The sequence below is a fragment of the Poecilia reticulata genome, chromosome 18, assembly GCF_904066995.2.
Source record: "Poecilia reticulata chromosome 18, P_reticulata-male-v2, whole genome shotgun sequence".
Classification (NCBI taxonomy): Eukaryota; Metazoa; Chordata; class Actinopteri; order Cyprinodontiformes; family Poeciliidae; genus Poecilia; species Poecilia reticulata.
The window spans coordinates 10,095,509-10,335,938 of NC_088847.1; the positions used below are offsets into that span (position 1 = coordinate 10,095,509).

At 40.4% G+C, this 240,430-nt stretch overlaps 10 protein-coding genes and 2 long non-coding RNA genes across 20 annotated transcripts in view; 7 read left to right on the forward strand and 5 right to left on the reverse strand.

Moving 5' to 3' along the window:
* The window catches only part of kcnj10a (potassium inwardly rectifying channel subfamily J member 10a), a 19,737-nt gene extending 5,764 nt beyond the window's left edge, over positions 1-13,973 (reverse strand). Inside the window, exons 1-5 of one of the 2 annotated variants that reach the window (XM_081599458.1) lie at positions 13,238-13,973; positions 12,895-13,142; positions 2,993-3,379; positions 2,648-2,859; positions 1,764-1,895 (exon numbers count right to left, since the gene is read on the reverse strand). In XM_081599458.1, the coding sequence (XP_081455584.1) occupies positions 1,764-1,895; positions 2,648-2,859; positions 2,993-3,379; positions 12,895-12,952 (789 nt within the window). In that variant the 5' untranslated portion in view covers positions 12,953-13,142; positions 13,238-13,973. Of the gene's footprint in view, positions 1-1,763; positions 1,896-2,647; positions 2,860-2,992; positions 3,380-12,894 lie in introns of both variants that reach the window. The other variant, XM_008427892.3, reaches the window with a different exon arrangement.
* Positions 6,733-12,885, forward strand: LOC145548653 (uncharacterized). Its single transcript, XR_014084662.1, has 3 exons — positions 6,733-9,077; positions 9,215-9,364; positions 12,067-12,885. It is a non-coding gene; the product is annotated as an uncharacterized LOC145548653 (long non-coding RNA).
* A 17,477-nt stretch (positions 13,974-31,450) lies between the features above and the next one.
* On the forward strand, positions 31,451-34,420 carry pnp5a (purine nucleoside phosphorylase 5a). The gene is made up of 6 exons (XM_008427894.3): positions 31,451-31,897; positions 32,367-32,536; positions 32,628-32,731; positions 32,838-33,013; positions 33,113-33,303; positions 33,754-34,420. The coding sequence occupies exons 1-6, from the start codon at positions 31,875-31,877 to the stop codon at positions 33,969-33,971; spliced, it is 882 nt and encodes a 293-aa protein (XP_008426116.1). The 5' UTR covers positions 31,451-31,874; the 3' UTR covers positions 33,972-34,420.
* A 1,416-nt stretch (positions 34,421-35,836) lies between these two features.
* Positions 35,837-67,107, reverse strand: capn1 (calpain 1). The gene is made up of 22 exons (XM_008427895.3): positions 66,958-67,107; positions 61,254-61,919; positions 58,510-58,579; positions 55,409-55,527; positions 46,596-46,729; positions 44,975-45,143; positions 43,839-43,922; positions 43,175-43,260; positions 42,259-42,333; positions 41,989-42,149; positions 41,333-41,493; positions 41,232-41,243; positions 40,857-41,068; positions 39,671-39,710; positions 39,522-39,587; positions 39,380-39,437; positions 39,193-39,257; positions 39,022-39,090; positions 38,341-38,419; positions 38,129-38,245; positions 37,902-37,960; positions 35,837-37,819 (listed from the first exon to the last, which is right to left on the reverse strand). Exons 2-22 carry the CDS (start codon positions 61,509-61,511, stop codon positions 37,793-37,795), a joined length of 2,121 nt encoding a protein of 706 aa, XP_008426117.1. The 5' UTR covers positions 61,512-61,919; positions 66,958-67,107; the 3' UTR covers positions 35,837-37,792.
* Positions 67,108-67,773: 666 nt separating this feature from the next.
* On the forward strand, positions 67,774-77,889 carry sf3b2 (splicing factor 3b, subunit 2). Its single transcript, XM_008427896.3, has 21 exons — positions 67,774-67,938; positions 68,341-68,387; positions 68,534-68,581; positions 68,751-68,984; positions 69,113-69,170; positions 69,632-69,732; positions 70,042-70,150; positions 71,264-71,358; positions 71,446-71,691; positions 71,786-71,911; positions 71,997-72,077; positions 72,248-72,475; positions 72,569-72,718; positions 73,040-73,129; positions 74,635-74,742; positions 74,887-74,994; positions 75,151-75,293; positions 75,727-75,828; positions 77,000-77,099; positions 77,203-77,388; positions 77,488-77,889. Exons 1-21 carry the CDS (start codon positions 67,809-67,811, stop codon positions 77,557-77,559), a joined length of 2,562 nt encoding a protein of 853 aa, XP_008426118.1. The 5' UTR covers positions 67,774-67,808; the 3' UTR covers positions 77,560-77,889.
* A 3,507-nt stretch (positions 77,890-81,396) lies between these two features.
* On the forward strand, positions 81,397-152,737 carry pacs1b (phosphofurin acidic cluster sorting protein 1b). 2 transcript variants are annotated; one of them, XM_081599031.1, is made up of 24 exons: positions 81,397-82,039; positions 129,209-129,296; positions 132,081-132,170; positions 132,884-133,009; positions 136,905-137,049; positions 137,166-137,257; positions 139,206-139,283; positions 141,409-141,468; positions 142,359-142,519; positions 143,325-143,418; positions 144,060-144,140; positions 144,216-144,337; positions 144,500-144,638; positions 145,001-145,105; positions 145,205-145,311; positions 145,872-146,026; positions 146,129-146,239; positions 146,325-146,427; positions 146,534-146,576; positions 147,103-147,145; positions 147,245-147,386; positions 147,583-147,821; positions 148,131-148,250; positions 148,330-152,737. In XM_081599031.1, exons 1-24 carry the CDS (start codon positions 81,885-81,887, stop codon positions 148,446-148,448), a joined length of 2,718 nt encoding a protein of 905 aa, XP_081455157.1. In that variant the 5' UTR covers positions 81,397-81,884; the 3' UTR covers positions 148,449-152,737. The 2 variants fall into 2 exon arrangements, with proteins under 2 accessions (XP_081455157.1, XP_017164140.2); XM_017308651.2 differs by having other exon boundaries at positions 81,398-82,039; positions 144,057-144,140.
* Positions 152,738-154,193: 1,456 nt separating this feature from the next.
* On the forward strand, positions 154,194-167,179 carry klc2 (kinesin light chain 2). 2 transcript variants are annotated; one of them, XM_008427898.3, is made up of 14 exons: positions 154,194-154,336; positions 157,629-157,874; positions 157,957-158,302; positions 159,107-159,323; positions 159,416-159,605; positions 159,715-159,888; positions 160,008-160,107; positions 162,430-162,479; positions 162,663-162,730; positions 162,963-163,071; positions 163,346-163,489; positions 163,629-163,753; positions 164,271-164,328; positions 164,466-167,179. In XM_008427898.3, the coding sequence occupies exons 2-14, from the start codon at positions 157,647-157,649 to the stop codon at positions 164,547-164,549; spliced, it is 1,893 nt and encodes a 630-aa protein (XP_008426120.1). In that variant the 5' UTR covers positions 154,194-154,336; positions 157,629-157,646; the 3' UTR covers positions 164,550-167,179. The 2 variants fall into 2 exon arrangements, with proteins under 2 accessions (XP_008426120.1, XP_008426121.1); XM_008427899.3 differs by having other exon boundaries at positions 162,672-162,730.
* Positions 167,098-180,947, forward strand: prkd4 (protein kinase D4). Of its 2 annotated transcripts, XM_008427909.3 has the most exons (19): positions 167,405-167,491; positions 168,086-168,617; positions 168,835-168,992; positions 170,762-170,900; positions 172,529-172,660; positions 174,198-174,352; positions 174,459-174,642; positions 175,505-175,588; positions 176,291-176,447; positions 176,899-177,022; positions 177,265-177,342; positions 177,423-177,636; positions 177,718-177,743; positions 178,447-178,519; positions 178,608-178,714; positions 178,800-178,961; positions 179,061-179,427; positions 179,535-179,620; positions 180,437-180,947. In XM_008427909.3, the coding sequence occupies exons 3-19, from the start codon at positions 168,846-168,848 to the stop codon at positions 180,599-180,601; spliced, it is 2,400 nt and encodes a 799-aa protein (XP_008426131.2). In that variant the 5' UTR covers positions 167,405-167,491; positions 168,086-168,617; positions 168,835-168,845; the 3' UTR covers positions 180,602-180,947. The 2 variants fall into 2 exon arrangements, with proteins under 2 accessions (XP_008426130.2, XP_008426131.2); XM_008427908.3 differs by lacking the exon at positions 168,086-168,617 and having other exon boundaries at positions 167,098-167,491.
* Positions 180,798-212,332, reverse strand: actn3b (actinin alpha 3b). Of its 2 annotated transcripts, XM_008427906.3 has the most exons (21): positions 211,987-212,332; positions 192,537-192,651; positions 192,220-192,339; positions 190,788-190,874; positions 190,447-190,534; positions 190,146-190,224; positions 189,592-189,673; positions 189,108-189,193; positions 188,852-188,944; positions 187,550-187,780; positions 187,254-187,401; positions 187,028-187,178; positions 186,515-186,623; positions 186,265-186,405; positions 185,215-185,397; positions 184,600-184,734; positions 184,125-184,304; positions 183,881-184,027; positions 183,725-183,790; positions 183,461-183,619; positions 180,798-182,122 (listed from the first exon to the last, which is right to left on the reverse strand). In XM_008427906.3, the coding sequence occupies exons 1-21, from the start codon at positions 212,119-212,121 to the stop codon at positions 181,964-181,966; spliced, it is 2,694 nt and encodes an 897-aa protein (XP_008426128.1). In that variant the 5' UTR covers positions 212,122-212,332; the 3' UTR covers positions 180,798-181,963. The 2 variants fall into 2 exon arrangements, with proteins under 2 accessions (XP_008426128.1, XP_081455156.1); XM_081599030.1 differs by having other exon boundaries at positions 187,028-187,401.
* Positions 212,333-213,466: 1,134 nt separating this feature from the next.
* On the reverse strand, positions 213,467-226,605 carry rbm14b (RNA binding motif protein 14b). Of its 2 annotated transcripts, XR_001777269.2 has the most exons (5): positions 226,469-226,605; positions 223,456-223,808; positions 221,617-222,658; positions 217,024-220,872; positions 213,467-216,605 (listed from the first exon to the last, which is right to left on the reverse strand). XR_001777269.2 is itself a non-coding variant. In XM_008427904.3 (4 exons), exons 2-4 carry the CDS (start codon positions 223,802-223,804, stop codon positions 220,572-220,574), a joined length of 1,692 nt encoding a protein of 563 aa, XP_008426126.1. In that variant the 5' UTR covers positions 223,805-223,808; positions 226,469-226,605; the 3' UTR covers positions 213,467-220,571. The 2 variants fall into 2 exon arrangements, 1 of the variants encoding a protein (XP_008426126.1); XM_008427904.3 differs by having other exon boundaries at positions 213,467-220,872.
* Positions 226,606-227,642: 1,037 nt separating this feature from the next.
* ccs (copper chaperone for superoxide dismutase) lies at positions 227,643-236,984 on the reverse strand. 3 transcript variants are annotated; one of them, XM_008427902.3, is made up of 8 exons: positions 236,858-236,984; positions 234,532-234,604; positions 233,264-233,401; positions 231,825-231,999; positions 231,328-231,388; positions 230,579-230,656; positions 230,399-230,502; positions 227,643-228,524 (listed from the first exon to the last, which is right to left on the reverse strand). In XM_008427902.3, exons 2-8 carry the CDS (start codon positions 234,584-234,586, stop codon positions 228,365-228,367), a joined length of 771 nt encoding a protein of 256 aa, XP_008426124.2. In that variant the 5' UTR covers positions 234,587-234,604; positions 236,858-236,984; the 3' UTR covers positions 227,643-228,364. The 3 variants fall into 3 exon arrangements, with proteins under 3 accessions (XP_008426124.2, XP_008426122.2, XP_008426123.2); XM_008427900.3 differs by lacking the exon at positions 236,858-236,984 and adding an exon at positions 234,813-234,971; XM_008427901.3 differs by lacking the exons at positions 227,643-228,524; positions 236,858-236,984 and adding exons at positions 229,422-229,531; positions 234,813-234,971.
* LOC145548521 (uncharacterized) lies at positions 229,086-231,825 on the forward strand. Its single transcript, XR_014084523.1, has 3 exons — positions 229,086-229,190; positions 229,295-229,690; positions 231,548-231,825. It is a non-coding gene; the product is annotated as an uncharacterized LOC145548521 (long non-coding RNA).
* Positions 236,985-240,430: the final 3,446 nt, after the last annotated feature.

A 240,430-nucleotide genomic window follows, 5' to 3' on the forward strand; every position in this document is an offset into this window, starting at 1 on the left:
GTTGGAAAGACATCTTGTAACCAGACGGCTCTCGGTTTAATGTTTACATTGGCCCTCAACTAGTAATGGCCCTCAATGTACTCAATTAGTAGTCTCTACACTGGCTCAGAGAATACACTTTAAAAAGACCCCTCTGGTTCTGGTTCTGGTTCTGCTCTGCATCCCCAGAACCAGAACAGAACATGGAGAAATAGAATTCAGCTTCTATGCACCACAAATCTGGAACAAACTTCCTGAAATCCTGCAAAACAGCTGAAACACTGAGTACCTTTAAATCTAGACTAAAGGTTCCAGCTGTTTAGACTTGCTTTTGAAACCTAATCATGAAACATTGATCAATAATCTGATGAGCAAAATGTAATGTTGTTGAATGTGTTTTCTGTCACTTTGTATTTTGGGGTTTTGTGAGGTAAAGCACTTTGAATCGCCTTGTTGCTGAAAGCTGCTATGCAAATAAACTTTGATTGATTGATTGATCGATGCATCTCCGTTTCCAACAAGCAAACAGACAAGACATATAGAAAGAAACTTCGCAGTTTTTACTTCAATCTGTAAATCTTTTCAAACTATTGTACACATGGAGTCATCATAATTAACCATAGGAAACCAAAACGTGCCTAAATGCTGCATAGTAAATCTAAAAAAAACAAACACTTCCACCCAATCATAAGCACTTTCAGTTCCTCATCCAACTATGAACAGATTCATGACCTGCATCAGTCTCAAACGGGCCTCTTGGGATGTGAAACTGATTTTCATTTCGGGCCTGGTTGTGGCAGAATGCACTGATAAAACTACTGAAATCTTTTAGTTTTCTCTAAGTTCGATTAGTACTTCTTAAAACGTAGCAACGTTTAACATCTTCTCACATTGGTGTAATAAACTGAATTGATTTTGACTGATTGAATAATATTTAAGCATACAACTAACGTTTCTAAAACCCTCGTCATGTTAAATTAAGACTAAGACCATCTTCAGCGAGTCTCTGAGTGCTTGACTGCAAAATGTTAGATTGTGGCAAAAGTGGAAAACCTCATTCTAAATCTATCCATTGGAGGTTTGTGCATGCGTAAAACATTTAGGAAACTCTGAATTTCCATCACAGATAATGAGAGCGTTTTGTTTTCAATGAAGCCAAAGAGAAAACAACATCCTACAATCATCATCCCACAATGTGACTAATCTCATATGCCGTGATGCGAGTCTGATGTGAGGGGGCTAATAAGGGCTTTTAGGGGGATCCCAAAACGCCAACACACATCCACACTCTTCCCGGTTGCGTTGTTGTTCATCTCGTCTTCTATTTTTAAAATGTTTTTGTTTTGTTTTATATTATTTTGTTTCATTTCGAGGGCGACGCGCGCGTGGGGGCGGGGAGTTTTACGTTCCAAATCAAACCAAACATCCGTCCGTTAGAGTTTGAAAGCTCTAACATTGTTTTAGTACCATTATTTGAATTTGCATGGACTATAATCAACTATATCAACTTAAATCGTTGCATGTTTACTGCAAACAGGATGTCCCTCATGACTAAAGCCTAACTGGCAAAAGAAACAGTACAAAGAGTAATTTGCACTAGTGAAAATTGGAGAAGTTTGATCAAAATTCATCCAAAACAGAGTTTAACAGACATTCCCAGAATCGTATCTGGAAGCGGTTCAAGAATCAGCTCTACTGTTTGACGTAGTGTAAAAACATCTGCACAAGCTGGCGTGTGATGTTAGCTTAATGCAAGTAAATATTTTTTCAAAGTGACGTATTACCTGACATCCCAGCAGCAGGCTTTTGCGCATGTTGGCCACTCGGATCATCAGGCAGGGTCGGCCCTCGTGAAACGACACAACGGCGTGTTGACTGAACTTCACCGTCTCACCTCTCTTCTTGGGTCTTGCAACCTGACGGAGCAAGAGAGGAAATCTGAGATTAGGATGGATCCTCGATGCTAAAATGCTGCATCGAAAATACTGTAAGTCAATCATTAAAAGCGTAATGTTTAAATTCTGAGAGCAGGAGAGAGTAAAAGTAAATTGTTTCAAATACAAACAACAGCGGAAACACTTCATTTTTTTCTTTTCAGATAGGAGTGATAATAATCCACAACCAAACATGACTGATAACTGACACTGATAACTTTTCATGCTGACGGTTCGCTATTCTGGCGCGCTGTGGCCTGCTTCTAGTAGATCAGAGTGATAACAGCACCCCACATAAAAGTTTTCTGCATAAGCAACTCAAACACAAAGATAAGGAATAGAAAAGACTTGTGCAGCACATGAACAACAGCTAAAAATAAATATACACGGCGTTTGCTAAAATTGTACACGTTACGTGACATTTGCGGCGCACAACCTAACTAAGAAACAAACATGTTAGAAATAAACTTTGATAAAGCTCCATTTGATTTTATTTCACCTTTCTGTTTTTTTTAGAAGAACTCTCGTCATTCAACACACAGCCCACTTTAGGTGGCCTCACAGATTTTATGACACTTAGTTCTGGGTTTTGACTAGGACTAGTTTTGACTGTGACTGTAGTCACAGTGAAATATACACAAGAAACTGCTTAAGAACGCTAAACAATTAATTGGCTATACCAGCATTTTTTCTATTACGTTTATTATTCTACTCAGAAATTTTTAAAAAGTTACTTTTGCAAGAAAGGTCCCAGTGATGAAAATCTCCATCACCATGGTGATGACCAGCTGAACAATGAGGAGGACTATAGCTACGGGACACTCCTCCGTTATGCACCGGAAGCCATAGCCAATCGTGGTCTGCGACTCCAGGGAGAAGAGGAAGGCTCCGGTCAGCGTCTTCACCTCCATCACACACGGCGTGTGATTGGACGGCGGGTCGAACTCTGAAGGCGGGAAACAAGGAACACCAGATCAATCTGGAGCCAAGCACCACAGAAGAGTTTTTCTGCCTTTGTCTGTATCGTGCAAAACAATTTTAAGTGTGAGGCATGGCTGCGTGAGTGTCGTGATGCGTACCGAGCAGGTCTCCATGCACGAGGGCCACCAGGTACCAAAGCACCCCAAACAGGAACCACGTCCCAGCGAAAGTAGCAGAGAAAAAGAAGAACTTGTAGCGCCACTGCATGTCCAGGAACGTCGTCCAGAGGTCACGGAGGTACAGGGCCCCTCTGCCGCTGACGTGCTCGATGCGGACGTTGCTCCGTCCATCTTTGGAGAGGACTCTGCGTCTCCTGCGGAGCGCGTTTGGCCCTCCCGTTTCCCCCCCGCCGGCGGCAGGGCCCCCGCTTCCCCCCGTGGAGCTCAGCAGGGGCTTGCTGATGTCCGTCTGCGTCTGGGAATGGCACACTTTCTGCGGGGAGGAGCCTTCGGAGGACGGGGGAGTGGCTGAAGTCATGGCTGGCACTGGACAGACAGAGGGGACACGACGTGTTCAGGAAGGGGGAAAAAATGTGGAAAATGGGCTTAAAGTGGGCAGCGAAGGAGGACGGTGTGGAAAAACTGCAGAGGTATGCTGAGAACAATAAAGTTGAACAACAGAAGAGTTCAAGTAAAAAGGCTAAAGGAAAAAAAAGTACTGTTCATATGAATGGGGAGATGACCTAGTGGAACATCTAACTTGAAAAATAGAACAGAAGAAAAGGGATCAGATGTACATTTCAGGGTGACAGTGTTGCTGTCGGCCATTCAAAGCTCTTCTTTTCTTTGCACCCCACATAAAAGTTTTCTGCATAAGCAACTCAAACACAAAGATAAGGAATAAGGATTTTGCACAAAAATAGCTAAATCAACTAGAGATTCTGTTACTGTTAAAGTAAATGTCACACTTCCCCATTGGTACACTGGTATTTTGGGATTCAACCAAATTCCTAGGACAATCTACTCAATCAAAACTAAAATTAAAGTTCAAAATATACCTGAAACTAGCTGGTTGGTTAGTTGGTGTATGTCCCAGTGAGTAAAATTAGGACTAAACTTTTATCGCTCTTTACAGAGTGTGTTCAATTTTTGCGACTAAAGATGTCATAATATGTTTCCAAGTTTTGACCTGTTTACTGGTCAAAGCATTTATAAATGATACACATGACAAACTCCTAATAAATGATGTTTGTGTGCAGTTCATGAACAGGAGACTTGCAGCCATAATTTGCCTATTTGATTTTTGATTTTTTAGTTGTGTTCAACTAGCAAACTTTATCATCGACTTTGCACATTCTTTCTTGGTCTAATGGGTTTAGGTTTCCTGAATAGAGTTTTTTACAATTTACAATAAATTGAGACTGAATCGACTATTGGACATTTCCTATAGAAATAAAGGCAGGCTAATTATTTAGTTTTTTGTAGGTCATGTCTTCAAACAATTAATTCAAACTTCACTGAAATCTGTTCTATAAACGCATATTATCAATGACCAGAACAGCGCTAACATGCTAGCTTTGGACCTAGCATTCAGCAAACGTTTCCACATGAAGACTTTGTCAGCAGACTGAGATCTCATTACCCAACATTATTTATTACTAAGCTTCACTAATGCTCCTAGTGGAATCTTGCAGCTACTTTTTCCTTTTAATCTGTCATGTACGTCCAAGTTGATTGTTGCCATCACTGCGCTGGAGACGCCTGTTCTGCCCTGAAATATGAGTCTCTCGTCTGGCTGACCTAAAACTACGCCATCGTCACTTGTACGCTGAAAATGATGACACGCCGCGATGACACCCTGAAGCCCTGGTATAAGTGGATTGCAAAGTATCAATAGTTTATTAAGCGAGTGAGAGATCCCTCACCCCTGGGTGCCACGAGCGCTTATCGGCGCTTGACTTTCCCTTTGTAAGCTTTTAACAATCTTACTTCTCATCTGGACTACAGTTTGTCTTTCTCCAGATCATCCTTTTTTCTTTCCTTCCCTTTCTGCCCATTCTTCACTCATTGTTTGGCCAAGCTGTCCCCCCTTCCCCTTTTCAGAGAAATTGTCTTTGCTTTCTGGAGCAAATAAAACAAAACCCAAAACAGCACAGCCAAAACAAAAGCCTAAAAACCAGAGCGATCTGATACACTCTGTCCTTTCCTGTCCTGTTTGACCCTTGTCTCGCCTCCCTCCGTGTTGGAGCTCACACAGAGTGAATGAATAGAGAGCTGTGTTGAGCTCTGTGCTATGAATACTAAGATGCGAAGGGGGGAGGAAGAGAGCGAGAGGGCAGGCGGGAGGCGTGGTCAGGAGCACGGGCATGAGATTGGACTTGGGCCATGCCAGCTGAACTCTGAACCTGACAATGCTCCTGCCTACACATACAGTAAACATATGAACATGCAGACCATCTGAGCAGCTATGACTTGTACAACGCCATTTAGTGTCCAAAGGGATGCTTACTTTGCAGAGATAAAACCTCTAACCGTACATACAATTCCAAAAAATATATACAATTCTTCCAAAAGTATTCACTTTTAAAAGTATTAACATTCAGAGTTAATACTTTTAATAGGTTTAATAGGATGCTCTTTGCATGTCCGATAGCTTTACATCATCTGGGACAGCTTTTAAGAAGTGTGTTCATTGACCATTTGACCATTCTTCATTAGTGAGGTCAGACACTGATGTTGGGAGAAAAGACTTTTCCAATAGTACCCATTGTAACTGAGGTGGAAGTCAGGACTGTCACTTTCTTCCCCACTAGATTTGCTTGTCTGTTTCTTTATTGACCCTGGAGATGTTAAAATTGTTCAAAATGTATTTGCATGTTGACTCATTAAGAGTTTTTTTTTTTTACTGAAAATAATTCACAGTGACAAGCAATCCATGATCATAATGGCAGGTCACCGTTGTTACGTCACTCCAGAGAACACGTCTCCGCTGCTCTATAGTCGCAGTGTGCTGTTGAACTAATGTAAAAGAAATTAAGTTTGGAGGTTGGTGTGAATCCACAATAAAACTCTGACATGGACCGAAATGAACTCTGAACTGTCCAGAGACACAGGTCTCGGTTTGGTTGAAGAGAATTCTTATGCGGCTTGAATGCGTATGTGAATGGCAAGCAGGAAACACACTCGGGGCATTCTGGGTAAATACAACCTAAACAAATGCAAGAGACTAGTGCTAGTGGGAGAGATGTCTCATAGTCTTTTACCAAATGCAAGAGAGAAATCTAAAATGTGACGCTACTCCATTTTTGCTTCCATTTTGCAAAGAGGGAAGCTGCGCTCAGTGTCTTCTTCGGGGGGTTTTGAGTCGATTCCTTCAGTAGTTCTTGGTGCAGCGCCACCACAGGTGAGGAGGTGAGCAAGATATTGGAACTTTGGCCCCAAATTGAAACGAGTCTGCCAGACTATCAGGTGTGAAAACACTTTTAGTTTAGCTACCTATTCATGGTCTACTTCAGGTTCATTTTTTGTGGCATTTTTCTGTCTTTATCTTACTGTCATTTGCTCCCTGGTTTATTCAGGACTTCCCCAGTGCATTAGTTTAATGTGCTGCCATCATTTGTTTCATATTTGTTCCTTTCCTCTACTGTGTGAAAACTCCCCAATTTAAATACTCCTTGATTCTGTCACTCCATTGTCAGATCCTCTGTTGCCCTCACCACAGGGAGGGCAATTAATTTAATTTCATTTTAAATTTAATTAATTAATTATTACAACGTTATCCCTGCCTGGTGTGCTCTTCAGCTTTCCTAATGCTCGCTCACAAAAGCTTAACCTCCTGTTGTCCTCGGGTCAAAATGACCGAGATTTGTATGTGTTTTCCCTATACACAGAAAATGAGGACAACAGGAGGGTTATTAAGGACAATTCAATTCTGTTGGCAGCTGGGATTCTTATATTTTTTATATTTTAATTTATTTAAAAAATATATTAAAAATTGCCACATTCTCCACCTCACAGGTATGCAATATTTTTATTGATCTATAGCGTAAAATGCATTGAATAATGAAACTTATGTGCATTCTGTTTATCCATCCCACAGACGCAGCGACACTCTGTCTCACCACTGACTCTGAGCCCTTGGTGTCACATTTCGTTGCCCTGAGCTTCCCTGTGGTTTATTTTTCAACATGTAAAGTGATGACCCATATTGCCTCTTAATAACTGGATCACCCAACCAAGCAATTGTTTGGTTCCTGTTGGATAAAAGGAAACGGAAAGCAATTCAATAGCCCTCCGGACCTTGATGTTGGTGTTCCTGGGGGTAATAAATATTAACCATTTCAATTATTTGCACTTAAATCCAGCAATAATATTATATAGATTTTGATTATAATTTAATTGTATATTTTGGTTTCTTCAACTGTTATTCTCTTCCATCATGTGCAGCGTAACCCTCAACCTACCAATTCAAAATAAAATTGTATATTTTAAGTTATGAACTTTAACCAAGAATCTAAGTTTAAATCCAGGCTCAACTATAACTGAGCTTCTGCATCATTGGCACATCACTATCAATGAAAAGTGGATTTTTAGCTGTTTGATTCAGGAAAATGTTCACGTTTTACAGGATTTTTCTGTTCATGAAGTCAATTTTAACAACCGATGGGAATTTATTGAATATATTAAAGCTGTTGTAGTGACATAATTTCAGTGAGAAAAAGGTTTAATTACAATGTACGTAGATAAAATGTTTGCAAACTGCAAACTGATTTGTGGACTAAGATGGGCGCAGAACATTTCCTGCAGACATTAATTTGCTCCAAACTGCTTTGTTGTTTTGTGCCGATATATTTTCAATGAATGTCACGTTTTACTTATTCGTTCATTTAAACTGAAAAGCGTAATGGAAGTGGAAATGTAGTGACGTGAAGTGAACTCCCATCGTAGTTCTGGGGAGTTTGGGCTTCATCTCAGTTTGCTGCATTTTAATAATTTTATTTTCTTCAGCTCTCATCTCCTGCATCTCCTCTTCCCTCTCCTGTAATTAGTTCCAGCTGTTCCTCATCCCCTTGATTACCTGCATATTTTATGTTCTGACCTGTATCTTTGTCCCATGCTGGTTTCTTACATCCATCCCTCGTTCTGCCCATCTATAACTAAACATCTTTGTTCTCAGATCGACTTCCTGTGGAGGTTTATGCCACTTTGCTGCACTGAAATGTTCAAACGTTGACATGTTTTATGCATATTTTACAAGTGATCATTGAAAAACGATAAGGCAAGTCAGAATTAAATCATAATTATTTGATTTCCTGTTTAAAAACAGCTCAACTTGAAGGAAAGTATATGAATTTGTGACAGCATTTGTATTTTATGTGCTCTGATGTCCATTATTATGATGAAACAGAAGGACTGTTTTCACTTTTTCAAAAAAAAAAGAAGGATTTACTGATAAATATTGACGTATGCAACACTGATAAATGTAACATTCTTAGCAGTGACTCTTGTCTTTTCATTACATTTTCTGGATAAGAATGTAGATTATAGAACAAGTTAACACATATTGTAAAATTTATTTCTCTAAGATTTAAACTTAATATAGCTTTATGCATCTCTTAGTTTTTAAAGGGTGATAGAGGATTAATAAATCTAGGGGGCAAAATCACAGCAGCCCTGTTTAATTTGATTCAATCAAATGCCTAGAAAGTTCGGTTCGTTTGCGGAGGTGTGAACTCCGACGCGGTTCAAAAAAAAAAAAATCAAACTCTAGGTTTCGGTACGGTTGAAATTAACTCTGGTTCGGTGCAAATGCATACGTGAACACCGAGTGGGCCGGAGACAGATACGAGAGCAGGAAGTAGATGATAGCGCAGGGCTTTCTGGGTAAATACAACCAAAAGAAAGGCAGGAGTCTTACTGAGAGAGAGAACAATGGTTTGAAAGACAAAACAGGAATCCAACAACTTCTGAAATTTGATGCTACTCCACCATTTATTTATTTATTTTTTACTTTTGTCTGGAAAAAGGAAGTTGTGCCGATGTCTTCTTCTGAGGTTTTCTTGTCGTTTCCTTCAGTGGTTCTTGGTGCAGCGCCACCACAGGTGAGAGGGGAAAACAGGTTTTTATCTTTTTACACAGAGCAGCGTGAGAGAGAGAGGACCGCAGCAGCCGAAAACGTAACAAACGTTACAACTTTGCTCCCCAACCGAACCGAGTCTACCAAGCATGAAAACACCCCTAACAGGTCAGTGATCATGAAAAAAAGCTAAATTATATGCTTTAGGGGATTTCTGCAGCCAAAATATAACTTTACACTTTTTCTGATGCTGTGACTTTGACGAATTTCCACAATCGCTCGAAACTTTATTCCCCCCACCACAGAATGACAACAGTCAAGGTTGTGATCTCTTCCGCCCCGTCCGGCCCATGCAGCCCTCGTCTTCCCTCTGTCCCGTGTGCACAAGAATCCTTTGTTTTCGACGAGATGAAAGGGACAAAAGCCACTATTGAAGAATACGACTGGCTGGGCGAGTAAGTGAAAGAGAGCAAGTTAGACGGGGGGCTGGAGGGGGGGGGGGGGTAAAGGGGAAGAGGCGCAGGGGTGTTTGCTGGTGTATTTGATCCTGCGTGAGCAGGCAGTGCTTTACATGCAGAGACAGAAGAATTAGTTCACAAGGAAGATTTGAGAGAGAGAAACGCAGCGTCAGGTGACATAACATGAGGCGAAAAAAAGAGCGGGAAAAGATGGTGAAGGTAAAATAAAATAAAAAACAAGGGGGGTGGGGGGGGGTATGTGGAGTGAAGGTGGGGGTGACAAAAAGCTTGACATTAGTATTCCAGAGGAGAAAGTAAATCCCGTCCACTCTGTCCAGCGTCCGCGCCCCTGCAGCCAGAGCACGGCTCTGAAAGGAACTCCAGCTGAATGGCTTGGACAACTGTCCCGCGCCACAGCAGCCTGAATGGACGGCCTCAAACATTAAGGCACGCCGTGCCAAGACGGCATCTGGCGGGCCAACTCAAGACGACGGAGAGACAAAACTTCATTCAGCCGCTTTCCGAGGCGCAGCAAAATGAGCTGCCGTCGAGTCAGCATGCAGCGCTTTATTTTCGAGAAAACGATAAAAGGCGACCTGATTAGGACAGAACGTCTTCTTCTGACGTCGACTTTGCACGTCAAAGCGCTCTGTGGCTGAAACGCAGATGTGCAGATGCGGCAAGTTTCTGCACAGATAAAGGTCACACGGCTCCCGTGAGCTGATGTGCTTTGCAGACGTGTTTTCACCAATGCGATTATTTGACGTTTACCACGAACTTTTGGCTGTATTTTATCTGGATTTGGTGCGATAGATCAACACAAATGACTGCTCCTTAATCGCGAAGGAGCAAAACCACGACTTGGATTTCTACAAGCTTCACAAATTCATCTCTGAAAAGTGCGGTGTGTGGTTTGTTAAGAGAACACTAATGAAGAGTCGGCATCGTTCAGCTCACTTCGATTCAAATTCGATCCGAAGACACTTTCACTGACCCCCCAAAGTGAAACTAAATGTTGTCGTAACTCGTTTGATTAAAGAGTTATTGCAGACAGTGATGGATGTGTGGGCAGGAGAGACCTCCTGCAGCAGTCTGCTTCACAACGACTTTGAACAAGCCTCTGGCTGAAGACATTCTGCCTTTCAAAGAGGATGCTCTGGTCAGGTGAAACCAACATTGAAAATTATAGCCTACATGCAAAATGTCATGCATGTAGGCTATAACGGTGACGGCCGGTCAGAGTTGGATGACGCTAAACTCTGGGTGAGCCTCTCCTTCCACCTGGGGAGTAACTCTGAACACACAGCCTGAGCCGCAAAGGGATCGAATCGATGAGCTATGAGTCAGAATGGTCCAGTCAAAGTCCAGAGTAACTCTAATCTTTTAATCTGTGGTTTGAAAATTGATGTTTGAGGACGCTCTTCGTCCAGTTTGACCAAGTTTGAGCTACGTAGCCTGGAAACATCATCATCCTCTGGTTGACACACCTCTCTAAAATCCTGCATCATTTTCCAGTCGTTTTATAATAATGCATTCTGTTCTGTTGCTGTCGCACAAAACCCCGTTTATTTAGAAAGATCCAGATTTGTTTAACGTAGTGTCCGCTACGCTACACTCATAGCTGTCCTGCAAAGCGGCTGCTCACACCAACCAATCAAAGAAGACTCCAAAGTTTAACCATAAGTTTCTTCTACTTTTTCTCTTTTTTCCCTTCTACATTTGCTAAATCATCACTTTTAAGGAACCAGTTTGTATCTCACTGTCAAACTGCAAACCCCATTTTTATGTGCTCAGCGTGACGCATTGTAATTGGACGAAATGCAAGAGTTACACTTGAATTTTGTGAGCTTTTTCTAAATGAGCGTAACAAGGGATACGAGTTAGGCCTATGACTTCAACCCAGAAACCAGGGTTGGAGTCATAGGCCTAACTATGACCTATGACCTATGAATTTAGATCAAGCTTCTTTAAATCAAGAAGCTTGATCTAAATTCAAGTTTCTTGAATTTAGATCAAGAAGCTTGATCTAAATTCTGCATAGTGCATTGGGCAAGAGACAAAATCCATCCATACATCTGTCCAATGTTTTTTTTATTTTCATTTTTTTTGCACACATTTGATCCTGTTCAGTCATCAGGTCACATAAGGTGCAACCTGGACTGTGCGTCCAGTAAAGCTCCACACTGCAGAAACACAAAATCTTGCCAAGTATTTTTAGTCTAGTTTCCAGTGCAAATATCTTTGTACACTTGAAATGAGACAAAACTAACTTACAAACAACTTTTCAGCAATAAATAAGAACTTGATTTGAGTAAATTACTCCTGAATATTGATGAAAAGTACTAGGTTTAAGTGAAATAAGAGGAACTGGTAACTTTTAATCAATATTAAGGAATCATTTACTCAAATCAAGCTTTTCTTGCAGAAACGTTGCTTGTAAATTTCTCTTGTCTTGTTTCACATATACTAAGATATTTGCACCAGAAACTAGGCCAAAAATACTTGGTAAGATTTTGTGTTTTTTAGTGACTATGATAAGCAAACAGCCCTCACGATTCCTTCATAGGATTTTGACAGTTACTTGAAATGAAATCACTGGATTTCTACATTTTAAAATAAGCTTGCTTCTAAATCTCTTGCATTTTATCTGATTAGGTTTTTTTTCCCCCTTCCCTCTCTGTTTCCCCTTTTGATTTGAGGAACAAAAAGTGAGCCGCAAAGTAAACAAACAGAAATGGCAGGAACAGGAACGAGCTCGCAGCTGAAGCCGGCGCTTCCTTAAACCGTCGTCTTCACTTTCTCAACCCGTCTGAAGAGTTACGACACCGCCTGACGTTTGTGAATGGAGGCCAGCTGTTTGCCACATATTCATTGGCGGCTCGGTTTTTTTTTGTTTTTGTTTTGTTTTGGGGGTTTTTGCAGCATGGCTGTAAATCTGTTCTGTTTGCTGCTGCAGTGGTGCCGCCCGTCGAATTGAAATCAAAAGGCCGCTGGTGCGAAAACATGATCGAACCTTTTAAAATTGATGCAAGATTTGACTGTCAGCTTCTGGAGATGACTTGAATGTTGTTGTTTTTTTACACTAGAGTAAAAGCTATAATAGATGTTTTCCTGAAAGTTTGGTTTAAAACTGGCTTTTCTAAGTTTATATGGATTCTTTAGTGTTCGACTTCTTCCCACATAAAATATGATAAAAAAAAACACTCAGTGGTGTGTAACATTGCTCTAAACTAGAGAAGCAAAACTCTGCTGGTGTTGCTCGGTACTCGCATGCCTCTACAAAGCAAACACAGCAGGTGCAGTAAGTACCAGCTGCAGCGTTTAAAATCTGATTTAGCACAATATCACAACACTTAAAGTCTTCCAAGTAGCATTTGAGTAAACACAGCATCAAGTATTGCACTAATTGTTTAATTTTAGTGAATAAGGGTGTAAAAATGTATGTTTTTTTTTTTTTTTTTTTTTCTCGAACAAGGCAAAAACAATACAAAACTTATTCAAATATAAATTTTGAAATATTTTCTTACCTTTCTGTTGACTTGCTATGGATGTTTGCTTTGAGTGCAGCTCGGACAGCTTCACCATCCGGCTAACGTGCAAAACAAAAAAAACCGACAGATGTATTTTGTTTGTATGTATGACTTGGAAAAAAAAAATTGCTGCAAAACTTCAGGGTCTCGACCGGGTTGCACTTGTTGACGGTTCACACATGTTTAAACGTCACTTTTCTGCATTGTTTGCTCTGGCGGCGCAACGTCGAAGTCATCCTGTGCATCTGAGAAAACAAAAAATTTGAAAGGGAAAAAAAAAAAAAGACCAAAAGGGAAAATTTCTCTGCAAATAAAAAAAAAAACTTGAACCCGGTCAGACCTGGTTGACGATTACCCAGCAGCTAGTCAGTGTCTCCCTGCGCACTGGCACTGGCAGCACCGGTTCCGGCTCACTGTTACTGGATCATTATGTAATCGGATGAGGACAGTTTGCACTTTTTCTTCTTGCTTGCGAAGCAGGGAGAGCGAGAGAGCGCGCCCTGTGTGTCCACTCAGGGAGACCTTAAAAAAGCCCGGGTAGTCCACTCCTCCGAGAACCCCTCACACACACACACACACACACAAACATCGACATCACACCAGGCATACCCCGGCTACATAAGCCCGAAAGCGTTCAGATGGCCACTGTTTTGTGTTTTGTTGTGTTTTTTTTGCGACATTTTTAATTCATTAATTCAACTCTCCTCCTACCCTCCCTCCTAGCCGCTCTCCCTCACTGTACGCGGTAAATGGGCCTCTTTGTTGGACGAGCCTCCTCCGCTGTTTCAGCCTTTGTCAACTTTCTCGTTGCAAAGCGTTTGATGGGTCTAAGATACGAGCCTGGAAGTTGTTGCACTGGAACAAAGACATTTACAAAACCCCCAAAAAAAGAGGGGTTATGGGGCCTGTATTGTTGTGTGCTTGGCATCTTGCGCCTTTGCGTTGGGACAGAGGGCACTGAATGGGTAATGTGGGCGCATCTCTGTGAGGTGGTGCCATGTCCGCCTGCGAGGAGGGGCGCTCGGTAGTGTAAAAGGCGAGTACAAACGATCCTCCTGTTGATGGAGAAAGGGATGAACGGGGCGGAAAAGAAAAAAAAAACAAAAATCACCAAAGTAGCAACAACCTCTCTCAGGCTGTGGATGTAGATGTTGTAGTTGGGGGCGGGGGAAGAAAAAGTGACTTTATTGGAACGAAAATCTTGTGCGGAGTAAAAGAACATTGTGTACTGCTGCATATTTGACCCCCATCAAGTGATAACTGGCAGATTTTTAGCTACAGTTGTTCACCAGCGTGTATTATTTTTGCCGTTTCGGATCTGTGATGAGTTGTAAATTTCTCCTGACTTGAGAAACCGGTGCAAGTTTATGCCGTGTTTCACAAAACTGATTGTTCCAACTTACTAGTTAGAGAGCTGCTGTATTTTTTGGAAGTTGACTACAAGTAAAGAAAATCTGCCGACTGTTTGGTAGGTTGATTTTTACTAATGCAGGGATAATAACTGATTAAACTTGTGTAGCTGAATGGTTGCAATTTAGCTTAAAGGATGAGTTTTCTGCAACTTTTGCATCAGATGAGCAGAGCTGGAACAGTGAAATGACTGAACTGGTTAGGTTACTTATTCAAAGATCAAAATTTGAAATGAATTGAAAAATATCAACACATTTTCAAAGATGTTTTATCAAATTTTTAGAAGTGCAAATTGGAGATGGGTGCCACATTTCTGAAGAATGGCAGCCCTTAAAGGCGCCACTCCTTCTATTTACTCCTACACTTAATCAGTCATTAGGAATCACGAGAGACAGGAACTCTATTGGTAATAAATAATCAGAAATGGGGGTTTTTTCTATCAAATTTTCCCCAGCATTGTTTGTAGATGCAGTAATCTGCTTCTATAAAGAATAACGTGTGACATTTGGTTTGTGATCCACTGTTGGACTCTATCTAATCTATAAAATCTGCAAAAAATCAAGTGAAAACATCTGTAAAATTGCAAGACCTGCTTTTAGATTAGAAACAAAGATGTTGTACAAACTTCTATTGTTACTGACAAAAGAAACAGATATTCTTGATCACTGAGTGATGAACCAAACCATCATCCTTCTTGACACTTGGCCACCAAAGTGGCTCCAGCTAACTTTGCTTGCAGGCAAACAGATGCACGTCTTTTTCAGTGCATGTACTGTGGCTGCTTTCAGTTTCACCCGCAGCAGAAAAGTGTGAACTTTAGACAGGTTGGACACTTGGTGTGACTTATGGTGTGATTATTTCCACATGGCACCTCGGCACAAGTCGACTTTTTTCTTGGTTACTTAGTCAGTAGGTTAAATCAGAGCGTGAGAGTTCCCATAGAAGCAATGATACAGTGATTGAACACAAACTACGGTTTGTGGGGCTCTCTATGATAATAGCTCATTTGGTTGCGTTTTTAACAAATGTATAAGCAAAAATGACATTTAAACAGCTTTACATAGACGTTAACGTGCTGCACTGGTGTGACAAATGTATATCATTCAGGGGGAGCCCTGGTTCTAACTGTACATACATGTCCAACTCAAAGCACACAAATCCTAGATAATATAGATAATAAAGATAATATACCGGCCCTTTAAGGACATTAATTAAGTATGAATTTGACACCCATCTGCTAAAGGGACAGATCCTTTTTTTAGCAACATTATTCATATGCTGTTCAAGTAGCAGCTTTGTACATCTACCAGAGAAGCCGGAATGAAAGTTCCCATGTGGTGCATGGAGGTAGCTCTGCGCAATATTTTCCTCCGAAAGGAGAAAACACCCAGTTTGTGTTTCTACTTGGCGCCTCTGTGAGCGTTGGGGCTCCCCTGGTTCAAACCTCATTCAGGTCATGACTTCTGCTCAAGGTTCGAAGAGAGCGACGACAGACTTCTCTTTGAAGTTTCTTTTTTACATTTCAGGGTTTTCATTGGACGATTGAAATCTCAAAAGCTGAACCAAAAAATATCAATCCCTCCTTGTGGCTCAGTGAGTGTTTCACAGTAACTTTAGCAGCTTTTATCAACAGCCTGAGAGCTGATGGCATCTCTGCTTCACTGCACTATGAAACAAAGTTTTACCTCTTGAACACATAATCGAGCACATCGGTTTGTAAATTTGATGTTTTGAAATGGTCCACTCCACTACCATAAGTTAGCTAGCAATGTTGGATCAGTTAGCCGCTATTAGCTTTTGTGGCGAGAAAAACAGGCTCACATGCTTATATATGGGTTGTGATATGGAGGCATGTGCAGAGTGAACACAGTGAACAGGAAGAACCGTCATGAAGACTTCTGGCTGTTATGTGGGGAGATTTTTAAGTGCGACCCTTTAGCAACAGTGCTAATGCTAAAGTTAAATTTACTTATTTTAATTTAATAATTTTTTTTTACCTTGTAAGAACGAATAAAATCCTAATGCATGAAAAATAGCAGCATGCATCCTGTCAATGAAAAATAATAATTCTCTTATTTTACTGAAAGAATGTCGCCTTTGACTGAGAATAAGTGACCGCTCTCTGTTTTCTGACCAGAGCTTTAGGATAAACTATGTCACAGATGTCAGCTGTCACTGAACTGAAGTGACCAGAGGAGGAAGAGGAGGAGAAACGGGGAGGAAGGAGGGGGAAAAGGAAAGTTTCACACATTAAAAGAAGAGATCGAAAAAAGAAAGAACGGGGGAAAGTAAAGAGTCAGGAAGAGGGCGAACAACAAAAGAGAAGGCTGGGAGGAAGGAAAAAGCCAGTCAGCTCATGACTACTCAGAAGACTCTATCCTCCTCCTTCCTCCTCTTTTTCCACCCCTCTCTTTGTCGTCTTGATGCACATGTTTCCTTCTGCTTGGTTTTTTTAAATGAGCCCATGGCGTCGGGTCTAAAATGTTCAAATAGAGACGAGTGTAGAAAATGAGGAACTGAAAGACGACAGCATTAGTTACGCTCAAGTGTTTATATATATATAATCTACTAAAGGATGAAATGATATTTGAATATATTTTTTAAGTCCCAGCAGTGATCACCATCCAATAAATATATTTAAACTTCATGTTCATATGATCATCGCTGACCAAGGTGAACAGGCCTCAGGGGTTAGGGTTAGCTTTACCTGGTAGGGTGAGGGTTAGCTTTACCTGGTAGGGTGAGGGTTAGCTTTATCTGGTAGGGTGAGGGTTAGCTTTATCTGGTAGGGTGAGGGTTAGCTTTACCTGTCCAAGCTTTATCTGAAAGCTTGGAAATACCATCATTGTACACAGGTGGGAATTAAAGTGCACAAAGGTTTGCCTGAACATTTTCTTACGAACACATAACATTGTTATCTTATGATACAGTAAAGATTGAAAAGCAAGAAATGCTCAAACGCATACAAAATGATCGACTTTGTTTTTTCAAACACTTATTTCATACTTGATTTCTATACATTTAAGCATTAATTGAAATATTTTATCTTAAATGGAAGCTGAAAAATTTTACATTTGACATATTTCAAACATATCAAGTTTTTTTCCCTGTATTTTGGATTAATTTTGCCAAACTGAATTGTTTTCAGAATCTCACAAACACCAAAACATATATTTACCTTAAAAAATCTAAAGAGTAAATGTTTACTTCAGAGTTCGTCTTCTTGCTACGATTAGGCGTATTCCCCATCTCTCAGTTTTGGTTTTGAAATTTGGCTTGTGCCGTCCAAAATTCACGTTGCTTATTGTAACGGAGAGGCTGTTCATGATTCCAACAATTTCTGAGAATAATCTGACATCGCATGACGATGTCAGTCGGGATCTGACCACTTTACAATTCCCTGAGACTTCCTGGTATTTTGTGTATGAAGATGCATGACTTTATGCATGATACTGTAACATGTACAAACATCTACAGGTGAACCAGGTTTCCACAGACTTTTTTTCTTTTGGTCAATAAAACTCAAAGAATCTAATCCCAACCTTGCCATACGTCCTCCACAGAACATTTGGCAGCAACGTGAGTTTCTTTTTCCTGTTGACTTATCTTGCACCTGTTTTGCAAATAGTTTCTCTTTCGATGTGGAAGGTTTTTATGGTTTGAGTGGTTGCTTTATTCAGCGTTGAAACTTCACCTCTCTGCTTAGCTCGCTTTAATTTAAAACGTTTTCTCGGCTGGTTGATCCGTTCTCAGGTTTGTCGTTCCATCGGTTTAGTCAATGCCTCTTCCGTCACAGGAAGCAGTGAAGATCGTGATAAAGATCTTGTTATTGGTTTGTTGGCTTATTGTTTGAGCTTTTTTTTTTCCCCCTAATAGATCGACTCTGTCCACAAAACTTTACTTCAGTTTTGTTTTGTCTAAAATGCCATCATGTTTGGCCTAAATCCATATAGTAGCATACTTCCTGTTGCCAGTTCTGTGGATATTGAGCACAAAAACAACCCCTTCAGCTGGCTGCAGGGCAACCAGGCGCTCCAAAAAAAAAAAAAAAACATTTTTCACAAAGGTGAACTTATCTGAGAGTTTTAACGCTGCTAAAAAAAAAAAAAAAAGAAGAAGAAAATTAAGCATTTCTAAATCCAGGCTGCTCTCAACAAAGTATGCATGGTGAAGGCACAAAGTGTGTGGAAGGATTTTAATTTTAATTTCATTCATTCATTTTGATTCTCAACTAACTCTTTCATCAGACAGTCTGTTTATGATGAGTGATGGGAGAATTAATCAGAGCCTCAGTGTGGGTTTAATCGACTTACTCACAACGCCATCTAGCGGTGGTGTTTTAAAAAAATGAGAAATGGCAAATCTAATGATGCATTGTCACACAAGTATATGATTATGGTGTTTAATTTTGAAAGAGCAACTGGTTATATTAAACAATTAACGTAAGTTGTGTAACATCTTTTCACATTGATGTCATTTGGCACCATAAAAACAAAAGGTGATTTGATTCGGCTGATAAAATAAAACTTCAGCACATTTTATTTTGGATTGGATATCCGGATTGGTTATTTTTGGGAGGTTTTTTATTAGTTATTTTAAGTGATGAAAATATTACATTTAAAGCATTCAAAGCCATTTGATTTGGTGGTGTTTAATGAAAACAAACAAAGTTTATCCTATAAATCTTTTAAACCTGGGGTGCTTTGAAAAGCACATTTACATCCAAATTAACATGTTTTGATACCACCTTTTTTTCCTGGATTTTTCTTGTGTTTTTTTTCCCGCCCTTGAGGTTACCTGATTTTCTGAATGTATTACCAAATTTGACCACTAGAGGTCCCCATTGGATCTCAACGAGCCTAAACGTATACGTTTCTGTAAAAAACAAAACAAAAATAAAATAACAGTTTTGTCGTGAGTGAGTAAAGGAGGTTTATTGATAGATTTACAAGAAAAAGTCAATAATGAGAAAAGATCAATATTTTCCTCTTTTATTACTATTGTTCTTCAAAGAGCCTCTCGTTGTGCTGTTTGTCTTTGTGTTCATGCCTGGTGAGAAATAGAGATGTTGGCGCTAGATAATCTTAAAAATACATTTTTGAGAATCTTCCTACAACAAAACCACACACGTTTCATCATGGAAGCAACAAATAAGCCAAAGCTTTAAAAAGAAAAACCTAATCACATTTGGGTCGTCGTCTTGTACAGAATCATGACCAGCTGCATCAAGACAAGGAATCCTTCTCTCCACATCTCATGACCTGAAACCTGATTTTCTCTTACAGCACGTGAATTTGTTAAAAAAAAGAAAAGAAAAAAAAGACTCAAATAGAAACAAAAGTTGTCCTCAGTTGAACTGGTCAGTGAAAAACCATTCAACACCTGAGACACGCGGCTGGTTTCTGGTACTCTCTGGTCATTTGAGTCGTTCGTTTATGTCATTTCTTCAAGTTCCACTGCCTTAAGAAACACCCTTAATGCCCTTTACCTCTATATAAAATACTAACAAAAAAAAGGAGCACTTATTTGTAATTTCTTAAAAACGACAAACTGATAAGTGTGGCGTGCCCTTTTAAATTCAGCCCCCCCTTCACTCTGACTTGCAGAATCACATACATAAAATCCAGTGTAGCTTTTCAGCTCATATTTAAAACGTTATTGCAATACAGATTTCAATCCAATTTGAAATCAGGAAAGCCTTGACATTCTTGTTTGGTAGCCCTCTGAAATGGAGGTTTGTTCTAAAAAATGGCACAGAATCATTTTAAAAGTTTACCAGTTCAGCTGCTATTGTTAAACCAATACATGCATTTTTCTTATGATTATGGCTCCATTTAGAAGACATTAAACACATTTTTCCACAGTACCAAACAAATTACCCGTTGTTACAACTTAAACACAATATTGGCTCCTTTTTGTGCAAATTTTTTTATTTTTGATTCTTACATGCCTCATTTTAAGTACTTTTTTTGACCCATCTATTGCGATGGTTCGAGCTCATCGGTCGTGATTTGTTTTCTTTTTCTCTGCTGAACTAAAAATCCAATATGGCCGCCCCAGCAAACTGATTTCTAGCATCTCAATTATCACCGTCGTAGAAAACAACAACAATCCCATTTTATTTTTCTGATATAGCTGAGATATTTCAGCTTCCAAGTACAAGCAGAACGCACCCCTAGAAACATCTTTGACGTTTAAAACTGTCGTGCCAGAAGGACTGCTGTAAGTATCTAATCCCTCAATTAAACGCACACATAAACAAAAGCACGTGCAAAGTCAATCCATTTGGTTTGATCTGATGGGTTCCACTGAGTCCACAGCTCCTCTTAATTTTTATTTCCCGTGAAGCGAAGCCACATCCTGAGCGTGACGTTCGCCTCGTCTGATCTGCCTCATCCGGACACATGACCTCTGCAGAGGGAACGCTCGTAAAGTGTGTAAGTTTTCCTTATTCGTCAGCTGGCAGACTAATGTCAATTCTTTCACTTTGATAAGTGTTGGTCTTTGTGCTTTTTATTTCTCTGTGCAAAATAAAAAGAAAAATCAGTTTTCCTTGCCTGACAATGCTCAGATAAACTCCAGTTGCTGCAAGGCTTCATTCTTGGTAGACTGTTAAAAATAAAAAATAAATTAAGTTTATCTAAAGCGCCTTGAGCTTTTTGGACGTATCAAAAAGCAAATTCTACACTGAAAGTACGACGTTGTTGAGGACTTCGAGAAGCCTCAGAAATGTTCTTTGAGATAAAGCTCTACATGAGGTTTGTCGGCCGAACGTGACGAATTTAAGATCTGCTGGCGCTGCTGTGTGAGTCTGCAGAACGAGATCACAGTCAGGTGTTTCCATTCAGCGAGATCACAGTCAGGTGATGGGAGTCGGGACTCAGCCAAACGCAAATCTTCAAATCCTGGTCCTTACCACGGCTCAGAAGTGAAAGGCAGACATTCCCCTGGCACTTTTTTCACATTAGGTGACAACGCAATCGCCAACTTTAATGTTTTGTATAAGCTGCTGCAACAAGAATTGAAGCACGACTGCAAAGTGGAAGGACAATTACGATCATGTAAATTACATGACTGCATGAGAAGTTATATTCACCCTAGACTTCTTTCTAACTTTGCAGAAGTTAGAGAGGAAGCTTGCAAAACGCCTTAAATAGGTTTAATGTTGAAAGTTAAGAAAACAGAACTGCACCAGTTGCACCTTTCTTTTCCATGTGTGACGTTTATCAATAACATGGTTTGCTATTTTAATCAAATACATAAATAAAAATAATAAGACACTGTAGACAAAGTTTGCGCACATATATTTTTGCCAGAGCAGTCTGTAGTTCTAGATGGCGTTAACTCTGGTTTTGGGTCTTGATTATCACTCGCTTAAACGAAGAAGAATGCCGTTTTTGGGATCATGAAGTCAGGATCTAACGGTAGAAAAGCCTGTAATGAGCAGCTAAAGCTCAGGCAGAAGCAGTTATGTAACAGATGTGAGAAATTGCAAAATAAGGCCAGGTCTGCCCAGTAGGTAGGAGAAAAGTCAAAGATCACAGAGATACAACAAACAATGACTGTGGAAATATTCTAAAGGGATTTAACCCATCGCTGTTAATCATGCTTCCTCCACCGTCTCTGCACTGATAAACTACTGGAGGACCTCCATGTTGGAGGTGAACAAGGGTCCGGTACTTTCCAGATGTTTGGTCCGTTTGCGTCCCAGTTGTGTGGCTGTCTTATCTGGAAGCAGCACAGCCGATGTGGAGCGTTGACACAGAGAGAAGCTGAAAGATAAACAGGTCATGTTGTTCGTCCGTTATGTAACCCGACTCCACGGACGACCCAGAGACTCTCTGCACACCTGATGAGCGAAGGTTTGACTTTGTTTTAGAATCTGTTGAAAATCTTCCTCAAGAAAGGTTTTCCGCTAAAACTATGCGATCAAGAGCAAAGGTCTGAGATGGAACTGTGTGATTCTGTTGTCGCCTACAGACGCTTCTCTGTTTTCATCCCTGTGAGAAAATGCATGACATGCATCTGTTGCATATGTTCACATGCAAAAGCATATGTGAGGAAAACTTTTGAAATCATCAGTAATTTGATATTAGAGTTTAAATAATTGATTACTTATTGGTGACTTTTTTAAAGCTCGTATGACTGACTTTCTTCTTATGATTCTTTTGACATAATCTCACTTTTGCTCACATAATTGTCTTATTTATGACCTAAATAGAGATTATGCAAAACATAAAGGTCCGCTTCATTTTTTTGAAAACAAATGTCACCTAGAATTTGCTTTTCCGTAGATTTTTGTGTCTACCTGTGTAAAAAGTTTGACAAAGTGTGAACAAAATAAATTAAATATTTCGGTTTATGTAAGAACTTAAGATTTTTAGAGGCTCTTTGTGTCTCCATTAGGATGAGGGATTATGCTTGGAGCAAAATCCTTGTGCGGTGGAGCTGCTGTCCATCGGTCAGATCAGGGACAGTTAAAATGGTCAATTAATTTCTAAAGTGTATTCACACATTGTCAGTTTGAGGCTAGAAAATGTTTAACATCTCAGTTGTAAATTATCAAAACTACGTTACACTGTGGAAACTTGACTTATATCCAGAACAACAACGCATTCTAATACTGCAATAAAAAATAAAAAAAGGGGCCAAGAATTACAATGAAGACAATCTTCAAAGTCTGTATTACTAAAATAATTGTCTGAGGTAGCAATGGGAACGCTATAAACATGTTTTTTGATGTGACTGTTTTAAATCTGGGTCGTGGAGCCGATGTTGAGCTATGGAAGATGTCAGAGCAAAGACCGGCACAACATCCCCAAGGAAGTTGGCAGAAACCAGAAATCCATGCGATCGTGTTACGATGCATTAAAAGTACCAAGTTGTTACTTCAGATTCATGTGACAAGAGTTTGTTTTCTACACATTTTGCTTTTATGCTTGGCATAAGTTGTATATTGATATGTTTTGTTGTTGTTGTTTTTTCACAAATAAAATACATAGAAGAAAAAGGAAAATTATATTCAATACAATTTTGAACACACAAATGAGAGTGATGCGTTTTAGACTAATGGCGCTAAAGTTAGAATCTGATTAACGTTTCATGCAATAGGGACTATTTCACCATTTCCACATCATCACCGGTTAAAAATGTAAAATTATGTTACTAGTCAAACCTTGAGTAGTTTATTCTACAGAAGATCAATAAGTGCAGCAACAGATCTTGATTCTATTTTAAGGACATTTCCAATGTGTTTTAAGCGTTGGAACCACTTTATATTGAGATGTGCATATATAGTGTAGTAAAAATGTTCTATTCTGGGATTTAGCAGACAGAAATATTTTTACAAATCCTAACTGAAACAGCCTTTAAATGACATGAATTAAAATGATTGTATGTTTGGAGGGGCTCTTTTAAGTAGTTACAAAACAGCTTTGGTACATTTCATGGGTTGTTCCTGCAGATTTGTGTTGGATGTGGTTTGCACCTGATTTTTCTCTTGACTTTTCTCCTACTTTCCTCACATTTTTTTTTCTTAAATGTGAGGAAAAAACTCATATTAATGGAATTTAATTGAAAGTCAGATTGCTGATGTGTAAATCTAAAATACTAATGTTTTTAGAAGAAAAAAAAATTAAGAAGGAAGTCAAAGTTTCACTTCTTGGCCTGGGGGAAATTGTCTATATAAACTAAAGGTCAGCTGAGTCATCAGTAATCTGTAATAGAGTAAAGTCTGAGTTCATTCGGTTTCTGAGGAGTTCACACAGTCAGAGTGTTTTACAGCTGTGAGGTCGGGTTGCGCTGCAGCGTCTCAGCAACATTCAGCAGCTGTTTCTGGGTCTCAGCTCACTGTTCGCCAGCGTGTCAAAGAGTTAACAGGCATTTTTATTTTGATTTTTTTTCTTTACACGTGCAACTTAAATTTTCAAATGTGAAAAGTGACAAATTTAGCAGACGTTCAATGTTTAATCTACAAATTGTTTTAAATGAAACTGTCTGAACCTCAAAAATTGATTCATACCTTTTAAAGAAATGCTAAATGAACCACACCCATGTGCTACATAATAATATTTCTGCATATTTTTGTGTATTTATTTAAGCAAAACAGTTTTTGAATAATTTTTTCTGTTTGGATCAACTGACATTTTTCCCTTGCAAACATACCACTGATGGCTATTAAAGACTTTTGGTGCGTTTGTGAGTTAAAAGTTTATTTTAGCCACATAAACAAGAACATAAACTCAAATAATAATGTGAGATACAAAGTTTTACACCGTGCTTGCTGATCCTACCTACGTTATAAAATGTTAAAGTGTCACTGTGTGAGGGTTCTTGCATAAACCAGCCAGAGAGACGCTGAATGGAATCCAAAAATAATCTTAATTTATTACAAAAAAGTTCAAAAATAATTAAACAATGAAGAACTGGGCCCAAAAACTGAGGTCAACATAACAAACTCCAACTCAGGTAGTTACACAAAGAACTCAAGCACAAAACTGACCTAACAAACAAGACATGAGGGGAGCTTAAATAGTGGCTGATCAGACCACAGCTGATACACAAGGGGTAATTTAAACATACAAAAACTTAAACAAATACTAATCAATACAACACCAAATCTTTAAATTTAACAAACATTGGACTGAAACTACCAAATAATAGAGACATTAAAGAACTGGTCAAATTAAATTAAAGAAAACCAAATTTCCCCGTCCCCTGGCAAACAAATGGAATGGCCCGCTGAGGAGGTTTGCCAACCATATATGGATGTCAATTAGCTGGAGCTCTTCTGTGACCCTCCAGCAGCAGCTCCAAAGGAAACTGGTAACTCAAAACAAATAAATTAATTTGTTGCTTTTCACAAAAATATAAAGAACTGACAAATAAAGTTAACTAAATGTGTGCACTTCAAATAGTTAACTAAAAAGTCAAGCTAATGAAAATTTTCAAAAATAAAAATCTAAACTATTCACTAATTAATGTCTAAATTAATATTAAGGATGAACAAAACAAACAGTTACCATTCAGGTCTGTGTGACAGTAGGGTCGGCTGTCACACACTGGGACGAGTTTGTTTGAAGTTATTGGGTATCTTTGCAGAGAAAATAAATCTTGCCTGACTTTAGAGAATCATCAAGGCTACCAGGAATCTTCTTCTGTGGTGCTGCAGCGAATGCTCAACGGGAAGGTTTGTGTCCGACCTCAAACAAAACGGACAAACAAAAGAAGATAAAGCACCTTGAAAAGACAAATAACATGGCAGCAGCTTCCCGTCTGCTTTGGCTTGTTTGAACTACTCTGGATGTCAAACTGCGCTCGTATCAGGCCAAGCTGATCCTCCTGTAAGCAATCTGTCCGTAGTTATGTTTATTTTTTTCATCATAAAGCCACAACGAAGCATGTTTAATAGTGACTAAAATACAAAAGAAAGAATGCTTAAAGTGATGTGTAAATATATTTGTCTTCCCTATTTGCTTTTTTTTTTTTTTTTTCACTTAAATGTTTTACCAAAAATATAATGTAGGTCAAGTTTCAGTTCATTAAGTAAATTTCAATATCTGACAAATGTAGTTAAAAAAAAAAAGATTTAATTTCATAACAGTAATGCAACCCCAGACCATCACACTACCTCCGCTATGTTTGGTTGTCAGCATAATGTTATGTTGTTTTTTCCTATCAAAATTGTAGGCAAAATTATAGATTAAAAAGCAATTCTTTCAACTTAAATGTAAACAAAAGTCAATTTAATCTTATTTTATAAGTTTAAAAAAAGCTTCACGTTGTCGTGCCGAACATTTGACAAAAAAAAAAAAAAAAACCCTCTTCACCATTCCATGCGTGCTGTTTCCTTAGGTAATTCTTGATGCAGCGCCACCACTGGCAAGGAGGGGAATAGGTTTCTGATTTGGTTTGGATCGTTTGACACAGAGCAGTGTGAAAGCAAACTGTAGCAGCTGAGAATGTAAGAAATGTTGTAATTTGGGTCCAGCAACCTCCTGGCAAGAGGTTCTCCATCTATGTTTGATGGTTCTATGGAGGCCCAACGCACGTGTTAAAAAGCTGCAAATTAACGTTTACCACTAGTTTTGAAATGTGACGCCAAAAGTGCTTTCTGATTGTAGGGAAAGAAAATGTGCTAGACGCTGCCAAGGAGGTGTCCTGAAACCAATCGGTTTGCTGCTTTCAATCTGTTGTTGAGCTTAGACGCATGATCAGCAGCAAGTCCGGTCAGGCTACGCGAGGTCGAGCAACGCTAACGGTGTGTGTTGAATAGTGCTTGTTTTCATGTGGCGTCTGCAAACCAAAGGACTAAAGAAGAACTGATTTAAAGTAGCAAATGTGACAGAGAAGATTTTATGGAAGCAAATTTAAACTCCATTCATCGTTCCATCCTTCAGCTTGTGAAACATTTAAAATGAAAACAAACATTTCTAACCAGATGTTGATTTGCAGGTTTTCCTGTTTCGTCCTGTCAGTCGCTGTAGGACCATCTTTTTATTGCCGTGTCATTCAGAGGTTGAATGAAGCCTCTGATTGCTGGTCAGACGGCCCCGACTGATTGGCTGAGCCGGAGGCGTGTTTGCTTTACCTGGGGAGGAGCGGAGAGGTCAGCAAGTCAAAGAACTTTGAGTGTTATCAGGTGATAGTTAACAGCTTTCCATAGGAATAACAGAAGATATACGGAAGCCATAACTCAAACAGTGTTGAGTTTATTTGCACAGCACATTTCAGCAACAAGGCCTGTTCAAAGTGTTTTGCAACATAAAAACATAATACTATAACCAATTATGAAACAATCAATAAGCATTAGATTTTGTATTTAAAAAATGTCAAGGTCAACCAGCAAATATGCATCAAATATATTGATCCAGTAATTAATAGATTGCAACTCTAAACTGGGGCAGGGGGCTTAGTTTCAGAGTTTTGGCAGTTTTGCAGTTTTCTGGGAGTTTGTTCCAGATTTGTGACTCATAAAAACTGTTACTTTTGGTTCTGGGGATGCAGAAACTGTAAAGCTGGGGTGATGTGCTCTGTCTTCTTGGTTTTAGTGAGAACGTCAGCAGCAACATTCTGGATCAGCTGCAGCTGGAGAGTTGATTTTTTTTTAGGCAGACCTAAAAAAAGCATTTCTTTACAAGACGCTGTTGCAGTAATCAGTCACTAAATCTCTAATAATAAATCTGTGGATTATTTTCTCTAGTTCTAGCTGGAACATTATTTCTTTAATCCTGGAAATGTTCTTCAGGTGACAGAAGGCCGACTTTGTAACTGTCTTTATGTGGCTCTAAATGTTCAGGTCAGAGTCCATCACCACATCCAGATCTTTGGCCCGATCGTTGGCTTCTAGCTGTAATAACTGCCTGTCCAACGATAATAATAGCTTCAGTTTTGTTTTTGTTCAGCTGGAGAAAGTTGTGGCACACATTGATTTTTTTTTTTTTCTTTCTGTTTGGTATTTGGATGGGTTCGGAGTCATCTGATGACATTGTAATGCTGAGCGGTGCATCATCCGTGTAGTTATGGTAACTAATTGTATTATTTCTTCTATAACCTGAACCAGAGGGAGTTTGTATTTATTATTAAACAAGAGGGCCCCAAGGTCTCAACCTTGGGGTACTCCACATATGACTTCTCTCCACTTGAGCTTGTGATAGAGGCTGTAGGTTGGTACATAAGTTATCCGCAGCAATGCAAACATTCTCTTGGACTGGAGCGTAACGTACCATTAAAATTTGAGATCATTTAATCTTTCAATCTTTACAGCAGCGTAATAGGTAGCTATCTTATCTCTGACAGTGGCTTGTTTGCTCACCGTTGCTTGAGTCCTTGATACGTCGCATCAGTGTCACCAGTGTGTTGTCATTTACCGACGATAAAGATTGACTTAAGCATCTTAACCTTTTGCTTTGAGTCTTATTTTAACCCACTGATTGATTCCTGTGCGTTTCTCACAGCGTCTTGCGGGTGTCTCTAACTCGCCGTTTAGCAACGCATTCCCCGAGGCGAGCCAGTGACGAATGCATCCGTCAACTGGTAGTCATGAAGCCACCATATGATGTAAAGAGTCTTTTCTACCATTTCACAGGGCTGCATCATGGTCACACATCATTCCATCAAGTCTTCTCGTCTTAAGCTGTCATGTAATCTGCAAACGGAGGTTTTGCAACACAAAATATAACTCAGGCTGTGTCAAACTACAGTGATCCCAGGAAAGATGTGTTGAAGACCTCGACAAAATTTGCAGTGTAGCTTTTTTATTATTATTTGAAGTTGCTTTTTTATTAATTTGATGAGTATTTTCTGAACTTCCAGTTAGTTTCCATGACTTCCTGTTTCCTTGAGATAAGTCAAACAGCTACAAGAAAACAACGCCTTAAAAAAAAAACACAAAAAAAAAACTTCCCAATATCTACAGTCAGATCAATAATTACAGAGTTCATCTTGCCATTGAATGCAGGGAACGGGATGGTAAGAGGGGCCACAGAAACCACTAAAGCTCACCAGGAGAGAAATGCAGATGATGGTTTCACCTCGGAGTCATCACACCTCAGTTATCAGGATAAATCTTGTAGCTTTTCACACGTTTACCACAAGTGCATATTGTGGTGAACGTCTGAAAAGGCTGTGACATCTGCCACATGAAATCTCTCAGAGGTTTCTCAGAATGCAAATTTTAAAAATGACATTGATGAAAAAAACATACATATTGAAAGTTCACTCTATTTTATTCAGAATCCCCAAACAGACTGTCAACTCATATTGCACAACAACTTCCAAGGTCCCTTCTTTTTGTTCCTTCCTCCACTAAAAGTGTCTCCTGTTGTTGTTGTATTTTTATTCAAAACTGTAAATCAGATAAAGGACACGCTGACCGTTACAAATATATATTTATAACGTTTATAAGGTTCCTTCAAACATTTTATTGCTTCTTGACTTGCAATTTCTTTGCTTTACTGGCTTCAAACAGGAAGTTTCTCGAACACACAGCTGAACGCTTACCGGCAGCAGATGAGTAAATACACATTACAACGCACAACGTTTTCTCTCAGCGCAGGAAACATCATAAACACACCTTGTGCCGATGCTTTATCTGCTCCGGAGGGAGATTATGATGGTTTGGATGCTAATGAAGGAAGCTGCTCTTATTTCCACTACATACGATGGTGTGAGTCACTTTATTACACTGTTGAGTGTTGGAGCAGCTTTATAATCAGCTGTTTTAAATCTTTAAATATGTGTCTGAAGTGTAAAATTGCTCCATCGGGGAGTCTAAATTTTAAACATTTTTTAGATTCGTGTTGAGATTTTGTCCTTTCTGTAGAACATTTGTTATATTCCATCTTTGTGTGAGTCACTTTGCTGTTGCTGCTGCTGCACAGAACTGTCTCCCATTGTGAGCAATAAGGGATTTTTCTATTCTATTCTAACATTATGGGGGGGAAATGAGGAATTGACCTATGCTTAGTTTTGCTAGGATTATAGGGAATGGTTATATGTCATAGTTGCAAAAAGAAAAAAAAATGTTTAAGTAATTACAAAGACATTAACTAAAAAAAAAGGTAAAAAATGAAAGTTGGCGAATGAACATCGAGGTTTCCTTTAGCTCATAAAGATCAAACCTCATCAAATGTTCCTGTTGTGGAAAAGCAAACCGAGTTCATGCACAGAATTTGAACTTTGAAAAACTAGATTTATCTTTTGTAAAAGTTTGTAAAAACACACAAAGAATTGATCGAAGTATAAGGCCTGGAGGTTCGGGTGCCAGATCACTGCCTTATCTGTCATAATGACAAAATAGGGAGCAGGAAACACCCAGTGGGTCAGACACTGTTTACTTTCTCAGAACCAGTTTGGGTTTCTGTTCTGTGTTCAGGTCTCGGCCTTCTCTCTCTGCCATGGGGAGAGACTTTACTTTGTGACTGGAAATCTGTTTGGCTGGTTCTGCGATTTGAATTCTGTAAATAACTGAGGAATCTAACAAAAACGATCTTCCTGAAACAGTAAAGAAAACAATGCAAGCACATTTTAAACAAGAAAAGCAAACTATTCAAACGATTCAGACTGCTACCTATTCCTCTTTCTGACAAATTATTCACTGTTGCATCTATGTTAGACAAAAAGAAACTTTAAAAAAATAAATACGAGAAATGAAAGATCCATCGGTTTTTGTATTTAACGCTGAAAGTAACCAGTAATATTTTTTCTTTATATTTCTCCTGTCATATAGGTTGGAAAGTGCTTTGCTTCATTTTCCACATGAAGAAAATACATCCATCCTCTTTTTGTTTTTTTTGTTTTGTTTATTTTCAGCCAACAACCTAAAAATACCAATAAAACTGTGATTCTTTAAAAATTACAACAAATTTCCCTTATTTATTTTTAAAAAAAAATTGAAATGTTAATGCAACATTTGTGGCTTTAAACAAGTTTTATTTTAGCTGAATGGAGGGGGAAGAGCTCATTGAATAATAAAAGTCACAGACATTTTGTCCAGATCACTATAGTTGATGTATTTGCATTAATAAATATGTTCAAGATGAGTTTTTGCAAAACAAAAATACAACAAAAATCCTCGTCTTGTGTGTTTTTTTTTTTATAAGACAGCAGCAATTGGGGCATGAAATTAAGGAAACTTTAAATAAATGTATTTGCTGTTTTAGAACCATTCAGAGCATTAATGCAGATTATTAACATTTTTATTAACTCATATTTGTGTTATCGATGAATCTGTGCTCACTAGTAAGTATGTTGTCCTTTATGGCAGCACATAAAATAGAAATACACAACAGAATCATAAATATCAAGTTATCAAGAAGAAAACTAAGAAAAAATGTGTTTTATTTGTGTGTTGAAAGTGGGGAGGAGTGTCAATAAATGGTCCCATAAAACACTCGTGTGATAAAGCACTTGAAAAAAAAAAAAAACGAAAAAAGCTTGTGATGGAAAGCACAAAATGTTTTCACAACACGATCATGAATCAGAAACCACGTGTTGCTGAAAACAAAACATTTCGCATGTCATGCTGAATCCTCCAGGCTTATCTTGTTCCGCATCGGAGAAAAGGCAACATACAAGTCGATAAAGACCCGATTGATCATTCACTTAGCAACACGACGAACGTTGCAAAACAACTTCCTGCTAACGGCGAGGTGTACACACGTTTCTGCTGGCGCAAGTGCTGACGCTCCTGCTGTAAAAGGGAGTGGACTGAACAGAGTTGGACTTTTTTTTGGTCGATTTTTTTTCTCTCTTTTTTTCACCGTACATTATTTTGAAGGTGTGTCTATTCGACCAATGACCCTGCAGCTTCTTCAGGCGTGATTCACGGCATGGGAGGAGCGCTGCGTCTGTCTGTAATATAAACCCGGCGAGGGGATCCTTCTGCTCAGGAACAGGACAGACATTCAAAACTCATCCAGAGGATTTCAAGGCTTAAGGAAACTTTCAAAGACCGAAGATTCACCGATTATTCCTAAACTTTTTTTCCCACCCCCGTGTTTTGGAGCTCACAGTCCACTTTTTGTTCCCTTTTTATTGTCACCAAACTTTTAATTCAACCTTCCGAAATGTTTCCAGAGTCGAACAAAGGGTGAGTGATAATTTAAAAAGATAGCTTTCCTTATTCTGCTGGACACGTGGGACCTTCCTGGAGCAAAAAATAGGGTTCAGGAATGTGTGGGCATGGGTAGAGGGTGTGTGGGGGGGGGGATGGCACAGAGAGACAGACATGAGCTTATGTGTTCAGGGCCAAAGAAATTAGAAGCTTAAAGGCATTTAATACAATACATTTGATTTTATCTCCAAGTGAAGTCACGTAGAAATAAAATACTCAAGGTTAGAATTTAGTGGAATATACTACTGTCATTTTAGAGCAGATATTTTATATGCAACATAGATTAAAAATATATATATATATTTATAAATATCTTCACTCAGATTAAACCTTCAGCCTGAAGAAAAGTGTATGGAAGCCGTGCAATTTTCCTTTATTGGTTGACCTTATGCTCATTCGCCGTCATGCCTAATCTTTGCCCCTTTCTTGTGTCAACCCCATCCAGTTTGAGCTATGAGGACTGCAAGGCCACAGCTGACTGGCTGCTGGCACAGACGGACATGCGCCCCACCGTGGGCATCGTGTGCGGCTCGGGCCTCGGAGGGCTGGCCGATCTGTTGAAGGACCAGGTGGCCTTCAACTACAAGGACATCCCCAACTTCCCTCAGAGCACCGGTGAGCCGCGTCACATGAAACCCCCTCAGACGGGGCCGCCGTCCACCATGTGCTGCTGGATATTTACAGACCGGTTGTGGTTTCTCCTCAGTGCACGGACACGCGGGACGGCTGGTGTTCGGCACCATGAAGGGAAAACCCTGTGTCTGCATGCAGGGCCGCTTCCACCTCTACGAAGGCTATCCGATCCAGAGGGTAAGTTTGTCCTGCTCCAGCCTGGATTTCTTGTAGAATCTGGATCAAAAAGCATCCAAGCCAACTTTAAACTGAGGTTTGTGTGTTTTTGTTTATTTTTTTCCAGATCACTCTACCTATGCGCATTTTCAAGCTGCTTGGCGTCCAGACGGTGGTAATCACCAACGCAGCCGGAGGCCTGAACCAAGACTTTAAGGTGGGCGACATCATGATCATCAAAGACCACATCAACCTGCCAGGGTTCGCCGGCAACAATCCGCTGGTTGGACCCAATGATGAAAGGTGAACACAACTCTCCTGCATCTACTGACTCGCCACTGGATGGTTTTGCAGACTGTTGTTACTCAACAATGCACCTTCACCCCAACCCCACTTTCACAGGTTTGGCGTGCGGTTCCCCTGCATGTCTGACGCGTACGACCGAGACCTGCAGCAGCTGGCCATGGAAGTAGGACAGGAGCTGGGATACGGAGACTTCTTGAAGGAGGGAGTGTACTGCGTGCTGGGCGGCCCGTCATTCGAGACGATCGCAGAGTGCCGAATGCTCCACATGTTGGGCGTTGATGCGGTTGGTGAGTAGATGTTTCTGAGTCATAATTACGATTATAAGGCACCAATAAAGGTGACTAACTCCAATGATCACCTGAGTGGCACGTTTAGAAGAACTAAGGGCGCTCTGCTCGCAACAATCCCTTCAGTTTGGGAATTCTCAGGACTTCCTTGGGAGTTTTATTGGGGTAGTGTTTGCAGAGCTTGATAAGCTTAAATTGTGCTGGCATTTATTAAAGCAAAGTTCCTTATAGTTGAGCTACATAAAAAGATACAATCTCAAAGTAGTCGATAAATGTAATCACACTTCCCAATTTCCAGGAAGGAAGGGCAGATGAGAGTCTTTTAGAGATGTATAGTTTCAACTTAACCTTTTGAAAGCTTTCCCATGAACTTCAGAGTCCAGACAGATTACGATCGCCTTATGGTTTCCAACCAATAAGCTCATTTTTTTAAATTGTCATCTCTGTTAGGCATGAGCACCGTCCACGAGGTGATCGTCGCCCGCCACTGCGGCATGCGTGTGTTCGCCCTGTCTTTGATCACCAACCTGGCGGTGATGGACTACGACAGCGAGGAGAAGGCCAACCACGAGGAAGTCCTTCAGACGGGCAAACAGCGAGCGGAACAGATGGAGCGGCTAGTTTCCTCCGTGGTGAACCGGATTGAGCCCAACAACAACTACATCTAAAAGCGGGGGACACCCGAGGACATTTGTAGGTCGTCATGCCAAGGAGAATACTTCCTGCCCTAAAGTAGACTCCTTTTTTCTTTTTTTGTCTGGGATTTTGTGTAAATATGACAAAAACATAAACATGTCTCTCTGAGCCTATAGGACATACATTCCCCTAAAGGGTGGCTCGACAATAAGTCACTTCTCAGTTTTGTATTTTTTTTTTAAAGGCATATTTGTTCTAACTTATGTGATCATCTTGTAAAATAACTACAATTTAACTTAACGATCATAAATATTTTACTGCTTGTGTTTTCTTTTAATGACTGTTGCTATTAAAAGTGCTATTTATTAAAATGTTCAGCTTGTTTATGTGGTTCGTTGGGGTGTGGACGGTGGCCACATCTGTCACATCTGGTAAAGATCTGTGAAGGAGAAAGAAAACAAAAGCCCTAAAAAAAACAAAATGTTTTACCTGTTTTATAGTTCTAACGATCCCTTTGGAATAAATGTTAACTGAAGAATGTTTGTAATTTATGCTTCTTGATTCAACTTTTAATTAGTAGTCCATGATTTTTTTTTTTTTTTCTCATCTATTCTTCAAAATTTAAAACACGGCCTTCAAGTGAGGCAAACAAAACAAGTTTTCATGTCGCCAATGTATGCAAGAAGAGCTACACTTAAAAAGTTTAAAACTTGAACTGTGACAGACAAGGCTGTTTGCAGACCGGTCGTCTTGCTACCTCCATATGGTCAACAGGACGGCGATTGAGGTTAAAAGCTCATTGTTAGAGAAATCCTGCAAAAAGTGGAATATCAGCTTCCATAACTTAAAGACCAAGATAACATCCAACTCGCTCCCACTAGCTCAGATAAATAATAGTTACCGTAACGGACCCAATGATGCACAGCTCTATACTGCGATGTCCCCCAGGTGACAGTGAACCCATTCAAAACACTGAACGGATGCTTGGAAAATAAAAACCAATGTGTGGATGTTTTTCTCAGTTGAACAAACGAAACGGAAGTAATTAGTTTCGGATCGAAAGAGGAAGGAAATATTAGCACACAGCTTCAGTTATTACAACTAGAAACTAGAGATCAAAACCAAAATCCGGATGTGGTGATGGAGTCAAACCTGAAGCTACAAAGACACATAAAGACGGTTACAAAGTCAGTCTTCTATCATCTGAATTACATTTCCAAGATTAAAGGACTAATACCCCAACAAGATCTAGGGAAACCATTCCATGTGTTCATCTTCAGTCAAATTGACTAAAAAAAAATATAAAAATTATTTGATCCAGAATGCTGCTCACATTCTACTAAAACTAGGAAGATAAGCCTCCTAGTTTTGACCTTACCTTCGCTCACTGTAGTTCAGAGAATAAACTTTAAAATCACTTCTGTTTGTAAACAACTGAATGCACCAAAATTAAGATTTTTTTTTTTATCACATAAAAATTTTAAAACACTCAGGCCTGGGTATGTCGTCCACTCTGCATCAGACATGGAGAAGCAGAATTCAGTTTTTATTCACCACTAATCTGGAACAAACATTCAGAAAACTGAAAAAAAAAACTGAGTTTCAGTGCCTCCTGTTCAAAGTTGCATTTGATTACTAACTGAATCATCATTAGCTTTAGTCTGGATTGCAACTTTTTATTTGTTTTCTTTATTTTATCACTGCAACGTCATATTTTAGTGATAAACTTTTATCATGTAAATTACTATTTTGCTAAAATGTCCTATATAAATACACTTGATGATGACAGATGGACTTGACTGGCACTGCAACAGATTTTAAGACTTTTTTTTTTTTTTCCATAATTGTGATTTCAGTTTCAAACTTTCAGAAAACAAAACACTTCAGTGACGGTAAATTCAAAGGCTCATTTTTTTTATTTTCAAAGTGTGTGTAGAGATTTGACAGAAAGCACCGACGTAAACCACAATATTGCATGATGGATGGGTTCAAAGCGACCCCGAGAAAAATAACCCCGTGTAAACTTTACACAACATTGCATAAGCATTATGCTGCAAAAGTCAAGAGCGTCAGCAATGATGCAAATTAAAGGGGTTGGTTTGAACGATTTAAAGAGGCAGGTCACAAATTGCTGTTCTCCCATTTACAAAATGTTTTTTTTTCTTTTTAAATGGCAAACATGTTTTTCCCCCCCATATGAAACACTTAAAGGCGTAATGTTGCAACATTAGACATGATCTCAAAATCTTGCTCCCATCATAGTAGTAATTAAAAAACAAAAAACAAAACCCCATTCTTAAAAGCAGAACATTTTTACATTTGACACTTCATGCACACATTTTCCATCTGCTTTGCAAAAATGTTCACGTTCACCTTACACTTCATGATCACACATTGACATAATCCCTTTGCCAGAGTATAAAATCCAGCCGTTACAAAAAGGTCAAAGGTCGTCCCACCCCCCAGGATATTTCAGAACAGTCTGAAACGCCATGCATAATAACAATGAGCATGTATATAATCATCTATATAATAAAAGCTAAATGGGACCGAATATATCGAAGTCAAAACATTCTCTATGACACAGTGCATAAACCACCAGACCTCAGTAATGCTGCAGGAAAGCTGATAAGAGAGTAGAAGAAATATGGCACAAGAACATTAACATGCCAGGCCAGCAGCAGTGCTACAAACATCCAATATGTAATATTGCATATATTTGTCTAGGTTAAATGCTGGGCATGATTTTCAGATGCTTGCTCTCATTTTCTGTTGCTTGCGTCGATGGACTGAGGTGTTGCGAAGCAAAGTTTAACACAGGCTCTTGTCTCAACTGGTTGAGAGTCCAGATTTTTAACAATCACTATTAAAAATACTTGAACTGCGACAAAGAGGGTGGAAAACTAAGAGGGTTGGGTCCCCAGTTTCAGAGGTGAGTCAACGAGTATTTACTTTCATAATTCTGTTATATCTGGCAGCTATAAGTTGCTCACCTTAAACGTATATATCTATATTAGCCACAGTTATTGTGCAGTTTTATACCCAGGTCTTGAGTAATGTAAAAATATTTTAGGAAAATGAAAAAAAGGTTTCAGTACTTTTAAAAGTTAATAATGGTTTAGAATTTAGTAGTATATCGTTACTGTTCAGACATTACAAGAAGCGAAGTGTCTTGCAAGAAACAGATAACTAAGTGATTATACTTTAGCTAAAAATAAAAACATTCCCCTCCCAAAGTTAACAAGGTTTCCAAGCTAGTCAGAGCAAAAATAATGCCAACGACAGGACTTGTGCCAAGTTAAAACAACTCCAATCTCAAGAATGTCGGCCATTTATATGAACACCAAGTCTTTATCGTGTTTATGTGAGATGATCACGCAGATGTCTGAAGGCCTGGCAATTATTATCCCATTTGAAATGCAAATTGCCAAACTGGAATTAGCAGATCAAGTCAGTGCTGCTGATTATGCCCATTTTTGCAAAAAAATGCTACAAAAGCACAACCCTGTGTCCACCCACTTATACCCAACCAATAATTTTTTTATGACTATATAGTTTATCAGCATTACTTGAGAGTAAAAAAACTAAACAAAAACAAAACAAAAACATTAGCACCCAGAGTGAGTGAGCTCATTTGGCAAAACATGCAACGAATAAAGAATTGGCACGTTTCCGATAGAGGCACTGGAATCACAAAGTCTGTCTGTTTTAGCATCACAAGGCCTCAGCAAAGACCATCCTGGAGGAGAAGAGAGCAGTGAAGGCACTGGTAAAAATGTTAAAAATAAAAACAAATCTGGGAATAATGGGCCTGGAGTTGTAGTGGGATGTGGTTCATGGACTCCACTCATCTCTAGGCAAACATGGTCAAAGAGATCCACTGTGGAACGAGGAGAGCAGGAAATTAATGTACAGTTTGTTCGTAGGGTGATTTAAAATACCGTTCAGAGTTCAGGCTCTACCTGAAAGAAGTTAAGGGATATTTGACCGTCTCCATCCGTGTCCATGTTTTTAAATGTTTCTGTTGAGACAAAAGCGTAGAAAACCCATTCGCATCTTACGTTTTCTGTTAAAAACAGACAGTGCAGATTTTCCTTCTGGGTAGTTGTCTTTCAAAAGAGAGTCGGGATACAAGCAATATTGGGTTTTTCTATAGGTCACAAAAGGGGGTAAAATAAAAGTATCTTACTGAACATCGTCTCCAGCCGGACCAAACAGGTGACAAAGTTGTCAAAGTCGATGGCCATGTCTTCCTCCGTGTACCGCAGGATGATCAGCTGGAACAGATGGTTGTTCAGCTTGAAGCCTGCAGCGGCGAGGATGAAACAGCACAATCAAGGGTTAAAATGTGTCTCAATTCAAAGTTGATTGTTTTTCTTCTTTATTCATGTTAAACAGCACCTGCAGATTCAAGGGCCATCCGCATCTCATAGGAGCTCATGGTTCCTGATTTGTCCAAATCAAACTCTCTGAATATAGTCTGATGAGGTAGAAGTACACAGAGACAGAGGAAGAAAAGACAAGTTAGACATGAAACCATTCAGTTTTGTTGAAATGGGCTTGTCAAGATACATAATATTTTGAAAAAGAAAAAAAAGGGAATGTTTGTGTTAGAAATTGGTCATTAGTACTTCAGCAAACCCCAAATCTCAAGCACAGGGTATAAAGTATTAATATCTGTTGACGTTTGTCATATTTGATCATGTTACCTTAAGTTTCATGGTATTTCAATGGGATTTTATATGACAGACCATATATAAGACTCCAAATCTTATACCCCAAATCTGATTGGTTTAGCCACACAAATCAGATTGGTGAAAACTGATTGGTTTAGCCACACTTAATTTTTTTTCCATCCTGCTTCAAATGTACATGTAATTTTTCTGATGATCCATCAGATTAAAATAATAAAAAATAAATTCTAGTTTGTGGTTGCTACGCGACACAGATAAATACTTTAGCATGGAATAGGATCCACAGCAATGGTCAGTTATGGCGTTCCTAATCACCAAGTCTGGATTAGGGATTTAAACTCAGGTTGTTTGCAGCTCGGTGACTGAGGCATTTAGTGCTGAATCTCACCAGGTATCGCTTGATCTTTTCCCAGAGAACGTGGAATTCCGTCAGGCCCAGCTTCCCGCTCCCGTCCGCCTGGGTTACAAAGTTCAGGAACATTTGGGATTTCAAAAACATGGAATGTAAATCACAGATCCGGGCAGCTCAGTCACAATTTCATCTCGTTTTCAAGGATACGTCCATGAGGTTTATCATACTGCGACAAGCTTCTTTAGAGAAGCCGTCTGTCTTCAGGTCCTTATCTGGCAGTAGAAGAAAAGCAGGAAAATGACCATTTATTGGTGAACAAATCACATAATAGAGAAATGACAACACAGACTTCAATGAGACAAAAAAGATTGAATAGTTTTCTCAAATGACTAACGTTTGCTCATGATCCTGTTCAGTATAGTCTGAAGCTCAGTCAGGCTGATCTCCATGTCCTGTTGGGCCAAACAAAGTTCAACTGAATTAATTAGGACTTTGCCAGTTCAACACAGTTACTGTGAGTTTTATGGGGCGCCTACATTTCCTGCCAGCTGCCTGAAGAGATTCTTGAAGGCTGCGTCAATCTGGCTCTCATCAACTTTTGTCTGAAACACAACAAACGCATTAATGACACTTTCTTCATATAAATTTAGTTTGTAGATAAAGTGCATTAATCGCTTCCTCTCACCTCTGGTGGAAGATTTGCAACGACTTTGTCATCAAGCTCCCTGACAGCCAGAAGAGAAAATAGGTTATGTCCTTTTGACTTTTGACAAGACATTGTTCAGTAGATGGCAACAGATGCAAAATGTGACAATGAAACCAAAAAATGTCAGAAACGAATAATTATGAGTAAACTGTTCTTGGTATTGTATTTCGGTACAATCTTCCTTTTATCAAGATATCCAATGTGTTGGTTTTAGGAAAGAGCATTATGCTTTTGTTAATGGAACCTGATAAATATATCAAATATTGAAATTATAAATTTTGCATTAATTAGATTAATCTTAAGTTTGATGACAGGAATATCAACAAAAAGTTTGGACAAGAGCAGAAAGGAACTACAAAAGAAAGCGATTGAAAACATTTTTGTGATTCTTAAGTAATTTCCCCTCAAATATGTCAAAATCTTCTTGGAATTATTTGTTGAAACATTAATATGCAAACTATTGCATTTGGCTTTTATCACATTGTACTAAAAATCTCTGCTATTTAGGATCTACAGTAGAACTTGTAGACTTTGGGTGGTTGGTCTACATCCTTCCCAACCAATATTGGACAAAAACTGCTTCTGGTTTGACCAAAATGCCTGTTGAGGCATATCCGACACAAACCAAGGATTGTATTAGAAACACTTTTAGTGGTCATATTTTTTTTTAATGAGTGTGATAATTATGGTTGTAAAGTAATTGTACTGCTCAATAAAATCATCTATAAACCACAGACTGGAAATGCTATGCCTAATCTTGCCAGTTTGCATCTATTGTATGTGCTTCACTGAAAACTACAAAGTCAAACTAACCAAGCATCTGACAGCATAAGTAGAGCTTACTTCTTCTTCTTCTTCTTTTTTTTTACATAATTACAAATAAACCCAGCTAGTAAGGGGTTAAAAGCATTAACATTTTATATTTTGTCTTCAAATTATTTTCGTCTTCTTGTTGCATGACAATTCCAATTTAAATTAATATATCTCTTTTTTCTATACCGACATTTAAAAGACGGTTTTGAAAGGACAGTATTTTCTCGAAGCTTTGCAATATACAGTGTTTTCTTGGAAATCCTCGATTGACACTTTGTTCGTGTTCTAAAAAAGAGCATAACAGTTGTCACAACGTTAGCATCATTTCGTCAGAACCTTTAGCGTCACTCACTCGGAGCCGGCAGGTTTTTCAGAGAACACTCTCAGGACAAAGTCGCCATCTTTGTTGGGCTCAAAGGTGGAGGGGACGACAATGTACTCCCCGACGGGCAGCTTCAGGCGTGAGCTGACCTCCCTCAGGTTGATGAACTGCTCCGAGCGAGCGCTGGAGGCGTGCGTGAGGAAGAAGTCTCGTTTCAGATGGACCCCCGAGCTCCCCACGAACTAAGGGAGACGGTCAGAAGCGGCAAAGCGTTTTCTTAGAGCCATCATTTAAAAATGCACACAGAGACTGCGGAGAAGTTTCATCCTGATTCTTCGCTTCTAGGCTGAAATCTGACCTCAAAACTAAGAGTTATTGGAGAAAAATAAATATGTAGACTAGTACCTCTTTTGGAACCTGTAAAAAGAGACAGAAGACAAAATAAGAGATTATTTAAAAAGAAGGAAAATAAAATGAAACTGATATCTGTATAGAGCGCTGCTGACCTCATACAGAGCAAACCCGATGGTCTCCATGTCTTGGCCCTCTCGTCTTTTCTTCCTGCGGTCCTTTTGCATGAGCGCCACCAAAAAGCTGCAGTCCGATTGGCCGGGGGTGTCGGGGTGCTGCAGCATGATCTTAAACTGAGGATTCAGCCAAAACGTCGCTGCAGGCGAGAGGGCAAAAGGTCAGCCGGATCACCTTAAACAAGAACTACAGGTTGATACTGAATGAGGATTTATTTATTCATAAAATACTAAATGAGAATTCAGATGTTTATTTCTAAAATCAGGAGAAAAATATGGTAAGAACAAAAAAAAAGCACGAATGGAATTCCCAAAAAAATGAAGAAGAGCACTGTGTCATTGATTACTGCTTAAATAAGAGTCACTTGGCCGCATTCCTTCCAGACAACAGTCCAAATCTTCCCCACATCCCTCTACAACAGCTTCTTTTCAACAAAATAACAAAATTTATACAAATAAAAGAACCATTTAGCGTTTTCCATTTAGCAAGTTTAACACCATGAGACTCTTGACGTGGTACTTGGGATTTTTTTTGGATGAACGTTTTGTTTCCTGAAATGTGGCAACAAAATCAAGTTACAATCTCTGGGCCCGGTTCCATCTCTTCCAGTCGTCTCCTCATCGTCGGTCAGTACCTGGGTAGTTCCTGCAGCCTCCGGCGGTGCTGCCTCTCCTCCACTCGCCCCCGAAGAGCGACGTGTTCCACTTCTTCATCTGGCAGTGCTGCAGGGCGTCCGCCGTCAGGTTGCAGATCTCCAGACGGGTGAACTCCCGCAGGAAGTCACTGAAGGACATCCTGGAAGACGGAAATAAGTCCGGCTCAAATGACCTTGTCCAAAGGTGGGGGCACGGGTGTAAACGTTGAAATAATTTACTAGGCTGGGTCTCTATTCTGTTAGACTCACCAGAACTCCCCGTCTTCACTGCGTTTCTGAAGCTGACTTCTGACGGAGCCGTCCACGGAGTCCCATTCTCTGGAGCTGAGAAGTTTATAAAGAACGGAAAGTAAACAAATAAACGGGACAGCCTAGATTTCTACTTGAGGTCCATCTCAGATAATGTATATAAACCATTAAGTTTTTCAAATTTAGTTCCCACTTCCTCTTAGACATTTCCCCAAAGAGGGGAAGACAAGAAAACACTTATGAGTGTTGATGTTCAAGAGAAATAATCCATTTTATTGAACTTTGACCCAGAACTGAATAGCATTCTGGGGGATGTAGGCAGAGAAATAAGGTTTTAGCTATGATCACAGCCAGCTAAACAAGGCGGCTGGCATCAACTACCTCACTCACTCGCTCTTTGGTTACCTAGCAACAATTGTTGAATGACTTGCGCCGCAGCAGTATTTGAGTAGTTCATGACTGCTTAAAATCAAACAATGGTGTGGAGTGAAGGGAGAAAATCAGCACAACAGATCGACAGGAAACTGGACAATCATCTATATCGATTAATATTGATGGTTACCAATATCATTTGTAACTCCTGTACTACTCAGCTAACCTTTTCGACATCTACAAGCAATAAATAACAAAATGTGCCAAACATAAATTTTGGTGCAAATTTATTCCACTATACACTCCTGAAAATATTTTAACTGGCTAAGCCTCTAAATAAAAATAAAAATAAACATCATTTTACCCAACTAGGAAAGGAGCGACTTCTTCCATATTGACAGTAATTTCTCATCTACATCCCCCCAAACCCTGCAGTTGAATCAGACTGGGAGCAAGATTTGTAAATCTCAGTCGAGGAAAAAGAGAACTTTACATTACAAAAGCACAAAACAGTGAAAACAAATCCGTGTGTGGAAGACCTTACTCATCGCTCCAGGCCCCGGTCCACTCCACCTCCCCCCAGGGGTTCCTGATGCGGACCAGCTTGGTCAGGCTTCCTCTGTACATCACCTTCAGGCAAAGAAACCGCTCGTGTTTATTCTTAGCGTTGCCACATATATAGCACATACACCTAAAAACGAACAGCTGCATTCCAGCCACAAAACCTTCATAAACAGGAAGCGACCAGTTTGCCTCACAACCTGAAGTCTGCTGCTCTGTGCGTAGCAAACAAAGAAATCACTGATGCTGCTGCAGAACAAACATCTGTTGGACAGCGTGTTCTGAGCTCAGATTGCACTTTGTTTCTAATCAATGATTAAACGCCAAGATTTCAAATTAGTTTATGAGGTTAATTAAAACTCCCAATAAGCCAGACTTTACAGCATGTGGCTCAGGACTCTGCTGGACGTCCCAGATCAGTTTCAGAGCGGACTCCTTCCAGCATTAATTGCTCATTAGAATTTAAAATTTGTTGACCTTTGAGAACATTTTCTTGCATCATTACTATTGTATTATTTGAAAATGGTCTCAAAACAACAATATTATCGTTTATCGCAATAACTTCTGGGACAATTTATCGTCCAGCGACATTTGTTATGCTGACAGGCCCGATCCTGACCCCCATGTCCTCCAGCATGACAGCTCACCTCGTGCGCAGCGGTCAGGGAGTAGGCGTGGCCCTTCACCAGCTTCTTGAATGTGACGGCCTCCATGTCTGATGTGCTGGTGATCTGTGAAAGAGACATTGCGACACATGGATTGTGAATAGTGGTCACTGAGATGGTTTATTTATCACGGCTGACACATTATCTGGAGCGGGGAAATCTCATAATGCTTGGTCGAGATACAACTCAGCAGTGCATGTGACGTCTTGTGAGACGCAGGCACAAGCTCAGATTTATTACTGTGGCGACTAAAAATCAATAACGTTTCTGGAGCTTTCGTTTTTGAACTATTCACACCTGCAAGCGTCTGTTGCAATGCGACTGCAGCATTGCAACAGTGCAAAAGAACATTCTGATAATCAATGAGTCACCTTTTCATCATGTATGGAGAAAGGTCCAACGTTTTTTTTTTTTCTGTCAGACCGCTGGTTCGTCATACCCAAACTAAAGTATCGGAAGGCAAATTTACCAGGCAGAATGTCCTTCGCTGCAGAGTTCAATGCTCCCTGTCTGCAAATAAAGGTCCTGATCAAAAGCCTTTGACACACTGGATTCCTGGCAGCTTCGGTTGTGTGAGCGTCTCTGCCCTCTAGTGGCTTCAGCTAAAATCCGTTTCCCACCCCAAACACTTACTACAGAATAGGTTATGATATATTTAGACTATAAGGTGATAATTCTGTAGTTTTTAAACATTTTTATAAAGAGAACTTGCACTGAGGAAAAGCGAAATACTAATCTTGTTTGTTTTTGTTTTCTTTACGTTTATATGCATATAAACACACAAGACACCATATCAAGCTCTAATTCAAATGTATTTAACCAAAATAAAGTTTTTAAAAAATTAGGGGATTTTTTTTTTTACTTTCCCTCGACGTGTGTCCTCTTAAAAAAATAAAAATAAAAAACTATATAATTTGCGAGTTTCATATCTAGTCTACTGTGTCACCCTAGAGTCTGAAGAGCCTCATAAAGACTTACAGCGGGCCAGATTTGGCCCCCAGGTCTCGAGTTTGACACAAGCGTGTTAGAAGACGGTTTGAGAAAACGTACTCAGTCACTTTCAGAATCTGTGACAAAACTACATTATCGTCTTGAATGTGTAAACGATCAGTACTGACGTCGATGGAGCAGCCGAGCAGGGATCCTCTCTCCACGGCTCGGCTGATGATGCTGAAGAGGTCTGAGGGGGCGTTCTTCAGCTCAAACATCTCCGTCACGCCTCCGGTGAAGTCCTCAAAGCCCTCTGATGTGCTTCCGCCAGACAGAGCCTCATAGCAGCCGTTCAGCCTGCGGACCAGAGCGGTTCTGGCGCATGAATTGGGTCTCCAAGGAAACCAGTGGCAGTAACAGTAGAAACACTTCATGCTGCGTTTTTTTATGTCAAAGTTTAAGTAAACTACAGTTGCAGTGTTTGCTGTTTATATATGACACCATCAGTCTCATGTTCACATTGCACTAATATGGGAAACTGTGTAGACTTGGCAGCCATGTGTTTATATGAACAATACTGTATGTCAGTCGTACAACTGAGACCACAGCTGTCAACTGAAGCAGCTGCAGCTCTCGGTCATTGAACCCCTTTAGAAATCATGACCAATTTATTATGCTGGACAACCACTAGGTGTCATACTAGAGCAGTCAGTTTGCAAATACTAAACAAGAAGTCTGCTCTTTTTTTCTCCTTACAGACTTATGAACAATAAAATTGCTACTGATAAAAAAAAAACACAACATATTTAAATTATTTTTTTCTTTAAAAAAAAAAGTAGGATTGCAACCTTAAAAAACGGGATTTGTCTAATCCTCATAGCTTAGCAATTGCTCTCAAAAGTTTGTACAAGTACAAAGATTAGCTGCTAGCCAGTCAATAGACATTTTCAATTGCGTGTCGATACAAATAACGACCTATTAAATAAAATAAAATTAAGGAAAGTAAATTTATTTAAATATCTAGATGTGACATAGACCAGTGGTCCAAAAAAAATCCTGCATATTATAGGACTTTCCCTGTTGAAACACACCTGACTTAAAAGACTTTGTAACTAACAGGTTTCTGCAGCACCTGATGGCATGCAGATTCAGTAACACAATCATTTCAAACGCGTGTATCAGAGCTGGGTTACATTCAAAACATGCAAGACGTTCGGCCCTCCGGACAAGAGTTGAGGACGGAGCACCAGCGTCAGAAGTAACCTGCCATGCTGTGACTCTGGATATTTCAGAATGTACTGATCTACTGGGATTAAAACAAAGTCTTGGATTTACATAGAACAGTCCTGAAGTGAGAATTTGTTGTGTGGGTGAAAATGAGCTGATGATGTCGAAAGTCAGAGGAGAGTGGCTCAAGAAAGCTGTGTATAATTAAAGCAACTTGTTACAATAAAGGTATGATAAATAACATCTCTGAACGCATGATAGACCACACTGAGTGCAACAAGAAACTGAGACTACGATTCTCACAGCTAAACATCGACTTGTCCGATGAGTCTCCATTTCAGCTGCAACATTTAGAGAGTAGGGTCAGAATTGGATCCAAATCAGAAAACATGAACCCATCAAAATATCAGCGACATTTTTCCAACACCTTGTTGAATCAATGCCATGAAAGCTTATCTTGAAGGTAACAGGAGACCCAATCCAGTACTAACAAGCTGTACCTGATAAGGCCAGTAAGTGTATAAAAAAAGAGGGATTTGCAACAATAATGTATGATTGTGATTTTTTCAGCTTTGTTCTTACTTGGCGTAGGCCTTTTCCAGCAGAGCGCTCCAGAATTCAGTCCCCTCTGCAGAGTGGACAAACAGTAACTTCCCATCTTTCGCCGGGAGACGGTCATCAATCACCACCTCCACCCACTCTCCAAACTGCCAGAACTGCATTACAAGAGAGGAAGCAGAGAGTGCTAGAAAACACAATGTTGCAGGATTTCACACTCTTTAACAAGGGAGTCTGGACTGTTTGTCCAGAATCTCATTCAAACATCTGCACAGTTTCAGGACATTGCAGGTTTTTGTTCAATACTTCTTCTGGATCTGTAGAAAGCTTATTTAAGAGTGAGCACTTCACAGAGTCAGTCTACTAAGCCAAATCAGCAACGTAAATGTTTCATGTTTTTGTGCGAATAAAGGTTTTAAAAAACAAAAAATAATTACATTTTTTTGATACAAAGCAATAATAATACAAGAACAGAAAAAAAGTATTCTGGTTCAACTCAAGTTAAAGAAAACGACGTTGCTCACCCTTTTGACAAACGAGGTGACTAATGTTTACAAGTAACTCTGTTAGATCTTTTCATAGAATGTGTTTAACGGCAGTTATTTTCCAAATCAAACAGGTTTTTCTGCTGCATGTAAAGAACCACAGAGGAGGGAGGAGTTCATTTCTCTGAAATAGTTTGCTTACAGGCTGATGTGTTTAGGTAATTGATTCTGCCTTCCAAGAAAACACCCAGGTACTGGTTTTGTTTTCATCTCTTTTTAATTAAAGCATTACAAGTAGATGCAAATAGGTTCACTTCTAGGAAATTAGATCTGATTCAATGATTGGTGTCCAGCAGGGGGCAGTGTGATGCAGATCCAAGCCATTCTGCTGACTGTATTTGTTGTTGTGACATAGCCAAATTAAAATCATCCTCAACAAGACCAATTGTCGAGGTTAAATTATTTGTTTCAGATTTACTGCAGAAACATAGAAACATAAAAGCGATGTCTGGAATTTCACCAATTCATTTCAAGGTTCTCTTCAGCAGCTGGCTAGATTAGCATATGGGTGCAAATCAGAACTGAAGCCTGCAAGACTGTCTCACCATAGTGTAAATCACCGCAGACTCGATAAGGAGCTACAAAAACCAACTCACCAAAAAAAAGAAAAAAAGAAATCCTATCCAAGTCAGATTAGAATCCTGCTGGTCATTATACACCAACATGTATCCAAATGAAAGTAAGTAAAAACAAAACTACAAAGAAAAAAGCCCCAACCAACATGAGAAGTGAGAAATTTCTCTAGTAAAAAGCTGAAAACAACACAGCTTGACATAGAAATAATAAAAAAAAAGGTTTCCAGCAAAAACTGCATTTCAGTAAGCCCAATTTTTGTCTCCTGTAAATTTGATGGCTTGGGAGTTTTTTTTCAGACAAGATTTTCCTTTTAACATTCCAAACAAGCTTGAAGTGCTAAATCTACACCTCTACAAACCCCCAGGGGTCAGCAGCACATACATCCTCCTTTGTAGCAGCTAACTGAAGTAAAAGGTTAGGCTGGCGTCAGACTTGTTCCTTTCTTGCCATATATGACCAAGCATTGAAAAACACCTTACATGGACATAAAAAGAAATTAAGGGGGCTTTGTTCTGTCGCATTAGTCAGCTTTGCACATCATTTTTGATGTGCCACCATCATAATACGAGGAATGGTGCAAAAATAAAATGTTCAGCAACAACTGGAGGGAGCAAGCCACTTCTGCTGTCAGAACATATTCGCCTTTTATTAACAAATTTTCCTAATTAAAATTTAAAAAAATCAATGGACAATTTGGGTATTGAAGTTCAATGCAATGAGTTTCCCAACTGGAACAAAAAAACTATTTCCTGAATTCATAAGAAAGCAAAGAAGCCAAAGTCACTTCGAGCATTTGTCATGCAGAGGTGTGTCATTTATCAGTGCGGACATCTACACACCTCGGAATAAGATAAAGTAAAGTCAGCACTGTGTTGACATCTGAACAGCACACGTTTGACATCTGTGGACCAAATATAGCATTTCAAAGTTGTAACACTTCTACTGTGGAAGTTTTTATTGTGTCAGAACAAGGTAGCAGGCCATCTTGATCTATGACTGAACTGGATATGCTAGCGTGCTAAATATAGCTATAAATTCAGACTTGTGCTAAAAAGTCTCAAATGAAAAGTCACGTACAGAAACCGTAAGGCAGTAATTGAACGCAACGGGAGCATTCCCAGCAAAAAAGAAACTCCATTTGTGGCTCAGGCCAATGGAAGAGACAAAGAAAAGAGGAAGAAGGTTGGAGAACTGTCGTTTTAGTTTAACCACAGAGCTAATGAGTGCGCACTAGCATCATGTTGCATCCAGGAGCATTTAGGGCACTTTTGTTGGTCAGCATCTGTTTTTAATGTGCAGCAGAAACTTTCCAATACCTGCCTGCAAAGCCGAGCCCACTTCTGGGAGAAGCCGTGCCACAATACGGCCCACCGGAGACTCAGACTTGCACAGTTTCAGACTTGAACAGCTAAGTGTGAACGCCACCTTTAGACGCTGTGAGAAAAAAAAAAAAACGAACTCTGACCAGATCAATGTCGTGACTTGCAGGAACTTTAGCGTCTGAGCCTGAGAAAAACCTCAAAACTATTCAACAATAGGCGTTCCCAGGCGCAAAAAAAGCATTGCTGCAAATGTCTTAACGAATTCCAGTGTCTGAATTTTTGTTTCTGACCGAGTCTCCCTTTTTTTCAGATTTTTTCTTTCCCTCTTTATGCCTTCTCACTGAAAAAAACAGATTACAACTCCCCGCAGCTTGGACTCGTAACATTTTGGGCTGACTCATTCAGTTCAGGGTAATTTATCCACAGGCTTAAGGGATCCAAACATACACAACAAGGGAAATCCAAAACAGATCTAAAAGCGCGCAAATGCACAGGAAAGCAAAGACCAGCTAACAAATACAGCACAAGTCTAAAGAAAGGATTATGGAAGTAGAGCAGGTTTTACAAAACATGAAGCTTTTCTCTTTTTTTGCATTCACATGGTGTGTTCAGCTTTCCCGTTTTTAGATTTAGCACAACATGCATTTGCAGGATATTTTGAGCAAGTTGGAGCATTATTCCCTCTCACTCTAGTAAAGCAGCAAACAGAAACAGGAGTACATGTTTCTGCAGTGCACCACTGTCTGGTCCCAGAGGTGTAAAATAGCAGCTGTGAGCCACATCGTGATGATTTTTATTGATGTTTCTGCCGCATGAGACAACCGCATAGCAGGGGAAAAAAGAAATTCATCTTTTTCTGACCATTCAAAACTACATTTGAAACTCATTTTGAAGTGTTAAGGACTACCACCTTGTTTTATACGTTTGTCTGCACCGTGTGAGCCTCACGTCGGGAATGTGCAGAGACAGCTGGGTTGTTTGTCTACTCGTTTCTGCTCCGACGGTTTTCATGACTGAACGGGCTGATGGAAGGGATCCCTGACGGATCTCTGTTTTATTTGTGCGTTCGACATAATCTCCATGACTGTGCACGCTATGCGCGACCGATGAGCGAGTGTGTCGTCCCTCCATCGGGACAGCTCTGTTCCCCTCAGCTGGCAAAACGCCCGCTGGATCAAACGTCAAATTATCTTGAAAGGGCTCAGTGACCCAGCGAGCTGAGAGGGTGGAGTCATTACAAAAGCTACAACCAGATTTTCTCCGTCTCATTTTTATTTATTTTTTTGTGAAGAGTAAGACTTTGAGAGAATATGTCTAAAGAGGCAGAAGACAGTCTTATGGAGGCATGTTTTTGTAGATTCTTCAAAGTGTAAAATAAACCTCTTTTGGTACTTCAGGGACAAATGGCCAGAGAAACAAATTCAGGAATAAAGACATAAGAGACACAACTTTGTCTGAAGCAGTTTGAATACGGATCAAAATAACGACTGAAGCAGCCTTGTTGCTACGTTTGGACCGTTCTAGGTACTTTATTTTTAATTATTCTGGTGTATAATAGTTCTTAAAGAGGAATAACTTCAAAATCAGCAGCTACAACTTCTTACTTAAAGTCAAAACTCAAATATTTAAGGGGGAAAAAAATACATTGAATGTAATGTAGCTGTGTAAGTGTGTATGCTCTCATGTAGCTGGGGATCCAAATTAACCTTCACACTCAGTGTCATGTTAAGAAGACCTGAACAGACACTTTATGTCATTTGATTAACCTCACATAAAGTAATAGTTTTCTCCAGCAGACTCTTCCTGACATTTACTTAATCTTGTAGTAAAACATAAGCCACAAAGACGCCTTCCAAATAAGAGGGATCGTATTGGCAAAGGGTATTAGGCAGGAGAAGAGGAGAACATTTATTTTGCATTCAGTACCATGAAACATTGCTAAGACAGTCATAATCAAGTAGAGATCATCTGGTGATAATCTTCTTTGTATGTTGTGGCTGTGAACTAAGCTGGGAAGATGGATGGATGCCTTTTGTTTTTAAAAACAACAGCTAAAGCAAGTTAAATGTTGCAAAAAGACATTTGAAGGCTCCCAAAAGAGCAAGATCAATTTTTTGGTCATAATTTTAAAAGGTATTTTTGTCAGCCGAACGTTGGCGTAATGTACAGAACATTACAGTTACGGTGAGAAACCTCTTTCTAAAAATGCGGTTTGTGTCAGTTTTTTATTTCAGAATAGGCCAAGCAATCACACTGCCTCTGCTTTGCTCTCAGTTAGCGTCTTAAAATCACTTCCGATTTGATGCAAAATCATCACAAAGTGCAAACCCACAGTTTAAATCTGGTCAACCTTTATTTATCTGGGAGTTTGTGAACTTTCATTTCTGACTTTGACTCTTAAAAACAAAACTGACAAAAGTGTTATTGTTTTTTTAAAGAGTCAAATTTGCAGCACTTCTAAGCACTTTTCAGCACAAAAGTGAAGCAAAGCAACTCCTGTGACTAAAACCAGATATTTATGTCTTGCTTGGTCAACTGTGTTTCTTAATGACTCCATTTGCAAAATAACTCCTCTAGTACAGGCTGTGGTTACAATCATTAGTTATAAAACATGCAAATAATAATAAAAAAAAACCCACAGGTTTATTCAAATAATCTGTCAGACAAGGGAACCAGTCATATCTTACATATGGAGACAGAGTAAACCTCCGCTGTAATAACACTCCATGTTGGACTGACCGTGTGTACGCTTCCTGTTAGCTTTCTGGAGATAAGATAAGACCAAGCCCAGATCTGTGTCAGTGCTACAGATGCCTTCTTGTTTCAGTTTACATGCATTTGTTGTTGCACACAATAAAGCAAAGTTCAACTGATAAGCAGCAGCCACCTCCCAACGGCTGCATCCATGTATAATCGCAGAACAGATTCTTTAATTGTGTTGCAAAGAATCTGTTTTATGACCCGGGTCATTAAACACGACCTGGTCATGTTGCAAAGCAGCACGACCAGGTCAGAGAGAGAGAGAGAGAGAGAGAGAGAAAGAGAGAGAGAGAGGGGTCAGCTTGAAAGATCCGGTAGGAGTTCAGGTTAACAGTTTATATTATGTATGGAACAGCAATTTAAATACAGGTGATATTTATCACTGTCTGTCTGACTGGGTGTGGAAGAGAGAGGCTGCTTATCTTCAGTGATTTTGGAAAGTAAAAATAGAAGGCAGAGACATAAAAGCTGCGTTTTAAACTCTTAGATCTGTCTTGATAAAACGGGCAAAAAAAATAAATAAATAATAAAGTTGGTCGACAGGTTCAGATCACACTCTGAGAACAATTCGGAAATGTGCTTTTATGGTTTCTCTTTCACAGATTAAACCACATCCTAAAAAAAATAAATTAAAATAAAAACCCTGCAAATACAGTTGTTCTTGTTACAACTGTTCGCTGCACTAACTTGTTTATTTTTCAGTAAGGCTTGCTGAATCACCATTTCATACTTATATTTCTCACAGATCTCAGACAGGTGTTGGTGATTTTAAACAAACACCTAATGTTTGCATTAATAACTGATCTCCCACTCCAAATGGAGGAGTCTAAAAACCAGCAGAGCCTGGATCAGCTTCCCTTCGTAGGAGTGACCCGTGTGCGGCCAGATCCGCAGTGGGGCACAGCGCCACTGATCCTCCAGAGAGCGATTGTTCCAACTGAACGCCTGAGTAACAACAGAAGAAGAAAAACTCGTCCTTTTATTCTTCTGTTCAACTTTCCTTGCGGTTCGGGTTGGTTTGTTAGGCGTCCCGGCAGATCCTGCTTCTCTCTCAGATCTTTCAACATTCAAAATTAGGTTATAAAATTTCTCATGAGACAAGTAGTCATCTCATCATATATAATAACAACAGACGTGAGATTTCAGCCTATAAAGTTTAGTATGCTGTTAGATTTTCCCACCAACTATTCCAAAGAATAAATTCTGAGAAATCACTAAACATCCATTAAAATGTATTTTTGATCTACACACTGTAATTGTAATGCCTAGAAACAACAGGAGTGTCCTCAGTGGTTTAATTAATCAAAGCTGCTAAAAGACTCAATGAGAGTTGCATCTTCTTCTGAGCATGTAGAGATTGATGGAAAGATTTGCCCGCCGTGTTCAATCAATAAAAAGAAAATCTGAGGTAACTGAAGATGCTCTAAAGGAGTCTTCACACGAGGATAAACACTTTCCCACGTTCTCTGTGACTGTCCATCCATCCATTCATTTTCTTGCACCCTTGTCCCTTAATGGGGTCGGGAGGGGTGCTGGTTCTCTGTGACTGAACAAAGAAAATATATTTTAAAATTAAAGCTAAAATGTAGCTGTTGCTCAATAGTTTTCTTCCCCTGCAGCCGTCCTGACAGTCGTACCACTCTGCTACGGCCACGAGAATCATCACCTCTGTGCTTGAATGGCTCTGTTGAATTCTTCTCATTCATGTGGGACTTTTCTGAACAGCTACCGATTTCAATCTTGCTGCGGAGGAGGAAACACCACCACTACTTCAATGATCTTGAGAGCAACACGTACCTCTAACCGCGATTCTCACGATTCATGCTGCAACTGGTGTGAAAATGTACAATAAACCTTGAAAAGTTGCATACAGGCCTAGTTGTAATACACAGAGCACACACAAGACACCATTACCCTTTCACCAGTAAGTTAGATCTCTATAAACTCCCAAAAGAGTTTATGGAGACCCCAGACATGCTAAAAATAAGTCTGGGAACTGTCATGCTAGCTTAAGCTAATGGGGAGCAGACAGTGTTCCCAGGATGACCTCTCCCCAGACCAGCTGGTCTGCTGGCTTATTAATATTGTCAGTGAAAAAAAAAGTAAAAATCAGTCTTTACAGCAATAGAATCTTCTCATACTAAATTACTTACAGTTTCAGTTCTTTTAATGTTTTTAAGCCTGATTTAGACTGTAAATATGGGTAAGTGTAGGCAAATATCCAACTTTATAGACATTTTCTGAAATAAAAAAAAAGTCTGTCCAATTAAAATGGACTAAAAAAAAAATTCTTAGCAAAAATGTTCGAGACAGTTCTGTGCTATTTTGCTTGCTGCGTCAAGGAGAACAGTACATCAGCATGGCTCTGAACAATTCAAGCAGAACACGGCCACAAAGTCAAACAATCTCTAATACACACCAATTTAAAAACATTCTGGAAACTCAAAACCCCTGAGATTTAAAAAAATCAATGCCGTCCGGTTAGACAACTCAAACGACTCGGTTCCTTCACCAACTTCCTCTTTGCTTGCTGTGAACTTACATCGTTCCTTTGAGTAGATTACAGTTTCACTCAAAGTTATTTAACTCAGTGTCACACTATTGATTGTTGCCACTTATTTAGCACAGAGAAACATAAAAAAAATTACATCACTTACTAAAGCTTTTGGGTGTTTCAATGACAAGAAAAGTTCAGCGTTCATGTAAATATTCTTTAAAAGGATTGTTAGCGTTGCTAATAAGTATGACACTGATTATTTAGATAAAAACAATAATTTCCTTATTTGGGATTTTCCCCTCATTTAGTAAATGGATGCAAGTTAAAGGTTTGATTTTATTGATGATATGTAGAGTCACATTCTGCTACTGTAGCATATGAATTCATGTCAATGATTTTAAGATATAGTTACCACAAGTGCCAACGAGTGTAAAAGCTGCGGCATGCTCAAGATAATCTTGCTGAAATACAGCTCAGAAACAAAAAATAAAAAAATGAAAAAAAAGATTTGCATTTAAGGGAGTCATAGCATCCTGGCTGCTTTCACACTTAAATCGGGTTTGACCTATGACCTCTGGGACAGTTTTCAACATGCCTGGATTTCTGCAACTGCAGAAGAAGCGCTAATCCTGTTGTGAAGAATATGAAACATCTTTCACAACCTCAGGATTTCCTGGAAGCCATCGTACCTGCCTGGCAAATCTTTCCGTGAAAAGCTTAAACTGGAGTTTTGACGAGCTCCGCCAAGCAGGGAATACCGGCTGAGTCCTCCACCGCCTTCAAAACCGAAGACGCTCCCATGACTTCTGGGAATTATGCTGCACGTTCTGATCGCAGACATTTAAAACCTTCAGTAAAATGTGGGAGACGTAAATATTCTTTTACGGTTTCTGTCAGAATTGTTCCCACATTTATCCTGCCTAGTATTTTAATCCCAGCAGGAGAAAAGCGAGTCTTAAAATAGAAAATCTGCAGAGCAGAACATGGAAACAGGGAAAGCTGTAGGTGGCAAAATATTCCTGTGTTGCCCTGAAGGTATACAGGAAAAGATCGATCACACATTAAGACAGGCCTGCGACAGACAAACGGAGAGGTCGTCTACGCTCTTTATGTAAACACAGGAGGTGGAGCCGTTACCTGAAAGTGAAAGATGCCAGCATATCCCTGATGAAAGCTCTGTCCATGAGGAACCACCCTGTGGAGGAGGTTATCGTTCAGGGTCAGCGAGGCGATGGCCGCCAGCAGCCAGCAGTCTCCTGCAGATGCAAACCGACAACATCAAAAAAAAATTATTAATTCAACTTCCTCCAGTGGTAGATACAGCTCATACTCTAGTGGCTCAGTTCAACATCAAGTCTTTAAGAACTTCTAAAAGCATATTTGTGGATTGTGCTCACGTTTTATTACAACCACAAAATTCTCTTTTTTTTGTGCTAGATTGACAAAGTAGTGCATAACCAGGAAATAGGAAGAAAACTACAGTCTTCATAAATGTTTTACAATGAAAATTCTGAAAAGAGTTTTGTCCTTGTTGCATTCAGCCGCCTCTGAATGATTGCAAATTTTAATAGGCGATGAATCGTCCCAGAAGTCATTGCGACAAACGATAATAATGTTTTGAAACCACCATCAAGTAATATAATGATGACGGCACGATAACACAAGAACACATTCTCCAAGATCAATAAGCTATAAATTCTAATGAACATTAAGGACATTTTAAATATCCAAAATAAATAAACAAAACAGAAAATAAGATGAATCTTGAAGATTCTAGAAACAAAATTGTCCTTCAGAAAAGGGAAGTTGAGTCAAACTGAAGACCGATTTTGGTAGAAAAAAAAAGAAAAACGATAAAACAAGCACATGGGAATTATTGAGATCATTTAAATTCATTATGTGATTAATTGATTTAATGTTTATTGTGACAGGCCTGCCTTTGTATCATAAAATTGCAGACACACCTTTAGCTGCATTTCTTCCTGCAAGTCTTTGAGTTAAATATGATTTAATCTTAACCAGTTCATTGTATCTGTACATTTCTGGTTGTGGTATCACTGGACAATATGTGACAATTCTTTTACAGCATCCAACAGTTGTTGTTTTTCTTTCCAGGTAATTCATAAATTAGAGGATTCCTGAAAGCAGCTTGTTGAACTGGATGATGTAGAAGTAGCTAATTCAAACAAAAACTTGGCTGTGAATGCACTCTGTACATATATGCTAGAAATACTTTGATTCTAATCTGAAACATTAAGGGTGTGTGAATAAATTTGTGAGTCACTGCAGAATTACTAAACAAAAAACAAACTTTCTATAAATAGCAATGGTTCTGTGCTCCAAATTAGCACTGGAAGCATTAGCAAGAATCACACTGTGGCTTCGGCTACAGAAGCCACTTCTGCTCAGTCGTCATGCAACAGTTTTTGTAGTTCAAGAGAAAGAAAACCCTCACAGACACTTTTCATGTCGCCACACATGCCAAGCTCAAGCTTTTATTCAGCCTCCAGCATGCCAAAGAAGAGCTTTTCTTTTTAAACATAAGCTACTAGCTGGACTTCAAACACCTTTTCACATCAGCATCACATACCTCGACTAGCGTCTCCATTTGCTTTCCTGTAGCTGGAGTTAAATCTACAACTTGATTGCATTTCTTTTTTTTAAAACCAAGAGCAGTTCATGTAGAAATAACAAGCTGTGCTGGTAATATTTTCCTTTTATTCAACAAAGAATCAGTGATCGATGCACAACACTACCCTGGCATTGGAAAAGAAAACAGCAGCTCTTAAAGTTTCTGTGCTTCATTATTAATGTGTTCCAAGTAGAGACATTTTTGTGGTAATAATTTTGCGATGAAGTTTCTGTTGAAAGGGGATTTAATGAAACAGCATCATCAGGAAATGGTCGGCGTCGTGTCTCACACGGCCTGACCTTTTTAAGACATTGGCAGGGGGACGTCAATGCTTAAAAAAAACACACACAAAAAACCCCACTGAAATATACATGATGATTAGATGAAGTCTGAGCTGCGTGTGTCAGTTCAAAGTTAAAATGGGGAAGATCCGTTTCTGTAACATGCTGTCTGAAGGGCAGGTGATTCAGATCACATCAGCCCAGTCAGGACCGTGGTCAGAAACATCACCTGGTGGTGTTCACAGCTGTTTGATAAGCCACTGTTACGGTTAGTAAGCCTAAATATAAAAAGCAAGTATCCCTCACTTTATAAAGTCACTTTATAAAGTTTTAAATTACACAATACAAACCACTCTGAATTTTTGTATATCGAACAAGCAAAAAGTAAAACTTGGAGGAAGGACAAACACTAGAAAAAGGAAATAAGGAACAAGATAATAAAAGAGGAAGGAAGGAGAGGCAAACACTACAGGAAGTAAATAAGAGCAAGGAATAACAGGAGGAAATAAAAAAAGAGGAAGGGCACACACCGGAGGAAAGGAGGAAGGAAACTAGAAAGAGAAAGGAGAAATTGATGCAACAGTTGAAAAAGTAAAAGAATATAAAGGGGAAGGAAGGAAAAAAAATCTAAAAATACAAAATATTTTGGAAAAAGTATAGATTTCAGTCATTTCTGGTTCTGAATGAAGTGGAAGCCCTGATGAAAACTGAAGTTTTTCATGCATGTCCTCGCTAAAAGAAGAGAAAACAAACTCCATATTTGACATGCAATAGATAAACATTGACCGACAGGGAGCTTGAAATTCTGCAAAGCAAAATTTCACGTGGGGCTGGTTAGTTTCTACGTTAAGGGAGCAGATAACACAGATTTAAAAGAAAAAAAGAACAAAAACACAACTGGTGCTGGTGCAGCTAATTTAAACTCTCACGCTACAGATGTAGGGGGGAAACAAGTTGCAACAGATAAAAAAAAACAAAAAAAAAACACAATCACTTGCCAGCAATCCAGAGAGGAACAACCACACCCCCATGCCTTGAGTCACTCATGGGATTATTGCTGCCATCAATTCTGGTTACCGTTTCCTGTCTTTCCCATAGTAAGAACCTCTAGGTTATAGTACTGACTTGTCTTTACTGTGGACCTCTGCAGGTAACTGTGTGCTTTTATTTTTATTTTCAATAGAAAGTACACCTGAACGTGAGACGTGAATCTTTTAGAGGAATATTTATCTGACACAGTGAGAAATAAGGCAGATTTCTACTATTCTTCGTAGAAATCTGCAGCCGTGTGTGAAACGGCTGCAGGCTGTCCCACTCGGACTCACCCAGGGCTCCCTGACAGATGTCTGTGCGAGTCGCTCCGTCCACAATGAACTCCGGCCGCCTGCACAACTCCTGTTGGGAACACACAACGCAGACATGCCTTTAGTAACTCATTTTTAAAGTAACTCGTCTTGTTCTCATGACCCTGCAAGTCGCAATTCAAAGCCAAAACAGGCGATTTCTTCATGATTACAGTGTAAAAAAAAAATAAATAAATAACATAAAATCATTGTTTTGCTGCCTTTTTAAACACGTAAATTCATGTAGCCTACAACATGAAAAGTAGCCTCAACTGCACATCAGCTGTTTTTGTACAGGAACACAAACAAAGGCAAAACAATAAATGTATTAAGACATTACATTTATTAGAAATATTCCAGAAACTGCTCTATGTCCTTTGAGCTTTCAACTTTAGCCTGTTGTGAAACACGCTGGATTTGGAAAATGTTTGCTTTTACCGCTGCTGTTACCGTTAACATCTTAACACGTGGGATTAATCTAACAAGTTTAACGAGTTAATATTACATAATGCAGATTCATCGTATGACCTATTTTTGACTCAAAAGCCTCTTGAGTTCAAAGCAGCGTGTTACATGGTCTTGTACTGCGTCAGCCGTGAAGAGTCTCCAATGAAACTGAAACGATGAGCAAGGAGAGTTGGGGACAAATTTGGCTTTGCACCGCGATGGACATTTGGATAAAACCAAAAGCAAAATGTAGCCGACTTACTACAACGGTGAATTATCCACTGAAGCACAACCAGTTTATAGCTAACATTTTAAATTTACATTTGAAATGACTTCTTTTAAACCTTACTGAATATAAAATCTTAGAAAGCTGAGATATTTGATTTGAGACAATATTTGAGATTTGAGAAGTGGCTGGGGAGAGGGAAGTCTGGGCCTCCCTTCTGAAGCTGCTGCCCCCGCGACCCGACCCCGGATAAGCGGAAGAAAATGGATGGATGGATGGAAAATTATTTTTTTTTAAACTTGCATTTTTTATTTTTTTTTTTACACACCAAGCTTACCAAGTTAAGCATAGTGATTAATCATGATTAACTACAATGCTTGAGTGTGATTAATCTGTTTAAATCTTTTAAATTGATCGACACCACTGGTTTTTAACCCACCCAAGGATACAAGAAAACACACCATCGTCACACATCCAATTGTTTTTGGGGCGATGTGTGACGACCTTGACCCAGTTACCACGGAGTAACTATTACAGACCATATAACACATTAAGGAACACTAAAGTTAAGTTGAGCTCATGATACGCCTTAGAGACGAGAGCCTTGGATAGATCCGTGACGTATTTATGGACATAAACTCTTGGTCAGCCTACTGAAACAAAAAGCTGCAGGAGGCGATAAAAGGCTGCAGTCACGAAGACGATCACGACCCTGGGGGAATTGGATCACAGTCCTTTGCTCAGTAAAACTGAAAGATTGTCACGATTCGTGGGGGGGAGAGGGAGTGGTGACGAACGTGCCATCTTCAGGGCTTCTGTGATCACACTGAGCTCTCTTGAAATACTCGACTACAGTGAGAGCTCTGGTGTAATCAGAGACGGGAGGCAGAATCAGAGCAAAGGAGGAAAAAACAAGGAGAAAAACGCTGCAGAATTCATGAACTGGAGGAAAGAAACCCCAATCACTCAGCTCTGAACATGTAGTTGCCTGGCAACAGATGAAAGTCAGGACTGTGGGCAAAGTTTGCTTCAGGAGGTAATCAAATAATCCTGGGGAAGACTTCGCAAAACTCCTACGAAGTCATTATCTGCTCTCACACGCACACACACAAAAAGAAATTGTTCACATCTCTGTTTTTGTTGAGGTTGGGATTGGACAATAAGCTTTTCAGTAACAGTGTTATTGTTCATACTGTGCAACAGAGCAAGCACAGATTAAAGCAGTTATTTCCTTACATTACTCAATAATTCCAGCTCATCTAAAAAGCCTTCCTATTCATTCGCATACATTTCTCAATGTCTTCAATTGGGCCATTATGTGATAACTGGACACAATGTAGCACAATAGCAACCTGAAACGTCTGCCATGCAACAACTGACTTCAGAAGTTTTGAATTCAGAAGTTACCAAGTAAGTGTATAGAATTCCTCTTTTTGCAACTTAATCTCAGTTTTAATCCATCTGATGACCTCGTACGTCTACAGAACAGCATTAAGTAACGGGGACGGAAATAAATTCACGGACAATTCGGAAGAAAAGTGGTTAAAGGCTGCAAAAGTCTACAGACTCTCCATATTCAACCAGAATGTTATTGTTTATTATTAGAGTAGTATCACGCCAGATCTAACCCAAATGAGTATTTGAAGCAAAATCTGAAAATTGATATTCATAAAGGCCTGACATTTATCTCTGAAATTGGAAGAACTGGCAGAAATTAGACATATTCAAAAATGACTTGCAGCTCTAATAGCAGTGATAGGTGGTTGTTCAAAGTATTGACTCAATGGATTTGTCAGATATACATTTGATTCATTTTCATTGAATTTAATATATTTTTAAGTCTTGCGGTTGTACTGTGACAAAATGCTGAAGGAGAGAAAGCAATTCTTTTAGACACTGTTGAGCTCAGAGTTGACTTTTGACCACCTCAGAAAAGCAACATCACTCATACTTGTGTCTCTATTTCCAACATTCTTCAAATTCAGCACTAATAACCATCCCGTCCCTTAACGCATCTGCAACAATACAGTAAAGACACACCCCCCTTTCTTACCGAGGGTCTGATCCAGCGGACGCCGCTGGTCTTGGAGGATCTGGGGCCGAGCTCGTTGAATCCCAGAGACGATGCGGCGCAGGGGAACAGACTGTCCTCGAACAGCGTCCCATTTCGGAGGCACTGCGCTTTGAGAGACTCGTAGTCCTGTCCCAGAAACTTCACCGCGTTGTCGTTCTGTCCGAGGCCGCTGTCGCGATCCCACTGACTCCTGAGCTTGGCGGCCATGCCTGTGGCATAAATGGGGGCCTCCACCATCTTGACGGCTGACTATAACTCTTTTTATGACGGTTGTTTAAAAATAAAAATCAGGCGACAATAAGCAACCAGTTATTCGGGAGGCAGCTGTGATCTATTGCATCAACAGCCTTTCATAAAAAGCACTTGTGTAAATGTGATGAGGCGCTGTAATAGCTTTGAGCCCAAATCATAAATTAAAAGGAACCACAAGTTGCCATTAGGAAGCTATTAAGTATTGATGAGTGGAGGATTGCAGTTGCTTGAAGCGCAGCCACAGAGGATCTCTGAACTGACAAGGCTTTTCACGGGAGAGGCGTGGCGTCCTCACATCAGACCCCAGCGAACAGGAGCAGCAACAGGATGTATGTTGACAGGATTTTGTTGACCGGGTGTCGGGTTGTCCCTTTAGTGCCAGATGGGAAAAACCTAGAATAAGAAAAATAAATAAGTAAATAAAACACACAAGAATTTCAGAAACTGAGCTCAGAAAGAATGCAGAGAAACAAGTCTCCTAAGGCAGCAGCTAAAACAGCTTCTATGGGGATTTTTTTTGTTAGTTTGTTTTAAAGTCCGATCAGTTTGCTTTTTTACTTTCCAGCTAACCACTGCTTGCATTCCATAAGGGCATAAGACACACAAAAAGCAAATCTGTGCTACTCCTGTGGAGCAGCGCTGAACGTGGAAAAACACGTCAGAAACGACTTGCATTGAGAATTAGATCAGCCTCTCTGTGGGGAGTGGACGTAGTGCGCGAGAGGCTTAGAGATGCGCTTTGTGTGAAGCGTAGCACTTAATGAACTGTGCATGGCACCAGAACAAGCAAAAGCTCTCTCAGTGTCTCCGAACAAGCAGAACCATGAAGTGTCAAAAGCGCTCCAGAACATTTTGACAGAACTGGAGCTGCCGAAAACCCGCCGACAAGAGAGGCGGCCATTTATTTTTAACACCAGGTTCGTTTCTTTTTGTAACTCTCCAGCACCTCTTCCTGTTTCAACATTTACCTTGCAGGCACAGGCAGCAGCTTAGCTTAAAGCAGCTACCATTGGCTAATGTAAAGCTTCTTCAACTTTGTAACAGTTTCCACCGCTCACTGTGAGCCACACCCACTTTAGTGACCCACTTCAGTGACTGATTCACGTGCAAACAGAGAGGAGAACGCTCCTCCTCTACAACTGCTGGTAGAAATAAACAGCAGCTAGCATCAGTGCTACACTTATACTCATGGAAAGAAAGCAATTTTTACAAATCAGGACAGGATTGTTTACTAGAGGTGGGTGAAATAGACTAAAATTTTATCACCATATTTTATGATACTTCTATAATAATGATAAAAACTATAACTTCTTTGAAATCTTTTTAGGTAATTGCCAACATAGCCCCACAAATTCAAATGTTACCCATTTTATTTGGCTTCTTCAGCACACTAGTCACAGAAAGAAGTGTGTTTTGTATTACTAAGCTGCAGGCATTTGCATAAATTTATTAGATTTTCAAATTTATTGATGCTCTCATGGAACAAACAGCAAAAAAATACTATTTTAAACATTACAGGAAATTGTTATGACAGTAAGTCAAAAATAATGCAGTTTTCACTATATGCAGCTAAATGACCATCTGTATTGTTTACTGGTCTAGAAGATATTCAGTGTCAGAGAACAAGAAAACAGCAATAAGTAGGAGTTCAACCGCACCTAGCTATCAATCTTGGAAAGGCTATAAATCTGTTTCTAAACCATTTAAAGTTTATTATTCTTCACTGAGACGTTGCTAACAAATTTGTGGCACACAAAAAAAGCAAGACTTATACCTCAGACTTTACATATCTTATGTAACGCGTTAAAGCTCAAGTGTAGCTTGTTTGGAAAGGTAGCCATGAGAATGAATATACTTTACAGAAAGTATTCAGGAGGATTGTTATCCCCAAAGTTGCATTGACTATGCCCTTTGGTGAAATGAGGTGAAAGTAAATGCGTTCGGTCATAATACACAGCACTGTGTTTGTCAGAAAACCTCATACTTATCAGGCATGAAAACCTGATAATTTTAGCTTGTTTTTTAGCCAAAAGACTGAAGCATTCAAGTGGTAAAATGTCAAGTGGGCTAACATAGTTGAGTCATCCTGCAGGATTAGTGCTCACAAACATAACGGCATCTATACAGCAGAGTGACTGTCTGATAAATACAAAGAACTTTTATAATCCAGGGTAAAGACTCTGTCTTGACTGAAAGGCACTAATGGGGAGCGGTGCATCAAAAGAGCGTCTGCAAACTTCACTTGAGTGAAAAAACGCTGTCGTAAAAGAAAGCAACAAAATTCCTCCATGATGACTTCAAGAGACGTGAAGTTTTTTTTCTTCTTAAGGGTAGACCTACAAGCTCTTGACTCCCAGTGTACTATAGACATAAAGATGCTGAATGTAAAATGTCTGAAGAATTCAGTAAACACCAGAACGCTGCAGAAATATTTGGTACTACTACGACCTATTGGTGCAATTTGAAAGTAAGCAACGGCATTTCTAAACGCAACAACAAGTAAAAGAAAAATCTGGCATCTGTTTTTAGTTTCAGTAAAGATCGGCTCTGGGATTTTTCCATCCTGACTGGTAGCTGCTACAAGCTGTCCAGTGGTATCATTCCTGTCCCTACAGTAGACGGTACTAGCAGGTATGCTGTTTATTTTATGTGTGTCATCCATAAATAATTTAAGAGCGCATAAGACTATAGGACAGCACTTACAGCGCTCAGGTGATAACACACCAACACTTAGCAGAATAAGTACTCTTTACAGCGGATGCAGCAGACCGTGAGCCCAGGAGGAAGGATTTTTTTTAGGACAACATATTATCTGCAAATACAACTTAAAGGCAGGATGGAAAAGTTTGCCCTTTGTCTTACGGTCGTCATTCTGCCATGCGAATCAGGACGATTCACAAAAACAAACCTCCATTTAAAATACTCCCAGTCTAAAATGTAGAAAAAAAACAATATGACATATAGAGTTCCCTATACACTTGAGTATTCTAAATGTTTTATTGAAAACTGTGTCAAGAACCTAAATTAATCATGCAAATCATAAATGTCACCCGAGCAGCGCAGAGATGTGAAAACACAACAGAGCTGAAAATTGAGGCCATTCTTCAGCAGCAGCTGAGTGTTTAATATGCAAAGGATATGTCAGTGCTGCTGTCTGAGCAGAGAAGAGGTCGTCTGTGTGTTCGTTTTAAAACATGACAGTAATGATAATGAAAAAAATAAAATAAATCAGGAACAAATCGGAATATTATAATATTTAGGACCACACTAGAACATGCAGAAGATTTTAAATCCGCTGCATGTTATCAACATGACCTCTGCCCTGCATAAGTTAAATATGGATATCATGAATATTTTATTTCCTCTCCCATGAAAGCTACAGTGTCACACCTCAGTGCACGGGGTGTGATTTATGGGAAATGACAACATGATGGTGACATATTAACACATGAATGCAACTGGAGTCAAACAAAGCTGGGCAGAAACATGAATCGCCCTCAAGGAAACCAAATTGTTTGTGGTTTCTACTGGGAGATAAACAAAGGACTTTCAGTTAGTGGGCCCAGTTAAGTCAAGACGAACACGTGCTGCACTCCAAACAGCACAAACCATGATTTTCAACATTTCAGCAGAGATCCTAGTAAAATATAGGGAATATTGAAGAGATTCAGCCACATTTTGAGTGATTTTTGGCACTTCTTCCCTAAAGAAGGATCTATCCTCACCTTAAAGGGGCGGCGTTACATACAGTCCAGGCATGTTGTGCCAAGTTATAGCACAATCTAGGAACAATTGTAATAAAAATCCTGTATATCAAACATAACTTAACAGAAATTTTAATTAGCAAATCGACGCCTTGAAATTGGCCTCTGTCTCTTTAAGAACCTCCTGCTCCGTTTTTCCCCCCCAATATTGAAAAAAAATGTCAGTATCAGGACGAATCTATCCAGTCTAATTCTATGCTTTGTTCCATGAACGACATCATGCTTTATAATCGGCATTCCTAATTGCACTGTTTGAACCATTTTAAAGAAGATTTGTTACAGTTTATCTTTACACGTTGGACCAATTCAGTCAACCAATTGCTCTCATCAGTTTCTTTATTATTCATCTAACGACTGAACAAATTAAAGTTGTGTCGTTTTCGTACATGTTTGACCAAGCTCGTGAAGCTTATCAGTGTTTTTAAGTGTGCTGCACTGGCGCAGAGTTTGTCAGCTAAATTAGCAATTCAGTACATTTATTCCCGCGTTTAAAAAGAAGAAACATTCAGCGATATTTTTCTGTATCGGATCGGTATCGGTCGATACTAAACCTCAGATATCTGCATCGGCATCAGAAATGTAAAAAGTGGATCGGTGCATCCTTATAAAATAGTAACATTTATGTCACTTTTATTAAAAAAATGTCACTGTGTTGTGACAGTATAATACTGTATAAACTACTCTGCCTTCCCCCCAGTGGCATCTACTCTGAAACCAGTTAAGAGTAATTAGAGGAAGCTGTATTTCTACATACAACGATACAGATAGTTTTGAGGAGGAACTATTGTGTGGAGAGCAGCTTAAAATCCTTGAAGGCCAACCCCCCTCCCCCCACCAATCAAAATACAGCATGACACTACTTTTTCTGCTGATGCATGTCTGAGTCCAACAGGCATCCATCCTCCTTCTCACCGCAAATCCAGGGACAGCATGCACATAAACACTGTATGAATGTGACGAGGAGTCTGAGCAATGAATAAGCTCTCTGACCGCCTCCGGCGTATTTCTGCATGCAGAGCTCATATTCCAAACACTGCTTACAGTGAACTGATATATCTATGAAATGCTTTGGAGAAAATAGACCTGCAGAGAAACCAGACACTGGGAGTATCCAGAAGGATTGTTATCTTTATCTAATCAAAAGATGAGAGTGCGCAAAATGGTCTTGCAAAGTTAAAAAAAAAAACAAAAAAAACTTCCTTTTGCAGCGAGCAGCTGCTTTAAAGCCGTTTTTGTTAATTCATTTTTTTTAAGCAAACATATAACTCGCATAGATAAGTAAGGGTCCCGGAAGAGGACATGTCCAGTAATCAAACTCTAAGGTAATCCTAATTGTTTCAGTGTCATCAAAATTAACATCCGATCCGTGGCATATCTATGAGGTGCACATGAAAACAGACATGATATAGAAGGAAACAACCCCGGAAACATGTACTCTGCATGTTATGACTGTTTCATTTATTTTGGTCGTAAAATTTTTAATAAAAAATAATTGGAAACAAATGTTGCTCTTGCAGCAGGAGATAGTTTTGAAGTTTTCAAATTCGCTCCATAAACTTCAAAATCTTCCTGTAAAGAAAGTTCGGACGAAAGCAGCCCGTTTATCGTCGCACCTCAATAAAATGCAACTACAGCACCCAGATTCAGGAAATTCGTGTTAAGCTTACCTTTCTGCCTGTTTTCTTAATGTACAGTTGTTAGGGTTCAGTTGGCCACTCGACGCTTTCTGTTCCTGTCCATGTTTTGTGTAGTTTACCCCGCCTTCTTAAATATCTATAGCCCTGCGTTTTTAGCAACGCCCTGCAGCCTCTCCCATGCCCCGGTGCGCCCCCTCTCCACTGCGCCTGCGCACTGCACGCTCATAAAACAGCTCAAAGGAATTCACTTTCATAAAACCAGATAGATAAGAGCCTCAATGTGCTGGTCCACTTCTTCCTTCTGTTTGTTTTATTGAAAGTAAGGCAGTCGACTGCGTGAATAGATAAAACATAGCAAAATAAATTCATTTTTGATATTTGTAAACAACCCAATGTGCGTCTATTTTTTCTACATTCTTTTTTCTTTTTTTTCAATTTTATTATTAGCTGCTTTTCTGTTGTTTTCTGGTATCTACCACCCAAATAGGTGACCTACAATAAGCATAAGTAAAAGCAAATGGATAATAATAATGAAAATCTATCTGGATATGACATTTTCAGCAACAAACATTCCAGGTATGAAATAAATCACATATATCTGAAAAGCAGCTTATTACCTCTAATTAAGTGCAGGGGAAAATCTATAATGCCCAACTTCTCAGAGTGTATAGCACCACAAATTCGTTGGACTTTAGAATGGATATCTGATAGTGTTTGCTTTAAAAGCTGAAGCTAAAATTATGTATATGTCACCACACTGACATCTAGAGGCGTAACGTTATACAGCATCGGTCGTTTTCGAACTCCGTGTCCCAGCGAGCTTCTCTCGGGTTCTCGCGTTATCTCAGCTACCGCCGTTGTTCCATTGAGAGAAGCTCAACATGGCATCCGACGGAACACCGGTCGCGGAGGCTCTCCCGTCTGAATTGGGGAATGCCATCGCGGTTTTGAATACATGGAGCAACCCGGACCTCCAGGCCAAGCTGGCCGAGCTCGGAGCACCAAACATGGGTAAGAAAGACGCGGAGATAGAACTTTATCAGCAGCGTGTTTAGCTAATTTCTGGCTAGCCAGTTGCTAGCCGCATCAAGCACTACTGAAACGCAGTGCTTCCGTTGAAGTGGGCTGCCACCAGGCCTGTACAGTGTTTACATCAACTTGAACGCATTATTCGTAGTAGTTAGCATATATGTCGTTTTTCCGACCCAATATGGGACGATTAAAGCACAAGCTGAACCAATATGATGGTTTTTAGCGAAGCACCCACTTTAATTTTTGCGCCTTGGCTAACTTTCAGGAGTAGTTGTTGAATGGATTAGTTACTCAGTTTTTTCAATGTTCATTTACGTCTTCGTTACATACACGTTATCTGGTGGATAATATTAAGATTAGTATTAATTTTCTCTCGTCCAGGTCCTCGGGAGGAGCTCATTGACAGGCTGAAAGGTTACATGATCCAGGTGAGCAAACCGTCAAACTTTGAACAAGAAATAATGGCCTCCAGTTGTTTTGTGGGGTTCGTTGCAACACAAATTTAAATTCTCCTCTTCATTTAGTCATTTGGCGTCTGAAATAAGTTATTTGTTGTGCTTGTTTGAATCTGCAGACTGGAATCATCCTTTCTAAACCAAATGATGACAAAATGGCCCCTCAGGTGAGTTCTTTACATGTCACAGGGGCATTATGAGGGAATGTGGCGGTTCATTTATTTGGCTATGATGGGTTGGAAAAGAGTTCAAAATGTCCAGGATTTGATCTGTCTTCAAGCAACTTCTATATGATAAATGTATTTTTCTCATTTTCCGTATCTTTCCTCCCTTCAGATGCCGGCGATTCCACCTATGCCCCCCATGCCCATGCCGCCGATGCCTCCAGGCATGAGCATGCTCCAGCCTCTGCCCATGATGCCCCCAGGAGCCCCCCCTCCGCCCGGCATCCCCATGGGCATGGAACACGCTCCCCTGCCGCCTCCAGGCTTGTCCCAGGACGACCAGCTGAAGATGGCTCAGCAGAGAGCAGCCATGGTTCTACAGCAGGAGGAACGGGCCAAGCAGCAGGTGAGCTTTACCGACCGTTTGTAGCCCACTGGAACCTTTCAGAACACCAGACCTAATGTAACCGTTTCAAATCTGTCACGATCACATGCACCTTTTCATTTGCTGGTTTTTCTCTCGTCCCGCGTCAGGCTGCGGTGATGATGGAGCAGGAGATGGTCAAGATGCAGACGAGATCTATGCCCACGGGTTTGTTTTAAACCTTTCATTTAAATAAAAATTGCTTCCAGCTGGGAACCTGTGTGAAGATTTGAAAAATGTGTGTTTTCAGATGCTCTCCATCCAGATTGACGGAGGTTGAGTTACTTTCAAAAGAATAGCAAAAAACATTTTGGTTCCATAGACCTACCTCTCAAAGTGAAATGTGTCTCTGTAAAATAAATTGACTCATTGGAGTTAAATAAATAAAAAAATGTATTAGTAAAAGATAATAAAATCAGGTATAATTTTTTTTCCACCTCTCAAATATGCACTTTTTAGAGAAATTTCAATTAGCGTTTTCTAAAGCTGTTTGAAATAAAATGTCCCTTTTAGGTTAGAATATTAAAAAAAATACAAAAATTGAGATATCAATCGTTTTGTAAGATGCCGTCTCAAAGTTAGAATGAAATGATCATGTTTGAATGTTTCCTTGTGATTTCCGTGTGAAGTTTCAGTCTTGGATCCTCGAGGTCCACTTCCTCCCGGTGTCACTATGCTGCCCCCCCAGAAGCAGAGGGTCCCGCCTCCTCCAGGAGAAGATAACAAGGAGGTAAACGCATCGTTTCCCCTTGTACAAGGTCTTTTTCACAACAAATTCAAAAGCTTTTATAGCAAGTTTGGTTCTAAATGAATCCTTTGTTTGTTAAAAAGACATTTCTTTTGGATTTTGTATTTTTAATGGATGCAAATTTTTATATATCTTCTTCAAATTACTTTTCTTTTTTTTTTTCACTCTAAAAGTTATCAAAACTAAAAACTTCTCTTTTCATTTGGGAGATCTTGTCAGCCTGCTGGTTGAAAGCGGAGTCTGTGATTTATCTTTATCTTGATTAAAGTCTCTGAATCCAAACCCTTCCAGCCCTGGCAGAACGAGGAAGTGAGTGTCGGCGGGCCTAAAATCCCCCAGGTCCTGGAGAAGATCCTCCAACTGAAGGAGATCAGACAGGAGCAGCTCACTGACGCTCCAGGTCAGCACAGCTATCCGCCACTGAAAGAGAAACGCTGATTAAAGAGATTCTCTTCTCCTTTTTAGCTGGATATTCCTTCTGAATAATTGGCTTGGTCGCTACACATCAAATCTTTTAAATCTGGGTCTGGATTTTTCCGTGACTGTTCAAGCCTAGTATCAAGTTCTCTTCTGAGCCGATCAGACCACATTTGTAGTTGAGCTCAAAAATTATTCATGCCCTTGGCAGATTTAAAAATCTTTTTGTTCTACCAAAAGAAATCTTAAACATGTGAAGAAAGTACCGGCTTATCCGCTTAATTGAGGAATCCAGGAATTATTTAATAGACAGTAAACTAAACTATTAAATGACTGCAACCTCAGTTTGGATGGATGCTGGTCACATGGTGAGAACAGGCTGTTTGATCTAAAGGAGCTGATTGGTTAGGATGACGATGCTTGAGCGGGTGGATGTTTGTTCCTTTATTTTGATTTAACAAAACATTTCAAAACAAAGAAGATAATTTGTCTGAAACTGGCAAGTGTCGCATTCAAAGTACGAAAGTACTTCAAAGTAAGTATCAGTGCTGTATTAAGAAAAAATAAACAAAATAAAAAATTCAAGAATAAAGTCGTAATATTGCGAGAATAACTTTGTACTGTAATAATGCGAGGATAAAGTCATACTATGACTATTTTCGTAGCGCGACTATTTCCATATTTCAACTTTATTCTCATATTAGTTTATTCTCTTATTACGACTTTATCTTATGTATAACACGGTACTCTGTCATATGAAACAATATAGTGGCGGAATCTGGATAATTTTTGTTTTGCGTATCTTTAAAATCACATTAAAAATGAAATTGGAGATTTCTTGATGAAGGTGTTGAAAACTGTAATCTTGCCGGTAGATGTTCAAGTCCTGATTTAAAAAAAAAAAAATATATATATATATATATAATTTTATTTTCTCAGTGATCATGTTCTTTAGATGCATAAATTAAGAATAGACTATAGCACAATCAGGCTGTATTTGGGAGTTATGGCAACATTTAATCTGGTTTAAAACATCTGAATAAATAAAATATCTTTAAAATACCTAAATGTCATCATCCACCCTTTGTTCCTCCAGAGGAAGATGACGATGATGGAGACATGGATGCCAACAATTCCTCCGCTCAAGCCATGTCTGAAACGGAAGATGATGGCCAGATGTCTAAAAAAGATGTGAGTCTTTTAACCTTCACAATCTGCTCTTCTGAATAGCAATTTTTTATTTATTTTTTTGCTTTACAAACTAAATGTGTTCACTAGAAAAACCGCAAACGCAGGAACCGCAAAAAGAAGAGCAAGAAGAAGCGAGCGCTGGAAAAGAAGGAGCAAGCTGAACAGCAGCAGCAGCAGAAGAAGGAAGGCAGTGAGAAGGAGAAAGAGAAGGACAAAGATAAAGACAAAGACAAAGGAAAAGACCCGGAGGTGGAGATTGAGTACGTCACCGAAGAGCCGGAGATCTACGACCCAAACTTCATCTTCTTCAAGAGGATCTTCGAAGCGTTTAAGGTGACTGCAGTAGCTTCATAATTTAGACTACAAGTTGAATTACTTTTTAGTGTTTAATTTATTTAACAGTTATCCTCTCTCTCCTTACATGTAGCTCACTGACGACGTGAAGAAAGAGAAAGAAAAGGAGCCAGAGAAGGCCGAAAAGCAGGAGGCGATCGGCATGCTGCGGAAGAAAGGCTTCGAGTTGGAGAGGAAGGACAGCGACGACAGCGATGAGGTACGGATACTGTCCGTTGGCAGAAAAGGGATTTATTTTTTTATTTTTGCTTGTTTTGAACATCCGGACCGTGTTTCGCCTGCAGGATGCCAAACCAGATGTACCAAAACTGTCCAAGAAGAAGCTGAGGAGGATGAACAGGCTGACTGTGGCTGAACTCAAACAGGTGAATCACGACTGTTGTTTTTAAATGAACTGTGACCTGAATCGAAACAATACTAGACGTCTGCTTGAGCCCTTCATCCCTGTTTTGTGGGAACGCTTTGGATCTATTTACTTGTAGTGATAAAACGATCCTACGTTTATCCCTGTTGGTTTTCCTGATGCTTTCCGCAGTTGGTGGCCCGTCCGGACGTGGTGGAAATGCATGATGTGACGGCCCAGGAGCCCAAGCTGCTGGTCCACTTAAAGGCCACCAGGAACACGGTGCCTGTGCCGCGCCACTGGTGCTTCAAAAGAAAGTACCTGCAGGGGAAGAGAGGTATCGAGAAGCCTCCGTTTGAGCTGCCAGAGTTCATCCGGAGGACGGGGATCCAGGAGATGAGAGAGGCCCTGCAGGAGAAGGTGGGTGGCCCTTCAGCGCTCTCGGAGAAAAGGATTTAGCCGAGAATGCATCGGTTTGTTAACGCCGTTGATGTTTTGTGAATGTCTGCGTAGGAGGACGCCAAATCTATGAAAACCAAAATGAGGGAAAAGGTCCGACCCAAGATGGGGAAGATTGACATCGACTACCAGAAGCTCCACGATGCTTTCTTCAAATGGCAAATCAAACCTAAACTCACCATCCATGGAGACCTTTACTACGAGGTACAACACAGTTTTCTTCCTTCAGCGATGAACTGAGGATGTTTGAGATGCACCGATTCCAGGATGGGCTGTTTTTTTGTTTGTTTTTTTTAAAGGATTTTTGGCTGATTGTATTTTATTTCTATTGACTGTAGAGGACACCGTACGAAAAAACACTGGGATGTGGAAGATGTGAAATTTTTATTCAAAAAAATGAAAAACTAAGCAGTGGCATTTTAAATTTTGAATGGTTATGAGGTTGAAAGTTAGCTTTTTCTTGTTTGTTTGTCATTATGTTGGGCCGGTAATTACTACTAATTGTGTTTTTCTTGGTTTTTTTAGGGTAAAGAGTTTGAAACCCGCCTGAAGGAGAAAAAGCCAGGAGATTTGTCAGATGAGCTGCGGATTGCTCTGGGGATGCCAGTTGGACCTGTAAGCTCAAAAACATTACAGAAAAAACTTAGAAATTAGCACAAGTAGACATTTTACATCAAAGTCACCCTGCAATCATGGAAGGTAGATTTGGATAGTGGGTAGATCAATTTTAAAAAATACAATAAAAAATGCTTTTGTTTTAATTGAAAAATGTTAAATCATTCATTCCCTTCTCACTAATTATTATAGCAGTTGACATTACAGCAGTCAACAATGTCTTATTGTTGACGTTGTTGACTGCTGAGAAGCTTTTTGCATGTTTTCACCAGTATTTTGAAGATTTATTCAGGATCGAAAAGCTCCCTAATGCTTTTCATTTTACCATTTAAGGCTTTTTACGCCATTAGAAACACATTAAAAGATGCAAATTATTCAAATACTTAAATTCTTTTGAATACGAGAAAAAAATTATTACTTAAAATGCATCAGTATTCCTTTAGTGAACAGTTGGACGTTTGTAGCAAAGGATGCACCTGCAGCTAAAAAAATACTGCCTACTAATGTGTGTTTCTTTTTTGTATTAATAATTGGATTGCAAAAGGTGCTTAACGGGAGATTTCTCTTACAGAATTTCAAATGGGTGAAGCTAAAAATGCCGCTTGAGGAGTTCTGGGCAGAACAATAGACAAAGAAGGATTTTCATCTGGAATACAAAAAAAGTATATTCTTGTACAGTTTTGGTTTAATTACTGCCGTTGCAGAGTAATTGGTTAACGATTAATTGATTACTAAATGAGTTGACAATTATTTCAGTAGTCGATTAATCACGAATATTAATCGCGATTAAGTAGATTGATCTTTTCAGGTTAGCTCCCTTCGCAGATTCTTTTATATGTTCAGTTTGGGATGCTGCTTAATCTAAAATCTAAACGTTATTATTACTTCCTGTCAGTAGAAACCTGTTGGTAAAATGAACGTTTACTTTAAATCTACTTCTGTGTGAATAATTTTGGGCTCCATCCATCTTCCTATCAACTCTGACTTGATGAACATTTCACACAGTAGATGTGTTCAGGTTATGGGCGCAAACTTTCTTATTACTCTATGGATTTGAAGGGGAAATCCCAATTGAGACGCATTGAGGCTTGTTGTAGTAATGTAACAAAATTTACAAGGGATTTCCATAGTTACGTGGTGGTAGATGGGAGGTGTAACACTTATTAAATGTCACACACTGTTGTGTTTATGCGTCATTCTGTCTGTTTGCTGCTCTAATTAACGTCCAGGCAGTAAGAATACATGTTGTTTCCACGGACGCGGCGCGTTCACACCAACACGCTAACGAGGAGCATCGCAGGATAACTGTTAATAAAGCCCAGTAAATATTTACTCGTGTAGCTAATTTTATAGCGGGCGCTGTACGACAGCGAAAATGATTATCGCTTCATATTTTTCATCTCCTTCAGCGGGTCTGGCAAACAGAGAGCCTGTTTTACTGTTGACTGAGCAAACAACGCTTTACTCGGTGATAATGTGTGTTGTCTTCACCCGTTTCTCACCAGAACGCTCACAAGGTGCCCCCTCCCTGGTTGATCGCCATGCAGAGGTACGGACCCCCTCCATCCTACCCCAACCTCAAGATCCCCGGACTCAACTCCCCAATCCCAGAGGTACAAAAAACATGCTGGATGCTCAACATTTTGGTCGAAATATAAAGCTTTATAATGCAAGAATATCCCCCCCCCCCCCCCCCAAAAAAAATGACTGTGGTTATTGATATGTGCTGTGTGTCTTGTCTCTGTTCGTCTCGTCAGAACTGTACATTCGGTTACCATGCTGGTGGGTGGGGGAAGCCCCCAGTAGACGAGATGGGCAAACCTCTGTACGGCGACGTGTTTGGGACCAATGCAACAGATTTCCAGGTCAGAGCTACGCAACGCAGGCCGAACTGGAAAAACACACATTCGTCTACTCTGCTTCATTTTTTTTTTAAAACCCTTGTTAAAGGAAAACTATTCCAAAATAGAGCGGAAATGTTAACACACAGGCTAACAGGCAAGTGTGGTTTTTGCGTCCAGGCTAAGGCGGAGGAGGAAGAGGTGGACCGCACACCGTGGGGGGAGTTGGAGCCTTCGGATGAGGAGTCGTCGGAGGAGGAAGAGGAGGAGGAGAGCGACGAGGAGAAGCCAGATGAAACCGGATTCTTCACACCAGCAGACAGGTGCTCAGCATGCAAATTTAATCAAGCGTCGGCAAAGTGCGAACGCCTGATTCTCGAGGAGTCTTAAGGGGATTTCAGATGTAAATATGCGCTTCACGATTTCTTGGGATGAAATTCTGAAGCACGGACGTGTTAACACAATGAAAAAACATGTTTTTATTTCGCTCTTTATCAATTGCGACACTTTTAGATGATTCTTAACAGCAAGCTGTGAAATTGGAAGCCAGTTTTGTTTTTCTTACCGTCTTTATCACAGTTTGCCTTGCAAATAACAAGAAGATTTTACCGCCTAAATGAATGACCTGTGGCTTCATTGTTTATCTGGAGGAGTTTCTGATATTTGTTTGGTTAATCCCAGCATAAAAAAGAAACCCACTGGCCTGTAGATGGGATATACTGCGTCAATCCGTTTGTCTACTTTTGTGTGTTCCAGTGGGTTAATCACTCCCGGAGGCATCTCCTCGGTACCAGCAGGCATGGAGACTCCAGAGCTGATCGAGCTGAGGAAGAAGAAGATCGAGGAAGCCATGGATGGGTGAGTGTCTCTGCTATGCTGCTCTTTTAATTTCTTGTCACCTTTTCCATTTTTTTTTGAGACTTCATCAGAAATTAGACATATTTGTTTTCTTGAATGCATTTCCAGAGGTAACGTCGTCTTGCTTAGGGTAAACAATGTTTCACTGCTTTAGTGTCCCAAACTAAAGAACAAACTGGCCCTTTGAGATCTATTGGGCTTTAATAGGGCTGCACAATATTAGCATAAAGTGTGATATGTGATAATGTTGAGTTGTAATGAACGCTATGAGAATAACATGACATAAAATAAATACTGAATGGTATCACTGTCTTTCTGCATTAAAAACAATTCCTGACTGGTAGATCACTGTGCTGCCTTCACTTACACTCATACATGTTATTTACTCATTTAAACATTAGTTCACACAATGTACTTCTTTACACTTGACATTACAAATAATTAATTTTTAATACGTTTTTTTGTCATTGACTGAAATGACTTGTTATGCATTAGTCACATCGGCAGCTGATCTGTCTTTTTCCATTACACTGTTTTATGTAGTTAATGTATTAAAACATTTAAAAGCACTTTTCTACTCGCCATATAAAAATAGAATATTTTAAGAAAATTTTAGTTTTTAAAATTGTAATTGAATTGGTTGTTACGGTGACAAAAGTATTCATATACCTTGAACTATAGCACAAATTGTCACTTAATCAAAAACTTTAATGTTCTCTAGCGATAACAGTAGCGCTTGTTTGTGAAGTGGAAAGACAAATAGATGGCAAAAGCGTCCCCACAGCATAATGCTGCCATCACCATGTTGGGTGATGTTTAGTGTTAGTTTTCTAACACACGTTGCAACTATAAACTTCATTGTATTTTGCATATATTTTAATGTCTGCATAAGGTGATTCATTTTGTTAAAATGTAAGTAAAATGTTTTTCATAAATAAAATTGTGAAAAGTGTGGCTTGCTTTTGTATCCTCCCAACCCATTCCCCCCCAAATATAAGATCCGGTGCAGCCATTTTTCCTCAAACATCACTTATCTGAGGCCAGATGAGAAATTCTAATAAAATGCATCCAAGTTTGTGATTGTAACATGACGAAGAGGAGAAAAGTTTTGAGAGAGATGAAATTTCTTACAAGTCACATCAATAAGTAAAAACATGTTTTTGTAATGCAGAAACGAGACACCGCAGCTTTTCACCGTTCTACCAGAGCGACGAACTGGGGCTGTAGGAGCGGCCATGATGGCCTCAACGCACATCTACGACATGACAGGGGTGAGACACGATAAATTCCAGAACAAAATCTAGATGTCCCTTTTTTTTTCTTTTCTTTTTTTTTATTATAATAAAAAAAATTCTGACTTTCTGCCTCTTCCAGGCTGGACGCAAGACCGGTGGAGGACAGGAGTCGCAGGGTGTGGAGGTGGCCCTGGCCCCTGAAGAGTTGGAGCTCGACCCGATGGCCATGACTCAGAAATATGAGGAGCATGTCAGAGAGCAGCAGGCGCAGGTCGAGAAGGAGGACTTCAGCGACATGGTGGCCGAGCACGCCGCCAAGCAGAAGGTTCATAAACCGTTTTATTTTTATTTACTTTTACATCATGGTGGCCTGTGATTAATAGCCCCCTTGCTTCCGCTCTCGCCTCTTTTTGTTTCTAAACAGCAAAAAAAGAGGAAGGCCCAGCCGCAGGACACACGAGGCGGTGCCAAGAAATACAAAGAGTTCAAGTTCTAGAGAAACGCCAACCCAGGGCACCGAGCCGGCCGCAACAGGATGTGAAAACGGAGAGAGACGTGCTCCGGTTTCAGTTTCAGAGGATGTACACAACAGCACCAATCAACTGTTTAGATCAGTACCAACTTTTTGTTCCCCCTCCTTTTTTTTCATTTTTCTTAAGAAGTATGCATCAACAATGTCGTCTGGCCACATGTCATGTAATTGGTGTCATGTGCATTTCCTGTTTAACTTGTACTTTTTAGGTCTATTGGGCTATTTTTCCACCATTATTTTTTTTTTCCTTCAGGATTTTTTTGTAAATAAACGATGTGATGTCACAAACATCGACATTTCAGTAATCATCATTTTGGGATGCATTTTGTATGTTTAGCTGAGAGATCTTCAACCTTTACAATCCTTATTTTTAAGCTTATTTTTTCACATTTATGCCTTCAATCCAACTAAATACAATTTTTAAAGCCACACATTGCATAACTGTTTGAAAATGGATAACATATCTTTATAATTATTTACAATAGTTTTTAAAGAACCACTGTTTTTAAAGTGCTTGCACTGTATGGGGAGAATGGACTTAATGTTAATATTCAAAGCAACTTTGCTACATTAAAAAGGATCTATGTTTTGCTTATTTTATGGGGGATTTTAAGGTCGGTGTCATTGTAGCTTAGTGTTGCGGTTATAACTATTTACCTAAAGCTTCTATGGTTTCTACTAAGGGCAAATAAGACCAAATCTGTAAGGGGAGCAAATATAATAATTGTTTATCTCTAATATAATACCTAATCATCTGATTACAGATTCATTAATTCATTAGGACTAGTGTGGAATCGCTATAAAAAAAACAGCATCTGAAAGTCGGAGAGGAAAACTGAAATAGATTTTCACAGAAGTTGCCACAAGCCGCATGCAGTGTTTGCTCCCTCCGCCGGGTGGCAGCAGAGGACTCTGAACACGGCGGTCACGTGCCCCAGCCTGGGAAGCACAGTGACCTACATAAGTGGAGCGGCTACATGTTGACTCGGTCACTGGTGCAAATGCACATACGCAGAGCAACAGCCATGCTCCGAAACAAACGCTTTGTTCCGTCCTGAAATGGGCTACGACTTTTCCCCATGGTGCCGAAATAATGTAGCTGATGGATTATAATTATAACTGCATTCGCTGTTTTTGTTTTTACAGGGATTGGGGCTGTAAAATGTTAGTTGATGCACTTGAAAGGTGCATGTTTCAGATTTGTTACTGAAACTCAAATTTTATTGGTGCATTATTTGCACAATCAACAAAAGAAATCCAATCAATACTCCACATGTTTCAACTGCATGATTTTTCATATTTTTTTAAGAGTTATTTTGTTGAATAAGACACAGCAAAGACATATACTGACTCTCCTTGTACTTTCACTTGATGACTGTGCAGATTTGGAACGCTGCGTATAATTTGACCCGGGATTATCCCTTGACCATGTTTTAATCTGCTTGAGTCTAATCTGTTTATCAGTGGCAGCCACTTCTGGTAGTGAGAAAAGCGTGTTAAAAAGAGCAGCGGGAAGAATGTGTTTAAGCTCATTCATGTCACTTTCAAACATACAAAAATCAAAAGACTTGTGTTTTTTTTAACTGAGCAAAACTCAAACAGGGAAACTTACCTGGATTAAGTTTGGCATTTCATGTGTAATATAGTATGTATAACCTATTTGTAAGGCATTTTTGAGGACATGTTAGTGTTAAGTTTCATATTTTGGACAACATAAATATTTTCAATCATCTAATTTTGAATCATACAGCCATGGTAACATAACTGATAAGGTCATTCAATGATTTACACCTATTGTTAAATTGCTAATTTAACAGTTTAACACCAAACAACACATAATGGGTCATTTGGAAAAAAAAAAAACCTCATAATTAATCTTTACATTGTTATGCTAATAAATAATACACTTAAATTAGACGTTTAACAATTTGCAATCATCTTCCTTTATATTGGTTTTGCTGTTTAAATATGCAGCATATGGTTGTCAGGCCTTCATTAGACCCTGATTATGACCGCATCCCCGGACTGCCAGAAACACTCACATGAGGCTGATGTAAGCGTCCTGATCACAGCTGTGATAATCTGCTGAGCCGATGGCAGACGGCCACGTGTGACGTAGCCTGCGACGTTGTCATGAGGTCACCTTCTGATTCATAATCAGATTCTGAGGTTGTAGTCAGAGCCACGCCTTTGTCACCTGAGAGCTGAAATGCTGCACCTGATTTTAAAGCTGCATGGGGCTGGGCAGGTAATTCTGGGGGGAAAAAATCAGTGTGTGAGGTTTGATTTATTTTTTTATGCTAATTGATCAGTAAGAGTGAGCTGCACAGTGGCGCAGTTGGTAGAGCTGTTGCCTTGCAGCAAGAAGGTTCTGGGTTCAATTCCCGGCCCCGGTCTTTCTGCATGGAGTTTGCATGTTCTCCCTGTGCATGGTGGGTTTTCTCCGGGTACTCCGGTTTCCTCCCACAGTCCAAAAACATGACTGTCAGATTAATTGGTCTCTCCAAATTGCCCTTAGGTGTGTGTGCATGGTTGTTTGTCCTGTGTGTCTCTGTGTTGCCCTGTGACAGACTGGCGACCTGTCCAGGGTGACCCCGCCTCTCGCCCGGAACGTTAGCTGGAGATAGGCACCAGCAACCCTCCCAAACCCACCAAGGGACAAGGGTGTAAAGAAGATGGATGGATGGATGGATCAGTAAGAGTCAAGCTAAATGTTCCCCTACCTGTCCACAAGTATGGAATTCCCTTCACCCTATGATGTCATATCTGATAGCCAATAGGAAACTACAACACAGCTTTGAAATGACCTGCCAGCACAACATGTCTTTAACTAACCTGTTTTGCACCTTTGCGTGGGCCAGCTTACTTAGAGCTAGCTGTATGACTAATGGAGATCTTCCCAGCAACACCAAAGTGAGTGAGCAGTTAAGGCTGACAGTAGAACTGTTTCCTCATACTGATCAAAAGGAAAATGCTACAGTGTATTTTTTCTTGTGGTTTACCTTTAATAATATGTATTTATTGCAAACAACCAAAGTAGTTTATCTAATAAGAAGTCAGCAAATCTAAATCGCAGTAATTGGCAAAGCTAAGATATATATATATATATATATATATATATATATATATATATTTATATAGTCAGGAAAAGACCTGGAAGGTGAAGACCACAGTGGTGCCTGTGGTCATCGGGGCCCTCGGGGCAGTCACCCCCAAACTGGAGCAGTGGCTCAAACAGATCCCAGGAACAACATCAGACATCTCAGTCCAGAAATGTGCAGTTCTAGGCACAGCCAAGATACTGCGCAGAACCCTCAAGCTCCCAGGCCTCTGGTAGAGGACCCGAGCTCAGAGGATGAAACAGACCACCCGCGGAGGGTGAGAAGGGAATTTTTATATATATATACACACAGTCTTACCCATGATTGCGGTTTTGAGTAATGAACCAGGCTGGGAGTTTTTAAAAACCTCAGGAGTATTTTGCAGGTGTTTAGAGTTACTTTGTTGATTCAGATGATCAGGTTAACTGCTCGTTCAGAGAACCTTTTCATGATATGCTAATTTTTTGAGACAGGGATTTTGGGTTTTCACAAGCTGTATGCCAAAATCATCAGTATTAAAACAATATAAGACCTGAAATATTTCAGTTGGTGTGCAATGAATCTAAAATATATGACAGTTTAATTGTTCTCATTACATTATGAAAAATAATTAACTTTATCACAATATGCTTATATATATATATATATATATATATATATATATATATATATATATATTGGGCGGGTAGTTGAGTCAGACAATAACACAATGGAGGCTTTCTATTGGTCAGTTAGTCTGTAGTGGGTCTCGTGCTCTGAGAGCCGCGTTCCTTCCCCTGACTGAAGAGGCGTAGTTCCTCTTGGTTTTTGCTCACTCTGCGACTTCACCGACACAAATTTCCGCTTCCTGCACCGATAAACACCCGGAGCCCAGCACACACGGAGCCGACGCGAAGTTTAAGCGAGGACGGAGACGACGAGCTTTCGCTCGCCCCGCTTTCGGGTACAAACTCCGCCAAACGTCGGGCATGTTTTACACCGTTTGTCGTTGATTAGCACCACACGGAGCAACTTTCCGTTAGCGCTCGCGAGCGTTAACACGTCTGCTGCAGTTGGAGGTTAAATAATTTTAAGACCCTGCAAAGGAGAGAAGGACTGACACTCTCAAGAAGGAGGACTCATTCGGGTGGCTACCCCACCGCTGTCGTTATATACAACTGAAAGACACCCCAATTTTCAGCCTCCAGGATGTCGGAGCGAGGAGGGCTCCCGCGGACTGGGGGCGTCCCTTCGCCGCACATGCAGCCCTCCAAGCCGGTCAGCATCACCTCCAACCGGCCCGTCCATATGAACCTCTACGCCACCTGGGAGGTCGACCGATCCTCACCCAGCTGCGTGCCGAGGTATGTGAAAACGGGGGTGGAGGAGGTGGGGGCAACCGAAAACCGAGCAATGACTTGTCGTTTTCTGCGCTGGCTGTGAATGAGAAATGACCCAGTCTGTGTTTACACTGGGGGGCTGCAAATACACAAACACACCAGGGGCTGCCTAGTTTAGAGAGCCACCTTTTTGGATTTACGGCTGTTGCTGTTGTGTAGAGTTAACCTCACATTAAAGGGAAACCTTTAATGTGCACTCCTGCACTTTTTAATGTACCTGGCGACCACCGATTCTTCCGAAACAAAAAATTATCACATGCCCGGTAGCATTTACAGCCTCCTTGCTAAAGATAACACGAACAGGCATGTTTCCTGCCTATCTTTTATCTCAATATGATTGTGCAGTGGGGGCAGCTGCAAAGGTTGTTTTTTTTTTTTTAGGTTTTCTTTTCTAAGCCGCTCGTCTTTTTGCCACACGTTTGATCCCTGCAGACACAAAAGAAATGAAGACTTCTTCGCTGTGCAACTGTTCAGAGGCAGTAAATACAAAGCTGCAACACAGACTGGTGGCTTCTGGTAAACAAAGGAGAGCTAAAATGATCTGAAATACTATGTTTTCAACAGATTGTAGAATAAATCTATTCTTCTACGGCATGCTGATTATAGGTAGCAGTGTCTCTATTTGATTTTGTGTGTGTGTGTGTCCATAAGGGCAATGCAGCAAGGTCACACTGGAGGCGAGACGCCTTCTCCCACCTAAGCTCACTCCCAGACAACAGACTGAATTAGGTTGCTTTGTTTGAGGGAACGCGCTCCAGAGTGCGTCTCTCAATGGAAATCTTCTGCTTTTGCACTTTCTTGTGTGAGCTGTAAAAAGATGCATCAAATGCCCTGTGGTTTGACCCATATTTACAGTGCCTCGTCGATAGCCTTGCACCACAAATTGGGATTTAATTCGAGGTCTAAGGTGCAGCGTAATGGAAACGCTGCTGGACAGACGGCTATTTATTTCTTGTCATCTTCAAACTTTAATGCACATACAAGCTCATCATAAATGATCTGCAGATTTGTGAAAATCTATACTAGTGGAGCACTGGTCACTAATGTACGTTTTGTGTATTACTTTGACGGCTGATAACACAGATGCCACCAATCAATGGGGCAGAGATAGGAATTGGCCAGTTTTTCTGAATGCTGATGAAAACAGTGTTTTGATTTTGTTAATTAAATTCGTCACAATCACTTTTTATCTTATTACAACAGGCTCAATCATGCACTTATTTTGAGTTTTAAAAACATTTTTTTAAGTCTTCTGAATTTACTGTAACATATAGCAACTACATTTGTGCTGGTTTATTCTTCCTTTTTTCTGACTCAATAGTCCTTGATGGGTCAAAACTGTAATCTGCGGATCTTCTCTCGTCAAAAACCCGGAAGTCATTATTGGTCAGGAAGAGCCTGATCTTTGCATTTTTAATGAACAGCACTGGAAATGTTTGTTTCCGTCCTTCCTGTCATTTATTGTTTACACGAAGAGAGGAGGCGACATCACACTGTGTGTGTGAGAGAGAGAGAGAGAGCAGATCCTGTAAAAAGGAAGTTTTACAATTTGACAACAAAGGTCAAATAATAGTGGAGTTGACATTTTAAGGCGTCTAAGCATCTTACAGTAGCAGTTAGCGTGGTTAGCATGACTAATTTTAAACATCAGTCTCGTATTGTTGGGTTTTCTTCCCCCAGAACCAACTTCCACATCAAAAAAACCAGTGTTGTTCTCAGTGCGACCTGTTGGCTTTTAGCTGCAGTGACTTTACTGATGGGTAATAAAGATTGGATGTTTGAGTTTTAGATTGTCTGGGCAAGTTCAAAATTGTCCAGATAACTTGTTGTAGTAAAGCAGCTCTTCAAACTCCCACTAACACGTATTTAAATTATGAAATGTTCCTTTTTCGGTTGAAAGCCTGAACTGCCTGCCTCCAGATGTCCCCTGATGTTTAGGTTATTGGAGTGAAGTGAAAGTCAAGTGGGAATACCGAGGGCATTTAAATGCACCGCATTCATTATCAACCTAAAGGGTAGCGCTGACTCGTTAATGTTGCTTTTTTAGCTTGCTTTGAGCCATTAGTGAGTTTGAGACACAACCTCAAGGGTGTGTTTTTGCTTTTTAGCAAAGCGTGTGTGTGTGTTTGTGGCTACGTTATACACATGTGAATAAATCATACATCATTCTATGTGCATTTTAAACATCCTACTTCCTCACCTATTTTCTTTATGTAAGCGGTTTATCCTTTAAGTAGATGTGCAAATGCAAACAACTGGCTTGGAATATGTTGTGCTCTAAAACTGGATTACAAAATGTTGTTTTTTTTGTTTGTGTTTTTTTTGGGGGAGCTTTTCCCCGCAGTCGCCACGGTCCGTCAAATAACTTCGATTCGGCTGCAGTTGCAGCTACACAGAGACTCAGTCAAAAAAAAGAAAAAAAAGAAAATGGGGTTTGGAGAGAAATGGAGACAGGGATGGGAGGAGAAGCAGTCTCTGTCATCTGCATTTAAATAGGATTTCTCGCAGACACGGGCTGCAGAAACAGCTACAGAAACATTGCTGCCAGCGTTGAAATAACATGTATCCAAATCAGACGACGTGATGCATTTCTGTAAGCATTTTAACTTTCTCGCTGCTTCATCTTTGCTGCTGCAGCGAGTACTGACAGCTCCCCTCCTATTCGGTCGAGGTGTTGTTGCTCAAACCTCTTCCTGCCTACCCAAAATGCCACTTGGTATGTTGTTTACGCTGTGCTGCAGGCTGAAATTTCCCTCACAGGCACAAACATGTATCCAGCTGCCTCCTCCAACTCCACACTCATGAAAGAAACTGGGGGGAAAGAAACAGCAAAAAATATCTACACATAAATGTTTTTCTTTTATTCTTGGGCGGTTTCTTTCTCCTTTTGTCAATCAACAGGAAATATTTGACAGCGGGAGATCATATCATCCTTCCACAAAGCATGAGCAAACCTCAAGTGTTTGTTTTGCAGGTGATCTAGAAACGATTATTACAGCTCCATCCGAGGTCATTTCCCCGATCAGATTGAAAAACGGTAGAATAAGAAAGTCAATGAAATCAATTGGAAAAGGTCTTAGACTTAGGGAACCAGCGAAGCAAGGTTGCCACAGAATGTCGACCGTGGCAACCTTGATTTTCTGTCTCCCGAAACGCCAGATGGAATTGTTTCTCTGGCTCCACATTCATCGCGATGGGCGATTCTTCTTCTTGGTGTCTGCTTTTCCATTCTGCAGTGTCACAAGCCCACACTCGCACGCATCGAGTAGTGCTTGGCATCCTTCTTCCCTACTCAGCTCAGTGGTTCACATCCCTCACCTCAGCCAAATAATCCCAGGGATGAGCAGAGCAACTCTGCTCCCTAGTTTGACACTTCACCTCACAAATATAGAGAGAGCGAAGATTAGCAGTTTTTCGGATGTGCTTCCCGTCAGGCGGAATGTCGACCGTGGCAGTCGCTGCCACATGGTTCGGATTCCTGAATCCAGCATCGTTTACTTTAGCTCTGTGACGTTGTGTTGCTGCTCTGCATCGGGTATGTCAGGAATGAACCCAGGAGCAGAACTCGTCACCCTCCATCTTTAAAGATGGTTCCTGTGCAACAACAAAAAATTCTTGCGAATCAAATCCGGAGATGGAAACTGAATCTTTGTTTTGTTGTTTAACCGTTTGGTGGCCAGTTAGACAAGAATTTTGCTTTTCAAATAAAAAAGGAAGTTGTTAATTTACAAATTTGTTTCTTGCCTTAAATAGTTCAGGAAGAAACATTTTTGGTATGGACTGGTCAACAGCAGTTGTTGGTTCAAAACTTTTTACATTTTCCAACCTACGATTTAAAATCTTTGTTTTTAAAGTGCCAGAAAGATTAGATTTTTTTTCTGTCCGTTTAAAACATTCAATACTGTAAGGCGCCTACCACTATAATGTTACTACACACTTCCTGTCACCTGACTGAAAGACAGTCATTTACAAGAAAGACAAATTCAGCTGTTTGGAAATATTTCTGGTCTGAGAAAAAAAAAACACTCATGCTGGAAAACCTACAGCAACAGAATCTCCCCTTTACTGCTATTAAAATGAAAATGTTTTCAAATGCTACAACAAACGTGTGATAGACAGTCTGGTGTCCAGCTGAGCTTATTTGACCTTTGTTGTTAAATGCTTGTTAATTAACAGGATGCCTGTTAATTTATCCAGCTAATATCATACAGTATTACCATAATACCATACAATCAGTGTTGCTCTATGAAGAGCAGAACGGTAAAAAGGCGCAACCTGTATGCATCAAGAACTTCAAACGTAGATTTACTATTAATATTTTCCATCATCAGTTAGAATAATTGTTGCTTTGTATTATTAGAGATAAATACATTTACTATTGTAGATTTGCAGTGAAACCTTTTTTTTTATTATATCTTGAGTCTCACACTGGCCCATAAGTCCTCAGACATTGGAATCGGTGGTTCAGAAGAAATGAACCAGCTAACTTTGGGTATGTTTAAAAAATGTCAAAGCAACTTAGTTCAACCTTCTTTATGAAGCAGTTTCTCCGCATTCTTTGAAAAATACGTGCTTGACCAAGAATTTGATGACACTTTATCCAAGTGTCTGCTATTAAAGGTGTGTTACCTAATATTACACGAGATTGCCAGTCTTACCCAACATATCATTGCAAAAATAAGACTGGTTGTGACACAAATGGAGCCAGGTTTCTTGGATACACTCTGTACAAGCAACTTGGGGATTGGATGTAGAGTGCTACGACAGTGTTTACTTCCCTACTGATTTCTTTTGTATTTGCTTTTTAGTCGCATTTAAGTGTCTCAGATTACCAAGCAACTTATAATTTTGGTTAAAGATAGTCTGGCTATGTACAAAAAGCAGTTTTCAAGTGATGATTTCATTTTTTAAATAGAAAAACTCATGATTCCATCAATTCCTCCAGTCTTTAGGAATCAGAGCAGTCACAAAACCAACACTATGTTTGACTTTCTGTACGATGGTCTGTTTCTGGAATGCTTTGTTAGTTTTAGGTCAGATGTAACATGACACGCACCTTCCTACAAGGTCCACTTTTGCAACAGAACAATTTCCCCAAAGTCTTGGGACTCAACAAGATGTTATTTGGCAAACGGGAGACGGGCTTGCACGTTATTTTTGATCGGCAGTGGTTTTGGCCTCGGATGCCATTTCTTCCCAGTCTCTCTTTGATATTGTTAAATCTTGAACACTGACCTAAACAGAGGCTAGTGAGGTCTGCGGTACTGGGAGATGATGTTCTGGGTGGTCATGTGACCTCCCGGTGGAAACACCAATGTGCTCTCAGAATAATTTTGGTTGACCAGCCTCTCTAGGGAGGAAGGTTCACCACTGCTGAATGTTTTTCTCCAGTTGTGGATTACGGCTCTCGCTTCGCTGATTCCCAAAGTCTAAGACCTTTTCCGATTGATTTAATTGACTTTCTTATTCTACTGTTTTTGAATTTTCGTTGAGAACGTGCCGCTATTTTTAGCTCATTCATTTAAAAAAAATAAGTTATGTTTGAATTCTTACATTTGTGCCTCATGACACCAGTAGTTTTAATAGTTAGGGTAAGCTGAAAGCCTTGGACTTAAGACATCACGCTTTGAAATGCTTTGAAAATGAACCCACGGCTCTGGTAAGGAATACTGCTGGCGTGAGGAAACGCTGTGCTGTAATGCAGGATGTTCTGAATTATACATCTTGCATTTGTTTGACTGGTTTGCAGTAATTGCTCTGCAACACAATAGCTGGTGGTCACGCACCGCTTCTCGAGTGTCGGCATCACATTACCCCCCAAAACACGGGCTCCTGTGTGCGCACACAAATGGAAAGAGATGGAAAGAGCACCAGCAGGCTGTTGCATTTATGCAAGAATATAGACACACACACGCATACTCGCTCAGAGAGGGTCGATCATTAGGAAGCGCTTGCTGTGCCACTTGCCTCATTTCTGCTTGTTCGTGTACTCAACTGAGTTCTGAGTTTCACTGTGTGCCTTAGCCTGAAGTGTTGCAGCATATAAAATCTTTTCCTCAGTCTGTCTTCTACTGTTTTTATTTGCAACCTTTCAAAATTAGTCCTTGGGGAAACTTGGTATTAAGTCGAGAACATTATTGACATATATCATCTGTTTATCCTTTGGCCAGATAAGTTTATCTGGCCCTTCAGTTTTAAATGTGTTGCAGTTGAAACACCTAACCAGTAAAAGTCAAGTTTCTTTGTCTAGCACATTTCAGCACCAAGGCAGTTCAAAGTGCTTTACTCCATAAACGGATAAGTAACCAATTATGAAACGAGCAATAAACATTACTTTTTGTCAAAAGCCATCATCAAGCAAATACACATAAAACATATTGATGTTTGTCCGCCTGCTACTAATCAAAGGCAGCTGTATCAGATGGGTTTTTAGCTTTGATTTAGAGGAACTCGGTGTTTCAGGTGTTTTGCAGTTTTCTGGAAGTTTGTTCCGGATTTGTGGTGCATAGAAGCTGAATGCTAAGCTTCTCCGGAAAGCAAATTGTCTTCTGCTATCCTAAACTGACGGGTGTGAAAACATTCACAGATTCCTGTTAACTCCTTGTCGTTTTAAACTCTGCCATCACACACTAAATGGTTTTACTGGTATGCTTCTCTGTGGCAAAGTCAGTTCAAAAGAACACAGAAAAATGGTACACACAGCGGAGGTGCCTGCTCAAACAGTTGCTGTATTTCAATTTTTATTTTTTTTATTTTTGCTGCATCATTGGCACAAACGGGAGAGAGAGGTGTGGGGTGGGGGATATTTCTAACATGGTACTCGGAGTGGTTTTATAGCCCAGTGGAGCACAACCTCTACACTCCTGACTCGGGCGAACAACTTAGCTTCATGTCTTTACATTCCTCTCTCATTCTTTGCTCTCAGATCAAGGGAGATGAAAAATAAGTACAGTGTTGAGTTTCTCTGCTGGAGTCATGGGCTTCTATGGAGACCCAGTGGTGCTGCCTTAAGCAAGAACGGGGTGTTGCATCAAAATTATAATGATGTTATAATTTAAAGGGGTAGTAGTATGTGAAATCGACTTTTAGAGCTTTATATTGCCCCTTTAGTAATTAGTATAATATTTTAATGAATTCTAATTATTTGGCAACAGAAATACAATTGCTGTTCCTTCTAAAATTACTTATGCCATCATGTTTTTCAGTAATTAAATTTATTTTATGTAGAGAGATTCTTCAGGCTTTCTCTATAATTTATAGATACAACCAAGTTATGTATGTTGTTTTCACTGTTATACTTGCAAAAATAAGCAGTGGGTCTCTGTTCTTGTTGTTTTTCTGCCTGTTTTCAGTGTTATTTTTAGCGAGTGGAAAAGTTCAGAGCGGGTTTTACCCTCATCCATCCATCCATCCATCCATCCATCGTACACAGCTGACTGACAACTTGCAGCAATATCTGTGTGACTGGATAAAACCCCACCATGTCTAATAAAATTTCAGTCAAGTTTCATCCACGATGGAGAATTTTAGCAATTTTATAAGAATGACTTTAAAACTGAGGTACGTCTTTTTTTGTTCTTGCTACATTTAAGAGTAATATAAGAACGGCGTTCTATATTTTCTATTACCTCCCATTACAGAGTTGACATTTTCAACTGTCTTGATCATCTTACAGTAGCGAATAATGTGGCAAGCCATGTTAAAGCCAGGACCGTCAGGTTGTTGTAAGTATGGCTTGATGGCACTTAAACATGGTGCATTTAATGATCAAAAGAATATTGGATTTTTGAGTTTAGGCTACAGAATACTCTCTGTGCTTCTCTGTGGCAAAACCCTTTGACTTTTTTTTTTCAAGTTGCAATAAAATACTGGATCTTTAATGTAAATTCTGAGGGACAAAGGGACATTTTGACAGCCTCTGAGTTTAAGAAACCTGCTGGACTCAAACAGAGGTTATTTAGCTTTATGACTGCTTTCTCTTTCTTGTCCACAGAGTTAAAAAAAAAACAGCTGAGAATGTAATTTAGCAGAGTTGTTTTCATGCTGCTTCGCTGTAGAGGTCGGACTTGATCGGGGTCATGAAAACGTTGTGGACTGAGGAGGCCTTTGTTGCGGTATTCTAATATGGGTTTGCATATTTGAGAGCTGCACTGCTTTTTTTTTCTTCTTGGAGAGATCACGCTGCTAACGAGGGGAGGGTTATAGCTTCCCATATGGCAGCTTAAACACACACACATACATTGAATATTATCATTTCCAAGGTGTTGTGACTCATCTTCATGGGCAATGTCACTTACATTCACCTCATTTTCATGTAACGTGTTGAGACTAAAGGGTACAGTGACATAGAGTTGCATAAAAGGACATATTGACAAAGATGGATGATCTCACACGCACTGAGAGCGGATAACGTTTGCAAAAATTCTCCTCTTTTTAACCTGAGCTTGTTGCAGATGAAAGCTTGAAAACAATAAGCCGGACTGGTTAGACTCTAATCTTGCTGCAAAGCTTTGTTTTTTTTCTTTAGAGTTGTGCACCTTTCCAAAAGTGTTGCAGTGGGTTTTACTGTAGTGCTGCTGCTGTACATGTGGTGAATGCAAATAATGCATGCATATGCTTTAATCCTCTCCAGCTCAGCTTACATATGGTTGCCCCTAGATGATGACACAAGCTTGTAATGCATTTTACACAGATTGACCTTGACACAGTGCATTCGTCTAAGTCAGTGGTCCCCAACCTTTTTATTATCGTGGACCGGTCAAGACTTGGAAATTTTGCTGTGGCCCGGGTGGAGGGGGGGCGGGTCGGGAACCGTCAGATAAAGCTTCTGCATGTTGGTGTTCCCGCTAAATCCTGAATATACCCTATTTGGTTGTCTTGGCCTTTTTATCGCAGCCTGTGGGGTTTTCCCTGACTGGGAACGAGAATACAACCTGCTGAATGTGACAGGTAGCCAATCAAAAAGCGCGGTGACGTAAGAACAGAGGGGAATCCCAAACAGCTGACGTATCAAGCAACTGAGAGTCCGGTGGATATCGGAGATGATATGTGGAAATATTTATTATTATATGTAAAGGTCATTATTATACACTCCTGATCAAAATCTTAAGACCAGTCAAAAAATTGCAAGATTTTGCATTTTGCACTATTGGATCTTAAGAAGGTTCTAAGTAGAGCTTCACAATGTTAAAGGAAAAAATCGGTGCAAGAGACAAGAACTTTTGAGCAGGGAATTTTCTGAAAACTGTATTTACACTCAAACATGATTTTTTCATCTGATCAAAAGTTTAAGACCATAGTCTTTAAAAGCCAAAAGCTGTGCAAAAATCTGGATTCCATGTCATTTTCTGTCAAGTCTTTACACTGTCAAGACCTCCTGATGGCAAAAGCAAAAAAGCCCACTGACTTTGAAAGTGGTAGGATTGTTGAGCTGCATAAGCAAGGCCTCTCACAATGTGCCATCGCTGCTGAGGTTGGATGCAGTAAGACAGTCATTTTGCAAGGGTGCACCAAACATGGGACATTGAAAGGTGGAAGAAAGTTGTCTTCTCTGATGAGAAAAATTTTTACCTTGATGGTCCTGATGGCTTCCAACGTTACTGGCATGACAAGGAGATCCCACCTGAGATGTTTTCTACACGGCACAGTGGTGGGGTCGTCATCATGATTTGGGGTGCGTTTTCCTTCATTGGAACAATGGAGCCTCAGGTTGTGCAGGGGCGTCAAACAGCAGCTGGCTATGTGGAGATGTTGCGGCGGGTATCCCTCATGACTGAGGGCCCTTGTCTGTGTGGTAATGATTGGGTTTTTCAACAGGACAATGCTGCAGTTCACAATGCCCACCTGACAAAGGAGTTCTTCCAAGAGAATAACATCACTCTTTTGGACCATCCTTCATGTTACCTGGATCTAAACCCAATTGAGAACATTTGGGGATGGATGGCAAGGGAAGTTTACAAAAATGGACATCAGTTCCAGACAGTGGATGCTATTCGTGAAGCCATCTTCAACACTTGGAGCAACGTTCCCACTAGCCTCCTGGAAACACTGGCATCAAGCATGCCTAAACGATTGTTTGAAGTCATCAACAAGAATGGTGGAGCTACTCATTACTGAGTCCTTTTTTTTGACACTTTGAGTTCTGTTTTGGGGGGTTTTCAGGTTTTTTTGAGCTATGGTCTTAAACTTTTGATCAGCTGAAAAAAATAATGTTTGAGTGTAAATGCAGTTTTCAGAAAATTCCCTGCTCAAAAGTTCTTGTCTCTTGCACTCATTTTTTCCTTTAACATTGTGACGCTCTACTTAGAACCTTTTTAAGATCCAATAGTGCAAGATGCAAATTCTTGCAATTTTTTGACTGGTCTTAAGATTTTGATCAGGAGTGTATATGTTTATTATGTTTATTCAGATAAAAATGTTAACTATGAAAAAACATATTCACCTCCAAATCATAGTGCAGCAAATAGAGCGGCTGCTCCATCGTCTTTTATCCTCCGCCTTTTCTTTTCGTTACATCTTTTATCTCTTAAAATGACTCCACAAACTATCACTATTGTTTCTACATCATCATCCGTGTTTGGTCATTCTAAATTCCCGCTATGTTGGGGGTTTTACTGGATTATCCTCTGGAATCGGGATGTTCGTGAGTGGAATCGGTTCGTGTTGCTCCCGTCTTGTGGCTGAACACAAACCGATCGAACCTGTTGTACTTTTATCAGCTCTGTGGTCACAGAGGTTTGGAGAATCAGTCGACAATTCTTAAATCTTTCTGTCTAAACCAGACAAGACTCACAAGTTCTACTCATCTCCTCTCGACCACTGCCCAAACGCTCTGACTTTGGTCGCTATGGTAACGTTTACATATCCCTTCAAAATAAGATACAGATGTGCCACAAAAACAAACATTTTACTTTCATGAAAATTTTAACTCACGATAATGACTAATGGGAGCCCTGAGCTTGTTTCTCTGCAACAAGACGGTCCCATCTGGGAGTGAAGGGAGACAATGACACCCTAAGTGTTGCTTATATCCACAGCCTGCTTGGTCTCTACGTGGCGAAGCAGTTTGAAGCTTCATTGCCTCATTAGCAGCCGGTCACCACATGTTACGCAGAGCGGCTTGTAATGTGGGACTCGCCTACCGGTCCGGGATAAATCCATTCTCCTGTCTCTTCTCTGGGCCTTTTCTCCTTTGCAAAGAAACTTTCCAAAGACATCTGATCTGTTTCTTACTCATTTTGCTGCTTGTGGGCTCAGTGTTGTTGCGCAAGTAACTGAGAGAATCCGGTTAAAGGATTTTCAAAATAAAAGATCCTCCAGACTTGAATAATACATAAAACGGAAATATTTAATTATTTCTTGCGTGGCCCGGTACCAGTTGGTCGGTCCGTGGACCGGGGGTTGGGGACCACTGGTCTAAGTACTAAAGGCAATGCCTTTCTGTGACAGTTTATCTGTCGATTGTTGGGGTCGGTGAAAGAAAGAGAAGTTTGTTTAGGAAGAATCCAAGCTCCTCTCATGATGCCAGTCTCATCTCTCTCTGCCTCTTATGATGGCTGTATCTGGGCAGGAACAGCTGTGATTGATTGGTTGACAACCTAATATGATCAACCCAGCGGGAGCGCAGCTGAACGCTGCTTTGCAGGCCAGCGAGCATCAAGCCACGATGGCATCATTTCACCGTCTCAAGATAAACTAAATTAGGCAGGCGGTGTGCTCATTAATCTGTAATCGCTTTAATGAAGGGTAGTAGTATTGTGCGCGCGCGCGCGTGTGTGTGCACGTGTGACAGCAAAAAGGGGGTTCTGTCCAACATTCCTGGAATGAGATCTTATCAAAGAATGCTTTATTTTCACTATCAACAAACTAGAACAGACCTGCCGGTGGGCCTTTTTTTTTCTTCCTTATACCGTAAACACTTGACACAAAACCCCGACATGAATGAGAAAATGCAAATGAAAAACACACAAATACAATACGGTATGTGCTCACTTTAAATTCTTGGATCTGTTTGGGTATTTCTCGCAGACTGACCTAATGAGCTTTGACAGGGTTAAATATGCAACATATGTGTTGGAGTAAATGTGTATGCATAGGCTGCCCTCCTTTGGAAGCCACAGCGTGTCCTTGCCTGTGGCAGTGGGAAGTAGAGCGCGGCGGAGGGAGACTACAGACGGAAACGGGCTGCAAAACGGGGGAGGAGTGGAGAGAGGTAAAGTTTGCATAAATGCTAAGCTAAAGTGCAACATTTTGCTTGTGTAACAAACTACACACTTTGGGCTGTGTGTAATGGGGAGAGGTTGGGAAGGGGGTTGTATCATGTTGGATTTCCTCACAGAGATGCATCGTATAGCATGGGTCTGCAGTTCCAGTCCTCGGGGTCGACGTCCTGCGTGTTTTACATGCTTCCCTTCTTGAAGTAACCTGATTTCAATGAACGGGTCATTAGCAAAACCTCTCGGACAATGTGATGACAGACTGAGGAGAAAATTCAGCTATTCAGCTGAACATGTAGGGCAGCAGCGCTCAAAGACTGGAATTGGTCGATTCTGTTATAGAGACGGGACTTGTTTTGTTTAGGCAAGCTATTTTTGGGTGTTTGTTTCTTTTATTGTAGAAGAGCTTCGGTTTAGTGCACGCAACAGGCCAAACTATTGCCAACCAAACCACAGCTACCGGGAGCTGAACTGTCAAAAACTCATACTAGCTAAACACATCTCTCTCAATGCAGTTCTTCACAGGATAAAACTTTCTCTGAGTTTCTAAATTACTCTCTAAATGACAAAACCAAGCCCTTTTTTTTGTGCTGATTTATGCAACCATATCAAGTGATTGCCCAAGACATTAAGTATATTAGAAACAGGAAGGAGGACAGAGTCTGTTGTTGAGGGAAAGGAGAGAAAAAAAAGCTCTGTGGGTTTTTCAATTCACCCCACAATCACATGTCTGGGTTTGTTTCAAAACAATTTCCATTTATAAATTAAATATTCTGTATCCTGTATGTTGATGCAGGTTGACAGCTCTTAGAGCGGCATGCTCCATGAATACAGAAGTCAAAACAAACCATCTTGCTGTGTTTGGATCTGCGTCTGTGCTCCCTCAGCTGCTTTCTGCAAATAAAGGTGTTGTGATACAACATGTTTGATGCAATAAATACTTTCTCTCACATGTTGCATTGAGTTTCTGTCAAATCAGTTCTGTTCACTGTACAGAGCTGTTCTGTGCAGATGGAAACGTGTGCACATGCTCTTATTGCAATTTCTGTCATTACCTACATTTAAGAACTACAATAATGTTTGTCTTTAGATAACAGTCACCTCTTCAGACCCACTGTCAGGCGTAGCTGTTTGTGTTGTTCTGTTTATGGGCTGTAAGCACAACTGCACAAACTGCTGGGTGGCTGCTTAGTTTTATAGTTTTATTTTTGGTGGTGTCAGAGAAATCTTTAACCGTGCTGATTTTTTTTTCCTTCCTGTTTTTTCCAGTTTCTTAATTTACTGCCCAAACAATTTTACCAAGTAACCACAAACTCGGCTAAATCCAGACTTGGATGTTACAGATCATCAGATTTGTCACACAACTAAAACTTAAGTAAGCACAAAGGTACTTTTCAAATGATGATTTAATTTATTAAGGAAAAAAAGACTATCCAAACCAGCACGGTTGTATGCGAACTAATAATTGCTCCCTTTGTTACATCATTAAAGAAGTAGGATTAATCACAATTTTGGTTCAGCTTCACAAGCCATGCACAGCCCTTACTACAGAACCAAGAACTTACTTTAGAACCTGTTGGGCAACATGAAGTAGGCTGGAAGAGCAGAAATGGCAGCTGGAGCATTTGAGTTTGACACAAATTCAAACACAGACTCATCACTGAGGTTACAAAGAAAGACAAAAACATTAATGGCTGTTCCATATAGACTCATTGAAGATAAACGAGTCGCAAAAATACCAAATATATTCTGTGGACTACAAATAAAAATAGAAAATTTTTGGGAGGAGTCCTTCCTGTTGCAGCTGAAGTAGAATCAACACAGCATCTCAGGAAAAAGATGTTGTGTTGGGTGTGCCTGTTAAACACGGTGGTGGTAGGCTTATGTTCTGGGGCTGCTGTGGACCTGAGACTTGTCGTAATTGATGGAAGGATAAATTGTCATTGAGTAGAAAATCCTAGAGGCAGGGCAGTGATCCAAAGCGCACCTGAAAATGTATCACTGAATGGCTGTAAGAAACCAAAAGTGAATGTTTTGGAGCGGCTTTCTCAAAATCCAACTGCAATGCTGTGATGTAGTAGGAATATGTTAGAGGAAACACACTTTTCATGGCACTGGAAAGTAAATATTGCCTGTTCAGACATTGAGTCAGGGTTCTGCTTTAGATTTGTTTTGGAAATTAAAACAGTGTAAAGTTTCTTGTTGGTCTGTGTTCGCTTCTGAGGACAATCATCCGGAGAATTGCACACCTGTGTCGTTCACATTAGGTCATGCACACTTGGATCGAAAAGTGGTTGACCTTGTGTGTTGGTTGGTTTGCATGTCGTCACTCATTGTCGGCTTCGATGCCGTTGTATTGCATTTCCTGTGTCCTACTCTCTCCATCGCAGCCTCTATTGAATCATGCCTAACTTTTCTCTTTCCGTGCGTCCTGCCGTGGTGTTCCTGCTTCAGGCGATGTGTCAGCTCATGTCAGCTGAGTGACTTTTCTACTCTCTGCAGAAACCCGGCAAAGAACGACTCGAGCAAGAAGGAAATAACAGAGGGAACATAAGATCTTCAGGGGACGAGAGATGATGAAGTGAAGAGTCGGTTGAGTTCAAGACGTCTGAGAGGTTGCCCTCTCTCCAGATTTGTCAGGGACTTCCTAAAAGGCCTCGGCCTTGTCCCAGTTAATTGACGTTGGTTTCGAGAATCGACTCAGGTCAGAAGAAAGAGTGGTTTGACTTTCGGTGACAACGACAACAGACTAATTTTGAGCTTGACTTTGAGAACGGCACAAGCAATTCACCACAGATGATTGTGTCAGTGATAGTGCAAAGACAATTATGTAAGTGAGTAGGGGTGAGGTCATGTTGATCTAAATAAATCTTTCAGAAGACAAATAATGCATTTTTGTGTCTGTTTTTATGTTTAAACACAAATCATCTTACCAGATAATTTCATCTCCTCCACTTAATATTTTAGGCTGTATGTTTTTGGCCCCTTTAGTATCAGAAGGTAGTGTGATTAACCCTTTGAGTAATTCCAGTTCATCTATAGAGCTATTACTGCTAGACGCAGATCACCATATTTCCCCTTTTTCTATATTTCACCTACATATTCTGATTTTCTTTACTATTAACTATCAACTTTATTTTTTCTTTTTTTACTAAACATTGGACAAAGTGCTTTAGAAAACACATTTATTGATGTTTTCGCACACCAAACAAAATGGCAGTTTTATTTATGTTATGTATTCATTGAACATGAAAACAGATTTTTTTTTCATCCCCAAAGTCTCTTTATAATTAACAGATAAAGTCAAAATGGCTGATTTTGATCTGGGACACAAACATCTGTAGTGTCGGTTTGTCTACAATACATTTGCTTAGGTTAATAAAAAAAACAATTCAGAATTTATCAGAAGGAGAATCAAACATTCACTTGAACTGGTCAAGCACCATAACCCCATTTTAGTAGAAACGTCCTATTCACCCAATGAGACGTGTCTCTGCTCCAACACAGCTGGTTCTAATTGCTGAATTACCTCCTCAGTCTGTCATCAAGGTCTGCAGAGGCCTGCTAATTAACCAATCATTTGATTGGAGTGCGTTTACAAAAATATGCAGGACTTTAATCCTAGAGAACTGACATTGGAGACCACTGCTCCAAAAGTTCATTTTTTTTTTTCAAAAAAAGAAGTTTGAGCTGTGCTTAGTTTATTTTACCATCAATCATCATTTTTTTCCCCCCGTTTATAGTGGACAAAAACCATCCAAGAGACCATGTTGCATACGATAAAGAAGATTTACATATTTATTCGGCATTTATTCAGAGATGTATCACTGGCTAACACGGCTGAAAATCAAACAAGCCATTAGTTAAAAGTGATTAGTTATGGCTAAACAGAGGGTTATTTTACACTGAATGATGGCGCTTCCACCAAATGGATGTTCAGTCTGAATGAGCGGAAGGCAAAAAAAATCTGTGTAAATCATCCACGGATCATGAAGCTAGACAGATGGAGGTGGGTGAGGAGGGCATGTAGTGAGAAGTCTGGGGGGAGGGTGGGAGAGCCAAGATGGTGTGAGAGGAGAGAATAGTATTGGCCTATGTGGAGGAGCGAAGATGGGTCGGATTGAATGAAGGTGAGGGAGAGAAAGAAAACAGGTTTAACGGAAAGGGAGCAAAGCCAGGATGATTTAGCGAAGGTTTGGGGAGCAGCTGGGGCAGAGACACATGAGTCGATGGAGAAATTAGCTTTGCGCCAAGTGCTCTTTTTTTCCTTCACACCATTAATTTTCCCTCTTGTGTGCTCTTCATCACCTTTCTCCTGCATTGCTTCTGTTTGTTTTCAATTTTCTACCTCTCTCTCCCTTATCTCTCCCTTGCAATAGGAACATATGTTGCTGATGATGTCAGCAGGAAGCTAAATCTAGGCTATTTGAATTGTGCTCTGTCCACCTTCTCACAGGGTGTCCACGCATGCTTAAAATGTCTTAAATTCATTGAAGAAAATGGAGCTAGCCTTAAAGATGTTAATCACAGGTCTTAACTCTTGTGGTAGGACTTTTAAATGTCATTTTATGTAGGGTTTTTTCTAGTGGGACCATTCTATTGGTTGAAAGTTTTAGTCGTGCACAGCCATCTTTGTCTTAAGGTGGTTAAGGCTGTCGTTAAAGAGTTGCTAATGCTTACTTGGTCGCTAGTTAGCTAGCTAGAGAGCACAAAGCAGCTACCAAGAGCCATAAAACAACCCCAGAAATGTCACAGTTTTGGTTTCCTGATTTTATTTTGTATGTCTCTGTCATGATATAGGTCTTAAATGTTTTTCATCATGGTCTTAAAAAGTCTTAAATTTGACATAAACCCTATTCTCCAATTCTCTGCCCCACAGTTCCTACAGTTCCAATCATACCGCCTCAAAGAGCACTTTTGTGGCCGTTGCCGTTGTCTGCTTACAGTCAATTTTTGGATCTCTCAGCTGCTGCAGCTTCATCCGTTATCATAGATTTAGTCATGGCTTCCTTCCCGGATCTTCTGCGTCATGGCCTTTCCATTTTAGGCCACAGTAAATCAACACAACACTCTGGACCTTTGCTAAATCAAAGTGTCAATTCGCCCATTACACCCGACAACACAAAAAATACACTCTGATTATTGAAACGACTTCGAAGGAGAAGCGAATCTTTGTCACATGCGTCTGCCAAAAACGCAATTATCAGAGGGCTGAGGACAACAATGCACGAGCTGTTTCTGCTTTTGTGAGGAAGGATTTCACAAGCTAATGTGATATACGTAGGAGTTCTTGAATATCAGTGAAACAAAGCAGACAATTAACAGTACGCTCACTCTCAATAACAAAAACAGAGGAGATGCCCAACGCTTTTCTTTTTCTGTTTAGCATCCTCCCTTTTTTTCTCTTTTTTTTTTTTCTTGTTTCAGTCTCACAGTTTGCAAACGGCCAGAAAAACGGTGTGATATTAAAGATGACAGTGGATGTTTCCTGTTGGTGGACAGCTTGGGCTCGACTCTGCCTCCACTACTTCAAACCAACCTCCAGTTTATGAGTGCACACGCTGAAGGCAACTCTCTCAAAGACTTTTGCTTTTTTTTTCTTTCTCAATTTTAATGAAAGAGTAACAGAGATTCCGGGTTATACTTCAACATTTTGTTACATGCACTCATAGATGGATTGATTCATGTGCACCTAGACTTTTAATTGCATCTTTATTGCACATATTGTGCAATTTTTTTTTTTCTAGTTCTTGAATGCAAGACCCTTTTTTGATGTCGCCCTGGGCATCTGCCCATATGTAGCCACTCATCCCGACATTCGGTAAACGTATAATAAAGATTGCTCTCTAGGGACAAAAGAAGTCCTCCTTCAGAGTCTGATGCACTCTGCACTTTGACTCTTGAGAAGTGAATTTATCTTTTCATAGGTTGGCATTTTAATTAGTAAATGTAATTAACATTGATTTCTAATCAGTGTTACAAACAGGAACAAGCTTAAGAGTAATCAGTCTCTGTGGGTACATAATATCAATTCTGCTGACGGGTCTCCCTGAAAGTTTTCAGCTGACAGTAAAAAGTTTAAGTTCAGCTCAGTGAGAGGAAGGCAAGAAGAGAAACTGGTCAGGCACCACTTTTATTTTCAATTTATTTTTTACTCATACATTTAAGTTGTTGACATCCTGTATTTTCTGACCTGCTCTGGAGCAAGTTAGGTTTCCATCATAGGTTGCCATGGTGACAGACCTAGGTAGGAAGTGAACTGGCTTTTTGAAACTGGAAATTACAACAACAAAAGTCACCAATCTTGCTTCATGGTACCGGTTCATGAACTGTTCCCTATAGTATGGTTGGTTTATCTTTTTTTTTAAAATTTATTATAAAGGAAATCCAGCAAAACAAGAATTTCAATGTAAGGTCTATTATTATTATTATTATTTATTATTAATAATCTTTCTGTGTAAGAAGAAAGAAAGAAGTGTTTGAAAATTTAACTTCATCATCTTCCGGTCTCGCCATCTTTCAGCCTCTGCTCTACAATGAGCAAGCCAGAATAAAAAAGCTGGTTTCTTGTCAGAACATTGTTGGACTTTCTCTCTCTCTCTGTGTGTGTCTCTGTCTCTGTCTCTCTTCCTCAAATGAACAGGAAACACATGCCCTTAAACACAATATGAGTTCTGTGTCATTTTGGGTAATCGTACGTTGCTGTTCCACAGGTTGAGTTCAGGCCATTTGCTGCAATTTGTCATTATTACTCTGTTTATTGCAGAGCGCTTACAGGCGTATTAGCTCTGCGTTTGCTTTGTGTACGTGTGTAGTGGAGCTGTGATTGGATGTCTTCCTGTTTTTGTTTTTGTTTTTTTGTTTTTTTAATATTTCCCAGTGCAGAAGTAGATCAAAGCTATATGTTAAGTGTACATATGCTTACAATACCCTGTGGGGTAAGTGTGCAAACATATTCATCTTCATATATTCTCTCTGCTCCATTTCTGCCCCATTCTTCCTGTTCACTGACTCACCACCATTATATTCACGAGCTGTGACTCAACACATTCACTTTGCTCAAGATTCTTTTTCAAAACTTGTCCTTTTTTGTCTCCTCCCTTTCTTCTGCAAGGTTTCCCTTCCTGGATACCAATTACCGTTGTTTACTTCTTTTATCACTCTACAACAACCCCCTTGTTTTTTCCTCCGTCCCAAGTTCTTCCTCCTTGGATCCGACTGTCAGCTGACATCTCCCAAAATGCGCACAGTTAACTCCTATCTCTTTCGGAATCTGGCATCGGCTGCCGCCCACGTACCGACATGTGCGTACTGGATCACCCCGTATTAAAAACATCAAAAACTGAATCGCGCGGCCACCTACACGCAGTTGCATGCTCAAATAGTTCCCCCCCTGCTGTGTGCAAAAGCACACAGTGGAGAGCCACGGCAGAGTTTAAGTCTACACATGTTGCAAAGAAACGCACACACTCGGTTCATCTGTTTTAACTGCTGCTGTTATATATGAGTCACTGGAAAGCACACATGTACTGTAGCTGCACGGGAAAGCCACATTCTTCTGCCCGTATAGCGCACATTGTTCATTTGGATGAGTGGCACGAATGGAGACCGCAACCGCGTTATGTACGACCTGTAACCTACTTATGCCAGCGTTCAATCACCCACTCTGTTTCTCTGTCTGTTTCGCCCACGCCCTCAGACTGACACATACATTTACACTGCGTTTCACTGAAGCACCCACACGCATGTGCTGGCAGACTGATGTGCTTATTCATCGATGAACACACACATGCTTGCGTAGGAGATCACCGAATGCTAAGCAGGCACAAGCAGCTCCGAGAGCAGATGAGTGTGTGCTTGCGTGTACAGGCAAGCCCAGCTGCTCAGAGGGCAGAAAGTCTTGGGGATTTTGTGCGGTCGCCGCTCAGATATCTCGACAGTCTCGGGAATCTTCACACCTTTGATGTTTGAAGTTACCGAGTGTGGTGGCATTTCAAAAAAAGGGGGAGGGAATAACTTTCCACAGATGAATCAGAAGCTGCAACTTTCTGTTCGGATGAATTTTGTCATTGGTCAAGTAGAACTGTCCGCCACATCAAATCACAATCGGCTTCACAGTTTCACTGTGTGCTGCGCTGCAGTCGCAAAGAATTACCTTGATGGAATATTATCCGGGCTGTAATGGTATAAATGTTATGCAAGACTTCATTTCTTTCCCCTCCAACCTGTCAGTTGGAACTTGAATCTGAGAATAGCATCACATCTGACTTAATTGTGTTTGTTATGATGATCTAGTTGTTGTTGTTCTTCTGCTTGTATTGATAACTAGTGTTGTCAATAAAAGATAACCATCCGTAGGTTTTCATTTTACAAGGAGATGCACCTCAGATTTTACCATCAAAGACAATTTCTGCAAATTTGAATTTTTTCTCTTGGAAGAATAATTTAAAATACAGTGGCCTATCGGTGTCTGTGGGTTTGCTAGGGGCTACAGCTCAATCTATTGTCGCCAATTTCCTTAATTTTTGGAGATCGGTGATTGGCTGACTTTTACACGTGAAGCTGATCTTATCCACCAATCTTATCTACCTCAGCAAAGGTCTAAAAATCAGTCACTTTCCTCTTCTGCTGTCCTGTGAGACAGGTTTGACTGATAAACCAGCCCATCAGATCATGTCTGCATGTCCACAGTTAACAATAGTCTCCCCACTGTTGCCAATTCAACAACTTTCTTGCTATATTAAGTGACATTTCAGACAAAAAAAATTGTACCAGCCAAAATTGGAATTGGCAGGTTATGCTTTTTAAAAGATTGGTAAACGGTGATGAGCCAGAAAATTACAATCAATGCACCCCTATTGAGTACTCAAAATTTCCTCTAAAAATGCTTATATGTGCTATTTTATTAGTTTCAACACCAAATACACCATAATGTACATTAATACACAAAGTGGAAACTGTTTTATTAACAATTAGCATGATTAGTGCAGCTTTAAAAACAGCAGTTTGTTTTTCCTGTAAAATGAAGATCTAACTTGCTGTCCATCTTATTTGCTGAAGTCTTGCTCTTTCTCACTCTTTCACAGCACCAGTGAATTGTAGAAAATCCACTTTTGTTTTAGATATCTTCAAATACCTTCTTAAATCTTCTAACAAATCTGACTTGCGATACTGAAAACACCCCAACTTTGAGTCTTCTTTCCGCAGTAACAGAGTTCAAAGTGTTTCTGGCACCGAGGTAGACATTTGTTGAATTCAGTCAGCTGAGATTTATATTGTGTCCAATTTCATGCATCCTGTTTTTTTTGGTAATTTTTCAAATCGATAATGGCATTGTTTGTACTGTTGGTGAAACTTGCAGAAGTTAAAATGAATTATTTAATATTGGGAATATCAAACATTACTCAAAGGGAAGCCATGGTGGATTACATCAGAGTTCTTGTGAAATATCAACACTCATTTCTAATGTTTTTTATTTTAGGAAGGCACTCCAGCTTACTCTTCCAGCTCATTATTCCTGTAAGCACAAAGGACCTCCAGCACCAATCATAGAAATTACTGTAGAAGTGTCCATTTATCACGTGTTGTGTGTGCATGTTGTTTTTTTTGTTTGTTTTTTTTGCTGGGTAATTTTCAGATTATTCCTCCATCTCTGTAGGCTGCATTCGACTCCCCCAGACTCAGTTTGACTCTGATCACGTTTCCCTAGAAGAGGGCTCGACAGAAAACATCATTTACACTCCAGTCTGCACAATGCATTATTCCACAGATGGCTTTTCCTGTCTTTTTATTCCTATGTACTCAGTTCCAATGTGCTGCTGCTTGCACCACATCCATTAATGTCTGCTCTGATACTGTGTTCATTTCAGCCAACGTGCTGAGTAAATGTCACTACTCCTGCCCTATGAAATCTTGCTTTGTCTCGTCTTATTAATTTAATAATCTAACGCTGATTCTTCATCCATGTTTTTTTGCTTCTATGCTTTTAAGAATAAATGGAGACAAAAAGGTGGATAACGGAGGCACAACAAACTGAAACAAACATCTATTCAGAATAGGCCTTAAACAATTAATCGTGATTAATCGATTATTGGAATAATCGTCAACTAATTTAGTAAACAATTAATCGTTAGCTGAAGCATAGACTCAAAAAGGCCATTTGATTAAAAAAAAATTTCAGAATGGTAATTAAGCCAAAACTAAGCAAAAGTGTACATTTTGCATTGAAGATGTTTTACCCAAAATTTTAGTTTTATCTTCACCCGTTTCAAATGCACCAAAGAAATGCTGTTAATTGCATTTTAGTTGCATCTTTTCATTAATTTCTTATATTGCATTGAACAATTTTAGCGAATAAACAAAAAAATCTGTAGAATGTGACATTTTTTTAAATCCGATTAATCGTCAGAATAATCGATTGCTAAAACAATCCTTAGTTGCAGCCCTAATTCAGGATACGTTGTTGATAGACTGCATTGGACTGCTCACATTTACAACCGGTAGGTTCAACGTCAAACCAAAACTAAAAGTTGACTTAAAGTAACGAGAAGCAGAAGGGAGAGCAGGGCGTTGGGTTGGAGGGAAAACAGTGGTGCTATCAGAAGAGACAGATGGAGATTTGTGGATAGCCAGAGGAAAACTGGATCAGGCCTTGAATAGGTGGCAGGGAGTGGGCATGAGATGACAGCCAGAGGGACAGCTAGCTCTGCTTTTTGTTGGCCGACAGTGGTGGACAGCTTGAGAGAGTTTAAAAAAAAAAGAAAAGAAAAAGGGAAACGGCACAGCAAAAAGACGCTTACAGGAGTTTCGTATTGTTGAAGACTGTGTGGCGTTGTTTTAACGAACCTTAATGTGCATTAATTTGCTTTCTAAGAGAATCATTTGTTTAGTAAATTACCAACACGCATAGAGAGACTTAATGTCAGCCTCTAGCTGGCTGATTTATTATTAGATTCGACTTGCAAATGTTGACTCCCGCCTTCACATCCAGGCACAAAAACATTGAAAAAGTGAAATGCCACAGAGCTGGAGAAAAAGCCTTTCATGATGACAGAGGGCTTCAGTTCATGTCTTGGAAAAAAAACTAAATGACGAGAGTCTCTGATAAACAACCAAGGTCCCAGTTGCTGCTTGACACTCATGTCACAGCTCGTTTATTTATAGCCGGTAAGTTACAAAGCACTTTTAACTAGATTGTCCTCAAAGCTGCCGACGAAAACCCCCCCCAAAAAAACCCAAAATGGCAAAAAGCAGATGTGGTTCTAAAGATTAGTACCGGTTCCATTAGCTGATTAAAAGACATTTCATGTAATCACTGTCTGCTGTTTGTATAAAAGAACTCACCTTCTGCATCAAGGTGATATTTGCATCTATTATTATTTGTCTGCTTTGGGATTTGTAGCTTAAATCACAGGAGTACACTCATTTACATTGAAACCCTATTTTAACTCAAAACAAATGCTGAATAGTTAAACGGGAAGGTAATTTTTTATTTTTATTTTTTGTTATTCTGGTTTTGAGACGTTGCTTCCACTAATTTAATTTCATATAAATAAAAACACATTAACAGACGGTATGAATTATCATTTCTAATTATCTGCAAACACGAGTTTTGATGTTTAAACCGTATGCGATTTTAAAATTTATACTACATCAGAATCTGCCCAGTTGCTCCTTAAGGTACGACAAACACACACACACACACACACACACTTACACCCCCCGCCCCCCTCCACCCACACACACACCGGTGGAGCCATTTAGAAGTAAGCGGAAAGTCAAGGACACATTAATGTTTGTAAATGAACGCATCCAAATTAATCCCAGGAAACCCTATTAAAAGTCCTCTTATGATATCAGGGTTAGGGAAATAAGAACACCTGAGCACAGTTTGCCTGTTCCGCACATCATCTTTAACACTTTAATCCCCAGAATGGCAGATTTGGTTGGCATTGAATGTTCAGATTTTCCACATAATGTAGTTTATTCATATTGAAAACAAACATTAGAATAATTCTTACCTAGACGTTTTAATAGATGGTATTCACGTCCAGTAGCCTCTTACACATTTTGTCATGCTGCAACCAGAAACTTAGGTGTAATTTATTGTGGTTTATTAGAGGATTAAGAGCAACTCAGGTGGAGCCATAGCTCATGTCGACAAGAAAACTATTAGTCATGCTCTCCACAAATTTAGCCTGTACAGAAAAGTCGCAAGAAGAAAACAATTATATGAAAGATGGCCATAAGAGATTTGCCACAAGCATTGGAGGAGACTGAGCAAACTTGTAGTAGAAGGTGCTTTGATTAGATTGTACCAAAACCAAACATTTTGGCCTACGTGCAAAATGCAAAATGAAGCAGAAAACGCATCACCATGTTCATAGGGAGTGGAGCTCGGCACATGCGCCTAAAAATCAAGTTTACGCACCAGTAGGACAATAACCTTAAACATACAGCTGGCGCTCAAATGCAATCATTTAGCTCAAAGCCTGTTCTTGCGTTAAAATATAGACCTAAAACCATTAGTCTTTCGCCAAACAGCCTATGCTCAGGGAAACTGCATGGAGAGCATCTGTGAAGTGCAATTTTCAAGCTTTGCAAAAGAGCAATGGGCAAAATTTCAGTCTGTTGACACACAAAGCCGGTATACCCCCAAAAGATTTGTAGCTGCAATTGCAGGAAAATTCTACGAAGTGCTGACCAGCTGAAGTTAACGAAGGTCTTTGCAGGCTCTTTATTCGTATAAAAATGAAATCCATGCATACTTTTACTTCACATTATGTTGTAATTGTTTGTTGGTTTAGCCATATCACTCGCAGGTTTGCAGTTGCGATGGAGAAACATCATTCAGTTTAGAACAAACTAAGAGAAAACTGCAAAACTGCCAAAACACTGAGTTTGTTTAAATCGTGGCTAAAATCCCAGAGTCTTTGTTGACTAGTACTAAACGGAACATTGAGATTTTGATAATGGCATTTGACAAAATGTAATATTTATTGCTTGCTCCATAATTGGTGACTGTGTGATGTTTTCATGATGTAAAGCACTTTGAACAGCCTTGTTGCTGAAATGTGCCACACAAAAGAACTTGACCTGACCTTGACCTAATGTGACAGAAGCTGTTCAACAGGTATACTTTTTCACGGGACTGTACATATTGTCATAATGAGCAACAACTACCATCACGTCAAATTTCCTCCGTTATTTATGAAGGATCAAAGCCACCATTTATTTTTATTAAAATTAAACAAGTTTTTTTTTCACAAGCTTCAATGACAGCAGCAGCCAGTGGAATCCTAATATGGTGGAGTCAGAAAGTGATTGCTTTACATCTCAATATTCCCAAAAGACCAAGGGTTTATTAGCTCCTGAACATGCATTGGACCTTCACTGTTATTTATCTGCTATGTTCAAGGTTTGTTCTCGGGCACGACTCTCCAGACTAAATATCATAATCGGGGAGCTTTTAAAACATATCCGAAACATTACGCACGAAGGCCAAACTATATTAATTAGCTACTTGTCCAAATGCAACGCACTTTAATATTAGGGTAGTTTTCACAAGCTTGAACTAAAAATGCTTTTAACTGAACCTTCTTTAGATAAATTTCTTTTTCCCTTTTTGCTTTTTGCTCAGTAAAACTGTTCACTCTAGTTTTACTTCATTCTTGAAAGCAACGCAGCACACAGTAGCCAAGAAAACTTAGTCATGCACTCCTCATGACTAAGTGGAATACCACAACCAGCTCCAATCAGGAGCCATGTTGGGTTTGATGATATTTAAAATAATTTCACACTCTGATTATGACTAGAATAAGTGCTCAAATATAGGCTACATAGATATGTAGATCTCAGATATTCACGTTGCCTAAACATATATTTTTAAACCTCATTCTAACAGTGTGATGGCTTTTATTTTCCCGAATAATTACATGTAGAGGAATCCCTGATATTAGCCTAACCGAACCAGTAGACATTCAATCAGACAGACTGCAGCTTCACAACATGGAGGGACACAGCTTGGATCAATACACACTATATTAAAAGCTGCTGGTTTAGGACTGGGTTGCCATACATACACTGATGCGCTGCCTCTTTCCTCTACTTCCCCTTTCCACTGTCAGCCTCTGAGATGATGCCAAACCATTCATACATATTGATCACCTGCACCATTATAAGCTGCTACTCAGCGTGGACGTTTGCTTCCCCTCGTAGTGAGCGATGAGCAGTCAGCGCTATCAGTCTGTAATGCGTGTCAGCAGGACCGGAGGTTGTGCACTGTTTCACATGAACACTGCTCAGACACGAACTGGGACAGCACCGTGACGGGGGAGCGATATCGTGCCAATGGGCTGTCGCTGCTAATGCCGCTGCAATGTGGCAGCATGTTGATAGCATCCACAGGTCTCCCCCATAAAGCAGCTTCTGCTGAGTGCGGTTGCATCAGAATGCTGATGTTGCTCAGGGATTTAGAGTTTTAGAAGCTTAAGTAGGAAGTTAGGATCAGATATTAAACTGGGAGACCCAAAATGATTAGCTGCATGCTGGGTTGTGCTGCTTTGAGATTCTCACAGTGTGATAACCTTGGATAAAACATTTGGCTTTTATGGTGTTTATATGAGGAAAAAAAAATTTTTAAACAGGAGAGCATTAAATAATCCCAATGCTGCTAAGCTGCTTGAACATATTGGGTACGTTTCCACAGCTAGAGCCCTACACGGGGACCGAGGTCTTTTTTGGGGGGTAGTTTTTCTTTTCCCTGTGAATCCAATACAGTTTTCAGATGATCTGAACTAAAGCCAGAACATTTTTGTGGGAGAATGCTAAGCATTTCTCATTGGTTCAGTATCCTCAGCATTGAATGCATCTATTAACCATCCAATTTTTACTCTGCTGTTGATATTTTCTGTTAAATAACACTCAGTTGTAAGGCGTGATACTCTGAAAACATATGAGTTGCAGTGGTTTTGGCAAAAACTACCATAATTAATGCTGACAGTTAATTTATTGCCAAGCAGTACTTTGCAAAATGCATGGTGTGTACAATGTTATTGTGATAACTCACTGCTCAACCCGGTGTGATAGGTTTTTTTTTCTTCAAACACAACACTTCAGTTGCATTTTAGTGTTTTTACTGAGTTTGCATTCAAATAATAAAATCCACCAATCTTTATTGAAGTCATCAATCAAAGGAAGCATGGACGACTTTGTTCACAGGAGAGAGACAGTACTTGTATATTTAAATCAAAGCCTTTTTAACAGAATTTTACCACTAATGTTGAAATATCTGTCAGTATTTGTGTTCTGAGATGAAGATTACATCAAATGCTTCTGTTAAGGTTGGCTGATCACACTGATTTTAAGTCTGAATGAGGCAGACACACTGTGGCGGCTGTTTATATGTGCATGGTTACTTTAAATGATACACATCTCGCTTATTTCATATAGATTTCCTCAGAGTAAGGAGTGATTTAAATTCAGCTTTAGAGCCAAACCGCTCTAAAATAGTCATAAATTATGTCTGGATTGGAGCTGCTGCTCTATTTCCTTCCTTCCTGCGGTCAGGAGTCGAGATCGAGGCAGTTTCATAAAAGAAAAACATTCTACCTATACATTTTGACACAGTTTGGAGTTGGTCTAAAACTTTTAAACCATAGCTGCTATAAGAAATAATCAGACAATTAAAGCTGCAAGCAGCCTCGTACGGCCCTCGCAGCTCAGTGCTGCTCTGGCCTCACGGTGACGGCGTGGGGTCCAGCAATGCCACCCACTCGCCACCGTCAACAAGCCCAGTTCCTGCTCCTGTCCTCTAGGCGATGCACATCAAAGTGTTCAGTAGTACTCCCTGATGATGCACAAAACATCTGGTGCAGAACGACTGATGTAGTAAGGAGAAATAACCGATGGAATAAGCTAGGGGGCGCAGGCAAATTACAACTTGGACTCTTTAGAGGTTCACAAGAGTAAATCAGAAATGCTTGGTGAAAATCAGCTGACACATGTATGATTTAGAGATGACTGTATGCGTACGGCAAGGGGTTGAAATTCGGCCACATCCACACGGTTCAGATGACAGAATTCATCGTGTCATTGTATGATTGGGTTACGGTTAGGCTTTACAGGTTTAAACCTGTATGAATCAAAGAGTAAAGGTAAGACATCCAGCAGGAAAATCAGGTGACTTCCCCTTGGAAATGAGCGGGGCTAAGGTGATGTCATCAATTGACCATGTGAATGTGACTAGTGCCACGATGTAATGAAACATAGAAAGTCTGATTCAGCTGTGACCTTGCATGTGGAAGTTATTGCACCTTGAAGTTTCATGGCGAATAGTCAGATTTTGACACTAAGCCACACCCACATGCTTTGATGCAAGAAAAATCCGTTGATAACTTTTGACCTTCAATGCCTCAAGAGTCTGCTGAGTGATTTTGAAGTCTGTCTAAAAAGCTGTGGGAGGAATTTGATCAGATACGTCAATAAAAAGGAGAACATGGCAGCTTTGATCCAAAATTGTTTTCTCCAACTATAGTTTGAGTATCCTGAAGGTTAAAGATTCAACAATCGCATAAAAAATAAAAAATGTTTTGAGAAGGCAACCATTACTTGAATCGGTTTTAATGGTACCGAATTCCTTAAAAGAGTTGTCAAAACGGCAACAGCTTACTCTCTAATCGGGAATGACTTGCATTTAATTCAACAGATTTAATTAAACATTTTCTGGGGGCAGATTTGTGACACAAAATTGTACATTTTCACCTGATTTCAGTAGGTTGGTTATAGAAAATAAAATAGAGCTGTGGTTCTTTTGGCAACAAATCAGTTCATCAAGCATGACCTCAATATCTCTGACTCTATATGTCAGAGACCATTCTGAATGGATTCTTCCCACCTGTGCCTGACATTTGCGTTTCTGAATATAACTTTTTAATAACAATGAGATATTTAATAAACGAGCGGCACTAATGCTCAGTCTGTCTTAAGATTCATTTTCTATACCACACTGAGTCACAGTCGTTGAAAGTAAACTTCCCTTTGGATTAGGGCTGCAACTGACCATTATTTTAGTAATCGATTAATTGGATTAAAAAATTAGCACATTCTGCAGATTTTTCATTTTAACCACTTCAGCCTTTTTAAACCATCAGAAACACATTGAGAGATTCCAAACAAATAATTAAATTGCTTTTTAAAATAAGAAAATAAACATTATATTGCCTAAAATACTATAACATAGCTAATCTGTTTTTTGGGGGGGAGGATTGTTATTAATAATTGCAGAACCAAGTGAAGCTAAAACTACACTACTTGAAGAAAAGTAAAATGTATAGATTATTTTGTACAGTTTTGGCTTAATTACAGCCATGAGTATGTTTGTTTTGTTTAGCATATTATGGCTTTTCATAAGTCTGTATACTCCAGTTGACGATTAATCAATTACTAAATTAGGTGACTGTTATTTCAATAATCAATGATTCACAATTAATCTGATTAATCACGATTAATCATTTCAGCCTAGATAAATTGAACCAGTATGTATCTAATCCTTCACCTGGCTATACAATACAGTTAAAGTTGAAATGTACAAAGCTAAGTGAAGTCATATGTAAGGAAATTAAGTGACGATTTGCAAATTAACCATGAGAAGATTTTATTAAAAACGCCTTCATAAATAGGAGAATTCTCCTGGTGCTCCAGCATTAATCTGCTGCACCACTCCGAGTGAGGATGGAGGGCAGCCCGAGCCTCACTGGAGTCTGAATGCTGATGTGACCAGCATCCCAATCACCTGCTCAGGCTGCAACACCTGCAGCTTACACGTACACTCCAAGCCCGACGATGTGCAATCACCTCTGCCAATGCTCCATGCCTGAGCCTCACAGCTTCTCGCCCCCCCTCCCCATGTCACTCGTATCTGATATGCAGAAAACCTCTCCCAGCCCCCGGCCTCCTCCTGAAGCTCATTGTTTGTCACTAAACTGTCAGAGTGGAAGAGGAGCAGACTGCAGAGCTTTCTGACTCATTCTGTTCTGCAGCCTGGCTGGATTTCATCAGAGAGGGCTTCGGATGAAGGAAGGCCGCCCCGGGGTCCCGAAATGTAACAGAATGTTCATCCTGTCCTCTTCCGCAAAGTGTTTTTAGTGTTTTCCAGGCATGTATCGATGCTGAAAATGCAGATTATAATACAGTATACAGGAGAGTGCTTATCCTTGCCTTTAATGATGGCACTTCATTGATTTACTTGTTCGCATGTCCATTATCTGTAAACACTTCATCTTGTGAGAGGTTTCAAAAGTGGGGAGTCTGTCCTAGCTGACATTGAGGGTAGAAAAAAAGGGGTCGAACATTCAATTTAGACTAGAAAAGACAGTTACTTACATTCACCCCACTGCCAACGTAGAATAATTTGGCTATGAGCCGTTGCTCAGAGAAGAGGGATTGAGAGGAATTTGTATTTTCACTTCTTCTGTAACTAAAGCTAAATCTCTCCACTGATCTGCCATTTGTCTGCTACATTCTGCAGCAGTTAATTTAGAAATGTTTACAAAATGTTAAAGGATTCAGAATTGTCCATGTCAAAACGTCAGTGCATCGAAAAATAATTTCTTTTTTTTTTTTTTTTTTTTTTTTTTTTTTTTTTTTTTTTAACTTTATTTTTATTTTGTTAATGTAATAAGAACACAAACAAGAAAAAAGATCAAACAATAGAAATTATAAAACAATAGAGAGAATAGAAAATATAATAAACAAAAAATACAGAATAAAAACAAAAATCACATCAGGGGGGACTCATTTTTGTAACACAAAACAAAAACAGAAGGGGACCATTCCTATCCAAAATTAGTCCTGTCTCGATGTGAAGTTTGTCCATTTTTCCCATTTGTCCATGCATTGCTGTTCCTGTGTCCTCAGTCTATATGTTAGAATCTCCATCTCAAATAATGAGTTCACAGTCTGTATCCATTCCTTTGTGGTAGGAGGTTCAGGTTTGCACCACTTCCTGGTTATGACCTTTTGGCTGCCACCAACAGAATTTTTAACAAATAACAATCATAATTAAGTACAGCATTGTCCAAATAACCAAGATATAAGACCAGGCCAGACTTGGGTATTGAGTAACCCAAAATCGTTACAATCTTATTGTGTATTTTGTTCCAGAACTGTGTAATTCTAGGGCAAAGCCAGAAAATATGCGTGTGATTAACATTAAGAGCTCCACAATCTCTCCAACATGGTTGGTCTCTAGATTTGAATTTACTAGTAATTTGAGGTGTTCTAAAAAATCTAATTATATTTTTCCAACAATGTTCTCTCCAAATTCTGGAAGAGGATGTTGTAATTTGAGTCTTCCAAATATTCAGCCAGCCATCTTCAGTTAGCTGAATACCAAATTCCTTCTCCCATTTTGTTTTAATATTCAATGTATTAGTGCCTCTATTTTCTAACAAATATTTATAGAGTAAAGACACTATTCTATGTTTTTTACCCTTATAGGTCTCTATCAGCATTTTGACAATCCCATTTTCATTTGGGTCTATTTTTTGTTTTATTTCTTTGTTATAAAAGTCCCTTAATTGCAAGTATCTAAAATGATCTTGAGTTCTTAGAGCAAACTCTTCCTGTAGTTCATGGAAACTTTTAAAGTGCCCATCTTTAAGGACTACGCATAATGCTGTTAAGTCTCTTTCTAGCCATTGTTTAAATTGTGGGTCATGAATAAAATATTTATTGTAGGCTGGCCACTGGATCAAACATAATTGTTTCTCTAATTTGTATTTTCGGATTATATATAACCATTTACCCAGTGAAAACCTAGTAATAGCATTAACATTCTTAAGTATATTCTTAATGGTCTCAATATCTCCAATAATACTTCGCAATTCTCTTCCATTGACTTTTTGTTCAATATTTTTCCATTTCGCTTCATAATTTTTGGCGCTTATATTTATTATGGGAGCTATTTGGGCAGCGTGGTAATATTTTCTAAAGTCGGGTAATGCCATACCTCCTTTCTCTTTTGGTATTTGTAAAGTTTCAAATTTTATTCTGGGTTTTTTAGCGTTCCATATGAATCTAGATATAATCTGGTTCCATGTTTTAAACTGTCTATCCGGGATTTCTATAGGTAATGCCAAGAAGAGGTACAATAACCTTGGTGACACGTTCATTTTTATCGCTTCAATTCTGGAGCTGAAGTCTAGTGTTAGGACATCCCACCTTCTAATGTCCTTCCTAATTTCTTGATCCACTTTAGTAAAGTTAGCTTTATATAGATCACCTCTGTCTTTCGTTAATTGTACTCCTAGGTATGTCATCATAGTAGAGCTCCAATTTAAGTTATATTTTCTACGTATCATTTCAGATGGAGTATAACCAAATGTCAAAACCTGTGTCTTTTTCAAATTTAATTTGTATCCTGAATAAAAGCCAAATATCTCTAACTGGTTGATTAGACAAGGCAGCGAGTTTTCAGGGTCTGATAAATAGCAAATTACATCATCTGCAAACAAACCTATTGTATGGGAGTCATTATGTATATCAATACCCTTAAGATCCTTATGTTGTCTTATATGTTGTGCGAGTGGTTCAATATAAATTGCAAATAAAGTTGGTGATAAACAGCAACCCTGACGTGTAGAACGTTCTAGTTTTATATTGTCAGTTAGATTTCCATTAATCTTGATTCTGGCCACTGGTGATTGGTATAAAGTCCTCACACACTGTACAGCTTTTTCATTAAAACCAAATTTTTCGAGTGCTTTATATAAGAAGTTCCAGCCTACGCTGTCAAAAGCTTTCTCTGCATCGAGACCAATTAAGATAGCTGTTATTTTTTTATTTTGAATATGATCTATTATGTGAAGTGCCCTCCTGATGTTATCTCGCGTTTGGCGACCTTTAATAAATCCTGTTTGGTCCTCGTCTATGATATCTCCAATGAATTGCTCAAATCGTTTTGCTAAAATAGAGGTATAAATTTTATAATCCATGTTTAGAATAGATATAGGTCTATAATCAGAGCATGTTTCACTCTTCCTCTTTTTGGAATGACTGTTATAATCGCTTCTCTCCAAGATGGCGGCAGCACTGCATGTTCCAATGTATAATTAAATGATTTTTCTAGTAATGGTAGAAAATCTTCACTAAAGGATTTGTACCACTCAGATGGCAATCCATCACTTCCTGGTGTTTTACCATTTTTTAACCTATTAATTGCCTTTTGTATTTCTATTTTTGTTATATAGGAAGTGAGATGTTTGTTTTGAGTTTCTCCAATTGAGGGCAGGTCCAGTGACTCCAAGAAGGATTCTATCTGTCCATCTGTAGCAGAGGGGGGTTGACTGTATAATCTCTGGTAGTATGTCCTAAACCTGTCCTCAATAGTTGCTGGGTCATGTATCATTTGATTTGTTTCATCATCCTTTAATTTATATATATTTCTCTCTGACTGTTGCTTTTTCAGTTTCTTTGCCAACAGTTTTGTTCCTTTAGATCCCACCTCATGATATGATTGTTTAATAAACTTTGATTTCTTCTCGATTTCATATGTAAGCATTTTATCAATGTCGTTTCTAAGTTCTTTTATTTTTATAAACAGGTTGGGATTTTGGGTTAGTTTATGTTGTTTCTCTAGATCTATTAGTTGAGCTCTTTCTTTTTCATAGGCTTCGATTCTGGATTTCTTAAAGGCCGCAGTTTTTGAAATCAATTTTCCTCTTAATACAGCCTTGAATGCGTCCCATAATATCACTGGATTAACCTGTCCGTCATCATTCTCTTCTATGTAGGTTTTTATGTCATGGGAAATTTCAGCTTTGATTGTTTTGGAGTTCAACAAGCCTACATTTAATCGCCATGCTGTTTTGCGTTTTTCAGAGGATAAATTTAGTTTTAATGTTAGTGACGAATGGTCAGATATACTTGTTTCTTCTATTTTACATTCCTTTACCTTATATATATCACATTTATCCATGAAAAAGTAATCAATTCTGGAATAACTTTTATTAGGCGCCGAGTAATGGGTATAATCTTTTATATTGAGGTTTAATTCCCTCCAAACATCAACAAATCCAAACTCTTCAAGTGCCAATTTAAATTTTTTGTAGTTAAATTTTGTTGTTTTTTACTGTTTGTTGTATCAAGTTTTGTGTTTAATACCATATTGAAATCCCCTCCCCAGATCAACATTCCCTCTGTTTCCATAATTATTTTATTGAGGAGGTTATTAAGGAATTGTATTTTACTATTTGGGGGATTGTAAACATTGACCAGTGTTACCTTTACATTGTCAAGAGTCCCCTTCACTATCACATACCTCCCTTCTTTGTCTGACAGATCATAGCTACAATCAATTTTCACTGAGTCATGAATTAGAATTGAAACTCCCCTTTTGTTTCCATGTCTGAAAGAGCTGTGAAATATATTTGAGTATCCAAAGCCCTAAGTTTTTCATGTTCAGATTTAGACAGGTGTGTCTCCTGTAAATAGATTAACTGTGCTTTCTCTTTTCGCATTTTAGTTAGAATTTTTTTACGTTTTATAGGATTATTTATACCATTCACATTCAAGGAAACCATCTTAATATTAGCAGCCATTATTTAGTTTCATAAGGTCACCATGTGATTTTAGAAAAAGAGTCCCCAACAAATAGCTGAACGAGCTATTAAAACACAGATGAACAAATAGAACAGAAACTTCCAAAGGTAGAGATGTGCAAAGACATCCCTCAGAATCCCTGCTGGTGGGGTGAGGGCAAAATACCACCCTAGGGTGGGGGCCCTCTCTAGCAGTAGACAGAGGTCTACTTGTACTAGATAAGTCCAACATTTGGTAAACGCTACAACATTTACTCCATTCGGTATTTTGGTTAAATATCTATCAAAAGACCTATAACGTAACTTTAGTAACAGAGGGGAGATTGATATCTGAGACGAGATCCAAACCAGCTGGTAAGGTCACTCAACTCTTAACTCGCCCTAACATTACCTGAAATGTTTTTTTATAGTAAAGCAAACTTGAGATGATTCAACGTTCAGAGTTACTGGTCCTCACGTCTGAACTCTGTGAGTTTCTCCCTCGCGCGTTGTCCTGCATTGGTGTTGTTGATCCGTTTCCATGGTAATAGCGAGTCCAGCCTCTCCTTGGTCACTTTTAACTTGTTCTCTCTTGGTTTCCAAATCAACCCGAAGCTTCTCTTGATCATGTCCGACGCTGCTTCGTCTGCGTTCTCGTAGGTCCGAACTCCAGAGTCCCAGAAGATTCTCATCTTTGTGAACGGCGTCTGGAATCTGACACCTTTCTGCTTCAAGGCTGCTTTTAATGGGCCGTATGCTTTACGTTTTTCTATGACCTCCGACGCATAATCATTATCAAAATAAAGGCGCTTGCCATCCATCTCCACTTTCTGTTCCCAGGCTTTCCTTAGAACCATTTCTTTTGTGTTGAATTGCAAGAAATTCACAATTATAGATCTCGGGGCCGCGTTGGGAGGCGGTCTGGGTGCCAGAGCTCGGTGTGCCCGCTGAATCCGTAGTTCACTTCCATCTGGTAGCTTCAGCTGCTTGATCAGCAGATCGGTGACAAACTCGGAAACCGATCTACCTTCTTTACCTTCCGGAACTCCATAGATACGAAGATTATTTCTCCGGCTTCGGCTCTCCAAATCCACAAGTTTGTCGTTCATAGCTCTGTTCCTTTCTAATGTCTCAAGCAGCGCGTCTTTCATTTCCAAGCACGCAGCCTCCAGGTCAGCTATCCGGGTCTGCGCCTCGGTGATGCTGCCCTTCTGGTTCTGCAGCTCGCGCATCATTTCCTCCCTGAATCTGTTGAAATCTTCCTTCATTGTTGCCTTTACATCTTCTTTGAGTTTTTCTATGTCTTGCTTCATCTCGTTTTTAAACTCTTTTAGGTCTTCAGAAAGCGTCTTGATACTCTCCAGTAAGGCGTGTTGTTGTAAGCTAACGCTAGCCTTCCTCTTGGTAGCATTAGCCTCGTCCTCACTACCGTCTCCCGACTGTTCGCCAGTATCTTGTGTTTTAGACGTTTTCTTTTCGGTCTTGTTAATTTTCGGCATCTTCCCCCTTTAAGTGGTTTAGATAGAAGTTTTGATAATTAATCTGAGTTAAGCAAGGGGGAAGTTTTAATTACCGACATGGAGGAGCCTGTTTCTACGTGGCCATCTTGTTGCAGCGCTGACCCGGAAGCCATCGAAAAATAATTTCATCGCTCGCCGCTTTGTTGACCTTAATGGATAAGTACTGAACTGTGGCTTTAAAAACGAGATCCATACTGAATTGAAACAAAGGAAGGAAGTTTCTTCAAAAATTCGTTATAGATACTTATGGTTATGGGAAGGGAGGATCTCTTGTAGTAGTCTGTATTACAGCGATTTAGAAGAAGCCTCTGACTGAAGACACTCAAAACAATCTTATAAGGAGGACACTCAATTTTATGAGAGATATTTTATGAAGAATCCTTCTTTGCCCAATGATCTCCAGAGGTTTTAGAGGAATTCCCAAAACTTGTAATGTTTGACTTTATTCTCTTGAAACGTACAATTATCTGTTTGTTTGTTTGTTTTTTTTCCCACACTCAAGATAAGATTATTCAAAAAGCACATAGACCTGTACAATATGGATTTAGAGTTTTAGCATGGTATTTTGTGGTAACGATAAACATGTATTACTTTGAGTTTAGGTAACTGCATGACTGGATTGTATATCCCCCACATACAAATACTACTCTTGAAAAAACATGCCGGTTTGTAATACGCTTCTTTAAGACACCAGTCACATAAAATGTATTGGTATTTATTAATACTCTCAATGAACAAACGGTGTGAAAAACAATCCCGACAACATTTTTTTTTTTTAAACATTAATTGGAATTTGTCCTGACAATAAGTCAAGATTCTTATCCTGACAAGAAATTTATCATGATAAATGATAAACGATATGATTAAATGTCCACCCAAGCTAAAACGTTAGCTTGTTTGCCAATAGTGCCTTGTTAATTTACATAAATGAGTTATTTGTAGAGCGTTTTTTTTTGGTGTTTGGTGTTTTGAACAGTGTGTATTGGGCCCTACCCCTCCCTCTGCTTTTAAAGCTAGTTCTGTCCTCAGCATATCCTCAACACTGGCATCGCCACAGACGAGTTGTTTAGCGTTCTGTATTTTAACATCCTTTGATAGGCTGTCTAATATTAAAAAGCTAAGTGAAGAAAACAAATTAGAAAAATCAACGGGAACATTAAGTTTTATGACGGGAACAGGGCCCTGTTTTCTGCTCTCGTGGACTCGTAGCTATTCAGAATTTCATCTAAGTTATTACCTTAATTGCCGAATCTTTTCCGGCTAAATGAGCAATCTGCGGTTCAAGCCATCAGCTACAGAGTCTGTTTCTGCTTTAGAGACTGAACCGTTCTACCGCTCATGCTCCTTGGCCATAATACACACTGAGAGCCTCGCATAAGTTATGTCGTCTGATATAAAAACGTCTTATAAAAGCCAGCAAGGGAAGTGCATTCTGCTCTGCTACGTTGACATCTTTAGAGGCTTCATCCACTCAGCCAGGAGCTATTTTAGGAATGTTTGTGATGAACCAAGTGCTCGTTATTTTGGCTGCCTGTAAGCATCCACTCTAGATGTTTGTTCTGTCATAGTTTTTCTTCCTTTTGTACCCATTCAAAACTCTTGTTGGTTTTGTTTTGTTTTCTGTCGCTGCCTTGATTAAAACGTTTCTCTTTGTCCGAGTGCTTTCAGGATTTAACGGGCAGGTTAATTTGTACGAGTCCTCGTGTGTTCACTTTTGTTGTGGAGTCTGCCGATGAACTTATTGATGCCCTCAAGGATCAAAAGCTGCCCATTAGAGGTTTTTGAGCCACATAAGCTCTGACTCTCACTTTAAACATTACACACACACACACACACACACACACACACACACACACACACACACACACACACACACACACACACACACATCCACTTGTGTGGATGTGTGTGTGTGTTTGATTCTTGATTCAGCAGCCAAGAATCAAAGCCTAAACTATGCTTTCTGTCGGTGTTGGTTTAAATGTTACTTTAATGTCTGGCTGTATGTGTTTGGCAGATTTTCTTATGGTAATTAGTGAAACAGACTTTTTTGTTTTTTTGCTTTTAACGCCTTTAGGTTATTGTTTTCAATCAAGGTGAAGAACAGACTGAGTGAGTAGACAGGTGTTTACACAGATCCCACACCGCATACAGTTTAATATGAATATTATTAAGTCATTGATCTTTTTTTAATGAGCGCTCGCAATTAATGTGTGTTAGGAGTTTTCGATTGTGTGCGAGCCGCAGGTTTGAAATAAAAGCCGATTTTTGTGTTAAATGTTCCATTTTTAAACCTTGTTAAACAGAAACAGTTGCTGTTTTTTGCATAAAAGTAAAAAAGAAGTCCAACCTAAAAACATGATTACTATCGTTTTGCATATACAAGCACATGCATGTAATGGTTTATTCACTGAAATTTTTATCAGCGCTCTAAATGACAGTTTTGAAGGAGGTAATTTTTCTCCCCCCCCGTCTTGTTCTAAAGTTTCTTTCTTTTCTGGACATTAGCTGTAATTAATTGCTTTTTACAGAACTCGATCAACAAACTGTGAAGTTTGAAATGGTAATCAGAAGAGATGCTGTTGACGTTGCTGCGTCCCGTGGATTTTTCTAAAACATATTGCCAAACTTAATGCATTTCTACAATTATAAGCCTGCAATAACTGGACATTAAACACGAGTTTCTTTATGTTAAATTAAAGTAATATCAAATTTGTACAGAATTAAAAAAAAAAAATTTTAATTGTGTAATGTGGTCTGACTAATTTTTGTCAAAACACAAGAGCAAATAAGTTTCCTACTACTGATAACAAAATTTATCATTAGACTAAAACTAACACCTTTACATTTTATTTATTCTTGCTAGCAAATGTATAAAATAAACATTTGCTGAATTTTATACTGTTTTAATCAGGTATTTATTGTGCAGACTAAATGAATGTTTTGTACCGTTTTGTTATATCTTATATAAATAATAGTGGTAGACAGGGCTGAAATGGCAAGGAAATGTTTAATGTTTAGTCACTGATGTTGGAAAAATTACGTACGTTTAGCTCTTCAAGAACAGTGGGTGACCTTGATCATGAATTTTCCCCTTAACTTATTTAATTGTGCATTGACATGTGGGGGAGGGGCAGCATTGCGTTACTCTTTTGTCCATGCATCTGGAGAAAACTCTACTAACATTAGCACTTCTGTTTGTACCTCATTTAAAGGTCTTTTAAATGCAGGAATGGTATGACTAAAAACTAGCTGTTCTGAATATGCATTATTTTAAGGCATGACTTGATGTAAATACTTGTCTGTCGATAACTTGCTTTAAATGGTATGTTGGAGTTACTCGTGTAAACTGTTTTTATTAGGTGGTGTAATCTGAACATTTTGGCTCCTTTTTCTGTTATTTGGCCTGCTACGTGCGCGTTCAATCATCTGTAAGACGTTGGACCTAAGTGAGCGTGTGCTGCTCTGTTGTCCGAATGAGAAACGGCCTTGGCTCGGCTTTGTGTTCCGCACAGACTAATCCATGTGATGAAATGATAATGAGTTTGAAGGAGACGAGCCGAAGGAAGCGGCTCGTAAAAAGGGGAAGGTTGCACGGTGACGGGCCCCCGACACCGCCGTTGATCATCACCTCTGAGGGAACGGCGTGTTACTTTAGGAGACGACGTGAAGCAGGCGCTTTGGGGAAGGAGAGTTACCATTATGCAAGGGAAGGAGGACAGCATTTGTCGTCTTGTAGTCTTTAAGTCAGGGAAGAGGAAGTTATGTTGACAAGAGTCGGATCGAGTGTGGAGGAAGGAGAGGAAGAAGATGGCTAGTGTGCGATAATAGAAAAGGCAGGCCGTAAAGAAGAAAACTGACGGGCAAGGAGAATGAAGAGGGGAGGTGGGAAAAGGATAAAGTTGACTAAAAAAAATCTGTCCATTGTTTATACGCACTTGTTCTAACAAGGTAAAGTATCTACCTCTAGTGGTCACCGGGAAAGACCTTGGCCAATACACCTTGGTTGGGGCCTGGTGGCATCAGAATTTGTATTCAACTCTTTTTAGTTAACACTTTATAGAACCACCTTTCATTTTGGGGCTATGGCTCTACTAGCTCTGCACATCTAGAGACTGAAGTTTATGCCCCTTCTTCTTTGGAAGATCATCTAATTTGATTGAACTTTGATTGACAGCAATCAAGTCTTAAATCAAGTTGGGATTTGGACTTTGAATGGGACTGAATACAAATACAAAGAACACTTTTTAGAGTTTCATATGTAAGTTTATTTCTCGTAGATTGACAAAGATGTGAAAAGGTTCAAGAGTGCTTTTGGAGGATACAGCACTTCTCCTCTTATTCTATCAATTATTTAGGCATGAAAAGCTAACTAATATGTAGCATATTATTAGTTAAAATTAGCATTTCTTCTCCATCTACTTGATTAAATGATGAGAAACAAGCTAAGCCTATTGCTAATCTGGAAGCTTGTTATACCAAGGGTACTCGCATTCATTATTTAAACATGCCATGACTAAAGAATAAATCATTTAAATAAGTCTTACTTTTATGACACACACTAGATGTAATTTGATGTCTTTCGTGTGTGTGTTGGATTTTTCATCTTGTTGGACAGGCATGCTGTTTTTGCTCCTCCAGAGACGGGCCTTTCTAGAATATCATAGGTCAGTCTGCCCACAGACATTATCGAACCATTCTCTGCCTCCTTCAGCCCCCTCGTTTCATCCACCCAGGCCTTTTTCTCTCAACAAATAAACAATCAAATATCAGCTACTGCCGGGAAAATACGAGGCGTTATCTGTCAAAGGTGCATTAAGCATCTATTCAGCTGCAGTGATTCAGACTTGGGGGGCCTTTTTCTGCCTGTCCTATAGATTTATAGAGTTTTTCTCTTTTTTTTTTTTTTTTACGACAAACGTATTCAGTCTGTAAACAACATAAACACACACACACACACAGTAAATGGATTCTTCAGCAAACTCTCTCCCTTGTGCTTGCTTTTCATTGTGCAGCCTGTAAAAAAAGTGACCTGGTTTGACGAGATAAAAGCTGAAGACTTGCAACAGTGAAGGGACTAACCCCTGATGCACCGGGTTGATTTATTGATCAATAAATTCTTGGCATCTACTGTAAACTCGTGTTTTTATTCCAATATTTTGTATTATTGGCATAGTCATCATGACACCCAGATTGACCTTACCGTCTCCTGATCATCCACAGCAAACTGATAGATGACGGAAAAGAGCATTTTCTTCAACCAAATCAGCACAAAATCTCAGTACCCATCACTAAGTTAACTCGACATATGAACCCGATGAGATTGAAATCTCAATCTCATCGTCCATTTTCAGATTTAACGCCAGAGAACTACTTCACACCCACGTCATTTAATCAAAATGAATTATTTTTCATAAAATAATTCATTTTATGAAAAATAAAATGAATTTTATTGCATAGTTTATTGCATAAACTATTTTATTCTCCACTGTTCTCCCTAATAAACTTCCCCAAATCTTGTGTACTTTTAGTCTACCGTTTCTTTGGAACTACTTGTCATCAGAGGAAGTGAAACTAATATGTTCTAAGGAAAAACTGTAAACATGATTTTCAGGGGAAGCATTTTACTTTTTTGGAGTCAAACAAGTAGGCATTAGAGGAACTAAAGCAAAAGTTTATGTTAATTCCCATTCACTTGTGGTAGTTGTGGTTTGGCCATCAGATTGTTGATGATTGTTCTAACAATGAGATGTAAGAGATCACGTGGATCCAAACAGAGACGGTTCTTCCTCGTACGCGTCCCTGTACAGCACCCGAAATCTACTCAAAACCCTTTCTGTTTAGTTTCTCCAGACACAAATTTTCCTTCCGAGAGACAAAAAAAACAGACGGAGACGAAGAAAGAAAGAAAACAAAGAGACGAGCCTCAGAAGAGGGCAACAATAGATTTTGCTGCACACCAACAAGTGGAGAGTTTTTATCATCAGTATCCAAGGCTGGGATCCAATTATCTGCATGAAAAATAGATTTGGCCCCGACAGGGCTCAGTCCTGTTGGGAATTAATCAAAATCCTGGATTAGCTTTGCTCCCACAAAGACAAATGGGTTTGTTGTTTTTTCGTCTTTACACTCTGCAACCTATAATTATATCGCCGCTGTGTACGGGTCGGTTCGTAATTGCCGGAAGAAAGGAAAAAAGAACCTGGTTTCGCATTTTCCGGTCAAAACGCTCCACACGCGAGGACGGTGCTGCTGTGCCCGTTGTCATCAGACAATGATTCATCTGTCTTTGAGTCATCCTCAGCTGTCCTTGGCATTTCTTCTCGCTCTGATTGATAATGATGTGCAGTGGCTGCCGCTGAGGCGCCGTGACGGGATCCTGAGGAGACGAGCCTGAAGTGAGAACCGGACCATAAAGGAAGTGTTGGCGGACTGTTTTGACCTTTGCCATGTGATTCCCCTCCAGCGGCTTCGGTGACCGGACTCTTGACTGTGTGGCGGTCGGGGGCTAGGAAGAGATTTAAGTTGCAAAGAAAAAAAAAAAGTCCAAGAGAAGTTTTTGGAAATCAATTTTAACTCATTAGTTGGAATTTTTCAGAATACATTCATATTTAACTGGATGTCATGCATTTAGGGCTGAAACGATTAATCGGATTTATTGTGATTAATCGATAATTGGAACAATCGTCAGATAATTTAGTAATCGATTAATCATTAACTGGAGTACGTATGCTGAGAAAGAAATAGCATTCAGAGCATTAAAAACTAAAACAATATATAAATTTTTATTTAAAATAAAACACCTTTGTTTTAGCCAAAACTTTCCAAGTGGCATAGTTTTATGCCACTTGGAATGCTGGTTCAGAATGCTGTGCTGTTGCATTTTTTTAAACAAGATGTTTATTTTCTTATTTTCCAAAAAGAAATTGAGTTATTTTAGTTTCATTCATTGTATTTCTAATATTGTATATATATATAAAAGGCTTAAGTGTAAAATCTATAGAATGTGGCTTTTTTTTTTTGTTTTATCCAACTAATTGTCAAAATAATTGATTACTAAAATAATTCAGTTGCATGAATAAAAATCTTTTAGGACCTGCAAAGCAGTTTGTGCAACACTGGCACGGATCAACAATGATGTACTGTTTACTGCAAATTTATCTGCAGGGACATTTGGAAACAATCCAGCCGTTGCATCATCCCAGCCCTCATAGCTGGAGTAATCATGTGCAACATCACTTGGAATTGTTGCAATAAATTAAGATGTTCTTCAGAGATTTTAAATCGTCCTCCCATCCCTGACTCAGCAAACATTTCAGATGCTTAACATCAGCAATAACATCCAGTTTTTAAAGAGTTTCGGGAACTTTCAGTGGTGATAACTCACAGCTGTGAAGCCTGATGAAGCGCCCCGCAGTCCCATAAACATGAATTGTCTCATCAGGGCTGTGATTGATGAAAAAAAATCTTACCAAGCAGCTTCCGCTGACGACATTTGCTGCCTCTCAAAATGGAAATGATATAAGGCAAATAATATTCACTGGGAGATTTATTGCACCTAAGCAGATGTCTGTCAGGAAGCCATCAATCCTGGGTTTAATCTACACCTTGGAGCCCGACACTTGAGTACCTGAGACTAATTTAGGTGTGGCAGCTAGTTTAAAGCACTGATGCTTACAGAAAAAAATTCAGCTGTAGGTTTTCATATTTTAGGAAGTATAAAAAGTATAGCCTAGTACTAAAGGCAGGGTGTCTGCGTATCCTTAAAACGTCTAAGAAATTTGAAGTCAAATATTTAGAATCAAGGTCTTAAAGACACTTGCATAAAAAAAATTTAAGTTGGCCTTAAATATGTAATTTAAGACATTAAAAGTCTTAAATTTGTTGTTGCTGGACAGTTTGCTCTCGTATAATCTATGTAGATTATTTTTCTCACTGGATTTTTCTATCAGAAAAATGTTTGAGTTGCATCCAGACGTCTTCATTCTGTTCCGTTACTCAAAGCAGTTGATGCTACCGCTAACTACCTGTTAACATAGCCCTGCTAGCTACCTAGCATTTTTGCATGTATCAGGAGTAAGTGCAAATTTGTCATCAGTTAGTCAGATGACGTTTGTCTTTGCCACTGGCACATTCAATGCAAAAACGCTCGGCACTGCTACTATATAAAATATGCAGTGTTTTTGTACATTTCTGTTGTAAAACAGGCCTTAAATTTTATCCATAGTGGTCTTTAAAAGTCTTAAATTTAAGTTGGTGAAACCTGCAGAAACCCTGTAAAAGATGGCTTTGAGATTTTTAAAATATGTGATTCCCCCTCTCCCCCCCATATTCAAAGATGTTTTAAGGCGCATTGCTTATGGAGAGTTCGAAGAAATGCCCATAAGCCATGATGCAGTGCTACAACCCAACCTTAAAGATAGTCCGATGCTGGATACACACTTAACTCTCCCCCTCTCTATCAGTAAGCAAAAATTGATTTGATTGTATTCATAGCTTCAGCCCCCCCGCCCCTTTTTTTTTTGTTGTCCATTTTTTTTATTGCGAGCCGGAAAGCCTCGGCTTCAAGGAGAGAGGCTCAGAGTGCGCGCAGCTGAGTCGTCTCGGCGGTTTCATCAGCAGTCGAAAGAAAGTTGCCCTTTTCGAGCACTTTGGAGAGAGATGAAAGCGGGTGCGCGGAGAGGATTTGGTGGAAGGTCTGGGTGAGATGAGAGGCGGCGGAGGATTGGGAGAGATGTGTTTTGAATGAAAAAGAGTGAGTTTTCTGTTCACTCGCTCTGCCTTTAATCTTCATAGCGGTTATTAATGTTGACTCCGTGTGTTTGGGTTTCAGAAGTTCTCCACGTATGTCGTCATGTGATCTTTTCATCTCTGGATGATGTATCCATGTATTTCTTTTGGTTGTTTTTGTTACTTCTGAGACAAAAGAAAAGGAGTAATTTTTTTCCCCTCACTTTTATTTCTCATATTGTTGAGACTGTCAGCCATCATTGTCACGTCCCCTTCTTTTATTATCTCTCCCGGTTTTGATGTCTGGTTCTCTCTTTGTCTGACGGCTTCATACTCAGATCTTTATTCATGTCCCGACGGGCAATTAAGCTTTGCAAGCAAATCACAATAAAAACAACAGCGCGACAGCAATTAATATTTATCTAGACGGTGTGATGGGAAATTCCAATGCTTTAAGCAACGGAGGTTAAAAACACAAAACCTGTCAATCAAAAGCGTATAAGTGCTGGTAAGACTAAGAAGGTGAACAATAAGAAAACCAATAAATACATAATTAAAAATAAAATCTTCCCTCTTTATTCTTGGTTTCCCCATCTTTTCTCTAATCATCTTTCAGTCTTTTGTTTATGATTTTATGTGTATTTTTTTTCTGCCTCGCTCCTAAGCCCCTCACTGTTGACCCCCTGACCCCTCAGCTTGGGTTTGTCTGATTCACTGTCGGCTCTTACAGTACGTCTCAGAAGACATCCCTCTTTGTGCCTTTGAACAGTTCAAGTGTCTTGGCTTGGCTTTGGCCTTCAGTTCATTTCCTTTCACTCCTTTGACGCAAAGAGTCGCAGTTTTGGTTCGAGGGCTTTTGTTTGCGGTGCTCTGACGTAATCGTCATCTTCAATCGGGAAAATAAAAGAGTCTTGGCTTCCCAACAAAAATAGCAAAACTATTTTCAGTCTGAGTCGTGGGCTGGAGAGGATCTTTGCAGCGTCTTGTCAGATAAACTGCTGAGCCGCCTTCGACGCCTCCTTTTAATTTCAGTTTTCATTTGAGTCAAACGTGCTTCTTCGGAGGGAGGAATTAAAATCTCCGCACCGTAGCAGAGCAGTTTGTGAGACTTCACCCCGAAATTAAACAGATATAGATTTAGTGCTACATTTATTGAGTTTCACGTTTTTAGACAAAAAATGTCTCATAATCTCAGTAATATAGGGTTGAATTGACCTGAGGTAGCATGTCTTTGTTCAGATTATAACCAGAAACATTTAAGTAATATATATATATATATTATTACTCGTGGAATTTAACTCTCATGTAAGAAGTAGCAAATAATTATGAAATAAAAGGCAAGTGACAAATTTTCTCATGCATATCTGACAACTTTGAACATACAGGCAAGTTTACAGTGGAAGGATTCAGATCAAAGCACATACACGTGTTAGAATGGTCTAGTCAAAGTAAAAAAAATCATCTCATATGATTGCAAAAGAACGTTGTACTTTTTTTTTCTTTTTACACTTTGTAATTGTGCTTTTTTTGTGTTGCGCTTTTAAGTAAATATAATAAAAATCAACTGATGTAATTTTTTCAGTGGTTGTATAGATTTGTAATATATTTTGCAGACCTTGTTAAAGGTGCATCTTTGTCAAGTTTGTAACTAAATTCTAAATGTAAAAAAAAAAAGGACCCAATTTTAAGATTGGAGCAGCTCATCTTGAAAACCAGTCCTTATTTCAAATCTAGATAATCTGATAAATAAGAATCCATCTTTTTCTAAATCAGTTTTTTATTTTTTATTTTTTTTACTTTAGAAGATGCTGCGATTTCTTTTCCTGTCAGAAGATGCCCGCTGGTACAAATGAAGCAATAAGCCAGACAGAAATCTAAGGGGAGGCTGATAAAAGTGGCATCAAAGTGGTTAATCTCTCTCGCAAAGAACCTCTTCAAAGGGCTGAGCTCTGTGGGGAACAAATGGATCGCTTTTGGCTTGTTGATCATTTTTCACTTTTGCTGTGAACTCAGGCTAAGCCGGCGTGAGTACGCTGAATATTGGATCTGATCTCATGTTGGGTTTTTTTTTTTTTTCTTTTCTTCCTGCAGGCTATTCAACCTGACACTGAAGAAGCTGATCATGCTGAAGGAGCTGGACAAAGATCTCACTTCGGTGGTCATTGCCGTCAAGCTGCAGGTACGACGGCGACAACAGCTTCAGGGGCGAAACCAAGAAAATGTCGCGGTTTATTTCCAAACTTCTCACCAGACGAAAACTCTGAGCCAAACAAAATGGCCGTGGCTTCCTTAAATCTCACCAGCAAGGTTCTCCCTAGTTAACTGAGCTTGCCTTTAGCAATTATGTCTGCTGCTTTAATCAGGAGAATCCAATTATACAGTGGGGCAAAAAAGTATTTAGTCAGCCACCAATTGTGCAAGTTCTCCCACTTAAAAAGATGAAAGAGGCCTGTAATTTTCATCATAGATGTACCTCAACTATGAGAGACAAAAGGAGAAAAAAAAATCCAGAAAATCACATTTTCTGATTTTTAAAGAATTTATTTGCAAAATATGGTGGAAAATAAGTATTTGTTCAATAACAAAAGTTCATCTCAATACTTTGCTATATACCCTTTGTTTGCAATGACAGAGATCAAACGTTTTCTGTAAGTCTTCACAAGGTTCTCACACACTGTTGGTGGTATTTTGGCCCATTCCTCCATGCAGATCTTCTCTAGAGCTGTGATGTTCTGGGGCTGTCACTGGACAACACGGACTTTCAACTCCCTCCACAGATTTTCTATGGGGTTGACATCTGGAGACTGGCTAGGCCACTCCAGGACCTTGAAATGCTTCTTACGAAGCCACTCCTTCGTTACCTGGGTGGTGTGTTTGGGATCATCGTCCTGCTGAAAGACCCAGCCATGTTTCACCTTCAATGCCCTTGTTGATGGAAGGAGGTTTTCACTCAAAATGTGGCGATACATGGCCCCATTCATTCTTTCCTTTACACGGATCAGTCGTCCTGGTCCCTTGGCAGAAAAACAGCCCTAAAGCATGATGTTTCCACCCCCATGCTTCACAGTAGGCATGGTGTTCTTTGGATGCAACTCAGCATTCATTCTCCTCCAAACACGACGAGTAGAGTTTTGACCAAAAAGTTCTACTTTGGTTTCATCTGACCATATGATATTCTCCCAGTCATCTTCTGGATCATCCAAATGCTCTCTAGCAAACTTGAGACGGGCCTTGACATGTACTGTCTTAAGCAGGGGGACACGTCTGGCACTGCAGGTTTGAGTCCCTGGCGGCGTAGTGTGTTACTGATGGTAGCCTTTGTTACTTTGGTCCCAGCTCTCTGCAGGTCATTCACTAGGTTCCCCCATGTGGTTCTGGATTTTTGCTCACCGTTCTTGTGATCATTTTGACCCCACGGGGTGTGATCTTGCGTGGAGCCCCAGATCGAGGGAGATTATCAGTGGTCTTGTAAGTGTTCCATTTTCTAATAATTGATCCCACAGTTGATTTCTTTACACCAAGCTGTTTACCTATTGCAGATTCAGTATTCCCAGCCTGGTGCAGGTTTATAATTTTGTTTCAGGTGTCCTTTGACAGCTCTCTAGTTTTGGCCATGGTGGAGTTTAGAGTGTGACTGTTTGAGGTTGTGGACAGGTGTGTTTTATACTGATAACGAGTTCAAATAGGTGCCATTAATACAGGTAGCAAGTGGAGGACAGAGGAGCTTCTTACAGAAGAAGTTACACGGCTGTGAGAGCCTGAAATCTTGCTTGTTTGTAGCTGACCAAATACTTATTTTCCACCATATATTGCCAATAAATTCTTTAAAAATCAGAAAATGTGATTTTCTGGATTTTTTTTTCTCCCTTTGTCTCATAGTTGAGGTATATATCTATGATGAAAATTACAGGCCTCTCTCATCTTTTTAAGTGGGAGAACTTGCACAATTGGTTGCTGACTAAATACTTTTTTGCCCCACTGTAGGACTTAAAGGCTTGAGGTTTGCTTCTATTGAGAAAAGTAACCCAGTAGATGTTTCCAAGTTGCTGAACAAACTAAAAAAAAAAGTATTCTGTTTTCCTATTTTTTTTCCTTCTGGAAAGTTTCTCATCGTTTTTTTTTCCAGGCAGGCTATTGGGTCTGGATGCACTTCCTCCCCGACACTCTGCCAAGGACGCTTACTTTAAATTGTTTAGAGACATAGCAGAGCTGAAAGCCTTTTGTTTCTCAGTGCGTGTAGCTCTTACTTCTAGCCGGCAGCTGATTCAGAACAGGGGGGTGGGAGTAAAGTTAACTTACACGATATCAGAAATGTCAAAATAAAACTGCTTTACAAACTTGTTTATCACATTTTGTCACGTTAAATCCACAAATTTCACTATTCGTTTCCTTTCTGGATTGGTTGTCAGTTTTCACACAAATCTGAAAAGTGTGGCAAGCGTTGGTAATACGTTCAGGGTGTAGCACAGTTTCAGATTTTGGGTTGTTGCTCACATTTTGCATGTTGGTCAAAGCACCGCACTTTATCCCCAGAGGAGCAATTAAAGGTGGTCCGGAGAGCATACATAAAAATAAAATGCATAACATGCCACACTTTTCAGATTTTTATTAGCAAAGATGTTTGGAAGACGGATCATTTCACTTCCACTCATTATTTTTTGTTGCTTTATGACACTAAATCCCAATAAAAAAACACTGAAGATTGTAGCTCTAAATTGACAATGTGCTAAAAAAAAGTTCCCCCTCTGTGTGTCTGTCTAGTTTTTCAAGGCATTGTACTTCTCTCCTCTTGAACATTCTTGCTGATGTCTGCCTCATTTTCTGTCTTTACAACCAATATATTCTGTTGTTCCAGCGTTGTTTCTCTCCACTAAGTTTTACTGTGCGGTTTAGGACTTTCTCTGTGCGACAGCAAATCGTTTCCTTCAGATTCGCTCATCTCCTCTTCCCGTCTCCTCGTCAGGGCTCCAAACGGATCTTGCGCTCCAATGAGATCCTGCTCTCCTCGGCAGGACTGACGGAGACCGACTTGCAGCTCACCTTCTCCCTGCAGGTACAGAATCAGACGCTCACAGGGAACCGCCGCGCCCCCACTCTGTTATTCATCAAAAACAAAAACAAAAAAGCACCTGCTGGTAGTGTGCTGCGGTTTTCCAAACTTAAAAAACAATAAGTAAATCCGGTGTTATTTATATGGAGATCATGCACATTTGCCTCTCTCTGACGTATACTCTGTGCACTCACGCAGAGAGCGGTTAGTCTACTTCCCTGCAGTGTTTCTTCTGCTCCAAATCATCCCGTCCTTATTCTCCCCGGTGCCGAACGCTGCGAAAAGGTCAGAGAGTGTCTCCCTGCGGACCGTGGCGTGCGCACTGAGCCAGACATTATACATTATACATTAAACCGGCTATAGCGTCCGCGGCGCTGCAGCAGCGGAGAAGCCCATTAAAACTAAGCAGCAGAGTCTTGTCACGGCTTTCAATGTTGTTCCAGGAGCCAGTTTGTTCCAATTATAGTTCAGCCGGCGAGATCCTTAATGACGGGTTATGTCATAGTTTGGATGTGACTAAGTGGTTTGGTGCTGGGGGAGAACATGGAGAAATTCAGGAGGTGATAAAGTCTCCTGCAACAACCCATTAAGATCCATCTAATTATTCAGGCATAAGTGTAATTGTTTTATCGCTATGTACCCATAGTTCACCTGTAAGTTGTGTGTGTGTGTGTGTGTGTGTGTGTGTGTGTGTGTGTGTGTATTTGTATCTGCAGTACCCACATTTCTTGAAGAGAGATGCCAACAAGCTTCAGATCATGCTGCAGCGGCGGAAGAGATACAAGAACCGGACCATCCTGGGCTACAAGACCCTGGCTCTGGGGCTCATCAACATGGCCGAGGTATTGCAATCAAAATCAGACAGTGGAGTAATGATTCTCCTTTTTATTTACTTTTTTTTTTTTTAACCATAAGCTAAACTCTAAAGGAATCAGCTCTCACTTTAGAAAGTGTCACTTTCCAGCATTCAGGAAGCTGCGCCTCAGGAATACCGATTTTGAGTCACACGCAGCCATTATTACATTCTGTCACAGGCAGCCGTTGAAGCTAACGCTAACGCTAACCAGCTGCTAGTAAGCATTTACTAGCTGGCTAGCATTCTTGCATCATCGCCAGTTAGCTGAACGACATTCGTCTTGGCTGCTAGCAAACTTCTGTTGCCAACTCGTGCGATGTTACATTCATTCTCATTCTGTGCAAAAAAAGTTTGACACTACTTCAGTACAAATTATCCCATTTTCTTTTGTACATTTCAGTCGTGATACACGTCTTAATTTTCATTTATAAAGATCTTAAAGGTCTTAAATTTGAGTCGGTGAAACCTGCAGAAACCCTGTTAAGCCGCAGCAAAGGCTGCTGGTGTACCGTCATCTACATCCACTTCTTGTCTCCACTGCCTGCCTTTAGAGAATTTCAATTACCTCCGGCCTCTTGAAACCTATTTAATGCTAACCTTCGTCGTAACTCAATTCGAGCTAGCGCACTAAAAATCAGACGCCAGTTTTCAATCTTTGGCCTGGCCGTCTCTTTATGGCCTCAACAAATGTCACCATACATCAAACTTCCAATTAGGTTTAAGTCTCCTCTGCCAAAAGCTCCCTGTGTCGTCTCCCTCCTGCAATGTGAAGCTGTTTCAAAAGGGACTGGATCTACTGTGTGTGTACCTGTGTGTTAGCATTTGGAGGTTCATTATTTGCTATAAATGTCTGGATGTTGCTTTCAGTGGCCGGGTGTAAAAGTAAAAGTCAAAATTATTCACTGCAGGAAATTTCTTGAACAAATGGTAATATCTCAGATCGGCGCTCGGAAAGCACAGAAAAGAGGAAGAACGCAGACTTCATCAGGTAATGGATGTGCTCCTGAGGATGTTTACGAGCTCTAAAATTAGCCAAGACTCTTTCAAGTGCACAAAAATACAGGAGTGGTATAAGCTCGGATCGTACATGCCGCCCTCTATTAGACTGTCGGCTCGGATGAGAGGCCTCCCCCCCGTCCTAAATGGAGGGTTACTCTACTGTGCTGCTGCTGCCTGCTTTCTGCCTCCGGCTGCCTCTGCATATGAAATAAAGGCAAATTTTCTGCATGAAGCTCTTCCAACTGACAAGTTGGCTGCAAAGTGTTCCACAAAGGGCAAGAGCCACAAATGCAAACTCGCTTTGCAAGAAAGGCTTGAACTCATTATGTTTACAGCCTGTGGAACATTTCCACGTCGTGTTACGCCACAGCCACGAACTCCGTTGAGATTTTACGCGACGTAACGCAGAATTGTGAAGCAGGACGAAAAGGACGTAGAGTATCGTAGAGTATCGTCTCCGACCTCTTTGTACAAATGCAGTCTGAAAAGTGTGGCATGCTTCAATCCTTGTTTTGTGTGTGTGTCATTTACGTCATAGTAAGACACATAGAAAAACATCAAAGAAAAAAAAAACAACCTTTTCTTAAATTTCCTGGCTAGAGTTTTTAGTTTTGAATCAAACAGAGATTACAAGACTATCCCCATGAGTGGAATTGTGTAACTTTTATTCTTCTGGTTTTCCTAGTTATTTCCTCTAAGCTAAGGGGAAAAAAACAGTTTTGAAATGCATGCTGTTGGTGGAATTTTTTTGTTTTGATATATTTAAGAAATTAGGAAGGAAAAAATGTCAAACATTTTCAATATTTTGATCACTCGATCACTGATCTGATTCAGAAAGGCAGTGACCCTAAATATCTGTAATTACTTGCCCCATTTAAGTTCAAATCGTATCAAAAGTGATTATTTTAACAGGTTTCCAGCCTCGCAAAGCTCAGGTTGTTCTATACTGCCGTGCTCCTTGCAGCCTCAGCTTTTTGTGCCTCTGTTTTGTTTTACTTTTTCCTGAGCGTTAGCACTGTGCCAGTAGTGAGAAGAATGAGGGAGGTTTATTTTAAATGCCGCAATTATCGCCGGGATAAAAAGTGTATTTTAGCAGAGAATGTCGCGTGCTGCGGTTCAGCGTAATGGATGAAAGCAGCCGAGGCAGAGGTGGAAATTTAATGGATTTTTAAAAGGCTCTGCCGACGTTTTCGATGAACGAACCTGCAGCAGCAAATCCATCACTGGCTCCAGCCTCTTGACGGTGAATTAAAAAAAATAAAACAACAAAAACAGTCGGATGATTGGGAGTATTTTTCATTAACTGTGCACATTGTGCATCTGTGCGGTTTGTCAGATTTGCATAATTTGTTCGTCGGTGTGGAAAACCGGTTAAAATTAGCAACAGCAGCGAGGTTCTCTGAGCTCCTGGCAGCGTTCGATACATGCGAAGGGCACCGAGCGAGCCAAGCGGACGGATGTATGGCTGTGATGTCTCTCTTTAATCTGTGGCCACGGCTCTCTCCATAATAAGCTGCTCAGACTTCATTAACTCTGTCAGTGTGACCAGACTGCTGAGAGAGATGGGATGTCGTTCAGTACAAACATACATACACACACTCGCACACTCCCAAGCGGAAAGGAAGAAATGCCGCTGCTGGCCACAGACATGCAGGAAATCTATGAAACGCATGTTCGTGTTTTCTCCTCTTTTGTTTTGGTTTGCATTAATTCTTGACTGCTTTGCAATGCAGCAGTCTGAATCGGTGGAACAGAGGCACAGCTAGAGGATGGAGGACAGTGGGCATTTATCGTCCATAAAGACCAGATTTCCAGAATGCATGACTATAGATTGCAGTGTCAACAGATGAATCCACCTGAGCTGTGGATCTCTGCAGCTCCTCTAAAGTTGCCACACGCCTTTTAGCTGCTTCTCTGATAAATGCCGTCTCTGGCTTCCACTTCAATTATACACTCTTTTGCGTTGGCTTATCGCATTTGGGGCTCCAACTAATGATTACTGTAGTAATTGAGTATTCTATTGATTATTTTGGTGATTAATCACATGAAAATTGCAACTGCAGATTTTTAATTTAACCATTTAAGCTTTTTTTTGTACAGGATTAGAAATGCATAAAAAAAAATACAAATAAATAATTCAACTCCTTTTTAAAATAAAAAACATTTTATTCCCTGTTGTAAGCTTGATCATCTGCAGGTGAAAATCACTTCTAACATCAACACATAAAAAGTTCAGTTGTTCCTGCCTGCCTGTTTTAGGATTAACCAGTTAATGGCTGGATAGCCGAAGGCAGTTCTTTGTGGGGTTCTTATTGTATGTATATATATATATATATATATATATATATATATATATATATATATATATAATTTTTTTTTACATAATTTGAACTGGAAAAAGCTTAAACTATGTTACTTGGGGAGTCCTGGTTGGAACATATTTACCAAGGTTTTTTATTTTTTAATATTGCATGAAAAATGTAGATTTTTTTTGCACAGTTTTGATTTAATTACTGCTCTGGGTGTGTATTTCTTTCAGCAAATTGCACTTTTTTAGTATGTATACTAACAATGAATCAATTACTGAATTAATTGACGATTATTTCAATAAACGATTAATCACGATTCATACGATTAATCGTTTTCACCACTAGTTGCATATAAAACACATTTAAGTTTCCAGTTGCAAAGTAGCAAACTTGGTGAACCGTTCAAGATGTGTGAATCCTTTTGCAAGACACTGTGACCTCCATGTTGTCGGTAAAAGAATAAAGTTGTGTTTCGACCAAAAAAAAAAAAAAAGAAAACAAAGCAGAAGCTTAATGTGATAAATGGTGGAAGTCACAAACTAACTATGGCGTCGTTCATTCTCTTCCCTGCAGGTGATGCAGCACCCCAGCGAGGGGGCCCAGGTTTTGGGGCTCCACAGCCAGCTGAAGGACGCTTCTGTCCCGGTCGCCGAGATCAGAGTCTACTCCCTGTCCAGCCAGCCCATCGACCACGAGGGACCCAAAGCGAAGATGTCTGGTACGGATGCTTGTTTTGACTTTGTCGTTTCTTTTTTTTTTTTTTTTTATCAAAACAGCTCCGTCGTTTTGCTCTCGCCTTCCAGCTGCTGTTACCGTCCGTTCTGCTTTCTCTAGATCGCTCCCCAGACATCGACAATTATTCTGAAGAAGAGGAAGAGAGCTACTCATCCGAGCAGGAGGGCAGCGACGACCCTATTCATGGGCAGGTGTGTTTAAGTAAAAAAAAAATATATATATATATATATATATATATACTCTTATAAATCCTAACCGTAGCTCACCAAGAAGTTCAATATATTCCCAGAACTATATATGTTTATTTCTTGTTCAAAAACAACTCTAAAGTCTGAGCACTCAAAGAAAATGCAATGCAAAAAAAGACATGTACCCCAATTGGATTTCAGAGCAAAACAAAACGGCTAAACAAAGAGGCAGAGAACTATGTGGAGGGAATCTGTGGCTATCGGGGCCAGACACACAGCAGAGGGAGATAAGGCGGGAGCACTGCAGCTTTGTGTTGGCAAATTAAAAAGACTCTAAGTAGAGGGATGGAGAGAAGCTGAGGAGAGGATGAATGGAGGGTGGGGTTAGTTATGCAGCGGCATACTTTCCTTTCCATCGTCTCCTCGTCCTTTGGCGGTGTCGGAGTGGGGTGCACGTTAAATGTTCAGGAGAGGCCGAGGAAAAAGGGTTAAACTACAGAGGATATCAGGTGTTTTCATACCTCTGTAACAACTGGTTTCTCTTCAGCAATTAAGATAACATTTAGAAAAATAAAACAAGATTTGATAGACATTGTGAGCAATCAGTGCAGAGTCATACACAGGTGGATGGATGTGGCCTGGTACCATAAACAAAATGCGGTGCTTTCAGTTTTGTATGAAATCCCTGCTCTGTGATTTGCTGCCTTTCAGTGGTAACTCCTTCTTTTGGTTCCTGGGTTTATATGAAAATAACCCTCAACGTGTTCAGATCAGAAATGACCAGGACAATACAGCCATTAATCATTTAAGGTTAAGTTCATGTAAGAGTTTGCATTTATCATATTGTTTATCATATATCGTGATTCTTTTCTTATAAGGACTTTTGATTTATTGTCGCAACAAGTTCCAAAGAAAAACTCCTTTATTTTCACTGACCTAATGTAATTGCTTCTTTTGGGTTATTTTAAGGTATTATTTAAAAATATTTATTTTTTTATTTATTTCAAAAAAGACACAATTGCTGGTACCCCAAACAAATTCTATGAAATAAACGTGATAGAATGTTTGTCTTTCACTCATACTTGACTTTTTAGTTGATAAAATTTCCTGTTAACTTTTAATTAGTGATCCATCGCTGTAAAAAATTACCGGCCCGTAGCTTTTAGCCTCTGGCTGCTTTGCTGGATGAGAAGCCACATCCTGCTGGCTCGGTGAGCAGAACGGTAAGGGAGATAAAACATTCCCGACTGTTTGAGAATTACAGCAAACAGAGTCATCTTAAGGTCCGCAAGTCTGCAAACTACCATTAGTTGCTTTCAGTCGCTAACCAGTTGCTAGAGATTGATGCCCAGAAACTACGTTTGCTGACCCTCGGCTGGGATTTCAGTAAGAACCACCTGCTTTGGTCAGCTGAACCTAAAACCGTGCTCGGTTGGGCTTGGCAAGAAATGAAGAATAAATACGGAAAAGCACACCGTGTTCACGGGAATCCCTGATGCCAAGATTCTGGGAACCTTGCTAGAGTTCATGGCAACATAAACTCATTAAAATATCAGGACATGTTTCATTCAGGTCCGGATTTTTTGGCAGGATAATGATTCGAAACGTAGCTACGCAGAAACTGTTCACAAGACGACCTGTCTCGTGAAAACCTGTGGGGTGAAATAGAGAGAGGATATCAAAAGAGGAGACCCGAGACTCTGGGCGATGTAGCGAGCCTGTGCCAAGAGGAAAGGTCAAAGATGCCTGTGTGTTCTCCAACCATAAGAAATGTTAAAGAAGAGTCAGTGCTGCCCTGTTGGCGAAGGGGTTTGCACAAAGTGCCGTTTCTTACACTGCCAGTAAGACGATTTAAAATTACTTTCAGAAGGGAAAGACGGCATATTTTAAGACTAGATGAACTGACGACGTGATCCTTCAGCAGTAACCTCTTCTTCTCTGTTTCGCTCAGTATCTGTATGACGAAGACGACGAGGTGAGGAAGAAGAAGCCGCGGCGTAAGCTCCCTCCCAACGCCAGCAGCACCAGGGTAAGACGAATCTTCCTCTCGTTCCCCCCCGTCTCGCTCGTGTACTCCGTCTCCTGGCTTGTTTCGTCTCTAAAGCAATTTGCGGCTAACCCGATTCGCGCTGTAGCCTTTTCAAACAAATGTGATTTGACTTGACTTGACTCCACGAACCTACTCCTCCCTTCTCACCCCCCTCCGTCCGCACGCTGCCCTGACTCGTATCGGCTCGCTCGTCCTCGCCTCTCTCGCCTTTATGGTTTATTCATAGGTCCGCTCATTCCCCGTGCTCGGCATTCCAGGCAATCTCCATACAAAAAAAACAAAAGAAAGATTTACACAAATCACAGCAAGAACCTGTTATAACATTAATCAAATCCTGCGTAGAGCAGGTACAGTCTTGCACACTCATAGCATGCAGACTTTAGCACAAACAACGAGTAAGTAAGCTTTGTTTTGTGAGTGTGTTGTAGCAGGAGTGTCAATGTTTTATAATAAAAAGCTCACATACCTCAAACGATAACACCTGCACTGCTGCAGCTGCAAAACACAAACATGTTGAATTTACTGCCTGCACGCCACTTCTACCCTCTGAAGCATTCATTAAAAAAACTCACATTTCGAAAGATAACGTTGATCATCGTCTGTTCACCAGAGGAAGTTGGCACAAAACCTTTCAGATATTCCAGTTCTCTGAAACCTAGTTTGGCTCTAATGCTAATGTGGTTTTCCTGTTCTTCTTGAACATTTTTACCCAAAGGTTATCTGTACATTTCTACCTGTTTGAATTGTGACCCTTTTTTTTTCTTTTTTTTTTTTTTTTTTTTTTTTTTTTACCATTTTGTCCAGCTTTGCAACAAAAGGTTGAGACATTGGAAGTGAAGGCTGCTTATGGTTAAGTTCAGGCAAAGTTGAAGCAGTATTTATACTGCATTTTTCATGAGTATAAATACCAACATGAATGTTTGTTGACTGGAGTTTTGTTATGAAATGGTGATGAAAATAACAGCCAGATTTCTTCTTGTTGTTCCAGGCATTATCTAACAATATGAAACTACATTTTGTGCATATTCATCCTCAGTTTAACACGTTTTCACAGTTTTGTGAAAATGATTTTGGAAATGTGCTAAGATGATCAACATTTTATGAAATTAGACAACTTCTGTCTGCAGACTAGTGTGTTTTACAGGCAACGCTTACTTTTTTAAGCTTGCCGGAACAGCTCAGTGTGTGTTTTATGCATTATAGAGTGCAATATAGTTAAGCTTTAGGTATGTAAAATGGTCTAAAGTCTAAAATACTTCCAACACTCTGTGCTCTTTGGAAGTTGAAATTTGTTTTAATGAGCATCTAAAATGCTGGGTTGATGAGCAATAAAGAAAATGTTTTAAAAAAAAATCTCTGAGTTTTTATTATCATGGTTACTCTTTACTTGGAACTGTAGTTGAACCCAATGATGTTAACCGTCAGAGATTTAATCTATCATAGTATTTTTTTTTCTTCGTTTTGTACATTTCTTGTCATTTTTTTATCCAACAATCATGAACCATAATGAATGAATCTTGTTCCTATCCCCTCAACCTGTCAGGAATAATTTTCCTCATGTTAATTATTGGCAATTGCTTCATTAAATAAAAACACTTGAAAGAGATATTTTGAAAAATACGTATATGTTGCAAAAGTCACAAGAAAAAAACTAACAAATTGACGAGAAAATTTAGATTATTTTTCCAACTAAACAGGGTCTGAGTAAAAAGCCCGTTTTTTGGGTTAAAAACAAGCCGCTGACTCATTCCTATTAAATATTACATAAACCATGTCTCCCTTTTTTTTTTTTTTTTTCCAAATGGCTTTGAATGTTACATAAATAAAACATGCTTTGCAATAATTCAGCCAAATATCTGCGGCGAGAGGCGTTAACTGGATAACCCCAATCATTTGCTCGCTCCAAAATGTTCGACTTTAATAAGAAATTTCCTCCTCTAAAATATGCCGTCTCCAGGAAGTGTTGTTTTGAGTCATTGAGCATGAAAAGCGACCTTAGGTGTTGCCGGTTTATATCTTTTCACTCCTTCGTACACTCATAAATCGAACATGCATGTCCTCAGTGCCTTATTCTGCTCTTTGTTTTTCTCATGTTCCTTCGCAGCAACCCAACATCAAGCAGAAATTTGTTGCCTTGCTGAAGAGGTTTAAAGTCTCTGATGAGGTATGTTCTTCTTCTCTTTTCTCTTTTATGCCCTATTGTGCCTTTTCCAGCAAGGTCTATAGGTGCATTTTGCTGTAGAGTCGGCGTGTTTTTCAGCTTGGCTTTGACTTGCAGGGATGTGTGAGAGATCGATGGAAGGACAAAAGAGAAGCTTATCAGGACGAAGGGGTGGTGGCTTAGTGTCCTACGTGTTTCTAGATGCAGCTAAATGGACAAAATGTGTGTTTTACATCTTATTCAAGGTTGTTTTTGCTGTCTTTACTTTTTTTAATTAATTTATTTCATTTACAGTTTAAAATGAACATGACACGTGCTGATGAAAGCAAATGTTTTGAATTAAAAGAAGTAGTTGGAAGAAAGAAACAATGATCTGCCATTTCTCTCAAAAATCAAGTCGCTATACCGTAACAACTGAACAACATAAGCAACTAAGCATCAATCACAAAGATGCGGATGCATCTTTAAGTACAAAACAGACGATATGTATGCATTTACACACTTTGTTTAATTCAGAATTATTGCAGCGTGGTTGTTTTTTTTTTCGTTTGTTTTTTTTCTAATCACCAAGCTGATTGTCTTTGAGTCATCTGCTGTTGTAATAGGAAGTGTTTCTGTTAAGTGCAGAAAATCTTTGAGAAACAGTTTACAAATATCAAGTTAGAAATTTAATTTGGGAAATCTGGCTTTTTATGTTTACAGGATTTCTTTTTGATTGCAAATATATACTTTTGGGAAGCGTTCCTGCTAGCAGGAAGTCACCATCTCTAATGGACGTCCGACCATTCGCTGCCTGGACACTTCCCTGTGTTATGTGTTACTGACAGATGCAAGTATATGAGGTATACGATGTGATAAGTTAAAAGTCCGTGTCGGGGGTGTGTCTGGTCCAGGTTGGTTTCGGTTTGGAGCACGTGTCGAGGGAGCAGATCCAGGAGGTGGAGGAGGATCTGGACGAGCTCTACGACAGCCTGGAGATGTACAACCCCAGCGACAGCGGGCCGGAGATGGAGGAGACCGACAGCATCCTCAGCACACCCAAACCCAAGCTCAGGTAACAGGAGAGACGCCGTATTTAGGAGGGACTGGGGACGTCTGTGTGTCGATATTATCACTGCATCCAGAATAGCAACAGAATGAAAACCAGGAAGAGTATAAAATAACTGCTCGCTCTGTTTTTTCCCCCTCCTGTTCTGGTAATATTTGCCTCACCATATTGCCACTTGCAAATGTTTCGCACCGTTAGGAGCTGGGAGGAAATGTACTCAAGAATCCTGGAGCAAATTTAGCGCAAACCCAGTAGGCCTCCAAAACCACAATACAGAACTGAACAGATTCACACCGAATACCAGCTAGACTCTGACTTTAACGCCTCAGTAGCAATTCAGAGCTCCCCCTGTTGGTGGAAACCACTACTTGCACTTATAGTTAAAAGACTGAGATGCACCAGTTACCTGTGATCAAATTTCATGAGAAAAATATTGAATATTCATTCAATTAAATCATATAATAGGTTTGGTAGATTCGTGAAAGAAATCTGCTTTCCTAAAATGTATCTAATCCTAAAAGATTGGGTTTGTGAAACAAATCCCAATAATTATTCCTTCTTGAGCGATGAAAGGAACAGGACTAAATGTTGAAACCTTTTAAATAATTTTTTTTGACAGCAGGTAATCCATATTCTGTGGGGGTTTTTTCACTGTTGGCATGTTTTATTTGAAGAAACATTTTATGAATCCCGTCTGCAGAAGGTGTCCTTGCTCTAAGAAGAGAAAAAAAATCATATTTCAGTTCCTGTCTGCAGGTTCTTTGAAAAATTAAACAAAATGTCCCTTTTATTTTATGTCTTCTTTGTTTAGGCCGTTTTTTGAAGGAATGTCTCAGTCCAGCTCGCAGACGGAGATCGGCAGTCTGAACAGCAAAGGCAGTCTGGGCCGAGATACGTTCAGTCCAGTAAGTACCCCGGGATCTTGTGTTTGGTGTTAAAGTTTTGCTTAAAGGAAGTGAACAAGAAAGCTTGATGGGTGTTCTTTATATACTCCAACTATAATATAAGAATCCAGGATCACATGAAGTTCAAAACATGAAAAAAACAAAACATAACTTTGGCTTGATGTCGGGGGGGGATCCACATTTCAAAGCTTTGAAAAACCTTTTTAGAGTAAAAAATGAGAGAAATGTTCTTCCAGTGTTTTCTCAATGATTCAGAAATCCAGTAAGCCTTTTTGACAGCCACCATCTGCCTAATAGAGAGGATTCAGTCTGTCACAGTTCAGCATCTCCCTGCTGTCTGCAGCTTCAGTTCTCTCTTTTTACATGGGTGTAGAAAAGCATCAACTGCAGCGTTCCTGTTTGTACAACACGCACTAAAACGAAACAGCTGCTTCCACTTTAATTAACGGAGACTTGGCTTTTCTACCTCTTTCTGATTTCAAGATCCTGCAGACATCCCCTCTGTCCTCTTGCTTTTTTTAATGATGTTTTCTTCCTAAAGCAGAATGCCGCGGCTGCACTATAAACGTGTGTTCATTTCATTACCGGCGTTGACTTTTCACTAAGCCGATCTGACTGCTCCTCTCTCGTTTTCCCAGCAGGGGGAGCAGCCTCCCCTGGAGAAGATGAAACCCTCCCGCAGTCGCAACCTGGACGAGATCCCATCAGAGACGGACACACTGGTACGACGGCTTCCTCGCCTCCCTTTATAATGTTTAGAGCTTTTTAATTAAAAATGGTTGGATTTGTGTTTGCAGGAGCTGACAGACCAGGAGCTTTTTGCCGAAGTTGGCCCATACATTACAGTGTCTGTGGCAGAGAAACCCCGTACGCCCCTGAAAAGCAGCAAAAATGAAATGCAGCCCATAGCATCTCCAAGGTAACCTACAAAATGACCCATTAAAAACTACATTGACATTTGTGGTTGTAACCTGGCAAAATGTTAAAAGTGTACAAATATGTAGATCTGTGATTTAATCTGCCCAGGTTCTGATTCCGCTTTGGTTTATTATTATTATTTTTATTTTTTTCCTGTGTTCAGACTGGATGGAGGCCACACGCCCAGGCAGAAGCGCAGCAGCAACACGCCCATGAAGGAGAGGCAGCTGTCCAAGCCTCTGAGCGAACGCACCAACAGCTCCGACTCGGAGCGATCCCCGGAGCTGGGACACAGCACGCCGGTAAAAGATTAGCTCTCCTCTCCCGTCAGAATTTTAATGACTTTGTCTTTCTCTCTCTCTCTCTCTCTCTCCAGGATCTTATCGTAGGCAACATTATTCCTTCAGGCTTTATGTTTCCCCACTGAGGGGTTTACACAGACAACAACTGCTTTTGTTCTTTGTCCTCTTTTTACCAGAACAACGTTCCTAAAAGTAAAGAAAAGTCAGGCAGTCTGTTAATGCAGGATCCCTTGGAGCTCATGAATGAATTATGCATGTGCAGATGAATCATCTGAAGAGTAAATGTGGTTCTGTGGGGGGATTTTAAACTCGGGACATTTCTCTCTCTCTCACTCTCTCACTCTCACTTTCTGTGTGTGAAGGTACTGAGGAAAGTCGTGTACGATCAGCTGAACCAGATTTTGTTATCGGACTCTGCCCTTCCTGAGAGCCTCATCTTGGTCAACGGCACAGATTGGCAAGGGCAGGTAAGATTCACAGTCCCCTAAAAAAAAAAAAAACAACAACAACATGGTGATCATCGTCTCCACTGCAATCTTTACCTGTTCTGTGTTTTTCTGGTGCAGTTTGTTGCCGAGCAGCTTCAAGGACAGAGACACCCGGTGGTCTGCATGTGTTCACCCGCTGAGATCCAGGCGGTGCTCTCTGCTGTGCTCACACGCATACAGAAATTGTGAGTTTAAAATAAAATCCATCAGTCCATGGCAGAAACTAATGATTCTTAATTCATGAATCTATTAATTATTGTGATGATTAATCGAATAATTAATAGGGTGCTAATTAGGTGCCAATTCTTCACTCAGCCACCTAGGCTTTTTTTGCATACAATATTAGAAATACTTTAAAAAGATGCAAATAATTGAATTCATTTATTTAAATATGAAAATAAACATTTAATTGCATTTCTTTAGTAAAGCTGAAGCGAGTGAAGCTAAAACTTTTCCGCTTGAGAAGTTTTGGATAAAACATATTTATAGACAAAATGGTTTTTATCTTAAATCCAAAAAGTTTACAGCTGAATTATTGTTCTGAATATCTTGCTTTTTCACCAAATGGCCCCTTTTGAGTGTGCATACTCCAGTTAGCAATTAATCAATTACTAAATCAGTTGACCTTTTTCATAGATTAATCATGATTAATCCGATTAATCGTTTCAGAACTCATACTTTAAAGCTGATCAGACTGAGTAGATGTTGAAGTTTACATGCCGTTCTGCCTCCCGTTTCCCTGCAGCTGCAACTGTAACTCCTCCATGCCCAGAGCAGTGAAGGTGGTGGCTGTGGGCGGCCAGAGTTACCTGGGAGCCATCCTGCAGTTCTTCGTCACTCAGCTGGCCAACAAAACCTCTGACTGGCTCAACCACATGCGCTTCCTGGTGGTTCCTCTAGGTGAGGAAGGCTCAGCCAACAGTATGACCCTCAATACGTCCGGAACAAAAAGGTTTCAAAGTGACTCTGCGTGCTCAGTTTGTCTCTTCCTCTTTTTTTCAGGATCGCATCCAGTCGCTAAGCACCTCGGATCCCTTGACAACCGCTACAGCTCCTCCTTCCTAGACGGAGCGTGGAGAGACGTGTTCAGCCGTTCCGAGCCGCCTCAGACTGGTAATGGCCGCCGCTTGGATCTGCAAGTCGGGCCTCTCTTTCCAGCAGATCTCAAGTCTGGATGTTCTTCTTCTTTGGCCTTCAGATCAGCTGGACGTTTCTGGAAGGATCAGTCAGTACATCAGCGGCGCCTCAGTCACTCACCAGCTGCCCATCGCAGAAGCAATGCTGACCTGCAAGCACAAAACGTGAGTGAAGATCCTAAAAAAAAACCCCAAAAAACATGAAATCATCACAGGTTATCATAAATTATCCGATTTCTTTTTTTTTTTTTTTTATTCATCTCTGCTTCAGGCGGGAAGAAGAATCTTACCAGAAGTTCATACCCTTCATTGGGGTGAGATTTTAATCTTCTGATAAAACTGTAACTGACACAATTAATCGATTATTGAAATAATTGTCAACTAACTTAGTAACCAGTTAATCATTAACTGGAGTGTACAATCTCAAAAAAAGGCCATCTGCAAAAAAAAACAAAAAACATTCAGAGCAGTAATTAAGCCAGACTGTACAAATTATATGTATATGTAAACATTTTCCATTTAAGATAGAAAACTCCTTCGTCTGTCAATCCAAAACTCCTCAAATGGCACTTTTTGTATTCACTCAGTTCAAATTCACTAAAGAAATTAGTAGTATTGCATTTTAGATGATTAAATATTCATTTTCTTATTAACGAAACAGATTTTATTTATTTTCATCTTTTAATGCATTTCTAATGTTATATATATATAAAAAATCTGCAGAATGTGTAATTTATTTATTTTTTACCAGATTTATCAATTAATCATCAGAATAACCGATTAATTGATTAGTAAAATAATTGTTAGTTGCAGCCCTCATCCTAATCTGTTGTTTTCCAGGTTGTGAAGGTCGGCCTCATCGAATCTGCGAGCTCGCCAACAGGTGAAGGTTTGATGAAGAGTGTGAAAGAGTACAGAGACGATCCACTTCAACCCTAATCAGCTGACGTCTGCGGGGATTTTATTTTATTTTTTCTCCCAGGAGATTCAGAGGAGGGTGTTGGAGTCAGCTTGGCCGTCCCCTCGACGTCTCCGCCATCTCACGGCTCCCCCACAGGGATGATCAAAGAGGCAGCCACGCCCCCCTCGTCTCCGTCCATGGGCAGCGTCCTCACTGTGCAGGGGTAAGTTGATTCGTCTGATTAAATCTTCATTTCATCCGACGACTGTTTGGGCTTAAAATTAAATATTCGAAACCAGAGAACTGGTTTTGAATTGGCTAGAGGTTAAATTAACCGTGGCGCCTCAAATTGAAGAGCAGATAAACGTGCAGGGTGCTGTGTGAGGTTGGTTTCTGTTATGATGTCTGTCTGTTCCCAGGAGCCCCAGCATGCCTCACGGTGTGGACGCCATCGGCCTGCAGGTGGACTACTGGCTGGCGTCGCTGGCGGACAAGCGGCGGGAGGGCGAGCGACGCGACACGGGCTGCAAGAACACGCTGAAGAGCGCCTTCCGCTCGCTGCAGGTCAGCAGGCTGCCAGGAGGGGGCAGCAGCGACTCACAGACCCTGGTTAACACCATGGCCATGACCGTGGTCACCAAGGAGAAGAACAAGAAAGGTCAGCTCCTGTTTTCTGTTTCACAATCACTTTGCGTTATTACATCTGAACCTGGATGATTTATTTATTATTTTAACTTGTGCAGTTGTGCACAAGTTAAAATTGCGCACAATAAAATGTGCACAAGGAATGCAGCAAAACCTCCTGATGAAGTGTGAAGCCAGATGTTTCAACTTATGAACAGTTTTTTATTTATTCCATATTCTTTTACTTCTGTTCTCATGTTTTATATAGCACAGCTGATAAATGATAAATTATATGAGGACAGGCGGTCATTTGAGTTTAAACCTTTGGTCTTGTTGCCTTCAGTTCCCACCATCTTCCTGGGAAAGAAGCCCAAAGAGAAGGACATGGACTCCAAGAGCCAGGTGATCGAGGGCATCAGCCGCCTCATCTGCTCCGCCAAGCAGCAGCAGACCATCCTGAAAGGTGACCCCACCGCGCCGCGCTCGCCCTCGCTCATTGTGATGTCTGCATTTCACTCACTGCCCGCCGCTTTTGCCTCCAGTGTCCATAGACGGCGTCGAGTGGAACGACGTCAAGTTCTTCCAGCTGGCCGCGCAGTGGCCCACTCACGTCAAGTACCTGCCGGTCGGACTTTTCGGCTACAGCAAGCCCCCGTCGTAGGACCGAGCTTTAAACTCCTCCACCTCGCCTGACTTTCTTCTCCACTCACTCTTCCCTCCCTTTTTTTTTTTTTTTATATTGCACAAAAGACCTGCAGAGAAGACGGGAGCAAGCAGCCGGACCATTTTTCTTTCTTCAATTCCACCAAAAAGAAAGGGAAAAAAAAATCGCATTCGTCTTATTTCTCTATGGAGGAGGAGGGTGCTGGAGCGCAACGCTGTTACAAGTCACTTTAATGCTCTTTTTTTATGTGTCTATGTGCGGATTAGGTGTGCATGCACACGTGAATGTACATTCTGTTTGTGTGTGTGTGTGTGTGTGTGTGCGTGTGTGTGTGCGTGAGTTTACAAGGATATCACAGCACAAGTTTATTAGCTAGCCGCCATTTATGTTTCCGTTTTAAGGAATGCAGCAGCATGTAAAAAAATAAATAACGACCCACTTTGAGCCCTTACTCTGTAAACCGGACGCTTTTAGACCTCATCACACCACCTGATCGACACACAACCCGCGTGCCGGAAACGGTCACTTCTGCTTCAGTTTTTTTCTGGGCGATCAAACCATGACGGCTCCTTCGCTCAGAAAGGCATGAAAAAGTCATTTCTACACAAAAATGAATCCACTAATGTACTTTTTTTTTTTTTTTCATTTCAAGGGCTTCCATTTAGCAGTTTTTTTTCCTGTAAAAATAAAAAAAAAAACGATTTAGATGTTCAAATGCCAAAAAAAAACCGAAAGAAAAAAAAACTACATAGATACAAGGGGGAAGTGTCTTTTATTTTAGAGTAGTGCCCTTGTGGAAACCAGTAAAACCTTCCCCTCTTATTAACGCCGTATTGTGACGCGTAGTGGTGAATCTGACGGGCCGTTTCTCTTTCTTCTTCAACCGCTATGCACTTCTGAACACACACGGACCATTTGAATGACTTCGGCCGGCGATAAAGCGTAATAACCTGACGAAATATGCAGCAGGTACGACTGCTAAGAACAAAATGCATGCTTCAATAGCCCCAACAGCATCGAAGGGAACATGGGTAAAAAAAAAATTTAAAAAGTGCTTTTATTTATTTTTTTACCGTATCTTGTTTCTAGATAGAAGCACAAATGTCAGCTTAATTTAGTATGCCACGTCTTTTTTTTTTTTTTTTTTTTTTTTGGAAACGGTAACAACAGTAGACCTGGAGAAAATATCAGTCTGTGCGCATCCACCACTTCCCCTGAGACTTCCTAATGGCAATTTATTATTGGGGGAAATCATTGAGTTGTTGGAGTGCAGGTCTGTTTTCTCCAGGACGTCGTGAGGTGATTAGTGAGTCCACTGTACAGTAAGAGGTAACAAATGTGTATGTGACGAATAAAACATGACATGATCAAAAGCCTCAAGGTTTAAAAAAAAAAACAAAAAAAAAACAATAATAATCAAAAAGTATGATAAATAGTTTTCTATAATGTGCTGGGATGATGTGTAGTGTGTGTTTTTGTGTGTGTGCGTTGATGATGATGTGGTGATTATCGATATCACTGATTATCTGATTAGGGCTGCAGAAGCTGCAGTGGTCATCTTGTTCACTTTGTAGCTGCACACAAGGCAAAATGCTGGAGTTGACCTTTTTAAAAAGAAAAGAAAACCCAGCAAATATAAATAAACTATAGAAATTCTCCAAATATAACTATCTATTCAAAATGATTTAGGAAAAACGCATCGCCTTGTGTCGTCTACATCGTAACACTCTACGTCGCCACTGAAGTATTACAGAAAATAGTTTTTTAAAATAGTGTTAATGCTGATCTCTTTATTTAAAATAGTTTATTTGACAATAGAGAGGATTATATATATATTTTCTCTGTGTTGATGTTACAGTGTCACAGTTGTGATGTCAGCAGCATGTGTCTTTTCTTTTTTTTTGACGCCACCTGATGTGTGAATCTTCTCAGTTAGCAGATCACACTCTGCTCCTGATCGATTTTTAATAAGTTGTTCTTCATGTCTGAATGTATCTTCTTTGGTTGCTCTTCACTGAGTTTTAGAAATGAAATATCCCACAGATTATGCTTTTGGCAAGCCAGTCTTCCTGAACTTGACTTTTCACTTCATTTTGACTGAGAGTTTCGTTTTTTAGTCGTCCCCGAACATCAGATACTGTTGTTATGCTGTTGATTCGACCCAGGTGTTGCTCAAACTAAACCTGAGCTCAAGGTTTCATTCCAAACTTGACGCTACAGAAACACTAGGCTTTAATGTGGTGTTTTTCCAAAAGAAAACTACGCTAAATAAAAAAAAAATAATAATAATAATCAATATCTAAAGTTTGTAGCAAATGCACGGAAACAAGTTTTGGATCCTCAAGTTCTGAACTCGAGCAATGTGTGTGTTTTGTTTACTGTTTTCATTTTAAATCATTTAAGAAAAAGTATACGACTATACACTGTACCAAACTAACACTTTATTTAAACTCTGCCGTGTATAGGCTTTAAAACCGCGTAACTTTAAAGTACAGTCAAATCTCTATATGATCTCCTTTAGTGTCATAAACTGCAATATTCAATTTTCTTGGCGCCAACAACAGATGTTTTGTCCCAAAGAACATCCTGCAGATTTTGTAGATGGGTTTGCTGAAGGGCTAGGCTAAGGTTAGCTAGCATCTGTAGTCTGTTTTGACTTGACTGGTAACATCTTTCGGTGTGATTCCAGTTAATTGTCGACACATTAAAGAGATACTGAAAAGCTGTTTCCCTTCTGCTTTAGAAACCGAGCGCTCCGCCTCGATCGACATGCATCTTAATGAACGGCGTTTCAGCTGCTCTCTACTCAGTTTTCCCTGAAGCCACATCTTTGTAGACGCACCTAGCAGACTGAAGAGAAGCTGCAGCAGCAGTCAGTACAGTCTCTTCCTCTTCTTCACTGTGAGCATCGTTGCAAAAGATTCAAAGCACTTGAATGTTCATGGTCACCATTTTTAAAAAGAGGCTGAATAAATTGTAGTTGACGAAGTAGCGTTCAGTTGCATAACCCATCTTCCTGACTCTTTTAGTTTCTAAGTTATGCAGATATCTTTTATGTTCACGAAGCGATTGTAAGACAATTGTTAAAAACTAATATTCAGCTTGGTTCTCACTGCCCCAAACTGGCCAGTCAATTCTTGGTAATATGAGAGAATTATTCACCGAAACAGGGAAGCCTAAAACTTGAACACCATTTTGCCTTCTAGCAACTTTCTCCAATTTTGCTCCTACTTCTGACAAGTCTAGATTAAGCTGTTAAAGGATTTGGTAAATTTGAGAAATTGGACAAAATGTCTGCATTTGGAATGAAATCATCAGTGTTTTTACATCACCGTTGGAGATTTATGACCTAAAGCCCAGTTGAGAGCAACAGTTTGTACTCTTGTCAAAAATGTTTTGTGTTCAGGTTATTGCAACAATTTGGTTTTGTTATTGATTCATTACTCCTCTGTTTGCACCCTCAGAAGGAGGCCAGAGGTCAACATAAATTGGAAATATCTCACTGAAAACTGCTCAAGAATGAACATCTTAATTATTATAATAATATTTTCAGGTTTTTTTGTTTTTTTTGCTATATTTTCTTGGACTTTGTCCAAAACAGTGTTTACCGTCATTTCAGCGAAGGGCAAATTGCCTAATGTTTCCTACAGTCTCTCTGGAGACGCTGGTTGTTCTGTGCGTAAGTCGTCAACTTGTTCCTCTACCTGTACCTCTGTGTTTGTGTCAACCAGTGATTGTCGCCGTGGTTCCTCTGTCTGTGGTTGGAGATTACGAGCCGTTCCGTGTGTCTGTAATCTCTTTCTCTCTCTGTGTGTGTGATCAGCAGATTGGTCTTTTTCACCAGACTTCCACAAGCTCACCTCCCTGGGAAAAACACACTGTCCCCTATTCCTTCGCAGCTTGTAAATCGCCCATCTGTCCTCAGAGGAACTGGGGGGGTTTACTTGTTCAAAGCTTTCTGCCTGAAGAGGTTTTGCTGGGAGCAGAGCCTCCTGAGCTTGTGGACTTGTGAAGAGTATTTTGCACATAACATTTTTCTTCAGCAGCAATTTTTTTTTTTTTTGCCTTCTGCCTATAACAGCAGTTGTAATAAACCAACTATTATGCTTGTACATACAAGATAGTACTTGATATATTTTTTTGTTTCATTATGTTTTTGTTCATTCTACATGTTTTGTAGTACTGCTTTTTTCCATGATTGCGTCTGTCTGTAGAACAGATGTGGGGTCAACAGTGAAAGTGCTCATTATGTTTGTTTTTTAAAATAAAGATATTCCTCGTTTGTAGCTGTGTCTTTTTTTATTATTATTATTATTAATATTCTGACAATTCTCACTCAGAGTTTTCAACCTTCCACAGGAAATATTTTTAATAAGTATTACCGTCTGAGCATTTTCAGATTACAGATTTAAAGGTGTTTTCTGTGATTGGACCAACTGCACGTTTGGTCTTCAAAGGCTTTTCAGGAGTTGGACCAAATCAAACTTGATGCTTCTGCACCAAGACGTGTTGAACAGTTTCGTGTTCTTACCTTCGCTATGACCTGTTCCTGTTTCAACTTGAGTGTTTGAAACGGTGCACAACATAAGGTTCATGAAGACATCGATCAAGAAGTTTAGTGTTTCAGAATTTGACTAACCTTCACAGATTTGCGCTCTCAATGGAGAAATGGCAGCGACGGTGAGCTCACAAATGCACTTCTGGAAGAATGGTCATAACTTCCTGCAGTATCACCTTGTGGAAAGTCTATCTATACCCAGCTTCTCCTGCTGGGCAGATCTGAGAAGAAAATGAGGATTTAACTAGACCGTCCTGATGAGAAGCTGCTGTCAGACTCAGATGAACTCATCCATCCATCCTGGTTCCATCCATTCTGGTTCCCGGTGTCCTTGTTTCATCTGTCAATCCATCCTGGTTCCCTCCCATGCCTGGGAATTACGTGACCATCTTGATTTCTTTACAAGGATGCTCTTACAATCTGTTAAAATGAATAAAACCAGAAAATCCTGGGAGTTTGTCTTTGAATGTGGAGATTCGACATGGAGATTCCTTTGAGATGACAGAAAATGAAACAATATTAAACATCGGCGGCAATGTTAACCGCTGTCTCCAATGTTTAAAGTTGTCCAGGTTGTTTAACGTTGCCCCCAATTTTTTATTTTATTTCATCTCCAGTGCTCAGCATTGTCCTTGATGTTTAAGGCTATATAAGGTTAAATTGTCATTATTGCTATGTTTACTGAATGTTTTACTTTATCTCCAATGTTTAACGCAAAAGGAAACGTTTCTGGAGATGAAATTTAACATCTGATAAACATTGGCAATAATGTTAAACATCAAGGATAATGTTAAGCATTATCCCGGCCTGGGCTGCCTGTTTGCCTCAAAGTTACACCCCTGTAGCTATCTATCCGTGCTACGGCAGGAAATCTGACGAGATAGCACAGAACAGCGGCCCAGCTCTGTGTGGCCAAGTTAAGGTTAAGGAGGAAGCTCGGCAGAACAGGTCTTAGCTTAATTATAGCTGTCAACAGTGAGTGTAATCGCTTTAAATAAATCAGGTGTACTGTTTGGAGTTATTTCAGAGCTTCTCGGCCGCAGTGCCACGGTTTTAGAGAGGACTGGCAAAGGAGTTTACGTTAACGTGCTGTTTAAAAAAATTAAAAATAAAATAAAATAAAAAGCAAACGTAACTTGGAGGCCAACGTTATTTAACAAATTAACCGAAGAGTCGCGACCAACTTTCAGTGAGTCTTATTTTGGAAGAAAGCCACCGGAAGTTGCGTTGCATCAGCTAGCTTGCCTCGAGTGTTTCTGGAGCATCACAACATTATTCAGCCGCTTTGTTCTGAAGTCGGGAAAGCGCCGCTGTTTCTTCGATGAAGGTAACGAACATATCTTATTGTTTATAATATATAAATATAAAAGAAGAATATGCGACGACTTAAACCGAGAGTTTGGGTAAAATAGTGAATCCAAGCGGCGACGTTTGCGAATACGCGAACTGTACTGCTACACAGTCTCCGTTTAATAACTAAACATTGGTGTTAAATGCCTCGTCTGGTGTTCTGGGTTACATAAAGTGAGTTATTTGCTGCACATCCTTGCTTATTGGCTCAGAGGTCGGGCCTTCATTGTTTACACACAGCTTCGGTGACGGGATGTGACTCAACAAACTGGGGGATATTTTTATTTTTATTTTTAACGCATCAGTGTTCAGTCACATCGTTGTCCTTGTCGGTCACCTCCACTCATCTGCTGCCAGAGACAAAAAAAAAAAAAAAAAAAAAAAAAACCTCGGACGCAGGCCTGCGCCATCCTCCGGCCATTTGGCCTTAAAAACACTCCGACATCTAAACATGCACAGAGGAAGAGAAGGCCGTCATGTTACGGATTTCCTTTGAGCTCCGTAACTTTGGGCTTTTTGGGTTGAATGCGTTGAAAGGCGTTAGAGTGGGAGTGTTAATAGTGGTGCATTGCAGTCAGCTTTGGAGGCGGAAGGGAGGGAGGAGAGGAGAGGAGAGGGGAGGGGAGGGAGAGGAGGAAGGAGAACAGGTGCACCTCCATCATCAAAGCTGGAGGGGAAAAAAAAAACGAAAAGTCACGATGCTGCACAGTTTGATCCTGATCCAATTAATGTCAGTCATGACACTTAAGTCAGCCACTTGGATATCACATTAAAGACATGATTGTTTGTTTTTAAACTGATAAATCATGATAGTTTTATAATATACTGTGAATCATATTCTAAAATGAAACAAAATACAAAGATAACCTAGCTATAATAAGACCCACAGACAGTTCTTCCTCATTTGTTACTGCAGTGAAAGCCCTTATTGTTGTTGTTGTTTTGAATGAAATAACTAGTATGTGCCTTTATAAATGAAGTTTTTTAGTACCTACAAGATGAGCTGAGAAACTCTAGTCTGTGTTTTGAGAGCAGATGATAACGACATGTATCATGACCTCATAAGGTGTCAGGCGGCGATTAAAATAAACAATTTTTTATTTATTGATGGGCTCTGACTTAAAGCTTAAAATACAGAAAAATGTTTTCTGATAAAAGAAGAAACTATTAAAAAAAACCTCTAAGAATTTTTAAATAAAAATCAGACAGATTTTTATCTATACGACATTCCTTACTTTCTTGTTGTTTCATAACTACGTTAAAAAAATGCCCCAAGCAGAACTTTTTTCTTGTTTTTTTTTTCCAGACTCAACCTGCAAATGGCTAGTTTCAAAGTCGATGTAAATACCACATTATAGCATTGAATATATATTTTTCTCGCCACCTTTTTTTTTAACATTAAGTGTGTAAATTAGCAACAAAGCCAAAGTCGCACTGTGTGTGGGAATCTCACATCAGCTTTTACTTTTAGAAAACTATTTGGAGTTGAAATTTTTAACCATCTTTGGCGTTTCAAATTCACACTTTGTTTTCACAGTTAGCAAAACAGCAAAATTTTTTGAGAAAGTAGAACTTTTTGACTTTTTTGACTTTGCAGGAGCATCCAAACAAGAGTGTTATTAATTGTACATCAAGTTTCTCGATGACCAAGAAACTTTTCACAAGCTCCAAAACCGGCATTTTAGTTTACAAATGTACTTAATTTTTCTACCTAGTAAATTTATTTTTAGTTAATTTCTCTTTTATTTTCATTTAAAACTGGCGAGACATTTAATCCTTTCAGGAACAGGTGTGGTTAAAGTTCAATCTGTCTTCTTCTCTGAAGGTGGATCTGTCAAGAGTTCAGTTCTCACTTTAATTGGACTTCCTGGTGCCTGACGGATGCCGTGTTAGCTTGTAGCCCACAGGCGCCGAGTAATCTGCTTTAAGGACACGTTAACTAATGCGTCCCCTCTCTCACACAATCATTTTCTCCTCAGTGTATCCACCTCTCACCCATTGATAAAGTAGAAACAGCTTCTTGCTGCTCTTAACCGTTTTTGCAATTAAAACCAAACAAACTGTCTGTTCTAATCCTTTTGTGCATTTAATTTATTACATATTTTTTTCTAACTATTTTTGACCATGCAGGCTATAAAATCACATGTGTTGCATATTCATTTTCTGATTCCCTACATCTGATTATCGTTTCTAATCTTCAGTCACATTAGGAATCTTTGATCGGTTTGTTTTGTCTCTCTTGCCGGCCTGAAATATTTAAGAATATGGATTTACAAGTAAAGATCTGAAGCTTCATTCAGATCAGTGGGATTTGGTCAAACGGGCAGCGTTGCATACTACTCAACATTCTCACCAGCGACTTCCCATAACCTGACATTTGTATATAAATGAGTTGGCATCAGTGCAAATATAACATTAGCATGTTTGGTCTCTCAATTTTCATGCGGTTCCGTTTATTACGCGCCGACAAAACTTCCGATAAAAGTTGTTTTCCTGCGACCGAAGCTGAGCGCTTTGAACTTCAGAAGTTTTGATAATGACTCGCAGCGTCCAATACGGTCTCTCTCCACTCTCAATGTCTTTTCAATGGTGAAAAAAAAGATGTGTGGATGTTAGATTAACTAAATAACCATGCAAATGAGAACAGATCCTCATTTTTTAAACATTTTTTTAAGTGGCTTATGTGTGGAAATGGTGCATTTATAAACCAAAAAATAAATGTAAAAAATTCATGTCTAACACGACACTTAAACAGGATGTCCATACATCCTTAAAAAGTCTTTGATTCATGTATCTAACTTTAAGACCTCAAAAAAGTAAGCTGGCCTTTAATATGTTAATGACAACACTATTTAATTTTCTATATTCTATGTTTTGTTTTGTTGTTTTTACTTTCTGTCGAGCAGAAGTTTGACATCTTCATTGCGTTCTGTGACTTGAGACGCATGAGGCTAATGGTAAATCAAAACTAACACACCCATGCTAGCTAGTGTTTTTTTGCATATTTTTCTCCAGTACATTTTTGTGGATATAAAGCTTTTAAATTATTTTCATAATGGTCTTAAAAAGTCTTAGATTTGGGTTGAAATAAACAAGCATGTCAAGCTGAAAATCTGAACAATTCCAACCAACTACTGTTTTTTTGTTTTACCCGCTACACGTGAGTCTGTCAGCAGCTAACGTACATCGTTTCACAAAGCAGCGAAGCATAAATAATAATTGTACAAGAGTTGTACAATAAATGTCTCTTTCGATCACTTTGTGGACAGTGTGCATGAAACCACGTAATGTCCACCATGGTGTATCCGCGTGAAGAAGCCCTGGAGCGCCTGACCCAGGACGAGATCGTCCTCAACACGAAGGCCGTCATGCAGGGCCTGGAGACGCTGCGCGGCGAACACACGCAGCTGCTCAACTCGCTGCTGGACTGCGCCCAGCCGCCCGTCGCCCAGGAGAAGTCCGGCCTCCTCCGGAAGAACCTGGAGGACATCGAGCTGGGCCTGGGAGAAGCGCAGGTCGGCTCCGGTCCAGTCGGCAGCTTTCCCGGTCCTCCGTCTCTCGGCGGACGCTCACGCTCTTGTCTCGCTGTCGCCCCAGGTCATCATCGCTCTGTCGAACCACCTGAGCGCCGTGGAGTCGGAGAAGCAGAAGCTGCGCGCCCAGGTGCGTCGGCTCTGCCAGGAGAACCAGTGGCTGCGCGACGAGCTGGCAGAGACGCAGCACAAGCTGCAGCGCAGCGAGCAGTGCGTGGCCCAGCTGGAGGAGGAGAAGAAGCACCTGGAGTTCATGAATCAGATCAAGAAGATTGACGATGACGTTTCCCTGTCGGAGGAGAAGAGCCAGAGCTCCGGAGGGAGCGGAGGCAAGGGAACGGGAGGAGGAGGAGACTCCTCAAAGGACAGCCTGGACGATCTGTTCCCCAACGACGATGACCAGGGAACAGGTAGCTGTGATCTGCACCGTTTTTAATAGGATGCTGCACACGCAAAGAGCTGCAGAGCATTAATTGTTTATGCGTGGAAGTCACGCCGTTGCATCCGACCATCCTGAATGATTCGGTCCCGTTTTTCCAGATCAGAAAATTCTAGATCAAGGGTCTGCAAATTTTTCAAAGAGCCGTTTTTGTCTTAAATTCAGCGGCACAAGCCAATTTAGAGCAAATGTAAAACATTCTTTGTGAAGCAGAAATACTTGTTCTCAATAATTCTTGACATTGTTGTGCTGATGTTTGCAAAGCAGACGGTCAGTAAGCACCGTTTATTTTATGTGGCACTTTTTGGCCATAACACCAAGAGTGGAGATAAGAGAAAACATCAATGTTAGCTTTTGCATTCTAAGTTGTTGTTGTTGTTTTTATCTTTTGTGAGAAATGAGCAAAAAACAGGAAAATAGGTTGTCAAATTTAAATCAGGTTTTGGGAACATCAGTTAATTTATTTTTCTAAATTCACATTGGTCTTAAATTTAATACAAAATTGTCCTTTAAAAAGTAGTTTTAAAAGTATTTTAGCATGTAACCATCTGAAACTAGCAAAATGTCCGATATAGGTAATTGGATCACTTGTAATGAACACAGGTACTAGTGCTTGTGGTACTTTTTAGTACTTTAACAACTACAAGGCACTTACTAATTGCTAGAATAGATCTAAATTAACACCTTAATGCCTGGTAATTTGTTTCTAAAAGTTTTAAGGTAAAGAAAAGGAAAGAAGTGAATTTAATCAGAGTTCTTTGTGTCTCTGTTCCAGCCCAGCCCAGCGGGGAAGCGGCAGCCCAGCAGGGGGGCTACGAGGTCCCGAATCGTCTCAGGACGCTGCACAACCTGGTGATCCAGTACGCCTCCCAGGGCAGGTACGAAGTGGCCGTGCCTCTGTGCAAGCAGGCCTTGGAGGATCTGGAGAAGTCGTCCGGACACGACCACCCGGACGTCGCCACCATGCTTAACATCCTGGCCTTGGTGTACAGGTGAGCTGATGGAAGGGCCTGTCCTCTTGATTTATATTTACAAAAACTCCTTGCTACTCTCTTTTTTTTTTTTTTTTTTGCTGTGTTTCCAGGGACCAAAACAAATACAAGGAAGCTACTCACCTTCTGAATGACGCCTTGGCCATCAGAGAGAAAACCCTGGGGAAGGACCACCCGGCAGTGGCGGCAACCCTCAACAACCTGGCTGTGCTGTTTGGCAAGAGGGGCAAGTACAAGGAGGCCGAGCCGCTCTGCAAGAGGGCCCTGGGCATCAGAGAGAAGGTGAGGGCCCCCGGCAGCGAAGGACACCAGAGCAGCGCTGCTTTTAAATTTGTTTTTCATTTGAGTGAAAGCCTGATGCAAACAATGTCTGTCGTTTGTTTGCGTTCAGGTGCTGGGGAAGTCCCATCCGGACGTAGCCAAGCAGCTGAACAACCTGGCCCTGCTGTGCCTGAACCAGGCCAAGTACGACGAGGTGGAGTACTACTACAAACGGGCCCTGGAGATCTTTGAGTCCAAACTGGGAACCGACGACCCCAGCGTGGCCAGGACCAAAAACAACCTGGTGGGAACCCGACAGACACAGCTCGGCGTCCTAAATCCTCCTTACCTCCTTTCTGTACAACGTGTCTGGTTTCCAAGGCAACCACCGTCACCGCACTGATTCGTGTCTTTTCCCTTTAGGCCACTTGCTACCTGAAGCAGGGCAAGTTCAAAGATGCAGAAGTTCTGTACAAAGAGATCCTGACCAGAGCGCATGAGAAGGAGTTCGGATCAGTCAACAGTGAGTGAAACCATCAGCAGCTCAGCTTGCAGCCCGTAAAAACACTCAATTTCATGCATCTAAAATTAATGCCTTAAAAATGCGCTAATTCAAGTTTTAAATTTTGTTGCAACAAGACTTTAATCTCGTATGTGCAGTTATTGTTCCTCTTGAAACTTTTCTGTCAAGCAAAAGTTTTGAGTCGTGCGCTCACATCTTCTCTGCGTTTTGAGACGGTTCAGGCTACCGATAACTAGCGGCTAATATCCCATTGCTAGCTAATTAGCTAGCTAGCTCTATGTGTCGGTCATGGGCTCAATGCACGGAGAGCGACAACAATGGCGACAGGCAAAAGTCATCTCCACCCAACGCTCAGGACGCGATTGTGACAACAGCACAAAAATTTAGCGTCATTCAACTTGCGTCGTGTCGCAGGTCTCAGCGTCGCATAACGTGTGTCGAGCCCTTTAAGCGGAGATTTGTTAGTTTTTGTTGTCGTCTCGTTTCTGTTGCCCACCTATATGAGGCTTAGTGCACAATGACTGCTGTGTGTAATTAGAGAAAAATCGCAGCGAGGGTTTAGGGTTGAAACGGTTAATCGTGATTAATTGATTATTGAAGTAATCATCAACATTCTGTGCAAGAAAACGTTTAAACGTGGCACTATTTTAAGGCTGTAGACTGCAATCCCCTACACTTATAGTTTTTTCAACCCTAAGCTCAATCCATGTGGTATTGAAAAGGTCTTTCAATATTTGACTTACTGAAACCTGCAGACACCCCGGCTCAGGCATGAGGAGGGTCACGGGGTCGTGTTTCAGCTGGGTTTTTTTCTCTCAGTCGGTTCTTTCCTCTCTGGCAGTTTCATCCCAGATTTGTGTTTTTTCTTTTGGCCACGCCCTCTGATCCCTTCATCACACTGATCTCCCAGCAGGTCAGAGGATTACTCTGTGATACCGAAGCTGCTTCTTGTTCCCGTTTCACTCCTCTCTGTCACACCAAGGCTTTACAAACCGCTGCTGCGGTCAGCACCAGACCGGGCCTCAGCCGTAGCTCGATGAACGACTGCTGTGTGTAATTTGAGGAAAATCACAGCGAGGGTTTAGGGTTGAAACGGTTAATTGCGATTAATTGATTATTGAAGTAATCGTCAACTAACTTTAGAAATCGATTAATCATTAACTACGCAGACTCTGAAACATGTCGTTTGCTAAAAGATTGACATATTCAAAGCAGTAATTAAGCCAAAACTTTAAGAAAAACATATGAACATTTTGCATTTATGATGAACACATGACTTCTTCTTCTGTAAAGATGTTTTTCCCAGAACTTATCAAGTGGCGTAGCTAAAAAAAATAAAAATCATCTTTATGCTATCCAGTTATTAACTGGTTAATGTAAAAACAATCATCATACACTGCGTTGATGTTAAGTCGAGCAGAAGGAGCTGAGCTTTTCACATATTGATGTCAGTAGTTTTCATTCTTTGCTACAAATAATCAAGTTTACGCCAAAGGAATTATGTTACTTGATTGTACTTAAAAATAAATATACCGTATTTTCCGCACTATAAGGCGCACCGGATTATAAGGCGCTTTTGAGGAAATTGAAGGTTTTTAGGTGCGCCCTATAGTGCAGAAAATACGGTAATTAATTTATTTGCTTGCACCTTTTAATGTACTTCTACTATATAGTCATTCTTATCAAAGTCTCTTGAATAGGGGGGGTTGAGGGGAGATGGAAGCTGCTCTCGGTTTTCCATTAGGACCCAGCAGAGGGCGGCGTCCTAATAAATCTGCTGTAAGGAGGCAGCACTCCGTCTCCAAAGCCGAACCATGGTTTCGTTCACACCGAGCTTAAATGCAGCGGCTCTATTTCCCTCCTGTAGTGCCAGATCGACAGCCCTCAACTTAAAAGCTGCATGATATGAGTTTGAAAACATTTATTCGTCGTGACTGCTGCTAGCATGTGGTTGTTCTAAATGAAAATTAGCACGTTCTTCTTTTGATTTACAATTTTGACTTCTAAAGATTCACTTCCTGCTAGAGAGCCCCCTGGTGGTTGAAGAAAAATCCACAGAAAAGCTGCATCGGGCTACAATCCGCATGGTTCAAAGCTTAGGAAAAAAGTAGCAGCTTATAGTCCGGAAAATAAGGTACCGTAGGTGAAATTGAATAATTTCCACGGCACACTACTGTATTAAAAGGTTTAGCTTGTTAAATGACATATGTGCAGAATGTGCCAATTTTTTAGATTGCCAGAACATTTAGTTTTACCAAAATAATCGTTGGCGATGAGCCTGGAATGTTTTATAATTGGGCTTTTTTTCATCTCATTTTGTAGATGACAATAAGCCCATCTGGATGCACGCAGAGGAGAGGGAAGAAAGCAAGGTCAGTCATTAACGTTGACCTTTGATGTGCCTGCTGCCATGTTAAAAAAAAAAAAAAGGACAACAGACGCTTCGAGTTTCTGTTTGACGGCTCGTGGTTTTTTTTACACTTGACTTCTTTTGCTGTCTGCTTGTTCTCATCCCGATCGCCGCCTGCGTGTGTTTCTCTCTCCGTCTGCGTCAGAGCAAACAGAAGGACTCTGGGCCGTACGTGGAGTACGGGAGCTGGTACAAGGCCTGCAAGGTGGACAGGTGAGAAACTATAAATAAATCAATAAAAATTCCTAAAGGAGACAAAGTGATGGCTGATTAATAGCCACACATAACCTGATTACATCCTGATTTATGAGGAAGTGACCTCACGGTGTCATCAAAAATAGAGAAAAACGACTCATCATTTTTAAATTCAGGCATCTGGATTTGCCAAATAAAAAAATAAAAAATAAATAAAATGTATTTATTTATTTTTTTTCTTTTTGTGTAGTCCAACTGTGAACACGACCCTGAAGAGCTTGGGAGCGTTGTACCGTCGTCAAGGCAAACTGGAGGCAGCAGAAACGCTTGAGGAGTGTGCCAGCAAGACACGCAAACAGGTGCAACACACATGCACGCACACACACACACTCACTCTCGACACTCTTTGAGTTACTGACGTTATATTAGCTGCTAGTTCAGGAGGAATTACAGTCGAAGCTCCTAAACTTTGCCAAGATCAGACACCAGCTTTGTGTTTAATCTCTGAAATGTTAAACTCTTTTTATTGTTGTTGTTTTTTCTTATCTTTCGTGTGTGTGTGTGTGTGTGTGTGTGTGTGTGTGTGTGTGTGTGTGTGTGTGTGTGTGTGTGTGTGTGTGTGTGTTCTCTAAGGGGATCGACGCCATTAACCAGAGTAAGGTGGTGGAGCTGCTGAAGGACGGACCGGGCGGAGGGGTCGACAGACGGCACAGCAGGGACGGACCGGGGGGGCGAGGAGGAGACAACGAGGGCGATGAGTCCGCGGAGTGGAGCGGGGTAACGTTAGAGTTTCACTAAGACAGATCGATCTGTAGATCGTCGTCCTGTTGTAGGAAAACCCTATAAAGATGACGGAGAATCTATTAAACCTCTCATCTCCACACCTGGTCGTTGGTTTCTTTTTCTCTCTCTCCAGGACGGTAACGGGTCTCTGCGTCGCAGCGGCTCCTTCGGAAAGATCCGCGACGCTTTGAGGAGGAGCAGCGAGATGCTGGTGAAGAAGCTGCAGGGCAGCGGACCTCAGGAACCCCGAAACCCCGGGTATAAACAGCGCCATCTCTGTGAAAAAAGTCATTTTAAAAAGTCAATTGGCCTTAATTATGTTAATAACAGGTTGTGGATTTATTTATTTTTTTTAAATCTACAATGAATGAATGCAAATTTCTTGTGAGTTGGCTGGATGAAGCTTATACCCTTTTGTGATGATGTAGGTCGTACATTTTATCCATAGTGGTTTGGTGGTGTGAGAGTAAAGGAGTTTGCTAGCAGCACATGGCATAATTAAATATTTAAAAATAGGCTCTGCTCAGTATTGATCTGGTTTGATCACAGCTGAGCAGAGCTGTGGGGCTCAGATACAGACTGTTAGTCATGGGTTCAAGCTAAATAAAAAAGAAATGAGGCAATCGGTTGGAGGAAGTTCATTAGTTACAACTTGACGTTTGCTGCTGAGATTCTGGGTCAACTTGGAATAGCTTATTAGTTCAGGATATAGTCGATGTTCAGTTTTCTGTTTTTCAACACAGAAATCTTGTTGGGTTTTTTTTTTTTTGCACAGAATGAAAAGAGCGAGTTCCCTGAACTTCCTGAACAAGAGCGCAGAGGAAACCACGCAGGTAAAAGATGGTTCATCCAAACCTCTGGCAGTCTGGAGAAAAATCCAACTACATAAATCTTCCCTTCTTAAGATTCACTTTTGCTTTACTTCTACTGCTACCGATCTCAAGCTAACGCGAACCGATCCCGTTTACAGGACGCCAACTCCGGCCTCTCAGACAGCAGGGGACTCAGCGCCAGCAACGTGGACCTGACCAGACGCAGCTCCCTGATTGGTTAGAGACAACGGCGGAGAGGCGGGAACAGAACAGGAAGGGGGCTGTTTACCTCGGTTTGAGCAGCAGCTTTTATTGATTTTATTTTAAGGAACACTTAAAAAAAAAACAACAAAACCAAACAAAGAGACATGACCACACTTGATGTCACCACTGCTGCTACCGCTGTACAAACCGCCGCCATCGACCAGTACACTGAATAGTATCGCGCACACACACACACACACTCTTAACGAGCATGCTGCTGAACTAGAAACTGGAACGTCTGTCTGCACCTGAACACCTCATGATTTCAGCCAGTAGCTCCACGGTTCCTGCCCAGCCTCACCTTTCCTCTGCAGACACTCGACGTTTCCAAGGCGATGTTTGTTTCCGTTTGACGAGACGCGCATCAGTTTGTATATCCCAGACGTAGCATGACGTAACCATGGCGACCGCGGTGCCATCCGAACACAATCGACCTTTTCGGGAAGCATAAGCACTAACCATTTCAACCTCAAAATGTTTTGCCTTTGTGATTCTTTTTTTTTTTTATGTGTATAAGCGCTTTTAAATTATTTCCTTGTGTATATAGCTCGATTTGTTTTTGTTTACACTTTATGGGGTTAAGGAGGGAAAAACACTCGTCTGACAGAAAGAGACTGGGAAGAGATGAAGAACGATATGTGGGGAAAACGAAGGGAAAGTACAGAAAATGTGATTTTTTTTATTTCATCTTGTCATCAAATATTAAAAATGCTCATAAATCCATAATCTATTACTGAATTTAGCTGTCAGGGTTTCACTCTAAACTGGAGAAATTCACTTGAAGCCTGAAGTGAATATCTTAGTGACCAGATTTATTACTTTGTGGTTTATTTACGGAGGAAATCAAGCAGAAAAAGAAAATGTAGGCGAATATTTTATGAAAGAAAACGGGGGAACTTCTACTAGTACCAAACGGGCTTTTATTCTGAAGGAAAACAACCCTTTAAGCCCTGATTGAGCCAATCAGGAAGGGCCTCAGGTCTGAGTGAGCTGGAGGAAACAATCACTGGAGCCGGAGATACGAGGCATCTATAAACACTCAGATATGATTTGTTTAAAAAAAACTGCTGTGTGTGTTTACTGCAAGTAGTTCACTTATAGCTAAGACTTTTTCATCAACATTTAGGGATTATTTACTTAAAACAACCCCCCCATTTCTATAACTACAACTGAAAAGTTGGTTTTCTCTTAATTCAAATGTACTAATATAGTTTCAAAAGACTAGACCCAAAAATACTTGCTAAAATTTGGTGGGGTTTTTTTGCAGTGAAAGTGTTAGTTCATGATCAGAGCAGCTGCCCACAGACGGTGCCGTAGGAAAACAAGCCCACAGCATGACTCATCATCCACCTTACTTCACCAGAGAGGCTGAAGTGCTTGTTTTACTTTGTCATGTTTTGGTTTTAGACAAACAGACATTTGTTAAAATCCACATATTTACATTTTGTAAGAGTGGTGCAGAAAATGCCCCTTTTCCAGGGTTTTGTCATACGGTTGCCGTGGAGACGAGGCGCCAGTCTTTAATGCTGTCCCCTAAGAGTTTGCGAATGTATATATATATTTTTTACCTTCCTCCGTTTACTGGCAAGATGATCTCATCCAGTCTAGCAGCCAGTAATCGACTTCTGTGTCACGTCTTATTAATACCCCCTGGAAACGGGAAGTTATTAATCATTAATTCATAGTTCCACTTTTTAGGAAAACCTAAAATTAGAAAATATGTGTAAAATAATTTGCAGTACTGGTTATTTCTGTCTGTATGTTTGAGATTACACCGCTGCAGTAGAAGAAATTAATTTGAAGGTTTTTTTTTACCACCTTTACCAGGGATGGAAACAAATTTCACTGTTTTAAAAATTTTTCATGAATAATTTTGCACTAAGCAACTCAAAGTGGCATGTTTTCAATCCTTATGTGTCTGACAGACAATAATCCATCATCTGTGAATTTACTTTACTGTTTGTTGTTGTTTTTTTAATGTTGCTACTGTGAGCTTTTATTTTGAAGGTACACACTACTGGTTATCTGAATGTTGCTTTTCACGACTTTCACTCGATTGTTGTGCTAAACTGGAACAAAAAAACAAAAAAAACAGTCCACCAAAGCAAAATGTACATTAAGTCGGATATCGTTTGTATTTATATCCTATCAGCTTGTGAATGTTGGGACCTTTGCAGGAATTCAGAAAGTGATTTAAAAAAAAAAAAAAAAGATTTTGAACAGAAAAGCAAAGTGCTTTACATGTTGGCAGCAAATAATGTACAGTGTTTGACCTTTATATATACATATATGCACATGTGTGTGTTCACAATGTATTACGTCGACACCTTGTACAAATCATCGTTAGCTACGGGTTTTCTCCAGCGGCTCTTCACTGTATTAATCACATTTTATTCTGCAGAGGCCCGGATCAGAAAACTTCCACAGAAATGAGTCGAATATTTTGCTATCAGGAGAGGGAGAGAGAAAAAAGAAGAAGCCGCAACGGTTTTTAAATATAATCCGCTGTTTATTGAAAGAGCAAAGATGCTTTTGTGGTGGAAACGTAGCGCTCCTGTAAAACGTGTTTTATCGAAAGGCTTCAATAAAGACGAAAAGTTCCACCTTTTCCCCGTCTTCCTTTCCTCCCCGTCCAGAAACTCGCTCCGTGAGCGTGAAGGCGTTTTCAAAGCGTCTGTTTCGAGTCGTAATTCCTGCAGCTCGGGGCTGAGGGTGTTAACCCGACTGAGGCAGCCCTCGCAGCGGGGGGTTGAGTGTCTCCGCGCTACTTCCTGTCTCACCGACAGGCGAGCCCCGCAGAGAGGAAACCAGACCCACCAGCGCTTCTCGCAGAGGAATCCGAGGCGCGATGATGGACTGACTGATCGGCTGCGTCGTCGAGATGACAAGCGCTGGAGCATGAATGAAGCGGGATCAGAAAGTAAGGCCCGCTACCCGGAGGTTCTTATTCATTTATTTTTTATTTTTATTTTCAATGTGATTTAAAGAATCAAAACGAGAAAGAAAGTCCGACACTTATTGCATTCCATAACCTGTCGGGCTGCTTTCATTTATTGCAACGCAAAGCAGAAGTCTTCTAAAGAAGGGAGATGCTAAAAATGTCACCTTCTGTTTGCGGTCGTATCTGCGACTCTAAATGTAGATATTCTGAAGTCATGATGTCAAAGAGGAGCTGTGAACTCCTGACTGTTTGCTACATCAGCAGAGCAGTTCTTAATAGACTAAAACATGACTGAAAACTGCATTTCTGTCACTAATTACATTTAAAAACAACAAATTAGAAATATTAAAGATGTATCACACACAGATGTAGTAAAAATCAATGTTAATAATAATAATAATGGCTAACAGCTGTTTAAAACAGAAACTACAGTCCGAATATAAGAATATCAAATGGGATATTCTTATAATTTTTGTGATTTAAACGACAAAAATGTCATTAAATCGTTAAAATGTTTTGCTGGTGTCTCGGTCATGAAGAGGCCTGCTGACTGTGTGGTTGTTCCTCCTCCAGGAGGAAGCCTGCTAATCAAGCTGACTGCTGCACACACATGTTTTAATGGAAAGTTGAGTGGATGGAAAACGGCATTAGTACAGAAGACCAAGGCAAGAGAAAATTTGAAACAGTTTTATATTTTTATGTCTGAAAAGTGTGTGCAGGATTGGTGCTGAACATTTGGTTGGGAGGTACGGCGTTGGATCTGGTGATTCTGAAACGCTTCAACATTTCTCAGTGTTTTCGTTTTCAGGTCGTTAAACGAGATGGTCAGGTGCTGATTTACTGGACGTGTTTCTGGTGGTTTTTGTGGCAGACACTTCATCAGCTTTTCCTTCACAGTCCTCTCAAGACCGCAGTCATCCCTGCTGCCTTTGCAGCCTTTTCTTCCCCTACCACACGTTATCCTTCCACTCAACTTTCCGCTGTCGCGTATGGACACGGCGCTGCCTTCTGTGTGATCGGCGAGCTTCTTCAGCACGTTAACCCTCTTGTGGTTTACACTCTTTGTAGAGGCGACTGCCAAGTCAGCAGTTTTCAACACGTTTGTGTGAGCAGAACACGACAGTTCATGTTTTACTCATTTATTTATGTTTTGCTCTGATGTAATCAAAATTTCGGAGAAGCTGAATTTCGGTTCGCGGTTAAAGGCGTGATCGTAAAAACGACCGAAATAAACAGTTAAATCTATGTGACTTTTCAGTTTGACCATTTTCCTAACACGTATAAAATTTTCTCATCCTTCTGCGTATTTCCCCCCCCAACAGATTGTGCGTCCATGTCTGCGGAGCCGCCCTCCAGTCCCACGGCGCCGGCTCTGGTCCAGTTCCAGCTGGGGCTGTTCAGGGAGATGGTTCGGGTCCCGCCCGGCAACCTGAGCTACCGCCACGCCCGCCGGCTGGCGGCCGAGGTCATAGAGAGAAAGGTGAGCAGAGGCAAACGTCTGTCGGTGGCTGAAAAAAAAAAGACTTTAAACTGAGACTTGAGTTTTCTGGACGTTTTGGGGATTTTGGCCGAGATTTAAACATTTTATGAATAAAACGAATGCTCCAACTCTTAGCTGAGCTCCACTCTCACAGTTGCTGTGAGAGTGGAGCTCAGACAGGAAGTGGACTCTGAAAGGTCAGCTCATGCGTGCATGTATGCATGAAGGAAAAATGTGTAGGTTACTGCAAAGCGAGCCGTCGCTTTTTGACGTCTACTGAATCCGGTCCATTTAAAGAGGCGGCAGCAGCAGCAGCTTGTACTCCTGAGCTGCTGCTTTTGTGTCGGCCTGGTTTGTGTCTCCCTCTGTTTCCTGACTCTGAATCCAAACGTCGTCCGGCGTTCTCCTCCGAAGCTCATCTGTTTACGGCGGCTGCGGCTCAGGTTGTGAGCTGCTGCAGGTGTTGGTCTGTTTTTGGTCTTCATGCTGCTTCAGAATCTGTGTGGTCTGTGAGAGTGCAGAAAACTTTCCAACCACAGCCTTTCCCCTCTGTCTAACACACACACACACGCGCCCACGCATACACACACACACACTTCTGGCTGGTTGTGTGCCTCTTTTCACACACAGAAATAAACTCACGTTTCCGGGCATCAGGTCAGCAGTGTGTGCAGGAAAGGAGGAGTAAATGTCATGTTTTGCTGAAAATCTGCATGAACTAAACATGTTTATCTTTTTTTCTTTTTGCATTATTAGCCTTCCTGGTGTGCAGACTGAAAACTGGCGTTTTAGAAAGTTTAGTTAGTCGAATAGTAACTTTATAGATTAGTTTGCTGTTTGCACATCAGTTATGCTTTAGACTTAAAGACCCAAAGAGTAAAAACTGCCGTTGGCCATTTGTGATAAAAGTCTGGTTTTGTCGCTGTGGATGAATTGTTGCCGTCTCTCCTTTGCAGTGTTGTTTTATATCAGGCCCATTTTAAGGGCTTTAGACGTAAACGGCCTGTTCAAGGTCACCCCTTTTCGCCTCGGTTGGATTTATAATTGCTACTTTGGTGTTTTCCATGTTTTCTCTTGAAACTGATGATAATTTGTGTTGCAATTTTTCTTGAATTCCTTCTGATCTGGACATGATGTGCTGCTTTTTAAGCGTTTTTAAGCCTTCTTCGTGTTATCAGACAGGTTCTATTGAATTTTTATTTATTTTTTTACACATGTCTCAGGTTTGCTTCCTTCCTTTAACAAAAAACATAATTTTTTAAAAACAATCCTTTCATTCACTCTGATTATCTTTGTGAAGAACTCTCTGTAAGGCGTGAATTTTTTTTCTTTCTAGTAGATCTGAATTTTAGTTTGTCTTTTTGTTTAAAATTTTTTTTTGCAACTTTTTAATATCATTTTGGTGAAAGCGGACACAACTTTTTTTTTACTTCAAATATTAGCAAGCACTTTTGGTGCTATTGTGAATTTAATATCCAGATTAAAATAAAATATGAATTAATTTAGCATGTCTGCATTCCATCATCCACATTTGTCAGCTTAGGTACATCTTTCAGTCTAAACTGATATAAAAGTTAATGATTGATCTTCCTTTTGCAGCTTTGATCAGTTCCTCCATTCATAACTTCTCAGATTATTTTATTTTTTATGCAAGTGATCAGAGAGAAAATGTCACATTTTGCAGGAAAACCAGTGTTTTTACATTTAGGTTAGAGTTTAGTGGCTGAATTGGTGCGTGTGTGTGTGTGTGTGTGCGTGTGTGTGTGCAGGCTCCAGACTGCAGCGTGGTGGGCTCTGGTGAGAAGATCCTGTTGTTCCGACACCAACCCGCCTCGGAGCAGCTGCTGCAGCGGCTGACGGAGCAGGACGAGCTGCAGGACGGAGACCTGATCGAGATCGTGGTCGCAGGTCAGATGAGGTCGTTGTGTTTCTGACAGCACCGTTCATCTGAACGTGTGCAGGATCTCAGTGACGCATGTTATAAAAGTAGGACGTGACAAAGGTGATGGAAATTCCTTGTTTGGAGGAACTAAAACTCAAATTTCAGCTGAAACAAGTTAAATATTTCTTCATCTGCAGCGTCCAGCAGACGCCTGAGGCTTTTAGGTCAAACTTGACTGGCGTTTGGATCATAACTTCACCTGACTAGTCAAAAATCCCGGTTCAGTTTGAAGAAAATAACCCCACATCACCATGCTGACACTTCCGTGTTTCACTCTGGGTTCTTCTGCTGACTTTCAACCTCGTTCTTTCTGCAAACAAGAATCAGGTTTAAGGTTCGAGTTTGGTTTCATCGTCCTCAGTATTATGGAAACCTTTAGACAGGATATTTATTTATACTGAAAGGCTTCTGTGTTTGTGTTTCACGCTACGCTCTGAACCGGAGAGCTCTTCTTCAGAGTTGCCACCAGCCTCTTCTGGTGGCGTTTTCCAGACTGGTTGATGTCAACACGTCTTTAAACTTTAGTTTGGAAAAAGTATTTACAATTTTGAATCCTGCCATGATTAGCTTTCATTTAGTCGGCTTGCTGGCAACAATTTAAAGTAAGTATTTAATTTTCGAAGTTAATATATTATTTCGATTACATTCAATTAAAACTTTTTCCTCTGAACAGAAAAAAAGTGCCCTTCTAAAGTCTTTTTACCAGCACCTCATATTTTTCTCATTCTGTCTGACAGAATCGAAATATTCTGTTCTGTTCTTACCGAACAGATTGTTATAGAAACCAACCTGTTGAGAGTTTAACATAATTAAACATCTACATACAGCTGTTGATTTAAATCTCATTCCACTAAGGCAGCTCTATTTACAGCATAAGGTGCCTTTTTTCCCCCCACCTGAGCTTCTGGCCCCTAAATTGTTTTTGCACGCCTCTGCAAAAACACAAATCCAAATAAGGAAACATCAGGAAGATCCTCCTCTGACGGCTTGAGCTCAAAGTAACTGAAGTATGAAAGTCGATCTCAAGGAGCCTTTCTTTTTTAATCGTAATTTTCAATCAATTCGTTGCATTTTTTTTCCTCTCTGGAACCGATTTGTTTCTGTCGCACTAGAAGTGGGGAAACATTTTGAAACGGTTCATCAGAGTCTCATTTATAAACGACCGAAACATGTTTGGATTCGTGATAAACCTGCGATCTCGTTGCTTCGGGTACCTTCTTCCCTCGCAGCGTTGAGAGTTAAACGGCTCGTCTGTGAGCCGCGGACTCCTCCGTGTTTCTGTCTTTCATGTTTTTACGCTCACGACCTTCACAAAAAAGCTACTAAATCCCACAATAAAGCGCCGCTAAGCCTCTGAGTCGCTGGTGTGTGTAAGTCAGCACAAAATAACTAATCCATAAAGATAACAGAGACACAGACTCTGTAAAGCTCCTCTGGATTAAATAGTTTTGTTTGTTAGCAGCTGATGTCTTTTGCTTTGTGCTGCTACTTCAGGCTTAAAACACTCATGTCAACACGAGGAGTTTTAACTTTAAAATGCACATATGATTTATTTCCTGTATATTATGATTTTTTAAAATAATTTTTCTTCCAGGATCAGCGTCTGTGGCTGAGATGAGGATGCGTCCGCACGCCCTGGTGGTCCAGTCGTACCGGACCCCCACCTTCTGCCACCACTGCGGGGAGATGCTGTGGGGCCTCGTGCGACAGGGACTGAAATGTGAAGGTAAAACCCGTCGCCGCTCACTTTTTAAAACGGCTGCTGTACTTTAGCATCGGCACGACAACTTGTGCGCGTCGTCGTGTTAAAACCACAAACTTCAAAGTAAATTATGCATAATGCCGTCCCTAAAGGATGTCGCATTGTTTTTTTTTTTTTGTGATTGTTGTGGCCTAAAAATGTTGCGGTCAGAGTTGCAGAAATAAAGTTTTCCTTTTTTGGCGTAACAGGATCTTACAAAAAAGTTGAAATCGCTTCACGTAACCTTGATTTCAAAAAAGGACAGGATTTTAACAATTGATATTTAAAGGGCCAGTAACACTTTTTAGGACCTTCTTGAAATGACACCTTTAATACAAATAGAATCCTGTCAGTGCAAAAAAAAAAAATTGCACATCGGTCATTCAAGTTATCATGAACCATTTACAGCACATGTGTCAAACTCGAGACCCGTGGGCCAAATCTGGCTCGCCGTAGCATTTTATGTGGCCCTCTAGATTCTAGAGTCTAGAATCTAGACTAAACACTAAGTAAGCTTAAATATTATGTTTTCAATCAAATCAATGCAGTTTTTATTTGTTTACTTCTAAATTATATCAATCAGTCCCTCCAGTTTCTTGAGAATTAACGTGGAAATTTATGCAAAATCAAGAAATCTTTTCATCAAGGGTTTATTGCAGATTTTTCTCAAAAATTGTCAAAAACTTTCTTACTTGCACTAAACAGCTGCCTCAGCCTTTATCGATGTCAGATTATAGTCCACGATCTTTACAGTGAGTAATTAAAAAGTCGCATAAATAATGAAGAGTAAATATCGCAAATATTTCTAAAAACACTTGCAAAAAAATCACAAATCATAGAGGGACCAAAAATATGTTCAGTAATATTATTTAATTTTATGAATTCATTGGTATTTTAACAGGGTGTGAACAGGTTTTATCAATACATTCTGGCACAACCGGCCCTTTAAGAGCATTCATGATCTGGATTTGGCCCAAAACGACCCCTGCTTTACAGGGTGTAAGAAAATCCTACAGAACATCTGAAAATGGTTTTGGCAAATAAAAAGCTCAGCGTTACACACGCTTTCATCTTTCAGGTTCGACTTTCAACTGACGTCATGAAACAGGAAGGTAAATGATAATGAGGCTAAAGGGATTGGTCAAAGTCCAGCTCAGTTGCAGTGATTGGTCAGAAAAGAAGGATGTACAGAAAACTTTGAGGTGATTGGTCGGATTTGAGGAAAACTCGTGATGTTGGCTGAAAATGTGGCACAAAATTCACAAACGATGAATTTGCATTAATAGCTGCGATTGCAGCTTCCTGGAGGGACCGTTCTCCACTTCAGGATCAAATCATTGGAGACTGTTTGTCTGAAGAGCAGCTTGTAGAGTAAATGGAGCTGAACAGGAAAAGAAAAACTGAAAACGATGTCATTATTCCCTCCACGTTGCCGCTATAAGCCGCTTTGCGCTGCTACGTCCCAGTAAGTTTGTGCCAAAATGTGAGAAAGATCGTAAAGAACGGTTTTCCGTCTCCTCAGGATGCGGTTTAGACTTTCACAAACGCTGCGCCTTCCTGCTGCCCAACGACTGCAGTCGAATCCGGCGGCAGGTCAGCACCAGCTTCTCCCTGTTCCCGCCTCGGAGGCCGCGCACACACTCCCTGTCCAGTCAGGCCGGCGGCAGTCTGGAGGAGGTAACGTCAGCACCGGCCGTTTGTTTTTCTGTTTTGTTGTTCTTTTCCACCCCCTCCTGCAGCGTCTCGGCTCTTTTAAACCGTTTCAAACTCCCTCCCCGTCTAGATCAGCTTGTCCAAGCCGTCGTCCAGGCCGCCGTCGTGGAACGAGCCGCCCGTCTGGCTCGGGGACAAGAGCCGGCCTCAGGTCCCCCACACCTTCCACATCCACAGCTACACCAAACCCACAGTGTGTCAGCACTGCCACCGGCTGCTCAAAGGGCTCTTCAGGCAGGGGCTGCAGTGCTCAGGTACGGGGAGGAAGGCTCTCTGAATGACAAAGTTCAACAGCCCTGTTGAGATGCACTTCTGTAGGTTTTTCCTCAATTTTTCACTTTCTTGTCCGGTAGCGGTGGATCCAGAAACTTTTACACAGGAGTGCAAAAGAGTGAAGTGTGCAACAATCCATCCTTTTGTAAAGGGAGACAACAAAAAGTCCACAGAACACTAAAACACTTTGCTGTTGCACCACCGGCTCTTGGGAAGTAAACGAAGAAGTTTAGGTATAAATTTTAGGCAGCACTTTTCAAATTTTAGTCTTAAAAAATACCAGAATTTGCACTTGACCTTCTACTTTTGTTCAGTGCAGTGACATGATTTCTAAATATTAAATCAGGTGTTATGATCCAACAGTCTCTTTCTGACACTTTTTACTTTTACTTGAGTAAAAATATGTTGATTTGTTTTGCTACTTTTACCTGAGAACAATTTTGGTGGCTACAAGAGGCTTGTGGACAAAAAACAGGTATGATTTTGCTGTATGTGGGGCAGTCGTCCCCCTTCGCCCCCCCTTGTATCCGCCCCTGTTGATCGGTATATTATTCTCCTTTGTGGCTGTTTTTCGCGGCTCTGCTCCAGTCCAGACCGACTCTGATTAGTGATGTTTGGATTCCCAGTGAGCTCCAGTGAGGCAGATGCACAAACGCTCGTCTTGTCACGTCTGAGCCAGCAGACGGCTTGTAACTAATTCCCTCGAAAGCACAAACGTGTCTGAGTCCGAGATCGTCACAGTCATGAATTTTAATCAGGAAAACTTGAGAGCGAGCGGCTGAAGTTTTCTGCGTCGCTCCTCTGAGGTTTGAGGCTGCAGCTCCTCTGCCTTTGTCTCGTCAGACTGCAGGTTCAACTGCCACCGGCGCTGCGAGCCTTTGGTCCCCAGAGACTGTCCAGGAGAGAGGAGGGCTGTCAACGGGGACGGTGAGATGCACTTCTCACTTTATTTAACTTTATTTTTTACCTCAGTCATGTCTGACAAGGATTGATAATGTTTTTTAGCTTTTTTTATGACCCATTTATGTATTGAACTGTAAACTAGAGGTGATATCGAACAAAATATAAATAATATCGATACGAAGTCAGTATCGGTATCAGATCGATACTAGCATGATAAGATCAACACTTAAGCTTCAGAGTCCCTCTTATTTTCATATTGTAGTTTCTCAACTCTAATATAAAAAGGATTGTGCTTTGATTTGCTCTAAAATGATTATTATTGCACATTTTTATTTAGAAAACTATACACACCGATTTGTTTATATCTAAATATATTATTATTAGTAGTAGCATTTTGTTGATACCTATGAACTTCATCTAAATTCTGTCCAATGTTTTAGCAACATTTCAAAGAAAATCAACCACAAAAATGCCTAAAAGTCAGAAGTTTGATGATGCATTAAACTAGAATAATACGTATCGGTATTGGCGATACTTGATATCGGAGCGATGCCAAAATATCCAGTATTGGACACCTCTACTAAAACTGTCCAAGGATCCTTACCCAACTGAATCAACCGCTTATATTTTTTGGGAATTTTAACTGATGTGAAATGAGCTGCAGATCACAACTTTCTCTAGTGTGATCTCAACTGTAAAGTAACAAAGATGGCGTCGCCTTCCCAGACTCCTCGGCGGCCGTCCACAGCTTCCCACAGGACCTAGAGGACGCCGAGTCGGAGCTCGCCAGCACAACACTAGACACCTCAGAGGACGAGATGTCCTCCGACGGCGACTCGCTGCCGGAGATGGTCGAGGTGGAGTCGCTGAGAGAGCCAATGAGGTTAGAGAAAGGATGATGTCATTGCTGCGGCTGTGTCCTGATGATGTCAGATATCGCATCGCCCACAAAGCCACACGCATGTAGTCAGTTTCTCTGTGGCACGAGTCTTTATTGGCTTGTTATGCTGAGTGGAAGTATTTTCACCCAAAACAAGACTTTGGAGAAATGTTTCCATTTTCAGACTTTTATTTCTCATTCTCTTGGTTTTTTTTTTTTTGTTCTTCCACCCTTCCATCCTTTCCTCCTTTCTTCGTTCAACTCTTCTGACTTTAGTTCCTTCCTTCTTTTCCTTTCTCCATGTTTTCTATTCAGAACCAATCCACAGCAGCAATACTTTCCCTAAGTTGATATTGAATTAACTGGAACTTTTTTATGAAAAACATGTGGCGCTTGATTGTTTTAGTTTTTATTCTTCGTTTTCTCCTCACCCTGCCCTCCTGTCCTTCCCCAGCCCCTGTTTCAGCAGCAACATCCCCCTGATGAGGCTGGTCCAGTCGGCGCATCACACTAAGAGGAGAGCAGCAGGGGTCCTGAGGGAGGGTTGGCTGCTGCACCACACCAACACAGACACACTGGTGAGAGACGGCGGCTCAGTAACACAGCCAGCTGATGGCGTCCCTGTTGGGTTGCAAAATGAGGCGTAGACGCAAAGATTAGGTCCCATCCAAGACCCAAAAATGATCCACTGTGCATAGTAGAGCATAAATCTAAATAGATGAAGAATATCCTAGTTTTTGTGTCGGCTTTGAGTAAATTCTTAGAATATTCTTGGAAAAATTAGGGAAAAAATGTGCCCCTTTTTTTTTCTTCCCCTCAGAGGAAACGTCATTACTGGATCCTGGACTGGAAAACCATTACTTTGTACCAGAATGAGAGCAGCACCAAGTACTACAAGGTAGAATCTGCAACATGACGACATTTTTCCAAATCTCCTTCAGCGCCTCGGTGGTAACTTTTGGTCCTCCTCTGTTGTAGGAGATCCCTCTGTCAGAGGTGCTGCAGGTGCGAGGCCCCGTCCACCTCGCCATGCCCTCGTTGCCGGGCACCGACCTGCACTCCTTTGAGCTGGTGACGGCCTCGCTGGTGTTCTGCGTGCAGGCCGGTGAAGACGGCGCGGCGTGGGAGAGCGCCGTCTGTCAGGCTCTGATGCCCGTGCAGAGCAGCAGAGGACCAGGCGAGGAGCAGCAAGGTGACACTACGACTGTGTTTTAGCTCTGCGTCCTGGAAGACCGTAAAGGTATTGACATATTTTACATGCTTGTGGTTACAGATAAAGGCCAGCACGGAGACGGAGTGGTAAGCATCTGATTTTAATGTTCAACAGGGTGTCCACGCGTCCTGAAAAAGGCTTAAACTCATTTAACTAAAACTAAGGCCTTAAAATGTCTTAAATTCGTTAAAGAAAATGTAAGTCGACCTTAAATACATTAGTTCTGGTTTAACATTTTGTTGTGGCAGGGCTATTTAATCTTATATTTTCTATGTAGATTTTTCTTGCGGGACTTTTCTATCAGGTTAAAGCTTGAGTTGTCTGGAGACATCAAGCCAACACTGGTAACAAGCTGACAATACCTGCAGGATAGCTAGCCAGCTAGTTAGCAAGCTAACAAACCTTTAGCAGTTAGCATATGGTTCATTAATAGCTAGCAGGTTCACTTGCAGTTAGTGTAGCTAGATAGCTAATAAGAAAACAGATGAACAAGCCATTAGCAGTTAGCATATGGTTCACTTGCAGCTAGCATATGGTTCTTTAGCGACTAGCATATGCCACTTCCATTTTGTGAGAAGCCCAAAGTTGCTGCCAAGAGTCACAAAAACACCCCAGCAATTTCATAGTTTTGGTCCCCTGAGTTTCTTTTGTACATTTGTGATAAAGGTCTTAAATTTTATTGATAATAATCTTTAATAGGTCTTAAAAAGCCTTAAATTTGATCTTGTGAAACCTGCATAACAATATTCATATGAAGAGCTTCAGAGCTCAGCGCTGTGTGTGTTTCAGGACATCAGCGCTGTGTATCAGATCTTTACTGATGAAGTTCTGGGTTCAGGACAGTTTGGAGTCGTGTACAAAGGTGAGATCCTGATGGGGGTTTTTCTTGCCTGTCTGCAGCAGTAAACCCACGCAGTTCCATTCTCACTAAATGACATCTCCTCCACCAGGTACACACAGGAAGTTGGGCCGATCGGTCGCCATCAAAGTCATCGACAAGACCCGCTTCCCGACCCAACAGGAGAGGCAGCTGAGGAACGAAGTGGCCATCCTGCAGGTGTTTGCACTTCTCCAGCCAGTGCTTCACAGCTGGACAGCTGGAACGCCTTTTCAGATTGAGTCATGGTTGTGTTGTTGCTCAGAATCTGTCCCACCATGGAGTCGTGGTCCTGGAAGGGATGTTTGAAACGTCCAGACATGTTTTCGTGGTCATGGAGAAGCTCCACGGAGACATGCTGGAGATGATTCTGTCCAGCGAGAAGGGCCGGCTCCCTGAACGCATCACTCGGTTCCTGGTTATACAGGTACAGCCGTAGCGTCACACATTCTCTCTCCATCTTTTTTTCTTGTGTGTATCTGAGTAAACGATGGTTCGATGATCGGCGTTGCTCCTGCTGTGACAGATCCTTGAGGCGCTGCGGTACCTCCACCTGAAACACGTCGCCCACTGCGACCTGAAGCCAGAGAACGTGCTGCTGGTCTCCGCCGACCCCTTTCCCCAGGTGAAGCTGTGTGACTTCGGCTTCGCGCGCATCATCGGCGAGAAGTCGTTCCGCCGCTCGGTGGTGGGCACTCCGGCCTACCTGGCCCCCGAGGTGATCAGCAGCAGCGGCTACAACCGCTCCCTGGACATGTGGTCCGTGGGCGTCATCATGTACGTGAGCCTCAGCGGGACGTTCCCCTTCAACGAGGACGAGGACATCCGCCAGCAGATCACCAACGCCTCCTTCATGTACCCCCGCCAGCCCTGGGCCACCATCTCGCTGGAAGGTCTGGGTTTGCCGATGTTTTTACGAAACTTGTGTTTAAGTTTAGTCAGAGCGGGTCGTGTTGTCAGAGTCTAACCACACCGACTCCTCCTATCGCTTCCTCTGCAGCTGTGAGCCTCATCAACAACCTGCTGCAGGTGGCTGTGAGACGCAGGTACACCGTGGGAAAAGCCCTGGGGCATTCCTGGCTGCAGGTATTTCCAGTTAACAGATCAACACAGAGTAACGTGTAACCCTGAAGCAGAAGGATGATGATGTATAGTTTTATTTTGACAAATAACAGTGTTATTATATTCTGAATCAAATTAGAAACCGACATTTCTGTCTATTTGCAACACGGTTCAAGTCCACTGAAGGCTGGATGTGTCAGTAAATATCAATTTTCATCTCTTCCTAAGGGATCTGGCTTTACTTAATGTTCCATTCTTACTTAAAAATACATTTCTGTTTCTTCTTTTAAAGATGATAAATGCTGTTTTTTTGTTGTTTTGTTTTGTAGCACCAACTACCTAACAACTAGTGGAGCATCTCCAGATCCAGCCCATAAACATCCAATCTATAAATAGTTATGATCATACTTTATTTTATTTTGCTTGGCCTAGACCATGTATGTTTAGGTACTAAAAATAAATATTTTTTTTTCTCTGGTGTAGGTTTGAGGAACTTGTCAGAATGTCCATAGTTACCTTTTCTGGACTCCCCCTCCCCTCATGCTGTTTATTTATTTTTAATTAACCAGATAAGTTGATTGAGAACAAATCTTCATTTTCAACGACAAACTGTTCAGAAAACATTAAACGTTTGTTCTCTCCATTGAGGAACTCTGGCGCCCCCCGGTGGGGGAACTGTACCTCACACTTTGATTTAACTCCTTTTCTTCTAACTCTGGCTGCTAATTCAATAACTACTGGAGCTTGTTTATGGGTATAAGAGTAAATGCAATAAAATACAAGCTGAATCTCATGTCTGGATGCATAATGTGGTTTTCATCTCGCTGTGTTAACGTGCAGAACTTCCAGCTGTGGTGCGACCTGAGGGAGTTCGAGCTCAGGATGGGCTGCAGGTATCTGACGCACAAGGGAGACGAGGAGCACTGGAGCCGCTTCGCTCTGGAAAGAGGCCTGATGTTTCCCTCCCATCTCTGCTGGGACTCCAGCAGCGAAATGGACATGTGAATTTAAAAAAAACTAGAACAGCGTGAGCCGTTTTTGTATCGTTTAGACTTTTTATTATTATTATTATTATTATTTTATATGGACAAATGAGACTGTGGGAAGTGCTGGTCATTTCAACTAACCCATGGACTATTATTATAATTTTTAGATGAGTTGAAGAGTCTGAAATCGTGGAAGAAAAACACACAAACTGCTGTTTAATAATGTAATTATCCTTTTTTATTCCAGCTTTGTTTTTAAATGTAGCTGTTTGAATGTGTGTTGTTTTTTTTAAGCATCTGTAATGATGAACAGAAATAACTGAGAATGAGGGGAGGAGACGAGATAAAAACACCTTGAACATGCACAGAGGAGTCGACTTGCACTGATTATTAGTATTGTTATGGCCGATGTTTGGTTGTGGAAATGGGACCAAACCCTCAGTTTCCTCCTCAGCGACGGGCCTGCTGTGGTCCCACATGCAGCATCCATCCTTACTGTTTGCAACTTTCCTGACTCTCTCCCTGCTGACATCGCTCCGCCTTCCTCCGACAGGAAGAGCGGAGCCGTGTCAGTCGTTCTGCTCCTTTAGTTTCCTGCGTCGTCTTTCTGTTTTTCCTCTCCTAAACCGCCATCGAGCCACGGCCGTGTCTTTGTGCTCCCTTCCTCTGCTCAGGTGCTCTCATTCATCCTTCATAAGTTCCTGAGTTTCTTAAGATCTCCAGGTTAAAGTCAATCTCTGCCAACGTTCAGGCTTCACAGTCGTTACTTCACATTGACTCGTTTTTAGTCCCTGACTGCTGACACAGACTCTCTGCAGGCGCTTGTTTGGGTTTCGGCGTGATTTAAGGAAGAGTCGACGACTCGAAAGGCGGCGTTTTTCTAAACTTTTTAAAACGAAGCATGCGTCTGCACAAATGCACAACCAACCAAGCCAACGGACCAACCAGCTTTTTTTATCACATTTTCTTCTTTAATTACCCTTCTACAAAAAGAATAATAAGATAGGGAGGAGGAGAGCGGGAGGCTTTGCTCAAAAAGTAACCCTCTCGTTGGCTCCTCCGTTAAGGCCGGTATAATCTACGTATGGCGCTTTCATACGTTCGCTGCTATACCTGACTCTCTCTGCTTAAAACTCAAACCTGACACAGTTTAAGATTTGAGCAAAGTCTCCTGCTCTCCTCCTCTCTAAGCAGTGTTCCTGGGATGGAGGGGGCTCATTGGGGAAAAGTTCAGATTTGAGAGGGGGAGGGGATAAAATGAGGAGGACAAAGCATTTAGAGGGACAGTGGAAGGGTTTATAATCGCTTTCTCCAAACAGGAGAAATAGAAGCTGGGGGGGAGGAAGAGGAGGAGGAGAACACGAGGCGGGAGCGGCTGGGTTTATAAGTCGCTCTCTCCGTAGAGGGCGCTGGAGAAGGAGATGTAGTCCAGGGCGCCGGGGGCAGCGTCGGCTCCGATGTATCTGGTCATGCGGCTGATGCAGTACTCTGCCTGCTCGGGCGGTAGCTCCCTGCGCAGCTCGTCCACTGTGATGTAGTTCTGCAGGGCAGAGAGGGAGGCAACGCGTGACTCAGAAAGGCAAGAAGAAACCGTTGCCTCAGTCAGAGAGCACAACTTATTAATCTCAGAAAAATTTAAATTGTGATTTTAGGCTTTTAATTTGTCTAAAATGACTTAATCTGGACAAGAACGAGAATATTTGTTCCTGTGGGTTAACAAAGACCCATTGAAAACCACAAAGACCTTATTCACAAGTAGCCGGGTCTTTATGAGAACAAATATCTCCGACTCATCATTTGAAATATATATATATATATATATATATATATATATACACACAAGATCATTTCAGAGTTTTAAGCATGCCAAACCTCTAGGGGGCAGTGTAGCGCAATGCTAAACCAATCAGCCAATCAGAATGCTTCAAAACAACCGCAACTTCCTGTAAGCAGTGGACTCTTTCCAATATGTACAGGCGGATCAGTCGCTCGGCTGTCTGGCTCTGGTTTGCTCTCTCGTTCCCATAAACTCGCTCTTTCAGGCTGAATACAGAAGTGATTCCATGGAAATAACTCAGGGAGGCTCCTTTATTTACCATCCGTATCCCTGGTATTTTTAGGCTGATCCGGAGTGAAGTGAAGGCTGCAAACTTTGTGTTGTGCAGCGTTAGCTTTAACTGGTAGTGGCAAATATTTACAAGCCACCATATTCTTAATTCAGTATCGCTTGGAAATTAATAAACTTAAAAGCCCATTATATTAGGAAGACAACAATGTTCATAGTATTGCTTTTTTTTGCATCTGAAATACGACTTAGTCTTGTCTAGCAGTCATGATAACTCAAAGCGGAAACAAGTGAGCCGCATTAGCTCCTGGAGACGTGACGTCAAAGCCGTAGGTGCAAAGAGCCCATTGAACTTAATAATTTGTGTGGAAAGATATATAGGTTTTAAATAGTGTTTTTTGTATGTACAGTTATTAAATATATGGCCTAGACTCTGCATGTTTAGGTTTATTTATTTATTAAATTTAAATATTCTCATGCACACATGCAGAGCTTTTAGAAATATTGAACACAGTTTTCAAATTCAAAAATACTTTTTAAATCCCAAAGGGAAATTAAATTACATTTTTGTTTGGATGAAAGGCCAAAACATAAAAATGTTTTCACTTTCCCAGATATTAAGTAATTTTTAATCCTGTATTTACTGGATTTAAACACAAACTCATGTAGGATTTTGTAAGACCACTAGATGGCGGCATTTCCCCCTCTCTAGTAAAGAGAGTGACTCCAGTTCCTCAGTGAACGATTGTATTCATACATTAACCTCAGTGAGCCTGTCCCGCAGGAGGGCGTCACCGGTCCCGTGTCGTTTACCTTGTCTGAAGCCAGGATCTTGAAGGAAGCCATGACCTGTTCTGCGGTGTCGGTCTCTGCGGTCTCGCGGGTCATGAAGTCGATGAAGGCCTGGAAGGTCACCACGCCGGTGTTGTTCGGGTCCACCAGGGTCATGATGCGGGCAAATTCAACCTCACCCTGTCGGTGAAAACATGGAGGACTTCAACGACGTGCTTTAGCATCTGAGTGAACAAGCGTAGAAGGCCTTAAAGGTCCGTCTGTGGTTGAACTGGTTGCACTGACCAGATCGTAACCCATGGAGATGAGGCAAGCACGGAAGTCGTCTGGGTCCATCATGCCGTTTCTCTTCTGCAGACAAAGATCAAAACCGCTGAGCCAACTCAACAGCACTCACAGTTGAGACGGAGAGGAGGATGATCCCAGAGTGGGCCGCCTCACCCTGTCGAAGTGGTTGAAGGAGGCCCTGAACTCGTTGAGCTGCTCCTGGCTGATGCCCTTGGCGTCGCGGGTCAGGATCTGGTTCTCCACCTCGTTGATGGTTCTGGCGATGGTGGTGAGCAGCTGCTCCCAGCCCACACGGACGTGCTATGATGGAGAGAAGAGGAGAGAACGTCGGCATGGCAGACGTATACCCCAGACGGAGAGAGGGCGGCGGATGAAGTTGAGGCTGTCGTCGTCGGACCTCCATGGTGTAGTTGGTGTGCTTGTTGTCGAAGATGAGCGACTCCTGGCTGAGCTGGTGGTCTCCCTCCAGCTTGTCGATGTTGGACTTGTAGTTGATGATGTTCTGTTCGTACTGCTTCAGGCTGTTCATCTGTTCCTCCAGGGAGCCGGCGATGTCCACAGACACGTGGCTGATCTCCTGTACGAGTGGAGAACGGTGACAACAACATCCAACGACCAAAGAAATGTTTGAATGAGTCAAGGAAGTGAAGAACGCTGTTGCCTACTGTGTTCGCATCATGATAATGAGGCATTTCACCGATCTATTGCACATGTGACAGTGGAGAAAATCCCTAAAACCTTAAATTTCACCTTTGATCTACAGGTGGGTGATTGAAATTTGAACATAAAAATCAATCCAAACCGGTTTTCTCCATCAAGACATTTTTTCCCAGATTGGACTGACTGCACTGTACAGTTTATTTTTGCTGTACCTCCATCTTGGTTTGAATCCAGGGTCCAATGATGTTGGCCTGGGCAGCAAACTGGCGCCTCAGCCTCTCGTTGCCCTGCTGTCTTGCCACTTCCTCCTGCAGCATTTGGTCTCTGAGGGGTACAAGGTGCTTCACCTGCATAATAAAATCCAGTTTTACGGCGTGACGTCATTTAAAAGTAGACATGTTGATCACTTTCACCAATAATCACATTTCTACATGTGGAATCAATTGACTGATTATGAAATAAACTCTTATTTAAAGGAAATGAGCATGTTTTCTCATTTCTTGTCGCAGATGGTCTATAGCGCGTTTCCCTCAACCAGATCTGACAGATTGTCCAGTGTGGTTCTTCTCATTTCCCCTGACAGTTTTACATGCTGTAGCGTTTCGTATCAGTACAATCTAAACTTACAGCTACTATTTCTGACCCCTCGCTTGGTATGTACCACTTATTTTTAGCTGGATGACCAAATGCAGCGCACGGAGATACGGCGTCGGTTCACGTTTCCTGTTTGCACAGGAATGCGACTTAAACCGGTTATCTTCCACGTTAATCATCCATTCTTTACCGAGTGAGACTCTGGTTCTGGGGAAACGTCTGCTTTGACTCACAGTTTCCCACTTGGTGTTGATGTCCTGCTGGCTCAGGTTGGTGTACGGGTTGATTCCGGACAGCTTGATGCCGTAGGTCTGGGCGATCTTCAGGATCTCGTTGTGGATGCTGATGGTGGCCATGCGCTCCTTGTCGGCCTCGGGCAGAGTGGCTTTGAACTGGTCGTGAGCAGTGATCAGACTCTGGAGAGCAGGAAGACAAAGGCTAATACTTACACAAACATTCTCTAGAAATCAATATTTCTCAGTTAGATTGTAATTTTTTTTATCTGGTTTTTAGTGAAATGCACAGCCTTGAAAACCCTACATCATCATCCAGTCATTAGTTTTATAGAAAATGGATGCAAAGAAGCTAGCTAGCTAGAAAGGATATATTAGCAGCTAGTTAGCGCTAGTCTCAACCACTGAGTCACAGAAGGGAATGAAGATGTGTTGCTGCATCTTGTTCAAGTTTATTTTTTAAAATGGGACAATATGTGTAGATTGTAGCCAGGCGACTAATTTTTCCGTCGCTAGTCCCATTGGCTATGTTAGTGCACAATAACAAATACAAACGTTTGCTGGACAGAAAAGTCCTGCAATAGAAATAAACTGTGTAAAATAAATTATATTAAATAGTCACAACAAAATATGAGAGCTGTGATTAACATATTTAACTTACATTTTGTAGAAATTAATTTAAGGCATTTTATATAAGCAACAACTAAGCTCAGTTGCAACAAGCCTGGTTTGTTCTTAAAATGTCTTAAATTGTAAGATATTAAGACAGAAATACATGAATATAAGACATTTTAAGATTGTTCTACTAACAGGTGATTTTGTTTGGGGTGACAAAACTGAATACAAAAGCAAGTTTTTCATTTGTAAAAAAAAAATCAAACCAATTTTCTGTTAACTTCCACTGCTTTGTGTTAGTCAATCACTTAAAATCTCTTTCAAATATATTAATGTTTGTATTTCTAACTTGACACCATTTGGAAAAGTTGGACGTGAAAAATTTTGCACAGCGGCGTCTCAGATGAAAAAAGGGAACGGAGAACAAGCGAGCACCTGGATCTCCTCGATGCTGTGGACGATGAACATGTCCTGCAGGTCCTCCATGGCTCCGTCCATCCAGTTGTTGAAGGGAGCTGCCCTCTTGGCAAACTCCAGGTACAGCTGGTCGATGGTCTCCCACAGCTTCTCCACACGCTGCACTCACACAAACGCAACAGTTTTCAAATAAAGACATCCAATATATGAAGGTTACTTTGCAGCCTGAGTTGATCTCTATGTGTTAGGGTTTTTGTTTTTTGTTTACCTCCAGAGCGTCCCTCCTCTTCTGGGTCAGGGTCCCCAGGTTGTCCCACTGGTCACAGATCCCCTGGCAGCGGGCGTTTACCGTAGCAGCATCATGGTAGTCCAGCTCACTGAATGAGATCGCATCAGTAAGTTTAGTGTGACTCGTGTTTTAAAATATAAATCTAGCATCATGCTCTGCAGTGGATCTGATCTTATTTGGCTCTTCTTGACCTGACACATGGTTCTGAAGCTTTGAAAGCCAAACCGTGACTTTTTTTTTACACCTATTGTCATCCGCCATGTTGTTGAACATCTCAAACGCTGTCTATAAGCTCAGAGATTGTTTCAGGAATACGAGGAAAAATTCCATTGTGAGAAGAAGCAAAACACTGGAAAGCATATCTCCATTTTCCACTCGTCTTATGCACACTTTGATTGTTCTCTCAATCCTTCCCAACACTTCTGTCCCTTCTACGGGCCGATTCTGCTGACGTCAGCAGCAGAATCCTGTTGGGACTTTGCGGCGTCTTACTTCAGCTCCTGGGCGATGGCGGCGATCTGCTCCACTCTGTCCTGGTGAGCGGCCAGGTCGCTCTCAAAGGCCTCGTGCTTCCTCATCAAGGCTCTGATCTCCATCAGAGAAGCCGACTCGTAGTCCTTCTGAGACAGGAGCTCCTCCTTACCTGAAACGCAGTTAGCAAAGTCATCAACACCGGCAGGCAGGGGGAGTCGGCGTGGGTTTCCGTTGTCATTCCTACCTGCAGTCCAGGCTTCATGCATGCCGCACTTCTGCTTGAACTTCTCGGCCAGGTGGTCCAGTCTCTCCAGACGGCGGATCTCGGTCAGCAGCCACTCCTCGTAGCCCTTCTCCACCTGCTCCAGACCTTTCCAGGCGTTGGCGATGTCCTGGAGGAGAGGGACACGTTTTCATTATGTCACCGATTGTGAACCGCGTTCCGTTTTGTGGACTTGCAAAGGACTATTAAGGCATTAGTAAGTATACATTTGAACTAAAAGGCCTTAAAAACAGTGAAAGATGTTGCGTCGTCCTCACCGACACCATCTTGCCCTCGGAGGGCATGAAGGCGGGCCTGTTGCTGAGCCTCAGCTTGGTCTGCAGAGTGTTGAAGTTGATCTCCAGCTGACATTTCTCCTGCACGCGCGGCGGCTTGTGCACCCGGCGGTAGTCGCGGAAGTCCTCCAGTTTCTGCTGCATGGCGCGCATGGTCTGCTCTGCCACGCGGTTCTCCAGCCAGGGGATGGTGCGGCGGATCCACTCCAGCAGCTGGACACAACGTGGACCGTGTCAGTTACGCAACGAGCCTGCTCCGTTCTCATCTCTGCTGTTGCGTGGCTTGTGTGTGGCTTGGAAATTGAATTAAATTGCTGCTAAGAGTAAATGCTCTTCTGCCTGGGTTTCTCTCGGCGTGTGAACTTGTGCTTTTTGTCTCCACCGTAAAAGCTTTGCTGAAGTTGACCTCTGATATTGGACTTTAGAAATAAAAAGTCTCTTTCCAAATTAATTTAGAAATACAGAGGTACACTGTTATTATCTGCTGACCTAATTTTACATTTATTTAATCTGTTTTTATAAAGGCTAATCCAGTTTGTCCGCTCAAGAGAAATGAAATAACGTGAGATGACTGCGAGGGGGAAAAAAAAAAGTTTTGAGGATAAAATGACTTTGCTTTTGTAATAAGGACAAATTAAGAAGATGAAAATGCATTTTTTTAGCTTTATCAAAACTCAAACGCTCAATCTTTTTCCAAATATCACCAAAGAGCTACTGACTCGTAACACTCTTCAGTATGGATGTTGCCACTGACAGAGAGAGACTCCACTTCTAGAAGCAGTAAGATGTTTACTACGTCATCTTGAAACAATTTAAGCTACGAGAGAGTAATACCTTCGGCAGGTAACAGGAAGGCTGAAGAAATCGCAACAAAGTTGCTCTGTTTTATACTCGGTGATTTTTCAAAGAAATCATGTTGATGTAGAAATGTTGGCAGCATTTTAAAAATCACAACAAAAGTAAAGATCTACATTCTTTAGAAATACACAGAAATACACTGACGGGTTGTTGATGCTACAGCTGCGCTAATCGTGATTATAAGACTATAAAAAACCTTGCAAGCGTATATTGGCTATTTAAAAATATTAAAAACTGCCTTAAAGTGATGGATTTTTTTGCTTCCACACACAACGTTACTATCAACAGTAAATTGAACTCAAAATTCTGATCAATGGATTACTTTTAAAAATCTGTCACTATTACATCGATCGCTTAAAACATGAATACTTTAATACATTTTTTTTTTAAAACTCTTGTTTTGAGTTGGCTGCAGGAGTTTCTCACCTCGCTGGCCAGCTTCTCGTACTCCTCCATCAGTTTCTCGTTCTCCTGGTTGACAGCCAGCACCTTGCAGATGCGGTTAGCAGCCGTCTCAGCCTGGAGGTGAAACGCATCAACACACCCGTATATACGCTTCAGTAACAACACCAAAACACTTGAGTTCGCTTCCAGTGTCACCAGCTGCCGTTCCGCAGATTGGTGCCTAAATGGTTTTATTCAGTTTAGAAGAGAGTCCGCACACTGAAACTATAAATCTGACCTGCTCGGCTCCGGCGAAGGCGTGATAGAAGCAGGACACGTAGGTCATGATGGCCTTCTCGTCAGGTTTGGGCGTGTTCACGATATCTGACGGAGATTAAAAAAAAAAAAAAAAGAGATTAAAAATAACTCGGCTTTCCAAAAACACAATATTGTTTGAAAAACATTGCATTAGGTCCACCTAAATTCATTTTAAATGTTTTTTTTTTCCCCCCCCAGAAAAACGGCCTGATCCAATCGACCTAAAATGAGAGCTGAGTGGATAAAGTGAAGTACACCAGCTGCTTGCATGCTTCCCTGAAGGAATAATAACAAACGCTGCTAAACGTTTCCTGCTTATTTGAGGGCCGGTTGCTCAGGATTACAGCAGTAGTCCTTCCTTCTGGGAAACGTCACGGTATGTTTTAACCCATATCGACGTTACCAGAGTCCCACAGTAAATATGTTCACTCTCAGTTCAGTCGGTTCCTCCGTCACAGCCTCACCTTCAGCGTCGAGCATCTTGGGGATGTCCAGGAACTTCTCGGCCACTTCGAAGGCCGTGTTCAGGTTACTGATGGGGTCGTCCTGAAGGCAGGTAATTATTAGATGTTAATTAAAATGTTAATAACCAGAACTTAAAACACGAGATGCATCTGTTTAGCCATCCAAGCTAAAAACACTTCTCAGTGAAACATGGTGCAAGCTCTAATTCAGATTTAAGTGGGAAAATACAAAACGGTAAAAAAAAAAAAAAAAAAAAAGGAAATTTGGTAAAACTCAAAATATGTGATTTTATTGAAACAGTGCTGCAATATAATTGATCATTGGAATTTCAACAAATTCACAGTTTGCCTCGGTTTTTCATCTGCGCTTTGTGTTCTTACATTTTTAGCACATATGCAGATTTTATATTCTACTTGCACATGAAGCTGAAAATGTAGATCAACACAGAAATAGAAGGAAGGAAACAAAAGGAGACAGGAAAGAGGAATGGAAGGAAGCAGGAAACAGAAAAACAGAGGGAAGAAATGGTTTTAAGAAAGAAAAGAAGGAGCACCTTTCTCAGTTTAGAGTAGTCAATGAGGTCAGGTCTGTGTCTGTGGATGAGGGCACACAGCGCCAGGCCATCTTTCCAGCTGAGCGACGAAGGAAGAGAAGAGAAATAACCCAGAGAGTAGATCAGGTCATAAAGGTCGTAAAGAGACACAGACAGAGCAGAGCTGTACGTTAAAAAAAAAACGGTGTGAAAATGTTCCAAAACCCCAAAAAAGACGACAAAACACAAGTAGAAGGAAGAGACGTGAGATTTTAAGAGTGCAGTAGCCCGTTTGTGCCACAGGGTGGCGGTGCAGACTAACCTGATGTGGAAGTTCTGCACATTGACATTCCTGTAGGGGGCAGTCTTCCTCTGGCACCAGAGCAGCAGACCTTCTTTAGCGGAGGTCTCTGAAATAGTGGAGGGAGAGAAATGAACAAAAACAAACTGAACAAAACGTCAGAGTAGGAACGGAAGTAGAGAAATGTTTAATAACCAGGAGTTACTGTTTAGAATAAATCGTTCTGTTCAACATGTTGCTTTGTTTATGTGGAATGTATATCAAGCAGCAGGTAGTGTTTGTGAATTGAATGTTTTCTGTAAACACACACACACACACACACACACGCACGCACGCACGCACGCACACACACACACACACACCTTCCACAGAGATGTCCTGGATGGCGAAGCGCAGAATGATGGTCCAGATCATACCAAGGGTCATCTTCACGTTACCGTCGACGATTTCTGTCCAGACAAACGGAGCAAAGAAGAAAACACAGAGACTTAGAGAGATCCTTCTCCTGCATGACTCTTTTTGGTTCTGTTTGATACCGAAAATGTCAGTATATATATATATTTAAATTTTATTCTAAACTAAATATCTCCCTGCTGCTTTATTAAGTTGTGAATATTTAATGCAGTAGCTTAGCATCAGCAGAGCTAATTCTTGCTACTTTAAAGTCCCGGTGTTTGAGATGCACCAGGAAAACGGGTGCCGACCATAATCAGTCAATTTTACGCCCGACCAGCCTGGATCAATGATCCGCCGGTCAGAACCTAAAAAGACAATTTTATTCCCCGACCAGTGAACACACCATGATTGGCTGACAAAAAACACTCTATGGTCTGGATGTTGTTACTGGCGGGAAAACTACCTTCAACTTTAACATCAGTCAAATGTTAACAATTAGAGACGACAAAACTGGTGAAAGAAACTTCTAGAAAGAAACGGTATTTTTTATGGAGATGTTCGTTGTTCATTCAGGTGAAGCTCTAAGTAATGGAACGAATTAGAGCAAAGTTTTCTTGGTTTTATCCTTTTGAGCTTTCAAACTTTATCACGTTGACATGTCATCTGTTAAGTATTTTGAAAGGACCTAAAGTAATATTCATGATATTTGTGCACTTCTACATTTCAAAATGTGCAAACGGAACAAAAAAAAAAAGAGCTATAATGCACCTCCCATAAGAGATATCCAAACTATTGTTTATGTTGCCTTTTATTTCTACGGGCACACTTCCCACAAACTGGATTGTTTTATAGATCTCTGAGACTTCATTGACACGTAGAGAAACATTTGAAAAAAAAATCACGGTTTCATTTTGCTAACAAAAACACTACATACTCTTAACACGGTTGCGTTCAAATTAATTCATGAAGTTTTCAGTTTTGTTTATAGCTGTTACAGAGAAACTGGAATTGGTATGGCATCATCAGCTCAGAGCGACAAACTCGGTAAATCTCCCCAAAAAATCTGATTCGTGCATCTCTGCTCCAAATGTCAATAATCCTGAATCAGGCGTCAACGTTGACATCACCACAACTCCAATGTAACCGCTTCAGTCCAAATGCAGTAAAGTTTGTTTTTTTTACTTTTGCTCTAATGCAACTTGCTCATTTCTTATACAAACTTTCAGTATTTACATCCCTAAAACATATTTCTCAGCTTGAGGCAGATCCTAATCGAATGAAAGGGGAAAAAAAACATCTTCCAACTTCCATTAAGTTTAAATTATCTGTTTGAGTAGATTTACAAAGATGGGCTAAAGGGGGGCTATAGGAACAACAACCCTGAGATGGGACCCTCACCCTCTGCACCAATAGACACCAGCTTGACCCCCTTGCTGCAGATGAAGTCCAGAGCTTTGTTCACGTTGGCAATCTTGTGGAAACGCATCTTTCCTTTGTCGGGTTTGGGCAGCCTCTCGCCTGAAAGACAAACACTCTAGATAAGCCTGATTTACAACAACACCAAAAGTAATTCTGAATCAGATTTTAATTATTTTCTGCTTTGTTTTTGTAAAAAAAAAAAGCAATGCAGACAGAAGGTTTGAGGAGCCATTCTAAATACAACGTCAGGAATGAGGGAAGGCTCAAGGGAGGAGCTGGTTTGTAATGAGGCGTACCTGAAATGACCTCCAGCAGCAGCATGAGTTTGAGGCCATTTCTGAAATCCTCCTCGATGTTCTCGATCTGTGTCCCAGCTTTCCTCAAGTGGGAGTTGCACCAAGCTGTGAAGGTCTGAAAGGGAGACGCATGATGAGGCAAAATGTAACGGTGCTGCCAATGCAACTGTACAGCCTGTGCTCTCTCTCACACACACGCACACACACACACACACACACACACACACACACACACACACACACACACACACACACACACACACACACACATTAGCAGTCCAGAAGCAGGTAAAAAAAAAAAACAAAGCAAAACATTCACACAGTTGGGTGTGAATTTTTTAAGACCAGGCTGAAAAACTGCCGAGCGAGGCTGTTTGAGACCTCGCAGTCAGTGGAAGGGAAAACACACTTTGACGTTTATGACAGCTCATGTTTACTCACATGTCGGTTTTCATCCAGCCTCAAGCTAAGTTTGTTGTTGACTACTTTTTACAGGGTTTCTATCGTCAAATGTAAACTTTTTAACTCCGCCTTGAATGAAATTTAAGCCCGAAACCATAAACATAGGAGATGGTTTTGGGTATCCCTGCTGCATTACAATCGCGCACAGCAAAAATGTTGAAATGTTTGTGGCTCTTGGCAGCGTCTTTGTTATTCTCATCCTCCCACTGCATACTCCTTCCCATGGTGCCAACCTTAAAGGTTGTTTTTGTTTTTGCACAGAATTTATCTAGCCTTTGAAGAGTTGGTAGCGGAAGTGAAAACGAACGTCCTCCGGCCAACTGGCGATAAATTTTCCGCTTAAAAGAATCGACACGCATCTCAATGCCTCTCAATGACGCACGAGAAAGTTTGTGCTCGTAAACGTAGATGTGCAAAACGTGAGCTTGCGACGTGACACAAGAAGGTTGAAAAGTGTTAAAATGTTTAGCACTGTCGACGATAACGACTTCGGTGTGTCTTGTTTCAACTTTCACCTGTCGCCGTCGGCCGTCGCTCCCAGTGTGTCAGGCCCATTACCCTGGATAGACACAAAAAGCTAGCCAGCTAGTAAGAGCGTGTTAGCAGCTAGTGTTAGCTTCAGCCGTTAGTTCAAGTCACAGAACGCAATGAAGACATCCTGTGAAACAGATATGTCGAGATTGAAAAGTCACCACAAAATTTAAGAGCTGCGATTAATGCGTTTAATAAAGTTACGAACTTGAGACTTTTTAAGGACCTTGTTTAAAAAACAAAAAAACATTGAGCTGAACGATCTGGCTCTAGCTATAGCTTAATTTGACAAATTTTTTTCTCAAGAATGTCAAAGAAAAGAAAGCATCTACAAACACTCCCCAAAGTTTGAGAGCGTTTTAAATTTTTCCTCACCACTCGCAACACAATAAAACAACAATTTTTTGTGTTTTTTGTTACTAGTTTTTGAAAAACATTTCAGGAGGCCCGACCTCTTTTTAGGAAAGATTCTACAAGCTTGATGCAAATTCAAACATACCAGGCAGGTATGTTTGAATTTGACAGCCCTGGTCTGTCAAATGGGTTTGACAGACCAGGGCTGTCAAACCCATTTTCATTTTGGGCCACATCAAAAATATGAATGTTCTTGAAGGGCCAGTTGTGCCAGAATGTATTGATAAAACCAAACAAACCGTTAAATTATCAATAAATAGATGATCCTCCAAGATTTTGTGGTTGTTTTTGTGGGGTTTTTTATGCAATCATTACAGATTTTGTGGTGCCAATTTAGAAACGTTTGTAAGGAATTTTTATATTTGCTCTAATGTGTTAATTGTGACTTTTTGTTACTCGCCGTATAAGTTACGCACTATAACCTGACATCAAGTAAGGCTGAGGCAGCTGTCACTGGAACTCCATGTCTCTGACCAATTTTGAGAAAATGTACTGTAAAATCTGAAAAATTGTGGAGATCTGTTTTTGTGAGAATTTTGCAGATTTATGAAAAACTGGAAGGACTTATTGATGTCATTTTGAGTCTAGAGGGCCACATGAAAAGCTACGGCGGGCCGGATTTGGGCTCCGGGCCTTGAGTTTGACACGTGTCTTAGACCATGACAGCCAAGGTTTAGCCATTTTCAGTTCCACTGTACAGGTGTTGTCAACACTATGAGTATTTTCAGGCAATTTGCTCAATGAAATATAAATAATTTCATTATAAATAAGACATAAGGGTGGGAAAAATGTACATGTCCTTTATCTTTTGCCTGTAATTGTCCTTCATCTCTCACCTCCAGTTGCAGAAAAGCACCCCACCATAAGGAGGGGGGCCGCAAAGAAAGAACTGACAAAGTGATAATCTTATAATCTTTCTCTGGTTAGCTTCACACTATGTTGGGAATCTTTGCCTCAGAGCAATGCAGTCTATAGATAAGAATAATTCTGGCTTAATGGATCGGCTTAAACCTTAAATTACGATACACAGAAAGTACTTAAAGTGTGAATTTTGGCAAAGGATATTTAATAACGTGTAATCTACAAGGTTTCCCTCAGAAAACGTGCTAAACTTGATGGTTGTTGCACTCGGCAGTCATTCATCCAGCAGCCCGTCGTGTTTTTGAGTTAAAAAAATGTTTACATTTAACAGGAAATTTGAAAATATCACTTGATAATTGCATGTTATTGGAAAATTAACACCTGAATACCAACTATAAAGTCTTAAAAAATGCAAACATTTTAAAAAGGCTTAGATAAGCAATGCTAAGCCTGGTGGGGACACAAGTAAAGCCTGGTGGCCCGCCAGACTTATAATACACTGGGGGAAATGCTGATCTGAGTTTTTTAAATGTGACGGTGTCTCTAGTGCGTATCAACAGTGAAAAAGTTGAAAATGAGAAGAAACCTAATCAGAAATGTTATTCTAAAGAAAAGTACCCAGCTATTTTTTGCCCTTTGTGTTGTGTTCAGCAATAAGCAGAAGTTGTGTCTTTGTAATTCCACATTTCCTACTTATTAGTTTATTATCTGTATAAACTGAGCAGGATGTAGTGATGTTCCTGTGTTGTCTGAAAACTGCCTAATTGCATAAAGTCGTGCACATAAGTGACGGCATACTGGTTCCATTAGACCATTCAGTCACTCGCTAAATGGCTTTTCTAAGAGGCTTTCATGGTGTTTAGCTTAAATCTGAAAACAGGATATGCAAGTTCAAATTCAGGAGACTGAGGACATGTTAGGGCTTTTTTTATTTTATTAAATTTTTTCACTGTGGAGCAGAAATTTTGGCAGTGTTTGGAGAATGTGGGGGAGTGGAAGCAGAATAAGTGCAGGAGCTGAATGCCTAACAAGAAATGAATGTGTGGGTGGAGTGAGGCGCACGGCGTGTATTAATTAGAGCTGAAACAGAGTTTGTGGGGATATGCAGAAATATATTTTTTAAAAAACAAGCGTCAATACATGGCGTTTGGGTGTATGTTTGTAGCCTCGTTTCTCTACTTGGGCGACACTGGCGTCTTCACTGAGACAGGACGCAGGGGAAAGTTAAAAAAAGATTATTCGCGGTGACAGATCAAAGTGACGGGATGGAAGACGACAACGGATCAGGAAGTTAAAGGACATTTCTCACTGCAGGAAGAAAAGGAAAAAAAAAATTTTTTTTTTCCCCCCGAATTTAGCTGAACTGCAGAGCTGACAGGATTGCTGGCAGCATTGTTCTGATCTGTGAGTCAAACATTTTTAATCGTACAGGTTAAACAACGAAGACTAAACATCTGAAAACTCTCATTTCAGTCTGAACAGGAGCAAAACATCAAAACCCTGCCGTGAATAATGACGTTATTGGGATGCAGGGTGTGAAGTTAATGCGCTATTAAGCACAAGTTACTTTTGCTGCATTATTTTCTTTTTCTTATCATTAATGATCTCTTGACCATCTTGGGCTAAAAGTTCAAAGTCATATCCAAAGTCTATCAGTGTAAATTGTTCTTAAGTTAGTTTTCATCAGAGCAGGAAGAATATCCGCATATTTAATCGGAGATAACCTGATGCTATTATTGAGTCAGTGTGGTCAATTTGAATAACATTTAGACAATATCCACAGAAGTGGGACACACTGTATGGAGGATACAGCTCTGGAAAAAACAAAGAGCCCACTGCACTGAACCCCACTGAACACCTCCTAGTTATTCCACCAAATATTGATTTCTGAACTCTTCCTGAGTTAAAGCATCAATGTTGTTGTTTCTAAATGAACATGAAATTGTTTTCTTTGCATCTTTTTTTGTTATTTTGACCATTTCTCATTTTCTGCAAATAAATGCAAAATTTCTGCTTGGAATTTCAGAGACACGTTGTCAATAGTTCCCAGAATAAAAGAACAATGTTCATTTTACTCAAACGTAAACCTATAAAAAGTTCAATCAGAGAAACTGATCATTGTAAATGGTCTCTTCATTTTTTCCTGAGCTGTATATATACAATCTTTAAGATGTTATTTGTTGAAAGTCACATATTTTATATTTATATAAGTATCTTTGAATGGCACTAAAATGCAAATCAGATATGCCATTGTGATGAAGTAGAGTTTTTTTTAATTGAAACTAAATTAAATTTAAGGAATACTTCTAAGATGAGGAAAATTATGAAAATTCCGTGATTTCTGTCGAATGAATTTGATGGACACAATTTGATTGTCTGTGTATAAAAACCAGTAAGACCTTCTCGCTGCATCGAATATAATGATGTGAAACTCTTCGGATTAAAGTCCAAATTATTGTCTGTTGATCGTATTTTCATACAGTACGTATAAAGTCAAAAACCTTTTGGGATAGTTGCGACTTATTCCAGCAGCATACGTAATATTTTTTAGGTTTGAACGATGCCATACATCTTTTCCGATGTTTTTATTTTTTTTATTTTAAAGGTTAAAGACACTTTCAGTGTGCGGACTGACAGGAATTCCCAGGCTCCAGTGTAATTTGATGTAAGGGTCTCAGGAGGAGGAAGAGGAGCAGGAGGAGGAGGAGGAGGAGGAGGAGGAGAGGCCGCCTGTCCAACCAGCAGGTGCTGGGCTCGTTTGTCATGCATGACCAAATTTAGACAGACCGCTAATCCAGCCCACAGACCCCCGTGCCCATCCCTCTGCAAAAGATGAGGCGGTGTTTGAGGACGGAGGCTGAGGAGCTAAAGGAGCAACAAGGAGGCGTAAGAAGAGGCGGAGGCAGCAGAGGCTAAATTGGGTTGGCATGGGACACCACTGGACAGCTGAGAAGGCAGGATTCCTGAGGTGAACTGTAAAAGTACAAGACAGAGGAAGAGGGGGAGGAAGGTCAAGCAGGCGACGCAGGGGGAAAGGAAGAAATGGATTTGAGAATATCGGATAAGATTTCTGTTGGGGAGGGAGGAAAGAAAAACAAAGGAATGATAAAAGGGTCAACCTTTCACTGATCTCATCGGAGTAAAGAGTTAATTACTCTTGAAATGGAAAACAATGAGTTTAAACATAATCTGTGCTTTTACAAAGCCGAAAGAGTTGAAACCCCCAACTTCTATTCCACTGACATTAAAGGGATCGATCTTGTAGTTTTTACGTCTCTGACATTTCCCGGCCTTGTTGTTATAGTTGCGGTTGTCCACCAGCATGAAGCCACTGCTTCATCTCGTCTTCACTTCCTTCCTGTTTATCCACACCTGTCGGTCCGATTTAGCTTAGCCTGTTTTTTTTTTTTTCTTTGCGAGTCCGTCTTGTGAAATGAGGTCATGGTGGCTCGGCTGAATGCCTCACATAACTACTGTGTCCCCCTGCCGCCCCCCAAAGAAAGATCAGGGCTGCTGACCCTCAATACAGCTGACACGAACACCCAACCTCCTCTTTCACATCAGAACAGGCCTCATGCTCTTGATGATGTCGCTCGCTCGCCTGCCTATCAGAGGGATGACGCAGCCGCCGAGCTGCTGGAAGACGTCACTGCTGGAGTCTCAGGAAGGTGTAGGAGTTTTACGAGTTTCAGACCTCAGATGGTAACAGTGCAATGCTTAAAGATCTCTTCTACAAATAAAGCTGAGCTAGCTTAAATCAACTAGCTTGACTTTCTGATTTCTCTGAGGAGTTGTCAAGAGTATTCGACGTGGTAAAGCTCTATCAGTTACTCAGTTTAGTAACTTATACCCAACATAATAATACTAAAGTTTATGTAAAACCTTGTAACAGTTAGTGATAATATGTAGGCAACTAACATAAACCCTGTTTTCAAACAGCAACTCCTTACATACACTTTACTATAACCAGGGCGCCTGGATAACAGACATCATCTCTGAAGTCGTGTTGTCAATGTAGCACAGGATATTGTGAATATAACCGCAGAAACACAAAAGGAGCTGGTTTCAGGGAGGAAGTTTGGTTCTGATTGTTCGTTAAAGCAACGAAAGGCTTTAGTTTTGTTGCAGCGTAACTCAGATTTGTCAGCTACAACAACAGCAGGCTGTATGAATAAATATTGACGGCGAAATAAAAAAGAAAATCACAAAAAATGGAACGACAACATGGGTCATAGTATGTTAAAGTGTAAGTTGCAAAAATATTTTAATGTGCGGTGGGATAGAAAAAAAAAAAAGCGATTTGGAAGTAAAAATTTTTTTATGGCAAATGTTTTTGGCAATGCATCTTATCCAAACCGTGATATGTCTAAAACCATTGCTAATATTAACCCAGTAACAGGGAAGGCTTACATAAACAAACAGTACTGTCTCTTCCTAGCTGATCATTCCCTTTAGACACACAGTGTGTGTGTGTGTGTGTGTGGGGGGGGGTGTGTGTGTGTGTGTGTGTGTGTGCGTGTGCGCGTGTGTGTGTGTGTCCTCTGTGACTGATCTGACGAGACCAGAGTCTTACCCCAGATAAATCAAGGTGATCTTTGCAATTACAGGTCCAGATCTACGCTGACAGTAAAATAACTCCACCTCTAAACTTGTGCTAATCAGAGAGATTATTACATAAACGAACTGCAAAACAGACACTGAGGTCTTTAAATTTAATTATAAATGTCCACCGTGGATGTATTCACTAATTAACACCTTCGGTCTGAGCCAGTTGATCTAATTACAGACGAGTGTTGGTTGAATGTTGCTCTGGTTTAAACGCAGCTGCATTAAACAGAGGCCTGTCTGCCACTTTTGCATTTAGCTATCATTAAATATGTATAGCTTTATGCTCAATTGATTTAAGAGCTGGCACATCTACATCCTCAGGGTAAAAAAACAAAAAAAACCCAAGTCTCTGCTGAGGCTCTTATATCAGTAAAATCAGGAAAATGTTTTAAAAAGGCAAAAACTGGGACACATTGGGTAGAGAGAGATATTTTTTTGTAAATTAAACCAAAACCTTTTCAGTAAATGGAGCAGAATGAATTAGAATATCAGGTGAAAGTAAAACTTTTCCATCAGAAGTTTACAGTCTGTAATAAAGAAGAGCCAAGGACTCTATCATATTTGACTCAACTTTGACAGACTAACGCACATATAAAAACTGTTGCGGCCAGAATCTCAAGGCACATGTAATTTATTTATAATAAGTCAAGTATTTATGACTGTACCGGCGTAAGAATAGTTTGCCTTCATGGCTGACCTTGTGGTCTCCCGCTACCTCAGTAAAACACCTGTTCAGAAATCCTGTCCAGCCATCTTCAACACTCACACAAACACTAGCTGTGCACGCTGCACTCAAGGTCTGCTAACTCGCAGTGACGGCTCACAGTACGCAGCCTGTGCAGAATAATGTTCGCGGCTTCGGCGAAACATCATGCAAATTCAAAACATCTTCTGCAAGCGTCACCACTGCTTCGCAGTTTATGCCGTCACTGAGAAATGGTACCTTTACAGTTCGGTACGTGTGTCCAGTTGTGGTAATTATAGCCACAGGGAGGGAAGACTCAAATAAAATGATTAAACCTGCAGCCTAGCAACTGAAGAGAGGCTGCAAGCACCTCGTGTTTTTCTGTTATTCCTTCTTAGGTCAGTTGTGTTTAATTTATATGCTGCCAGTTTAGTTTTTTGGATCTCTACTACTAAAAACAGTGCATTTCCAGCATGTCGCCAATAAAAACTTTATTTTTGATGACTAATACTGTAAATACTTTTTGTTTCATAGCAATACGAGTGCTTTGGTCAAGGACAATTCCTTGATTTCTGTGATTATTTTGAGTGGTTTGAATATTTTTAGCAAATTGGAGTAAATGTTCAATCAAACAGCTGTAGATCTGTTCAACTGATTCAACGAAGACACTAAAATATATTTAGTTTATATATTTTAGTGTATTTGAATTCAGATATAAAAGCCCATGAAACAAAAAAAAGCCATTTAATCTTTCAATGTATATCAAAACAGGAAATGCAATGATCTGCTAAAATAATAATAATTCAATGCTTCTTCACATTTGAGCTTCAATGTTGAGGAAAAAAAGCTAAATTTGAGTCAGAACAGACACTAAATTTTTCCATTAAATTTTAAATTGTTTCTTTTTTTTTTTTTTTAATTACAAAGACGGTGTAATGATGCATGGAAAAGTTATTTAAAATCATTTCTAAATAACTCCTGACTGATTTTAAAACACCCCATAATGAATTTGTGCAAAGTGACGTCGCTTTGTTGTGTGAGAGCTGCCCTGCAAACAGCAGGTTGAAACCCGGAGCTCGCTCTGCGTTTCCACAGGCGATAAAGTGACGGGACGACGATGCGGAGAACAACAGGTGGTCCCAGAATGCAGGAATCCCATCGGACCTCTCTACCTCTCTACATTCACACCTTCACCACCTCCACACAGAGACCCGGACCTCTAAACTCGGGTGCCATAAAAACATTTTTGGAGAAACACCCTTCCTCTTGAACTCACTTCCAGTTTTTTCTTAAAAAAATACCATCGCGTTTAATTCATGAATTTGGGAAAACAGTATTTCTTCTTCACTGTAAATGGATCCCACCTTCTGGGTTCATGCAACTATTTTTAAAGAACAAATTGAAATTTGATGAAGACAAAAAAAAATGTGGGTTGCAAATAACGATTTGCCATCATCAAAGTACTAAAATGAAGCTCATATTTTTCTTGGAGGAGCATAATTTGTGAAGTACGGGTTGAATATTTTTCCTTTTCTTTTTAACATCTAATACAATCCTAGGAATGCTCTGAGAAATTTGCTGGTTATTGACAGCAAATTTCAATAACCAGCCCAATTCTAACCTTTGACCTGCTACTCAGACACCCAACAGTCCTTTCTCTTATGCAGATGCCCCGCTCCGTCTGCTTCCGAGTCACACCGCCAACAACACTCTTCAGTGCGTTAAAATAAGTGAGGAAAACTCAAGTTGTTCATCTTTAGAATCAAGACACTGCTTGAAATTAAGTCAAAGGAAGAAAATACGATTTTCTACAATTTTTCATAAGCTGTCTGTGAGCGAGAGCAAGACTTCAACAGATAACATGAAGGCTGAAATGAATATAGCATTGGTAGAGTAAGGGGTTTACATTGTCTACATTAAACTCACTTTCATTTTGGATCATACCAAAATCATCTATGATCTAAAAGAGCCGGTTGCGGCAGAATGCATTTATTTATAAATCTATCTATCTATTCTCTAAGCATGAATTAGAACGAAAAAAAAAGTATTTCCTGTCACCAAATTCACTTTGAGCTATGAGTCAGTTCATTATCACCCCTTCTCTTCTTTATGGAGGATTAATAGGCTTAAAGCCAGAGACCCTGATGACAGCAAGACCAGCACCGGCCTGTAGAGCAAGGTCCGGGCCTAAACCTACTGATATATGTCTTTGTTCAGAGGATAAAAGGCCTAGCTTGTTTATTCTGGTCCGCCGTGTGTCGGGGTGTTATATGGGTGTGTGTAAACCCTGTGCAAAATGCCAGTGAGATATACAGTAGATGCGTTGATCTGAGCTGGAATGAGAACAAGTGTGAAATATGATAACAGACAATGATGCTCCTCTACCATCAAGCAAACTGATATATACTACTAATAATCATAATAATATTACTCGTATCTAAAGGGCAGAACCACAACAAGTGGCTGCACAGTGGTGCAGTTGGTAGAGCTGTGGCCTTGCAGCAAGAAGGTTCTGGGTTTGATTCCCGGCCCAGAGGCTTTCCGCATGGAGTTTGCATGTTCTCCCTGTGCATGCGTGGGTTCTCTCTGGGTACTCCGGTTTCCTCCCACAGTCCAAAAACATGACTGTGAGGTCAATTGGTTTTTCTAAATTGCCCCTAGGTGTGAGTGTGTGTGTGTATGGTTGTTTGTCCTGTGTGTCTCCGTGTTGCCCTGTGATAGACTGGCGACCTGTCCAGGGTGACCCCGCCTCTCGCCCGGAACGTTAGCTGGAGATAGGCACCTGCACCTCCTGACCCCACTAAGGGACAAGGGTGTAAAGAAAATGGATGGATGGAACTACAACAACATTTTGAACCAACTTCTCCGGGAAGGATACTCCTGTTTGAAAACAAGCACCGGCAGCAACTTAATATGAAAATTAGGACATGTCTTTAGGCCATTACGTGCTCTGCTCCATTTCCCTCAATTTCATATATTTTTAGGATCTAAAGCACGGTGGAGGAGAGAAGTCAGAACATCTGCTTCACCAATAGCCTTCAATGTATTTTGACTATTTTAAGTAGGCATCTGACATCTTAAGACAAACCGCATTTGTCTATTTTACAACGATGCCTAAACAGAAGAACAGCAATGTCACTAAGCTTTACCTGAGGTTCAAAAGAGGGCCGACTTATCAGAGAAATAATTGGTGCGGTATGTGGCAGTCTTGCTTTGACACAGCCATCTGTCTTCACCCTCGTATTAATTGCCGCGGCTACGTGGAGGGGTGCGTCGTGTCGCTGTTGCGCCGCCTCACATTGTGTTCCGCCGCCAAACGTTTCCGGGCTGCTGCACAGCCAGATGATGCCAGCCGACATTTAACAATGCAGTCATGCTCCGAGCAGCGTGTCTGGAGGCGTATGCAGATGTTCTCTCCTCTCAGGAACCTGGAGTGCCGACGGGAATCGAGGTGCAAGAACAAAGGAAGGCTCAGGACGGCGCGAATTAATCCAAGTTAAAACAGACAACCGGGAAAAGAAGAGAGAAGAGAGAAGCTAGGGGATGGTGCCATAAAATGTGTGACCCCAAGGTCACAATGAGCTGCGTGAAACTTTCCGTTGTATTGACTTATCAGAGAGGCTGTATGAAACCATTTTATGTTGGCAAATCATAGGTTGCTGCAACTAAACAAAAAAAAAAACAAAAAAAAAAAGGTTGACCAAAGGGTGAGGTAATATAGCATTAGGCTAATTCTAATACAACAGTTTCGGATGATGCTTTCCTCAACCTATGCGGAGGAAAGTGTTTTTTTTATTTTATAAACATGTTGCAAAATTTAAGAGGTCAAATAATTATTAGCTGAATTTCTCAGAAAAGGAGTAACACTGCTCTGCCTTTGGAGCTACTCCAAGCATTTGGTATGCTGAGGTTAGTGTATCTTTTCCAACACAGACTGAGCATCCGCATAATGTAACATGAGATTCAGTAATGTTACTAAAGGTCATTGCAGCAACATTTGAGGAGCGCTTGTACGAAATACGCAAAAGCCGCAAATGTGTGCCATAATTGGTGTCTTTAAGCAGGCGCTCAGTCACACAATTATTTACCATAGCCAAAAAAAAATAAAAAATAAAGTCAGTGGCGCCCTTACTTAGGAGTAGATCATTTTGAGAATGCTACATTAGCTGATACATAAATCTTTTTTAGAAAACAGTTCCAGCAAAGATGAAACCCTGGTCCTTCACAATCTCACCAGCCTCCTGCGTTCATGAGCTTTCAAAATTTAAGCCGGCGTTATGAAACCAAAGGAGGTGTGGAGAGAAACTCTGCGGGGTCGATATGCTTAAAGTGTGTGGCAAAGATCTCTCAATCTGAAGGGTTAAACACCTTGTCAGTTTAGATTTTTTTCATACGGAAACATTGCTGCTTCCATGCGATCTACCTCCACCGAATCCCAGTAAGTCGTTCTATTGCAAGGGTTCCCTGCAATCCTTGCAAAAAAAGACACAAACATAAAAATAATAACAAGCACGACGTGATTCAATGTAGATGTGCCACACCAAGGTGGACTCCGTGTTTTATGCCTTTAATTGTTTGGCAAACTGATAGCAAAGACCACCTGTCATTATTACATCACGGCTTCGTGCGCCAAAAGCCCACTAAGTCTTACATAAGTCAGTTATCATCACGGGGTTGTGCCGACCTCGCTTGGTGAGTCAGAGGCCTAACAGCGAGTTGACTTCCACCACCGCATGCTGTTTCAGTTCTTTCAGAAATTGCCAGAAAGTTGACAAAGTCCTGGCTTTAAAAATGTTGTGAAAAAAAAGGCTTTAGAAAGTAGCTGCTGAAAAGTTCAGTTATTTAAAGTCACATATTTACCCACGCCTCTAAACACAAACCGGATACGCTCTACCATGTTTAAATTTTCTTAGAACTTTAAATTAAACTGAAAGGAATTGTCAGCCTCTATAGGGAATTTGACTTTACGACCAAACTTTCTAAACAAAGAACACGATATAAAGGACTGGACAAAAGAGTTGTTATGTGCCCTTAAAGCTGAAGCTTGTTCTCTTGTCATCATTTTGTGGTTTAATGACTCGGAAGACGAGCCGTTTGAGTCATTTCTCTCAGCAATGTTACTTCAAAATGCCAGCTGGGGCAGAAAGGAAAAAAAAAAAAACCTTTCAGCTTGAATTGGACACAAAGCCTCACATGCCACAACCTTATCTTTCATTATTTGCGCTCATACTGCGTTGAGCTTCTTTGTTACAGGAGTCAATTGCGGAATTAGCCGACAGCATGATTGATGGCGGCGACTGAAGGTGAGCGCGAAGGTTTATTGCTGACGGCAGCAGCGTGTTGAATCTTTTGTCGCTGTCTTTTAATGAGCGCCAGCCTCCAGACAGATAAACTGATGTAAATTGTTGTGGAGGATTTATGTGACAGCCGCTGGGCCTGACTTTGGCGATTGGTTGGGGGTGGGGGGCAGGAGGAGGGCTGTGTCTAATTTCAGTAGAGGCTACTTTGTTTCTTTGAGAGGCGGCGCAGGCCGAGTGGATCCGGGGGTCAGCTAAATCATCTTAGCAGAAACCTTGACCACGAAGACCTAGGTGTGAAACCAATCTAAGGCTGTATATAGTAACATGCAACTGAGACATTTCCCAGCATTCATTTCAGCCAAAAGAGAGACCAAAAGTGACAGGAACGACCTTGTGATGCTTTTTCTGAACCAAAAAGGGGTCATCTCATGCTCAAGGTTTTTCTGCATCATCTCTAAAATGACTCCAAAGTCACCAGGTCCTATATAAACTTTTATCACGACGGAGGTTTTAAGTTGTAATTTGTCCTAAATGTAATGCGAAACCACATAAAACATCTCAAAATGTACGCATGGTAGCCAGCGCATATTATCACCGGAGACTCACCACTTCGTTGGAAGGTGATGAGTTCTTCTGCCTTCGTCCTATAAATATTTATTGCACAGTGTTGACATTTCTCTCTGATAAGGCAAATGGACTTAGTTTGAGGTTTGCAAAGTATGATTTTTTTTTAAGCTGGTTACACTGCAAGAAAATCCTAAATTGCCTAAACATTGTCTGCAACTTTGACATCATTCATATAACAGGTAATGCTTTGTGGATGTTAGACCATGAATCGTGTGTAGGGTGCATTTCGCTCTCCTTATGTCTCCAATTCCAAGACAAAAAGCATCTCAATCTGAGACATGCGCAAAAATATTTTTATTTTTTTATTTTTTTTGTTTGCAGAAAAATATGCCTACATTCAGAGTAAAACTCAATAACTCAGCCTTCTATTCTATTTACAGACTCAAAGAAACGCTATGATCAAATCAAGATGGACGCTCTGACTACCCATCATTCATCAGTGCTACTTTCACCATATGGATTCTGACACTGCTGCCGTATCGTGTGTCAACTTTTGCCATTACAACACTCTGCAAGAACTTTCTGTTTTTATATGCTGAGATCCAATCCTCGTAAAAAAAAAAAAAACCCGCTGCTGCACGACGCATAGATACAAACACGCCACTTACATGCCTGTAGAAAATACTGTAGATTACAGTGAATATGTCACACGCCTATATATTCTCCTTGGCCGTTTTTGCGGTCTCTCTGGGCTCCTGTGCTTTGCTCTAAAGCAGATTATAGAAGCCTCCCTACATGGACACAACTTCTGGAATAGCAACTGCTATTTGATCTGCACACTCTCTGGACTCTCCACTTACGTGGATCCTCATACAGATGCTCTCTGCATGCAGCTACAGCAAGAGCTGCGGTGCGATTACTAATACTGTTATATTTGATTTTTGTAGATAATGAAAATATATTAACGGACAGATGTGTACTTAAAAAAATAATAATAATGTTGTTGTTCAAGAATGTTTGTTTACCTCTGTAATCCGGTATCTGACTAAAGCAGCTTTGCAATCTTATTTCTGAACTTAAAGTTGGATCCCGAAGAGTTTTTCTCAGTTTTGTATATTTGTCATGTCTTTAATTTGCAAACTCTACAGTGATTTTCTGCTTTTCTGCTGAAAGAAACATGAGGAGCGCTTCAAGATGGACTCAGCAGGGTATATGTCATCTTCACAGTGCCTGGTATCACCTGAGCGAGTGAATCTTGAGACAGAGTCGAGATTCGTGACTCCCAGATGCATTATGGGAATGAGGCACACATGGGAATTACAAGTGTGCAAGCGAAGCAAATCTAAGAAATGTCTGCAGCAATGCTGCAAGATACATAAGCAAGATGGAAGGATGCTAATTGGTCTCTTGCTTTTTCTTTCATTTAAATAAAAATATATTTGGTTTTCTGTTAAAATGTACGTCCTCTCCCTGATGTCTACTACCAGTTAGCTATGATTTGGCATGTAAAACAATACTTTAATATTAAAGATAAAAGGGATTTTGTTATGTTAGAGTTGCATGTGTCTCCAGCCGTCGTTCATTTGGGGTGAGAAAAGAGCAAAAACATCAACACAATCTGCCCTCCTGGGGTAAACAGAAGAGGATCAGTGGCTTTGCTGTTGTTTGGTGCTTCATTAGGCGATAGATCAATAACTCGGACAGCAGGCCGAGCGGCCCTGACTGCAAAATAAGATTAAATGAGAACAGATTTGATCGTGCATCAACCGGGCTACCACAAAGGGAAATTACATTAGCCTAAGTGGATACTCTGTGAGTATCACATGGGTATAATTAAATATCACTTAAAGACGATGATAATCACTCATTTTGACTGCTAACAATTATTTCCTTCGGTCGCGCCGTGTAAAAACCCGATGTTAAATGTTGTTGGATGCGTTTTGGTGGCAGAGAAATAACAACCGAGATCGACGGGAGATCTTAACTTGGCAAAAAACCGGTCCTAGAGTTTTTTTATGAACTGCGTATTAATCTGAATTATGACAATTAACATTTACAAGGATTTACAAAGGTCAAAATAATATGTTTTGAAATGTTTGATTCATCTAATAAAAGTATCCATTTGTTCCATTTAAAATACAATATTTAAACAGACAGCATTGCTAAAACATTGATTTAGTTAATGATAATAGTATGAAGAAGAAATTATATTTTTGAGCATTTTTCTGAGAAAGAAAAGTTTATAGTTCTTTGTCACAAAAAATGACATTATGTAAACTGTTATAATGATGATTTAAGGTCTCCTATTCTTTTGTTTAAACATAAAACTCTCTATTTGTGCGTCGGCCTATGTCTGTGCACACTTAGCCTTCTCCATTTTAATAGTCTGGCTGAGCCATTAAGACAGTTGATAACTCTGTAATGGATATTTTTAGGTTATTGCAAGAACAAGCTATACCAAGCAGCAAGACGTTCACTTAGTCACATAACAGCTGAACTCCTAAACAATGTGAAACAGAAGATGGCTTCAGTCACCATGGTGAACTCATCTGGTGTGTTGACATTTTGCTCCATCAGTTTGATTCATGACACAAATTCTCAAATACTAAAAGGATCCGATGTAAACTGTCCAAACAGTCGATTCAGACTACAGACTACATACCTACAGATTCAGACTGTAGGTCTGAATCCCGACTGAATGGACGGTTGAGAGTTGGTCCATACAGCTATTGATCAGGGTTCAAGACATCCCTTTTGCTGCAGATGTGCTCGAGCGGGACGAGGGTTAGACGTCAATAAGCTCTGAGGGTTCTTGAGCTCCTTTCCGTCTAAGTGGCTCGTTTGCCTCAGCTTGTAAATCAGCCTAACAAACAAGGCCCTCCTTGTTTCCAGGACTGCGCCTGCTTTGAGTGAACATGACTGTTGAGATGAGACGCAGTCAGCTCTCATTGCCGCGTTCCTTCGTCTTTTTACCACATGCAATTTCTCACACGATTTTTGACAACTCCTATTACGCCGAAGTCCTTGTCCAAAGCAAGTCGTGAATCATGTGCTCCTCAACCTGAAACGGACACTTCATGGGGAGGAAAAAGAAAAAGAAAGAAAAAAAAAGAAGAAAAAAGCCAAATTGATCCACAAGTCAGATGGACGCGCATTTATGTCCAAGCGTGCGTCATTTCTAATGTCTGGTATCGATTTCGACATCACTCTGTGTTGACAAACACTTTACTACCTCGTCAAATGCTGGTAGGCTTTTTTTTTTCCATTGAATTTAAAGGATAGAAGAGACAACAGGTGCTGGAAGGCTTTCCTTTCATATTCATTACACTGCAAAATGATGCACTTGCTATATTTACAGGCTGATATCAGCGCCTTAAGCTGGATTTTACATGCCGAGAAGTGCCGTGGAGTACCATGACTTGTTCGCCTGAGAGGTCACTAGGGGAACACCTAGAGCTCTGCTATTGAGATTTTACCAGGGAACATTCAAAGCCAATTGTAATACAACGACAGAGCTTATGACAGCATATTTTAATAACTGCAGCGTGCCAAAGTGTTCAACCATAATAGAAGGAAAAGTAAAAGTTGAAGGTAAGAAGGAGGAGGGGGTGGAGAGAGGGAAGTTGGAGCCAAGCAAGTTAAAAAAGTATTTTTAGGATGCTGTTTATTTGGAGGTCGGTGAAACCAACCCCAGGTCTTTATACCACCATCTGTTGAGGTCTCTCAGCCTGTCACTGTGCTCTGTAGGTGGGGGACGTTTTACATGGACCGAAAAGTTTTGTAGATTCGCTGCAGTCAAAGTCATTTTAAACTTGCCTGCTTGCTACTAAAATGCCTTTTAAAAATTCAAAGCCTTTCGTTTATGCCGGGAAAATTAGATGGTGGCACCAGCACAGCTTAACGGCAACACGCAGCTGTGTGGATGTGCCTTATGTTGAAATAGAAAAAGTCTGTCTTATCTCGTCTTTGAAATAAACAAAACAGCTGTTTCAAGGACAAAAAAAGAGTAATGAATAAAGTTTGAAATATTTAAACGGCAGCATATGTGCTTATAAGTGACAGGAGCTCTAAATTTTGTCACTTATAAATTTTGTATTTAATTTTGCAACTTTATGCAAACTTTTTCAACAATTAGCACTACAAAGTCAAGCAGTTTTGGACAATTTCAAAATTTGTAATCACGCAAATTTATAAGAGAATACGATAAGGGGAAAATTCATCCAAATTGTGTTAAGAGGTTTCAACTGTGTTTACTTACAGTTCCATTATAAAATGTATCCATTACATCTGCATAAATGTGCAGTGAAAAGATGGAAAGACGAGGCCTAAATTATCTCTTGGATATGCCAATTCATTCTAATTAGACTAGATATAAGTATATTTTTGAAATTTAGGTCCACAAAAACAGAAAAAAACATTCCTAACTAATCATTTAAACCTGAAAGTGAGTTACTCCATAATCCGTTCCATCTAAAAGAACTTTATTTATCCCAAAGGGAAATTAAATCCAACTGCTGCCAATGCAAGGAAATATACCAATTTGATACACGAACAGCCACTTTTAAAATTTGTCCATAATTTTAAAATGCTGGCTCATTCATTGAATTTTATATAAAACTCTTCTCTGTTTATGAGTATTCAATAACATATAGTGAATGGCAAAAGAGAAGTTGAAACACTAAAATCTGGCTTGGTTTCACAGCACCATTCTGACACCGTATACCTTAAAAATTATGACAAGTGTAATAAAAAAATCCTAAAACCTGTTTTTCATTATCCTCCATTTAATTAAATATCTTCTTTCCAAACTGAGCATGTCGACTAATTGTGCCGTAGCTGGACACCAGTTAGTTCAAACCTAATGTTGAAATTATATCACTTTGAACATAGCAGTTATAAATTTGATAATAATTTGATATTTGTCAGAATGTCCTGCACTGTTAATGAGATAAACCCTAATGGTATTTCCTGAGCCATGAGTAATGATTTACTGAAAAGCTATTTTCAGCTGGGACTCCAGGAAAATTGTTGGGTGGAACAAGAAAATGGTCCCTCCTACAAAAATCCCGCCATCAAACACGGTGACCAGGTAGCAAGTGGAAAACTCAACATCAAGCTAACAAACAAGAAATAGACATTAAATTAAAAATAACAACAAAAAAAACTGTTTAAAATACTTGGGAAAATATTTTACTAACTAAATAAAGCTGTATTTACTGGTTGTGCTTTCTTTCAGATTGTCAGAAGGAGCTTTTAGCTCATTAAACACACCTGTGAAGAGATGACGTAAGGCCTGTGAGTTGCCATGGTGATGGGTTATTAAGCGTCGGAGCTAGCTTCGTGTGGCTAACAATATCGAGGTAAAATTACGTTTTTTAATAAACCTTAGGGCATTGTATATTCCCTACATAGCTCATTTTAATTACTTTAATTCCAAATACACAAATATTGCAAATATTTCTACTTTTGGAGACCGTTTTATTTAATAGCAGCTAAAATATTAATTTGCTAACATTTGTTTTTCCTGTACAACATTAGTTAGCTTTTTTTGGTTTTGTTGTTGAACTGATTTGACACTTTGTCAAAAGTGTCACAGGTTAACGTGTAATTTTCCCGGTTGAGACTTAAATGTCTGCCAAAGAAAAAGAAAAAGAAAAAAAAAGGGGGAGGGTGGGTATTAAATTTAGACAGTCTGCAAGGCACTGTGGGGTAACTGAAAGACAACACTGAGAAAGTTCCGCAGCCTAAAATATCTGCCCAAACAGCTTCCAGCAGGACTGAAGCGCCAGGTGCGGGGACACCAAAGGCACAGCTGAGCCAATTATATTGGGCTGTTAAAAAGTTCATTATTATAACCAGTTTAGTGATTTTAAAGCAAGCGCCATTCAGAATGATAAAATACAGAGATGCCACTCAGTGATGCTTTTGTGAGCGTAAAACCCATGGGGCGAATCTGTGCACAATTACGCACGGCACCACAGGCTACAGTCCGGTGCTGCAGAGGCGGCACATCCAACCCTACCTTCCTCTGCTGCTTCTCCCAGGCAGGGTCCAGCAGCAGGTCCCTGTCCCAGTCCTCCTCCTGGGTCATATACGTAGATTCATGTTGGATCGTATAGGAGGTGTTATATGTCATTTGGGTTTCGACAGCTGTCATCGTTCCGCCTCTGTCAGGACTTCGTAAGTCCCCCTCAGCTTATAGTGACAAAAAAAATAAAATAAGATCAGCTCGAGAGACGACGAGGGGAGAGGCAGTTAGGGGCTGCGGAGACCAGACTCCTCTGGTGAGAGGTGGCTGTGCGAAGGTGGTGCCCACTAACAGAAGACCCTGCTGGCCGGTGCTCCTTTCCTGGTCAAAAGTAGCACACGTGACAGCACCCCAATAAGTATGGGTCCTTACAGCTTGGGTGTCAGGTTCTGAGCCTAAAAAGGCCTAAAAGGCGGAGTAAAACTTTGCAATTGGGGATAGCTGGTTTGTGAGTGGTCTGGCTTTCTGTCAATTACACCTCCTCTCAACACGGGGGGGCTTTATGGCCCGTGTAATGCACCTGTCGCTGTTAGTGATCCCCAATGGTAAACTCAGGCCTCTTTAGCGTCATACAACTTTTTAAAATGCAACATCACCAAAAAAAAAAACAAAAAAAGAATATCGAATTTTCTATGAAGACAAAAATTAAATACACTTATGAGCATGGACAGTTCGTTTTATGAAATATTAGCAAAGGTATTCGTACTTCATGAACTGTTTCTTGTGCTGCAACTACAGCTTCAAGTTTTTAGGTCATGCATAGCGTAATAAAAAAGACAGCATGATGCTGCCTCCACCCCGTTTCACCCTGGTGAGCGTCAGTTTTCCACCATGTTGTGTTTTGCTTGAAGTTCAAACAGTTCAGTTTTAGTCCAATGTAAAATATATACATTCCAAACTGAGCTTTAAAATCCACATCCACAGTTACCATAGCACTCATATCCAGCCTGCCAGTTTAAGTGACCAACCATGTTTGGAGTTGTGATGTACTTTTAATTTTCAGGATATTTAGCCCTTTGACGTAAATCTGAAATAATGTTTTGTAATCTATATGTACTCTCAACTTCTCCACGTCTTTGTCCCTTAACTATCTGTTGCTTTTATTGATCGTCATGTGTTGGCTTGTTCGCTAATGTTCTCAAACATCCGAGCCCTTCACAGCTGGACTCAAATGTATTCTCAGACTAGATTATAAAACTGAACTTTGTTTAGTAATTAGGTGGATTTGGTTGGACTTTTTTCTTCTTCTTGATAGAAAAAAAGGGTCATTTACACATTTTTCAACCCACTAAGAGTTTCTTCTGTTAAGAACAATGTGAAAATCATTTATTTTCATTCCACTTCACAACTATCTACTACTTTTTTAGTTCATCAGTTACATATTCCTCACAGCAGCTCTAAAATCAAATTCACACACTTTGTTTTTCAGCTACATCCTAATGTTGCGAGTTGGAATAACAGATCTGGACACTGATAAGAGGGGGAAAAAAAGTTTATTCGTAAATTGCATGCAAAAACAAAAAAAAAGACGACATTTTCAGAAATACATTTTAAAAGGCATATATATGAATACACAACCATACAATATAACTTGTATCTATATCAGGATTTGTCATTCACAGTAAACATGTTGATGCAAATTTCTGGTCTAACATTTGGGAATTGAAATCCCCTAACATTCGGTTTTGCGCTAACGCTAATTGCTTTGAAATGAGCATATCCACAATCCTACCCTCTTGAGACAGCAAATTACTAAGTCACCCTTTACGTCTTTGGAATCTAGAGTGATTTAGAAAGTAATTAATCAAACATCTGATGTAACTACAGTAAGCTTGGTCCATTAACCTACTTTAGGAAGCTCAGTGGTTACATTACTGCTCCTCTCGTGTGGCTGGGAACGGTTGAAACGAGTGATCTGACCGATGTAAACATGTTGAGTTTTCATCATAAAATAGCTTGTGTAAAACTTGCTAGACTTTTTAGTTATTTGCTTTTAATTGTTCATTAATCAACATAAAAAAATTTAAATAATACTTGCAGCTATAGTGTTTAAAACTGCACCACTTCCTGTCAAGTTCGCCCTTTCTGAATGAAGGGAAAAAAATGTCTGAGGTTTGTCCTTGCCGTTATGTACATCAGTCCTTTCCCATTCAAATTTGTGCTTAAAAAGTCACATCAATTTTTAAAAAAAAAGTTTTAATAGGAGACTGGGGTCTACGAAGGGACAAAAGTGCCATATTCAAATTAATTAGTTTTAAAAAAGTGTATAATAAAGTATTCGAATTGGAAATACTGGAATTAATACTGAAGTCTGCAGCACAACATGTACGCGGTTCGTCATTGGCCAGAGGGCGGGGCTAACACTTCTCTAGTTAAAGGTGATTGGTCTGAACAAGAGTCTCATTTGCAGATTAACCAATTAGAGTTCATGGTCCTAATAAGTGTATTTTAATGAAGGTTTGGAACTGTGAAAAACTATTAAATCTGTATGATTTTAACATATACCAACTTTAAATAGTAATCACTGAGTTTCACATTTAATATCTAAAAATAAATATTGAATATAAAAAGAGTAGTACAATAGTAAATATTTAAGTCATACATGGAACACATTATTTGCTTATTAAATGTATTTATTTAATAATATAACATTTACTAGATTATGACACTTTTGGCCCTTCATAGGACTGGCTTGAAAGAACAAAAAAAAAAAAAAACTTGTACCAGTTTGCACTTAGCTGAATTTCCCTCATACTATCCCCTGCAGGAAGACAGACATGACCTTCAGGATTCCACTCAAAACAACGAACCGACACGTGCGTAATATGCACATGCACTTTTCTTTAGCTAAAACAACAACAGACAAAGAGGTGGACGGGGGGATCTGGGTGTGGGAGTAGGCTGGCGGGGTCTGCAGTGAGCTTTGGCGGGCGATGCAGTGCAACTGATTTACAAGCAGGGTTTTCTTTTTTCTTTTCTTTTGTAGAGATGCAGAACTGCATTTACCCAAGCATGATTGAAGGCCCAGACTTACAAGCGCCAGAAGAAGCCTTTAGTGGGGAGCTGGGAGAGTGAAGAAGGAGGTATGGAGGCGCTAGCGGGGAGAGAGGAGCTTGGGACGGAGGCCCTACTCTGGTTTAGGTTTATTATAATAAAACTGGCCTGTGTACAAGAGCTGCGTACGAAAATAGATTTTTAACCCTTTTATTGTTCCATACCTTCAAAACTAAACCAAGAACTCACCCCATAAAATTTTCAAATATTTTGTGCTTTCTTGCTTGTTAGGCATAAAGAGAGCATCACTCCCATCCAGAAACTCTTATGGGAAATGCGAGACAAGTTAACTGAAAACCTGGTCCAGAGATTGAACTCCCTAAAAGTAAGTAAGTACACATACAAGCTACTAAGATGACGTGTGACAGAAAAGTCCTATAGGAACCCTGAGATTGAGGAGAATCTACAGGTCAGTCTGGCCTGTTGGCCTTTCCTATAGGATCTTTCTGATTGACAACTGTCAATCTTCTGTTTCAAGTTGCTTTACATTACACGTTGCCTTCACATCCCCTGCCAGAGCCATGTTATGGACAACCAACATTCAACAGTTGCAGCAAAGCAATTCCTTGAGCTCTCAAGTCTCTCTGTGTCACAGGACAAAGTCCAAAGGAGGGCCGCCACAAATACATAGTCCTTTTCGGCACGCCAGGGCGTCTATGGTAACAAAGGTGGATGGTGGGGAGGGAGGTGTTTTGGGTCAGGTGGGTGGTTCTGGGAAGTTGAGTCCAAGCCAGAGCGATGGAACCCAGATCCAAGGTGGCGGCGGTGCCGGCGGGTAAAAAAACAAAAAGCGCTGTGTGCGTGGACGGCGGAGAGGTGAGGAGATGCGCAAAGAGGGAGAGCAGGGCGGGGGTGAAGGAGGGAGAGGGGGAGGAGGAGGAGGAAGGAAGGAAGAGTGAGGAGGGTTGAGGGCGGCGAATACGGCGGTGGACAGGAGTTGATTAGCTGGCAAGGGGAAGGGTTTGGGGTGTGTCCACTTACGCCAAGCCTCATTGACCAATGAAATGGCGCCCAAAAAGTATCCCGTTTTTTTGTGTGTTTTTTTTTAGCACCCACACTCACACTCAAACGCACCCTGACACATCGCACGTATTGTTCACCAGCTCACACAACAACTGAACAAAGGGCACCTCAATATGCTGATGCAGGACAGGATCAGTCCTAAGAAGGGGTCTTAACCCTGCCCCACCCCAGCCGGCCCATCACTCCCAGTGAGAAGACCCAGGCTACAGGTACAAACACTGCCGATGCAGTAGAAGAGAGATTACGGACTCAGGGAGGGGGGAGGAGAGAAAGGAGGTGGTAATGGCGGAGGGAAGGAAGAGGGGTAGGAGTGTTGTATCAAGCCAAAGTCAAAGGAAAGTGAGGAAGGGGATGGGGCAATTAGGGAGAAGAGATGTCAGTGCTGTCATGATTTCTTTCTTTTGCATTTAGTCGATTTACCTTGGTGGTGAAGAGAAAGAGAGACAACAAGTTTCCACTGCGGTGGCGTCGCGCTAAAAGTCGTCCCCACGGCTCACGCGAGGCAGCACACAGGGTGTTCCAGGTAGCATGGTGACCTAATTCAGTTGAGATAGTTAGTTCAGAGCTGGACTGTCGAGGTGGGCTGTTTTTTTGTTTGCTTTTTTTTTATCTCTTGCGGCACAGTTACAGATTATCACACATGCAGGTCTGAGAGCATAGTGAACACAGAGACACACGGAAAAGGGAGAATTTGGTGCAGCAAGGAGAGAGACCAGACTTGGACCAGACCAGACGCACACCCATCAAACCCCAAGAAAGGGACTGCTCCACAGATCAAAATGCACCCAGGCCATTCTATCTGTGAGCCTCTCCCCAGCCCTCGCAGCAGCTTCACTGTGTACAATGCAATCTTACACATGGAAATCAATTTTAGGCACCGCTCTTAGCACTCTAAATTTGGGATATTCTCGTTTGAGAGGCTGGAGAGAGGAAGGAGCTCCTACCCGGACTTACCCTGACCAAAGTGAGCAAAGCTGGGCCAGCATCTACACCTGCCTCCCCCTGGATCCCCAGTCAAATGGGTCTGGTGGTCATTTTTACACAAGAGAGACAGATAACGGAGAGGAACATAAACAGGAAGAAGGCGAAATGTCCAAACCCTTTGCTTTCTCTCACCACAGTAGTCAGCCAAACATTCTTTATTATCAGTATAAGGTTTAAAGTATACATTTTCTCAATAAAAGGCATGCTGATTTTTTTTCACTGTTCTATATGAAAAAAAGGCTAAATTAAAAATACTTTTCTAAAAAATACATGGCAAACAAAACATTTTGAAAACCACATAATTCTACAAAGGATGCAACCGGTATGTGTTTTTATATACGACACGGAAAGATTACACTCTGAGATGCAAAAGTCACTTATAACCACTAAAAACCACAGAAGGAGTGGGGAAGCGGGAAACAATGAGGCAGTCAGGTGATTTCAGAAGGTCTTTTCTGTTTGTGCATTGGTCTGCTGTCAAATACTAGCTGCAACACAAATGACTGATTGTAAATGGATGGAAGTCGCCACTCTGGACTTTGGCATCATTGTGAAACGCATCAAGAAATCCAATTCCAGATTTAGAAAAAAAATAAAAATAAAAAAAAATAAAAAAATCAATATCCAAAAAATTCATAAACCCTCTCTACAGTGCCTTGCAAACATACTGCATACCACTAAACGTTTTCACATTTTGTCACTTTCAACCACTAACTTCAGTATAATTTATTGGGGTTTTCTGTGATAGATCAGCGCAACGTAGAACATAATTTGTGAAGTGGAAGGGTAGGATTTGTGTAAAAATAAAAATGTGAACATTTATAATCAACTAAAGGTGTCCCGCTAAAGATTTATTTATTTTTTTTGCTTCCAACACGATACCAATATTGCAGCTTTGAGTATTGGCTGATAAGCATACTGGCACGATATGATATCAGCACGAATCAAACATACGTTAGTGTGGAATGTTAGAAAAGGTTTGATCGAGTGATATTACTCAGAGAACAATAGTCAGTAACAAATGGTATGAGAACAACTGACCTATTTATTATCAACCAAAGGGGTTTGGGTGAAGGATTTTGGAAGACCAATATCAATATGGGATCAGGACACCCCTATATTCAACCACATTCACTTTCATAACTCTTCATAAAATCCAGCGCAGAAGTCTGGTAATGAGTAAACTGTTTGATTTAATCCCAGCGTAGATACAGCTTCTCTGAATATAACACGACTGCAAAACCTGCCTACCCAAACTGCCAGACAAGGAGAGCACCGATCAGCAAGCAGCCAAGAGGCTCATTGGTTATCGCAGAGGAGCTGCAGAGAGCCACAGTTCAGGTGGGAAAAATCTGTCGATAAAACAACTATTAGACAAGTCTGTTCTTTAGGGAAGAAGGTCAAAAAGAAATCCATAATGTGTCCAGTTTGCAGTTTGTAAGAAGCCATGCAAGGAACACAGCAAACACGAGGAGGAAGGTGCTCTGTTCATACCAGACCAAAATGTCCGATTTTGGCCTTCATACAAAATGCTGCACATGGGGAAAAATACTAAATGAAGGTACATCACCCTGCACACACCATTCTTACAGTGTAACATGGTGGTGTCAGCATCATGCTGTGGCCATGCTTTTCTCCAGTCAAGACAGGGAAGCTGATTAGAGTTGACAGAAGGATGAATGGAGCTAAATACAGGGCAATCCTAGAATACTAGATCAAAGCATATTAATGTCTTACACTGACCCGACCAACATTTAACTGAGCATCTGTGGCTAAAAATTTGAAAGCAATGAAGTCTCTTCATTCTACTTCACAATTATGTGCTGAAATGCATCAGCTCATTTTCAGTTAATACATCAACACTCATGGTTGTAAAGTGACAACATTTCAGGAGGTAGAAATGCTTCTTTTTGCAAGGAACTGCAGATGACTTGACAAGTAAAAACATACTCAAATATGCTTTTTGGAATCAGAATCTAAAGCAGATCTGGCGTTTGATGGAGAAATGGCGGATATTTTGGGGCTACTGGAAGACACTGCCCCATCTCTCACTTCGTTGGTGCTATCACTGCTGTTTCTGCTTAAAACCAAAGGCTTATATAATGAACCTCTGAGGCTCACTTTGTTTTAAAAAAAAATGTTTGCAATAAACAGACCCATTAGGAGGTGTGGAAGCTTTACCACTTGTAGCCCTCTGGATTCTGAGCTTTGAGGCTCATGTTGCTTCAGTTGAAATGATTTTGGAAAAAAAGCACTTAAAATTGGAGATCTCTCCACTTAATGCACTTCACTAAAGGTTTTGAGGCACATGACTGACCTTGTCACATATAATGGTTTCTAAAAGGATGCAATCCAAATATCTTCTGTAAACTTGTTCAGTAGTTACGCATTGTTTTTCCCGTTGAAAACTCATCACATCCCATAGGTTGACTTATGTCACATGTAAACTATAATGTTGGAAATAAACTATTTACACTTTTTTCTGTGTTTTAAAAGGCCTCTGAACATAAAAGAGGACCAAATACAATACATAAAAAAAAGAAAAGAAAACAAAAAAAAACGAAATCCAGCTACCCAGACTTTGAACTGCTGCAGCTTTACATGGAGCTGCAATAGCTGATGGGGTGAAATGTGTGGAGACGTACAGAACAAAATACAATCTACAATGAAATTTACAATAAGAGGTAGGCAGCTGTAGTTAGGAAGAGGAAAAGGTGAAGCAGTGTCTTTCAGTGTCGTAGTTTAAAGGTGAGGATGAGATTCAGAGGAGGGGGCGAGGATAGATACGAATAAACATTACAGTACGTCTATGTGTGCTTTACGTTTATTGTTTGTTTTTTTTTCTCTGCAAAGCGCAGTCTTAGCTGCTGCTGCGTTTGTGCGCTGCAAAAATCAAGAGCCCGCACGTCTCACGCAACCACACGTACAACATCCACATCGCATCCAGGACAAACAATCTCCCCAAAATACTTTAACCTTGGTTCTGTTGGACACAGTACAATGCAGCTGGTACACGAGTGTGCATTTCATCTAAGAACATTACAAATTGATACTCATCAACATAAGGCAAAAAAGGTTTCAAATTAGCTGCCCTACCTGATCATCTAGGCCTAAGTAGAATGGCTGATGTAAATTACTGGAGATTTGGCCCTAGAAAATCATAACTGGGTTGCAGAAATAAAGGCAAAAGAAACGACTGACTCAGTCAGTCTAATACTGGCACAAGTGTGAGACTGGCACGATAAGTTAAAACAGAAAAGCACACAGAATGCCCATAAAAATAGATGAAGGCCTGTCTTCAAAGCTGCACTGTGGTCATGCAAACTGGACCAAGGTTAGCCGGTCAGCCCCGTCGTAAAGCAAGTTATTAAGCCCAACAGCCCTCAGTTTTAAATCCCCCAGCCACACACACACTCGCATACATACAGAGGTGGTCAAGTTTTGAGTGGAAAAAGTATGTAGGGGTGAGGGATCAGGGCAGAGAGGGAGAGGGGGCGGGGGCAGACAGTTGAGTGCAACTATCGGAAGGGGGGCTCAGGCGTGTGAAGGGAGAGTTCGGGGCGGTGGAGGATGGCCTCCTTGCGCGTAGGCGGCGGCAACGGCGGCTCATACACCCTGGGCGCAGCCATGGCAGCTGCCACTGCGGCAGCAGCGGGGACCACTGGCCTGAGGGCTTCCAGCGTAGCGACTGGCTGAGCAGACATCGCGGGGACTCCCGTGACTCCTGGCATGCCAGCAATGGCTGCCACTGTGTTCGATGGGTAGGCATACTGGAACTGAGGGTACTGCTGCAACTGCTGGTAGTACTCGGCGTAGTACCTAGCCCAAAAAAAGGGTGAAAATCAAGAGGCATAGGTTGCATTAAGGAGAAGAGGACACAGGTAGCAGAGCAGACACAGACGGCTGAGGTCAAAGGCCCTGACATACTTCATCCGAAGTGCCGAAATCGGCTGTCATTAACGTCGACGCGCGACACAAATCGCGTCGTTTGTTCGCAAAGACACATTCGCCTGCCGAACCCGACAACAGGCCTGGGTCGAACTATTTTGACAGAGCTCTGTGCAAAGTGTTGTAAGGTAAGGTAAGGTAAGATAATTTTATTTACATAGCACATTTTCAGCAACAAGGCAATTCATAGTGCTTTACATGAGTTAGAGGAAATACAAACAAAATAACAAAAGAAAAGCAAGAGAATAAAAGTATAAAAAGTTTACAAAAAAAGACTTGTGTGATTGGCCAGAAGTTTGTTGCCATGTTTTATGCGGAAATTCGCTCAGACATTGGTACGATTCTTCACTAAGTAACTACTAAACTGGAAAACGGTTAATAACTCCTATGAGGAAATTATACTGTAGTTGTTCAAGGAGGAGGCTGTCTGGAGAAAAGTGTGGCACTAGCTCCGTAGGAGTGAGACACTGAAGCGTGCGGGGTCTGCCCCCAGGTGGTCGGTGCCGTTGTTTGAAAGGTGTGTGCGAATACGAAGGCGCTGCAACCACGTGACTGTCGACTGTTCGGCTTCGGATGAAGTATGCAGTCCTTTAATCATCAACAGTCATGTCCCACCTGGCCATCGACTCTTCCGGTGCCTCTACCGCCTCTTCTGCTGCACGACCAGCTGGCGTCGGTAGCAAGGGTCTGCGTGGCTTGGCCCGCTGGTATATGAATGGCTTCATCACCGGGTCTGGCAGAAGCGGTGCCGACCTGCGTAAAGGACTACGGTCTCTCTCTCCTGACTTGGCCACAGCGGCTGCCACAGCAGCTGTCTGGTGATCAGCCACAACCTGCTGGCCTTGGGCAAAGTAGTGAGCCTGCCTGGCAGCCTCAAACAGGGCTGAGGCTGGATCTGCTGCTCCCATGGCGCTGATGTGAGCGTAGGCTGGGGTGGCAGCACCATAAATCGCAGGAGCTACAGAATAAGCAGGGTTCACTGTAGCTGCTGCTGCTGGCATCTCTATTCCAGGAGCAGCTGCCAGGTACACAGGGTGGTTGGCTACAGTCGGGGTGTAAACTGGAGTTGTGTAAGCGGCAGCTGCCGCTGCGGCGGCAGCAGCAGCAGCTGGAGATGCAGCCACCTGGCCATAGATATTGGGCGTCACTGAGCTGTACACCTGTGTGGTGCCTGATGTAAGAGTTGCCTGGCTCGCCACGGTCCCATAGAGCTGGTTGGCCACATTAGCACCATACACCTGGCTGGCAAGGGCGCCGTAGACAGCCGGATTCACCGGGTTTCCATCAGTACGTGTACCAGTGGTGATTCCCGTGAGAGCTGCATACGTGGGGTCAAAGGTGGATGTGTTGTAGACTGAATTGTGCACGCTCTGTTGAACTTGCAGAGGCAGGCCGGCGGCTGCGGCGGCAGCAGCGGCCAGGACTGCAGCCTGGCTCTGGTACTGCTCTAAAGACGGTTTGCCCACCGGACATTCTCCAGCATAATGGCCCTGCTTCCCGCAGTTAACACATGGGATTTTCCCCGTGGGTGTCTGCTTGCTGGGTTGGACCTTGGATAGCTCTACAGACAGCGGCCGGCCCTTAAACGAAGTACCGTGCAATGCCTCGATGGCCTGAAGAGCGTCTTCCTTGTTTTCCATGTGAACGAAGGCATAGCCTGCGGAAAACAATCATCGTTAGGCACAGCAAAGGTGTTTGGGTTTATACTGCAATGGAAAAGGAATATAGATATTGTTTAAAAGATTAATACTTAAGACTTGTTCTCTTCTCCTAAATACTTTTATCTCTTGTCACATCTAAAAGGCCAAGTTCATTCTGACTGGTCAAATAATATAATACCAAGTCCAATTATATGTTAATGCTAAACTACCAAGGCTTTAAAGAAAGTACTGCCTTGGGGATTTGAAGATTGAACAAATACGGTATCCTACCATAAAACGGTACAGACAGACTTCTCTAGTCACCAAGATAAAGTTTATCTTCTTATTACATCAAACGACCATATACTGAGAATCAACTAGAGCATTCCCTTCCAAGGCCGTCAAGGTGTTTTAATGCTATATTTGCTTTAAAATGACATGTTAGAAGCTCCAGGTTGCGGCACTATGACAATAACCTCAACAAACTCTCTACAGCATGGTGGCCATCTCCAGTCTTCAAGAGACGGCCCTGCTCTAGACTCTAGTTCTACAGAAACGAGAGATGTACCGCTTACAGAAATCATAGGCAACCTGCAACTTATTACTTCCTATACCATGAAATGGACATTAACTCTTTGGAAGGGAGACCCAAACTTTCAAATTTATAAAATAATGTTCTGACACATGAGGGGAAAAGAAGAAATAAACTTCCAAAGGAGTCTTTTTAAACAAACCAAAATATTATTAACCAAACATGGTACATCTACAAATTGATGGAAGAAAAATCACAACATCTACAGGGTATTTTGCTCACCTTTGACTTTGTCACACTCAAGGACTTTCCCGAATGTCTGGAACAGCTGCTTAAGGTCTTCAGTGGTACACATCCCACTCAGATTACCCACAAACACCTTTGTGGAGTGCAACGGCCTCCCCCTTGACTCCTCCACCACCAGATTTCGTCCTCGAAACTCTCTCCCATTGAGCTCCCGAATGGCTCGATCGGCCGCCCCCTCGCCCTGCAGGTGTACAAAGGCGAACTGTCGCAGCACGCTGCAGCTGACGACCTGGCCGTACGGTTCAAATATGGCTGACAGCTCTTCCTGGGTGGTGTCCAGAGCCAGGTTTCCCACGAAAAGCTTCACTGTGTGGCTCTTGTCCATAGCGCTGGAGAGAAATGGAGGGATGATGTTACTGATGTTAGAAATAAAACGACTAGAATAAATTGCACAGTAACAGCTACGTCCTACAGATGCAAGTCCTACATTTTCTGCTGCTTTAGCACTTCTACACATGCACTGTGATTTTTAGGAAAGCGTTTCAAAGTTAAGTTTCATAAAATCTCAGTTTTGGGTGTATTCAAGTGGACTAACAGTCTGGACATTAGAAAACAATGTTGAAGAGTCTCATTTCCCACGCGGACACTATTGTTTTTAATGTGGGTGTTGGTCTGTTTGCTTCGTCAACATTTTGTACGTTGGTTTTGGTACACATATTGTACAAATGGTGTGTGATTTTCTACAGTCTGCTATATGAAAATGAGACAGGTGTCTCCAATAATAATACTGTTTTTATCAGAGTTTATATTTTGTTGTTATTCAGACTGTTCCAAAAGGGGATCAAAGCCATGATCAACTGAAGTCTGTGTAATATAAAATATATTTTAAAAATCTACAACAAAAAAGAAATTATATAAGTTTTGAGCAGTTTATCATATTTTCCTCAATTATTCTGAATAAAAGACCTGAACAGGTAAATAAACTGATCGCATGGTTTAAGTAAAAGGGAATGAACTGGTTAGCTAACAAGGTACAAAATGACAGGAGTTGACGACCAAAACATGGTTTCCCCGTTTCCCTTTGCTTCTACTCCTTTTCCATTAAACCAAAAATTTAAAAGGTAAAGAAATTGATAACAAATTTAAGGATATACGACATCACAGAAAACATTTTTGGAATCATCAGATACTTAGTCTGCTGGTAAACGCACTTCAATGAGTGTCCTCACCACAAATGATAGCGTCCAAGATACTAAAGGTCACAGATTGTTGGAAGAAACACTATCCTAATCCAATGTCCTAATATTGCACAGCTCTATTCTTAGTAGTTATTTTCTAAAGTAAAAGGTAAAGCTGCTCTGTTTGTGAATAACAGCTGAGCTTAACATACACAGCAGTACAAGAACATGACTAATTGTTTTGTTCGATTGCAATTCAATTCAGAAGAGATTGTAGATCTGGCCCAAAAGTGGCCCAGGTCTACAAGCTAAGATCTCAGCCAATTAAGGTCACATTTAGATCATTTTAAAACGTATTTTAATATTATTTAGTTCAGCCATCAACAATCAGACGAAGCCATGTTGCCGTTTGGGAAAATTATTACTCACTCCAGATATCAATGTCTTTTTTTTAACCTCTTTTTTTTTTTTTCCAAATACACGTAAAAATATTCAAAGTGGAGTACCTGCACCCCAAGTCTCACTAGGAGTGCTGCACTGTATTAAACTAAACTGAGAGACTGACTAACACTCTTAAATGAACATCTTTGATGATTCAATCAGATTAACTTAAATGTTTAGTATAAATCTGAAAAATTAACATATGGTGTCTCCCTTTTAGCAACGAATGATAAAACCAAATGGACGCAAGATTAATATTCAAATTTACAAAATAAAAATAGAACCACAAAGACCATATACATACCTTTGAAAGTCCCACAGATACGGAGTCAAATTAGATACAACAAAGCTGGGGAGATTTTCTTTTTGTTTTAAAAAGAGATCTGATTTGAAAGATTTAATATAAGCTGGTCTCTTTATTTAAAAGCAGACTGATCACCCCCACAGCTATGAGTCACACTCATCCACTGAAGACAGACAGGCAAACAGAGCGGCTGGAGTTCAGGAAGGCCAGTGTTTATCAAGTCTGCCTGGATTCACAGTAATAACCACTTTTATGCCACCAAATTGTGATTATGCTTCAAGTGTCGTCTTTAATGTACAAAACCCCAATTTATACCAAAACAGATGGCTAAACAGGCCCATTTTCTTCTCTTCACTCCAAACAACCTTTTATGGTTGGCTGTAAATCAAAGGGCAAAGCAGAACATGAAACCAGAGGGGGACATTTCTATGTTCTGGTTTCGCCTTTAGTAAGTTACTACTTGACGAAGAAATACACGTCTTCCTCCAAACGAAAGCGCATTTTCCCTCCGTGTGCGGACTGCATGAGTCAGGCAGAATGGCTGCTGCATTAACACTGGCTTCATTGTGGAATAACTGAGCGAACCTGGTTCCTGATGACGCAGCACGACGCTGAGTAAACATATTTTCACTGCTGCCGTCATTATTCGGCGCAACAACAACAAAAAAAGGACTTGAAAAAGACGCATGTTGAGTTTGTTAGCTGGCTCAAACGCCTCGTTGTCGAGGTTTCCTTGTGAATGGAGAGCAGCAGGGATGCTGGTGGGTTTGTCTAAAGCTAAACAGGCGTTAAAAAGGTCAACGCAAACAACGCGATCCCGTACATTTAGCCCACCTCACATAACAACGAAAGCTGAATAAACGCCTAATATTTGCTAGGGCCTTTCTAAAATATATCAACGTAGTCTAGAACAATCGCATTTTTCCGCACAGGAGCGCGTGCATTGCAGCACGAGAGAGCTTCCTGAGCGACAACACGGCCAGTAAAAGTCTGTTCCCAAACCGGCTTTTCCGATTAAAACACGAATTCTTTGACACTATTTAGATTTGATTACCGCCCGTGGGGGTTTGTGTGGGGATAATACAACAGAAAAATGCTATTAAAACTGAAGGAACTACCATCTTACCTTAGCGGTGCTGTGTTTCAAAATGGTAGCGTCTGCTTCCGTTTGAACGTCGGGCATACTGCTGGAGAAGCTGCAGAGGGGGGAGGGCTGCTGCACCCGGAGGATGCTGAATCCTCATGAAATAACCCAAGAACACACACACAGAGCTCCTGGAAGCATGCTTAGTTAATTACTGCTACCGCAGTGGAAAAGGATGGCTCACAGCCACCGTGCTGGGCTCAAAGGAGAGCAACAAGTGCGAGAAGACTGATGGAAATGAGCAAAAAATTGACTTTTGATCATGTGTAAAAGGGTCTTCTTTTTTCACAATGTAGTTCATAAAAAGTTTACAAATTAAATCAAACTTTGTCATTAAAAACACACGTCGTTTTTTAAGGAAGTAAAATTATACAGTAGCCAGTGATATACCAACACAAAGTAATGCAATGTGAAGTTGTTTGAAGCAGCATTCAGCTTCTATGCACCACAAATCTGGAACTTCCAGAAAACTGCAAAACAGCTGAAACACTGAGCTCCTTTAAATCTATCTAGAGTCAAACACTGCCTATTTAGTTGCTTTTGAACCATAATAAATGACTTTCATGATGGCATTTGTCAAACTGTAACCTTTGTTAATGCTTTCTCAACTGTTGACTGTTTTATTACGTTATTTTTCTTATGATATAAAAGCATTTTCAACTGTCTTGTTGCTGAAATGTGCTATACAAATGAACTTTACTGATTTGTATTTCATTTTCTGATATATTCAGTGGAACCAATAGGATCCACAAGTCACCTAATGAGTAGCGATTCACTGACATGAAAATTTGGGGCGATTTTAATATCAGATACTGCTGTTATTTACCAAAAAGTAAATAAAGTGTTTTGTATTAAAATATACTTCACAAGTTAATTTTTTTTATTTGTACAATGTCTTGAAAACGTATTATTTTCCTTCCAATCCACAAAAGTAGTTTGTAAACATGGAAAAAGGATATGAATACTTTTTGGCTGGCACTGTAGCTCAGAAACAAATGGAGGGGAAAGAAAGAAAAGAGAGCAATTTAACATTTTGGAGGGCATTCAATAAGCCCATTCAGGCATCAGCAGAACAAGACAAATGCTCAATTTGTTAAAAAAAAAAAAAAAAAAAAAAAAATCAATGTCAAATTTGCTACACAGCCAACACATCACACACCATCATGGATTTTTTTTAATCAAATAGAAATATATACTGACAGTAAGCAGGTTGTAGTTTGGTTATCATAATACATTCATTTGTCAAAGAAAATGTCACAAGACAAGAGAAATGGGAATGTCACTTGAGTTTTATGACCCTAACGTTGGCGGCAGCAGCAGCAGTAAAGAAACTCCGTACTGAATGCTGGAAGAAAAGAAAAAAAAAAAAAAAAACTGCTGAGAGCGCAGTCCCTAAAGGCCTTCCTCTCTCAATTAGCCCCTTTTGCCCTTTCAATCTGGAGTCTTCCTCCTGCTGCTCCTTTAATCTCCGACTCCAGCCACTCGCATTGCCCTTGCGGATTTAAACTGAACCGATTAAGACGCAAAATGGGTTCGCTCCAAATGCAGTTGGTGTTCCAGATTTGAATCTCTTCAGCAAAACTCTCAAACAAAGCTTCACAAATGAACATGCTATGAGGACAGGTATTTATCTAATGCTGGAGCTGAAGGAAGGTCTGCAGTAAAGTGTTTTTTTTTTTCTATGTTTTACAAGGTTTTCCTAATACACCTTTTACAAAGCAATATAATGTTTGCCACACCTGCTTTTGTGCGTTAGAAGTAATCATAGGACGGCATGGTTATTGCAATTTCAAGACTTTTCTAAATTACTCTTCAAGTGCTCAGTCTTCTTTCAGGGCTCTGAACTGCTGTCAACCAAATGTCCGTTTTTGTGAAGAGTCAGAGGTGTGCCGGAGGCGTCTCTGGGCTTATCTTGCTCCGACCTTTCCCGGCAACCGGCCGGTCTCTCTCCTCCCACAGCGTGACCCCGTCGCACGCGCAAATCTTTTTGGGATTCTGGAAAAGGCCCGCCGATCTGGCGATGATCCCACAGGCCAGCCTGCGAACGTCACAGAAACGACAGAGAAAATTTCAGGAATGAAAGATAAGAGATCCGATTAATGTGCGACAAACTGTCAAGCGTAAATAATTACAAATCCACGTTGCTCCGTTTGTTGAACAATGCTACAATCTTCTAAATCAGAGTTGGTTTTTGGCACTAGAAACACTTCCAGTAACAGCCCAAACTCATCCATGTCACCACTGTTTTTAGGCTTTTTTTTTGATACATAAACAGCATTGAGTTTATTCTGCTGTTCCAACTTTTTATCTGTCATGAACTGAAAGCTCCAAAAATTGTAAAATAAAAGAATGGGAGCACAGGCGAGAAAGAGGAAAGAAAAAGATCTTTATTTGCAGTATGGTTTCTTTTTCAACAATCAAAACTGTGGGCGTTTATGTACTTAATGACAAAATAAAAAAATAAAGTCAGTCCGTCAACCAAAGTAAAACGCCATAACTTTCATCTAGATAATGAAAATAGATGATGGCATCTCACCCTCTTTTAGTGAAAACCTAGAATTTTTAACAGATGATGCGTTACAAAAATAACCTAAAAAATATACTTAAATTTCTCCTGACAGGTTTGGCAAAAGTAGTTTTATCCACAGTGAGCCTTTCAAGTTTGTGATCAAAGATCACTTGAGGACAAGAACAAAATGATCAGGTTAGTGATCATCATCAGGTTAGTGAATGTTCAGAAAATTCACTCTGGATAAACTTTGTTTATGTGCTTGAAGGGAAATCAAGATTTTCTCAAATTGTTTTCAGATGTTGAAAAGCCGAGATTTGGACCACAATCCTTGGATTTTAAGAGGATCGTGCCCCAATCCAATCCCACACACCTCATCTGTACCTGGCACTTTTTTATTTTTATTTTAGTGGCTCCTGCTTCCTGACTTCCTCTCCCATCTCCCTCTCCTGTCCCTCCGCATCCATCTCCTCCTTCTCCAGCTGCCATTCCTGCCCCTCATTTACAACTTCCTCAGCTGACACTGTCCTAATCTGCTACATAACAGAAACAATGGCAAACTTCAAAATTCAACGCAAGAAAAGCGCTAAACACACAGGAAGTAATTTACTGACTATCTAACCACATTCTAACCTCCGGCCAGTCCGACCACAAACAGACCGGTCCATCAGGAAACCTCCAGATGCTCCCCATGGGTAAGTCAGCCGTGTTCATGTCCACAACTCATAAATTTCAGCCACCAAAATGGGGACATGACATTGATGGAAAAAAAATAGTTTTGAGGCCAATGTGGGTTCATCATAACTTATATTGTCATTGCAATAGCTAGAGTTTTCCTAATATCCTGCAGCGTTAATCCTATTAGAGACTTTACTATAGCAATATCCTTCAGACATAACTGTGATTTTACTTTACTGTAATTTTGGCATCAAGTTTAACTCTAAAATGACCAGTAATAACTGGACTTGCCTGTTCTACGCTGTCGAATCCTCTTTAGTTTTTTAACTGTAAACTTGTATGACATCTTTTCAGAAAAAAATCTGTCCTTTTGTTAGCTTTCTGTCAACAAAGTACAAATTAATTTAACCTTTTTCTAGATGGGTTGAACTTCAAACACCTGCTCCCGTAGCACAGATAACGTTACCTCCACATTTCCTGTTTTATTTAGTCCTTCTGATTACTGCCAACCCATGGTTAGCATTAAATCGCAGATGCTAACGGCTTTCAGAAAAAAAATATTCCAGTTACACCGAAAACAAAGTTTAATAAAGCACCTTTAAGCATAGCAGGTCAGTGGTGTTCCTTGTTTGGTTGATGAATTAGCAACAAATTTAAATATTTCTGCTACACCGTCCACCCCTTCAAACATTTTGCACATCCGTCTGATCTTCAAAAGTACGAACCCGTCACCAGAGTTTCCAGTCAGCTTGGAGAGAGAGTGACCGCCTCGACCCAGGTCGTCTTCCCCGGAGTCCACGACCAGAGATCGACCAATCACGTCCCACACCTGCAGGAAAAAAGCCGGAGCTGGTTAGCTCCGTGTGGTGCCACGGTCAAATACGTCATGTTTGCTCAGGTGGTACCTTCAGCTGTCTGTCCTCTAATCTGAATGAAGCTCGGCCATCTGGTCCAGCCACTACGTTCCCCAAATCACCTACATGCTGCAAAAACACACAGTGTAAGAAGATTTAAACAGATGATGCAGTGGAAATCATCTGTAGAAATATAACACAGTGCTGCGAGAAAGAAAAGACATATAAAAAGCTGTGGGTCTGGTAGAAAATTGGCCAGGGTGTGGTTTGTGAAAAAGAATTAAAAAATTATCAAATTAGTAGGGCCAGGTTGTTTTAGATTAGCTTCACCCCTTAATAAATGAAACCCTCATTTGAAAACGTGACGCGTTTACTCAGGCTATCATTGTCCGATATTAAAGTTTGTTAGTTACAATCATTTATTTGTGACGAAAATCCACAAACAAACCTTTTTTCCACAGCTTTATGCATTCTAGAGACAAAGTGCTAAAGCAAAATGAAGCCAGACTCCTCCTCACTTTGCTGAATTCACGATCTGCAACAGAACAGCAGTTTGAGGGAAAACTGCGCCGCATCTGCTGTATTCCAGGAAGGATCCAATCAATACCTGGGAACTTTTTCCTATTATTGTTTCCAAACTTCATTTCAACCCGCTCTGCCCCAGGCGGACATGAAGCACGTCACCGAATCCACTTATAAAACAGAAGGATTACACAGCGAGTCCGTTTAGGAAGCTTGGGAGGAAAAATAAATTAATAAAACAGAAAAAAAAAAAAAAAGTTGACAAATTGATTGTGTACCCGTTCAGAGTCACCCGGACCTCCATGCTGTTTCCCAAATGGGTTGTAGTGCTCTCCGCAGCTGCAGAGGAAGGACAAACTCACTTTAATCGGATGACGAGAATAAAATGGCTTATATGCCTTTTAAACCCCTCGTGGAGGCTTTTGCTATTTTGTTTTGAGGAAGGAAAAAAATTAATAACACTGGATATGTCACCAATCTTTTTATTCATTTCCACAGCTTTTTTTTTTTTGTAAACAAACAACCTGGGACAAACTCAGAGGAACAAGAGATTACCTCTGCATAAGACGTCACTGCATTGATCTGACGTATAAGGTAATGGAGATGCAACAAACCGCAGAATAACTTCAGGAGACGCCTCAAAGTTTTGTTTGCAACTCAAATCTCAACTTGGCGCGGAGCTGTGAAACTTCGCCTGGAGGCTCGGTTTTTAATTTTCTTGATCAAATTTAATTTGCTTTCGCCTGACAGGTCGTCAGTGAGCCGGCGCTCCCACCTGAGGCAGTCCTGTGTGAGGTCGCCCAGCGTGTGGACGTGCAGGCCGTGGGGCCCGGGCTCCAGGCCGTCAATGGTCCCGTCGATCAGGCAGTCTTCTTCGGACACCTGCAAGAAACGCACCACGCCCTGAATCGATCCGGCTCCAGACAGCATGGCCACGGCTGCACCCAGATCTGTTAAACACACACACACCACACACACACACGCACGCACACACACACACACACACACACACACACACACACACACACACGCACGCACACACACACACACACATCGTAAGAGTTGTCATAGCTGATTGATTTATATTTTTTTCCTCTTTTAAACGGAGCCACTTGAGTTTAAATATTTCACATTTCTATATTAGCTCAGACTTGCAGTAGAAAACTTGTTTTTCCAAATGTTTTGCTGTTATCTGTGAATTATCATTAGTCATTTGTCTATAAACTTCTTTAGCCGTCCAGTCAAAGATGACGAAAAGTCAGATCCAGGTCTATTTTCATCTCAAGCACACCCTTACTGGAAGCCAAAGCTACTAAAATAATCTACGTTTAAAATAAGTTGTAACAATAATTCATTTTTAAGAGATTTGTCACAAATTACAGCACACATGTCTGCACTGTTAACCACCTACATCTTTATCGTGACATTAATGAGCATTTCTGTCTTTTAACCAATTCACTTAAACAGTCAAGTAATTACAAAAGGGTGGATCTTTGCAAACATCCTTCTTGCCAAACGAGGAGAATGCAATTAGCCCTCGCCTCACTAGTATTTGACCTATTTTTATCATTATTACCGTTACAAAAACACTGTGGAAATTTACTTGATTCAAATAGAGGCTACATTCGGTTTTTAAGCAAGACCTGTCTTGGAAATGCCACTGAGACTGTAGACGTCATGTGACAAAGCAGCCAGAATTTTTCTTTGCAGCTCATAGAGAAAAGCAAATTCAATTCCAATGCACCCAGGAGAGGAGGGTATTAATACTTCCTATTGGACCTAGAGTAAAATTAAAGGAACTGATAAGATGTGGGTACAATAAAACGCCAACAATGAAAGAGCTGTGGTGAGATCAAAGTCCAGACCTTATCGCTGCTGCAAGTCTTTACGTTTTTCTGCTGTCGGGCTTTTGAAGCTACGTAATCCTGACTGAACTGCTGCTGCTGCTTCGCCAACACCGATGTTATTGCATGTTTATCGTGCATCACTAGTTTGGACGATAGAATTATTTTGTTTTACATATTCTCTCATCATGGATGCTCGCAGGATGAGAGAATACACAGCTGACAATAACTTGGGTGGATATTGACATACTGGCACTTCAGTTAAATTATTTAGTTAGAGCAACTCTCTGGACATTTGTGGCAGTTTTTCTTTTTTTTTTTTCCCCCAGAAGCATCAGATTTTTTTTTTCCCCTCCTCTGTGGTTCTCACCTTGCTTTGATCCACCGATCCCCTTCAGCACGGCCCGGCGCCCCGTCCTCTCAATGAGAGACTGAACCTCTGTGCTGGTGAGCGCAGCCTCAACCAGGACCTCCTCTTTACTGAGATCGATGCTGACTGACTGTACTCCTGCAAAGCACACAACACTCCATCAAAAACTTAGAACAACTGCTGTATATTTGCAATGTGTTTAATCATTTTAAATTGAATAATTGTTGTCATTTAATATCATTTATACACACTGGACAGTAGGTCTTACAGCTAAAACCTGTCAAGGAATGCAGTAACAATTTTAGCTGCAATTTGCGTTCCAGCTGCTTAAATGGTGTTTGTGCTAATGGTTAGTTAGCTCGTTTTTTTTTTTTAATGCCTTTTAGTTGCTGTTGAGGGCTGTAGTTTTAAGAATTTTCAATGACAACATCAAAATATTCAAATTATTTATAACTTTCTGCTCCATTCCTGTTAACGACATGGTGATACTTAGAAGCAAAGATTTGGTCTCACAAAATCTTTGTTAACTTGCTAAAACATTTGTGGAATTTATTAATTTGTGTTAATTGTCTGTAAGTTAATGTTTTCTATAAATAAATGAAGCATGCCTGATTAGCTCATGCAATGTTACATTTTAATGAAACATTTGAAATAATATACGTCTTTAACAATAAGTCAATTAGAAAATAAAGATAATATTCTTCCTGTTTTTGCTTTCAGGAAGAATATTATCTGTCACTGATTATAACAGTGAATATGTGTTACACATAAACAAAAATGAGCTTTTGGCTCAGTACATCGATTGTTAAATGCCGATTAGCTGACATTTATTTTAACCCCCACAGAATAAAAACATAAAAATCAATCAAATATATTAGAAAGGTTGATTTTTTTTTTCTTCTGGTAATTTGGGGTCACGAATTTTCACCTTCAATGTAAATTCAAGAACAGAAGTTATCCCAGAATTGTTTGCTTGCTTCTTGTCTTATATGTTTTTTAGTCAGCATGCAAAAATATTTATAGTACTTGGAATTTATTTTATTATTTTGGTTTGGAAATGCAAAAAAAAAAAAAAAATGCTTTGTAAAAAACGACTCGCATCAAAAACAACTATGAAACCAGTCCGGCAGTTCTTTGAGCAAAGTTTCTTTGGTAGGCACAAAAAGCCAACAGTCACAAACACTGGAGGTGTTGAAATAACAGAATTGCACAAACAGGATTTAAAAAATAAAAATCAGCAGTAAGTTTCACAGTTTGAGCTTCCTCACCTGGTTTACCCTCCAGAGCGGCTCTAACTTTCTCCGCACAATTTTCACATGTCATCTGAACTGCAAACTCCAGCTGTGGAGGAGAAACGTCACAACAGACATCATTATCTGTATCCGCGGCTGTGTGAGCATGACGGTTATATTGCAGCTGCGCAACACAACGGCACCTAAATGGAGAAGTTTATTCTCGACTGCGAATTATATACAAAGGCACGTTTTATGTTTCAAGTAGTAAATGTTACGAAACAACAGAAGAGTGAAGAAGAGCATCGCTGTCGAACCTTGGCTGGTCTTTCCGTGTCCATGTTGCGGACCACTGTCCCCGCCTGAGCGATAAACACTGAATTAATCAGAAAACGGCCGAGTTTTCTGGAAACGGAAATGACCCTACCGGCCAAGCTAAAGGGCGCCGCCATGTTTGTGACGTCAGAGAGACGTCCGCGCTCATTGCTTCCACCAGGCGTCGATTCGGTGTTACTGCAAAGAACAGATGTTTACGGACACTGCACAAAAACATTCCTCCTTCCTGTCTGACATTAAGTCGGACTAAACCCGTCTTGTGTCCGTTAGTGTTATAAATTTCCCTAATAATAAAAGAGAGATTTTTTTTTTTTACTAGTTCCTTAAGAACCAAAATGATAACACTTAAACAAGTTGGGAAAACCCAGACGGTGCTGTCATGAGTTTTCAATAGAGCAAAACCTCTATAAAGTTTTGCTGACCCTGGGGAGCTGTTTTCAGATGCCTGACTTGCAGTGGAAAACTTGTTTTTCCAAACGTTTTGCTGTTATCTGTGAATTATCATTAGTCATTTGTCTATAAACTTCTTTAGCCGTCCAGTCAAAGACGACGAAAAGTCAGATCCAGGTCTATTTTCACCTCAAGCACACCCTTACTGGAAGCCAAAGCTACTAAAATAATCAGCTAATCTGCGTTTAAAATAAGTTGTAACAATAATTCATTTTTCTGATGCTCACCTTTTCAAGGAAGAGAACAGGTTTTGTGTCAGAAATTGATACATAAGCAAAAAGAAAACGTAACATTTTTCATAAACATACAAGAACATCTTCTGATAGGTCATGACTTTTTAGCCTTAGAGTTAGCTTGTACTAATACTTACCTTAAATTCTTCAGAATAGACAAGAGTGCAAAAAACAAAGACATTTTTTCAAAGCCCTTGCAAAACTCCAGACAACCTATTTCTTCGTCTAAAAAAAAAAAAAAAGAAGAGGCTAATATGTGGTAACAGTTTCTTCTTTGAGGTCATTAGTAGTGGCTTTCTTACATAGCGTTTTGTTAAAACGCACGTATGCTCCAGACCAGCCAAATGCTCAAAAAAGACCAAAAAGAAAAGAGAAACCCCAAAACAAACAATGTCTTTATAATAACAGTAATTTTTTTCTGAGATCATGGTTGAAAAAAACAGTTTAAAAAATCTGAGCAGATTAGCTGATGATCAGTTAAAATTGTATTTAACAGCATCCAGCTGACACTTCTAGTTTGAATTCATTTGAAAATAAGGTGTTTTTTAAACACACTGGACATGTGTTTAACATGGGTTTTATTAAAGAATTCATAATCATAAGCAATATAGCAATATTTATAATCACAAGGATAAGTTGAAAGATTTTAAATTTGCTCTTGTGTTGTCTTTTAAGAAATCCGTCACTGATTTTTGTTTTCTACTTCTTCAGATCTTCTGGGGCCTGGCTTGCCTTCTTGATTTCATCGATGGAATAATATATGTTCTACTGAAAGGAGAATAGATAAACTTCATGATTCTATTCAAAGAGAATGTTTTATGTAAAAAGGGAAGAGAGACATCACTGGTGGAAGAATGAAGAAAATGTCATCAGATATCTCCAGGGATACACAAATAAAGATACAGATCAATCTAATCCTCTAATCCTCTCGTCTTGCACCATTAATAAAAGCAGGAAGTGAATATTTTGCAGCGGGTCACAATATAAACAAAACCCATTCATTGCTGCATCCTCCGAGTTTCTGTCAGCTTAAAAGCGTAACTAGTTTGCATGCCTTTCATCAAACGGCTGGAAATATCAAAGACGCCTTTGGATCCGTGCAGAACTGCTTTTTAATCTTCAAAAGGAATGCCTCCGATACCTTCATTCACTTAATTAAAGGAATTCACAGTGAAACGGAGCCGCATCTTAAAATCTCTACTGACTTAATAGATATTCTGCCATCACACTCAACGTTACCGTACAGAGCTCTGCAGGTGGAGGCTTCTCTCTTAGTCTGTTTCTTTAGATAAGCCTATGCTTGGGTTGCTTCACATATAGACACAGAGAAACAGTAAACGTACCTCACATCTCCCCTGGATTCAAGTAGTCCAAGGTTGGAGAAAACAGTCCAAAAACTGGACTAAGTGGACAGGAAACTGCTAATAAGTTAAATAGAATTTATGAAAAGTAAACAAAAACACTTCAGGGGCAGGAAGTTCAACGGAAAGTCACTTAAAACCCAGGAGAGGAAGGAAGCAATATAACATATTGACTGGAACCTCAAATTAAGCCCAAAAGACCCAACACAACCAGAAGATACAAGGAGAACTTTACATTAATACTAAAAAGTCAAACAACTTTCAAACAGTGTTATAGAGAGTTTATCCATTCTTAACATTTTAAATTAGCTGGTGGAAATTGCATTGTATATATTGTAACATTGCGTATAACGGAAGAGGATTAGGGCCACTGGAAAAAAAAAAAAACGTCAGGTTTTTTTTTTTTTTTCAGTAGCTCAGATTTTTTTTTCTCCGAATTCAGAGGGGAAAAAGTAAAAAAAAAAAAACAAAAAAAAAATGAGTGGCCCAATTTTTTTTTTTAAAAAAAAAAGGAAAAAAAAAAAAAAAAAAATTGTGACCCAGACGAGCAACCAGCTTCAGAACCACAGATGCGAGTTGTGGCGGACAGCTAACTGACGTTCTGGAGAAAGATGTCTGATTTAAGTGACTTTTTACGTGCCAGAGGAGTCCCCGAAGCTTCCATTGCACTAATGGAAGAACAAAAGGTGAGTAAATCAAATGAGATAGTTTGGTCTCTAAATACAACGGTTATGGCTAGTTGTTAGCATGTTTGTTAGCTTGCGCGGTTATAGGAATAAGCATGATTTGCAATGATAAATCACAAAGCTGAATAAAGGATGGAACAGCTGTTGATTGCTGGAATTGTCCCGTAAGTGTTTGGTGCGTTTATTTTATTGTTTTTCTGTTTGAATGTTTTATAATGAAACTAAGGTTAGCTGTGTCAGCCACCTTCTAAATAAGATGTCTGCTGTTTGTGCAACCTTTAGTTCAGTGGAGGACAGAAACGTTTATATATGCAAATATTTAAAAGGAAAATGTATGACTTGCATCGATCTGGTGCAAGTCATACAGCCACCGATCTGCGGCTGGCTGTAGATCTGATCGTAAGATCCCTTCACCATATTTGCCAACACCAAAGTGCATATATTATTTTGTCTTACCGTATGTTTGTGTTACGGAGTTTAAAAAAGTTACATTATGAAAACCACGAAATAATTTTCCTGCATTTTGTGATGTGTCAGCTCTGGACTGAAATTACATCTCACTCCCTGAGCTTCACTATCAGTACATTTATTGCACAGGTGTGGCAATGGTAGGCTTCATTTAACAAAACCAAACTTAATGTGATGTTTAATGTTTCTAATAAAAATGAACTGTTAACAATATTTCCTTGTGTGTTTTTATGCATGACACCTTTTACCTTAAAGATACTGTATATTTCCAAATCTGTTTTTATACTTGCATGCTAATCAATCCAGTCCTTCCTCTTTTTCATTAAAATAGAGGATTGAACATTTTTCTGCTGCTATTACTGTAATTCTCCCCAAAACAGTAAATCGCTTTATGCAGGGACCTAAGGATACAATCTTAAGGGTAACTTTAACATCGATTTGCAGTGTAAATAATTGTCCTTTCTCATCTGTTTGTGTGCAGATTGACTGTGATGTCGCAGCAAAGCTGGAAAATTATGGAGACGGAATTGCTGTTTTCAACTTCTGCTGAAGCAAAAAACTGTCCAAAAAAGGAAAAAAAGGCCTTCTGCTAAAGACTGTTCCCTTCTTAAAGTGAAAGAAGCTATAAAATGTCAGATTTGGATGACATCATTACGCTTTACTTCAGACTGTCTTTAAGTAACAAAGAAATCCTTCACATTTTAGCGCACAGTCATCATACTATATTAAGTAATCGAACTCTAAAAAGAATTTGCAGAAGACTTGGGCTGTTTAGAAGAAAGAATCAGTCTGACCTCGAAGAAGTGCTGGCCTTTGTCCAACAACAAATAATGACTAATGGACAAATGCAAGGTTATCGGTGGCTACATCTTCGTGCGGTTCAACGTGGATTTGTGGTGTCACAAGACACTGTGAGACATTTAATCAAATTGTTTGACCCAGAAGGTGTGGAACTGAGACGAGCACGACGGTTGAGAAGACGTCAGTACAATTGTAGAGGACCAAATGCGCTCTGGCACATGGATGGCTATGATAAACTAAAACCTTATGGTATTGCTATCAGTGGTTGTATAGATGGTTTTAGCCGACATGTTTTATGGATGGAGGCTTATACCACAAACAATGACTCCAAACTGATTGCAAGTTATTATTTGAAAACAGTTTTATGCGTCAACGGATGTCCAGAGAGGATACGTGCTGACAGAGGCACAGAAACATTTGTGTTGAACAAATGCAGATATTTCTGCGGCGAAACCACACAGACAGTTTTGCAGGGACAAAAGTTTCCTTTATGGAAGAAGTACATCCAACCAGCGCATAGAAGGCTGGTGGTCAATCCTCCGCAAACAGAGTGCACAGTTTTGGATGAACTTATTTCAAACCTTTCTGGATGATGGTCACTTTACAGGAGACTTTTTGGATAAAAGCCTTATCCAATTCTGCTTTCTTAATCTTATTCAGGTAAAAGTGTTTACTGGTTCACTATAATGTCTCTGTTTTAAAAAGTATTAAAGGCAAATCTGGTATGTTTACCAGAAATAATAAAAGCTTTTATATATTTTACCAGTTTACATAACAGCACCTTCTCAGCACATAAGCATTAAGCACATCAGTTTTTATGTAAAATAGTTTAAATTACTTGGGAATCTGTTCCCCTACACTTCCTTGGGTATAGTTTCAGAAATAAGTTTTATCCATTAATTAATAATTTTACAATAGATTGGGGAATCATTTCACACAGAATAAAATGTTTTGGAATTGCCATTTTGTTCTTGTTGCTTGGTTTTAATTAGAGGTCATTTTCTATATCTGCTGATTAATATAAGCCTCATCTTTAGCAAAAGCTACTATTACATATTTAGCTTCATACATTTATACTCTGATGATTTTATGTAGGATGACCTGGATGATGTTGTGAACACATGGAACTCGCACAAAATCCGGGCAAGTGGAGGTGCAGTGTCGGGTCGACCAGTGGTGATGTACTCATTTCCAGAGCTGCACAGGGCTGAGGATGGACTCAAACCTGTTTCTATGGAGGAGGTCGCTGTGTGTATGGAAGAGTGTACACCAAAAGGCCAATATCCCTGTGATGAAACAGTCTTTGAACTTTGTTGTCTGCTTATGGTAGAAAACAACTGGGAGTCCCCAAGAGATCCGCTTATTGCTGCTGATTTGTATATAAAGTTAAGAGAAGAAATACTTCAAAGTATTTAGCAACTTTCAGTGTGCATAAAGATAATTAAAAAAGTGTTGCTGTTTATCTCAGTCCTGCCATTGGATAGTTTTTGTAATGTCTGATAGGTGCCCTCTGCACTGCATTTAAAGACATTTTGTGAGCAAGAAAACATATTTTTGATGTCATTCTTCTAGAACATGAAAGTTTATTGCTGTTATAATT

Excerpts from the sequence above, each read along its gene's own strand:
- sf3b2 (XM_008427896.3), top strand. The coding sequence starts at position 67,809 with ATGGCATCCGACGGAACACCGGTCGCGGAGGCTCTCCCGTCTGAATTG. Across the intron at positions 72,476-72,568 it reads GAGAGGCCCTGCAGGAGAAG|GAGGACGCCAAATCTATGAA; the intron begins GTGGGTGGCCCT and ends ATGTCTGCGTAG. Across the intron at positions 77,389-77,487 it reads AGCACGCCGCCAAGCAGAAG|CAAAAAAAGAGGAAGGCCCA; the intron begins GTTCATAAACCG and ends GTTTCTAAACAG.
- rbm14b (XM_008427904.3), bottom strand. The coding sequence starts at position 223,804 with ATGGACAAGAGCCACACAGTGAAGCTTTTCGTGGGAAACCTGGCTCTG. Across the intron at positions 222,659-223,455 it reads TGAGTGTGACAAAGTCAAAG|GCTATGCCTTCGTTCACATG; the intron begins GTGAGCAAAATA and ends TGTTTTCCGCAG. Across the intron at positions 220,873-221,616 it reads CCGGAAGAGTCGATGGCCAG|GTACTACGCCGAGTACTACC; the intron begins GTGGGACATGAC and ends TTTTTGGGCTAG.
- pacs1b (XM_017308651.2), top strand. The coding sequence starts at position 81,885 with ATGTCGGAGCGAGGAGGGCTCCCGCGGACTGGGGGCGTCCCTTCGCCG. Across the intron at positions 143,419-144,056 it reads GCCGAGATACGTTCAGTCCA|CAGGGGGAGCAGCCTCCCCT; the intron begins GTAAGTACCCCG and ends TCGTTTTCCCAG. Across the intron at positions 145,106-145,204 it reads GCACAGATTGGCAAGGGCAG|TTTGTTGCCGAGCAGCTTCA; the intron begins GTAAGATTCACA and ends TTTCTGGTGCAG.
- klc2 (XM_008427898.3), top strand. The coding sequence starts at position 157,647 with ATGTCCACCATGGTGTATCCGCGTGAAGAAGCCCTGGAGCGCCTGACC. Across the intron at positions 158,303-159,106 it reads CGACGATGACCAGGGAACAG|CCCAGCCCAGCGGGGAAGCG; the intron begins GTAGCTGTGATC and ends TCTCTGTTCCAG. Across the intron at positions 163,072-163,345 it reads CCAGCAAGACACGCAAACAG|GGGATCGACGCCATTAACCA; the intron begins GTGCAACACACA and ends GTGTTCTCTAAG.
- prkd4 (XM_008427908.3), top strand. The coding sequence starts at position 167,098 with ATGCTTTTGTGGTGGAAACGTAGCGCTCCTGTAAAACGTGTTTTATCG. Across the intron at positions 178,715-178,799 it reads ACGAAGTGGCCATCCTGCAG|AATCTGTCCCACCATGGAGT; the intron begins GTGTTTGCACTT and ends GTTGTTGCTCAG. Across the intron at positions 178,962-179,060 it reads CTCGGTTCCTGGTTATACAG|ATCCTTGAGGCGCTGCGGTA; the intron begins GTACAGCCGTAG and ends CTGCTGTGACAG.
- pnp5a (XM_008427894.3), top strand. The coding sequence starts at position 31,875 with ATGTTTCCAGAGTCGAACAAAGG. Across the intron at positions 32,537-32,627 it reads CAACTTCCCTCAGAGCACCG|TGCACGGACACGCGGGACGG; the intron begins GTGAGCCGCGTC and ends GTTTCTCCTCAG. Across the intron at positions 33,304-33,753 it reads GTTGGGCGTTGATGCGGTTG|GCATGAGCACCGTCCACGAG; the intron begins GTGAGTAGATGT and ends CATCTCTGTTAG.
- ccs (XM_008427900.3), bottom strand. The coding sequence starts at position 234,947 with ATGGCGGCGCCCTTTAGCTTGGCCGGTAGGGTCATTTCCGTTTCCAGA. Across the intron at positions 232,000-233,263 it reads GATCGGTGGATCAAAGCAAG|ATCTGGGTGCAGCCGTGGCC; the intron begins GTGAGAACCACA and ends TGTGTTTAACAG. Across the intron at positions 230,503-230,578 it reads TAGAGGACAGACAGCTGAAG|GTGTGGGACGTGATTGGTCG; the intron begins GTACCACCTGAG and ends TTTTTCCTGCAG.
- actn3b (XM_081599030.1), bottom strand. The coding sequence starts at position 212,121 with ATGACAGCTGTCGAAACCCAAATGACATATAACACCTCCTATACGATC. Across the intron at positions 190,875-192,219 it reads GGTGTCTATTGGTGCAGAGG|AAATCGTCGACGGTAACGTG; the intron begins GTGAGGGTCCCA and ends TTGTCTGGACAG. Across the intron at positions 186,624-187,027 it reads GCCATCGCCCAGGAGCTGAA|TGAGCTGGACTACCATGATG; the intron begins GTAAGACGCCGC and ends GATCTCATTCAG.
- capn1 (XM_008427895.3), bottom strand. The coding sequence starts at position 61,511 with ATGGTGGAGGCCCCCATTTATGCCACAGGCATGGCCGCCAAGCTCAGG. Across the intron at positions 42,334-43,174 it reads ACCGGGGCCTGGAGCGATGA|CTCCAGAGAATGGGACTCCG; the intron begins GTAAGGTCTTCC and ends TAAACTTCTCAG. Across the intron at positions 41,494-41,988 it reads AGGCTGCAGGAACTACCCAG|CGACGTTTTGGCTGAATCCT; the intron begins GTACTGACCGAC and ends TCTCGCCTGCAG.